The sequence below is a fragment of the Cucurbita pepo genome, chromosome 14, assembly GCF_057944985.1.
Source record: "Cucurbita pepo subsp. pepo isolate OVF chromosome 14, ASM5794498v1, whole genome shotgun sequence".
NCBI lineage: Eukaryota > Viridiplantae > Streptophyta > Magnoliopsida > Cucurbitales > Cucurbitaceae > Cucurbita > Cucurbita pepo.
The window spans coordinates 4,357,390-4,573,459 of NC_141811.1; the positions used below are offsets into that span (position 1 = coordinate 4,357,390).

General features: G+C 36.8%; 34 protein-coding genes, 4 long non-coding RNA genes and 2 pseudogenes across 63 annotated transcripts; 20 read left to right on the forward strand and 20 right to left on the reverse strand.

The window, feature by feature from the left end:
* Positions 1 to 1,005: 1,005 nt before the first annotated feature.
* LOC111810928 (uncharacterized) lies at positions 1,006 to 6,348 on the forward strand. The gene is made up of 10 exons (XM_023697777.2): positions 1,006 to 1,220; positions 1,314 to 1,418; positions 2,085 to 2,146; positions 2,262 to 2,345; positions 2,458 to 2,489; positions 2,630 to 2,711; positions 3,824 to 4,052; positions 4,481 to 4,708; positions 4,836 to 5,128; positions 5,598 to 6,348. The coding sequence occupies exons 1-10, from the start codon at positions 1,197 to 1,199 to the stop codon at positions 5,917 to 5,919; spliced, it is 1,461 nt and encodes a 486-aa protein (XP_023553545.2). The 5' UTR covers positions 1,006 to 1,196; the 3' UTR covers positions 5,920 to 6,348.
* A 402-nt stretch (positions 6,349 to 6,750) lies between these two features.
* Positions 6,751 to 10,509, reverse strand: LOC111810934 (protein JASON). Of its 2 annotated transcripts, XM_023697787.2 has the most exons (8): positions 10,142 to 10,505; positions 9,809 to 9,857; positions 9,643 to 9,722; positions 8,618 to 8,847; positions 8,381 to 8,523; positions 7,896 to 8,257; positions 7,744 to 7,823; positions 6,751 to 7,166 (listed from the first exon to the last, which is right to left on the reverse strand). In XM_023697787.2, exons 1-8 carry the CDS (start codon positions 10,313 to 10,315, stop codon positions 7,064 to 7,066), a joined length of 1,221 nt encoding a protein of 406 aa, XP_023553555.2. In that variant the 5' UTR covers positions 10,316 to 10,505; the 3' UTR covers positions 6,751 to 7,063. The 2 variants fall into 2 exon arrangements, with proteins under 2 accessions (XP_023553555.2, XP_023553554.2); XM_023697786.2 differs by having other exon boundaries at positions 7,896 to 8,523; positions 10,142 to 10,509.
* A 2,180-nt stretch (positions 10,510 to 12,689) lies between these two features.
* Positions 12,690 to 16,399, forward strand: LOC111810935 (phytoene synthase 2, chloroplastic). 2 transcript variants are annotated; one of them, XM_023697788.2, is made up of 5 exons: positions 12,694 to 13,324; positions 14,570 to 14,620; positions 15,004 to 15,176; positions 15,600 to 15,835; positions 16,016 to 16,399. In XM_023697788.2, exons 1-5 carry the CDS (start codon positions 12,982 to 12,984, stop codon positions 16,374 to 16,376), a joined length of 1,164 nt encoding a protein of 387 aa, XP_023553556.2. In that variant the 5' UTR covers positions 12,694 to 12,981; the 3' UTR covers positions 16,377 to 16,399. The 2 variants fall into 2 exon arrangements, with proteins under 2 accessions (XP_086973733.1, XP_023553556.2); XM_087117607.1 differs by lacking the exon at positions 14,570 to 14,620 and having other exon boundaries at positions 12,690 to 13,324.
* Positions 16,400 to 16,577: 178 nt separating this feature from the next.
* Positions 16,578 to 21,783, reverse strand: LOC111810931 (BTB/POZ domain and ankyrin repeat-containing protein NPR1). Its single transcript, XM_023697783.2, has 4 exons — positions 20,610 to 21,783; positions 18,748 to 19,507; positions 17,747 to 17,944; positions 16,578 to 17,042 (listed from the first exon to the last, which is right to left on the reverse strand). The coding sequence occupies exons 1-4, from the start codon at positions 21,156 to 21,158 to the stop codon at positions 16,780 to 16,782; spliced, it is 1,770 nt and encodes a 589-aa protein (XP_023553551.2). The 5' UTR covers positions 21,159 to 21,783; the 3' UTR covers positions 16,578 to 16,779.
* Positions 21,784 to 22,888: 1,105 nt separating this feature from the next.
* LOC111810932 (putative fucosyltransferase 8) lies at positions 22,889 to 24,776 on the reverse strand. Of its 2 annotated transcripts, none has more exons than XM_087117345.1 (2): positions 24,531 to 24,776; positions 22,889 to 24,435 (listed from the first exon to the last, which is right to left on the reverse strand). In XM_087117345.1, exons 1-2 carry the CDS (start codon positions 24,685 to 24,687, stop codon positions 22,937 to 22,939), a joined length of 1,656 nt encoding a protein of 551 aa, XP_086973471.1. In that variant the 5' UTR covers positions 24,688 to 24,776; the 3' UTR covers positions 22,889 to 22,936. The 2 variants fall into 2 exon arrangements, with proteins under 2 accessions (XP_086973471.1, XP_023553552.2); XM_023697784.2 differs by having other exon boundaries at positions 22,889 to 24,438.
* Positions 24,777 to 25,171: 395 nt separating this feature from the next.
* LOC111810930 (DExH-box ATP-dependent RNA helicase DExH6) lies at positions 25,172 to 35,197 on the reverse strand. 4 transcript variants are annotated; one of them, XM_087117344.1, is made up of 17 exons: positions 33,829 to 35,197; positions 33,449 to 33,539; positions 32,983 to 33,268; positions 32,738 to 32,812; positions 32,506 to 32,550; positions 31,860 to 31,950; positions 31,680 to 31,738; positions 31,160 to 31,306; positions 30,550 to 30,602; positions 28,932 to 28,965; positions 28,663 to 28,752; positions 27,611 to 28,585; positions 26,399 to 27,481; positions 26,211 to 26,301; positions 26,116 to 26,180; positions 25,584 to 25,917; positions 25,172 to 25,483 (listed from the first exon to the last, which is right to left on the reverse strand). In XM_087117344.1, the coding sequence occupies exons 1-16, from the start codon at positions 33,941 to 33,943 to the stop codon at positions 25,678 to 25,680; spliced, it is 3,540 nt and encodes a 1,179-aa protein (XP_086973470.1). In that variant the 5' UTR covers positions 33,944 to 35,197; the 3' UTR covers positions 25,172 to 25,483; positions 25,584 to 25,677. The 4 variants fall into 4 exon arrangements, with proteins under 4 accessions (XP_086973470.1, XP_023553546.2, XP_086973469.1 ...); XM_023697778.2 differs by having other exon boundaries at positions 26,116 to 26,301; XM_087117343.1 differs by having other exon boundaries at positions 25,584 to 26,301.
* Positions 35,198 to 35,347: 150 nt separating this feature from the next.
* Positions 35,348 to 38,160, reverse strand: LOC111785627 (oxygen-evolving enhancer protein 2, chloroplastic). The gene is made up of 4 exons (XM_087117346.1): positions 37,783 to 38,160; positions 36,706 to 36,938; positions 35,960 to 36,010; positions 35,348 to 35,743 (listed from the first exon to the last, which is right to left on the reverse strand). The coding sequence occupies exons 1-4, from the start codon at positions 38,030 to 38,032 to the stop codon at positions 35,483 to 35,485; spliced, it is 795 nt and encodes a 264-aa protein (XP_086973472.1). The 5' UTR covers positions 38,033 to 38,160; the 3' UTR covers positions 35,348 to 35,482.
* Positions 38,161 to 39,192: 1,032 nt separating this feature from the next.
* Positions 39,193 to 44,816, forward strand: LOC111785628 (reticulon-like protein B8). 3 transcript variants are annotated; one of them, XM_087117746.1, is made up of 8 exons: positions 39,205 to 39,302; positions 39,372 to 39,484; positions 39,573 to 39,657; positions 40,613 to 40,791; positions 40,901 to 41,081; positions 41,187 to 41,328; positions 42,963 to 43,032; positions 44,445 to 44,816. In XM_087117746.1, exons 1-8 carry the CDS (start codon positions 39,220 to 39,222, stop codon positions 44,615 to 44,617), a joined length of 1,026 nt encoding a protein of 341 aa, XP_086973872.1. In that variant the 5' UTR covers positions 39,205 to 39,219; the 3' UTR covers positions 44,618 to 44,816. The 3 variants fall into 3 exon arrangements, with proteins under 3 accessions (XP_086973870.1, XP_086973871.1, XP_086973872.1); XM_087117744.1 differs by having other exon boundaries at positions 39,193 to 39,484; XM_087117745.1 differs by lacking the exon at positions 42,963 to 43,032 and having other exon boundaries at positions 39,193 to 39,484.
* Positions 44,817 to 50,169: 5,353 nt separating this feature from the next.
* On the forward strand, positions 50,170 to 54,552 carry LOC111810933 (polyamine oxidase 2). Its single transcript, XM_087117688.1, has 10 exons — positions 50,170 to 50,646; positions 50,771 to 50,889; positions 51,036 to 51,124; positions 51,219 to 51,332; positions 52,065 to 52,152; positions 52,334 to 52,419; positions 52,607 to 52,713; positions 53,299 to 53,392; positions 53,471 to 53,900; positions 53,986 to 54,552. The coding sequence occupies exons 1-10, from the start codon at positions 50,607 to 50,609 to the stop codon at positions 54,292 to 54,294; spliced, it is 1,476 nt and encodes a 491-aa protein (XP_086973814.1). The 5' UTR covers positions 50,170 to 50,606; the 3' UTR covers positions 54,295 to 54,552.
* Positions 54,553 to 55,646: 1,094 nt separating this feature from the next.
* LOC111810936 (uncharacterized) lies at positions 55,647 to 60,308 on the reverse strand. Its single transcript, XM_087117208.1, has 7 exons — positions 59,864 to 60,308; positions 59,003 to 59,150; positions 58,451 to 58,642; positions 57,905 to 58,033; positions 57,543 to 57,712; positions 56,314 to 56,444; positions 55,647 to 56,037 (listed from the first exon to the last, which is right to left on the reverse strand). The coding sequence occupies exons 1-7, from the start codon at positions 60,105 to 60,107 to the stop codon at positions 55,972 to 55,974; spliced, it is 1,080 nt and encodes a 359-aa protein (XP_086973334.1). The 5' UTR covers positions 60,108 to 60,308; the 3' UTR covers positions 55,647 to 55,971.
* Positions 60,309 to 61,185: 877 nt separating this feature from the next.
* Positions 61,186 to 64,518, reverse strand: LOC111810284 (uncharacterized). Its single transcript, XM_023696969.2, has 3 exons — positions 63,909 to 64,518; positions 63,260 to 63,460; positions 61,186 to 61,648 (listed from the first exon to the last, which is right to left on the reverse strand). The coding sequence occupies exons 1-3, from the start codon at positions 64,437 to 64,439 to the stop codon at positions 61,346 to 61,348; spliced, it is 1,035 nt and encodes a 344-aa protein (XP_023552737.2). The 5' UTR covers positions 64,440 to 64,518; the 3' UTR covers positions 61,186 to 61,345.
* Positions 64,519 to 68,452: 3,934 nt separating this feature from the next.
* On the forward strand, positions 68,453 to 69,498 carry LOC111810700 (protein TIFY 5A). Its single transcript, XM_023697456.2, has 3 exons — positions 68,453 to 68,628; positions 68,730 to 68,820; positions 69,115 to 69,498. Exons 1-3 carry the CDS (start codon positions 68,540 to 68,542, stop codon positions 69,322 to 69,324), a joined length of 390 nt encoding a protein of 129 aa, XP_023553224.1. The 5' UTR covers positions 68,453 to 68,539; the 3' UTR covers positions 69,325 to 69,498.
* A 396-nt stretch (positions 69,499 to 69,894) lies between these two features.
* Positions 69,895 to 79,199, reverse strand: LOC111810394 (protein PAT1 homolog 2). Of its 2 annotated transcripts, XM_087117394.1 has the most exons (6): positions 78,769 to 79,199; positions 78,610 to 78,734; positions 77,463 to 77,608; positions 74,836 to 74,892; positions 73,432 to 73,507; positions 69,895 to 72,441 (listed from the first exon to the last, which is right to left on the reverse strand). In XM_087117394.1, exons 2-6 carry the CDS (start codon positions 78,677 to 78,679, stop codon positions 70,364 to 70,366), a joined length of 2,427 nt encoding a protein of 808 aa, XP_086973520.1. In that variant the 5' UTR covers positions 78,680 to 78,734; positions 78,769 to 79,199; the 3' UTR covers positions 69,895 to 70,363. The 2 variants fall into 2 exon arrangements, with proteins under 2 accessions (XP_086973520.1, XP_086973519.1); XM_087117393.1 differs by having other exon boundaries at positions 78,610 to 79,198.
* Positions 79,200 to 80,431: 1,232 nt separating this feature from the next.
* On the reverse strand, positions 80,432 to 84,052 carry LOC111785356 (serine hydroxymethyltransferase 3, chloroplastic). The gene is made up of 12 exons (XM_023665769.2): positions 83,909 to 84,052; positions 83,326 to 83,570; positions 82,959 to 83,151; positions 82,663 to 82,837; positions 82,459 to 82,576; positions 82,265 to 82,377; positions 82,046 to 82,168; positions 81,585 to 81,689; positions 81,392 to 81,478; positions 81,207 to 81,314; positions 81,049 to 81,121; positions 80,432 to 80,972 (listed from the first exon to the last, which is right to left on the reverse strand). Exons 2-12 carry the CDS (start codon positions 83,540 to 83,542, stop codon positions 80,698 to 80,700), a joined length of 1,587 nt encoding a protein of 528 aa, XP_023521537.2. The 5' UTR covers positions 83,543 to 83,570; positions 83,909 to 84,052; the 3' UTR covers positions 80,432 to 80,697.
* Positions 84,053 to 84,898: 846 nt separating this feature from the next.
* On the forward strand, positions 84,899 to 85,582 carry LOC111810698 (large ribosomal subunit protein eL27y). The gene has a single exon (XM_023697455.2). The coding sequence runs from the start codon at positions 84,971 to 84,973 to the stop codon at positions 85,376 to 85,378; it is 408 nt and encodes a 135-aa protein (XP_023553223.1). The 5' UTR covers positions 84,899 to 84,970; the 3' UTR covers positions 85,379 to 85,582.
* Positions 85,583 to 87,240: 1,658 nt separating this feature from the next.
* On the forward strand, positions 87,241 to 87,952 carry LOC111785357 (large ribosomal subunit protein eL27y). The gene has a single exon (XM_023665770.2). The coding sequence runs from the start codon at positions 87,329 to 87,331 to the stop codon at positions 87,734 to 87,736; it is 408 nt and encodes a 135-aa protein (XP_023521538.1). The 5' UTR covers positions 87,241 to 87,328; the 3' UTR covers positions 87,737 to 87,952.
* A 2,556-nt stretch (positions 87,953 to 90,508) lies between these two features.
* On the reverse strand, positions 90,509 to 98,584 carry LOC111810395 (early endosome antigen). The gene is made up of 7 exons (XM_087117464.1): positions 98,435 to 98,584; positions 96,035 to 96,136; positions 91,894 to 95,145; positions 91,596 to 91,805; positions 91,380 to 91,517; positions 91,137 to 91,295; positions 90,509 to 91,052 (listed from the first exon to the last, which is right to left on the reverse strand). Exons 2-7 carry the CDS (start codon positions 96,113 to 96,115, stop codon positions 90,792 to 90,794), a joined length of 4,101 nt encoding a protein of 1,366 aa, XP_086973590.1. The 5' UTR covers positions 96,116 to 96,136; positions 98,435 to 98,584; the 3' UTR covers positions 90,509 to 90,791.
* A 5,479-nt stretch (positions 98,585 to 104,063) lies between these two features.
* On the forward strand, positions 104,064 to 104,632 carry LOC147789385 (uncharacterized; annotated as a pseudogene).
* LOC111809772 (gamma aminobutyrate transaminase 1, mitochondrial) lies at positions 104,575 to 109,789 on the reverse strand. Of its 2 annotated transcripts, XM_023696197.2 has the most exons (19): positions 109,629 to 109,789; positions 109,051 to 109,172; positions 108,827 to 108,911; positions 108,659 to 108,731; positions 108,468 to 108,565; positions 108,281 to 108,373; positions 108,017 to 108,090; positions 107,882 to 107,920; positions 107,717 to 107,805; positions 107,557 to 107,633; positions 107,398 to 107,472; positions 106,406 to 106,453; positions 106,227 to 106,310; positions 106,044 to 106,131; positions 105,872 to 105,950; positions 105,477 to 105,567; positions 105,319 to 105,397; positions 104,997 to 105,112; positions 104,575 to 104,912 (listed from the first exon to the last, which is right to left on the reverse strand). In XM_023696197.2, exons 1-19 carry the CDS (start codon positions 109,668 to 109,670, stop codon positions 104,841 to 104,843), a joined length of 1,524 nt encoding a protein of 507 aa, XP_023551965.1. In that variant the 5' UTR covers positions 109,671 to 109,789; the 3' UTR covers positions 104,575 to 104,840. The 2 variants fall into 2 exon arrangements, with proteins under 2 accessions (XP_023551965.1, XP_023551964.1); XM_023696196.2 differs by having other exon boundaries at positions 108,468 to 108,731.
* An 853-nt stretch (positions 109,790 to 110,642) lies between these two features.
* On the reverse strand, positions 110,643 to 114,853 carry LOC111809776 (gamma aminobutyrate transaminase 1, mitochondrial). The gene is made up of 19 exons (XM_023696201.2): positions 114,713 to 114,853; positions 114,543 to 114,628; positions 114,372 to 114,456; positions 114,208 to 114,280; positions 114,018 to 114,115; positions 113,835 to 113,927; positions 113,569 to 113,642; positions 113,436 to 113,474; positions 113,271 to 113,359; positions 113,110 to 113,186; positions 112,955 to 113,029; positions 112,577 to 112,624; positions 112,382 to 112,465; positions 112,199 to 112,286; positions 112,025 to 112,103; positions 111,637 to 111,727; positions 111,477 to 111,555; positions 111,086 to 111,201; positions 110,643 to 111,001 (listed from the first exon to the last, which is right to left on the reverse strand). Exons 1-19 carry the CDS (start codon positions 114,755 to 114,757, stop codon positions 110,930 to 110,932), a joined length of 1,491 nt encoding a protein of 496 aa, XP_023551969.1. The 5' UTR covers positions 114,758 to 114,853; the 3' UTR covers positions 110,643 to 110,929.
* A 1,606-nt stretch (positions 114,854 to 116,459) lies between these two features.
* LOC111809773 (vanillin aminotransferase) lies at positions 116,460 to 120,687 on the reverse strand. Its single transcript, XM_023696198.2, has 19 exons — positions 120,536 to 120,687; positions 120,359 to 120,435; positions 120,164 to 120,248; positions 120,000 to 120,072; positions 119,313 to 119,410; positions 119,150 to 119,242; positions 118,944 to 119,017; positions 118,825 to 118,863; positions 118,661 to 118,749; positions 118,497 to 118,573; positions 118,337 to 118,411; positions 118,130 to 118,177; positions 117,947 to 118,030; positions 117,764 to 117,851; positions 117,590 to 117,668; positions 117,293 to 117,383; positions 117,133 to 117,211; positions 116,822 to 116,937; positions 116,460 to 116,723 (listed from the first exon to the last, which is right to left on the reverse strand). The coding sequence occupies exons 1-19, from the start codon at positions 120,614 to 120,616 to the stop codon at positions 116,652 to 116,654; spliced, it is 1,518 nt and encodes a 505-aa protein (XP_023551966.2). The 5' UTR covers positions 120,617 to 120,687; the 3' UTR covers positions 116,460 to 116,651.
* LOC111809780 (uncharacterized) lies at positions 119,898 to 120,782 on the forward strand. The gene is made up of 2 exons (XR_002817306.2): positions 119,898 to 120,036; positions 120,380 to 120,782. It is a non-coding gene; the product is annotated as an uncharacterized LOC111809780 (long non-coding RNA).
* A 1,214-nt stretch (positions 120,783 to 121,996) lies between these two features.
* LOC111809778 (uncharacterized) lies at positions 121,997 to 126,439 on the forward strand. The gene is made up of 3 exons (XR_002817301.2): positions 121,997 to 122,177; positions 125,982 to 126,051; positions 126,300 to 126,439. It is a non-coding gene; the product is annotated as an uncharacterized LOC111809778 (long non-coding RNA).
* On the reverse strand, positions 122,449 to 126,827 carry LOC111809774 (gamma aminobutyrate transaminase 1, mitochondrial). Of its 3 annotated transcripts, none has more exons than XM_023696199.2 (19): positions 126,528 to 126,826; positions 126,346 to 126,437; positions 126,179 to 126,263; positions 126,015 to 126,087; positions 125,831 to 125,928; positions 125,656 to 125,748; positions 125,390 to 125,463; positions 125,258 to 125,296; positions 125,095 to 125,183; positions 124,931 to 125,007; positions 124,763 to 124,837; positions 124,220 to 124,267; positions 124,034 to 124,117; positions 123,851 to 123,938; positions 123,677 to 123,755; positions 123,284 to 123,374; positions 123,123 to 123,201; positions 122,870 to 122,985; positions 122,449 to 122,783 (listed from the first exon to the last, which is right to left on the reverse strand). In XM_023696199.2, exons 1-19 carry the CDS (start codon positions 126,570 to 126,572, stop codon positions 122,712 to 122,714), a joined length of 1,497 nt encoding a protein of 498 aa, XP_023551967.1. In that variant the 5' UTR covers positions 126,573 to 126,826; the 3' UTR covers positions 122,449 to 122,711. The 3 variants fall into 3 exon arrangements, 2 of the variants coding, with proteins under 2 accessions (XP_023551967.1, XP_086973350.1); XM_087117224.1 differs by having other exon boundaries at positions 126,535 to 126,577; XR_015411635.1 differs by lacking the exon at positions 123,123 to 123,201 and having other exon boundaries at positions 126,528 to 126,827.
* A 1,545-nt stretch (positions 126,828 to 128,372) lies between these two features.
* Positions 128,373 to 132,985, forward strand: LOC111809779 (uncharacterized). Its single transcript, XR_002817302.2, has 3 exons — positions 128,373 to 128,531; positions 132,147 to 132,216; positions 132,465 to 132,985. It is a non-coding gene; the product is annotated as an uncharacterized LOC111809779 (long non-coding RNA).
* On the reverse strand, positions 128,722 to 132,834 carry LOC111809775 (gamma aminobutyrate transaminase 1, mitochondrial). Of its 2 annotated transcripts, none has more exons than XM_023696200.2 (19): positions 132,694 to 132,834; positions 132,512 to 132,603; positions 132,344 to 132,428; positions 132,180 to 132,252; positions 131,996 to 132,093; positions 131,801 to 131,893; positions 131,544 to 131,617; positions 131,409 to 131,447; positions 131,244 to 131,332; positions 131,073 to 131,149; positions 130,923 to 130,997; positions 130,420 to 130,467; positions 130,238 to 130,321; positions 130,055 to 130,142; positions 129,906 to 129,984; positions 129,528 to 129,618; positions 129,368 to 129,446; positions 129,014 to 129,129; positions 128,722 to 128,939 (listed from the first exon to the last, which is right to left on the reverse strand). In XM_023696200.2, exons 1-19 carry the CDS (start codon positions 132,736 to 132,738, stop codon positions 128,868 to 128,870), a joined length of 1,497 nt encoding a protein of 498 aa, XP_023551968.2. In that variant the 5' UTR covers positions 132,739 to 132,834; the 3' UTR covers positions 128,722 to 128,867. The 2 variants fall into 2 exon arrangements, with proteins under 2 accessions (XP_023551968.2, XP_086973351.1); XM_087117225.1 differs by having other exon boundaries at positions 132,701 to 132,743.
* Positions 132,986 to 135,671: 2,686 nt separating the features above from the next.
* LOC111810687 (putative protein S-acyltransferase 19) lies at positions 135,672 to 141,720 on the reverse strand. The gene is made up of 9 exons (XM_023697434.2): positions 141,422 to 141,720; positions 140,422 to 140,535; positions 139,505 to 139,912; positions 139,160 to 139,228; positions 138,981 to 139,052; positions 138,767 to 138,895; positions 138,566 to 138,646; positions 138,137 to 138,337; positions 135,672 to 137,171 (listed from the first exon to the last, which is right to left on the reverse strand). Exons 1-9 carry the CDS (start codon positions 141,464 to 141,466, stop codon positions 136,077 to 136,079), a joined length of 2,214 nt encoding a protein of 737 aa, XP_023553202.1. The 5' UTR covers positions 141,467 to 141,720; the 3' UTR covers positions 135,672 to 136,076.
* A 3,348-nt stretch (positions 141,721 to 145,068) lies between these two features.
* On the reverse strand, positions 145,069 to 147,330 carry LOC147789386 (uncharacterized). The gene has a single exon (XM_087117572.1). The coding sequence runs from the start codon at positions 147,328 to 147,330 to the stop codon at positions 145,069 to 145,071; it is 2,262 nt and encodes a 753-aa protein (XP_086973698.1).
* A 1,165-nt stretch (positions 147,331 to 148,495) lies between these two features.
* LOC111786290 (protein FAR-RED ELONGATED HYPOCOTYL 3) lies at positions 148,496 to 154,086 on the forward strand. 5 transcript variants are annotated; one of them, XM_087117247.1, is made up of 9 exons: positions 148,496 to 148,664; positions 149,136 to 150,236; positions 150,400 to 152,609; positions 152,683 to 152,739; positions 153,117 to 153,185; positions 153,269 to 153,337; positions 153,461 to 153,529; positions 153,617 to 153,667; positions 153,753 to 154,086. In XM_087117247.1, the coding sequence occupies exons 3-9, from the start codon at positions 150,438 to 150,440 to the stop codon at positions 153,807 to 153,809; spliced, it is 2,544 nt and encodes an 847-aa protein (XP_086973373.1). In that variant the 5' UTR covers positions 148,496 to 148,664; positions 149,136 to 150,236; positions 150,400 to 150,437; the 3' UTR covers positions 153,810 to 154,086. The 5 variants fall into 5 exon arrangements, with proteins under 5 accessions (XP_086973373.1, XP_086973374.1, XP_086973375.1 ...); XM_087117248.1 differs by having other exon boundaries at positions 150,182 to 150,236; XM_087117250.1 differs by lacking the exon at positions 148,496 to 148,664 and having other exon boundaries at positions 148,671 to 150,236; positions 153,753 to 153,831; positions 153,927 to 154,086.
* A 1,506-nt stretch (positions 154,087 to 155,592) lies between these two features.
* LOC111810094 (protein FAR-RED IMPAIRED RESPONSE 1) lies at positions 155,593 to 160,567 on the forward strand. Of its 3 annotated transcripts, none has more exons than XM_087117251.1 (7): positions 155,593 to 155,863; positions 157,390 to 159,494; positions 159,565 to 159,621; positions 159,711 to 159,851; positions 159,919 to 159,990; positions 160,088 to 160,129; positions 160,210 to 160,567. In XM_087117251.1, exons 2-7 carry the CDS (start codon positions 157,434 to 157,436, stop codon positions 160,264 to 160,266), a joined length of 2,430 nt encoding a protein of 809 aa, XP_086973377.1. In that variant the 5' UTR covers positions 155,593 to 155,863; positions 157,390 to 157,433; the 3' UTR covers positions 160,267 to 160,567. The 3 variants fall into 3 exon arrangements, with proteins under 3 accessions (XP_086973377.1, XP_086973378.1, XP_086973379.1); XM_087117252.1 differs by having other exon boundaries at positions 157,397 to 159,494; XM_087117253.1 differs by lacking the exon at positions 155,593 to 155,863 and adding an exon at positions 155,871 to 157,300.
* Positions 160,568 to 162,275: 1,708 nt separating this feature from the next.
* LOC111810471 (VQ motif-containing protein 22-like) lies at positions 162,276 to 163,204 on the forward strand. The gene has a single exon (XM_023697178.2). It carries the CDS (start codon positions 162,379 to 162,381, stop codon positions 162,988 to 162,990), a length of 612 nt encoding a protein of 203 aa, XP_023552946.1. The 5' UTR covers positions 162,276 to 162,378; the 3' UTR covers positions 162,991 to 163,204.
* Positions 163,205 to 166,517: 3,313 nt separating this feature from the next.
* LOC111810058 (putative pectinesterase 8) lies at positions 166,518 to 168,661 on the forward strand. The gene is made up of 5 exons (XM_023696600.2): positions 166,518 to 166,911; positions 167,055 to 167,226; positions 167,697 to 167,903; positions 167,992 to 168,251; positions 168,352 to 168,661. Exons 1-5 carry the CDS (start codon positions 166,556 to 166,558, stop codon positions 168,500 to 168,502), a joined length of 1,146 nt encoding a protein of 381 aa, XP_023552368.2. The 5' UTR covers positions 166,518 to 166,555; the 3' UTR covers positions 168,503 to 168,661.
* A 187-nt stretch (positions 168,662 to 168,848) lies between these two features.
* LOC111810060 (uncharacterized) lies at positions 168,849 to 171,412 on the forward strand. The gene is made up of 2 exons (XM_087117574.1): positions 168,849 to 168,873; positions 170,376 to 171,412. The coding sequence occupies exons 1-2, from the start codon at positions 168,849 to 168,851 to the stop codon at positions 171,083 to 171,085; spliced, it is 735 nt and encodes a 244-aa protein (XP_086973700.1). The 3' UTR covers positions 171,086 to 171,412.
* A 105-nt stretch (positions 171,413 to 171,517) lies between these two features.
* LIN2 (Coproporphyrinogen III oxidase) lies at positions 171,518 to 174,570 on the reverse strand. The gene is made up of 8 exons (XM_023696598.2): positions 173,849 to 174,570; positions 173,648 to 173,723; positions 172,798 to 172,892; positions 172,517 to 172,600; positions 172,275 to 172,362; positions 172,056 to 172,180; positions 171,868 to 171,966; positions 171,518 to 171,793 (listed from the first exon to the last, which is right to left on the reverse strand). The coding sequence occupies exons 1-8, from the start codon at positions 174,434 to 174,436 to the stop codon at positions 171,725 to 171,727; spliced, it is 1,224 nt and encodes a 407-aa protein (XP_023552366.2). The 5' UTR covers positions 174,437 to 174,570; the 3' UTR covers positions 171,518 to 171,724.
* A 975-nt stretch (positions 174,571 to 175,545) lies between these two features.
* LOC111810059 (2-oxoglutarate (2OG) and Fe(II)-dependent oxygenase superfamily protein) lies at positions 175,546 to 180,821 on the forward strand. Of its 3 annotated transcripts, none has more exons than XM_087117701.1 (3): positions 175,546 to 176,522; positions 179,658 to 179,920; positions 180,410 to 180,821. In XM_087117701.1, the coding sequence occupies exons 1-2, from the start codon at positions 175,656 to 175,658 to the stop codon at positions 179,904 to 179,906; spliced, it is 1,116 nt and encodes a 371-aa protein (XP_086973827.1). In that variant the 5' UTR covers positions 175,546 to 175,655; the 3' UTR covers positions 179,907 to 179,920; positions 180,410 to 180,821. The 3 variants fall into 3 exon arrangements, with proteins under 3 accessions (XP_086973827.1, XP_086973826.1, XP_086973828.1); XM_087117700.1 differs by having other exon boundaries at positions 180,479 to 180,821; XM_087117702.1 differs by lacking the exon at positions 180,410 to 180,821 and having other exon boundaries at positions 179,621 to 179,801.
* Positions 180,822 to 184,252: 3,431 nt separating this feature from the next.
* On the forward strand, positions 184,253 to 186,427 carry LOC111810736 (putative carotenoid cleavage dioxygenase 4, chloroplastic pseudogene; annotated as a pseudogene).
* Positions 186,428 to 186,809: 382 nt separating this feature from the next.
* On the reverse strand, positions 186,810 to 190,869 carry LOC111810198 (putative apyrase 7). The gene is made up of 3 exons (XM_087117512.1): positions 190,645 to 190,869; positions 188,365 to 190,345; positions 186,810 to 187,478 (listed from the first exon to the last, which is right to left on the reverse strand). Exons 2-3 carry the CDS (start codon positions 190,337 to 190,339, stop codon positions 187,168 to 187,170), a joined length of 2,286 nt encoding a protein of 761 aa, XP_086973638.1. The 5' UTR covers positions 190,340 to 190,345; positions 190,645 to 190,869; the 3' UTR covers positions 186,810 to 187,167.
* An 885-nt stretch (positions 190,870 to 191,754) lies between these two features.
* Positions 191,755 to 194,848, reverse strand: LOC111809645 (ABC transporter G family member 14). The gene is made up of 5 exons (XM_087117188.1): positions 194,695 to 194,848; positions 193,755 to 194,571; positions 193,222 to 193,398; positions 192,647 to 192,837; positions 191,755 to 192,556 (listed from the first exon to the last, which is right to left on the reverse strand). The coding sequence occupies exons 1-5, from the start codon at positions 194,800 to 194,802 to the stop codon at positions 191,906 to 191,908; spliced, it is 1,944 nt and encodes a 647-aa protein (XP_086973314.1). The 5' UTR covers positions 194,803 to 194,848; the 3' UTR covers positions 191,755 to 191,905.
* Positions 194,849 to 203,968: 9,120 nt separating this feature from the next.
* Positions 203,969 to 206,827, forward strand: LOC111810136 (uncharacterized). 3 transcript variants are annotated; one of them, XR_002817370.2, is made up of 4 exons: positions 203,969 to 204,298; positions 205,066 to 206,178; positions 206,344 to 206,389; positions 206,480 to 206,827. It is a non-coding gene; the product is annotated as an uncharacterized LOC111810136 (long non-coding RNA). The 3 variants fall into 3 exon arrangements; XR_002817369.2 differs by having other exon boundaries at positions 203,976 to 204,298; positions 206,018 to 206,178; XR_015411768.1 differs by lacking the exon at positions 203,969 to 204,298 and adding an exon at positions 204,311 to 204,986.
* A 4,218-nt stretch (positions 206,828 to 211,045) lies between these two features.
* On the forward strand, positions 211,046 to 213,324 carry LOC111810895 (glycine-rich protein A3). 3 transcript variants are annotated; one of them, XM_023697726.2, is made up of 3 exons: positions 211,046 to 211,190; positions 212,071 to 212,359; positions 212,859 to 213,324. In XM_023697726.2, exons 2-3 carry the CDS (start codon positions 212,095 to 212,097, stop codon positions 213,092 to 213,094), a joined length of 501 nt encoding a protein of 166 aa, XP_023553494.2. In that variant the 5' UTR covers positions 211,046 to 211,190; positions 212,071 to 212,094; the 3' UTR covers positions 213,095 to 213,324. The 3 variants fall into 3 exon arrangements, with proteins under 3 accessions (XP_023553494.2, XP_086973332.1, XP_086973331.1); XM_087117206.1 differs by lacking the exon at positions 211,046 to 211,190 and adding an exon at positions 211,324 to 211,344; XM_087117205.1 differs by lacking the exon at positions 211,046 to 211,190 and adding an exon at positions 211,916 to 211,940.
* The last annotated feature ends 2,746 nt before the right edge of the window (positions 213,325 to 216,070 follow it).

Sequence of the window (216,070 nt, forward strand, 5' to 3'; positions counted from 1 at the left end):
CCGTTTTTGAATCATTAATCTTTAATAGGAGCACATATTAGTGATTTATGCTAGAGGAGTTTTGAAATAAAATCAATAGGGAAAATTAGCTAAAAAACAACTTTAATCTCTATATTAAAAAAGTCATCTTCATATATCAGACGCTCGCTAATTAGTGCATCTTAAGAATTGTAACCTTTCCATAGCATATAAACTATTAATACGTTTTTTCCCAACGCAAGTTCGCCATTAACTATAGCAGCACCGTCCGCTAAAATTTGCCCTCAACACTCCTTCCCCATATGGAGTTTGGAACCCAAAGGCAATCGTTGAGTGAACTCTATCTTCTTTGTGTTAGTTGACCTAAGCCGCACCATTACTGCTGGGGTGCGGCTCGACCTCCGAACCGTACGTGAGACGAGTTTCTGCCTCATACAGCTCGGGCCGCAGACTGGGGGAAGTTTAGGAGAGATGGGTTATTATTCATAAACTTTGTATTTTGCCCGAATTATTCACCTAAACGTTTCAATAATATTTTTAAATTAAAAAAAAATCTAAAAAAATACCCTACAACTCTTAATAGTATTTCAAAATTACCTTTCCTTTCGTTAATATTGGTACATTTTAAAGTTTTTTTTAAGATAAAAAATGTCTGTTCCATAATTACTTTGTTTAAAAAATTCCTATAAAATTTTAAAAATAGTATTAACACCCTCTACTTTTATTAAAAGAAAAATTCCCGTTAATATATGAACAAAAAATGCCTCATGATTAAATATAGTTCAAAGGTGTCAATGATATTTTTTGAAATTTTTAATGAGTTTAAGGATATTAATAAAAATTTTAAATTTTTTTAAATATTATTGAAAATTTGAAGATATTTTTTAATATTTTTTCCTATATATATATATTTTAGATTTTTGTGTTTAAATCTATGAGTATTATAAAAAATTTTATCCTAATATTTTTTCTAGAAAGTATAAATTTTAATGAAAATTTTATTAATTTAACAAATTTCTAAAATAACTTTCATTCTAAGGGATGAACAGTCCCAACCGACTGAAGGAGCAAGAAGCAAACCTAAGAAGAAACGTTTGGGGGAAAATCTCGATCGAAGAGTTGAGAAAATCGCAGGTTGAATCCAACAAATAAGCAAATTCCCTCCATTAGTCTAATGATAGTTGTTTGATAGCTCGGACGCCTACTTTTGATCGAAAATGGCATCTAATGGTGCAATTCCGGTCGGTATCTTTTCGTTTTTTCGGTGTATGATTTGCCGGTGTGGATGTTTGTAGGTTCAACATGTTTCTAATTTATGATTCGTGTTGGTGCAGAGAGCGGAAGATGCTGGGAACAGTTTGGAGAAGATCAAGCGGCAGCTGGCCTCTGGTTCTGGTCGGAATTTGTTGCAGGGTCCCCTTCTCAAGCGATCTGAAACAGTACGATCGTTAATTCAAGCATTGCAGCTCTTTATTTCTATTCTTTTGTCTTGAATTGATGTTCACTACTGAATTTCGCTGGCTTAGGCGCTTCCATTTGAATCTTTATCGTCGAATTTTAGATGACTAAATTGGGGGGGGGTGGGGGGTGGGGGAAGAATTGCTCGTGGGCTTCGTCTGGCGAAGTAGGATAGTTTTGGGTTTTCTGTTGATTTGGGAGAAATTTTCTTTCTCTCTTTTCTTGTCTTCTCCCTTCCCTCATTTTCTGACCTGGGCAATAGCTGCATTTCGCTTGAGATTGATTTTCAAATTTTGCCATGAAGCACGTTTTTAAGTAGGAAATTAGACTGTGTTTTGTGATGTTCGTGGACTTGATTAAATCACACTAAAGTTCATGTAACTCATTAAGATTATAGGATGTCAGTCTTTGTGATTTCTGGGACGAGAAATTTGAGAAACGCCCATGATCATGCTTCAGCTTTCTGCAAATTTGTGATTATGAATATGTCGTTGACACGATAATATTCTCAGACTGTTTTATGGTGGGCAAATGCAGAATTGTGGTTACGTTTATAGATCAATCTTCTCTTTTCTGCATCGTTTTATTCTTAGATTGCATTATGATGGCCATGATCCATCTGATATTCTCTATTCCAATTTTTGCAGTTGAGGAAATGGAATGAGCGATGGGTTATTTTGGATCCAACATCAGGGAAAATGGAATACAAGTAACCATACTTCCAACATCTAGACATTTTTTTTTCTTCTGCTAGGTTCACTGTACTATATGACATTGGAAATAGCTCATATTTTTTCCCCTTCCTTTTGCAACTTCTGCTATAGAATTAGGAGAAATGAGGCAACTATCAAAGGAACTATGATATTTGATGCGAATAGCAATATTACTGTTTCTCCCGTGAATTTTCAGTAAGTTTGATTCTTAAAGCTTATTTATAATTTTCTCCGAGTCTTTCTTGACCCATTATGGCTTTGATATTTACTAATTTGTATTTTCTCTTCAATTTTTCTTTTGTTCTAGTGGGCTACCAAGGTACGATGGTTGCTGTATCTGTATCCTCGTTATTTTCCTACTTTATTTCGTATCAATTTGAGAAAAATATTTACCTTGAATGTTATGCTTGACAATTCGAACAAAAATGTTTCATCTGAACTGATTTACCATGCTGTAAACGTCTTAACTATACCGTCAGATATTGGCACGCCCCAGAAACAGGATTACTTCCTCTGTGCAGAGACTCCTGGTGCAGCTAGAGCTTGGGTGTCTACTTTGCAGTAAGTCATTCAAACATGCCTCATATCAGTGATATTGTTTGTGCAACATCCTTATGAACTCACATAAGGCACAGTTATTTCCATACCTTTTCATAACCAGTAATATCCTATCTGTTTGTTTGTACATAAAATGACAGTTTCTGAACCTTCATTGGAGTATATGCTCTGAGATTTTATCGATAAAAAAAATTGCAGAACAAGAGGATAATTTGTACATTTATATGGTTGCAATCTTGAATTTCGTAAAAATCAATTTTCTTTTCTAAATTAAAATAATTTTCTTTTCATAAGCTATCTGTTATCCTTGACGAGCTTTAATAGCATTCCTCGAAAGAACTTTAGGCTTTGGGCAATTTTCTGAATAATAGCTCTTGAACAGTCTTCTTTCAGTTTTTATGAGAATACCATTTCAACTTGAAGACTTCTTTGATAGGAATGATAAGATAGAGTTATGAATATGATTAGGGTATTAGAGGTATATTGATAATTAGTTAGGGAAGTTTGTGAGAAAGGATGAAGATAGGCAATTGTTTAATGGCTTTAGGCTTGAGTGACATGTCAAGAGAGGGGAGGTTCGAAGTACCAAGAATACTTGGGTGCTATAATGTAATTCTGTTAACAGGACATAATAGAATTTTTGGAGAGGTGGAGAGATCAAATGAAGGAGGTCTAGGAGGAGGAGGAGGAGGAAGAGGAGGGGGGGCAAGGTTTAATGTCTCCTTGTGGGTGTTGCTCTTTTGTAACTATGATTTTTGGTTTGATTTTGTTGGATTGGAGACCTTTTTTGTACTTAGTTTTGGGGCTCCCATTTTCTCTTTTGTTTTTTTGTGGATTGTTTTTGCTCTTGTATTTCGTTCACTTTTCTTGTTAAAATCTTGGTTTCTTGTATAAAAAAATTGTGATTTTGTTATCTTTTACATCTCATTATATTTGGTTTCTATCATTTTCTTAACCTTGATTGATGACACCTCAGGGTGGGCTTGTTTTCTACGACATATAACAATTCACCTGATTTAAAGAAACAAATTCATAATTTTCCTCTATTTTCCTTTGATGCATAGTAGGCTGATACAATATGTCTTAATATTATTGTGTTGACATTCTCCAACCAGTGCAACCCAGTTGGTCCTTAAGGCACATAAAGAGGCTGTAAATTCCTTGAGCGGCAATGGCTCTGCAAAATTAGGAACAGTGGCCACAGTAGTTGCTGCTGCCAATTCAGCTGCACAGGAAAGTTCTAAAGAAATTGAAAGAGCAATGCAGATTTCTTTAAGAAATACTCTGGGAATTATCGCAAATAAGACAACTGATGTTCCAATGGATGATCTAGCGATTATGAAGGTAAAACATCTGTATATTTGAAACTCATGCCTAATATTTTCTTCCATCCCGAGCCACTTCTGCACGTTTGTTTAGCACAGGTGTGGAAGGGTTCATTTGTTCTAAAAGTATTTGCTTTCTTATTCCATCTTATGTGCAAATTAGAAACACGAAAAGTTGGAGTATGATTGATGCATTATGCTCTTCTGACACGATGGCTTAAGATTCTTTGTAGTATGGGAGTGTTTTCATGTCCAGAATAAAAACTGTAGGCCTTGAACATTTGCACCCTTATTTTGGATCATGTTGTTTATGCAAGACTTCTACTACTTGTATGAGGCTGGATTTGCTTGAGACGTGAAGAACTATGGATGTAGTATGCTGTAGGTCCTTTTGGTATTTCATTCAGTTGTATATGGTTCTAAGTGTTTGTTTCTATGTTTATCCAGGAGACGATACGAGTCAAGGATGAGGAACTACATAATTTGGCTCGTGATCTTCGTGCACGTGATTCAACAATAAATGATATAGCTGAAAAGTTATCTGAGACAGCTGAAGCTGCTGAGGCTGCTGCTTCTGCAGCCCATATGATGGATAAACAAAGGAAAATCGTTTGTGCAGAAATTGAACGTATAAAAGAAAATTCTGAGAAGCAACTGGATGCATCCATGTTGAAGGTATTTGCTTCCTTATTATGCAACACTTAATTAGAACTCATGAAAGGACCTGTGCCTATCTGTTGTTATGGCTTCTTTGATACATGTTCTATGTGGTTATGTTTCTGATTTTCACATCCACTTCCAGCTCAAAGAGTATGAAGCAAAATTAGTTGATATGAGTAGAGAAAGAGATCAATTGATAAAACAAAGGGATGCTGCTAATCAGGAAGCACATATGTGGCGATCTGAGCTTGCAAAAGCTAGAGAGCAAGCTGTGATTCTAGAAGGCGCTATTGTGCGAGCGGAGGAAAAAGTCAGGGTTACAGAGGCAGATGCTGAAGCAAGAACAAAGGAGGCTAAGCAGAAAGAGTTAGCTGCTTTGCAGGAGAAGCAGGAGCTTATGGCATATATAAATAGGTTACAAGCACAAATTCAGAGGTTTATCATCTTTTCCCCTTACTTTCCTACTTGGATGCAGCTGTTCTTATCCCTCTCCATAACTGTTTTTGACTGATTAAGTGGCACGTCTTGCTATTTTGATATCTCTGAAAGCAACAGCATCCTCTTTCACGGGAGCTGTTGTTCAACACTATTTTTGCTTTTGTGTTAAAAAATCATAGCCATATCTTAAAACTATATAAAACACTGTTTTTCAAAACGTTTTTTTTTTTAAAATTCGGCTGACATTTCAGTAGTGTAGCAGACCACCCTACATATATTTTGTTAAAATAAAACTATAAATGGAGCTTTATTATCTCTTAATTCCACATAGATCAATATTGTATCTTAAATTTCATTGTTGAAAATATATCATCTCAAGGTTTCATTAGCTTTATTTGAAAGGATCCGTGTGATGTGACATTTTGTGGCTAGTAAACTTCAATGTGCTACTTTTTCTGCTTTGCAGACAACATATACAAGTTTTTGAGGAGAAGGAATCTTGCACAGGTAGTGATAGTTCCCTGCTAACGAAGCACGTTGACTCGTCAGACGATAATGTGGATAAAGCATGCTTGAGTGACTCTAGAGCAACACCGGTCTCTGGTGAGGTCAACCTACGATCAATTGGAGATGCGGAATGGAGTGATATTCAGACAACAGAAGCAAGAATCGCAGACGTTAGAGAAATTGCTGCAGAAACCGAAGGTAGCAGTTTAGATATTACTGTTGTTAGCCAACCAGTCAGCAGCCATCATGAACAAGATGTGTGCTCTTCCAATCAGCCGTAAATTTATCATCATACAGAACAAAAATGCAGGTCAGATAAGCATACAGTACACAGCACCTAGCACCTAGAGTTAAGAAAAATGCGAACTTTGCTTTTGCATTCTTTTCTGTGAGAGTAATATTGAAATATTTGGCGGACTGATCTGATGCTGGTGATGTGTGGTGTACATTTCTTGACGTTAGATGCTTAAGTTCTAGCAGAATGTGTTTGTCGTGTGAGCCAATTAGTCGATGACTTTACTTTTGTGTCGAGAGAGGTCGGAGATGTAAATCCAGAGAACAAAAACCATTGTTGATGAGTGTTTTTTCTATTGATAGTCAGCTTCGTTCCTGCCCTGTTGTATTTTACTCACTAGGGTGGCGTCTGAACATTCTACAAAAGCAATGTTGGTTAATTCAAAATATTGTCTGCTTTGACTCGTTCGGTATCACCGTCAGCCTCACATTTTAAAACACGTCTGTTATTAGGAAGAGGTTTTCACACCTTTATAAACAATGTTTCGTTCTCCTCTCTAACTGATGTGACATTTCACAATTCACCCCCTTGGGGTCCAGCGTCTACGCTGGCACATGGCACACCATCCGATCTTTGGCTCTAATACCATTTGTAACTGTTGATATTGTTTATTTTGACTTGTTACATGTCATCGTCAACCTCACAGTTTTAAAACAGGTTTGCTACGAAAAGGTTTTCACACCCTTTAAGGAATGCTTCATTCTCTTCTTCAACCGATGTGAGATCTCACACGGAAGCTTTTGCCTCAAGTTCTTACATGCTTGAGTGGAAATATTTTGGTAACATATTCATTTTTTTCTGTAACATTTCCAATTAGTTTATAACCAAACCACGCAATACCTTATCAAATGTGGTTTACAAGCACAAACCCGTAAACAGGTTGCAGAGGCCGCATAACGCAAGTATTCTTTACAGCTGCTGTAAATCAGCACCACAAAAAAAAGGTAACAAACACTGTGGAACATTCAGCCACTTGTTCCATTGCGTTGTAGAAAAAACTCAACTGAGCTGTGATATGAGATATGATAGAGCTTTCAAAATATGCATTACAGAACATTCACTTATGGCAGATTGAAGGTACCATTCAACTGGGTTGGTTCACACCGTCGCAACAGAATGTACTAGTTTTATCAGTATGATACCACTGAACTGGGTTGGATTGCAGGTTGAACCCTCGAAACTGCTGTATCATCTTCCTCATCAAAAGCTACTAGCTTTCCTTGGAAATTCTTCCTGCATAAGATAGGGGAATGTGAGATCCACGTCAGTTGGGGGAGAACGAAACATTCTTTATAATGGTGTAGAAACCTTTCCCTATTAGACGTGTTTTAAGAATCCTGAGGGGAAGCCAGAAAGGGAAAGCTCAAAGAGAACAATATCTGCTAAACAGTGGGCTTGTGCTATTACAAATGGTATCAGAGCCAGACACCGGGCAATATGCCAACGAGAAGGTTGAACCATGAAAGGGAGTGGACACGAGACGTGTGCCAGCAAGGACGTTGGACCGCGGGGGGGGGGGGGATTGGAGGGTCCCACATCGATTGAAGAAGGGAACGAGTGTCAGAGAGGACGCTGGGTCCTGAAGGGGGGTGGATTATGAGATCCCACATCGATTGAGGAGGAGAATGAAACATTATTAAGGGTGTGTAAACCTCTCCCTAGTAGACATGTTTTAAAAACCTTGAGAGGAAGCCCAAAAAGAACACTATCTATAAGCGATGGGTTTGGGTTGTTACAAGGTCCAAATAGGTCCAAGTGTTAGACTATTTTAGAAAAAGGCATGGAAGACAGCAAGACAGAGTAGGCATACCTTGTAACTATGCTTTCTTCTGATAGTGCCTTCTCTAGCCTCTCCTCAAATGGCGTCGCATGCCAACTTACTTTCTGATCCTGCAACCAGGACACCAATCTGTAACAGACCATCCAAGTTCATACAAAAAGGAAAATCCCACATAAAATTACCTCCTTGTACTTATTGGTTGAATTTGGGATTCCATTCCCGTCCCATTCCTTGGGTGAGATTTGAACAGGTTCATCCTCGCTCCAGTGAGCAGCAACCATCCCTATAATTGGCCTGTCCCATGCACTCCTTCCAACACGAATCGGCCTATGTGCACCTCCAAATTTCAGACCATCATCATCATGAGTAGCTACTGGTTTCAACCAAGCAGACAAGCTTGCTTCCACCACCAACTCCTTCTCACGAGTATTAGCTCTGACAGTCCTTTCTGGTATAGGTGTCATCATTTCAAGCTCTTGAACAGACTCTTTCACTTCTCTTGAAAGTCCTTCCAGATTAGATTCACTCTCAACTGGGTTCATACCTGAATAAACATACTGAGACCTGATTCTTGCTGTTCCATGATCCAAGTTTGCAGGAAAAACAGTTCCAGGTGTTTGAATTTTATCAGATAGCTGTCGTGGGGTTGGATTAGGTGATGACTTACCTGATGAATCAAGTTCTTCTCTTCCGCTTTCAGATGAACTTCGGCTGGGAGATCGGTTTACTTTATTCTGACATGTTGTCATCACATGATCAGGACTATTAAGAGCAGAGACTCTTTGAGTATTCTGTTCACTGGTAGTACAACTGCAGTATCAACAAGCTCCATAACAGTTATAAGATGACAATGCTAAGGAATTTGAATGTTCAAGTATAGGGTGTTTCACATATATACTACAACCTGCTAGGTGTACGTTCAGCAGAACCTGGCTCACTTCTTCCCTCTTCCAAATGTTTGGCAGGTGTGCGGGGAGGATCCGGAGGTGTTTCAAGGGATGCATTTGGAAGTGATGGGTACTTAGGAGGCTCCAAATCTCTGTCATCATGAGGAGAACCCAAGAGCTTTCTTGATGCTTTCCGGATTTCAGCTGGGGTCTCCACTATAGTCCCACACGCCTTAAGAAATTTGGCCTGCAAATTTATGCCCATGTCAACAGATTAATGTTTAAGTGTAGTAAAGATGTCCTAGTTAGAGACAAGATTAAGGCCTGAGAGGAATAAAAAAAACGGTAACGGCCCAAGCCCACTGCCGGCAAATATTGTCCTCTTTGAGCTTTACCAGCGCTTTCCCTTGAGGGGAGGTTTCTACACGCTCATAAAAAATGTTTCATTTTCCTCTCTAACCGATGTGGGATCTCACAATCCACTCCCTTTCGAGGTCCAGTGTGGACACTGACACTTGTTCCCTTCTCCAATCGATATGAGACCCCTCAATCCACCCCCTTCGAGTCCCAACGTCCTTGCTAACACACCGCCTCGTGTCCACCCCCCTTCGGAGCTCGGCCTCCTCGCTAGCACATCGCCCGGTGTCTAGCTCTGATGTCATTTGTAACGGCCCAAGCCCACTGCTAGTAAATATTGTCATCTTTGGGCTTTCTCTCAAAATTTTTAAAACGTGTCTACTAGGGAGAGGTTTCCAACCCTTGTAAAGAATGTTTCGTACTACTCCCCTTGGGATCTCACAAGAACCGTCTCAGCATTTACAAAGAAAAGGAAGTAGAACTAAGGAATCTTCGACAGACTAGAGCTTTGAAACATTATGTTCCATTGCAACTTGAACACAGAGAAGCTCATTCTAGCTCATGCCTTTCATTTCCCTAACTAATTCTAATCCAACCATCAAACTGAAATCATGAACATACCAGCAATCATAAAAACCAGCACACACTATACTTGGAGCTGAACACTATTGGGAAGGTTACATACCTCATCCTTCAACTCCTTGGTGTACCGTGGAGACCCAAAAGACTTGGAACCTGAATCATTCCTCGGGAAATCTTCATTTTCTTTAACAAAACAAAAAAACACAAAAGTAAGTAAGAATCTGCAGATTCAAATGCAAGTAACAAGCATGGAGGAGTCGAACATCTACCTTCAGACAGGAAAAGAGATGATAACTTATTTCGAGCAACCACAGGTGCCTGAAGCATGAAATAGAAAGCGAAGTAAAAAACTGGCAAACTCCAATCAAAGCCAAATCAGCTACCTAATTCAGGCAATCCAGCTGAGCTAAACTACACAAGTCGCAAGAACAGCAGCAGAATGAAAGAGGACGACACCCATGATACAAAAAACAGGACAGATTCTTCCCAAGAAACAGGGGAACAAATTTCCCATTAGATTTCACTTCCCTAATTTACTCTTGAGCAAAACGGAAGAATTACGGAACATAAAAAATAAGGTAAAACGAGGATCGAAAACGTACCCTGTACTTCGAACAAGAAGGATCGGAAACAAGGTGCGCTCTAGGTCGATGGCGATCGTCTCTGACTTTGAAGCAATCGAAGAAGCAGCCCATTGCTCTTGAAACCGATCGATCAAGAAACCCCACCAAAGACCTGCAAAGAAACCCCAATTTACACCTCAACTGCGCGCACATATCATCGGTGCTCGCCGCTGACCCCAAAACGCCCAAGGCCCCAAACAAAAATGGGTTCTCCCCTTTTGGGTATTACTTTTCTTTCAAATTTTATTGTGGGGTTACAATAATTTTCATTTTCTTCGAGTTGGGATTTATGCAATCAGTGTAGAGGAGAGAGTTGTTGGGTCGTTTTTTGAAATTTGAATTCATAGAACGAGGGAAAGGTATTGGCGTCATTTCCCTTTCCTGCTGTTTTGCTTCGCTAATTGATTGCTACTCGCTTCTATATGGTGACACGTGGAGATAAATAGCTTAATTTGGTAATGAAGTAAATTATATTACTTGATTTAGTCAATGTATTATTTTCATACTATCCATTACTTTGTACCCAAAAAAAAAAAAAAAAAAAAACCATTTTTTTTGAAAATTTGAAGTGCCTTTGTAACGCCGAGTTGTAAATAGTCGAGCCTAACGGAGCCACTTCACGTTTATTTATCCTTGGGTCAAGTCGTTGCCCACTCGCCATTGGGCCACACGACACGACCCCTCGCTCTTTCTTATTAGTTTAATGCCTAGTTTTTAGACCTAGATTTGGAATCTAGATTTGACACTAGAGAAGTAAAGCATTCTCGAGCGATATGACCACGTTACCTACTTGACATGAACTATATTTTGAATGTGAAATTCCCAAAGACCCACTATGTTCTTTTAATGTGTTTTGTCATGTTACGACTTAGATCCACCGCTAGCAAATATTGTCCTCTTTGGGATTTAGCAAATATTGTCCTCTTTGGGATTTCCCTCCAAGCTTGCGTCAGCTAGGGGAAGGTTTTCACACAAATGGTGGTGTGGGACATCACAATTCACCCTCCTTCGGGGCCCAGCGTCCTCGCTGACACTCTTTCTTTCCTCCGTGTCTACCCCCCTTCGAGGAACAGCGAGAAGGCTAACACATCGTTCGGTGTCTAGCTCTGATACCATTTATAACGACCCAGATCCACCGCTAGCAGATATTGTCTTCTTTGGGCTTGCCCTCAAGGCTTTAAAACGCGTCTACTAGGGGAAGGTTTCCACACCATTATAAATGGTGGTTTGTTCTCCTCCCCAACCAATGTGGGACATCACATGTCCTCACTCACATGTTTATTAGAAAATAGTCTACGAGTGCACTCAACATTGATTGCTCCAAGTCAAGCATACTCAGTGTCACAGTCCACAATACTTTGAAGTTTTTATGACTGAACCATCGAAAAGAAAAGTACACCTTGTTAGTATAGACAGTAACTAAATTACATTTTAAATGTGATCTTAATTCATTTACGTACCATTCATTATTGGGTGTCACACTATCTCGTATATCATAAAGTTTTTTTTTATTAAATTTAACATTTTTTAAACTATATTCTTAATATTTTCTCTTACATATTAGATGTGGGCAATTAATGCAACAGAACATAGGTCTAAATATATATATATATCTTTATGGTCTAACTAATTTGTTGGTTTGTTGAATTTAATATTTACAAAAAGACAAGTGGTTGATATTGTCAAAAGATTTTTATCATTAAAAAAATAATAATAAGCCTACCTTACTTGGTAAATAACTATTTTTATAATCATACCTATTTATCAATTTTTTTAATTAAAAAATTATATATATATATATATATATATATATATATATATATATATATATATATATATATATATTAAAGTTGGAAAAGATAAAATAAATAACACACTTATTTATTTATTTTTATTTTGTTTTAATTTTTATTATCTTAAATTAAGAATAAAATCGTTATCAAATATAACTTCAAATAAATAAATAACGAAAATAATAAAAGTGAGTGTGGGTCCCACATTATATCAGCCATGTGACTCTCACATGCATGAAGTTTTTGTTTTTGGTTTTTTAATAAATGAAAATATTATTTATTAAAATTTCATTAAATATTTAATGTTGTCTATAATTAGTTTCCCTAGCATTCTATTAATAATCAATAAACCATTTTAATAAATAAAAAAAATTAATAAAAAACATGAAATTAAAAAGGAAAAAAAAAAATACATAAATCAATATAAATTATTATATTAATGCCATGATTTTTATAAAAAAATAAAATTTTCAATTAAAAAGAAATTGTAACGACCCAAAATCAACAGGTGATATTGTCTTCTTTAGTCTTTCTCTTTCGAGTTTCACTCGAGGCTTTAAAACGTGTCACTAATGAAAGGTTTTCCACTCTTATACCGAAAATATACCGAAAATAAAAGGAGATATGATGTTAATGTGTGTTAAACTTCCGTTTTAGATTCATCCTCACAAAAGAGGCCACACTGAGCGCATTATTAGGACCACAATCTTGGCGCCCAAGTAAAAGCTCTAGTTGTAGGACAAGGAAGATGAAATGGGGTCTTAACTCTGTCCACCAATCCTCCCATGTGTGATCTTTAAGGATGAGAGAGAGGGCATATTCCCTCCCACACTCTGGCTTTCAAGGGGAGTGAGTGCTTTTTGAACCCCCAATTGAGAAGTTTTTGATTCCTTGTTCTTCCTTCAATCCAAAATGGCCAAGAAATTGATAGTCACCCATTTACTCTCCTCTTTCTCTCGCTGAATCCACCAAATAAGGGTGCGGGGAGGGGAGAAGAAGCAGGGCCGAGGGGGGTTTGTGAAGAAGATGTCTGGTGTCAATGTCAATGCTCTGCTCAGCCCCAAGCCGAGAATCAGAATCGGGTGCAGGCCAATTGGGTGTAAGAGATTGAGTCGTTTTTGTGGTGGAGTTTGGGGTTCCTCTGCTGTGGTAGCGAACCCTTCAAGATCGGCTGAAGAAAGGGTGTATGAAGTGGTGTTGAAGCAAGCGGCTCTTGTGAGGGAACCCAGAAAGGATCGAGAGAGAGGTTTGGATTGGGAGAAAACCATAGAAAATGAAGGCAGTATCAGTGATGATGGGAATCTCTTGAATGAGGCTTATGCTCGCTGTGGTGAGGTCTGTGCTGAATATGCCAAAACGTTTTACTTGGGTAAACTTTCCCCCTCTATGCTACTGTTTCATTTCTGGGTTGAATGATCTTGTTTTTGTCATCCTGTTGGTCTTCTTTGAGATTTAGGTAGAAAATGGAACTGATAATGACAGTCTTGGAATGTTTTGTACTAGAATATGAGATCCACATTGGGGAATGAAGCATTCCTTCGTAAGAGTGTAGAGTGGAATGAAGCATCTCTTTGTAATAGATGTGTTTTAAAACCATGAAAAGCAGACAATATCTGCTGGTGGTGGACTTGGACGGTTATAAATAGTATTAGAGTCAGACACTGAGCGGTGTGCCATCGAGGACGCTGGGTCCTAAGGGGGTGGATTGTGAGTTCCCACATTGGTTAGAGAGGAGAACGAAGCATTCTTTTATAAGGGTGTGGAAACCTCTCACTGATAGATGCGTTTTAAAACCATGAGGCTGACGGCGATATGGGCCAAAACGGACAATATCTGCTAGCGGTGGGTTTGGACTATTACAAATGGTATCAGAGGCAGACACTGGGCGGTGTGCCAACGAGGACGCTGGGCCCTAAGGGGGTGGATTGTGAGATCCCACATTGATTAGAGAGGGGAACGAAGCATCCATTTATAAGAGTGTGGAAACCTCTCACTGATAAATGCGTTTTAAAACCATGAAGTTGATAGCGATACGGGCCAAAGCGGACAATATCCGCTAGCGGTGGGTTTCGACTGTTACAAAGAGTATCAAAGCCAGACACCGGACGGTGTGCAAACGAGAACGTTGGGCCTCAAGGGGGTGGATTTGTGAGATCCCACATTGGTTAGAGATGGGAACGAAGCATCCCGGGTGTGGAAACCTCTCCCTAGTAAATGTGTTTTAAAACTGTGAGGCTGATGGCAATACGAGCCAAAACAGACAATATTTGCTAGCGGTGGGCTTGTGCTTGGGCTGTTACAAATGGTATCAGAGCCAAACACTGTGTGGTGTGCCAGCGAGGACGCTGGACCCGAATGAGGGTGGATCATGAGATCCTACATTGTTTGGAGAGGGGAACGAAGCATCCTTTTATAAGTGCGTGAAATTTTTTCCCTGACAGACACATTTTAAAACCGTGAATCTGACGGCAATACAGGCTAAAGCGGATAATATCTACTAGCGGTGAGCTTGGACTGTTACATGATACATTTCCGAGTTCGGTTCAAACCATTTGGGCTTTTCTCTTTTTCCCCTTGGTCGTTCATGATTGAGTCACTTTCTTGCTATTCTCAGGGACACAGCTTATGACACCAGAGAGAAGAAGAGCTGTGTGGGCGATTTACGGTATCAGTCATTCTCTTCCTCCACCTTATTATCTTGTTGTCTACTGCAATTTTTGTTCACTTCTGTAGACCAAGTTGCTTGTAGGACATGGCTGTGGACAGCCAAAGTATTGCTCCAAGTTCTAGCCATGTTCTCCTAGTAGTTTCTATTGATGACGCTCACAACGTGAACGTTTATGGACCTGTTACAAATTTTTTAAAGTTCAAGAACCGAATAGACACAAGTTAAAAGTTTCGAAACTTATAAGACAACCTTTTCAAATAGAGGGTCTTAGGAGACACGATCCCAAAAGGGGAAAATCATTATCGAACGGGACCTAAGTTCTCGATATGAAAATTTGAACCCGAGTTTGAAGGGTATCTAAAAACATCCTTGTAATGCAGTGTGGTGCAGAAGGACCGACGAGCTTGTAGATGGACCTAATGCTTCACACATCACCCCTAAGGCTCTTGCTCGATGGGAAACACGACTAACTGATCTGTTTGAGGGTCGACCGTATGATATGTATGATGCTGCTCTTTCCGATACAGTCTCAAAATACTTTGTCGACATTCAGGTAAACTTGATTTAGAGCCTGTTTGAAATGACTTTCTAAATGCTTAAGAATTTGTTGTTTGCGCTTAAAATACTTAGCGATTCGTTGGTCTGTGATATGAGAAGTTTAGGCTGCCATGACAAAGGTCTTGGGAAACTTATGAAGAAATGAATGTTTTTGTCAGTACAAGAACAACAGAGCTTTTATCATTAAAATTTGATCATCCTAGTTAAATGAGACTTAGCTCTTCATTGCTCTAATCTGAATTGGCAGTGCATGAGTTTGTTTAATGTAATCAAAAGCGTACGATTTAAAACGAGCGACAATGATTTAACTACTCTCGTGTTCGAGTAAAGAAGGTCTGGATCCTTTTGTCATTTCTAGTTCCATTTGTGTATTTCTTGAATCACTTGGCTTGAAATTATGCACGTTATGTTTCGACAGCCCTTCAAGGACATGATCGAAGGAATGAGGGTGGACTTGCGAAAATCACGATACGAAAACTTCGACGAGCTTTACCTTTATTGCTATTATGTAGCTGGGACTGTGGGGCTCATGAGTGTTCCTGTCATGGGATTGGCACCCGAGTCGAAAGCTTCAGTAGAGAGCGTCTACAATGCAGCATTCGCTCTCGGACTCGCCAATCAACTCACAAACATTCTTAGAGACGTTGGAGAAGAGTAAGCTTTCTTCCACCACCTTCTCACAATAGCTAAAGTGTAACGACCCAAGCCCACTGTTAGCAGATATTGTCCTCTCTAGGCTGTCCTTTTTGTCAACTAGGGAGAAGTTTTCACACCCTTATAAAGAATGCTTCGTTTCCCTCTCCAACCCAACTCCGTCACTTACTTTTTCGACAGTGCTAGGAGGGGAAGAGTGTATCTCCCACAAGACGAGTTGGCACAAGCAGGGCTATGCGACGAAGATGTCTTCGAAGGGAAAGTGACAGAGAAGTGGCGGAGTTTCATGAAAGGGCAGATAAAAAGAGCAAGAAGGTTCTTTGATGAGGCTGAGAAGGGCATTGCAGAGCTGAGTGCAGCCAGTAGATGGCCAGTATGGGCATCCCTAATGCTTTACAAGCAAATATTAGATTCCATTGAAGCAAATGACTATGACAACTTCACCAAAAGGGCATATGTAAGCAAACCAAAGAAATTGCTATCACTTCCCATAGCCTTTGGAAGAGCTATGATGAGCCCTTCAAACTCAAAGATTTGGTAACAAAATAGATTTTTTTTTTTTTTTTTTTTTTTTCCATTATGTACGTACGTATGTATATAGGCAGGGTGAGGGACGGGGAATATAATTTCCGTCTCCAGCCCGGTTTAGCTACGGAAAAATCTCTCCTTACTCCCTCTCCCATTCCCGATTTAAGTGGAGACTCTTCACCTGGTTCGAGATTAACATTCTTTGTGTAGCATATTCCCAAAAATAGAAAATTCGATTGGATCCACTAGAAAAGTGCCCAATTTCTTTTTCCTAGAAACTAATAAGTTAGAATTATTTTACAGGCCAAGAACAGCATACAGAGAAGACATTCCTATAATATAAATATTCTTCCACAGAAAATTCTATGCAACGTTCAACTGTATGTTACCTACAAAAATATAGCACAACTCTCACTTTATTTTCTCCTACCTTTCTGATTTACTCCCACTTTTGGAGGGGAACAAGATGAGGAAGATGAAAAACCTGATCGGTTATTCTCTGCTAAGTCCTTGCAGAATGCCTTCTGTACATCATCTTTAAGTTCCATGAAACGAGTCTTCTTCTTCTTCTGCTCTTCTGGAGTTCCCTTTTCGAGGAAGAGAAGATCGGGCATGTCGTCTGCTAAGAAGTTGTCGAGAACATCCGAGCAATGAGGGAAAAAGCGTCGACCTGTCTCCACTGCGTTCAAGATTTGATGAGTTTATCATCATATACTCAATTTGATCAACGACTCTTTATTTCTTTTATAACAAACCGAGTCTATAACAGCCCAAACCCACCGCTAGCGGAAATTGTCCTCTTTGGATTTTCCCATTTAGGCTTCCCCTTAAGGTTTTTTAAAATGTGTCTACAGGACGTTCCCCTCTCCAACTAATGTGCTAACAGTGAGCTTGGGCTATTACAAATGGTATTAGAGTCAGACAACGCCCAGACATCGAACGATTTGTCAACGAGGAGGCTGAGCCTCGAAGGGGGTGGACACGAGACGGTATGCCAGCAAGAACGCTGGCCTTGAAGGGGGGTGGATTGGGGTGCCCCACATCGATTGGAGAAGGGAACGAGTGTCAACGGGGACGCTAGGTCCCAAAGGGGGGTGAATTGTGAGATCCCACATTGGTTGGGGAGGAGAATGAAACATTGTTTATAAGGGTATGGAAACGTCTCCCCTAGCAGACACGTTTTAAAAGCCTTGAGCGAAAACAAAAAAGGAAAAGCACAAAGAGGATAATATTTGCTAGCGGTGAGCTTAGGCCGTTACATAGCCAAGGACAAGCCCAGCTCATATCTAGATTCAGAAAATACTATCAGCCAGACCAGAATCAAACATGTTTCATTTTACCTCTCTAGCAAAGATGATTAAGACAGTGTTCTAAAAGTAGTACCTGTTTTCATTAGAGCTTGCATTCTGGATTGGAGTCTTTTGGTTCCAACAGATGGTGTTTCATTCAAGTCAACCTTAAGCAAGTTGCCAGATGATCCCTTGGATGATACAAGGCCAGTATATGCTATTGTTGAATCTGCATCCGCAATCTCCATTGCGACCTTTGCCTCGGCAGGGAAAAAAAGACGAGCAAAGGCCACTGAAACAAAGGATACAATGTTTGAAACATCTTTACACGAGTCAACTAAACATACCACAATCAATCCTAATAACTCAATATTTTGTTCCTCTCTCCAACCGATACGTGGGATCTCACAATCCACCCCTTAGGGGCCAGCGTCCTCGCTAGCACATCGTCTGGTGTCTGAATCTGATACCATTTGTAATAGCCCAAGCTCACCGCTAGCAGATATTGTCCTCTTTGGGCTTTCCTTCAAGGTTTTAAAACGCGTCTACGAGGGAATAGAGAGGTTTCCACACCCTTGCAAGGAATGCTTCGTTCCCCTCTCCAATTGATGTGGGATCTCACAATCCACCCCCCTTGAGGGCCCTGCGTCTTCGCTGGCACACCGCTCGGTGTCTGAATCTGATACCATTTGTAACAGCCCAATCCCACCGCTAGCATATATTGTCCTCTTTGGGCTTTCCCTCAAGGTTTTAAAACACATCTACTAGGGAGTAGAGAGGTTTCCACACCCTTACAAGGAATGCTTCGTTCCCCTCTCCAACCGATGTGAGATCTCACAATCCACCCCCCTTGAGGGCCCTTCGTCCTCGCTGGCACATCGCTCGGTGTCTGGATCTGATACCATTTGTAACAGCCCAAGCCCACCGCTAGCAGATATTGTTCTCTTTGAGCTTTCCCTTCTAGGCTTCCCCTCAAGGTTTCAAAACGAGTTTACTAGGGAGAGGTTTCCACCCTTTTTAAGGAATGCTTCGTTCTCCTCTCCCGTGTGATCTCACAAAAAATATATATGTAAATATACAGAGAGAGCATATCACCTCGATTTTCTAGATAGTCTAGCATCACGTGCATGTCAGCAGCGGAAATCTGAGTTGTCATTTCCATTCTACCAGAGATAGAACTCCTACACATCTCTCTCTCCAACACATCAATACATAACCGATCTTTGTTAGATTCCTGACACTTGTGAGTCGTCTCATTATAATCCTTAGGTCTAGTCAGCCTTCGACATATGGTAACAGCAGTTTGTCCATCAGCTGTAGGTTCTAATGCAGAGGTTCCCTTGTCCAGAAGGGCCACAATGATTTTAGGATCCTTACGCCTTGCCGCAACATGAAGAATTGTATGTCCTCTAGGGTTCTTAAGATTGAGATCTGCCAAGCCTAGATTAAGAACCTCCTTAATGACCTTAGGATCACAATAGGCAGTGGCATAGTGAACGGCATAAGCATCATTCAAGGTAATGTCAGAAGATTCACTCAAAAGAAGTTTCAGTAGTTCAACATCATCAGAATCCAATGCTTTGTGGAGCCTCCTGATTTTCTTCTCACGGTTCAGGTCCACTTCTTCCACCATATTTGGTTCAGTCTCTTGCTGAGATTTCATACGCAATGCTTTAATCTCACTTGCAACTTCACTAGGAAGCTCTCTCTCTAAAGATACAGCATCGAGGTCCGACCTTGCCACTCTTTGAATGCAGGGGATGTGCAGCTGGTCCAGTTGACAATGGAATGCAGCAATCAGTATAGTTATAACATCTTCCACAGAAGCTTTCTCAACAAAATTCAAGAGTCGACGCTGCACAAGTTGGTGGATATTGAGTTAGATTATAAAATAAATCACACAAGACAAGGAAATTTTGTTGAGAAACTTGTTAGGATCGCACAACAACGCACATACTCAATCTAGATGAACACAAAGAAAAGGGGAAAGAAAATGCCAGGAGAATATTGGATGGAGAGAGAAAATGCAATATTGGTTAAAGGTTTATATTGATGACTTCATGTGAGATCCCACGTCGGTTGGGGAGGAGAACAAAACACCCTAGCAGACGCATTTTAAAAACCTTGAGGGGGAAGCTTGAAAGGGAAAACCCAAAGAGGACAATATCTGCTAATGGTGAGCTTGGACCATTACAAATGGTATCAGAGCTAGACACCAGGCGATGTGCCAACGAGGAGGCGGTTCCCTGAAGGGGGTAGACAGGCGGTGTGCCAGTAAAGAGCTGGGCCTGAAGGGGGTGGATTTGGTGGGGTCCTACATCATCGATTGGAGAAAGGAACGAGTGCCAGTGAGGACGCTGTCGGTTGGAAGGAGAACAACCCTTTATAAGGGTGTGGAAACCTCTCCATAAGAGAGTATATATACGGTTTCAGTTTATAGATCTGAATTTAAGCAGCCATACCGTCTAGATTCGCTCACGACCGAAAGGAGGAGGAAGAACATAAGCTAAATGAAGCACCCAATGAACTGATTTTGTTGGGCTAGAACAGTTTAGGCAGTTGACTTGGGGAACTTATCTTTTGCAAAGAGAGTATATTAAGCAGATTAAGCTATCCATTAAACCACCAAACCATTCAACCTATCACGAATCCTTACGCACCCAATGCATACATAGTAGCCATTGGCTACACAGCTGAATTCATGATCTCGTTCTTAAAATCAGCAATGAAAATGCTACCATTTTCTAACTCTATACTACATTCCACATTCTCTTTAGCCATTGTGTTGAGGATGGTTGAGAGGGAGTCCCACGTTGGCTAATTTAGGGAATGATTATAAGTTTATATGTAAGAAATACATTGTGAAGAGTCGTGATTCCTAACACTTTCTACTAAAGAGACCGACATACAAAGTCATATGAGTAAGAAATATACCGAGTCTAAGAATGTCCTCATACCTGTACAAGCAAAACCAACTCTTTCATCTTGAAAGTGGCAGAAGCATACATCAATTCCACTGCATAATTGATAGCAGGGCCACATGCATCATGAGCACAGGCCTCATCCACACACGTTGACACTTCTGGTGGTGATGGCTTCAGCTTTCCCGTGTACAAGTAATTCAAGATAACTTTAAAAGCTTCAATTCCAACCTTGCTGAAAGGTACCAACTGAGACATACAATATTTTGGCTTGTCATCTTTGGTGGAGCTATCCATTTCCTGCTTAAAAAGCTCATGGAAAAACTGACTCCGAGCCGCCAATATACATCGATGAACACCCACATCAATGCCCTCAACAACAATCACAGCATCAGTATAGTCATAGTCAGAATCAACCACAAGCTTCTCAAGGTTTGCACTTAGCTTGCTAAGACACATATGATCAGAATTTGCAGAAGGGTCATGGCTGAATACTGCAGGAACGTTGTTATAACTAGACCCATTTGACACATAAGACGATGAGGCGAAACTTGGGGACGAGGAAGGATCATTGGCACTGTCCATGACTTACAAGATGCGTTTCCACTAAGAAAGGAGCTCAAAAGTAACACAGATTCAGCAAAATTTCAAACGCTCAGATACCCAAATCAAGACAAAGAATCTACAAACCCCAAAACACGGATTTGGAACAAAATACAAATAGGGAAAATTATTACTGAAAAAGCTCCTTTCAGCAGTTCATCAATAGAACAACAAAAAGAACTTCAAACGCAAAACATAATCGAACAAAACCCATCATAAAAGCAAAACAAGTTCTAATCGAAGGGGGGTTGAGGGTCAGGATTGCTTGCGAAGACACCCTTTAACCAAAGTCAATCACTAACACAAATGGACCAGATGCTAGAGATCATGATCTGAGGATTGAAGACAAAGAGAAAGCAGAGGACGAACAGAGTTGACCCAGCAAAAATTCAGAGAAATAATTGGAAGAACAAGGGAGAAATCACAGAAATCGTACATAATTGCAAAAGAAAAACGACTAATCTACAGAAAATTCACGAATCAGCATATCTAGGCAAAAGGGTTTGAAGAACCGGGGGAGATTCGTATTGGCACAGATTGCACAGAGATACAGAGATAAATGGGAGGAAGAAGAAGAAGAAGAAGAAGAAGAAGAAGAAGAAGAAGAAGAAGGAAAAGTATGCACCGTTGACCCAATAAAAGAAGCGAAGACCCGACCCACTAACTGTAATTACACTATGTGTTCATCAATTACTTCATAATCCCATAATTAAGTTTTAAGTATTTTTCATTGACGAATAATTAATTATTGTGTTTTTTAATTACAAAGTTTATAATTATTTTTTTTATAATTAATTAATTAATATTGTAATATATTTTTGTATTATTGAAATGTGATTGGTGAATGCGTATTATTGATTCTTCAATCTCAACTTGACTGATGTTGATGTCAAAATGACAATATTGTCCCTATATCTATTTTCCTTTTTCTTTTAACTTTTTATTTTTTCTCTCTCTCTCTTACATCTTCGTATTTATTATTTAAATGAAAATAAAAAATAAATCGAATATTAAAATTTAAGTTGTTCTAGTGACGTGTTTATATATATATATATATATTAATTCGATTATTTTATTCAACTTTATTCAATTTTTTATAAACTATTAATAAGAAAATTAAAATTTTAATTCTAATTTCATATCTAAGATTTATGAAATTTTATTTATTAAAGTGACTCGAGATAAGTATAAATTTTTAAAATAATTAAAAAAATAAGCAACTCAAAATTTGTATCTTTTGTACTTTCACTTTTGGTTTTACCTCAAAGTTTTTAAAATGCGTATATTAGGGGGAGATTCCTACACAACATTATAAATAATGTTTCGTTCTCCTCTCTAACTGACTTTACCTTTTGGTTTTCTCCCAATGTTTTTAAAACGCGTATGCTAGGGAGAGATTCCTACACCATTATAAACAATGTTTCGTTCTCCTCTCCAACTGATGTAGGATCTCACAATCCACCCCTTACGAGATCCAGCATCCTCATTGGCACTCGTTCCCTACTCCAATCCATGTGGGATCCCCAATTCACCTTCATTCAGGGTCTAACGTCCTTGTTAACACACCGCCTCGTGTCTACCCTCTTCGATTGATCTTGACTTGGGTCTCATTCAAGCTCAACTTCGTCATGTACTTTCCGAGAAAAATTTCCTAATTTAGCAAAAGATATTATAATATAATATTTGTGAAATAAAGTGGAAAGATCATATATATATATATCCTAATTTAGGAGACAAACGATATGCCGTAATTTTGAAAATCAGTTGAATTCATTAACTAACTTAAGGCCCCAACTCGCATCTTCACAATGCGTCACAAACGGCAATTCATTCCCTCCATCTCTTCTCTTCATCTCATCGCAATCGCACACCGGCGGCACGTGCAGGCACGGCTCCATCGACACCGCCCGCCGGCATGGCCAGTCGCCTGTCTCATTCCTCGTTCTGTACTTCAGCCATTCATTCAACGGCGGAAACACCTTATCCTCTGCCTTGTAAAGCATCCATGGCTTCACTCCGGCAAGTCCCTGCGCTACATACCCAAACGTCGACCAATCGCTCGTCACCAACACGTCGCTCAAGCTCAGAAGGTACATCTCTGCCAGTGCCTTCCGGTTGTGCATTTTTTTGTTAGAGCTTTGAATCCCCTCGTGGCTCGGTTGGTACACCGCCACCACCTCGCCGTCGATGCCCCCATGCTCCCAGTACATTTCCTTTAGGGTTTCTGAGTATTCAGAGCTCAGAGACGTCACCAGCACAACTTTCACTGTCTGAGACGCTGTGGAATTCGACTTCTCCGGCGACGATTGCTCGACATCCGGCAGTAATTTCTTCTTCTGTGTGCAAGCTAGAAGTTGATTCATCTGGTCCTGAAACGAACCGGATTCCGACCCGAAATTCCGGATCTGAATCCCTAACATTTCTTTCGCTCTGGCGAGATACGGCTTGTAAGATCTCGAAATCAGCCCCCAGACGCCGTTCGTCGGGTGGAAGAGGTACCGGCCGAGATGGTGGAAAACAGTGTCCTTCGCCGGAAAGAGTTTATTGAGCTCTTCTCTGAAAAACGAACCAAGAAAAATTCCGGGAACCAGGTAGTTGTTCGTCTCCATAATCAGCCATGGGACCTTCTTCAGAAGATTCTGCTGCCGGTCGCAGTAAAACAGTTTGTCGTAATCGCTGGCGTCGTGAGATAGATGGAGATACAAATAACTCGCAGGCGAATCTTCGATTGTTTTCTTCAACATTCCATTTCTCAAAATGTTGCCAAAAGACCCTGGGAAGGATTGGCGGAACGCCCCAAATTCCCGGCGGAGAGGGAAATCCGACGGCAGAATCCACGAGGATCCAAGAAAGGGCTCACAGAAGAGATCATCCAGAGCGTTGCCGCGGTCGATTAGAAAGACGCGATCGGACATTAGAGCGTAGAAGAAGGCGGAGATAATAGCGAGGATACGGTTGCCTAGGCCATCGCGGGTTAAAACCACAGCGTACTTGCAGTCTTCCGGCAGGGATGTGGAGTTTGTGGGTGAAGTTAGACCGGCAAGAGCTCGGCGGAAGGATGGCGAATTGGGGCCGCAGCGGCGGTGGAGGGCTTCATAGCGGCGGAGCTTAGAGAGGAGAGGGGAAGAGGGTATGTAGGGAGAAGGTTTTCTGTAGAGATTCAGTTGGTATCGGCTTAAACAGGATTTTTGGTCGAAGCCTGGAGGAAGAAGGCCATTGATGAATTCATCGTCGTTTCTGTGTGAATCATTTGTGGAGCCTACTGAAAGAAACAAATGAACAGAAATTTTCTCAGGAAACAAACAGAAATTTTCTCAGGAAACAAACAGAGAGAAAGAAAGCAATGGAGAATACCATGTTGAGAAACAGTTCTCCAGAGCCGATTGAAGTTCAAAGATGGCAACCAAAATTGCTGCAATATCACGACCACCATGACTGGAACTGCAATCAACAAAACCAACTTTGTCTTCTTCGTCGTCGTCTTCATCATCTTCGTCATCGCTACCTCCATGGCTCTGCAGAATCCTCAACCAGAACCAATTCCTTCACAAGAACTTCAAAACTACCACTCAAAACCAGAAACTCAGTCAAATTTAAAGCAATTTGTCAAGAACCCATGTGAATGGAACCTTGAGTGTTGTAGCCTTCGTGCTTCCCAACAGGTTTTGTAGATTTATTCGTCGTAGTCGTCGTCTTCTCCATGAATGCCGACTGGGTTTTTTTAATCAACCATACATGGGATCATGACGTTTGAGTAAGTTCCAATCAAATTCTTGTTTTTTTTCTTTGTTTGACCTTTCTTGGGATTGATTATCCACTTGAAACTATCATGAATGCATCTTGGTTGAAACTTTAGCATTGATTAATTTATTTGACTAAGTGTAAAGTCAGCTTAAATTTTTAAGTTCGATTTTGATTCTAATAAATTCCATTCATCAAAATATTAATCATAAACTAATTGGACTGATGAATGATGATTTAACACGACATAGCAATAAGAGAAAGAAGTCTCGATATCGTTTTCTAACGTAAAATTTCATATTACATATCAAAATTGGAGCTCAATTGTAACTTGAAGCAAGCATATCCTCTCATTGATAATGATATCATACTCTAATGAGCTGAAACCGAGAACGATATTCCTGAAAGAACCTGATTGTATCGAGTACTCGGGCAGGCGAGAATCGAGCCTGGTGTATTATACTTACATCTGTAGCTGAAAGCAAACTATAATGGATGGATTTGGAAGATGCTTGTTTCATCTCCAGAAGCAGCTGAGTTCCATTCTCTGAACCGTGTCTAGACATCTGTTTGAAGGGTAAAAGGCAAAGATTACTAACAGATGATTAACAACTAGATGCATACTAATACTAGCAATTAGAGTAATTTTTGGCTTAATGGCTATACCTCGAGTAATAACCGAGCGTCAAAGTTTCGACTATCATTGGACGTTAGACTGCAGAGAAGCGACATCTACTGAGCTCATTCACCTGATGATTACCTAGTTACCACGTGGTCGCTTTAGAGAGGTACCCCGCGTGCCATATGGTCCATACACACTTGATCCATACCCATTTAAACTGAGGCCTCCTGATGGAGGGTTCTGCTGTTTAGCTGCCTTTTGCTCCTTGGGGGACTTGCTTTGTTTATGTGTATTGCACTCTGGAGCGCGCTGCTGCCGGGTTGCATCTTGGTTTTGAGGGCGTTTGCGTCGCTTGAATCGCTTCGGCTCTCTACGTGACTGCAGAGTTGAGCATGCATAGACTGAATTAGATGAAGCCTTAACTTGAGGGCTTGATGGGTCACTTGGTTTTGCTGTTCTAAGATCAGGCAGTGGTAAAAGATTCCAACTTACCAGATCGTTCAAAATAGATTTTCGATTCGCTTCATTAACAGTAAAATTCTTATAATTTGAAAGCGGTCTACGAAACGAACTTACCATCTTATGTGTTCCTATAGATCTCCCAGGTAAAAAATGGCTGATATCAGTCGGATTTAGCATCGACGTCGACGTTGCTGCAGATTCTAATGAAATGCCAGATAAGCCATCATAGGATAGAATGGAAGCTAAGGCCTGCATAGAGGCACCAAGAACAGGAGGAAGAGCTTCATTTGGATGCTTTACCTGAGACACAATAAAAGGTCTGTCATTACAATCATGCAGAACACGAGTAAAATGAAGCAACTCCTGAAGCCAAGAACACGAGCCTATAACCACTTACTTTGAATAAGATTGCTGAAGATAATCGATCTCTCAAGCAGTATAACTGGGCAATATCAAGCGCCTTCGACAAAAAATGCAGCCAACCGTCGACAACCACAGTTACCGAGTTATCAGGGGAGGACATAACCATCTCTTCTGGTTGTTGATTTGATTTATTTTCGACGTCCACGCCAATTTCGTCGTTGCCATCATGGTCATTTTCAATACCACCTTTACCATTATCTTTCTCCTTAGCAGGGCCAACAGCAATCTCCTTAGCAACAATTAATAATGGGACAGGCCCAACAACAGTACATTTTCTTATGTCTGTACCAAGATCCCCACAGGTTATCTTGTCAAAAACAATAAGAGGGTGCCGATCGGTTAGCTTAAGTGACGGTTCAAAGTTGAGGGACTGTCGATGCAAAAGAACTTTGCCCCTCGAACGAGTTACTACAACAGCCCGTCTTCCCATCATAAGGGGTGGACGTAATCTTCCCACCATTGGATATAAACCAGCCACAAGGATGGCGTGGAGTACGCCAGGGTCACGAGCATTTAAGCTACAAGTTGAACTATCCTTAGGCATAAAACCATTCTGAACTAGTTCCATTTTGAGTTGCTTCCGCATGCAAGATAGCTTCGACATAGTGCTCCGAGAAATGTAGTATTTAGAACAGAAGAGGGACTCTTGACCCCTTTCTTCTGCATTTTTCCAGCATTCAAATGCAGCTACAATAGCTAGTTGATCACTATGGCCACCATACAAAGAAGCAAGCTCTGCTTTAGCAGCATCAGCTTTCCTTCTAGCGCTTGGTAACATCGGATGAGTGAAAGGGTCCTTGCAGTCCGAAACACAAGCCAGAGTTAAAGCAGGATCGAGGCAGTTCATCAATATGGCGAAGATAAGCATCTTGCTCGTTACTGGATGAACAGGTAATGAACCTAGTTTCTCCCCAAGCTCAGTCAGTCTCTCATCTTGTGACAAAGCCCCAATATCCTGAAGGACCAAGATTGCATTACCGATAGTATCTAAAACTGGAGGGTCCAAAGTCTTCCGCAAAAATCTCTCTATCCCACGATTGGGAGCAAGCAATTTCGCCTGCGAAATAAATCGACTATTAAAACAATTAAACAAGGAAATCCAACAGTTAGGAATACCTTTTCAATACTAAATGCATCAGAATAACACACCAATAAATAGTTCAACATACATAAGTTAAAATGGCACCTGAAAACAGAGTTCCTCTAATGGCATTCTCTTGATTTCAGGAACTTGAAAATCTGGAAGAGACGACGCACGGGACTTTGAATAAAGGTGATAGCATATCCCAGGCTGACAGCGACCAGCACGACCCTCACGCTGCTTGGCACAAGCCTTTGATATCAAAGATAATTGAAAAGTAGAAACATTATTGTAAGGGTCATAACTTTTTTCTTCATTCCATCCACTGTCTATAACATAAACTACATCATCAATGGTAATGGCCGTTTCTGCAATATTACTAGACAGAATAATTTTGCGGCAACCAGGAGGAGGTTGGCTGAAAACCTTCTTTTGCATTTTATAAGGAAGCGTTGAATGAAGAGGTATTATCAAAAATTTTGATGCATCTTTGAAAAGAGGATTGTCTGATAATCTATCTAGAGTTTTGCAGATTTCATTCCACCCAGGAAGACAAACAAGAATAGCTCCTTCTTTCGAATCACGGCATATTTTTTCTAACAGCTGCTCTAAAAGAGTAATATCAACAGATTTAGAATTTTTCTCGAGATATGTATCAATCAACCGTTGTTCTTCCTCGGAGTTGGATATGGAACTTTCCAAATGTTCTCTGATTGCTTTAGCAGTTTCTTTCTGATCTCCTTGTTCAGCCAATTCCAACGCCGTTGTGCCATCCTTGGCACGTAATTCACATATGGCCCCAAAAGATAGCAGCATGCAAACATCAGAAACTCTACCTTTTCCAGCAAGAACCATTAAAGGTGTTAGTCCAGTCACAGAATGCTGATAATTGAAAATTTGAGAGGATCCAGGTTTAGCAACCAATTCTAGAAGGGGATCAAATTCGTCATTCAACCAAGCCGTGTGAATTGCTTCGTCCAAAGCAAGCTTGTCTTCTTCAGTTAGCTCACGTCCATCAAGGTGGTTCTCTTTCTGAGATTTTACAATAGAAAGTACATCCTCCAGATAGAAATTTTTTACCTGAATATTTAAGAGTTAAAATATGGCCCTAAGATACATACCAATTCAAAACTACAAGATTAAAGTGGAAGGTTTACAGGAAAGGTGATTCCAGGAACATCGATGATTGGACAGACACCAAAGTATCTTGAAAACCGTTTAGCACTGATTGTAGCGCTCATTAGTATCTGTCAAGATATAAAACAAAAGCATGCATCTCAGTCACAATCAAATGACGAGACAACATAAATCTTCAATTGTCTTGTTTTCTACAATTACAATAAAGTATGAATAATTTGAATAGCAGTGTAAACAGTTGAAGAACACAAAAATATCTCACGTAAAAGCCAAAAAGAAAAGAACTAACCAGCCGTAAGTGAGGATATGATGGAAGCAAGCTTCTGCAAACAAGTAACAAAAGTGAAGAAAAAGACCCAGAATTTATATTAAATAAGGAAGCTCAAAATCGAGTATGAAGGTGAAAGAAACATGAACTTTGAAATGATATGGTTGTACCATAACGATCAAACTATAAGGCTTGATCAGTGGGGTCCCCCAGGGAAGTACCCAATTTTAGTTTCTAAACATAAAACGAGCAACGTTTACAAATGGAACCCACGCATTTTCTCGATCCTATTTACTATAGTAATAATAAAAAGCTTCCTTTCACCAATTCCCATATCTAATTAGTAGAGATCGAGATGGGTTCCATCCTCCAAGATGGCGGTATGTGCAAGGTGCCCCATGTTGCTGCATTCTGTTAGGCTAGGAACCATTGGAACAAATGTAGTTGAAAGAGACAATATACAACTAACATGTCCTATTGTGATAAGATGTGAGGTGCAGGTGGTGGTGATGACCTAGAGTATGCGTGGGAGCTCTTAAAAAGCACTTCAGGACCCGCACTTCATCTAACTACAGGTGTGGATAATGAGGCCACCTACACAACCTTCTTTTTTGTCCAGTTGTTGTGGTAAGATAGCACAGCTACTAAATCTAAAGAAATACTAAATCTCAATGGAGATCATCCCAGTCTTGAGATACATAAGACTCCTAGGAGCAAATTTAGCTAAGCTTGCTCAAGAAAGATCACACACATCTCTTCGAATGGTTATTTGTACAGGGTCTTTGTTACAATTGGTATCGTACATGGTTGAAGCTTTTAACCAACCCCGGTCTTCAATTTTTTATATTGGTGGAATTCCACCTTTCAACAACCCTCAACAAATAAGTTGGTCTTCCTTGAAGCCCTGCCCACGCTTCTCGAATTTGAGATATCCCTCATATTTCGGGTTCTTGATTTCCTAGACCCGTAATAGAAGGCTAGGAATAAGAAGAGAGTTAGTAGTCTTTGTTGGTGCAGGTCCTTCTCCATTGACGGAGATGACTTTTTTTGTTACTGTGGTACGAATCAAGCTCCAACCTTGAAAAGATAGCCTGAGGATCGACCTTGCTACAACCAAGTTCACTGCTGCCAAGCAAGGGATGGCAATAACTAAAACCTCATGTTGTGGTGTTTAATGTAGTGGAAACAAACAAGATCCCCCTTTTTTACTTGTTGCCAAAGATGAACTCATAGTGATACCCACACTGGCTTGCCATTTGTCTCAACCAAGGCTAAAAGAAATGTCTGTACTTCCTAGCTAATTATAGAAGTAGCAAATTTTGTGGATGACAGACCAATATTACTTATCCGATAGTATGGATAATTTGGTAGGAGAAAAATAAAACAAAATACCATCCAAATATTGAAAATATTATTCACTTTTATTCAATTCCTCTTGGCTTCATTTTGTTTTTTTTTTTTGGTTATCTCCTTTGGTAAGGATGAGAGCGGGAATTGTTTGACAATATTTCTCATCTTCTTTCCATTCCTTACGGAAAAAAATTTTAATTCAGAATAACTGACCAGTTTTAGTTTCTATGTGGAAACAGAGATAAGTAATAAATAAGTCATGCATATGAGAGACTCAACGCAAGTATACCTCAAAATTGTTAAAATGAAGTCAGTGCAGCAGTCCCTTTCATGAACTTCATCCTACAAACGTAGAAATAAGATTAATATAAGGCCATAAAGACATGTATTCACAATGCAAAGATGGAGAAACGTGTAATATTGCAACATTAACTAATATAGAGACAATACTTTAGTTGATTTTTATTTATTTTTATTTTTTTGCAACGCTGAGGAATAAAAGAGTCTCTTTAGGATAGAAAATCGAAACATGTTGAAAAGAGGCATGGAGAATAGTTAGATCTAATGTCTCCCTTTTAAGCTTTTACTACTGAACTTTTTAGAGTGTATTTTGTTCTATTTGTAACCAAAAATTGGGCCACGTTCATGTGATTTTTTAGCACTTTCGTGTAAATTGTTGTATATATCTTTTGATGGCCCCTTGAAATGGACTGGGTCTGTTCTCAAATGGCTTAGGAATCTCAGGAAAAAAAAAAAAAAGTTTGTAAGGAAAGTTTTCAAGGTTGATTTCGTTAGGGAAAAAAAAAACAAACCAAAGTTTTCAAGACAGCTGAAACAAAGAAGGTTTTTTTTTTTGGCAACTTTCTAAAGCGTACGAAAGCGAGAAATAGAATATATACCACAATAATATGAGTTAAGTTAGATAGAACTTTTTTCCTCCTCTTTTCTGAAGCTTCCAACCCTTCTGGAATCAGCACCCTTAAAAGACTACGTGTTGTGCAGAGTATGACTGACGAGTGCCTGCCACCATGACTATCCAGCCATGTCTTCCATTACAAAAGAAGGGGGGAAAACATCAGCTAATATAATGTTTATGAAAGCAAAATTAACTAGAGGTTATATACATCTCCATAAGAAATAATTTCCATTGTACAGATTCTCGAAATAAGCTATAAAATAAGAAACTTTCACAATTCCAATCCAGCTGAACTCCAAACGACAGGTACATACACGCATGCAGATCATACAAGCACCAAGAACAAAGTGATTAAATTGATAAAGTCCAATTCTATTTTCATCATAAACATCAGCTACTTCAAGATAATGACCAAAACAGATCCCCACTCCAAAGGATAATAAAGATCTATACAAGAAAGATAGTTAGATATCATTTAGCATAAACTACCGGCAGAAGAATACCTTATATCCAATATCACTTCCAACATTTTCTCCTCTTTCATAGGAGATTCGCTCAGCAACTAAAACAAGGCAACAAATTCAAAGAAAATGGAAGTAAAATGACTAATAATAGTAAACTAAGTAAACATCATAATCTTAAAAAGAAAAGGATAGGCCGGAAAGGTAATAAATAGAACAAACCTGACATAGTGGATATTTGTCGAGGATGGGTACAGACTATCTTACATGCTTCTCCCTTACCCCACATATAATCCAAAAGAAACTGAGGGACCTATAACATATTTTACCAAAATAATTATATAGAATGCAACGATTTTTTTAAATTTATTTAACTTTCATATATATATGTAAGTACATGTAAAGAAAATTAAAGGTAAAAAAAAAAAAAAAAAAAGATCTCTTAAGGAAGTAGTGTAAATCAGAACATGAAAAATCATCAAGCTGGTGGTCATTCCATGAAAGAAAAACGACCTTGTGATGATTGTCATAATTTTCCTCTCACTATCCACATTCAAAATGCAAAGCAAAATCAGCAGGGTATATATGTGCCAGCTGCTAATTTGTGGAGGACCAAGTAATACTATAGAACACATGGATACCCAGTTATGGTAACCCTAGCCAGTTGAATCTAAGAACCTTCATAAACGATTTGGATATGCAAACCCCTAGTTCGCAAATGCTAAAACCCCAAATCAAGTTGTGAATATTCTTATTCGAACAAATTCATTGCATCCAAAACAAAGCATTAGGCAAGCAAGAAATGATGAATTCAGAGGGGAAATAAATAAGTAGAAAAATTAGGAATCATTAAAGAGAGAAGAATAACCTGTGTTGTCTTTCCACACCCAGTCTCACCAGTTATGATAACGACCTGCTTAAAGCCAATGATTAAACAGCTATTGGGATAGAAATTGATGCATCAATTAAGACGAGGGAGTCAGAGACATCAACACTAGCTCTGAAAAACTATGTAAAACGTGCATAAAAATATTAGGTCTTTTAGGTGGTCGAAAGATGGTATGTAAATTTGAATACCAGGCAGAAGAAACGTAAGCAACCTGGTGAGATTTAACTTTTGAAGTAATGACATCTTGAAAGGATGCAATTGGAAGCTTAGATCTCTCTTCTGAGATCTACAAAACAAAATATACCAATAGTTCACTTTCAGTTACTTTGGTGATAAGATGATAAGCTTATAAACTTCAGGCGTATTTCCTATTCGATACAAACTAAGAGAAAGAGATATGAAGGTACAGCATAAAACCAGAAACTTCATCGCTTTTGTTCATGTACTCAAAGAAACCTTTTTCAGATTAGCGACACTCTTCACTCTATTAGTATACGATTCCCATTTCTTCATTATCTCTTCCTTGCTCATAGACGGCCTAAACAAAATGTCATCTTTCTTTCGCCTTTGTTTATCCGCCTTTTTTTTGTGTTCCCCAGTCGTTGCCTCGCCCGATTCTCCATCAACAGGAGGATACGTACTAAATAAATCGTCGAAAACATTTTTGGACTTTTCAGAAAATTTCATGGTGTCCATTTGCGGTTTGGATTTATATACAGAAACACGTAGTTGGTCTCCATGCCTACAAAAAGTGTTGAGCAAATGAGAAACTGAAAGCAAAACATTCCAGGGGCCAAATAAATGACTAGATGCCCCTCAAACATGGGAAAATTTTCCTTTCAAAAACATGAAGGTACCTATATGGCTATATATGACTAGATGCCTTCTTAACTCAGGGGAGACATTGCTAATTGAAACTTACCCAGAACTCTTTGATATCAAATGCATTTCCTGGCAGATTCGATGAACAAGAGAATATCCACGCTTCAAATCCTCAGCGTTGAAAGTGAAAACTGCATGAAACATCCAAATACTTGCTAATTAAACAACAGGTAATGACAGACTCATTGAACAACTTTTTTTATTTTCACTGTGATTTCAGTAGAAGGGTTTGAGAGCATTTTGGTAGTTTGTTTAATTTGAGTTGGTGCAGACAAAGCCAGTGTACATTAATATGTCGAAGAAGCAATCACCGGGCAGCCAAATTTCACAAAACCCATTAAAACCCAGAAAGTATTTCTCAATTTCATTGGAATGTGACAGAAAAACAACTGAAATAATCCATTTTCTTTTCCAATTTACCTTCGTCGTTCGACGATGAAAACCGTCGGAGTGCCTTTCTAATTGCACTGCCGACATTTTCAACTGCCGTGAACTTCGGCTTTTGTCCTCCATTCTTTGGCTTCTTCTTCACCATTACTTCTCAACCTGTAGCTTCAGTAGCTTTTTTCCTTCAAGAAAACTAAAAAAGAAGAAGAGACGGCAGTGCTCTAAAGCCCTAACGTATTTGGCGCCAGCTTTTGCTTCGGCTGTCATCAATGCACAACTTCTTTCCTCTTGATCTCTCTGCATCTGAAATGGGCCATTGCTGAACTGATGCGCCGTACCGGGCTGCAGGCCCAAACGTTTCGGGACTCCTCACATCTCGGAAGTGAACAATAAAATGGTGTAAATGTTCATTTTCGTCTTTAAATCTTTTTAAATTTTAATGGGTTGAAATTTTCTTAATTAAATTTTTGTTTCATTGGTATATTTAATTCTTTTAATACGTCACCTAAAATATCGAATGGTCGACTTTAAGTGAAAATATTGGTGTCTCGACCACTGTTTCTCGGTCTTCTCTCATTCAAATGTGGCGTCAATTCATTCACGTACTCTTCTACTTGTGTGAGATTCGTATTGGTTTGAGAGGGGAACGAAGCGTTTCTTACAAGGGAATGGAAACTTTTCTCTAGTATGCATTTTCTTTGAGAGGAAGCCCACGAGGAAAAATCTAAAGAGGACAATATTTGCTATCGGTGGACTTGGGCTTGGGCTGTTATAATGGTATAGAGATAGACATCAGCCGGTGTGCCAGCGAGAACACTGAGTCCCAAAAGAGGGTGGATTGTGAGATCTCACATCGATTGGAGAGGAGAATAGACGGTAGATGCTAAGCTCCGAAGGGAGAAGAATTGTGAGATCCCATATTGATTAAAGAGAGGAACAAGTGTCAGTAAAGACCTGGGCTTCGAAGGAGGGAGAATTGTGAGATCATCGATTAGAGAGGGGAACGAGTAATATCGAGGACGTTGGGGCTCGAAGGAGGTAGATTGTGAGGTCTCACATCGGTTGGAGAGGGGAATAACGTTTCTTATAATGGTGTGGAAACCTCTTCCTGGAAGAATTGTGAGATCCCACATCGATTGGAGAGGGGAACGAGTGATATCGAGGACGTTGGGGCTCGAAGGAGGTGGATTGTGAGGGCCCACATCGGTTGGAGAGGGAAATGACATTTCTTATAATGGTGTGGAAACCTCTTCCTAATGCGGGGAAGGTCATAAGGGTCGAGGACGTTGGGGCTCGAAGGAGGTGGATTGTGAGGTCCCACATCGGTTGGAGAGGGAAATGACATTTCTTATAATGGTGTGGAAACCTCTTCCTAATGCGGGGAAGGCCATAAGGGTCGAGGACGTTGGGGCTCGAAGGAGGTGGATTGTGAGGTCCCACATCGGTTGGAGAGGGAAATGACATTTCTTATAATGGTGTGGAAACCTCTTCCTTACGCGGGGAAGGCCATAAGGGTCGAGGACGTTGGAGCTCGAAGGAGGGGGATTGTGAGTGTGGAAACCTCTTCCTAACGCGGGGAAGTCCATAAGGGAAAGTTCAAAGAGGACAATACCGCTAAGGTAGTGTTCTCCAAAATATACAACAAACGCCTCTCTCTCGCTCGTACACACATTACTAAACAACATTCTTAAGCAACACTGAAAGAACTAGTTGCACCTTCCACAAACTTCCTTGCTCCTTTAAACCACCTCTTGTCTCCCGCTTGTGCCTTGCAGATGTAAAGCTTTCCATCCTTCACAGTTGCTGTGATCAGCTGGTGCTTCCCACCCTCATCTCCATCCGCAGTTCTTGTCAACACAGACAAGTAGTAGTATGGTTGTCCTCCAACTTCCGACACCGAGCTCTCCAATACGTTCGCTGTTGCCACTGCGTCCGGGTCGAACCCACCCTAATCAATATCAAGATTTTAATGAGTTCGGGTCGTTTCGGTCCAGAATAATCACAATGAAACATGTAAAGATAGTTTCGTTTTTAGTTTTCACGGGACAGAACAGAAGGGGTTGAGGATTGTGTCGGAAAAACAGAACAGAACATGTTCCTGTTTATGTTTGTATTGGTTGTAATGTGAATGCATCATTTTTCAACTCTATAATGGGAAAATTACCTCAGAAGCAGTCTTTCCAAAGTAGGCTTGTTTTCCCAGCAAATAGTCAACCTGCAAAGCCCAAATTGAAGCATGTGAATTGACTCTTCTGTTCTAGTTTCAACCAAATCTGACATGAATAACATTAACATATTTCAACAGCCAACAACGTTTTCAAACGCAAAATTGATTATGAAATATTAAAATGATGTCTTCAAGTGATTTCCAAAGTAACAAACAGATTTCAACCATTTCGAGAGTGACATCGTTAGTAGATATTGTCCGCTTTGGCCTGTTACGTATCGCCGTCCGCCTCACGATTTTAAAATGGGGGAGAGGTTTCCACACCCTTATAAGAAATGTTTTGTCCCCTTCTCCAACCGAGGTGAGATCTCGCAATCTACTCTCCTAGGGCCCAGAGTCATCGCTGGCACACCACCCGATGTTTAGCTTTGATGCCATTGGTAATAGTCCAAGCCCACCGCTAGCAGGTATTGTCCACTTTGGCCCGTAGACGTGCTTTCAAATCGCGATGTTGTCAAATAAGACAATATCTGCTAGCGATGGGTTTAGGCGGTTACAAATGGTATCAGAGCCAATTATAGGATGGTACGAGGCACTAGTCGGAGTAGGGCTAGACCCTCTCTATAGCAGATGCGTTTTAAAACTGTGAAGTTGCAGTGATATGTAATGGCCTAAAACAAACAATACCTACTAGCGATAGACTTAAAAAAGAAGTCGATAGATAAGGGGACGGAGATTGTTACCTGCGCAAGGAATTCTTCTGGGGAGCCATAGTCTTTGATGGATTTCTTGTCGGTTGGGTTGATAATTACACTAAGATTGCTGTTGGCATCAAAGTTGTCTTCGTATCTAAGAACTTGGCCTGGGAATTCCCTTTCTTTGCTTGGATTCCACTTGGAAGGTATTGAAAGCTTGAATCCATCTCCATTGTATGGCAAGTAGTCTGTGTTGCTCTTTGGCTTTCCAAACACATTCGCTGCAATTTTAATATCAATCAAATATCATTCCAATCATCATACAAACCAAAAGAAATCAAGAACACGCTTAGAAAATGATCATCAGTTTATAAGTAAGGAATATTTCTATTGGTACGAGGCCTTTTGGGAAGCTTATGCTCAAAGTGGACAATATCATACAATTGTAGAGAGTCATGATTCCTAACATGGTTGGTATAAGAGCCATGCATTTAACTTAACCATGTCAATAGAATTCTCAAATGTTGAACAAAGAAGTTGTGAGTCTCGAAGGTGTAGTCAAAAGTGACTCACGTGTCAAACAAATTGTGTACTTTATTCGAGGGTTTTAGAGAAAGGAGTCGAGTCTTGATTAAGGGGAGACTGTTTAAGGGCTCCATAGGCCTCAGAAAAGGCTTTATGATGTACTTTGTTCGAGGGGAGGATTGAGTTTCGAATTTATAGTCAAAAGTGACTCACGTGTCGAACAGATGGTGTACTTTGTTCGAGGGCTCCAGAGAAAAGAGTCGAGTCTCGATTAAGGGGAGGCTGTTTGAGGGCTCCATAGGAGGCTCTATGTGTTTGTTACGAGGGGAGGATTGTTGAGGATTATTGAGAGGGAGTCCTACGTCGACTAATTTAAGAAATGATCATGGCTTCTATTGGTATGGAGCCTTTCGAGAGAGTTTAGGCTCACAGTGGACAATAGTGGACAATATCATACTATTGTAAGACAAGATTTAGCACTAAAATTCCAAAACCATCCATCAAAATTCAGCTAAAACAGAGCAAACAAAACTGACAAATTACTGAAATGAATTACAGAAGATGTTTATTCAAATTCCCTAAGTGGGTGAATCCAATTACCAGCTTCTCCATAAGCAGCATCAGCCGGAGAAACCTTGGAGCCAAGAGCAGCGGCGCCAATGAGGACAGTGAGAGCCAATCGGCGAGAGACAACACCGCCGTCCTCCTCCAGAACGGGCTGCTGCTTCTGGGCACGGCAGACAAGCAGCTGCGCAGGCTTGAGCGGAGCCACCTGGCGTGGGGAGGACGACGATCTTGCGGAGGCGGCGGTGAGGGCGTGGTGGTGGAGGAAACAGGAGGTGGAAGCCATTGTTGGAGGCTGTAAGTGAATGAGAAGGAGGATTTGGAAGTGGGTATAGAATAATGTGTGGAGTTCGTGAGATTTTTGTTGCTGTTTATGTGAGTTTTGGGTTTGTGTGGAGGAAAATGGTCGGCGATTGGATTGCGGGGAAGAAGAAGAACAAGAGGAAGGGATGAGATTATTGATTTTTGGATAAGGTTTTAGAGGTTATGATTGGTGCCAGCTGTACATTTCTGCTGCACAGTCAGCAATTTTTGGAAGATCTTTGTACACATGTCATGCTCTTATTGGTGGATCTTTTTTATTTGATATTTTAACCATTTCCCGTTAATTTATTATTGATTTTTTATATATAAATATATAGACATTCTATTTAAAATATCTTAAATGTATTGGTTGCATAAAAATTATTATTATTTGACTAATCTCGTTACAAAATTAACGATTTTTTTAGGTTCGAGCATGAACTTGGACCTCGTCTTAACGAAAGTAATCATGAGGATTGACGTTTTTTTTTTTTTTTTTTTTTTGTGCGGTTAAATTACAGTAACACTGAGTTTGTGATTTGAACAATTTTATATTGGGTGTCTGTGTCACACGGGCATATACAGGCACACATGTGTCGAATTCAGACTTGAATCCTAATACAACTCAGTTGGGGGAGTACTAGATTGTGCACAGAGGAAGGAACATAAGGTGGTCTAGCGTGTTGACCCGTTAGCTAAAAGAAACTCTCCAATAAGTTGCATGACTTATGTTTGTGCATATTTATTGACCGTGATATCATCAACGGGACAAGGTATTCTGTAAATTTCATTGTTGACCATAAACGAGAGATGAACTTGATAGTAAAAGGAGGGTAGTGTTCTCCAGTGGCACAACAACAAAAGCACGGTGTTCTACACGGGTGGCAAAAGAAACGAAGGGAGAGAGAGAGAGAGAGCATTATTAAGTGGCGGGTGTCGGGTCGGGGGAGGAAGGGGACGAAAAAGTCAACAGGATTTTTGTAGGGACCATGAACTTTTGTACGTGGCACATGGTTTACTTTAAATCGCAACCATATGACATATTTCATCAAGTCACACGTCAATATGAGGTCCAATTTTAACATAAACTCGAACAATTATATGAAATTTTAATTGTTTTAACTTTATTTTCTTTGAATTGTACCTAAACTTGTACAACAATTTGATCGTATGAACGCGCCATTGAGTCTAGATCATGTGGAACAGAACAAGCAATCATCCGATTGTCCAAAGGGGGAAATTCAAGAAATTAGGTATTCTTCTAGATCCTCTCTCCGTTTCGTTCGTAGTCAGCTGATGATCTTGTTTCTTTCCGATAAAAGAATCACAGCTGACCCAAAGGCATTCGCGATTGGCGTCCGTCAACATGCAAAATTCAATGCGACCCACTCGGAATTTTCGTACCTGGGTCGGTGGTGGCCCGCTAATAATTTCAGTAAGTCATTTCCCGTTGATGTTCTTGGAATCCCGTAATTTTTTACTTCTCTCATCGTCTACTGTTTTTATCACTCGTTTTTGTGTAGTGCTTAACGGAGTTTTTTCAGAACCCACTTTCATCTATCTGTTCTTCAGTTTCTTCCTTGAAGACCCATTAATTTCCTGCTCTTGGTTTGTGTTCTTGAGTTCCATTTTAGATTTTGGTGATTTTCTGCTTGTTTTGCTTCTTTTTCAGGATGATTCCATCTTTTAATTTGTTTGTTTGATGCTTAAATGGGGTTAAATGCTGCTAGCTTGTTTTACTTCATAGTTGTTGTAGATTTGATCTTTCTCTTTTTGTTTACTTCTGCTGTAATCTTGGTAGCATCCTGTTAATCTCTTACATATTGTTTCATCCTCCTCTGGCTCTTGAAGATTCTATTTCGTTTTATCTTGCATTACCACGCTGAATATTTGGATGAATCTGAAGATTTTGATGCTTGAATGAGATTTGGATTGCTTTTGATCTTGACTTGGTATCCTCCTCCTGGGTGGATTAAAATGTTGGATGGTATGGCTAGTAGATATTGTCATGTTTAGGCTTTCACTTCCGGAGTTCTCCTTAAGGTTTTTAGAATGCGTTTGATAGGGAGAGGTTTCCACACCCTTATAAAAAATGTTTCATTCTCCTCTCCAACCGATGTGGGATCTTACAATCTACCCTTTCGGGGGCCAGCGTTCTCACTGACACTCATTCCCTTCTCCAATCGACGTGGGACTCCTCGATCCACCTCTCTTCTAGGCCCCTTGTCCTTGCTGGCACGCTGGCACACTGCCTCTTGTCCACTCCCCTTCAGGGCTCAGCCTCCTCACTAACACATCGCCCAGTGCTAGCTCCATTATCATTTATAATAGCTCAAGCCCACCGCTAGCCGATATGACTGTTATGCATTTTTGAGTGGAAAGTTTTGGCAAGGAGCTTGGACCTTGATTTGCTCCTTTACTCATATGATTAATCTCATGCATCCTATTGACTATTATTGTTCTTATTTTGTGCTTGTTTATATTTTTATCAATCTGCCTTCTTGTTGAATAACAGCTCAGTCCTTAACTTTGGCTCCTTTTTCTTGTTATTTCTTCTCTGAAGCACAAGAACGATGTCTGAGAATGTAACTGCTAAGGATCTTCCTCAGAATTTTTCTGAAGCTCCTGCTGAACGTGGTCATAAGGTAGAATCAGTATCGTCATCAAGTTCAGTGCCTGGTCGGGACAAGCGGATATTTGGACGAAAAAAGTCCGTTCACCATCTTCTCGGGGGCGGAAAATGTATATCCTTATTTATATGTTCTTAGTTTTTTTTCATCTTCTATAATCTTTTTCATGTCATGAATCATATTACTTCATTTTGATTTCTCTGCTGATCAAATATTTGTAGCTGCTGATGTGCTGCTATGGAAGAACAAGAAAATCTCAGCTAGTGTTTTGACTAGTGCAACTATTATTTGGATACTGTTTGAATGGCTTAGTTACCACTTCTTGACTATTGTTTGCTTTGCTCTGGTTCTTGGTATGTTGTTTCAGTTTATATGGACAAATACCTCAGGATTTCTGGACAGGTGATTGGAAAATAGACGTTTATGCCATTGTTTCCCATTGACTTCAATGCATTTTCTGGTTTTACAAATGCTGATGCATTCTGTAACATGTTTCGTGCACTGCAGAACATCGTCTAATGTTCCTCACCTCGATCTTCCTGAGGAACTATTTGTCGAAATTGCTGTCTCATTTGGTGCCGAGGCTAACCGAGCTCTTCATTTTCTCCAAGATATTGCTTGTAATGGAGATTTGAAACAATTCCTTGGGGTATGCTATCATATTTTATGTACTACTTTTGCAATTTTGTGCATTTCTAAAGGTCATTAGTTGTAATAGCCCAAGTTCACCGCTAACGGATATTGTTCTCTTTGAGCTTTTTTCCCTTTCGGGTTTCCCTTCAAGGTTTTAAAACGCATCTGTTAGGGAGAGGTTTCCACAGCCTTGTAAAGAATGTTTTGTTCCCCTCTCCAACCAATGTGGGATCTCACAATCCACCCCCCTTCGGGGCCTAGTGTCCTCGTTGGCACTCGTTCTCCTCTCCAATCGATGTGGGATCTCACAATCCACCTCTCCCTTCAGGGCCCAACATCCTCGCTGGAACACCGCTTGGTGTCCACCCCCCTTCGGGGCTCAACCTCTGTAACGACCCAGATCCACTGCTGGCAGATATTGTCCTCTTTGGGCTTTCCCTTTTGGGCTTCCCCTCGAGGCTTTAAAACGCGTCTGCTAGGGGAAGGTTTCCACACCCTTATAAATGGTGGTTTGTTCTCCTCCCCAACCAATGTGGGACATCACAACCTCCTTGTTGACACACCCCCCGGTGTCTAGCTTTGATACCATTTGTAACTGTCCAAGCTCATCACTAGCAAATATTGTCCTCTTTAAGTTTTTTCTTCCGAGCTTACCCTCAAGATTTTAAAACTCGCCTGTTAGGGATAAGTTTTCACGCCCTTATAAAGAATGGTTTGTTCCCCTCTCCAACCGACGTGGGATCTCAAATTAGTATTCTCTGCACTAGACATTCATATATGAGTATTTCTCTGCACTAGACATTCATATATGAGTATTTCAGTTCAAGACCTTGATTTTGAATAAATACGAGCATCAACTTTCTGTTATTGATCTTAAACTCATAGCTCCCCTCACCTCTCACCTTAGGTGCATGCCTGAGGTTGCCTTGGAAACACTGATGGTAGCATTCTAAAGGGGATCAGCTTAAAACCATGAACTATCTGTATCAATGAATGCCATTACTCAACAATAGACATGAGTGGTAAAAGAAAAGAAGACGTGCACCCACCGCTAGCAGATATTGTCCACTTTAGTTCGTTATGTATCACTGTCAGTCTCACGATTTTAAAACGCATCTATTAGGGAGATGTTTCCATACCCTTATAAAGAATGTTTCGTTCCACTCTCCAACCAATGTGGGACCTCACAATCCCCCCTTTTGGGGTCCAGCGTCCTCGCTGGCACATCGCTCGATGCTTGGCTCTAATACCATTTGTAACAGCCCAAGCCCACCGCTAATAGATATTTTCCGCTTTAGCCCGTTACGTATCACCGTCAGCCTCATGATTTTAAAACGCGTCTACAAAGGAGAGGTTTCCACACTCTTATAAGAAATGATTCGTTCCCCTCTCCAACCAATGTGGAATCTCACTCACATTTGAAAAAGCCTCTCTATCTTTCCTGAACTTGCTGCTGATTCAGGAAGCGATATATGCAACTAATATGTTAGTTGAAAATATGAACACCAAACACATTGGACATATAAGTATGGTGGCTTAGTTTTGCAAGAATCTGCTATAATTGGATGGAGTTTCTTTGATTATAACTCTCTAGGAACTTGCTGTTTTGATTTTCTTGTAGATGCTTCTTTAATGTGAATATGTTTTCAGGCTGTAGTAAGCTTGTGGGCTGGTGCTGTGATTAGTAGCTGGTCCAATTTCATTACTGTCTTGTATGTTGGTAAGTGGCTTCAGATTCAGCATCTCAAAACATTTACATCTTTAATTTCTTTGATCATATTATTTACTTACAACCAGTAGGATTCATTCTGGGTTGTCCAAATATTAATCTACAGTCCTAGAGGGGATGACCTGCAGATATCTGTTTCAAACTATGATGGCTGCTTACTTACCAAATGTTGTAGGATTATATGGTCGTGTGAAACTAGTTGAGATGAGTGTAACCTGACCCAGATTGTAACGGCCCAAGCCTATCGTTAGTAGATATTGTATTCTTTAGGGTTTTCTTTTTAGGCTTCCCTTCAAGCTTTTTAAACTGCGTTTGCTAGAGAGAGGTTTCCACACCCTTATAAAGGATGTTTCGTTCTTCTCCCCAACTGATGTGGGATCTCACAATCCACCCCTCTTTTGGGGCCTAGCGTCTTTGCTAGCACTCGTTCCCTTCTCCAATCAATGTGGGACCCCCCATCCATCCCCCCTTTAGAGCCTAGCGTCCTTGTTGGCACACCGCATTGTGTCCACCCCCCTTGGAGCTCAGCTTCCTTACTGGCACATCGCCTGATATGTATCTCTAATACCATTTGTAACGGCCCAAGCCCACCGCTAGCAGATATTGGCCTCTTTGAGCTTTCCTTTTCGGGCTTCCCCTCAAGGTTTTTAAAACGCGTCTGCTAGATAGAGGTTTTCACACCCTTATAAAAAACTTTCGTTCTCCTCCCAACCGATGTGGGATCTCACACATACACTTTAGTTATTTCATTTCGTCAAGTAAAATATAGGATAGTAACCTGACCTAGACTGTAATGGTTCAAGTCTACCGCTACCAGATATTGTCCTCTTTAGCCTTTTCTTTCGAGCTTCCCCTCAAAGTTTTTAAAACGTGTCTGCTAGAGAGAAGTTTCCTTTTGGGGCCTAGCGTCCTCGTTCCCTTCTCCAATCAATGTGGGACCCCCAATCCACCCCCCTTCAGGGCCCAACGTCCTACTGGCACACCGCCTTGTGTCCACCCCCCTTTGGGGCTCAGCTTCCTTGCTGGCACATCGCCCGATATGTAGCTCTGATGTCATTTGTAACGGCCCAAGCCCACCGCTAACAGATATTGGCCTCTTTGGGCTTTCCTTTTCGGGCTTCCCCTCAAGGTTTTTAAAACGCGTCTGCTAGAGAGAGGTTTCCACACCCTTATAAAGAACATTTCGTTCTCCTCCCCAACCGATGTGGGATCTCACATATACACTTTAGTTATTTCATTCGTCAAGTAAAATATAGGATAGCTACATCATACATCCCATGGAAAGTCGGATATACCTTATGCCTAATTGTTTTCAAACACGAAATGTTGTAGGTCGAGACGATCATCCTATCCTATGAAACCACCAATCTTCACAACTACTAACACATTTCAAATACATCCAGGTTTCGTTGCAGCCCATACGCTTCCAATTCTGTACGAGAAATACGAAGATGAAGTCGACACCTTCGCATTCATCATCTTTGACCAGCTTTGTGGTCACTTCCAGAAGTTGGATTCCAATGTCCTTAGCAAGATCCCCAGAGGAGGACCATTACCGGAAAAGAAGCATGAATAGATCATTTTCAACTCAGTAATGCCTAAACCATCTCTAGTTTTTGCAAGTATTTGGCTGTGTATGATAGAAACGAACCTTTTAAGTTTATGTTTGCCTGTCTGCTGCTGAACTAGGAACCATCGTTGACTGATCTTTGCAGCCATTGGCTTCATTATTATAAGTGCTTGACTCAAGCATATGGACTGTTTTTTGAATTAAAGCCTTGACCCAAGCAATCGTGTTTGGATCGGGGACTGAATCATTTACCTCTCAAACAGTAATTGATACCTTATCCACTAAACTATAGCAGAACGGTTTTCTTTCTATTTTCTTGCCAAACGTACAACCTACAAAAATCCATTTTCTTGTTCATGAGGTTTCCGTTCAAGGGCTTCAACCAACATTTCGCCACATGCATTGTGAATGAGATCAAAATCCCGAGAGATTTTATTGTTTTAAAAATATATATTTATAAATTAAAATTTAATTTTTGAAATTCTTTTTAAATGTTGCCATTATAAACGATAAAAATAGATGCAATCTCAATTATTATTCATTCATTAAAAAAATTTACTAAACACAAAATTTAAAATTTAATTCATTAAAATAAAAATTTTAAAATTATAATCTAATGTTTTAATTACTATGATGTTGATGTAACAATATCTAATTTTAAATAATTTTCAAATAGTTCCCAAATCACATAAAAAAACCATCACATGGAGCCTAATTTATTACACTAATTTTGATTTTTTTTAATCCAACCACTTTATCTATAAATATTTATAAAATGACTTAATAATATTTTTTTTATAAAGACCATAAAATAAATAAATTCAAATTTGCATTTACGCCCCTACAAATTGTTATTTACAATATTAAAGTACATGAATATTAAATATATGTCCCTCATTCTTGAAGCACCACATGTAAATAATAGTAAAAATATTAATTAAAAAAAACCCTTGAAAAAATATAATAGAGTCAGCATAAGCTCTCATGGTTTTGGTTTGGGCTTCCCCAAAAGACCTCGTAATTGAAATAGTATTCCTTGATTATAAACTCATGATCATTCCCTAACTTAGCCAATGTGGGACTTTCATTCAATATCTCCCCTCGAACAAAATACGTCTCCTCTTAATCGAGACTCGACTTCTTTTTCTTTTGAAGTCTTAGTCGTTTTTTACTATACCTTCGAGAAGCCTCAACTCCTTTTTCTTTTAAAGTCCTTTGTTTGACATCTGAGGATTCTATTGACATGACTAAGCTTAGGGCATGACTCTGATACCATGTTAGACAAACACGACTCTCCACAATGATATGATATTGTTCACTTTGAGCATAAGCTTTCATGTCTTTGCTTTGGGCTTTGTGAAGCCTTTTGGGAAAGCCCAAAGGAAAGCCACGAGAGCTTATGCTCAAAGTGGACAATATCATACCATTGTAGAGAGCCGTGTTCGTCTAACATATATTTTTATTAATTTAGTCTAATTATATCCCTTAAAAAATTTAGTCAAATGGTGAGAAATATGTGCCCTTTTACTTACAAATATGTTAACTTAGCACGTGACTCTGTCCTCCCCTGAAAAGAGAGGGCTTTATTGGACGGTGCGTATATGCCAAACAAGTCCTTTCCAAGCTAATATTAAATTATAATCTTTCGAAATTCGGGTTACGATCTCGACATTAATTTTAAAAACTTTTATTTTCGTCTTTGAACTTCGGAGTTCATTTCAAAAATATACCATTCAGAACTGAAATATTCGTTTTTGTTAAAATTAATTATGAAATTTGACGTGTTAGTTTATGTGTAAAATTTTGAAAGCGTGCGTGATGCTGTTTACATTTGTATAGAAAGTTAAAAGGTCATTGTTACCATTTATTTCATTTTGAAAAATATATCGATAAAATAATTTATAATTTAAGAAAATCTAAAAATACAGACAGTTTCAATAATAAACTTCAACTTTTTAAGAAAAATTAAAAAAATATATCATTATCGTATTTAAAAAATAAATTATTAACAATTTCAATACAAAAATAAATGAAAAGAATATTTTTGAATATTTTTTAAATTTTACGAGTATTTAAAAAAAAATTATTATCAAAATTTTTAAAAATTTGAAAAAATTTAAAATTCAATAATATTTTTATTAATTTAGGTGAAAAAACAAATATGGAATCATATTATTTTGAAATAAAAATATAATTTGATAACTTTATAAATTAATTGACAATAAGAAAATAAATGAAAGGTCCTTCCACTGACACCCAATTGATTACTTGTCAATATCAACTTTTATTATATGTTTGTTCTGATTTTCAAATTTTATCATATGATAATTTCCTAATATTTTTAAAAAGTAATAATATCTACTTAAATTTAAAGGTCCCTATGTGACACCCCACTTATAAATGCCATTACTTTACCTTATCTTAAAAAAAAATATTCCAATAATGTTAAGCTAATTTGTATATTATTTTTTTTTTAAAAAGGGCTAAACTTTATAATTAATTACATATTCAAATATTCTTTAAAAAAGGTTAAATTATATAATTAATTACATATTCAAATATTCTTAAAAAAAGGTTAAACTTTATAATTATTTACATATTCTTTTAACCGATAAATCAATAAGAAATAACGTAAACGAACTATATAATAAAAGTCGACATTTTTTTACTTTAAGGACAAAAAAAATTAAAAATTAAAAATTATAATAACTAATAAAGAAAGGTTGATTTAAAACAAAGAAAATGTTAATATAATTTTAAAGTGTTTTAAATTAATAATTAAATAATGTACTCCACACCTGATTATTTTAGTATATGACGCGTCTTCGTTAACACTCTATTCTTCCTTCAATTGACGTGGGACCGCCCCCAAATCCACCCCTTTTGGGCCCAGCGTACTTATTGACACACTGTCTCATGTTTACCCCATTCGGGGCCCAGCGTCTTTATTGGCACACCGCCTCGTGTCTACCCCATTCGGGAATTGATGTGGGACCGCCCCCAAATCCACCCCCCATTTGGGGCCTAGCGTCATTACTGGCACACCGCCCCATGTCTACCCCCCTTCGGGGAACAGCGAGAAAGCTGGTATATCGTCTGGTGTCTGGCTCTGATACCATTTGTAACGGCTCAGATCCACCGCTAGCAGATATTGTCTCTTTGGACTTCCCCTCAAGACTTTAAAATGCATTAAGGGAAGGTTTCCACACCCTTATAAAGATGGTTTGTTCTCCTCCCCCAACCAATATGGACATCACACATTACGCGTGCACGAGTAATTTGATGGTAAAAAAGAGAATTAGATCTGTGGATTTTTTAAAAATATAAATATTAACTGTGATATGATAAACTTTCACATATATATATATATATATATAATAATGATATTGCGAGACATTTTTCAAACTGGATAATAATTAAAAATGAAACTTGTAACACGTGGCGAAGTTTTTTTTGATGGACATAGACATGTGAGCGTGCGTACAAACCAGTATTTTTTTTAAATAAATATTTATAAAATAAAAGCGGTTGAATAAATCGTAAAAAAAATAAACACAATTTTAAAATTTTAAAATTATAATTAAGTTAAATATTTTTAATTTTTTAAAAGTAGAGTAATCTGATAATTCAATTTTGAAACTAAATTTTAAATTATTTAAAAATTAAACCCAATCCTAATAATAATAATTTTTTAAAACTTAATCTAACATTTATAATTTAAACTCTCAAATTTTAAAATTAGATGAAAATAAAAATATTAATAAAAAAATACATAAATAAATAAATAGATCGTGGCCCACTGCACCGACCCAACGAGAAAATCAACGTAGAAAATTACCAATTTCTAACAACCCAAAATAGTGTTTTTTAAAAAGCTGACGTCACTATTTCCACGTGGCAACTTCAAGCCCTCCAATCCTGTACCTAACTTATGTAACTCTCTCTCTTGTCAGCCAATCCCAAAACGGTGGTCCCCACTTCCGAAAAAGTCTCATTCTACCAACCCAAGTCCAACAAAATTATTTCCACTAGTACCCCTGGCCCCCACCCCCTATTATTTTATTTTATTTTATTTAAATATTTGCCACGTTTATTAGTTAATTATATGATCTTTTTAATCATTAAGAACCTGAAAAGCCGGGTTTATTTACCTTGAATAGCAATAATAATGAAATAATTAGGAAACATAATTTAATCCAAAATTAGAAAAATATAATAAATAATAAAATAATTCTATCGCCTTCTTTTTATTTTATTTCCACATTTTTCTTTTTGAATTTTCAGTCATAAGTTCACATTTTCTTAGACAGACAACTTAAGAAGAGAACACTTATCAAATAAAAAACGTATTCGAATCAGATTAACCTCTCATAATGGCTTGAAAAAAACGTTTTATTCTTAAATTTTTATTCTCGATGAAAACAAACAATGTTAACATTTTTTATATTTTATATTCTGATTCCAAACAACTACAGTAAACAACATCGAAGAAAGATTGATTTTCATTTTGATTCCAACTCATTTGTAAACGGAATTTTAATGAATAAAAGTCTTAAAAATTATTCACTTATTATCACTTCTCTAATAAAAATGGAATATTTTGAATAAAGATAAATTTATCTTTAATATATATTTAAATAATTTAATCTCGAAGCTTTAATGATTGGAAATTGAACAATTAAAATAAAATACTTTTAAAATTTAAATATTAAGATTGGCTAGTTAGGAAAGACCGATTAAATCGTTTTAAATACAATATTTATCATTCAAAAGTACGTAACCACTAGCAAAACCTTTAAATAAATTAATTAAAAATATTTGATTTTTAAAAGAAAGTGCCAATTTTTTAAACTAAAATTCTTCAATTAATTGAGTTAACAAAATTTTAAAATTAATTAAAATAATAAAATTATTATAAATATGGAGGGTGAAATTTAACACGTCAATTTTATTAATCTTCAATAATAATACGCGTAATTAAAGTGAAAATAGCTTAAATGACATAGAGTTTGAAATTTAAATCCAATAATACACTTAAAAAATGATAATAAACGTGATTAATTTAATTAACTTATGCTATCTAATTCTAACCTAACAAAAACAATAATAAAAAAGATAATTACATAATGAATTTATTTTATTTTTATTTAATTGCAAATAAGACTAATCCTCCACTAAAAATATGGTAATTTATGGTAAAATGTAAATAAATTTATAATTAAATATTTTATAAAAGAAAAAAAAAAGAAAAAACCATATTATGCTGGAGATTTATTTTTATTTTAGTTAAGTTTTTTTAAAAAATAAATATATTTTTTTTTATGAAAAATATATATTGTTATTTAATAAATTTAGATAGAAATTAATTTTTAAAATTTAAATCGGAGGTTAACCTACCGAACTTTTAAATATTTGAAACAGATAAAAAAAATTAAATAAATCAAAATTCAAATATTTTAAAAAAGTTTCTAATTTAATTCTTAAAAATAATATTTAAGAAAGAAAAATGGTAACGATAAAATCACCTCTCCAAATACTATATATAAGGGTGGAAGTCGGATGACAGAAAACCAAAACGATCTGAACATTTCAGTAATTTCTATTTTCTCTCTCTAGAATTTTCCATCGCTAAGAACAGTTTGATTTTTGTGGAATTCCGAAAATCTTCCGTCTCTGAGCAAAAATCGTCTCCGATACACTGAAACTGCTGTTGATCTTCGGAATTCCGGCCGATCCGACGGGAAAACTGAACTCAGTGTGGCTTCAGGAGTCTGGAAATTGAAGCGCATGAGCTGGTTGGGAAAGCTGGGTCTGAACGTGAATACGAATTGCAATCACTTCCTTACTCGTTTGTTGATCTTCATCCTCCATTATTCCCCTCAATCGTTTCCTCCTTCGCTTGAATTTTATAAGCGATCGCTTGTTCATCATCTTAGTCTGTGTACTTGCTTACTCGCTTTCGTCGCTAATTCGAGTTTAATTTCGGATAATCGTAATGGAATCAGGAGCCAAGAGTAATTCCGAACTGCGTGGAGGTTTGTTTCTCTTCTCTTCTCTTTTCTTCTCTGTTCCTCACGCACACGAAGGTACAGAGTAAGAGAATCGTTTTAGACTGTAGTAGTGAATGTTAGATCTTAATGGAGTTCTTTTCCGTGGCAGAAATTTGCTATCCCAACCCGCAGTCGCATCAGATGAGATCGCCACCGTCTGTCATAGTGATCGGCGGTGGTATGGCTGGAGTTGCGGCTGCTCGTGCTCTCCACGACGCCTCTTTTCAGGTAAGACTGAAGAATGTATTAGGAAATTGCTACTATCGACGTGATCGTATCACTGGAAACAGGGATCGGAATTATTTTATGGAATGTATTTATTTTTTTTCTTTATATGTTTTCGATTTGTTCTTAATCTTGTTCGTTTTGATCAGGTAACCCTTTTGGAGTCACGAGACAGACTTGGTGGTCGTATTCACACTGATTATACCTTTGGGTTTCCTGTTGATCTTGGAGCATCATGGTTAGCTCTTAGTTTCGTTTCAATTTCGAAGACCTTGTATCGTTATTGTTGTGTATGTTTAGATTTAGAGTTACATCTTACTTCTGATCTGCAGGTTGCACGGGGTGTGTGAGGAAAATCCGTTGGCCCCTTTGATTGGCAGGTTGGGATTACCCTTATACCGAACTAGTGAGGATAATTCTGTGTTATATGACCATGATTTGGAAAGGTATCGAGTCAATTCTTTTGGTGTGTTTATTTTTCTTTATATATTTTATTTCTTTTTTTCATAAATCTTACCATGAAAACTGTATTATCCTGATGTCGAGCAAAGGCCATTTCGGTTATTTTGGAGTCCCATACTTTGATTTCCTCTGTGAACAATGAATTGATTTGTTCAGGAAGAAAAGGAATCCATCCTATATATGAGTTGGATCCTTTTTAAAGCTGATGCAAATGAAAGCAAGTCCTGCAGGTGGATACTAATCTCATGGGTAGTCTCTTAATATTTGTTTACATCTGCTATTAATATACGAATTGTGGTAGGGAGTGGTTTTAAAGCAATCCAGGTTGGAAAAATGATAGATATCCTGCCATTTGTTTTGGTTCAGTTAGTTAGTGTTTCCATTTTTCTTTTCAAAGGAAGATTGAAAGTGCTTGTTTGTTCATCTTTAAAATTCGATTTTCAGGACTTGGTTTTGATATATTGATTTAGTCAAATAACTTGGTTTGTAGAAATCCTCTTCTTACCTTTATTAGTTTTAAGTGAACAGCAGTTTCTTGTAAGATTTCAACTTAATTTGGTCTTTGAAGTTTTATTCATCTTGCTGAAGAGAGAATGCAGTAGTTTTTTTTTAATTCAAGTTTTATTGTGTACATCTGTTTCTTCAGAGCTTCATTTTATCATTTCTTTGAACAAAGTTCTTTTTTGGTTTATTACTAACGTTAAAGTTCATATCAGTTATGCACTGTTTGATATGGATGGGAGTCAAGTTCCTCCAGAGGTAGTAACAAAAGTTGGCAAAACCTTTGAAACGATCTTGAAAGAGGTAAGTTAATGCCCTTCCTTTCTCCAGTCTAATTCTCTTCTCGCTTGATCTAATAATAGAATGTACTAATACATAATTCATGTTTCCTAATTTATAAAGTAAACAACTTTGTTTTTCTGCTTCTTGGGTTTTAAAACCATATTATTGATGCCCTTTGATCTTGCTTTCTTGCTTTATACAGACAGAAACTGTAAGAGAGGAACAAAGTGATGACATATCCATACTCCGTGCAATCTCCATTGTCTTCGAAAGGAGACCAGAATTAAGGTTTGTTGTCTGCATGGAAGATAATGTGTATAAGTAGATTGACAGTACTATAAAACGTTCAAGTTATTTTCCCCCAAGAAAAACTAACCACTACCATTGCCATTTATGACTTACACTATCAATTAAGTGACACATAGTTTCACTTTTTACTTGTAGACATATACTTATATGATTTCTCTGGATGCAGGCTGGAAGGGCTTGCTCATAAGGTTCTTCAATGGTATTTATGCAGGATGGAAGGATGGTTTTCTGCAGATGCCAATACTATCTCACTTAAAGGCTGGGATCAGGCAAGTTCCTTTTCTTATTCACTATTGACTTCCTACGGTGATCATCCTTTTTCTAATCAAGCTGTGAAAGCCGGGTCATTATTTACTTGTGGAAGACAAGAGGGTGGAACATTTTTTTCTCTCAATTAGTGTTTTTTTTCTTTGTTTTTGAAAACTTACTTTTCTATTCCTATTTCTAACTTATGGTCTTGGGAATCTGTTCATGTTTTTACAATTGGGTATGCTCTCATGTAGCTTAACCCAATTGATTTGTACTTCATCATTTCTCTGCCCTTCTGATGATATGCACACATTTAAGATGGAAGAAAAGAACCACATATATGTAAATTTAACTTGATGAAGTGACAAAATGTGTCGCATGTTACTTATTACACATGGCCGTGTTTATATTATCATGATGCCGACCTACCAGTCCCGTTGAATTCAAGTATGTATGAACAATATATAACATGCACACACAGGAGAAATGAGCGATTAAATTCTTTTCCTCTTTCTTATCTTTGTAGCAGTTTCTTATTTATAATTTTTTGGATTTGATAGTCTGTAAAGTCCATCCTTGTAAAGTTTCTTGTTTTATATGTTCAGGAAGAACTGCTCCCTGGTGGGCATGGACTTATGGTCAGGGGCTACCTACCTGTTATTCACACTCTAGCCAAGGGTATTGACATCCGCCTCAGTCATAGGTAATTCAGTTGCCCTTCCTCTTCATCATCCTCTGTTTCTTGACGTATCGACCGATCCTGAATTCTGTCGGCTTTCAGGGTTACAAAAATATCGAGACAATATACTGGAGTGAAGATAACAGTGGAAAACGGAAAAACATTCGAAGCTGATGCTGCTGTTGTTGCTGTTCCTCTTGGGGTGCTTAAAGCAAACGTCATCAAGTTTGAGCCCAAGCTTCCAGACTGGAAGGAGGCAGCCATTGCTGACATTGGAGTTGGTCTTGAAAACAAAATAATCTTGCACTTCGAAACTGCCTTTTGGCCAAATGTGGAGTTTTTAGGAGTTGTTGCTGATTCATCACAGAATTGCAGCTACTTCCTCAATCTTCACAAGGCCACTAGCCATCCTGTTCTTGTTTACATGCCTTCTGGGAAACTTGCTAGAGACATCGAGAAGATGTCGGACCAAGAAGCTGCTAACTTTGCTTTCATGCAACTCAAGAAGGTCGTCCCTAATGCGCCCACCCCGGTAAGTCCTAGTCTTAATCGTTATGTCGAATGCTAACACGATTGCAATATGAACTCAATGTTGAATATATCTCCACATCTTGTAGATTCAGCATCTAGTTTCCAGATGGGGATCAGATATCAACTCACTTGGATCATACAGTTACGACATGGTAGGCAAACCCCATCATCTGTTTGAATGGCTGAGGATCCCTGTCGACAACCTCTTCTTCGCCGGGGAGGCTATGAGTATCAATTATCCAGGATCCGTGCACGGCGCATACTCAACCGGTCTGATGGCGGCTGAGGACTGCAGGGTGCGTTTTCTAGAGCGTTATGGGGATCTGGATTTGTTGCAGGCGATCATGGTTGATGAAGCTCCGTTATCAGTTCCATTGTTAATTTCCCGAATGTAATACTCTTGGTGTTGGGCTGTGAATTCATCAGATCATGTCCAGAAGCAGCAAAGAAAATCCTGATGTCTGGGGGATTAAATGCCATTAATTTGGCGCTGGAACATGATGATTGTACTCTGCTTATTAGTTTTATGAAACATAAATGGATTGTACTTAAAGTTCCCAAGTCTTGATTTATGAGACAGTGTGTGTGGTTATGGACTTAGCTAAGCTTGCTATAAACTGACGATAATAATGAATAAAGCTCTAATTACATAATGGGAGTTCTTCCACTCGGGGGGTTTTCTTCACTAAAATTTGTTAGTTCATTATCTTGTTCGAGATCAAATTTTACGGGTCCTTCAATATTTAAAAGTTTTTTTTTTTATCGGCAATAGAACGTTAAGAGAATTTATTGAAATTTATGATTTTAACCGACTTAAATACACGACTACTACTAGTTAAAATATATATTTTAACCAATATGTTAAAAGTTTGAATTTCCGTTCCCACATTATTTTTTTTATGATAAAAATATTTTAACCAATATGTTAAAAGTTTGATTTTCGGTTCCCACATTATTTTTTTTATGATAAAAATCGATGGACATGGAAATATTGGAAAATATCTCCAAGAACGTAAAAAACTAAGCACATGTTTTAAGTGTCGCTATCATGCTTTTAATGGATTTAATGCACATACTACAATGGTCCTAATAAGACATGATGGCGATATGGTGAAGGTTATTATTGATGACATTGACTTTGGTTATCAAATTAAACTACATGAAAGGTATATACTACCATACAGACTAGAGATTTTTCGTTTGAATAGATGTCATTATCAATTTCAAAATTATTTTAATAAACGCAATATTAAATATTGAAAAATGACATCCAATCTTATGTTATCAACTTTATTAAATTAAGATCTACACTTTAACAACAATACTAATTTTTAAACAAATCACGACCGACACAAAACAAGTAAACTTGAATGAAAAATTTACCGTTAGTGTCATTTTTCTTTAAAATCGTATCAACTTCGAACCCCACATATATATTATAATTCACTAAAATAAATAAACGGTTCACTCCAATTCTTCATTTTCAAGCATTTATAGTAGAAAACATAATTTAACAACAATTCAGTATTCTTATACACAATGATTTAAAAAGACGAAGGAAGCTTGATACTTCAACTATTTGGGATATTTATTCCCCGATCCTGCATCTAGATCAAGAGAAAAAATGAAGACTTATGCATAGTTTAACTAATTAAGAGACGAAAAGGTGAAAAGTTCAAATCTCATTCCGATATTCTATTGAACTCAAAAATGAAAGAAAAAAAAAAGATCCAAATTGACAGATCAATGGAACAAAGAACCAAAATAAAGAGCTCAAGTACTCGAGAAGAATTGCTTTCAAGTTGATAGTAACGCAGACATTGCAGCAAATGCACTAAGATCATGCATTGATGTTTTAACATCACTTTGAACACATCCTCTGTCAAGTGGCAGATACAGCATTTATTTCTTCAATCACCCAATGATTATTAAATAAAATGACGCAATATACGTTAGTAAATTGCCTATATTAATACCGAGAACTTAAATAGCTCATTGCCCCCTTCAGAATTTTTGCTTCTGTACAAATCATGACAACTTACGAATATTTGTCAGTCACTTTTTTAAAAGCCTTATTCTTGATGGGAATCTTTCAAGAAATTCCAGGCTAACAATGCAGCCCCAATTGCAGGCTCCACCTGGTTTTAGTTCAAGAAAATGTATGGATGATTATTGCAAGGCCTCATATGCATATAAATGAAAGCATGGGAACAAAGAACAGACACGTGCAGGGCTATTTTGCACATCTGGAATCACTGTTTATATACTTGTGATTTGAAGAAAGAACAATATTTTATTGTTCTAAGAATCAAGTCTGTCCATGGAAAGATTTAAGAACAATAACTGAACATGTTTTCATTGAATATTTGTAAAAACACATGCAGAGAAGAGAGGGTAATAAACAATATGATTACCTTAGGCCAAATGGGAACTACCCCAGGGTAGTCCTTGGAAATGCAGTTTATAACTTCTTGCGCTATACCCCATCCCTTATTTCCTTCAATAACTCCACCAACCATGACAAGGGGGAAAGAGCCCTTTCCATCTGCGATGTTAATGCTAACAATGAGAGTTGCGGTAAAGCTTTGGTTAAAAAATTCAAAAAGGAAAGTATTATCCTGTTATTGAACCCTCATTTGCCTGCATGGTTCCCTTAATTATTTTCTTAAATGAATCTACAAGAAGTTTCTAGGAATCCTAATTCCAAAGAATATCCACGATCATTAGCATTTTACACAAACCCACAAATAAAAAATAGACAGAGAACATCTCCAAAGCTTTTAAAGGCACATAGACTGAGATTATTCACTATCAATTTTGTTGCACATTTAAGTACATATCCAAAGAGAAATAAGTTGAGACGAATTTTAAAGAGAAATAAGTTGAGACGAATTTTATCGCAAAGAATATGAGATCTCACATCGATTGGAGAGAGAAACGAGTGCCAGTAAGGATGTTGGACGCTGAAGGGAGGTGGATTGTGAGATCTCACGTTGATTGGAGAGAGGAACGAGTGCCAGCAAGGACGCTGGACCCCGAAGGAAGGTGGATTGGAGAGGCGAACGAAACATTCTTTATAAGAGTGTGGAAACCTCTCCTAAGTAGACGCATTTTAAAAACCTTGAGGGGAAGCTCAAAGAGGACAATATCTGCTAGTGGTGGGTTTGGGCTGTTACAAATGGTATCAAAGCCAGACATTGGGCAGTGTGCTAGCGAGGACGCTAGACCCTGATGGGGGTGAATTGTGAGATCCCACATCGATTGAAGAGAGGAAACGAGGGCCAACAAGGACGCTGGGCCCCATGGGGGGTAGACTGTGAGATCCATATCTGTTGGAGAGGGGAACGAAGTATTGTTTATAAGGGTGACAGTGGGCCCCGAAGAGAGGTGGCTTGTAAGATCCCACATTGGTTGGAGAGGTGAACAATGCATTTTTTACAAGGGTGTGGAAACCTCTCCTAGAAAATGTGTTCTTTATAATGGTGTGTAAACCTCTCCCAGAGGAAGTCCGAAAGGGAAGCCCAAAAGAAGACAATATCTACTAGTGGTGAGAGGAAGCCGTTAGCAAAAAGGCACTTCCAGCTTTGGGGACAGGAGAATCAAGTTCATTAACTACGACCAAAGATTTCCACTATTGCAGTACCTGAACCAGACAATCCGAGTCTTTGAACAACGGCATTCACGCTTAAAGCCAATTCCTTAACTGCATCTTGCAAGATGTTGTTTGCAACTTCATCCCCTGCTTCTGCACATGACACAACAGCAGGAACAAGGGCAGCAATTCGAGCCCAAGATGAATCTGCGTAGGTCCACCTAATTTTCAATGATAACCAAAAATATATGTGATCCATTCCTAATCAATCGTGCACGATACAGTACTTTTCATACCATATTTTATTCCTTCTACTGTGTTTAATTTACATTGTCCGAAAATAGCACCAAAGAATATAAAAGAGGAGACAGTGAAGTTTGTGATAGGTAATGCCAATTGACAAGTGTACATACCCAATGAGTTCATCGGCAGAAGAAAGACCAAGAGTCTGAAGAATGCTATTTGTGAGCTTTGTTTGAGGACCACGACCATCATGCGCTCTTATAATTGCAGTTAAAGCCTGCGCTGATATGCCATACCCACTGAAATTACAAAAAGTATCACCTTCAATGAAAAGTGGCAAAAGAAAATAAAAATGTGCACGTAATGCACAACACTCTCAGAGATGTATCAATATAGATCAGCATGGAGTGCAGAAACATAGTTTTAAAACACAAACATAATTGAAACAGACAAACAAACATGAAACAAAATTATCTTAACAACTCCAATGAGTTATAGTATTTCATATAGTTACTTTACTCTAAAACCTCGACTGATTATGAACACACGTGCTCCATATTGAGAGCAATACTATGGGAGTAAAAATTAAAATTCACCACACGATCAACAAGGAATAATGAGACAAGTATTAGGAAACAAATAAGATGATACCCATGCGATCAATCATAGCCCAATTTAAAAATGTGCGTCCATGTGAGGGAGTGAGAGAAAGAGACCTTCCCCAGTCGCCTAAGATTGGTCCTGCACCAGCTGCTCGAGCTTCTCTTCCATCATCAGTAAATCCAAAAGCAATACTACCAGTGCCGGCAATTAGAACACAACCACTAAGCCTTCCCATGGTACCACTTGCAAGAGCAGCCGCAGCATCATTTCGAACATAGAGTTTGACATGGCTAGGAAACATATCTCTGCACATAATCAGAAGCGTATAAAAACATACTTGATCCCTAAACATGAGATTCAGATATCATATGAAATAGAACAAAAAAGCTTGTGAACGGAATAGCAGCTTGGATCCTGGGAATTGATTTGAGACCTAACTCAGATCGTTAATGAATATCCGGGTATAAGTACACCACTAAGGGATATGTATAGTATAAACAGCTAAAATTAGTCCGCAACACTACATGAACTAAGTAGAAAGAACAACGGTCATCCTAAGATTTTAGATTAAAAAATGAGTATATAACATGCCCATCACCATAAATCCAATGACAGAAGGAACATAGTATCATCGAAACATCTAAGAATCTTTCCATGGCCCATACCTGAGCCAATTCAAAATCCTTTGCTGGTCCGTTGGATGGTTTACACCAGAAACAGATAAACAAATAGCTTGAACTGCAGACCGATCTGAACCTGATTTTGAAAGAGCCTCAGCCATAACTTGCTCCAACGTTTCCCTTGCAGCAGTTTCTGAAAGGGAGAAGCAAATTTACTCCAAGGACCTACAATACTAAAATCTCATATAAAATACTTAGAAACCAACCAGCCATTTTTTTCCTAACTAATTCAAACTAAGAGTTTACTGTCTTAACTCTCAGCATCTTAGTTTTTGAAAACATATCAAATGGCACAACATAAAACCAGTAAAGCCAGTAAAAAAAAAGAACTCATAGGTTGCCTTTGATCGACACAAAGATGACTAGGTTTTAAATTATGCATTGCAACTTTGAATTTTCATTGGTCTTTTTTGGTTAAATTATGCATTTCATCGTTATGTTTGTAATTGTGTTAGTATGGTCTCCATACTTTTATGAGTTTCATCTCCACCCTTCGGCTAATTCCTACCAATAGTCTCATTAACTTCATAAAGCCATGCTACTTGAAATTATTTAGTTCCTTCAAACTTAAAGTTCGTTCATGAAAACTAAATAAATTCACAGATGATAGCCATGGTACATGTACTTTTGTTCTACCAAACGAAAAATCAGATAAAATTGAGGCTACTCGCATTTCTGTAGAATAAATGAAACCAGAAGGTTGTACCTATCCCTACAACTTCCCATTCAATAATCTAGCAAAATACAGCCACCAATCCAGGAAGAATAGTGAGAAACATGTGCAGAAGAACATGAAAGACCAGTCAAAATTGAAGAAAAGTATAGGCACAAAGGGAGAGAAAGTACCGCCAACGCTGTTATGGTTGGAGCAGCCGGCTTCGACTCGGGCGAGAAGAGGAAGAGGATCAGGAAGATGAAGAGACTGCTGAAGTGGTAAAAGGGGAACACAAACGCAGATGGTGGAGGTTGTTCCTCCATCAATTCCAAGAATCACTCCTCCAACTCCTCCACCTCCTCCTCCTCCGCCTGTTCTGCCGGACATTTCTCGCTCGAATTCCCAGATTTCCCCATTCCGATATTTCTTCGTCATCTGGAAACTCAGGAATCAGAATCCGGTACAAGAACGCTGATTCTTACGCCTTACTTTCTACTCTCAATTACAGTCAATCCGCTACAAAAACCACAGCACTACTCTCCTCCGTTCTGCAGAAAAGTTGGGGAATTTAGAGCGAGAGAGAGCGAAGAAGAAGAAGAAGAAGAAGAAGAAGAAGAAGAAGAAGAAAATTTATAGTAAACGACAGGAAAGACGAGGCTAATTATTTTGCTGTTAATTCTCCACTGGATAATCAAACAATTCAACGATTCTCATTATTAAATTCTGATTTTTTAATACAAAACAATATTATGATAATTATTTTTAAAAAATACGTATTTTCTTTCAAAAATTACATTATTACCCTCCATTTTATAAACTTTCTTTCAAAAATTACATTATTACCCTCCATTTTATAAACGTTTAAGAACTACCCTCTCGAACTAAAATTTGAACACCCATATCCCATCTCGGTACAAGTCATCGTCATATTCTAACATTTGTCTAAAATTATAAATAATTTATATTCTAATAATAATTTTAAGACGTCTAAAGTTTAAGAATAATGATATTTAAAATAAATTATAAAATTTATGATTAACAGTATGGAAGTAAAGTAAAACCTACTTATTTTTTAAAAAAACTATGTTTTTACAAAATATATAATTAAAAATTTAAAATTTTATTAAACATACAAATCAATTTTACTAAAACTTTTAATTTTGTGTCTAAACAAAATTGTGATATTTTAAAATTTAATAAATATTTAGATATTTGAATTTTATATTTAACCATACCCTACATAAAGTTTTTAAATCTTTTTATAAAATAATATACTATTTTGATGATATAAAAAATAAGAGCTAACATTAAGCATAGTCTATGGTCAATGTCTTCATGCAAGTATTGAATTCCTTTGAACTCATCTCCAATTCCATTAAATTTAGGAACTAAGCAAAATAAAGTTCGAGCTAAGTTCGAGTCCAATCCCTTGTTGTCATAGATCGAAGGAATGCCCTTCTTTCCTTTAGTTTGAGTTGCCCTTCGAGTCCGAAACCAAATTCTAAGTAACCCATATCAAAATCATCCACTCAAGAGGAGTAAATGTGAAATTCATAATAGGAGAGTGTGTACCAAATAAGCAAAAATGTCAGGTGAGTTGTGAATTTACAAGCTTAAACAACTGCTAAAAAGACCTTGAAACGAAGCAGCCAGAGGGTCGGTAATACCTGTTATTAACAATTAGAACAGTCCCTCGCCCAATGGCCAGGCTTCCCACATTTGAAACAGCTTCCAGCTGAAGAAGATTGGTTTCTGCCAAACTCTGCTGGAGGAGGATTTGATGGTGCCAGTGATTGCGAGCAATCTCTAGCCCAATGCCCTTCGCCCCCACATTTATAACAGGAAGAACCCGCCCTTGCAGTCGCAGGCATGCCTTTGCTTGTGTCGGTTGTGTTGCCGTAGACCTTAGAGCCACTCGCTTGATTCTTGGCTGCCATGGATGGCTCCTTGCACCATTGGAAAAACCCGCAAGTTGCCTGCAAAACAGATTTGATTTCCGCTCATGAGGAATTACAACAGGAAGATCAATTCATATATATGTACTGTACAACTTGGGCAATTTGCAAGCATTGAAACATTTCCATAGAACTATGTTAAGATGATGTTGGTGCTGGCAATTACCCTTACCACATAACTAGAAAATTTAAAGAGATACACAGGTGTTGTAACGGAAGCGGAAGCGAGATCGATCGCAGTCACACATCCACAAAATAGAAATTAAAGACACAAAGATTTATGTGGTTTGGAGAGAAGAAATTCCTCTACATCCACGGGCAGCAACCAATCTCAATAATCAAAGTGTATGCAGAGTGTATATCTCACACTTTTACATGTAGTATCTCTCAATAAAGTTCCTCCTAAAATGACACTCAAACTCAATCGAGCTCAATGTCTCTCAACCATCTTAGACAACCCTTTATTAGTGTCATACATGAATCAAGATGATTCATATATCAAAATTTGGAGATGAATCAAATGAATGGGAGATGAGCCAAATAAATTCCAATACATAGGAGAGGGGAATGTAGCACAATTGTTCATGATTCTAAAAGATTCATGAACCTATTCTTCATGACAAGTTACAATAACAGGAACTGTGGACAAAGTAAGTAAAGAAGGACAAACCTTGGGTGGATGTCATCACTAAGTGATATACAGATGAAACAACCCCACCATCTAAAAGGCAGGGAGACCACTAAAAACGGCAATCCACTTATTCTCCATAAGGGTATTCCCTCACTATTTGATTGAATTTAAGTTGAGAACACGATAACACCGTTGAGAAACAAGAAGAACATAAACCAAACAATTCAATAGGGTAGAAAACTCTTCAAAACCTTAGAAGACTGCTCTATTACAAAAGATTCCATACCCCTGCCTAAAACACAACCTGACCCTTAAAGGCCTAGCTCAATCTCATGCCCAACAACCGTACATAACCTACCACTAACTAACCTTACCCATCCTGGAGTAGGCATTCACGATTGGGGGCCTCATATTCTCTTGATTGTGCTTAAATTGGTATATATGAACCTGACATGAAGGTATAATGAGGCCAAATATTTTTGGATTAATCATATTCTAATTACATGCTGTCCGTGCCAGCATTGGTTCGTTTCCCTTAAGGTTGCTTTCTTTCCTTAGTTCATTATAATGTAACTATAACATCCGTCTTTATACACTTCAGTCGTTTAAGCCAACTAGACATATGCAGAGTAATTGGCGACTACTCAATTGCTTGCAACAATCTAGGCCACCTTCAAGACCATAATTTTCAACTCCCAGCAAATTCAATTGATCGAAAGATGAAAAGTCATAAAATTGGGACCATAAAGTAAATTTGAAAAAATGAGACAAATGTAGGAAAAGCATTAAACTTAGCCAAGGTATTAGAGCAAATTTTACTTTCTTCCAATCAGTCTGAATGAAGCATCAAAATGCGTATACATTTCAAGATTTGCCACAGTTCAGTCAGATAATTGGATAGTTCATGACATTCTTCTTAATATGAAAATGAAAATTCAGCAACCCGAAATCTAAACAAGACAATAAAAACTGCTGCACAAACATTTCTGCTATAAAATTACCTGGTATGAAGGGCAACGATAGAATTGCTGCCCCACATTGTCCCCTGTTTTGGCTGTTAGCGTTATGCAAGAACCAGCACCACAGGGGCACTTAAGGTCTGAAAATGAAGAACTTGATGCACGATTTTGGCTTCCATAAGTCATTATATTAGTTGAAGAGGCATTGTCACACCACTCAAAGAATCCGCAGCCACCATTTTCCTGAGAGCAATTAAATGTATATCAAAAGATAGTAGGAGCATGATATATAACGATGTGATGATAAAAAGTTATTGCGTCAAGAAAAAGTATCTAAGGAGCTTTGAACTCACAATGGTATAGCAAAATTTAAGTTTAGTAACACTGTTTTAGTCAAGAAAAATTATATGAATCAGTGGCAATATTACATTACGCATTACTAATTTAATTTCTACATGAATGCTACATAGGTTTAAGCAACACCGATATCTTCCTCAAGGTTCTTAATAGCTGCTTATATATTTTTGACAAAACCCAGCATCAATCCGATGAATAAGGACATGAATTCATCAGAACTCAAGATCGATGTTCCAATTCTCAAGTTTGCGCGGCATCATTACATGACTTCAACAATGGCGACCATTGGGGAAGAGGAAGAAAGGATACTAAAAAAAGAACGCAGCCTCCTCACCTGTCGAACGGGACATTTGTAAAATTTTCGACCTCGATTCCTCTCCGTATTCGCAGTTAGTACTACACAAACTCCCATTCCGCAGGGGCATGATTTCTCGGCAACAGACGTATCATTTCCTGAAGCGCTGAAAGACCCTCCACTTCCCGGAGCATCGCAGTCTCTAGCCCAATGCCCTAATTTCCCGCATTTAAAACACGAGCCACCACCCTCCGATTGAGCATGAGCAGTAGTATTCGCAGAGATGAACCCTTTATTTCCAGAATTGGCTATCCGACCAGAAAGTTGAGAGAGGATAATAGGATCTCCTTTCAAAGCGGCGATGTAGATCCCTTCCGCATCTGCATTAGGGGAAACTTTGCTCGTAACCTCCGCGATCGCTCTTTTGGGCGGATCGATGGTATGATTGGGGATTTTTCTACGTTTACTAGCTAGGGCACGAGCTTCCGCCGCGGCCACCTCCGAAAGAAAATCCTCGTCGTCGTCATCTCCGAGATCGAAATCAAAATTCCTCTTAGCTTCGAACTTCATCTCTCTCCCTCCGCGATCGAACTCGGTTTTGAAATTTGCCTCTTTTTCTTCTTTAGTTTTGCTTCCCGCCTTGGGTATAATCTCGTTTAGGTTACAATTATCAAAATAAATAAATAAATAATACTTCTAAATTCAACTAATATGAGATTTCACAATCCTCTAGGGAGACTAACATCCTCGCTAACTCACTGATGTCTAACTCTAATACCATTTATAACAATCTAAGCCCATCACCAGTAGATGAAATCCACTTCTTTAGAGTCTAACGTCCACGTCCTTGTTGACGCACTATCCGATGTTTGACTCTAATACCATTTGTAACAATCTAAGCTCATCGTGAGTAGATGAAATCCACCCCCTTAGAGACTAGCGTCCTCACTAATGCACTGTCCGATATCTGACTCTAATACCATTTATAATAGTCCAAGTCCATCGCGAGTAGATGAAATCCACCCACTTAGAGACTAACGTCCTCGCTGATGCACTGTTCGATGTCCGACTCTAATATCATTTGTAATAGTCCAAGCCCATCGCGAGTAGATGAAATCCACCCCCTTAGAGAGTAACGTCCTCGCTGACGCACTGTCTGATGTCTGACTCTAATATCATTTGTAACAGTCAAAATCCATCGCGAGTAGATGAAATCCACCTCCTTAGAGACTAACGTCCTCACTGTATGACTCTAATACCATTTGTAACAGTCCAAGCCCATCGCAAGTAGATGAAATTCACCCCCTTAGAGACTAACGTCCTTGCTAACGCACGGTCTGACTCTAATACCATTTGTAACAGTCCAAGCCCATCACGAATAGATGAAATCCACCTCCTTAGAGACGAACGTTCTCACTGTATGACTCTAATACCATTTGTAACAGTCCAAGCCCATCGCAAGTAGATGAAATTCACCCCCTTAGAGACTAACGTCCTTGCTAACGCACGGTCTAACTCTAATACCATTTGTAACAGTTAAAGCCCATCACAAATAGATTAAATCCACCCCCTTAGAGACTAACGTCCTCGCTAACGCACTGTATGACTCTAATACCATTTGCAACAGTCCAAGCCCATAGCGAGTAGATGAAATCCACTCCCTTAGAGACTAACGTCCTCGCTAACACACTGTCCGATGTCTAACTCTAATACCATTTGTAACAGTCCAAGCCCATCACGAGTAGATATTGTTCACTTCAACATGTTACATGTCACCAGCAACCTCACAATTTTGAACCATGTCTATTAGTTCATCTAAGTAGACACCATTTTTATTCATTTTATAAATTTAATCACAAAAATTTTAATGAGTATTTTTTATATATATAATTTAATTTTTTTATTTATGACCTAAAAATTTATATTTATTTGGACCTTTAAATTTTTTAATTATATATTTAATTAATAAATTTAAATATTTTTTAAAATTCATAAATTTACTCAATAAAAAAAATCTTAAACACACCGATCAAGTACTAAAATTAATCACTCACGTGTTCAATATTTTTATGGGTATTTTATTCACGTCTTCACTTAAAAATGCAACCTCTTATCTCATCTGGTACGAGTAAATTTTAATTTTTTTTTTTTCTTAAAAGTACATTTGACTCTTTAATAATATTTTTTTTCGAAATTAAAATTCGAAACATATAAAAAAAAATAGACGTAAAAATCAATTAAAAAATTAGGAATAAGGCTTTAATTCCAATCCAAAGCTTTTTCCAAAAATAGAAATTCCACATTTTTGTTGCAAAAAATATTATACAAATTTATAATAAAGTTGGATCCATCAATTCCTTAACCACTTAGCAACCATCAATTAATTAAAATCTATTTGTCTACTTTTCTTTGGGGAAGTCTTTTTCTTCCCAAATTGACCTTTTATTTTTATTTTTAATTTCTTTCATCTCATTTATTCGTCACAATATTTTATTTTATTTTATTTTAACTAGTAGATATTGTACTCTTTGTGTTTTCCTGAGCTTACCCTTAAGTTTTTAAAACGCGTCTACTAAAGATAGGTTTTCACACCTTGGTAATGTTTTGTTCTCCTCTCCAACCGCCCGGTATCTGGCTCTTATACCATTTATAATAGCTCAAGTTCACGGCGAGTAGATATTGTACTCCTTGTGTTTTCCTGGGCGTACCCTTAAGTTTTTAAAATGCGTATAATAAGGAGAGGTTTTCACACCCTGTTAATATAGGATCTCACAATCCACCTCCTTTAGGAGCCAGTGTCCTCGCTAGCACACTACCTGGTGTCTGGCTCTGATATCATTTATAACAAGCCAAACTCATTGCTAACTGTTCTAGTAGCATATCTCGAATTACGAAAACTACACTTCTTCAACCTTACTCGATCCCCATCCGCAAAAATGTGCATTTATTTTCTTTTCTTTTTTTTTTTTTCATCTGAAAAGTGAAAAATAATCTAAGTATCGACTTTTGATATGAACTTATTTGATTAAGTTTGGCGGCCGGAAATCAATCAAACAAACATCAAGCAATGTAGTAGAGAGATGTTTTTAAGATTGTGAAATCCACGTGGTGGCACATGAGTGGCTCGAAACAGTGTTTTTCCAATATAAGAACAACTCGCACGTGCCATGTGAGAGACCTACAGCGCACTTCACATGATCTAATCAATGCACACACATTGTTCTTAGCTCCACAAACCTAACCTTAATTATTATTATTATTATTATTATTTGTTATTTTTAATTTTTTTCTGAACCCCTTTAAAAATAAATAAAAATAAATAATTATTTTTACAAATTTTACAATTTTCCAACAATTTTGTGCCACTTGGAAGGAAAAAAATAATCTCATTAGTTCTTTTTTTAATCAAAATCATAATTAATATGTAAATTAATTATGATTTTATGATTTTTGTTGATTTACTTAATTAAATAGCCTCGTGTCTACACAAACTAGCATTTAAAATAATCATAATTAATAATATATGAGTAAAGGTTTTTGTTGAATGGTTAAAGAAGAAATTAAGACAATAATTACGATAGTATTTTAGGTAAAACTTGCAAGACAACCCAAAATACCTAAACTCGAATTGTTTAGAGCCTAAAATGAAATAAAAATTTTAAAAATCATTAGAAAAATACAATTTAAATAAGAAAAAGTATTGATGTATTTATAAAGATTTTATCGTATTTTTTCAAAAATAATATTAAGTTTCTCGTTGAACTTTACCCCTTTCTTTAATTTAATCATGGGTGTCAAATTTGATAGTTTTGTTCAATATTTGTTTAGATTAGATTTGGACATTTTTGGTGTGAAAGTTTGGAAATCGTTCATTTGCAAGTGTTCGATTGTATTTTTTTTATTTTTTTATTTTTTTTTTCTATCCATCTCCTATTCTTTCAGAATTAAGTGTTTTTTAACGAGCACGGATATTGCGTGTTTTCAAAGTACGTATATAGATTAGATTAAAAAGTGAAAATTATGAAACAAACAAGAACATTAAGATGAAATAGATGGTCGAGTTCTTGATTTTTCATCTGGTTTGTTCGACCTACAAATCAATTTTCGATTCAAATCGATTTAGAGGTAGAAAACGAGAGATATTTGGAAAGAAAACGAGGATATATTAGTAAAAGGAAAGGAAAGGAAAGAAGGCGATTTTGGGTGGAAAATGGAGAGAAAGATAGAACAAAGTGGGGAACTTTGTATGTCTTTCAATTCATCACATGTGACCAATCTCCACAAACGCCTTCAAAACCTCTAATCAAACCTAATGCCTTTACCCATTGCCATCGCCATTTTTGGCAAAAAGAGCTGCAATTTGTGCAAATGATACCCTTTGTTTTTGCCTATTAATTTCTCTGTTTGGTTTGCATGTTTCTCCAAATTCTCGTTTTGCACATGCCCATTTGCTTAGCCCTTCTTAAACGTGTAGATATTATTTTATAACTCTCTTATTCTCTCTTCCTTGTTATTATTCCCTTGTGATTTATGCATTACCCCCAAATTAGGCACCTTCTCTTCTTCTTGCCTAAATAAGCATCTTCCTCTGTCTCTCCCCCTCTCTCTTATATATAAAAGGTCTCATTGGAGTTCTAGAGCTAAAGGGATTGTGTATTGGAGATTGGGAAATGGGAAGGGAGTTCAGTTTGGAGCTTGGGCTGTGGCCATCTTCTTCTGTTTCAGAGCCAAACTTCCAATTCTCTGCAATTCCCTCCATGTGAGAGAGAACTACTTGTTCTTGTTCTTGTTCTTCATTTTCTTGTTTGTTTAAAACTTACATGGAAATTGGAATTTGGGTTTGTGTTTTTATGGATGTAGGATGGCTATGCCATTTACTTTGAACCAACAGCAGCAGATCATGGTGTTCTATAATGGAACACTTTCCCTTTGTGACTTTACTGAGCTCCAGGTAATTGCTCACTCCCCATCTCCTTTCTTTTCATTCTAAAACTCATATGCTTACTTACCCTAACTCTTAGTGAAAAGGGTTTAGAAACTCTAAAAGGGATTCGAAGGCTTTTTCTAAAAGATGCCATTAAAAAAAAAAAGTCATACCGAACTCACTTTAGAATCCGAGCATCTGTTAGTAATAGTTCAATGGTCGAAGTCCACTTCGTGGCATGCCTACATTCAAGAGATAGTGATCAGTGAAGATAATAGAGAGTTAATGAATAATCTTTATTTTGGGTACACAACATTGTAGGCAAGGGCCATACTATGGGTAGCAAGCCGAGAGAGGAGTAGCAACAACTCGAGATGGACCGACCGAGAATCGTTGAGTCTGCTGCAAATGCCAAAGAGTGGGAATGGGAATGGGAATGCAAGTTTCCCCATTAAGAAATCTCTGCAGAGATTCCTACAAAGGAGAAAAGCAAGAAGAATTCGATCAATGTCTCCATATCACAAATTGTAATAACCAAACCGCTTACCTGATTCAAGCAAAGTTCGAGCCTCCCAACATCATCAAACAATCGATCGATCGATCAATCAATCGAAAACTCTTCATCTGTACTCTTATTCTACTTACATTCTTGTATTGTTGAATGGAAATAAGCAAAAAAAAGTACTACAAGAAAGTAATTCGTTTCGAACGTGTAAACAAAAACACAATAACCCCGAGTTACAGTGCAACAGAAACATCTATCAGGACACGACCTGATCGAAACTAATCTCTGGAATGAGAATCTGCATCTTTTGTTCTGAAGCATTTGACAGCAAGAAAATAAAGCATCCTAAAAGAATCAAACACATTTGGGGGGGAGGGGGTAGAAGTTGGGCCAAATGGTGCCTCTACATTTAAATTGAGAGTAAAACCCACAGCCCAACAACCCAACAGCCCAACTATCAGCCCACTAAGAAATGAATCGTATCCTAAAGCCCAGCCCATTTAGGTAAAGACAGGGAGAGCTGGAATTTTACCAGAAGACATCATATACTTGTAATCCAGCTGTGGGAGATCACGGAGAGAATGGCCTGGAGAAACTTTGAACAAACATACATCTTCCAAATAAAAGAAAAAAATCAGTCTGGAAAGAGAAGACTCCTGAAAGTTTCAGAATGACTGCTGCTCTCTACAACACCTACTTTCTGGACTTTTCAGCCTCAAGTTAAAGACAGAGCACCAAAATAAAGCTCCCGTCACAACCCCATTAAGAATTTTGATAATACACATTTATGCATGACTATTATTAAACAGAATAAGCATTTTTCGATGAACTTTTTTTTTTTTTTTTTTCCTTAAGAAATGTTAAAAGAAAACGCTGAAATGGATAGATAAAGTAGAAGCCCCTCAAGCTGACTCCTGTGATATGGCCAGCCACTTACCGGTCATCGCCTCCTGCCTCATCGAACACCGAGAACGTTTACACTTCCTGAAGGAGGTGAGGCGATGCAGAAAATCACCATCTTGCTGGTAACATCATTTACCTGGTACTTCATCATGATTTCCATTCCTAACCCCTAACTGATTCTGAATTCATTTGCCCACTGCTTCCACCATGGGCGCTGAATCCTGCAACTGGCATGGAACGCTGGGCAAAATCCATTAAAAGCTTCCTTTGGGGCTCATTGGTGTGAGGAAGACTAGCACGAAGAAGCTCCACAGGCATTTCGCGGCTGACGGCTCTGGATGCCTCTGACCCTATAACGTCGGTGCTTGATGGTGTCTGTGAAAATAATGACTGCACTATAGTCTCATATTTACTCACACAGTACTTGGTAAGGAGACTGAAGAATTCATCAAAGGATGCCTGCCAGAGAGCACGATTAGGCATGCTACAGTTACTAACAGCATGAGGATCGGTTAACAGTTCAGTAGCCCTTTCAAGAATGGACTTCAGAACAATAGAGGCTCCATCTCCAGCAGAACTTCCAAGGGGGCGTAGTGGTGGCTGCTCTGAGGAACAGACAACTGCAACGAGACAAGCACTTAGTGCACGAAGGTCCATACCATTAACACAGGCAGAAACAGTCTTCGCAAGATTAGATGTTGTCTCAGCTGCTCCAGGATCAGATGGAAGTCCACCAAACAAGAACCTTAAGTGACGAAAAATGGCCATACAGACGATTCGTGCTAGCTCGCTACCAGGGAAGAGCAGCTTGAGAAATTTAGAAAGAAGCTTTCGACCTTTGGGAAGAGAGGCCAAACGCAAGAACACGATGTCCTCTTTTGGAGATGGGCCAACACCATGGCTACTTTTTCCAAGTGGGTCAACAAGCTGAAGTGATGCTGCCAAACCTTCCAGCAGCATCTGCCGCCTTCGTCTAAGCTGGACACCTCCATCTTGCAGTTTATTGTGTTGTAAAAGCCGATCAATATCATCTATATCAAGGAGAAGACAGAGACCATCTTCAATGGTGATTCTAGCAGCAAGCATCGGTTCCTGCTCCAGAGGCCTCTCAGGTATTGTCTGTTCAGTGCTACCATCACAAGAACCTGAGGATGGAAGATCAACTTCAAGGAGGGGGCGAGGTCTCCGAATAGAAGTGAGGGGTATTTTTCCCAATGAATCAGCTGTGGATTGAGAATGCTGATCTGAACCACTACGAGATCGGGATGGAAGCTCTCTTATTCGAGATGGACAAAATGCATTTTTCGATCTTGAACCAGCAGCTTTTTTGGCAACACGAGCCTGGTGATAGTAGTCATCTATGTAAGGATCATTGCTGTGGGTGGCAGCATGCTGCATCTTCAGAATACTCTCAATCTCATCAGCTGTCATATGCTTAGATCTAAACTGGATGGATCCACTATCACTCTTTTGACTACCGGTTTCAGAACCTTGCTGAGAAGAGCGCATGTTATGTTTCCCTCTCTGCGACTTAGGTTTCTGATCTCTCACATCAGTCAATCCAAGCATTGCTCTATGTGAGGATGGTGAATGGGCATTATACAGCTGAGACTGAAGAGCTGCAAAATGCGCCAAAGATGGTTGAACTGGATGATGTAGCCTGTGCTGTTGCAGCTGTTGATGAGCTGACAATAACTGAGGGGAAAGAAGGCTATTTTGATGAGATAGTTGCTGTTGCATCATACTATTAAACAGATGTGAATGATCTCCATGTAATAGACCAGCGTTGTTAATCCACTGATTTTGTGGCCTGCTACTAAAAGAAAGGCCGGGAGTGGTGAACTGGTGCATGTTGCCTCCATAATGCAAGCCATGATGCATACCAGCTAACTGCAGATTAGACTTGGATAAAGAAGTGATGTTTGGTGCAGATAAGGGTAACTGACTACCATCCGCAAGGGATGAAATATGTAGGTGACGAGGTGAACCATGTTGAGACCTACTTCCTGGAGGAGGGAAGGATGTGAAAGAAGATTTCGGTACTAGAATTGGTTCACTAGAATAGTGCTGTAGTGTAGGTTGTTGCTGAGGGTAAGAGGATGTTCTATACAAAGGTTTCGGATCTGGTTGAGGCTGGGATGACCATCTCTTCTCCTCCTGAGCACATTCTGAATCAAATACATGCTGCTCTAACCAATTACAAAAGTCTCCATCTTGTGCCCAATCAGTTGCAGATGAACCTAAAGAAGATAATACAATCATAAGCACAAAGAGAGATAAATTACTGTTAGAACATTAGAACTAATAATGAAACTATAACTTTAAGGACGAGGCAACAAATCAACTGAAGAAAAAATATCATAAGCACGATGCTGGTCTGCTGGAACTGGGTATGGGGCTTAATTTTAGAAGAACCCTTTTAGATCAAGAGATTGTGGATTGGGAAAAGCCTTCTCATGAGTTTTATTCCTAGTAATAGGAAAGATAAAAAGAAGTGGTCACTCAAGCGAGATGGCGCATACTCAGTGAAATCTTTTGTAAATAAGATGGTGACAAGGCTGATGTTAATCAATCCCTTTATCGGTACCATCTGGAAAGCTAAGGTGTCAAGGAGGTGTGAGAGTTTGCTAGGCATTTTGGCCTACTTAATACCGGCAACAGATTGCAAAAGAATGTTTTTGGCATCGTTGTCCCCCTAACAGGAACGTAATGTGCAGGAAAAATCCGGAAGATGACCTATATCTTGTTTTCCTTTGTCCATTTGTAGCCTATTGTAGGTTTGAGCATTTCAGTATTTTTAAGTTAAGCTAGGCCTTCCCCAAAAGTCAAACTAAACCTATTTAAGGGCAAGGCCAAGATCAAGATCTTTTGATTTAATGCACTGGTGGCCCTCCTTCGGAGACTTTTGTTTGAAACTTTAAAGGGATAGGAATACTTGTCCAGGGACATAAGCACAGCTCGAGCTTACAAGGTTCTTGGGGATCTAACTAAGATATAATCTTCTATTTTGGTGCTCTCTCTCCACAGCAACTTTTATAGTATTATTTTGTTGCAAATTTATGCCAATTGGGAGTCCCCTCTGGCAGTTCGGGGTAGCCATCTCCTTCTTTTGTACTTCCTCCCTTTTTCTATGAATACACAAATTTATCTTTCTTATCCAAATAAACAAATAAATATGTAAACGCAGTTATGTGTGTATATAGAAATTCCACTGAGAATAAAAAACTCACTTTCCCGAGAAAAAGAACCAGATCCTCGATCGCCAATGACTCCTGGATGTCTTGGTCCAGTAACAACTTTGTTCAACTGTACAAAAGAAACAAAAGGAAAAAAATGAGTGACACAACAATGAAAATATTATTTCCATGCACAAGAAGAGAAAAAGAAAGAAAGAACAATGACTGGTGGAACGGAAAAATTGATGGGTGTAGAATATTGTAAATTCATATTAATAGACAGTAAACTATTATTTTATTTATTATTATTTTCTTTCTTTCTTTCTTCTTCTTCTTTCTTTCTTTTTTTTTTTTTTTTTTTTTTTTTTTTTTTTTTTTTTTTTTTTTTGGTAAGAAACCTAGCTTTTATTGAGGGAAATAAAATAGGATACAAGAAAATCCAAAAAAAAAAAAAAAACAAGCCTGCAAAACAGCTCTCAACAACCTATAAGAATGGACTCCAATCCAAAAGAATAGCTAAGTTTGTAATTTTAAAAAAAAAAAAAAAATCCGAAAAGGGGATGCACCCACAGAGGCTTTAAACCTCACCCCTTCTCAAACTTCTTCTAAAGACCTCACCACTCTCTGAGAAATCTATTGTTCTTAAATCCACATTTCCCACACGATAGCAAACCAACAAGCTAGCCACGAAACATTCCCCTTATCAGGGAAGGGTAAATTCATCACAATCTCCTCAATCAGAGACCAACAGTCCTATTACGCACCACAGCAATCCCAAACAACCTATAACACCAACTCCAAAATATAACATAAACTCAGGTAGAATGCAGAGGGGCCAACACATTAGATTCTAATAAAAAAACAAGAGCAATGAAAGTGCATCACTATGAGTGAGTTTTTTTTTTTTTTCCAATAAGAAACTAAAAACATTTTTTTTTTCCAAGGGAGAATCAAAACTAAAGAAATATTCAGATCAAGACTGCCGTTGCTATAAACCAGTACATAAACAAGAAACACTTTTTAAAAAAAGTTAGTTTCTTCTATAAAGCAAGTTAGTTTATTGTCTGTAATGCATGAGCTTCAGATGTGCGTTCATTACTATTATCTTCTTGATAAATTTTAATTGATGTATGCGTAGGCTCGTATAGTATTCTATGGGTTAATATATTTTCTGTTAGTAGAGTAGTTGTAACTATCCTGTAACCAAAGCAACTGCTATCATGATGGTAGGTAGTTGGTATAAATCTTTTAGCAAAGTAATAAACAAAATTGAAATCACGTCTGTTGCATCATTATTTTGGGAAAAGAGAACTGTTGCATATCATCTGGACTTTTTTCTCAATTAAAAGCAATTGGATATTTAGTAAAACCAAAAAAACGTATCAATAGATCACACCAACAAAAAATTTCAAGAGATTAATTTCACATTTATACGAATAATTGACAATGGAGGCATACCTTCGCAAAAGTACTTGTCAAATCATCCATTTCCGATAAAGATCCCAACCCTGCACTCTGAAAAGGAAAAAATAAAAAATAAAATTAATTCTGATACCCATATCTTCCACATGCATTTTTAAATATATATGTATTTTACTTTGCATATTCAAAACCTAAAAAGTAAAAAGAACAAGAAAAACAAAAACAGGAATAATAAACGTTAGAAATGGTCGACATCTAACGTTCGACATTCAATAGTGGTACTTAGATATGTAATCAGCATAAAGCATAAAGCCTGTTCCAAAAAGTGTTCACAAGGAACCAAATATAGTATTTAGTCGATGAATTTCAAAATATAAACTTTAACCATGTCATCATATCAGGCACAGGCACAGTTGAGAGAAGAAGATGAAAGAAAATAATAGTTATCCCAGTCGCATGGAAAGTAACATCACACATGATACCCGTTTAAAATCCTAAAAAAAGTATTATCCGTGCACAAAGGTAAGAACATTGATACATAAAGGTAAGAGGAGGTTTATGCTTGTGATGAAGAACAAGTAGTCCAACTAAAGAAGAGAAACTGCATGGTAAAACGTCTGCCATAGATTTTGAATCACTAATTATCAGGATAATAAAAAACCTGCATGACAGGTCCAAATAGAAGCCCAAAATCTTTTTGTGTTAAATTTGCATATGCGCATTTAACCACAAGAACTATTTTAAATCCAAGGAAAGCATGAAAAAGAAAATTCACTAGATTCGGCTGGATAAACAGGCTATGACATATTGCCCGAGCCTACAAGAACCCCAAACCTTCCAAATCTTCATTCATAAGCAGTAAAACGAAATTAAAGAAACAAATAAGAAACAAACTTTCATCGACAAAAATGAAAGAAAGATAAGGAAGACAAAAAATATATATTAAACTAATAAAATAAAATAATCAAAAGGGAACCCAAGGACTAACCACGGAAAGGGACCCAATCCCAAAATCAAACCAATATCACAATTACGAAAAAGTTGCCTGTGAGGAGGTATTAAACCTAGCCCCCTCCAAGACCTCCTCACACAATCGCTCCATCTATCTATCCTATTATTTCTCTCAATCCAAATACCCCAAGAAAGTATATATAACTTTTAGTATTAAGACAGATGTGTCCAAATTTTGTACTTTTGGCACCAATGAGTCGGAAAAAGTTGTTCGTCAATAAAAGAGAACTATAAATATTTAAAGACTGCTTGCCTATCAACAATAATTTTTTTAAATTCTTTTAGCACCTCAAATTAGAAAAACGTTCTTCCAGTTGTTCCTAGCCAAAAACTATTTAAATCTTCACTCACAAGCACTCAGAGAAAAGGCCATGCTGTATATACGTGTAAATATGTCGGGCATTGAAGGTATCAATGTGTATAAAAGAAAGCAAAATTAAAACAGAAAACTTTGGGTGTAGTAGAGGACTGGCTCTTGAATACCACGCCTTGGAGAATTCTAAGCAGTACTAGATACTAAAATTCTGGGGTTGAAGAGGACGATTAGTAATCTGAAGAAAATGGGAATTTCACCTTGTCTGTGGGGAACAGGTTCAACATGGCTCAATCAACTCTAGCTAGCATCAAAACATTTTTTTTTATTATTTTTTTAGAAACTCACAACCTTTTTTTAGAAACTGCAGGGACATCAAGTTTCTTTCGGGGGTGGGAAACAAGAGAGGCTGGAATGGTTTGGTGTCAAATCCAAATATGATTTCCTTGTGATCCTGCATCAAAAAGGTTTCTGGACAGTACCCTTCTTATTATCTTAACAGATTATAAAGCTTCTTTGAGGTCAGTTTCCACCTGCAACTAGTACCTCTTTCACCAGGTCCAAAGCCATCCTTCATGAAATTTGATGAGAGACGTTGAAGGGTATTTTGTGTAATAATAGGAAGTACTTAGTGTATTGGGGATATAGCCAGATATTTGGCATCTGACGTATATTCTTCATAATCAATACCCAACTTTACCAGGATAATGATAGCTATATTTTAAAAACCATCCATTTCTCCCAACCGAAATTCCCTATACAATACACATGCTTTTTTCATTAAGAAACCGAGCCTTCATTGAGAAAAATGAAAGAATGTACAAGGACATACAAAATGATGGACATAATTTCAACTAGCCATAAGGTCCTTCATTAGACCTAGAACAATTGGGACAGCTAAAATCTCCTTCAACGTTGCACCAGAAGTAAGATTAGGGGTAGGGCTTACCCTAAAAGTATCGACTTTCCACCACAGCCCAAACAAGATTTCAAAATGCAAACAATTGAAATCAATAGAAAGTAGCTGCTAAGCAAAAACTCACGGGCAAAGCAACACAAGGAGTTAGTTGTTATGATTAACTGATAATTTCTTAGAGACCACTGGCTCATTGACACCTTTTATACGTTAGTTACTGCGAACTGAGGACCCTATTCAATAAATCAAAAGCCTTAATTAGTGTAGAGATGAGAATCTACCCAAGAAATAAGTTAACTATTATAACTCCCACTCTGCAATAACATGCGATCTTAAAACTCAATTCCCAGATGACAAAAATGAAAACCTGACCTCAGGCAAAAAAATAGAATTCAAGAAACATAACAGTGAAATGAAACCTACCTCTTCCCGAACAAATAGACGATACTCTTCATCTGTAGATCCAAATAAAGGAACGTCTTCATCTTCTTCTAAACCTCCCAGCTCCACTTCTCCCACGACATTTTGACCAAAAAACTCATATCGTGAAGCATCAAAGAGTGTATTAGCTGCATAGATAAAACTAAGATTATCAATCAATCGTTTACAAAATAAGGTAGGGGGGAAAAAAGCCAAAAACTGAGGGCCATTAAATTTATTCCAATTGAAAAATTCCACCTCCCTACATATGTCTCAAAACAACCCAGTAGATAGTTCAGTTTTATAGCAGACAGAGACCCTTAACGAGAATAAGAAAATACAAACTGAGGGAACTAAGACCCAGCAGCTGAGTAACAAGATTTAATAACAGTGAAACTAAAAACCAGAGTAAAGAAAAAAAAAGCTATGGGAATTAAAGGCTAGGGCATACCATTTAAAAGATATTAATAGCTAACAACAATAATCCCATCCCCAAAAGTTTCAAGTCACTTTCAGCCAAAACGTCCTATAACATGGAAGAAACCCAGTCGAACTAGCAATTCACAAATTACAAATAAAGAATAAAACAGGAATGCAAAACTTTACTACAAAAATTGGACAACAAATCATCAAACAATGAAGGTCTCTGGTAGCCTTCTGTCATTGTGAGATTTAACCTCCCCTTGGCCACAAGTCAGATTTAACGAATCATACCGCCACAAAAACGACCGATTTGAAGGCAACAATACATAACAATCGATGCCATTAAACATTCAAATGAAAGCATACTTGCAGAAAAGTTACAAGAACAGCTTCAGCACAAAGAAAAACTTCAACACAAGCAGATGGAAATGAAAGCAAAACATAATTAAACTACAAGTAATCAACCACAAAAGGTAACCAAGAATAATTAAAAAAAAAAAAAAAAACTAAAAAAACCATCCAACCCAAGGTCCCAAACTACCTACACAACGTTACAGCCCTCTATATCACACCAAAAACAAAATCCTTCACCCACCGACTAGTCAGCACATCCAAACAAACTCCAGAAGAACTCGATCGCAAAAGTGACAAAACAATTCCATATATCCACGAACAAAAAAACAACAACAAACCGAAACAAATCTCGAAGCAGAAACAATGAGCTCACCAGAGGAATTCTCCGCAGAGTCCCTCAAATCCTTGGCATCAGGTTGTTCCATGGCATAAGAAAGAATCATACAGCCTCAAAGAAACACAGAGATGGACAAACCATACAAACCAAAATGGAAAACTCACTCGCACGCACACACACACACACACACACACACACACACACACACACACAAACAAGCAGCAGAAGAGCAGAAGCTAGACGAAGAAGCCGAGAAACTACAACCAAACAACAAAAAACAACGCTGTAGTCGTAATCCTCCACCTCCACCTCCTCCTCCAGAAACAAAACAATTCACAAACACGGTAGCTTCTATTCTAGGGTTATCTCAAACTGAAACCCAAGATTCAGTAGAAGAAAAAACAACAGCATTACAGGAATCAAACAGCGTTACAAATTCCGGCCATAAGTGAAGACCAGAAGAAGAAGAAGAAGAAGAAGAAGAAGAAGAAGAAGAAGAAGAAGAAGACCTATCTCTCTCGAAGAGAGAGAGAGAGAGAATACAATAGGAACATTTTGGAGGTTGGGCTTTAGGTAATTTACAGGGATGAAAGGTCGGGAAAGAGAGAGAGAAGACGAAGACTTTTCTTTTCTTTTTTTATTTAATTAATTAATTATTTATTTATTTATTTATTTATTTATTTATCTATTTATTTATTTCGCTCGCGGAAGGCACGTGCTTAGTGAGACAAATCCGGAGGAAACGATGAGAGAGAAACAGTGGAACACGTGGCAGTTCATGAATGGTTTGATATTATGTGTTTGAGTGAGCGCTACGCTACCGAGGATATTCTTTTGGATTAGGATTTAGGAGCGATCCATTTCTTACTTAAAATAAATCAATAAATAAATAAATAAATAATATAAATAAATAATAATAATAATTAGGGAAAAATAAAAAGCATATGATGTAGATGGGTGGGGGCGAGGCTTGTGATGTCTTTTTCCTTCTTTTATTATTCTATCCAATATTTTACTCTCTTCCTCTACTTTATTTATAAATTAGGTTAATTTTATGTTTAATAATTTTTTAAATTTTAATGGGCCGACCCATATTAAAATAACGCTCATCTCGAACAAAACAAGCGTAATCAGCTGTCCTTGAAAGCTCTTGGTGCTGCGACTATCACCTATAAGTTGCTCGAGTCAACCGACCAACTATAAAATAAGATTTACAACTCAACCCGACCTACTGTACTATTAAGATTATTGTGAATATTATCACATTATTATAAAATTTTAAACATAGTTTAAGTATGAAAATATTGTTTTTTTTTTTCTTCTTATTTTGGTTGTTTTAATAAATGCATGATGATTACTATATTAAAAATTCTTTAAAGACATTTTTAAAAATTTAAATCACTGATTTTGTAGATTTAATGGTTTTATGGATAATTGTGGATAGTTTTGAAATAATGGATTATTCCTAATTTTGATTATAAGAAATATATTTTTAAAAAGTAATCATTTGTCTTGTTTTAGAAATAAATAAATTATTGATATTTTGTCATTATTTATGATGAAACAGACAATTCTCCATTTTTTCTTCATTTTGCCATATATTGGAAAAACCTTATATTTATTAACATTTTCCATATTTATTTTATATTTATGAATAAATAAAAGAATTGGCCAACATCAGCATACATCAATTTGTCATAATTTTTAATTTTTTTTCCTTTTTTGCAAAGTCTAAAATTTAATAAAAACACATTATAATTTTAAAGCTTGTCCTATATTAAATTTTTAATTCACAAAAATTAAAGAAGTTTTTAAAATTTACACATAATAGAGAAAAATTTTAAAATTTTTCAATAGATCATTATAAAAATTGACCTTAAATTTGTATTCAAAGCATTCGTATGAACTAATATGATTGAACGTGTTAGCAAATATTAATATCTGCCAACATGAACGTAGCTAACCAATGCCTCGTACATATCTGCAACGACTTATATAATGTTCCAAACTATCTAGTTTTTATTAGTACAACTAACAAAAACACGATACGACACAACACGACATGTCCCCCCTCCCCTCCTGTTTATTGTAAATGTATACCCGTTTCCTTCTGTGAAGTGATACTTACAGGCCAGGTATTGGGAATTGAGTCGTAAGAGCTTCAACCCTCGAGCGAAGATCAGAAACTCGGTCGATCAAAGGGAAATCAGAGGTTGTCACGAACTTGAGGAACTCTTGGAGCTTTGATCCTGGGGCCAGTGGTTTGGCATCAAGAGTTATCTTAACACCCTCATGGATAAAGTCTGCAACTGCTATGAACTCTTTCTCGGTGAATCCTCGGGTGGTCATGGCAGGCGACCCGATTCGAATGCCTCCTGGAACTAAAGCACTCTTGTCACCTGTGTATAAAACAGCCAACAGTCAGTTCAAGAAAACAGGATATGACGAACAGCCTTTGAAAACACGCGTCGTTACCAGGAACAGAGTTCTTGTTGAGAGTGATCGAGGCCATGTCGAGAATTTTCTCCACTCGTGCCCCATCGATACCCTGTTGTTAGAATTTACTTGTAGATTAACATATGCTTTATTACAATTGTTAGTTAAACGCACAATTATGAGAAACAATGATTTACCAATGGCCTGAGATCGACAAGAACGAGGTGATTGTCACTTCCGCCAGAGACTAGCTTATAACCTAACTCAATAAGTCGACTTGCAAGAGCTCTACAATTGGAGATGACCTAAAATATGAACTGTGTTAGAAAAATAAGAAAACAGTGTCTTACACCGTGTTTAGCTCATGGAGCAATTGAAGTACCCTGTTCTGATAGACCTTGAACTCTGGAGATTGTGCATGCTTCAAGCAGACAGCAAGTCCCCCAATTGTATGATTATGAGGACCACCCTGCATGACATCCATAAAATCAACAATACTTAGGATCCGAAGGCGAAGTATCGAGCAAAACAAACAACTCTTCCTTATGTGCTACCACAAGACTAGTTGGACCAACCTGTAATCCTGGGAACACAGCATTATTAATAGCAGATTCTAAGTCAACTCCGAGAACGGGATCCTTCCTGAAGAAGATCATGCCACCTCTTGGACCTCTCAGAGACTGCAGACAATTTGATATCTCTTTCAGGCTAAGAAAGTAGTTTCTTTAATGCGAAGAACAATCATCATCATACCAGATTATATACGAAGCTAATGTGTTCTAAGATAAGGCAAAATGATATGAAGAATGACAAAAAATTTCAATACAAGTAAATGAGTAAGAAATGAATTTAATATCTCTATTTTTTGGTATTAGCGTTCTCCCAGGGGACCGTCTCTACCTTGGCCGATAGGTTGTTCGTTCCTCTTTTATTTTCGATTCTTGAATGTACACGTTTCTTATTTCAAAAGATAAAATGAATTAAGAGGAAAACCAAGTTAAAGAGGAAGCACCCATTAGCAAAATTTATCTTTTACCTTGTGTGTTGTTGTGGTCACGATATCACAGTATTCAAAAGGATCGGCGACCACAGAAGCAGCAACAAGCCCACTTATGTGAGCCATATCCATCATGAGAAAAGCACCAACAGAATCAGCAATCTACCAGAACAAATCAAGTAAGTTATTCACTAATGCAACAGAATCAGCCACTCAATGGAAAATGATGAACGACGTTGAATTTAGATAAATCCTCACTTTTCTCATGCGAGGATAGTCAAAATCTCGTGGATAAGCACTTGCACCAGCGATAATCAGCTTTGGCCGAAACAAGTTAGCAGTTTTTTCGAGCATGTCATAATCTACGATACCTGCATGAGTTTGCTATTTAATTAGAATGCATAAACTATGAAAGAGACCGTAAAAAACAGTAGATCCCACGTGGGAGGTACCTGTAGTCTCATCAAGACGATAAGGCATAGATTCAAAATAAATTGATGTGCCTGATACCCTCCTTTTTGGTGTCATAAACCCATGAGACAAATGTCCCCCATGAGGCAAGTCTAAACCCTAAAGCCATTTAACATGAATCAGTAGCATCAGCAATCATCTAAATTAACACGGTTATTAAAAAAGCTAATCAAGAGACTACTCACCATGATCCGATCATGTGGCTTAAGAATTGCAGTATAAACCTCAAAGTTAGCAGGTGAACCAGATAATGGTTGAACATTTACACCCCACTTGTTATTGTCCAAACGAAATGCTGCTAGAGCCCTTTGTTGACAGAGTGTTTCAAGCTCGTCGATATGTTCATTGCCACCGTAGTATCTAAGATGCATAATAAAACTCATAATTTGCATAATCCTCTTAACAACAACAAAAAATCTCAAGACATCCCAAAAAGAAAATTGGAATCACGTCCATAGTACATCAAATAAAGAAATTTCACCTTTTTCCAGGTAATCCTTCGGAATATTTGTTTGTGAGACAGGACCCTACTGCCTCCATAACTGCCCGAGACGTAAAATTCTCTGAGGCAATAAGTTCGAGGCTTTTAAACTGTCGCTCCTTTTCTTTTTTGATAATGCTTTGAACTTCGGGATCCATTTCATTCAAACCATGGTCTACAAAGTCACTTACGCCTGCATTCAAGCAATGAAGTCAACCTAAGCTAATTTCTCCCACTCAATCAAACTCAAATTCGTTTGTGATTAAGAAACAAAGGAAATCTAGCACAGTTTTACATAGATCAAACAGATATGCCATTCTTTTCAAACAATCATAAAACTGGTGAATGGCAATAGATAAGATTTCACCTTCAATGTCTGGAACGGTGACAGATAAGGAAGATGATTGCTTCCCCGCAACCATGCTTGCTTCAACATTAGAGGATTTACGGAGTTTCAAGATGTTCATTCTCCTGTTTTGCGGAAACACACGGATGCCATAACCTTTTGAAGGAAAACACGATCCCTTCGCACAAACAACAACTTGCAAAGAGCCCATCATTGCAGCACCACTCGCAGCCTGCATTCTGTCCACTTAAATCTTCACAAAATTCCTACAAATTTCATATAACAAAACGAACTTCAGTATCCAGCCAAACGCCATTACAGAACGACAATAACTTCAGTGAAACATCAAAAACTTCAAAAAAACAGCACGCAGCATAGTCTAGAATCGTATTTCAATAACTTTCCATGACTCACAGAACATTTCGAGACACGCTCTGAAATTCTTCTACGGTGAATACAAAAACTATCAATAGTTTATAGACAACATACCAGAACATCGACGGAAAAAATAAAAAAGAACCGAAGTCGGAAAACACGAGAAATGGACGGAAAATGATCAAAGAAGGTAAGATGCTGATTGAGAAATAGTAGAACGGGAACTGACCGGCGACGACGATGGATCAGAACGACGGCGGAGGAGACGGTGGAAGCGTAGGGTTCCGAACAATTTAAAAATAATCGAATTATTTTGTAATTTGCTTGGCTCCAAGGACTAGCTAGTAATTATCTAACCGCAATAGCACGTGTCTTTTCCATGTCCGCGGTTATTAAACCATAAAAGTTTATATTTAATTATTGAAATTACAAATTTAGCCCCCACCTTACCTTACCTTCCCATACTTATAATACTATTTTAACTAAATTAATGTATATTAAGTAATTATGACTTCTAAACCATGATGGAGTAAGAGAATCAAGGATTCACACTTTCTTCGTTCTATATGTGCTAGCTCGGGGAGTGGACGGCAAGTTGGAGGACACTACAGAACCACGTGATTGATCCATGTCATTCCCTAATTAAAGCAAGTTGCAAAAGGCCTCATCTCTATTAGCCCGGTTCGCGAGGCGTCTCTCCCGCTGCTATACTTGAACAACCAAAAAGCTCTGCGTCGAACTTCAGCCTCTGAGAGTTGGCCACGAGGCAACATCCTCTGATGCACTACACCATTGTGGCGGGAGGGGTCTTGCCAAATCTAAAAAGAAACACGAACCTCATAATACTCTAACTCGAACATTAGAGACAACCGAAATATTCTGGTCGAGTCAGATGGATGGAAAAATTACAAAAAAAAATTGAATATTTATACCATGGGAATTAATTAATTTTAATTTATATTAGGGTAGACACGAACTTTAAAAAAATATAAAATAAATTATCATTTTTAATTAATTGTATTCTACCAAAAAAAATATATATATATAGTTATCCTAGAAATTATTTTAAAGAAATTGCATAAAAATTAAAATAAAATAAAATAAACTCCTACGATACTCGGCCCAGTTCAGTATATAAGCCCATTTAAACTGGGCCCAATTCTACAGAAGAAGCCCAATTTCACCAGAAAACCCTAAAAATCCTATTGTAAGGGAAACCTAAAACCACTCTTCATCTTGTTGGAGCCGACGAGAAGGGGAAGGAAAACACAGAGAGGAGAAGAAATCGACAATGGTGAAGTTCCTCAAGCAGAACAAAGCCGTGATCATCCTTCAAGGCCGTTATGCCGGCCGGAAGGCGGTCATTATTCGTGCGTTCGATGACGGAACGCGTGATAGGGCTTATGGCCACTGCTTGGTTGCCGGGATAAAAAAGTATCCGGCGAAAGTCATCCGAAAGGACTCCTCCAAGAAGACTGCTAAGAAATCCCGTGTCAAGGCCTTTATCAAGCTCGTCAATTACAGGCACCTGATGCCTACCAGGTATACTCTCGATGTCGATCTTAAAGACGTTGTCACTATCGATTCATTGCAATCCAAGGACAAGAAGGTCACTGCTGCTAAGGAGACCAAGAAGAGGTTTGAGGAAAGGTTCAAAACCGGGAAGAACAGGTGGTTTTTCACCAAACTCAGGTTCTGAAGAGATTTATCTGGTTTGTTATGTTGTGGATTTATTCTGGATTCTCAAGTATTCGTACTTCGTTTTGTTTTTATAAACAGAGTAGTTTATTTGGACCTACCTTTTTCAATGAACGTACTCTAATCGTTTGGATGAGAAATTTTCAGCGTTTGTAAAGCTACTGATAAATCAGTTATTCTTATATGTCAAATTAATTTAGTTCAAGTGTCTAGCTTCTTTGGTAATTCTGCTGTCTCTCTTAATCTCGAGTTTCAATTCCATTTCGTTCAGTTTGTCTGCATTGTCATGATTTTCAGTTCTTGGTTTTCTGTATTTTGTTCGTTATTGCCATGGATTTCTACTTAAGTTGATACTAGGATCTGTAACTAGTAGGAAATAAGCCATGCACGATTGTGCAATGAATTACTTGAAAGGTTCCTCTCAATGATCTGTCCGATAATAGATCTATAACAATGTAGACGAGCTGATAGCAACAATGCAATGATCTTATTCTTTTTGTTGAGATGCTTGCTGAATTCCCACTTTTTTGTTCATGGAATTATCCTATGGGACTGTTCTGAAATTTCAATTACATGTTTTCTTGGCCGTTTTGGGGGTTGTTTTAGAAGCCATTTTCTTTGATTTTCACGAAGAACTTCAATATAAATTTGGTTTTATAAACTATGTTCTATATACGTACTTTACCTACGTTTTGGGCTTTGGGTTGTGAGGGTATCGATATCATAAACTTGTATGGGGTGTTGTGTTCGGAGACCCCGGAATTAGAAATATGTCTATGGGGTGCATTGTTTCTTACACATGGAAAAGTGCAAACGTTCCTTATGGTAGGTTCTTATGAATGACAAATAAATTGTTTTGGATTGATGAGCACCATTATGAAAAATCATGAACCTACCACTTGAAACTAGGATCCACATAAAAAAGTGGATTCTTGTGCTAAGTACGAAAAGTGGGAGGAGGATCGAGGTGGTTGGTGGTGATCAACCATGACAGTTTCGCCAATGTCGATCGTGAGAAGTTTGAGCTTGACTACAATACGATCTATAATAATAAAAAGAACGATGTGATGGACAGGGTAGTGCACTTGAACACAATGAACTAGTTGTAACCTTCATTGTCAATCTCGTCAACCGTCTTACGAAAAATGAAGTCTTACGAAAAATGAAGACGACATCAATGCTAGAAGGGAAGAGGACAAAGATTAGAAGTAACAATGGACCAACAACACACAACCCATTCGATAACAGTACTCTTTCGAGGAAAACTACTGCAAAACCTCAAAATAGTAGATCGAGTAGAATCTTGCTCTAAACTTATAATCATAGAAGATAATAGCTCTACAATTTTCTTTAAAAAATAACAAATAAGTACATATCATATACTAACACGAGTCTCTAAGTAAGTGTGGAGACTTTATCAATAGGGACTGAAATGGAAACTTAACGGAACATCTAAACTAAGATGAATTGAAAGTTTACATTTAAGATATCAACGTTTTTAAGATTTAAGAAATGGAATGTTTTGAATGTTTTGAGTTAAATTTGACAGTAGGCCAATTTAGGATAAAAAGTGAAATATTTCCGATTAAAATAAAAAAAAAAATATTTATGTATTAATTAATGTACATGATTAAAAAAAATAAATAAATAAAGATTTAGTACAAAAGCCCATTTCAGAAGGGCCCAGTTCAGTACAAAAGCCCATTTCAGAAGGGCCCAATTAGACACAAAGAGACCAATGTCACTAGAAAAACCCCCATTTCACAGGACCCAGTTCAGTATAAAAGCCCATTTCAGAAGGGCCCAATTAGACACAAGGAGCCCAATGTCACTAGAAAACCCTAAAAACTATATTTTGGGGAAACATAAATCCACTCTTCGTCAGTTGGAGCCGACGAGAAGGGAGTAAGGAGAAGGGGAAGCAAAACACAGAGAGGAGGAGAAATCGACAATGGTGAAGTTCCTCAAGCAGAACAAAGCTGTGATCGTCCTTCAAGGTCGTTACGCCGGCCGGAAAGCGGTCATCATTCGCGCGTTCGACGATGGAACGCGGGATCGGGCTTATGGCCACTGCTTGGTTGCCGGAATAAAAAAGTATCCTGCCAAGGTCATCCGCAAGGACTCCTCCAAGAAGACCGCTAAGAAATCCCGAGTCAAGGCCTTCATCAAGCTCGTCAATTACAGGCACCTGATGCCCACCAGGTACACTCTTGATGTCGATCTTAAAGACGTCGTCACTATCGATTCATTGCAATCCAAGGACAAGAAGGTCACCGCCGCTAAGGAGACCAAGAAGAGGTTCGAGGAGAGGTTTAAGACCGGAAAGAACAGGTGGTTTTTCACCAAGCTCAGGTTCTGAAGCCTGTTCAGTTATGTGTTTGTTCTGGATAATTCTCGTATTAGGTTATTGAGCAGCTTTACTATTGTTTTTTCCCTTCTGTTTTCGAATCATCTTACGTTCTACATTGCATTGTTAGCTTGTTTTAGTGTCTACTTTTTCTGTCGATGTACTCTGATCGCTTCGACGACAAATTTTCTTGGTTATAATGCTACATTTTAGACTTGCACCTGCTTATCTGCTTATCTGAGTATATTTTTTCCATTCTAAGCTTTTAATCTTCTTTAGAAGTAGATATTGATATTCATTTTTGTAACCAATATATAAGTCTAACATAAATCATCTGGAGATAAACCGTAGAACTTCCGTGTAAACAATCAGTGTTCTTAGTTAGATTGAGAAGATCTAGAAATTACATTTCCATCTGTTGAACTTATAATTAATGGCTGAAGCCCTTGCATAGCTGCGCATATTCGTATGGCTATTGTAGGATGTTTGATGATGGTAACATTTACGCATAAGTCCTTCAATGAACATTGTATTGTATTTCAAGAACATTTTTAGGGGTATATTAGGTTGTTTCTGAGATTATTGATTTAAGCATAACCAAAAACCAATGCTCAAGGATGTACCTCTTTGTTAATCTTCCTGATCCCTTGGATAAAACTACTTTAACAGCCGATGATTATTGGTCAAACTGGTTGTATCAACTTGTTTTGATTGCTTTTCTATGTATATGATTTCGGTGGTCACTCTTTTTGTGATGAGATAGGCTGTTTCGTGATGCTCACTTGCTGGCCTATCTGTTTAATTATAGTTGAGCTTTGTTTCGTGATATGCTTACTTGCTGGCCTATCTGTTTAATTATAGTGAGCTTCGTTTCGTGATGCTTATTTGCTGGCCTATCTGTTTAAATATAGTTGAGCTTCGTCTCGTGGTGCTTACTTGCTGGCCTATCTGTTTGAATATAGTTGAGCTTCATTTCGTGGTGCTTACTTGCTGGCCTATCTGTTTGAATATAGTTGAGCTTCATTTCGTGGTGCTTACTTGCTGGCATATCTGTTTAATTATAGTTGAGCTTCGTTTCGTGATGCTTACTTGCTGGCCTATCTGTTTAATTCGAGTTGAGCTTTGTTTCGTGATGCCTAATTGCTGGCATATCTGTTTAATTATAGTTGAGCTTCGTTTCGTGATGCTTGTATCTGCTCTTCTTTGCTTGATGGAACTTGGAAATTATACTTTTAATATTGTTTTGTTGAAGCAACTTTGGATTGTTGGGAACTTGGAAGTTGAATTCTAAGTCTATCTCATTTGATATGAATGAATCATGAATTGTTGAAAAGTGATCTCGGTTCCGAGTGGTGAAAACTAAACCGTCTTTCCTTCCTTTGTATTCTTGACTATCAATTGAAAGTATGGTATAGCTTATTACTTTTGATCTTGAACATGTTAGATGTACAGATATTGGTTGTGTTGTTATTAGATGAATCCCACCTATATTTCCTTGAGCACTTGTTCATATTCAATGCTCATTGTTAAGATTTATTAGCACCTTGAGATGGGCAACATAGATGGCCTTTTGATCTTCCCTTCATATCATTGAATATCTAATTGGTTGCCCCTCCCCCTTATATAGTTCACTAGCAAATTGGGTTATAATTTGATTGCAACCATGTATATGATGATTTCAACTTATGTATTAGGATATATTTGATGTGCATTTTGCTCTTTCCACTCCAAATGGTTGTCTGCTCTCATCTTCTGGTTAATTTTCTGTTTGTCCATTACGGATTGGTTGCTAATGTTCCTTTGCTATTTTGGTTGTGTATCATTTGCCTTGGCTTGCAATCATTGATGCTATATTTTTTAAACTGAATATAACCAGTGATGCAATTTAGTCGAGTTGATTAGGTGGTTAGTCTCATTATTTGGGTTGTTTTTAGGATATTTTTTAAACCAAAATTAACTGTATGTAACTTTTTAAGAGGAACTACAAAGTTTAGAAATATTTTTATTGAATTATCCTTATATTTACTTGGCTAAAGATAAGTAAAGAATTATTGTTTTATTTGTTAAAAAATTGTGCAATATTATAGCGATGGGAAACAAGTTCCACGTTTACAAGATAATACCCAAAAGAAAATATATATATATATATATATATTATTATTATTATTATTTATTATTATTTCATAAAGGATGTCATATAATTCATGAGGAAAGGTGGGGAGAGGAGTGGGGAAGCCCAAAGCAAAGCCCCGAGAGCTTATGCTTATAGTGGACAATACAATATCATATAATTGTAGAGAGTCGGTCTAATATGGTATCAAAGTTATCCCCTAAACTTAGTTGTGTAAACAATACAATATCATACAATTGAAGAGAGTCGGTCTAATATGGTATCAAAGTTATCCCTAAACTTAGTCGTGTAAATCCTCAAATATTGTCGAACGAAGGATTCCAATCGAGCCTCCTCAAGGCATAGTAAAAAAGCATAGTAAAAAAATGACAGACTCTAAAAGAAAAAGAAGTCGAGCCTCGAGACTGGCAAAAAAAAAATATATGAATTTTTTTTTTTTCTTTTGACTTTTTTAAAGTTATCAAATCATTAACACAACTTTGAATAGAGTTAAACTTACAATTTATCAAGCTTTTATAAAACACTTTTTCGTTAAAAAAAATTAAACCTCCTTAACATTCATGAAGAGTTTGACGCCTCATGATTAAGAAGCCTAGTTGAGTTGCTTAAACTCAAACTTGATTAAATATGGGTTATATCTAAAAGAGAGAGCATAAAAACCAAGCGGTTCCACTAACAATGACTTGTGAAATACGCGCATTACAAAGAAAATACATACATCTCCAACTTTTGACCGATACAACTTAAATACACATCCAAAACTAAAGGTATTTGCTTTCACATGCTGGCTGGGGATGGAAAATAAAATCGAATTCCCAAACCGACTATAAAACCCTTAAATCTCAAAAGAAATTTGAAGAAAAAAAATAATAAAAAACCAACTTTAAAGGCTTCAAAGAAAAAGATTGGAAAAGAAAAATCGAAAACCACGAATATTTAATACCTTTTCCCCAGATATATACCAACTACAACAGAGATCAGAGCTACCGCCAAAACCAACTTCAAGGAAGAGATTGGAGAAACCTCAGCATTTTGGGTTTGTGTTTCGGCAGAAGATGAAGATGGTGTAGATGGCGATGATGCCTCTTTGTTCTTCTTGTGCTTCCTTTTTGTTGGAGTTGAAAAGGTTAATCCAATGTCTCGGGATTTGATTTCTACTCCCTCCTTCGGCTCCGCCATGCTGCTGCCTCCATCAGCCTGCAAGATGAGATAGTTCAACTAATAAGCATGAATGGCTGCATTCTTTATGTCGAGACCCATAATTCATTGGTTCACACAAACCTTCTCTACGGGCTTAGCTTCAGCCAGGAGCAATTTCTGCTGGAGGTCCTTGATTTGTGTTTCTAGAGCAGTAATTTCTTTGCCCTTCGCTTCCAAATCTTCAAGAGACTGCTTAACCGAACCCTCTCGTTCGATCTCTTTTTGAGAATCTTTCTCTTTCTGTTGATGACAACACTTGATTGTAACACCATGATTTTATAGACTTCCATTTTCAGAGTAAAAAGAGATGGCATGGTGACTAACCTGTTCAGCGATCTCCGCCTTTAGTTGTAGAACTTGTTCATTTAGTTGATCTCTATCTTGGATTTTTAGTCTATAATCTTCCAATTTGGAAATCAATTCTGTCTCTTTTCCTGCAGCGGTTGATCGGACACTTTGAACCTAATAAACAATCATTAAAGTTTCAGAACAAAATCTTTATCAAATGGGAAAATTGATGGAATCTTCACTTTGATGTACCTCATCTTCAAGCTCCTTTTGGCGTATTTTTAAACCATTATTCTCTGCGATCTCTGCCTTGAGATTTTCAATTTCAGATCTTAATGATTCTTCTACTTTGCTCTGTTCTTTCAATTTTCCTTCCAGCTTTAATATCTCTGACTGAAATTCGTTTTTGGTCTTCTGGTATGTTTCATTGAGGACGTCGTTGTCTTCCATAATTGAAGCGATCTATGAACATGAAAAAGAATTCATTAAACTGTCGGATAATAGCATTTCAATCGTACCAATTAGTTGAAAGGTGGAGTTTTTTGCAAACCTGAGACTGTAGCCTCTGTTCTTCAGAAGAGAGCTGTGATTTCAACTCATTTACAGTCTTCTCTGCAGCCTGGAGTCGTTCAGTAGTTTCATGCCTTTCAGCATTTGCGGCAGATAACTTGTTTTGGAGATCACTCAAATTCGATTCGATTAAGGCCAGTTCTTGAGTAAGCTTCAATTTAGCCTCATTTAGCCCTGCACTCTCCTGTTCAGCATTAACTTTCTTGGTTTGCAGCTCTTCTACCATGCTTTCTAGTTGTTTTACTTTCAAAAGACTCTCTTCTAGCTGAATCTTGTGAGCTTCAGCTTCTGCAGAAGCTTCCAAAGCCTTGGATTCAAACAATTTTATCTCGTTCTCTGCTATTTTTAGTTTCCCACTCAATTCCTCAGCCTCCAAATTTCTCTGATCGAACTTTTGAATGGCTTCCTGCAATTTCTGATCTGTCTCGACTTGACGAGCTTCGGTTACAGACTGGAACTCGATGGCTCTCGAGTGCTTTTCGGTTAATTCAGCAATAGAGCTCTTATGAGAAGCGAGCTGTTGATAAGAAGTTTCCTTTTCAGAAAGTGCAGAGCTCAATAACTCCTGAAGTTCATTAAGCTTTGTTTTGAGTTGAATGTTTGTATCGACTAAGAGTTCGTTCTCGGACGAAATCTGAGAAACTTTATTTTCAACTTCCAAACTATACTTTTTGAGTTCACCATTTGTACTCTCCAAAGAACTCAATTTCGTCAAAGTCTGTTCCAATCCTTCTTTTAAAGCTGCAGATCTTTCATTGGTTTCAGATATCTGATCCTCATAAGCTTTTATTTGTTCTTCAAGAACATTAATTTTCTCCACTAGAGAGCTAGCCTCAGATTCTTTGTTGGTGAACTTTGCTACTGCTTCCAGCATTTTAGTTTCTGAATCCTTGGCTAATGAGTCATGTAACGACTGAAGTTCCGTGTTTCTTGCAGTAGTTTCCTCTATTGATCGTAATTGGTGTTCGAGTTTCTCCTCCGCAGATTTCAGCTTTTCCAGCACCTCAGTCTCTCTGAATCCAGTAGCCTGGAGATCGTTCTCTATACTTCCGAGTCTCTTTTGGGTATCGTTCAGATCGTTCCTTAGAACTTCGACCAAACTTTCTGATTCAGCTAGCCTACTGCTAGATAAGTTCAGTGCATCTTCCAATTTTTTCTTCTCTTCTGTCGCTATATCCAGAGATTCATTTAATTCCTTTTCCTTTACGTTGGCAACATGCAATTTAGTCTCAAGGCTTGCTACTTTTTCTTCATAGGACTTCATTTCAGAAGCCAAGACAGATGCCTGGTCAAAGTTCTTCTTGGTTTCTGCTTCAGCTTCCCCACATTTCTTTTCTAAAGTATTTATTTGTTCTTCAAGCTCCTGAATTCTGTACTTTTCTGTTTCAAGCAACAACTCCAACTCACTTGCCCTTTTATCTGCAACTTCAATTTTGTTATGAGATGTCAGGATCAGTTCTTCAAGTTCAATGCTACGGTGGTGATTCATGTTAGCTCGTTCCTCGTATTCAGAACATTTCCCAATTGTGGTTTTCAGCTCCTTCTCCAATTCCTCGTGCTGCAACGTCGACTGCTGTATTGCAGATTCCAGTTGCAGTACCTTATCCTGGTATTCCTGCTTTTGTTCATTCAGTTGCTGCTTTTCCTGCTCAATCTCGATCAACTTTGTACTAAGTTCTTTTATTTTCTCAGATAATTCAGTCGCTTCCCTCTCGACGTCATCGTTTTTCAATTGTAACAAATTTAGCTGTTGTTCAAGCTCCACATTCTTTTGTTCGGCTGCTATAAATCGAGTCTCGAGTTCTCTTAATTGCGATTTTGCATCTTCCGATGAGGCAGTTGAAGATCGGACAATTTCCTCAAGTTCACGATTCTTCTGAGTGGCAGATTGAGCGACAATTCCAGTTTCATTATGGAGATCCTCTAAACTTTTCAACTTCTGTTCCAGCTCCTTATTGTTGGACAGAGCTTGAGATAAAAGAGAATCAGCTTTTCCAAAATTCTCATCAGAAAGCTTCAGTTTTTCCTCTAGACTGTTGCATAAATCTTTCATTTGTTTGGCATTGCTAGAGAGATCTGCTACAGTCACTTCAAGCTCTTCTTTATCTTTGATAGCTGCTGAAAGTTCCTTTCGGGTATCAGAGATTTGTGCTTCCAGAATTCTTAGAGCAGATTCAGCAGATTCTTTTTGGTTACTTTCTTCCTGAAGCTTCAATCTTATTTCTTCCAGTTCAGAAACCTTTACACGAAGATCCTCTTTAGCTGAAGCAAACTGGCTTTCAACGGCTGAGATATCTTCCTTGATCTTAGATTCGGAAGCCCTTCGTGCGTCCAGTTCTTGAGTTAGTTCTTCAACCAAACCTTCCTTCGTAGAAAGTTTCTTCTCCAAGTCTAGCACTTGAGATTTTGAAAGCTCTAGATCTCCCTGGACAGCAAAAAGCTCAGTTGCTGTAGTTCTAAGTTCTTCTTTTAGCTTTTGGCTTTCAGCAATCTCGTCATTTAAGTCCTTGATTTTTTCTTGCAGGGAAGAGATTTGATCTTCTCTTTCTTTTGCACTCAGTCTTTCTGATTCAAGAAGCCTCTCAAATTCTAATGCTTTTTTAGCCTCAGATTCAGCATTCGAGCCACTTTGTTTGTGAAGCTCCTCAAATTTCAAAGTTTCATCTCCAGAGATCTTCAGTTTTTGTTCCAACTCTTGAATCTGCTTGCGGGAATTCTCAAAATCATTTGTCAAACTATCAAATGCTTCTTTCACCGCTATCAACTCCTTGTTCTTCGCTTCTTGAACTTGCAGTGCCTCTTGCAAACTGTTGAGCTGCGAACTATATTTATCTTCAGATTCAACAATCTGCTCTTTCGATTTCTTGTGATCGAGTTCAAGCACTTCAAACTTCTTTTCACCTGCCTCAAGCTTCTCCTTCGTGAGTGATACCTCATCCTGTAGCCTTGAATTCTCTGACTCTAAATGCTTCAAACTTCCAGCTAATCTCTCAATTTCAAGCTCAAGATCTCTTGATTTCTCTTGGGCCTCCAATAATTCTCTGCTTGAATTGCTTGAACTTCTTTCAACAATGGTTGGTTTATCCTCCTCTGCGGATACTGTTTTGGCTGGATGAGTATCCTTCGCCTCCAGAGGCTCCTTTTCTACTTTTATGAACTCACCGCCCAGAGCATTGTCCTCCTCTTCGCTCTTAATATCTTTTCCTACTTGAGTTACATCCCCATTCGTGACCTGTCATAAGATTTGAGAAACCATGTATTTTTTAAATCAAGAACTTCTAAGTTTTGATAATTGTAATTTTTGTACGACATTTGTAGACCTACTTAATTGTTTGCATTATATCAAGTTCAGATATGTACTCATCCAAGCTCATGATGCCACAACAATAAAAGGTTTGCTTTTGATAGAAAAGAAAGACAAAATCAAAGAAATTTGTACACATAACATGCCAGAATTAGGCAATATTTTCAACCATGCCAGAATTACGAGAGACGGTAAAGAAAAACTATTTCAACATAACATACACTTTGTCAACTGATTCATCACAATAGAAACCAATAAAGATTGCATGCACGACCTTAGCAAATGCCCGAAATTGCAATTCTATTCCAAATACGTTTATATCCACATGCATGTGCTTGTGTTTGATTAGTTTGGGAAAACTGCAACATAATGCTGCAGATCAGCAGATATGAGACACGAATTACAATAAATGCCAATTTTCTTTATTTCTTTTAATAGTTGGAAAGTTTTATGCTAGCAAACGTATCTGAAAAGTGAAAACTTATCGACAAAATAATAATAATAATAATAATCTATCCAAAAGCAAAGAGATTCTTCAAGTGTCGGTGATTGATTCCAGATAGCCATCACAAAGGCATGAAAAACATGAATTATCACAAAGGCATGAAAAACATGAATTATATGGCGCTATGGATATCAAGAGGTGGAAATTCCAATCTCTAGCTTTTTTTCAATAAAATATGAAAGTGAACATGTTATGTAAATGCCTACACACACAGATAACCATTGTTGCTAAATTCTTTATCCTGCTTCAGTCATCAAGCTCAAACCACACTGAAAGCTATTGGAATAACTCAAGAGAACTGGCATGCCTTACCTTATCACCAATGGCATCATTTCCAGAATCGTCAACCACCTTTGTAATTGGGACTTCCGAACTCTGAGGTGCGACTTCCATAGATGTACTATGCAACTTTATCTATAATATCAATTTTGACAGGAAAAAGGGAATGTCAATTTTAGTTCACACATAAAGTTTTGTTTTCTTTAAGCTTAGTATATTAATAAAACTTTTGAGATTTCAAAAGTATTTTTTGAACAAAACACTAATGGTTTTCGTTTCAAAAAAATGGTAAGAGTATTCTTTTTAATCTTTTCTGAAAGTTTAAAAGATTAATAAGACTTTTGAAATTTTAACATATTTTTTTAAACAAAATACAAAGTTGAAAAATATTTTCTATAATTTAGACTATAATTTTACAGAGGAATAAAAATGATAAAACTTTTAATGTGTGTGTATGTATATATATAGATAGCCTATTATTTTATCATGCCATTTCATAAAAAAAATTGTAAGAATTTATTCTTTCACTTCAAAGGAAAGAAACAAGACATGCTAGAAACAAACATGAGAGTAGAAAAAAAAATGTTTAAATGCTAATAAATGCAAAGAAACAAAGTAGGGGTCATATTTTCTTTTCGTAAAGATATTTTTTAGAAATAATTTTCTCAAAAGATTCAAAACCATTCAACAGCTAAGAAAGAACTATAAATTAAATTTGCCTAAAAAACAAACCTATCAGCTAACAGTTGTATGATTTATTTATTTCTCTGGAGCAGTATAAATTATAAACCAAAACAATTTCCAACCAAACTGGTGGGCCCCAGGAGAATTATTTTTTGTGTTAAACAAGCTTTCAATTAAAGTAGAAGCCAGGACCGTTGGTTGCGAATGGGACCCATTGGATTTACCACTTGCCATCAAATCAAACGAAGGAACGTTGTCCTCAGAATCACAGAAACCGGAATCAGCCTAAATATGGAGCAGATGAGATCAGACGGTGGGAAATGAACATTTGTTTTATAGAAGATAGCCGATTGCTGGTTTCCGATAGGCAACAGCAACACCACTATCAGCAAACGCGTTAGTCTCTCCTCTCCCTCTGTTGGGACAGCTCAATCAAAGCCGTCCAAATCACTCACCTTTTTCTTCTATTTTTTTCCATTTTCTATTTATAGTTCTCTCGCCAAATTACGACTTGGTCCTTCTCTCCTTTTTGAAATTACATGACATTTCAAACTTCGAGACCAGAAAAAGGCAAGGGTTTCGTCAAATGATATCATAACGGCATCTTATTTATTTACGGAGTCCACTACTTTATTTACCGACTGTAAAACATATTTAACTTCTTCCCAGTCCTTTAATTTAGTTAATTTACATTTTTTTTTTGGAAGAATTTAATTAATTAATTAATTAACCATTTCGATAGAAAATTAATGAATACTGGGGGGACTGAAATTGACATTTATCTGACAAGGTAATCCACGTCATCATGTTGAGGTTTTAAACCCATGCCAGGTGTCTATGTGTCAGATATTTAATTTACATTATTCTTATGTATTAGCTCCTACCTAAAATTTTATGTGGTAAATCACACAGTGAAAAGCAGCGAAACAGAAGCTGGAGGGAGGAAATTGGGCAAATAAACTCAATTTTCTGGATTTTTATTCTTGTAGAGATCTAAAAATGGAGGTGGAATTCTATTTAGATGGAAATTGAAAGATCAATTCAACTGTTTAGGAGGAATGATTCTCTTGATGTCACTGAATTCTTCCATACCGATGAATCAGAGAAAAAATCCCAATCCTTAGGTCAAAGGTATCGAATCGATTATTTGGTGAAGAGTAAAGGCAAAAAGGAAATCTCAAATGATCAGAAATTCCACCTTGATACTTGAGAAATCGATGAATTAATCTGATGCAGAATTCATCCTAAAGTTGACTTAACAGTCACTAAACACACCGATAATACCAAATTCTAAATTCAGAAAAGCCGAATCCAAAGAGAAATGAAGCAGGAACACAGAATGATCAGAAGAAACCACGAGTCTCAGTATTGAAAACGAGATTGAATCAGATCAAATCGCAGTAAAAATCAGAAAACAAGCAGAGAAATAAAGAGAATCTGAAGAACATCGACAGGACGCCCTTTCTACATCTACAAATCGATTCACCACTACACAACAAGGAGATCGATGCACAGAATATAACAGAATAAACTCAAATCAAACACAACTTCACCGATCATCAAATGAAAAAAAAAAAAACAGAAGTAAAAAAAGAGAAGCGAGCGGAGGAGATTGAAGCAGATGCAGAAACTAACAGTGTAGCAAAGCCAGCAGAGAAGTCAAGCAAGACGAAACGCGTAAACAAGAAAGCAAGATGATAAAAAGAGGGAGAGAGAGAGAGAGAGAAGGAGAGAAGGAAGTCCAGTTACCTGAAATCTTGGTCGGATGTTGCGTTTTCGATACGATTCACCGTGAAAAATGGGGGGACGGCGGAGGAGATGCTGATAAAGGAGGATAGTCAGAGAGAGAGAGAGAGAGAGAGAGAGAGAGAGAGAGAGAGAGAGAGAGAGAGTCTTTTTGTGAATGAGTTTTAGAATGGACTTGAAATTATTAATAATATGTTTAATATAAATATTAATAATAAGTTTTAAATTAACGATGTGGGACCCAGGAGGTGGGGTCCGTAACAGCAAAGAGAAAGGATTAGAGCAGCCGCGTTGGATGTTTCATCCTTTAACCCCTAAATTCGAGTTATATTACAACCGTACCACAGCCACCCTCTCTAATTTTGTATTTTATTTTAAATTACCTTTTTTAGCCCTCACTTTATTTACTTTCGTCTATGCTTTTTATTTAAAAAATAAATAAAATAAAAAATTGGTTGTTTTTTTGGACTCCCTCCTTACTATATAAAATTTTGTAATTTTTCAATTAATGAATATTAAAATTTGCTAAATTAATTTTATAAATTTAGAGAATTAATTAATTTCATTTAAAAACTTTTTTTTTTTTTTTTTTTGTCAACCATTCAATGTGATATCACGTAAAACAATTAAATTAATTTTTTAAAAATAATATGAATTTAATTTTAAAAAAAAAAACATATCCTATTTTTCATATTTTTATTCGGCCTGATATTTTTATTAAATAAGGTGGATTCCTTTCTATAAACATTTATTTTTAACATTAGAATCTTGTATTTAAAAAAAAAAAAAAAGTTTGGTTACATTTTACTTTTACAAATATGAATCGGACATAAAAAAAAATTGAAATCTTATTTGATTAATAACTTTAAAGTTTTTAAAGTTTTTATTTCAAGTACTTTAATTTGTGCAACAATAAAAGTCAGTGACCATCAACAACAGACGATCGTGGTGATTATAAGCAAAGTTGAATGTTTAAGATAACAGTTAATAGTAATCATTGATATATGTTGATAGTAGTGAAAACCGTCTTAATATAGTAAAGATAGTGTGGAAATATTTTAATTGTATGCTTATATCGTGAAACATTAAATTAAATATTTTCACTCATAATAACTTATATTTAAAATTAAATTTTTAACAAGTAATCACACGCATTTCATTTTTTAAATAATTTTTCATATATTAAAAATCACATTTTACCTATCTAACAATCATTTTAAACTGACATATTCAAATGCACCTGATAAATATAAATAAACAAATATTGTGAATCATAGGTTAAAATTCTGTCAAATTTTGAAAACTTTTGAATCTAATAATTAAAAATTGTCAGATAAATTTTTAATTTTTAATTTATTGTCTATTAAATCAATCACATATTCAGTGGTTAAATAGATTAAAGCATTTTAAAAAAAATCAAATAAATTAAAAAAATGATTTTAAGTATTAAATAAACAAATCATCCATTTATTAGATACAAAACAACAAATTTATAGAATTATTACCCAAAAAAAATCAACACTTAAAATCTATTAAACAATTAAATAAATAAATAAATAAATATATATATATATATATATATATATATATATATATATTAAACGCAAAATAAATAAATAAAAATTAGAGATCCTTTGTTGTAACATCCTCAAAGGTCTTTATTGTCTTGGTTTGGTTTGTAAGCATTTGTCGGACGATGAAAACTTCCAAAGATGTCACGTGGAGTATTGATTTTTTTTTTTTTTTTTTGTGAATTATTTTATTTAAATTTAAGTTTTTAATTATTAGTTATCAAGAATGACAAAATCACCCCTATGCCCAACCTTCCATAATAACTCCTACAACACGACTATATTACCTATTTGACTGAACTAGTTACAACCCTAAAAACTAAGCTTCTATGATTGAATTACCGAAAATAAATCTGTAATTAAGCATTTTATAACCATAATTTCATATTCTCTTAATCACCCTCGTTATAAACGTAACTTTTATTTACTCTAGCATCACAATTTCTTTCTACGTTTTTATATACTTTAATTTTTTTTATTTTTTTTATATTTTCCTTTTTTTAAAAGGAAAAAATAAAGGGATAGGCTTTTTGGTCACAAAGTGGCGGTCAGAAGCGTAGGCAAATTGGACCGACCAAACCGCCCATTCTATGCGTGCTAACATGACGCCACGGTCCTTTCTTTCCCCCCCGATATCGACCTCTGCAATTTCTTCTCGCTATTCACATTCCCACCCCTCTACTTTATTTATATTACATTTCTTCCCCCCACTACAAATTTTTTTAACCCCTGTTCTTTTCTAAATTGCTTTCACAACCCCATCAATTCATCCAAATTTCGAATTTTAACCTCAATTTTTTAACAATTTTTAATTTATACCCTTAACTCGGGTTACTCTAAATTCTAATAGAATGTGTAAATTTAAATTTTAAATTTTTATAAATAACTAGAAAATAAAAAAAAAAGAGCGAATAAAACTTAAATATAATAATACTCGTTACTATTTATTCGATTATTGGACTTCTCGTTGGTTTACTTTAATCTTTATATGTAGATTTTAGCCGGTTTTAAACAAAATTTAAATTAATTTATTTAATATTAGTTTGAAATTTTAATCGATACAGTTCGAGCGTAGTATTTCTTAGTTTAGCTTCATTTTGTGTCTCTTAGCTATTCGAGATTCAAACTTGTTAATTTAATTTAAATAGGTTAACATAACGAAAAAATTACCATTTAAATAGATAACAAGGAGTTTAAATAGATAACAAGGAGTGAACGGAAAAAGATTTCTCCATGTTAGCTGAACAAGCTAGTGATGTTTGTCTTTGTTTAATTTTTCGTGTAAAAAATGAAAAAAAAAATTAATAAAAATGGATTGAAACGGATAACCTAGTTAAGAAAAGCGTTCGTGCACGCATATACATATATATATATATTTACTTATATGAATTAGGCATTTTTATAATTAATTAGTGGATATCCAATTAAGTAAATCAAGGGTCATTATCCAAACTTTTATAACGTAACGTTTTCTCACACCCAAACATCTCTTTCAACAATTAACAACTTTATTTTTCCTTAAAAAATTATATACAAAAAATAAGAATAAAATAATAAAAATAATAATAAATAGAAGGAAAATGGTGGGACTTGGTCACTTAAATAAAATTTATTTTTCTTAGCTGTATGAATAAAACCATTAACATGATAAGAAAATTAAATACAATTTAAAAAAACAATGCCTTTGTTGATTTCATGATTTATACCTAATTAATTTATTGATTTATCTATAAAAATTTTATTTAATTTTAAAAATATGTTACTATTAAATCGTTATAGATTTTAAAAAACATAGATTAAATTATTATATACTAAAGTTTACCAGACAAATATAATTTTAATTAGTTAAAAAGAATAACAGTGAGCTTAATATATTTATAAATATTTTTATTTTAAAGGAAAAATAACATAAAAAGAAAAGAAAAAAGAAATTCAATTTTCAAGGAATTTGATTAAAGAATGTCTTGGGAAGTTTGACTTTAAATTGGGCATAATTAGCAATTACAAAGATTGGGAGGGGTATTTATGGAAAATTAGGTCAAATTAATACGCTAATTTTTCAATTTCTTTTATACAATCTTGGCGTCTTTGAAAATTATTTTACGTAAAAAGGGCTTAAGAGTCGGTTTTCACCAAAGTAAAAATAAAAAATAAAAAATCTGTAATATTCTTTTACTATTACAATTCTACCCTCCAAAGAGTTTTAACTCGTTGACCGAGTCAACTTTAATAATTTTTATTTTTAACTTCATTAAAAAGATTATTTTGAGTTTTTTTTTAATATAATTTTGTTATGATCAAATTAAACTTAAATTTAGCCCACTAAATAAAATTAATTTTATTATTTGTATATTTAATTAAATTATAGAATCATGGCATATAAATATAACTTTAGTTAATACGAGACAAAAATATATGTCGCTATCATATAGTTATATGTCTCAAATCTTAATCCAAATAATTCTTATAAGATTTTTGTGAATAAAAGTTTATTTTTGGATACTTTGTACTATAAATCATCAATTATTAATCAGATTAATACGTGTGAGACGTGCATGCCAAATTCTACAATTCAATATAAAAAACAAAATAATTATTATTATATTTTGAGCCATATATTTTATTTCGACTCCTAAATTTTTTAAAATAAATAGATTTATTATTGTACATTGTGTTAGCTCTTTTAATTTTTCTAATATTTATTTGTAACGGTAACAAAGCTTAAAAAATAAAATTACTAAAATGTAGTGGGTCAGTGCTGAATAATAATAATGTATTTAAAAGAGGGGGAAAAGTCAGCCTTTGACAGTTGACTGCCAGTGTGTACAAATGGGTATCCACGTCGGCAAATTGGTCCAATAGGTTAGGCGGCATGCGGTGGACGTGGTCAAGTGGAGGTTGACACGTGGAAATTCTCTAGATGCCAAGTGGACGGAAGAGTCAACTTCGTATGAATACTTCAAGCAAGTTGTTTGAACTTTATTGAAATTTTCATTAATTTCTAGAATTAATCGTAACATTATGATATTAATTTAAAAGAAATTAAAAATGGTTTAAAAAAAAAAATTGAATTTAAATATAAACATGAAAAAAAAACCAAACTAAAATATTTAAATTAAATTTAAATTAAATTAAAATTAAATTAAAATTAAATTATAACAAATTTCCTTCTAGTGAAGGAGTGGGCCATGGAGGAATGCAAAAGCTTGGGGAAGGCATAATTATTAAATATTTTTAAATTTGTTGGCAAATATTTTATTTATTTATTTATTTATTTTGGATGTTCATCATATTACCAAAACTTTTAATAGGCACAAAAACAAACAAAATGTTTTGGTGTCTCTCTTCCCTTTTTGGTTTTGTTCTCTTTTCAATCATGGTTGTCAATAAATTTTTATTTTATTTTATTTATTTATTTTAGATAAAATAAAATATTATTGGTTTGATATTTATCATGTCATGTTTATGTAATAAAGGACTCATGATATTTGTGATTTAATTTGGATTGTAATTTAGAATCGTTGTAATCCATTAATGTATTTTAACATTTTTTATTTACTTTAAAGTTATATTTACACGGTGATTCATTATAGTGAGTCATAAAATATTGCTGATTAAGATCATAGTGACTAATTATAGTTGTAAATTATGGGCTAATTAATGTCATAACATATACAAGTTGGAATGTTAAGAGTCTTATTTTGAAGCGGTATAAACATGAAGAATTTTATGTAGTTTGTATGTTATAGTTTGTATGTTAAGAATCATTGTAAATTATGGGCTAATTAATCGTATATCGTTTAGATTGTATGTTAAGAATCATTGAGGTTAGACATGAAGAATCTTGCTCGTGGAGCAATTCGAATATTGAAAAGTGTTATTGCTTGAGATATTTGATAAAGTTTTTTTTTTACAATTTTATGTAGTTTAGATTGCATGTTTAGAATCATTTAAGTTATATGATCGATTTTGCTTGTAGAGTGATTCAAATCTGAAAGGTTCGAGATAGTTTGAGTGGTGCTTTCCTGAATATAATTAAAAATTAATTTGAAAGAATTTAGAGACGTAATAGGGTGAAAGTAAAAGAAAAAATGTGAATTTAATAAACATCTTCATCACTTCTCGAAGAAACTTCGCCTGAAATCAAGCATCGAATCTCCAATAACAGATTTCTTGAGGAAGAAAAGGGATAGATTGCAGCAATGGCGGATTCAGTGCTGGGAATTGTTGCAGCTGCAGCCATCACCTTCTACGCCGCAAGCTTATCAGAGCATCGAGAGGTACCATTCTTTCTTCTTTGTTTTCCTGTCATCTCAAGCCCTAGCTTTCGTCTTGCAGTCATATACAGGCTGCTAATGCTTTCTATGCTTTTACTTTAAGTGTCTGATTTCAATCTCTATTTGTTTTGGCATATGTTTGGTACTTTTTAGACCTATAATTATTGAACCAATTAATGGCTTTTAAATTGGGGGAATGTGAAGAAATCATTCAGAGATTTGGATGAACAGAGGATGAGAAAGGAGGGTTTAAGATGACTTCAAGATCACGAGAGAGTCGAGCAAGAAGGAAGGCTAAGAACTTAAAAGAACTTTTTATTCAACATTACCTTAAGAATCTAGCTGTTGAGTGACATTTCTCACAGCATCCAAGGCTTTTCTACATACTTTGGGGGGGTATCTAGTGTTAAGATTGCAGACATATTACTCATGTCTTATACGCAAGCTGATCAACTTTTCGCCACCAATCAAGCATTTGGTGATCATGGAGAAGGATTTCTTTGTTCCATGAAAGTAGTCAGGATCTGGTACCTTCAGGCTGTTCGTTGTAACTATTTGGAGCTACTTTTGAGCCTTCAATTCCTTCACTCTCTCTTCAGTAGCCTTCAGTGCCTCCCCATAAATGCTGATTAACTGGAAACAAAAACAGTGGATCAAATTCCAGCAGAAGATGTGTTTAAATTGAACCATAGTCTTATTGTTAGCTTTTAGGGATACCTCATCTACTTCTCGAGGGGAGATGATAAATGGTGGAGACATCATTATAGTATCCCCTGCAACACGTACTAGCATACCATTTTCCTGACATTCGGTTCCAAAATATGCACCAACTCCTGTTTATATCAGGCAGATAACAAGCTGTAAGCATAAGTATGACCCTGCCAGATTAAGATGAAGATCGACCTAGTTCATGGGGTTGTGATTTTAGGATTAAGTTGATAAAAAATTATCGAAGATTTAGGCTACTGTGCCTTGATTTAATTTGATCAAAATTCCCATTTAGAGGCATCGCTATCAATGGGAATTACATAAAACATACCCCATTCAGGAGGGAACGGATCATTTGGTGATTTATTGTCTGCAAACTCTGTGCTTAAGATCAAGCCAGTCCCCCGTATCTGCAAAATAATAGTGCTGAAGAACTGAAGATGCCCCAGATTCGCAAGCCAAACTTAATTACGTGAGCAACCCTCTTACCTCTCCAACGATAGGGCTATCAGAGTAAGCTCTTAGGCCATCTTGAAATCTTGAGGAGATGCTATTTACTTGCTCCACTATATTCCTTTCCCTAGAACAAAAGAAAATGAACTTACCAATAAGTTGGTAATTTTTCATATATGCATTGCATCCTATATGTGAGTTTGTATCATAAAAATGTGCATTTATTCTCTTTTACTTAGAACCACTATTTCATCCTCGAACAAGGACACCAATTGAATCAAATAGAAAGGAGGTCCATCTTGATGAACTTCCAGTTTTCTTGTATAAGAAAATTATAGATCTTTGAAACGTTTGTCCACTTTTAAGGTTTCTTTGTCATTCTCAATAAAAAAGAAATAGAACTCAGAAAGCACAGGAGTAGGGGAACATACTTGTATATTTTGAGTGTTTCAATTGCGACAGCACACGAGACTGGGTGTCCAGAATAAGTAAATCCATGAGCAAAGGAACCTGGAAGTATTATTATTGAACAAAACTTATTGGTAAGCTGCACTGAAGATTATTAACAGTGATTAACTAGGTAAGCTAGGTACAATAATATACCAAGCTTGTTGCTTTGAGAGTGAATCACATCAGAGATTTCAGGGCTCACGAGAACAGCTCCAATAGCCATGTATCCCGAGGAAAGTGCCTACAGAATCCAGTCCACTATCAGGCTCAATAAAAACAATGAAAAGCCAAGACTAAACAAGATATCTACTAAAGTTGAATCTGTTCAAACTTCACCTTTGCAAGAGATACAAGGTCCGGTTTAATATTGTATTTATCGCATCCAAACATTGTCCCTAGTCTTCCAAAGGCACAGATTACCTATAAAAAATGTTGAAGACAGTTCCTGGTTTACATTGCAATTATTATTGTAAAAATGCAAAATGGTGAAGAAAAAAATTGCAATTAGCAAGTACCTCGTCGGCAATGAAAAGTATATCATACTTCTTGAGCACAGGTTGGATCTGCAACATAAATAAGACATACTTCATTCTTCCCTTCATGTTCTCCTTATTTTTGTTATTAGAAAGTATTTGCATCAATAATTAGAACATTAATAACAAAGGCAAGAAATTGAATCATGATTCATATGTAGACTGTTAGTTCATATGTTGGTCCGTCTCTAGTGCTAGACTTTGATGACTTTTAAATATTTAGATGCCTTTTACTTTTCCTTGCAGGTATTATAGAAATTGACTTGTACTGCGGATGTGAAGGCTTAGCATCGAAGGAGAGAACAGATGGGATATCTGTGACAAACAGTAAATAGTTGGATCTGTTTCACCATTTCAAGTTGTACCCTAAAGACGAGTCTGTTCTGGAAACAACAAAGAAACCTGGTGCGTAACCATTTTTTTGCTCCAAAGCTTTTGGATAATTCACCTAATCTCGTCAACAAGATCATGACATAATATTGAAGGAGAAAACAACCATGATGGACCAACAACCTAAATTTTCAAAAACCAGCCGTTGGCTTAGCATTCACGATTAGATAGTAAGGTTGGAGTTTATTCATGTAATTGCGTCAGTAAGCCAATCCTCATAGTTTAGGTTAATTTAAGAAATAATAATTAGACTTCTCCCTAAATATCTTTGCAGTTGAAGTTTTTCTTTCTTCGTTCTTTTTTGTATTTTATTTCTTTATTATTATTAATCAAAGTACTAGTTTATACAATCCTAATTTTGCTATCTGTAATTTTACTATCTCATCTATGCTCCTTCAATATTATGTAATCATCTTATCTAGAAGGAAAGTTAAAGCAAACAACTAGCCAACTGAATATAAAAAGCATAAAAAAGAAAAACGAAACACGAGAGCATAATTAGAAAAAGAAATAAAGAATAGGAAGCTAAACAAGGAAAGTCTTACTGTTGCATACTTCAAAATTTCATGATACAAACAACTTACCTTTTCAAAATAAGTAGCTGGTGGAGGAATCACACCACCAGCACCCATGACAGGTTCGGCGATGAACGCAGCAATCTGAAGTGGAAAACCGGACACGGGAAAAGGGTCAATTATAGTTTCATGCCATATTCTAATTCAAAGTAGAGTATTCAAGTTTACTGTCTCTGGTCCCTCCTTGAGTATAAGGTCTTCCAAGTTTTTGGCTAATCTGGTTGAGAACTCTTCCTCTGTCTCACCTGACACAAGGATGTTTTCAAGTTAATGGCTGAAAAAAAATCAAAGAAATTGAACTACTGTATATTGAAGCATAGATCAGAACCTGGAAGATGGTAACGCCAGTAATGTGGACAATCAGTGTGCAGAACGAATGGAGCAGGAATGTCAAACTTCTGGTGCATTGCTGGAAGGCTGTGAAAAAATATATTCGAGTAACTATTTCTTTTAACAAGAGACATGAGGTATATTTTCTTTTCATTTAACTTACCCAGTAAGACTGGCTGATATTAATGTTGAACCATGATATCTGTTGGATAGAAGGGTGCCATGAAAAGAAAATTACTTGAACAGAACAGCAAAGGAAATTATACGAATGAACATTAGCCAAGTGATTTGAGCTTACGCCTTTGAGCGAGCTATGAACTTCTTCTTATCTGGTCTTCCAAGTGCATTGTTATAGTACCATACCAGTTTGACCTATTACATGTAATTAAGCACATTAAATGGTGCTCAAAATGAATTAATTGGTTGCCTTTGCTGCAAAGATTTTGTAATTTGAGCCCCCCTCAATATATTACTCTGTTTTCGAAGTTATATATATGAAGAAATTCTCATATCGATATTGTATCAGCCATAATATAAAGTTCTTGTCTGGAGTAGAAAGAACCTGAGTATCATTAGCTTCTGAACCACTGTTTGTAAAAAAGACTTTCCCCATTTTTCTAGCTGTGAACATTTCAAGCAGTTCCTTTGCCAGCTCCTATCATACATGAGCAACAAGAGAGTGAAAGTAATGAAAAGTGAGTTCTTTTTATCTAGAAGAGAGCAAAAGAAGTAAAGGTTACATAACGCACCAAAGAAGGCCTCGTAGTACGATTCCAAAAGGAGTGGTAAAATGGCAAGACATTTAGTTGTTTTGTTGCAGCTTCCACAAGTCGTGGTTCATTTCCCCCTACAAATTCCAGCATTGCCTTTACCAACTTACTGAAACTAAACTTTTCAATATATGCAGAACAAGAGTTCGTGTTAGTGCAGATTGTGATACCCAAGGATGTGCACCATAGACCGGCAAGAGAATCAAGGTACTTCCTTCCATTAATGTCATATACATATGAACCCTATATCACCATGGAATTCAAATTCAAATTAGAGTGAACCAAAGAGAGAATGAACATATCTTCTCGTTCATGCTTATAACACACATGACAGATACCTCAGATCTTTCTATAATCAGTGGACTAACATCGGTGGTCTGCCATCCTGCAGTAAAAGGTGCAAGCATATCATGCCCCTTGAACCTGTAATTAAACCATGTTTGTGATCCATGAGAAACTCAATTGACTTTTAGTTCTGTTGTAGACGAAAGTGCAATCATTGTTATCACAAATCATGCTTGAATGATGGAAGGCATAAATAGTTAAAGTTTAACCCTTGTACCTCGAATCCTCTTTTTGTGCAGATGCCTCTGTACCATGTAAGCGGGACAGGAAAGGAGCGAGGACGACACGTTCCCGTGATACTTTTCTAAAAGAAGTGAATGCTTTTGTTAAGGTACCAAACTGCAAAGAGGGGGAAAAAAAAAGTTGTATGTTTTATAATCATACTCGCCTAATAAGCCACAAAGGAAGAGAGAAGCATCATAATCGGACAGGAAATACTACCAATAAGCAGATTCTTAATTGGCATGGCTTAAACAAGGAGAAAAAACAAATTATAAAGTTCATAGAATTTATGTCTGCCAACAGTTCATACAGTATCAATTCCTAGAATCTGGGAGCTGACAAGGATTCATAATCAACAAAATAATTATATTGGTTTCCAAAAGTATTGTTCTAACAGGCATTTGATCTTGATTTCTGATAGGAGCTCGGTAATCTGAAACAATGGAAGAAGATCTTCTAATTATCAGAGATGGAAAAGTCAAGCGGCTCCATGAAAAATCAAGGAAACAAAATGGGTGGTTGAGATTTCCACATAGTTTGGATCGAGCAAGAATTGGGCGTTTGATTTGTTACCTGAGGCCTGAGAGTGCAACGAAGGAGGTGGTTGACGGCCATTGTTAGAGGGCCTCCGGAAGAATGCGAGCGAGGAATGGAGCTCAAATGGCCGCAGAGAAAGAGATGAGAAGGACGAGGGAGGAGGGGGGGCTGCCTCGTCTCATATAATACGAGTGAATTTAACGACAAAGTTGGAAGAATCGAGCTTTCCCTTCAACCGTATCCTTAACTGATTTATGTGTTCGAATTTATTTATTTATTTATTATTATTTTTTTAACGGTTTGATCTTCCAAATTTGATTATATTCTTAATTTAGATTTTATAGTCAAAATCGTGTTTTATAATTTGATACATTTCTATGGTGGAGAATATTTATGAGAATTTTATCAATTTATTTTTAAAAATTATAGGGATAAATTTGTAATTTAATCTAAAGATAAAAACTTTAATAATTATAGTATTTCATAGAGATAAAGTTTTTTTTTTTTAGGGTGGTTTGTGCAGTTTAACATGGACGGGACGAGATAGGATAGGGTGGAAATAAAATATTATTGATTAAAAGAACAAAAGAAGATGTTAGTTATTTAGTGAAGATCTTAACCCATTTCAGAAGGGGAAATCCGCAGAAACCTGGTCTGAAAACACTGAAGCATCGATTTCTTGAGAAGGGAGCAAGGAAGGAAGGGGTAAAGGGATGGATTGCAGCAAATGGGGGTTTCAGTGTTGGGCGATGTTGCAGCCGCCGCCATCACCGGGCTTCGAGAGGTACCTTTCTTTCTTCCTTCCTTCATTCTTTTCCTGTCATCTCAAACCCTAGCTTTCGTCTTACACCCATACAGATTGCTAATGCTTTCAATCTATATTTGTTTTGGTATATGATTGATTCTTTTTAGACCTAGAACTATAAATCCAATTCATGCTTTTAAATCGGGGGAATGTGAAGAAATCATTTAGAGATTTGGATGGATCAGAGGATGAGAAAGGAGGGTTTAAGATGACTTCAAGTTCTCGAGGAAGGCGAGAGCACAAAGGAAAGCTAAAAACTGAAACAACTTTTATTGCAAGAAATGAGCAATTTTACTTTGAAATCCATATCAAGCTGATGTTATTCAACATCCAAGGCTTTTTATAACTTAAAAGTTCAGAAACAGCTTGATATCTTAGACGAGATTTCAGGCATATCACTCATATCTTAGACAAAAGCTGAGTAACTATTCATCACCATCAAGCATTTGGCCACCACGGAGAAGGATTTATTTGTTCCTTTAGAGTAGACAGGATCCGGTTCCTTCAGGCCGTTTGTTGTAACCATATGCAGCTACTTCTGAGCCTTCAATTTCTTCACTCTCTCTTCGGTAGCCTTCAGTGCCTTCCCATAAATGCTGATTAACTGGAAACAAAAACAGTGGATTAAATTTCAGCAAAAGATGTAAAATTGAAATTCAATCGTAATCTTATTAGCTTTTAGGGATACCTCATCAACTTCTTGAGGGGAGATGATAAATGGTGGAGCCATCGTTATAGTATCCCCTCCAGGACGTACTATCAAACCATTTTTCCGACATTCAGCTACAAAATATGCACCAACTCCTGTTTATATCAGGCACATAACAAGCGGGTAAGTAAAAGCATGACCCTGGCAGATCATGATCTACCTCATTACTGGATTTGTGATTTTTGGGTTAAGATGATGTAAAATTATCAAGATTTATAGGCTACTACTGTTCATTCCTTTTTTCAGACTAGGATTATTTGATCCAAATTAACAGATGCTTTTTGTTTTCAAGACATTCAAAGCCAAGATGTTTTCAAGATATAAGCCATTAAGATGCTATCACTAACTATGGTAATTACATAAAACATACCCCATTCAGGAGGGAATGGATCATTTGGTGATTTATTGTCTACAAAATCTGTTCCTGACACCAAGCCAGTCCCCCTTATCTGCAAAACCATAGTTGCTGAAGAACTGATTATGCCTCAGATTCACAAGTTAAACTTAATTACTTGAGCAACTCTCTTTACCTCTCCAACGATAGGGCTATCAGAGAAAGCTTTTATGCCAACTTGAAACCTTGGGGAGATGCGTTTTACTTGCTCCACAATATTCCTTTCCCTACATGAAATGAAATGAACTTACCAATATTGTGGTAAGTAAACATATGTATTGCATTCTACATCCTCAAACAAGGATACTGATTGAGTTTCTATGTTCTCTTTATACTTCAAATCATCCTCAAACAAGGACACTGATTGAATCAAATGAAAGTATGCCATCCACTTTGACAAACTTGCAGTTTTCTTGTACCAAAAAATGATGGATGTTTGAAGTGTTTGTCCATTTTAAGGTTTTTTTTTTGTCATTCTGAATGGCTAAGAGTAGAAATCCAAAAGCACAGGTGTAGGAACGTACTTGTAGATCTTGAGAGTTTCAAGTGCAACAGCACATGCTGTGGGGTGTCCAGAATAAGTAAATCCATGAGAAAAGGAACCTAGAAGCAATATTATTGAACAAAAAGAATAGGTAAGGTACTGTACTTGAAGATTATTAACAGTGATTAACTAGATTATTGTATAAGTAATATACCTAGCTTGTCACTTTGAGAGTGAATGACATCAGAGATTTCAGGGCTCACGAGAACAGCTCCTATGGGAATGTACGCCGAGGAAAGTGCCTACAGAGTGCAGTACACTAACAGGCTCAATTAAAACAATGGAAAGCCTAAACTAAGCAAGATATTTGTTAATGTTGAATCTGTTTGAACTTCACCTTTGCAAGAGATACAAGGTCTGGTTTAATATTGTATTTATCGCATCCAAACATTGCCCCTAGTCTTCCAAAGGCACACATTACCTGTAGGAAAAAAAAAAAAAAAAGAATTGAACACAACTCCTGATTTATATTAAAATCATTCTTGTAAGCAAGGCCAAATGGTGAAGACATAAATTGCAATTAGCAAAGTACCTCATCAGCAATAAAAAGTATATCATACTTCTTGAGTACAGCTTGGATCTGCAACATAAATGAGAAATAATCATAGCGCCATCAATAGGAAAATCTAAGGCCTTGAACATTAGCCAATATTGGAGGAGTTGGGGACAAATCAAAGATGGAATGTCCGTGACAAACAGTTGGATTAGTTTGTTCCAAAAACAACAAAGAAACCTAAGATCTACGGTGAAACTGGGTTCCTTGATTTATCTGTATTCATTTTTCAATCATTTATTCCTCACACCCAGGAGCATCCAAAAATATTGTAGTCTTATATGATATCAGCCAAACAAGGAAAGGCCTACTGCCCCATACTTTTACTTTAAGCATTTCATGATTCAAAGAACTTACCCTCTCAAAATAAGTTGTAGGTGGAAGAATAGCACCACCAGCGCCCATGACAGGTTCAGCGATGAACGCAGCAATCTGAAGTGGAAAACCAGACGGGAGAAGGGTCAATTATGGTATCATGGCATTATCTAAATCAAAAGAGTATTCAAGTTTACCGTCTCTGGTCCCTCCTTGAGTATAAGATCCTCTAAGTTTTTGGCTAATCTGGTTGAGAACTCTTCCTCTGTTTCACCTGAGATATGGATGTTCTTAAATTAATGGCTGGAAAAGAATCAAATAAATTGAACAACCTGTATACCCAAGCATAAATAAGAACCTGGAAGATGGTAACGCCAGAAATGTGGACAATCAGTGTGCAGAACAGATGGAGCTGGAATGTCAAACTTATGATGCAAATCTGTAAGACTGTGGAAAAATATATTCGAGTAACTATTTCTTTTAACATGAGACATGAGGTATATTTTTATTTCATTTAACTTACCCAGTAAGACTGGCTGCTATTAATGTTGAACCATGGAAGCTGTTGGATAGAAGGGTGTAAGGAAAATAAAATTAATTGGACAGAACAAAGGAAATGATACCAATCAAATATTAGTAAAGCGATTTGAGCTTACGCCTTTGAGCAAGCAATGAACTTTTTCTTTTTTGGTCTTCCAAGTGCATTGTTATAGTACCATACCAGCTTGACCTATTACATGTTTTTAAGCACAAAATGAATTAATTGGTTGTATTTGTTGCAGAGCTTATAAAGGAATGCTTTCACAGCTAATAAATCTTGATGTTTTAGTCACGGTAGTTTAATGGTTTTCTCTTTGTTTATTTGCTATATTTATTCCCTTGGGAATCGAAATTGGATGCTTGAGTTTAGAATAGAAAGAACCTGAGTGTCATTGGCTTCTGAACCACTGTTCGTGAAAAAGACTTTTCCCATTTTTCTAGCTGTAAACATTTCAAGTAGTTCCTTTGCCAGATCCTGCCATTTATGAACAAGAAGAGGGTGTAAGTAAAAAAAAGTGCTTTCTTTTTATCTAAAAGAAAGCAAAGTATTGGTTAAGTAGCATACCAATGAAGGCTTGGTAGTATGATTCCAATAGGAGTGGTAAAACGGCAAGGTATTTAGTTGTTTTGTTGCAGCTGCCACAAGTCGTGGTTCATTTCCCCCTACAAATTCCAACATTGTCTTTACTAACCTACTGAAACTAAACTTATAATATATACAGAACAAGAGTTCGTGTTCATGCAGATTCTGGTACCTAAGGATGTGCACCATAGACCAGCAAGAGAATCAAGGTACTTCCTTCCATTAGTGTCATATACATATGAACCCTGTATCACCATGGAATCCAAATTCAAAGTAGAATGAAAAAACAATATCTTCTGTCTTATTATCCATTCGTTTAACACACACGAACATTACCTCTGATCTTTCTATTACTAGTGGATTTTCATTTGTGCACTGCCATCCTGTAGTGAAAGGTGCAAGCATATCATGCCCCTTAAACCTGTGATGAAACCATATTTATGCTTAAACCATGTAGAAGAGTGCAGAGAAGGAATACATAATTAGTTTAAGTTTAACCCAATGTACCCTGAATCCTCTCTTTGTGGTGAAGCCTGTGTACTTTGTAAACGGGACAGGAAGGGAGCTAGGATGACATATTCATGTGCGACAGACTATATAACCAAGAAGTAGGATCATATCAAATGATAAACGATACGTAATATGAAGATGATGAATTAGGCATTTGATTTTGTTACCTGAGACCTGAGAGTGGAACGAAGAAGGTGATTGATGATGGCCATTATGGAATGGTCTCCTCAAGAATGTGTTCTCAGACTTCAAATGGTTACACACACCCTCTCCTTTCTCCAAGTCTTTATAATATTTGGAGCTACTGAGATAGAGACTAGTTTTTAAGGATAACAACTCCAACCCTTAGTCCACGTTTTTTTAAATTCACCACTACACTTACCCCACTTACCTTTATTAATTACTTAATACAGATTTATATTTATTATTTATTGTTGCATTAATGCATAATTATTCGTTAATGAATACTTAAGTATAAATTAGTTTGCACTCACATGTGTAGTCTTTAAGAGTTATGGCTAACAATATAGTATATATATATATATATATATATATATATATATATATATATATATATATATATATATATATATATATATATATATATATATATGTTTCAATTTTATTACGTTAGGAAATAAAACGTTTTTAAGAAAAAATTATAATTACCCTTTTATTTTAAAGAAACGATTTAAAAAAAAAAAAAATCATTTTTGGTTGATTTATTCCTAATAATAATAAAAAAAGAATGGAAGAAAAATCTTCTAAAAATGTTTATTAAAATCTAAGGAACTAATTTTTATTTGGGTTTATTAATTTTAAAACAAGTGTAAAAGGAACAATTAAAAAAGAAAAAACTCTTTAATATATATTTTTTCTAAGAAATCAATTTTTTTTTATTTTTCTAAAAAAGGGAAATGGAGTAATTTTTATTAAATGCAAGGTTTCATTATATGGAACAATTTGTATTTTATTGTTTTTTTATTTAAAGAAATGTATCAAAATGAAATCTGGCATCCCAAGATTTTGACTTTTCAGGCATCTCTAAAATTTTGACTTTTTTAAGCCGTTGAAAAGTTTGTTTATGGCACATTAAATTTTTTTAGTCAATGTCATTGTTTATTACAAGCTGATATTCAGTATCACTACATTACTAAATTCCCACTATACTTTTTTAAGACATACATGCATTTCTCGGCAACTCATGCACATCATTGCCTCGACTGCTTCTATGTAAGCGTCATTTGAAAAGAATTAAAGTAGTATAAATGAATATAAAAATACTTAGTAATTAGCTTACTTGTAGTTCTCAATTCCATCTTAAGTTATGTGTCATTGGTTCGTTCGTTCTTTCTGTGTCTTATTCATATTAGGAGTTAGTTCCTAAGATCTTCTTAGGTTATTCGGTAGGTCTACTTAACTCATCTAAATTCAACTTAGGGTCATGACGCGGTAACCATAAGTTCTCTTTCTTTATCTCTAATTGGGTTGTCGGTTCTCGTGATTCGTCTCTAGGGATCTAAAAGTTCTTGCTTAGGTGTTCTACTAGTCCCTTTCACCACCATCATCATCAAAGACATCATTGTTATTATTATCATAGATATCATTGTACTTACCATCTTAGGTATCATTGTTATTATTATCGTAGACATCTCGACTTATCAAACCCTAGTCTCCAAATTATGGAGATTGAGTTCCTTCTGCCACGACCCCTTCTTCCTTAATCAACCTCCGAACACCTCTTAAACTCATCCGTCCTCACTCGAGCCACAAACTGTTGCTATGTTATGTGGGCAACGAAAATGGTACGTTAATGCTTTCAATCTCTATTAGTTTTGGTATATGTTTGATTCTTTTAGACCTAGAATTATAAATCCAATTCATGGCTTTTAAATTGGGGGAATGTGAAGTGAATGGATCAAAATATCAGGCTGCTTTTATTCAACATCCAAGGCTTTTTTATATCTCACAAACATACCCTTTTAATTAGACAAAAGCTTATTAAGGAAGCATTTGGCCATCACGGGGAAGGATTTATTTGTTCCTTTATAGTAGATAGGAGACAGGATCCGGTTCCTTCAGGCCGTTTCTTGTTACCATTTGCAGCTACCTCTGAGCCTTCAATTCCTTCACTCTCTCTTCAGTAGCCTTCAGTGCCTTTCCATAAATGCTGATTATCTGAAAAAGAAAAAAAAAAAAAACCCCCCATTGGATCAAATTCGATCAAAGATGTAGAATTGGAACTCAATCAAAATCTTAGTAGCTTTCAGGGATACCTCATCAACTTCTTGAGGAGAGATGATAAATGGTGGAGCCATTGTTATATTATTCCCTGCAGGACGTACTATCAAACCATTTTTCCGACATTCAGATCCAAAATATGCACCAACTCCTGTTTATATCAGGCACATAACAAGCTGTAAGCATAAGCATGTCCCTGGCAGATCAAGATCTACCTTATTACTGGATTTGTGATTTTGGGGTTAGGTTGATATAGAATAAGATATTCAAACTTGGCTCTGAGACCCTTTTCAAGATATAAGCCATTAAGATGCATCACTAACAATGGTAATTACATAAATCATACCCCATTCTGGAGGGAATGGATCATTTGGTGATTTATTGTCTACAAAATCTGTGCCTGACACCAAGCCAGTCCCCCTTATCTGCAAAATCATAGTTGCTGAAGAACTGAAGATGCCTTAGATTCACAAGTCAAACTTAATTACTTGAGCAACTCTCTTTACCTCTCCAATGATAGGGCTATCAGAGAAAGCTTTTATGCCATCTTGAAACCTCGGGGAGATGTGATTTACTTGCTCCACAATATTCCTTTCCCTGCAATGAAATGAAATGAACTCACCAATAATATGGTAAGTAAACATATGTATTGCATTCTCTATGACAATTAGACCTTGACAAAGTTACAGTTTTCTTGTACTGAAAAATGATGGATATTTCAAATGTTTGTCCACTTATGAGGTTTCTTTGTCATACTGAATGACAAAAAGTAGTGATCCATAAGCACAGGTGTAGGAACGTACTTGTAGATCTTGAGTGTTTCAAGTGCAACAGCACATGCGGTTGGGTGTCCGGAATAAGTAAATCCATGAGAAAAGGAACCTGTAGGCAATATTATTTAACAAAAAGAATAGGTAAGGTACTGGACTTGAAGATTATAAACAGTCATGAACTAGTTTACTGTATAAGCCTTATACCTAGCTTGTCGCTTTGAGATTGAATGACATCAGAGATTTCAGGGCTCACAAGAACAGCTCCAATAGGCATATATGCCGAGGAAAGTGCCTACGGAGTGCAGTACACTAACAAGCTCAATTAAAACAATGAAAAGCCTAAACTAAGCAAGATATTTATTAAATTTGAATGTGTTCGAACTTCACCTTTGCAAGAGATACAAGGTCTGGTTTAATATTGTACTTATCGCATCCAAACATTGCCCCTAGTCTTCCAAAGGCACAGATTACCTATAGAAATTAAAATTGAAGACAACTCCTGATTATATTAAAATCATTCTTGTAAGTAAGGCGAAATAATGAAGATAGAAATTGCAATTAGCAAAGTACCTCATCTGCAATAAAAAGTATATCATACTTCTTGAGCACAGCTTGGATCTGCAACATAAAGCAAAAAAAAGATCATGGTGGCATCAAAAATATTGTTGTCCTCCAAGCTTTTGGTTTTAGTTCCCTTAATCCCTTCAGCACATTGAAGACATGGAATGCAAAATTAAAATAGACTAAATATAAAAGGAGAAAAATGGAAGAGCTTACCTTCTCAAAATAAGTTGTAGGTGGAAGGATCGCACCACCAGCCCCCATGACAGGTTCAGCGATGAATGCAGCAATCTGAAGTGGGAAATTAGACAAGGGAGAAAGGGTCAATTACGGGGTATCATGTCATATTCTAATTCAAAGGAGTATTCAAGTTTACCGTCTCTGGCCCCTCCTTAAGTATAAGGTCCTCCAAGTTTTTGGCTAATCTGGTTGAGAACTCTTCCTCCGTTTCACCTGACACAAGAATGTTCTTAAGTTAATGGCTGGAAAAAAAGAATCAAAGAAATTGAACCAACTGTATATGGAAGCATAGATCAGAACCTGGAAGATGGTAACGCCAGTAATGTGGACAATCAGTGTGCAGGGCGAATGGAGCTGGAATGTCAAACTGCTGGTGCATACCTGGTAGGCTGTGGAAAAATATATATTCGAGTAACGATTTCTTTTAACAGGAGACCCGTGGTATATTTTTATTTCATACTTACCCAGTAAGACTGGCTGCTATTAATGTTGAACCATGGTAGCTGTTGGATAGAAGAGTGTAAGGAAAAGAAAATTAATAGAACAGAACAACAAAGGAAATGATATAGATATTTGAACTTACGCCAGTGAGCGAGCAATGAACTTTTTCTTTTTTGGTCTTCCAAGTGCATTGTTATAGTACCATACCAGCTTGACCTATTACATGTTTTTAAGCACAAAATGAATTTATTGGTTGCATTTGTTATAAACCTTGATGTTTTAGTCACTTTAGTTTGTCAGTTTTTTCTCTTTATTTCCTCTGCTTATTCTCTTGGGAGTAGAAAAAACCTGAGTATCATTGGCTTCTGAACCGCTGTTTGTATAAAAGACTTTCCCCATTTTTCTAGCTGTGAACATTTCAAGCAGTTCCTTTGCCAGCTCCTGCCATGTATGAAAAGTGAGTTCTTTTATCTAAAAGAAACCAAAATAAGTTTAAGGTTGAATAGCATACCAATGAAGGCATGTTAGTATGATTCCAAAAGGAGTGGTAAAACGGTAAGGTATTTAGTTGTTTTGTTGCAGCTGCTACAAGTCGTGGTTCATTTCCCCCTACAAATTCCAACATTGTATTTTACTAATGTAACGACCCAGATCCACCGCTAGCAGATATTGTCCTCTTTGGGCTTTCCCTTTCGGGCTTCCCTTTAAGGCTTTAAAATGCGTCTGCTAGGTGAAGGTTTCCACACCCTTGTAAATGGTGGTTTGTTCTCCTCCCCAACCAATGTGGACATCATAATCCACCCCCTTCAGGGCCCAGCGTCCTCGTTGGCACTCTTTCCTTCCTCCAATCGATGTGGGCCGCCCCCAAATCCACTCCCCTTTGGGGCTCAGCGTCCTTACTAGCACACCGCCTCGTGTCTACCCCCCTTCGGGGAGCAGCGAGAGGCTGTCACATCGTCCGATGTCTGGCTCTGATACCATTTGTAACGACCCAGATCCACCGCTAGCAGATATTGTCCTCTTGGGCTTTCCCTTTCGGCCTTCCCCTCAAGGCTTTAAAACGCTCTAGGGGAAGGTTTCCACACCCTTATAAATAGTGGTTTGTTCTCCTCCCCAACTAATGTGGGACATCACAACCAACTTAACTACACTTTAATATATGCAGAACAAAAGTTCGTGTTGATGCAGATTGTGGTACCTAAGGATGTGCACCATAGGCCAGCCAGAGAATCAAGGTACTTCCTTCCATTAGTGTCATACACATATGAACCCTGTATCACCATGGAATCCAAATTCAAAGTAGAATGAAAAAACAATATCTTCTGTCTTATTATCCATTTGTTTAGCACACATGAAGGTTACCTCTGATCTTTCTATAACTAGTGGATTTTCATTTGTGCACTGCCATCTTGTAGTAAAAGGTGTAATTATATCATGCCCCTTAAACCTGTAATTGAAACATGTTTATGCTCAAACCATATAGAAGAGTGAGTGTAGAGAAGGAATAAACAGTTGAAGTTTAATCCAATGTATTCTGAATCCTCTGTTTGCACTGACGCCTGTGTTCCATATAAGCAGGACAGGAAGCGAGTCGGGACGACATATTCCGAAGCTCGTCTTGAAGATGCAACCGACTATAACCAAGAAACAGATTCATATCAAATGATAAGAACAAGGGACAATAAGAACATGAAGAAGAAGACGATGAATCGGGCGTTTGTTTGATTTTGTTACCCGAGACCGTAGAGCGGAACGAAGAAGGTGATTGATGATAGCCATTGTAGGATGTGTTCTCAAAGCTTCAAATGGCTGCATACACACACTCAGAACATAAGAGCTGTGATATTTAACCACAAATTTGGAACTGAATTAGCTTGCTGTTCATCCTTCCTTTTTCTCCAATTCTTTATAATATCTTGAACTCATTAAAAATGTTTGTATTTATTATTTATTGTTGCATTAATAAATTAATTGGCACTCACATGACTGACACAATATAAGATTTTTAATATTTAATTTTTAAATCTTTTAAATTTAAATAATTTGTTTAAATTTAATTTGACATCTTAAAATAAATTTATCCAATTCCAACGTTTTGTATTTTTTATTATATATTATATATTATTTAAATAAACTTATTTCCCAATTCCAAGATTGATCTTTGAACGTGATGGATCTCAAAATATCGGCATCTCTTTTCTCCACCGTCCGATGTTGTTCCTTTTGGCGCATTAAAAAACAAATTTAATTAATATATATTTTTAGTCACATAGAAAGCTTAGCCTAATAATATATAATTTCCATTTAAGACACGTGTCCAATAAAGCTGTCACGTGATGTATTATTGTCGTGCTAATTAATTAATTAATTATGATAGTAATTATTAGTTAATTAAAAATTAATTATTAGTAATTGATTGGGATTACTCGTTTATCGTTATCCAAAGTCATTTACTTAGAGATGTTGTTAAAGAAAACCCTTCTCATTATGTTTTTGCAACTCCTACAATTAATTAAGTTTAACTATGTTAGTTAAGGAGGACAATATTGGTATTATGGTAAAAAGTAAAGGGCAATATGGGTAGGTAAAGATTTTTTTCTTTTTAACTACTTTTGATACTCTTAACGAATATGTGCCACGTGTCACGTACTCTTCGATTGTCATGCTATCTATGGACTACATAAGATCACGAGCTTCACGACCTTAGGAGGCAAAGTTCTTTCATCATTAAACCAGTGTTTACTTTTCTTCATTTGTGACTCTAGTTGGCTTAGACCCTTATTCGAAAGACTCGGGCTCGAAGTAAAAAATGACATAAAGGATATTGAAGACACAATTTACAATGACGACTAACTGATGATGAAGTAAAAATACATGACTGAGTTTATAAAAAAGACATGAAATTTGAGAAATTAGAGTCTGATATGGAGACCCTATGTTCTTTTTCTTTAGCCTTAATTGGATTCTTCCGTTCTCGCGGTTTGTCCTTAGGATTCTAAGGGTTTTTATTTAGGTGTTTTACTAGTCTGTTTTATCATCATTGTTGTTTGATCTCATGTCGGTTGGGGAGTTACACGAAACACCATCTGTAAGAGTGTGGAAACCTCCCCAGCTCGAAAGGGAAATCCCAAAAAAGACAATATCAGCCGGCAGTGGGCTTGGGTCGTTACAAATGTCATTATCATCATTAGCCTATGACTAGTAGGCTCTCGATGGGCTCTCACGCATCCAACCAATAGTTCTCATAGTTCTGATCGTATTGTCTATATAGACAGTGATTCTCACATTCTCTAAGGAGAAAATGGATGGATTGTCGCAAATGGGGGTTTCAGTGTTGGGCGATGTTGCAGCCGCAACCATCACCGGGCTTCGAGAGGTACGTTTCTTTCTTTCTTCCTTCCTTCCTTCTTTTTCGGTCATCTCAAACCCTAGCTTTCGTCTTACACCCATACAGACTGCTAATGCTTTCAATCTCTATTGGTTTTGGTATATGTTTGATTCTTTTTAGACTTAGAATTATTAAACCAATTAATGGCTTTTAAATCGGGGGAATGTGAAGAAATCATTCTGAGATTTGGATGGATCAGAGGATGGGAAAGGAGGGTTTAAGATGACTTCAATTTCTCTAGGAAGGCGAGAGCATGAAGGAAAGCTAAAAACTCAAACAACTTTTATTGCAAGAAATATTTCCGAAAATGAGCAATTTTACTTTGAAATCCATATCAAGCTGATGTTCAGAAACAGCTTGATATCTTGGACACGATTTCAGGCATAACACTCATATCTTAGACAAAAGCTGATTAACTATTCATCACCATCAAGCATTTGGCCACCACGGAGAAGGATTTATTGTTACCTAAGAGTAGACAGGATCCGGTTCCTTCAGGCCGTTTGTTGTAACCATATGCAGCTACCTCTGAGCCTTCAATTCCTTCACTCTCTCTTCTGTAGCCTTTAGTGCCTTTCCGTAAATACTGATTAACTGGAAACAAAAAAACATTGGATCAAAGTCCAGCAAAAGATGTGGAATGGAAATTCAATCGTTATCTTATTAGCTTTCAGGGATACCTCATCAACTTCTTGAGGAGTGATGATAAGTGGCGGAGCCATCGTTATAGTATCCCCTCCAGGACGTACTACCAAACCATTTTTCCGACATTCAGCCACAAAATATGAACCAACTCCTGTTTATATCAGACACATAACAAGCTGTAAGCATAAGCATGACCCTGACAGTTCAAGATCTACCCCATTCCTGGATATGTGATTCTGGGGTTAAGATAAGATGCACGACTAAGAATGGTAATGACATAAAACATACCCCATTCAGGAGGGAATGGATCATTTGGTGATTTATTGTCTACAAAATCTATGCCTGATATCAAGCCAGTCCCCCTTATCTGCAGAATCACAGTTGCTAAAGGACTGAACGTGCCTCAGATTCACAAGTTAAAACTTAATTACTTGAGTAACTCTCTTTACCTCTCCAATGATAGGGCTATCAGAGAAAGCTTTTATGCCATCTTGAAACCTCTGGGAGATGCGATTTACTTGCTCCACAATATTCCTTTCCCTGCAAAGGGATGAAATGAACTTACCAATAATGTGGTAAGTACACATATGTATTGCATTCTATACATGTGTTTCGATCATAACAATTACATATATTCTATTTATAGTTCAAATCGTGATTGCATCCCCAAACAAGGACACCGTTTGAATCTAATAGAAAGTGGGTAATCCACCTTGACAAACCTGTAGATTTCTTGTTCCGAAAAATGATGGATTTTTGAAATGTTTGTCCACTTTTAAGGCTTCTTTGTTATTCTGAATGATAAAAAGTAGAATTCCAAAAGCACAGGTGTAGGAACGTACTTGTAAATCTTGAGTGTTTCAAGTGCAACAGCACATGCAGTTGGGTGTCCAGAATAAGTAAATCCATGAGAAAAGGAACCTATAAACAGGATTATTGAACACAAAGAATAGGTAAGTTTCTGGACTTGAAGATTACGGACAGTGATTAACTAGTTTATTGTATAAGCAATATACCAAGCTTGTTGCTTTGAGAGTGAATGACATCAGAGATTTCAGGGCTCAGGAGAACAGCTCCAATAGGCATATATGCCGAGGAAAGTGCCTAAAGAGTGCAGTACACTAACAGGCTCAATTAAAACAATGAAAAGCCTAAACTAAGCAAGATATTTGTTAAATTTGAATATGTTTGAACTTCACCTTTGCAAGAGATACAAGGTCTGGTTTAATATTGTATTTATCGCATCCAAACATTGCCCCTACTCTTCCAAAGGCACAGATTACCTATAGAAATAAAAATTGAAGACATCTCCTGATATAAACATTAAAATCATTCTTGTAAACAAGGCGAAATGATGAAGACAGGAATTTCAATTAGCAAAGTACCTCATCAGCAACAAAAAGTATATCATACTTCTTGAGCACAGCTTGGATCTGCAAGGTAAATAAAATTGGTCATAGTGGCATCAATGGGAGAAATCTAAGGCCTTGAACAGTAGCCAAGATTGGAGAAGTTGGGGGCAAGACGTGTGAGAGTAAAGATGGACTGTCTGTGACAAACAGTTGGATGAGTTTGTTCCAGAAGCAACAAAGAAACCTGTTATTGAGTTCTACCATAGGTTCCATGATCCATCTGTATTATATTTTTCTCATTTTTTGTTCATACTCGAGCATCCAAAAATATTGTTGTCCTCCAAGCTGTTGGTTTTAATCCCCTTAATCTCTTCAGCACACTCATCATGGAAAATGTAAATTATGTAATCCTCTTATAGAACGAAAAATTAAAGCAAACTAAATATGAAAGGAGGAAAATAAAACAGAAATAAGAGAACATAATTGGAAAAAGAAATAAAGAATAGACAACAAAACAAGGAAAGTCTTACTGTTGCCTACGCTTACTTTAAGCATTTCATGGTACAAACAGCTTACCTTCTCAAAATAAGTTGTAGGTGGGAGAATCACACCACCAGCCCCCATGACAGGTTCAGCGATGAACGCAGCAATCTGAAGTGGAAAATTAGACAAAATTAGACAAGGGAGAAAGATTCAATTATGGTATCATGTTATAGTCTAATTCGAAGGAGTATTCATGTTTACCGTCTCTGGCCCCTCCTTAAGTATAAGGTCCTCCAACCTTTTCGCTAATCTTGTTGAGAACTCTTCCTCTGTTTCACCTGACATAAGGATGCTCTTAAGTTAATGGCTGGAAAAAAAAGATCAAAGAATTTGAACCAACTGTATATGATAGCATAGATCAGAACCTGGAAGATGGTAACGCCAGTAATGTGGACAATCAGTGTGCAGAACAAAGGGAGCTGGAATGTCAAACCCTTGGTGCCCACCTGTGATACTGGAAAAATATATTCGACTACTTATTTCTTTTAACAAGAGGCATGAGGTATATTTTCTTTTCATTTAACTTACCCAGTAAGACTTGATGCTATTAATGTTGTACCATGAAAGCTGTTGGATAGAAGGGTGTTAGGAAAAGAAAATTAATTGAACAGAACAAAGGAAATGATGCAAATTAACATTAGCCAAGCGATTTGCGCTTACGCCTTTGACCGAGCTATGAACTTTTTCTTTTTTGGTCTTCCAAGTGCATTGTTATAGTACCATACCAGCTTGACCTATTACATGTTTTTTAGCACAAAATGAATTAGTTGGTTGCATTTGTTGCATTGCTATAAAAGGAAGGCTTTCACAGCTAATAAACCTTGATGTTTTAGTCACATTAGTTTAATAGTTTTTTCTTTCTTTATTTTCCCTGTTTACTCCTTTGGGAATCAGAATTAGATGCTTGAGTTTGGAGTGGAAAGAACCTGACTATCATTAGCTTCTGAACCACTGTTTGTAAAAAAGACTTTCCCCATTTTTCTAGCGGTAAACATTTCAAGCAGTTCCTTTGCCAAATCCTGCCATATATGAACAAGAAGAGAGTGAAAGCAATGAAAAGTGAGTTCTTTTTATCTAAAAGAAAGCAAAAGAAGTTTATACCAACGCAGGCCTAGTAGTACGATTCCAATAGGAGTGATAAAATGGCAAGGTATTTAGTTGTTTTACTGCAGCTGCCACAAGTCGTGGTTCATTTCCCCCTACAAATTCCAACATTGCCTTTACTAACTTAACTACACTTTAATATATGCAGAACAAAAGTTCGTGTTCATGCAGATTGTGGTACCTAAGGATGTGCACCATAGACCAGCAAGAGAATCAAGGTACTTCCTTCCATTAGTGTCATATACGTATGAACCCTGTGTCACCATGGAATCCAAATACAAAGTAGAATGAAAAAACAATATCTTCTGTTTTATTATCCATTCGTTTAACACACATGAAGGTTACCTCTGATTTTTCTATAACTAGTGGATTTTCATTTGTGCACTGCCATCCTGTAGTGAAAGGTGCAAGCATATCATGCCCCTTAAACCTGTAATTACACCTTGTTTATGCTCAAACCATGCAGAAGAGTGCAAAGAAGGAACAAATAGTTAAAGTTTAATCCAATGTACCCTGGATCCTCTGTTTGTGCTGAAGCCTGTGTACTGTATAAGCTGGACATGATGATATGTTCATGTGAAGCTCTTCTAGAAGCAGCAAAGGACTATTACCAAGAAGCATAGGACAAATAATACGTAAGGAGCAGTAAGAAAATTAAGAAGAAAAGGATGAATTGAGCGTTTAATTTTGATACCTGAGACCTGAGAGTGGAACGAAGAAGGTGACTGACAATGAACATTGTGGGATGAACTCCCTCAAGATTGTGTTCTTAGAGCTTCAAATAGATGCACACACATAGGACTAGAGAGTTGAAATTTAACCACAAATTTGTATTCGAATCAATATGCTGTTCATCCCTCGCCTTTCTCCAATTCTTTATTATATTTTTGGAGCGACTAAAATAGAGATGAGTTCTTAACGATAGTAACTCATACTTATTAAGGTATATGCTTCACTTTTTTTTTTAGACTAATCCATGGATTTATTCTTTATTGTTGTATTAATTCTTAAATATTCATTAATTATACTTTAATATAAAATGTTTCAATTTAAAAACGTAAGAAAATAAAACTTTTTAAGAAAAATTCGTTGGTACTTTTTATTTTGAAGGTACAAACTTTTTTATGACGTCACTTATGGTTGACTTTTTTAATTAAAAGAAAAACTTTTATCAAATCAATTTCTTTTATGTGGTTTGTTATTTATTATTTTTTTTTTAAAATGAGAATGGAATAATTTTTATTAAAGGTAAGGTTTCATTATATAGAAAGAATTTGTATTAAAATAATTTGTACTTCGTTATTATAACTATATTTAAAGAGACGAGTTAAAACCAAATCTCGTATTCGATTCTCAAAATAAAGCTTCTTTTTTGTGCTTTAAAAAAAATTATCCACTTGGGAAAGCTTATCCTAAAAATTTAATTCCTTTTATAGAAAATGTGCTAAATAAAGTAGGTGTGTACATCCAACTCGAACTATAAGGGTTGGATTAACTTTTCGGATTGGTTTGTGTTCATTTTTCTGAACCCAAACTAACTCGATTCGATTTCGGGTTCATGGGGCAAAACCCTCAGGTTGACCCGAGCCAAATTAAAATATATAAAATATACTTAGAAATTTATATTAATTATGAGTTTGCCAAAGTGGTACTTTAGGTAAAAAGTTATGGGTAGGTAGAGATTCTTTCTTTTAACTACTTTACGACTATGTGTTACTTATCACGCCAGTTTTAATAATAACTCACGTCCCTCTGTACCTTAGACGAAGTTTTTTCATCCTTAACCAAGCTTCACTTCACGTTCAATGCAACTTTATTTAGTAATACACGCTGCTAGTATGTTCATTTTCTTTCATTTACGACTCTAGTTAACTTGCCTTTGTTAAGCAAGTACTGAGGTTCATCCTTGTTTTTACTATAGGCCAAGGTTCTTCAAACTCAACGACGCATCTCATTTCATCATCTTGATTCTATATGACACAACCCACATACTTGTACAACACTTCGATTCGTGCACCTTAGCTTCACAACCATCATCCACTCTTATTCGTGTGTTACATGATGCACTATCCTCATCGATCCGCATCATGATACTTCTCTCTCTCTCACTCTCTCGATCCTTAACATGGTTCGACAAGTGTCACATGTCTTCACTACTGTGAGATCCCACATTAGTTGGGGAGGAGAACGAAACACCCTTTCTAAAGTCCCGAGCAAACGCGTTTTAAGAATTATTCTTTTTTTTATTATTATTATTATAATTCTAATATTGTAAATAAATATCACCAGACGTATATCCAAAATAAATAATAAAAAAATAAGTATTTTCAGCCCCAAAATCATACTTTTACTAATTTATTTAAAAATAAATAAATATATGCCCTTAGACGGAGATTTTATTTTATTATATTTTTCCCTTTAATTTATTAAAAGTGAATTTTTTATTTTCCTTTACTTTATCAAACGTGATAAGGACGGATAACTTCTTATTATCTTTATTATTATTATTATTATTATTTCGTTAATTATTAAAAAAAAAAAAAAAAAAAAAACCGTACGGATTTGAACCAAAACTAAACTATTTGAATCGAAATTGAGAAGTGTTGAAGGAAGGAAGGGGAGAAGGGATGGATTGCAGGAAATGGGGGTTTGAGTGTTGGGCGATGTTGCAGCGGCCGCCATCGCCGGGCTTCGAGAGGTACCTTTCTTTCTTCCTCTTTTCCTGTCATCTCGGAACCTAGATTTCGTCTTATAGCCATACAGACTACTAATGCTTTCAATCTCTATTTGTTTTGGTGTATGTTTGATTCTTGTTAGACCTAGAATTATAAATCCGATTTATGGCTTTTGAATTGGGGGAATGTGAAGAAATCATTCTGAGATTTGAATGGATCAAAATATCAAGCTGCTTTTATTCAACATCCATGGCTTTTTATAGCTCACAAACATACCCTTTTTATTTAGACAAAAGTTGATTAACGAAGCATTTGGCCATCATGTAGTAGATAGGAGACAGGATCCGGTTCCTTCAGGTCTACCTCTGAGACTTCAATTCCTTCACTCTCTCTTCTGTAGCCTTTAGTGCCTTTCCATAAATGCTGATTATCTGGAAACAAAAAACGTTGGATCAAAGATATAGAATTGGAACCCAATCGAAAGCTTATTTGCTTTGAGGGATACCTCATCAACTTCTTGAGGAGAGATGATAAAAGGTGGAGCCATCGTTATAGTATTCTCTCCAGCACGTAATATCAAACCATTTTTCCGACATTCAGCTCCAAAATATGCACCAACTCCTGTTTATATCAGGCACATAACAAGCTGTAAGCATAAGCATGACCCTGGCAGATCAAGATCTACCTCATTACTGGATTTGTGATTTTGGGGTTAGGTTGATCCAAAATTATCAGATTTACAAACTACGAAGGTACTTTTTGTTTTCAAGAAATTCAAACTTGTTTCTGAGGCCAAGCTGTTTTCAAGAAATAAGCCATTAAGATGCATCATTAACAATGGTAATTACATAAAACATACCCCATTCTGGAGGGAACGGATCATTTGGTGATTTATTGTCTACAAAATCTGTGCCTGACACCAAGCCAGTCCCTCTTATCTGCAAAATCATAGTTGCTGAAGAACTGAAGATGCCTCAGATTCATAAGTAAATCTTAATTACTTGAGCAACTCTCTTTACCTCTCCAATGATAGGGCTATTTGCGAAAGCTTTTATGCCATCTTGAAACCTCGGGGAGATGCGATTTACTTGCTCCACAATATTCCTTTCCCTACAAAGGAATGAAATGAACTTACCAATAATGTGGTAAGTACACATATGTATTGCATTCTCTATGACAATTACGAGTATTCTCTTTATACTTCAAACCTTGATTGCATCCCCAAACAAGGACACTGATTGAATCAAATCGAAAGTAGGTCATCCACCTTGACAAAGTTGCAGTTTTCTTGTACCGAAAAATGATGGATATTTGAAATGTTTGTCCACTTATAAGGTTTCTTTTTCATCCTAAATGTCAAAAAGTAGTAATCGACAAGCATAGGTATAGGAACGTACTTGTAGATCTTAAGTGTTTCAAGTGCAACAGCACATGCGGTTGGGTGTCCGGAATAAGTAAATCCATGAGAAAAGGAACCTGGAGGCAATATTATTGGACTTGAAGATTATAAACAGTCATGAACTAGTTTACTGTATAAGCATTATACCTAGCTTGTCGCTTTGAGAGTGAATGACATCAGAGATTTCAGGGCTCACAAGAACAGCTCCAATAGGCATATATGCCGAGGAAAGCGCCTAAAGAGTGCAGTACACTAACAAGCTCAATTAAAACAATGAAAAGCCTAAACTAAGCAAGATATTTATTAAATTTGAATGTGTTCGAACTTCACCTTTGCAAGAGATACAAGGTCTGGTTTAATATTGTATTTATCGCATCCAAACATTGCCCCTAGTCTTCCAAAGGCACAGATTACCTATAGAAATAAAATTGAAGACAACTCCTGATTATATTAAAATCATTCTTGTAAGTAAGGCGAAATGATGAAGATAGAAATTGCAGTTAGCAAAGTACCTCATCTGCAATAAAAAGTATATCATACTTCTTGAGCACAGCTTGGATCTGCGACATAAATAAAAAATGATCATAGTGGCACCAATGGGAGAATCTAAGGCCTTGAGCAGCAGCCAACATTGTGGGAGCTGGGGGCAAGATGCGAGAGATCACAAATGGAATGTCTGTGACAAACAGTTGGATGAGTTTGTTCCAGAAACAACAAAGAAACCTGTTATTGAGTTCTACAATGAAATTGGGTTCCGTGATGTATCTGTATATTCTTTTTAAAATCATTTTTTGCTCATAGTCATGAACATCCAAAAATATTGTTGTCCTCCAAGCTTTTGGTTTTAATTTCCTTAATCTCTTCAGCATGCAGAGGACCGAAGATGTAAATTATGTAATTGTCTTAGAAAAAGAAATAAAGGATAAAAGGAGAAATAAAGGATAATCTGCCAAACAAGGAAAGTCTTACTGCTGTATACTCTCCCGGTAATCATTTCATGATACAAAGAACTTACCTTCTCAAAATAAGTTGTAGGTGGAAGAATCGCACCACCAGCCCCCATGACAGGTTCAGCGATGAACGCTGCAATCTGAAGTGGAAAATTAGACAAGGGTCAATTATGGTATCATGTCATATTCTAATTCAAAGGTGTATTCAAGTTTACCGTCTCTGGCCCCTCCTTAAGTATAAGTTCCTCCAAGTTTTTGGCTAATCTGGTTGAGAACTCTTCCTCTGTTTCACCTGACATAAGGATGTTCTTAAGTTAAACTAACGGCATATGAAAGCATAGATCAATGAAATTAAACTAACTGCATATGGAAGCATAGATCAAAACCTGGAAAATGGTAACGCCAGTAGTGTGGACAATCAGTGTGCAGGACGAATGGAGCTGGAATGTCAAACTTCTGGTGCAGATCTGTTAGGCTGTGGAAAAATATATTCGAGTAACTATTTCTTTTAACAGGAGACACGAGGTATATTTTTATTTCATTTAACTTACCCAGTAAGACTGGCTGCTACTAATGTTGAACCATGGTAACTGTTGGATAGAAGGGTGTAAGGAAAAAAAAGTTAATTGAACAGAACAACAAAGGATATGATACAGATTGACAGTTGCCAAGCGATTTGAACTTACGCATGTGAGCGAGCAATGAACTTTTTCTTTTTTGGTCTTCCAAGTGCATTGTTATAATACCAAACCAGCTTGACCTATTACATGTTTTTTAGCACAAAATGATTAATTGGTTGCATTTGTTGCCGAGCTTAAAGGCTTTCACATCTAATTAACCTTGATGTTTTAGTCACTTTAGTTTATCAGTTTTTTCTCTTTATTTCCTCTGCTTATTCCATTGGGAATCAAAATTAGATGCTTCAGTTTGGAGTAGAAAAAACCTGAGTATCATTGGCTTCTGAACCACTGTTCGTAAAAAAGACTTTCCCCATTTTTCTAGCTGTGAACATTTCAAGCAGTTCCTTTGCCAGATCCTGCCATATATGAACCGCAAGAGAGTAAAAGTAATGAAAAGTGAATTTTTATTTTATATATATATATAAGAAAGCAAAAGAAGTTTAGGTTAAATAACATACCAATGCAGGCTTGGTAGTACGATTCCAATAGGAGTGGTAAAATGGCAAGGTATTTAGTTGTTTTGTTGCAGCTGCCACAAGTCGTGGTTCATTTCCCCCTACAAATTCCAACATTGCCTTTACTAACTTAACTACACTTTAATATATGCAGAACAAAAGTTCGTGTTCATGCAGATTGTGGTACCTAAGGATGTGCACCATAGACCAGCAAGAGAATCAAGGTACTTCCTTCCATTAGTGTCATATACGTATGAACCCTGTGTCACCATGGAATCCAAATACAAAGTAGAATGAAAAAACAATATCTTCTGTTTTATTATCCATTCGTTTAACACACATGAAGGTTACCTCTGATTTTTCTATAACTAGTGGATTTTCATTTGTGCACTGCCATCCTGTAGTGAAAGGTGCAAGCATATCATGCCCCTTAAACCTGTAATTACACCTTGTTTATGCTCAAACCATGCAGAAGAGTGCAAAGAAGGAACAAATAGTTAAAAGTTTAACCCAATGTACCCTGGATCCTCTATTTGTGCTGAAGCCTGTGTACTGTATAAGCTGAACATGATGATATGTTCTTGTGAAGCTCTTCTAGAAGCAGCAAAGGACTATTACCAAGAAGCATAGGACAAATAATACGTAAGGGGCAGTAAGAAAATTAAGAAGAAAATGATGAATTGGGCGTTTGATTTTGATACCTGAGACCTGAGAGTGGAACGAAGAAGGTGATTGACAATGAACATTGTGGGATGAACTCCCTCAAGAATGTGTTCTTAGAGCTTCAAATGGATATGCACACACGTAGGACTAGAGAGTTGAAATTTAACCACAAATTTGCAACCGAATCAATATGCTGTTCATCCCTCACCTTTCTCCAATTCTTTATTATATTTGGAGCGACTAAAATAGAGACGAGTTCTTAACGATAGTAACTCCAATTTATTAATGATGGTACTTTTTAATGAAATCACTCATGGATGACTTTTTTAATTATTATTTTGTTTGTCATTTTTTTTTAAAAATGGGAAAGGAATCATTTTTATTAAATGTAAGGTTTCTTTATAAAAAAAAGAATTTGTATTAAAAACCATTTGTATTTTATTATTATTATTATATTTAAAGAAACATGTCAAATCAAATATTAAATTAAAGTTAAATTTTATTATTAAAACATTAAAAGTTTATCCATTAATATATTAAAATCTAATTTGGTTTTAAGTTCCAATGTGTACATTTAATTTCTTAAATTTTGTAAATATATGTTTCTTTGTTGCATTATTATTATTCCTCAGCAATAATTGATTGTGCTATCGTGAGAATGGAGGTTTAAGCCTTTATATCCGTACTAAATATAATTAAATAACTCAATATTTCATTAAATTAATAAATTGTAAAATTAATATTTCTAAACATTTACTAATTAAAAAGGCAAAGACATTTAAGATTCCTGTGGGAATTTTAATTGAAACACTTTAGAAATATAAAAATTAATAAATAAATTTAAAATTATTCTAATAACAGATCTAATCTAAAAGTAATTCTATAAGTAATAAGTATTTTTATTAAAATATTATTTTGATATCTATACTTTGTTTAATTTTACTCTCAATATTTTCAATAAATTTAATTCATTCCATCAAAGTTAAATTTTATTGAAATTAGTTGACAGTAATAATAAATTTCATGCAAAATAGTGAAAATTCTAATATATAATAATAAGTTTTTTAAAAAATCAACAATAAATTCTTTTTTCGACAATTCATCTCTCGAAAAAAAAATAATAATTACTTTTATTAACTATTGGAATATCAATTATGATCATCTAAATTCACTCAATAAGCTATATTAAATAATTTAAAATCTTATCTAGAAAGACACTTGAAATTATTAACCTTTTGAAAGGTGTTTATATAAAAATCAATTTAATTTAAAGTTTAGCACTAAAAACAAAAGCAACAGTAAATTGTAAATTTCAAAGAAGAATATGAATAAAGTAACTTTTGGATGACACTTTACCCTCCTAAAGACATGGACAGTTCTTGTGGGACACCCAAGTTTTGGACCATGTGGTCTCCTCCCATGTTCCAACACTAACTCAATGTCTGTATTCTTAATGGGAAATTAGTGTTAGACGAACACGACTCTCCACAATGGTATGATATTGTCCACTTTGAGCATAAGCTCTCATGGCTTTGCTTTGGGTTTCCCCAAAAAGCCTCATACCAATGGAGTTAGTATTCCTCACTTATAAACCCATGATCATTCCCTAAATTAGTCGATGTGGGACTTCCATCATCCAACACCTCCCCTCGAACAAAGTGCGCCTCCCCTTAATCGAGGCTCGACTCCTTTGGAGTCTTAGTCATTTTTTACTGCCTTCGAGGAGGGGCTTGGCTCCTTTTCTTTAGGAGTTCTTTGTTCGATATTTGAGGATTTGAGGATTTATCAATCTATTGGCACGACTAAGTTTAGGGCATGACTCTGATACCATGTTAGACGAACACGACTCTCCACAATGGTATGATATTGTCCACTTTGAGCATAAGCTCTCATGGCTTTGCTTTGGGTTTCCCCAAAAGGCCTCATACCAATGGAGTTAGTATTCCTCACTTATAAACCCATGATCATTCCCTAAATTAGTCGATGTGGGACTTCCATCATCCAACAATTAGTACACATTGGATAATATCTGTCTCATTCTACGATTATCATTTATTAAAAAGAAAAGTAAAAAGACGAAGATAGAAATAAAGATAACTTACCTTGTGACTTAATTCAAGGAGATATGGAGATTTGAACCTACATTAGAAGAAGAACATGATAATTACCGTTGAACTATACTCACTTTGTGTAAAGGCTCAAGCCCACCGCTGCATATTGTCCTTTTTGAAGTTTCCTTTTCTAGCTTTCCCTCAAGATTTTTAAAATGCGTAGTGAAAGGTTTCCACACCCTTATAAAGGGTGTTTTGTTCTCCTCCCCAACCAATGTGGGATATCACAATCCACCCCCTTTCAGGGTCCAGCGTCCTCGCTGGCACTCGTTCATTTCTCCAATCGATGTGGGACCACCACCAAATCCACCCCTTTCAGGGTCTGACACACCGCCTCATGTCTACTTCCTTTGGGGAACAGTCTCCTCGCTGGCACATTGCCCAGTGGCTGGCTCTGATACCATTTGTAACAGCTCAAGTGCCAGTCTACTGCTACCAGATATTGTCCTCTCTAGGCTTTTCCTTTTTGGCTTTCAAAGTTTTTAAAACGTATCTACTAAGGAAAGGTTTCCACACACTTATAAATAGTGTTTTGTTCTCCTCTCCAACCAATGTGGGATATCACACTTTGACAATTCCTATCAACCATCTTTCAACTCCGCCGTTCCTAATAAATGAGCACGCCAAGTTAGGAATGAGCATGAGGGCAATATTTGTAAATGATTTGAACCTTTTTGTACAAAGGCCTACTATGTGCTTCCGTTTTCAAAAGCTTTTACAATTTTAAAAAACCTCTACACATATATGAAAAGAATACAACTATCTTACCAAAAATCCTCAGCTCCTTCCAGAATTCATCGACTGAAACTCTTGCTAGACTTGATTTTGGCCACATAGCCTGTAAGATTGAGGAGAAAAAAGTGCTTCCAGAAGGAAGATTATCAGTATTTTAATCCAGGGCGAGAGACTGGAAAATGATGGTGTCAATTAATGATTAGAAAAAAAAATACCGGGGAAGTGAACTGGATAATAATTCCATGGATTGCCTCAGTGAAGTTCAGAGGCTAAGAATTAAAAACTAGGAATATCCTTTTGGCTACAATTTTGAGATGGAGAAAAGGAGCGATTCCCACCTCAATTACAGATTACACCTAAATCCGTGTTAATCAAAATGCATTCTTGAGGAAACTGCCTCACATGTACCGACCAATTGAGTTTGCAAACAATGTCAGGTTGCAAGATTTCGGAGCCAAGAATTGATTCCGTCCTTTTGGCTTCTTTTTCCAACTTGCTGATGGGAGAATGTTTTCTAATTACACCTCCTTTCAGGCAGCCAAATCATATGCTTCAGGATTGACCAACCAAACTACCTACCTTAAACGAGAACCGGATGGTCGGCTTTGCTCATAACCACCAGGGACAAAAACAGGGAGTTGGTTTGAAGCCGAGTCCCTTTTGAATCTGGACTCGCGGGATAGAGTCATCGTCATTCTGTCTTGGCTCTCTCTCGAAGTCGAGACCCTTTCGTTTCTCAGACTATCTCGAGAAGAGATGTTCAGTAGAGGACCACCGAAGAAAATGGAATCTCCTGTGTACATTAACTTCTCTGCTTGCTGCAATGGAGCTTTTGTGTTGGAAGATGATGTAGGTTGCAATGGATTAACTGGCTTTCTAGTGTTGTTGCTTGTTTCGCCATTTAAATTTGGCACACCTATCTGCACAGACGATCTGAGAGGACGGGTTTCTGAAGCTGATACAGGAACTGAGACATACCTCCCAGCTTCTTGGTCCCAGACAACAGATGTCTTTCTGACATCTCTGAGAAGAGATGTAGGGGCTGAAAGCAATAATGGATCAGTAGTGTTTCCCCTCTGAGCGACCTTATCGTCAAACCCAGAAGTATGAGATCTTGGGTCAGTGACAACAGGGTAGGATGGCTTGGAAGAATATGGACGTTCAGGAAATAGGCTGGGAATTGATGAAGCAGCACTAAAACGACCCAGACCCAGACCATTACCATGTGGGAGAGGACTGAGGGTGACTGTTTCATGCACATGGCTTGGACTACTGAAGCTACTCATGCTCTGTGTTCCAGTTTCATAATCATCCTGACTAGCTTGACTCGGAGCCAAGGAATTTCTTATGGGAGAGAGCTTAAGATCATTTTTAATCTCTTTGTTTGCACCAGTGTCAGTGCTCACACTACTTCTAACACTTAGGTTTCCGCTGGAGCTCAATTCCGTATCTGGGAAACGGCGGTTATCAAGAGGCCTCAGAACAGATGATGATGCTCTAGCTTTGGCAGCTGCCTTCATGGCCTCATTAGAATCCAGTTTTGCAAGTTTCCAAGCACTAAGACGAACGGCTCTTTTGGGTGCTTTTGGCCCTCTTTCTGAAGCTCCTGCTGCATCTGGGTCAACAGTAGATGGGACCATTCCTGGCTCCAAGTGAGGCACCACTTCATCCTAATGCGTTTAAGTGGGATTAGTTAGTAGTAAGAAACTGCTGTTTTATGATAATAAGAAGCTTGTGAATTGGATAACGCATGCAAAATTTCTCCACACAAAAGATAACAGAAACAAATTAAAACTTATCAGCACAACATAAATAATGAAAGAGCTTGAACTAAAATTTGTTGGAGTTCAAGACCCAAATAGACAAAGTTGGTTCTTTTCCAATTTAAGATAATTTAAAAAAAAAAATAATAATAAAATAAAAGCTATTTGGAGGGTAGATAAATGATTTCTATTCATACACTGAGGGTAAAAACAATTTATACCTTTTTCTAAAAGTTCAAAAAGTATTGATACTCCTTTCCGAAGTTCATACATATCTTTGAAACGTGGTACTGATGGTTCTGTCCATCTGCTACCAGTAAGGATATTTTCCAACTTTAAAAAATGTTTAAGGGTATTTTTCAAGTTTTATAAAAAATAAAAAGAATGTTAATAAAATTTCGAAAGTTCATAGGTATTTTTGAAACAAAATACTAACGGTTTCCATCCAAAACTAACAAGATAATTTTTGAAACTTCCAGGAATATTATTGGAACTTTTAAAAGTTGAGAAGTATTTTTGGGACAAAATACAAAGTTTGGGGTATTTTTTTTATTAGTTTAACCAAATATTTATTCTTCTATTTTTTTTCAATTTAAAACCTCTTTGCATTAAATTACATTTACTAATTCATTATGCTTTAATTTACCAAAGTGAAGCTTCAATTTCTCCCCTTTTGAATCTTGACATAATCAAACAGGAAGAAATGAAAATGACTATCAACCTATGACTGGCTTGAGAAATAAATAAATGGGATTATCGGCTATCAAGCTACATGCAGAAAATATTTACCCAACAGAGAAAATGAAAACAATCACCCAAAAAGTGTGGAGGAGAAAGGTAGGTTCTCTTACTAAAGATTAAAAAGTCAATACCTGATAATCAACAAAAACTCTTGGAGGCGTACACCATGCCCCCTTGTATTGTAAACCAAGAGAACTTCCACCACTCAAACCAGTGGTAGCAGATCCCGATGGAGAGTACATAATGTTTGGCAATTCCTCGTCAACAGAAGCTCCAACAGGGGCCTCACTTGTAGCCCTCATCGCTATGACATATTCATAGGTTGTAATACCCTATTTCAATACGTGTAGTAAAACAACTGATGAGAAGATCCGCGCACCAAGCAAACCGTCTAATCATGATCCATTAGTTTTCCAAATTGATCTTAGATATAGATATATTATTCTGATTTTAAATGTAGCACTATTTATTGACTATTACCCCATACCACAGTATTTCCCCAAGATCAAGCAACAGAGATCATGGAGAATGAAAAATCTATTTAAGTTCTCATCACTGACCTTTTTAATTAATATCATGTGGAAAAAGAAAAGTTCGCCCAAAGGGATACAGGCCAGCATGGAAACTGCAGTACATATCGCCTGGATAAAACCAAATTCAGACTAGCAATTAGCACCTGACTTGATTTTTTTGATAGTCATAAGTAAAGCTATAAAATATGTGTTTTTGTTACAAGACATAATTACTTAATTTGTCCCTACCACAACTGTCGCAAACGGGGCACGAGAAAAGCCATTTCCAAGTCGATCGATAATTTCAGTTTCCATGCCTCTTTTATTAACAAAGCAACGCACTAAAACTGCAATACCAATTCCAGCTTCAACAACGAGCTGAACCACAAAGGTAACAGTAATTAGCAGCAAAAAAGAGAGTATACTATGGTTTCAAAGAATAGTATCCACTTTTAGTACTTACCCAAACAAGACTTACTGCCATAAGAGAGATAAATGTGATATAGTTTTTCTGCCCCACACAGTTATTGAGCCACTGCAACCACATTGAAAATAGAGGGCAATCTCCAAGTAAAAACCTTAACAAAATGAAAATGAAAAACAAACTAAATGATTTTTTTTTTTAAAAAAAGAAAGATATACCCGGCAATGGTGATCAAAACCATCAACACATTTATCACAACTTCTACAATGTTTGCTGAACTTCCGCACCTGCAACATTCGTACGTTGTAAATCAAAATAAAGTTTTGTTATCATGGATACATGCGGCCCATTATAAACGGAGTTGCAGGATTATCTTCTAAAAATAAGATGGACAACATTCAAAACCTTGACAACGTTGCATGATTATATAAAACTGATACTAGATGCATGCAGACAAAGTACGAGTAATGCAAAATATTAACATTTATTGTTCTAACGGACTATGATACTGTACATATTTAATTTTTACTTGGGAACTATAATAGAGCATCCAAACCAAATACCTCAGCATTGCACAATGTGCAAAATAAAGCATCCTCGGCAGCACTTTGAGGGTCTGCCCCTCCATCCCTTTTTCGACAATCTTCATGTACAAATAATGCGCAACAAATTAGTCCAATTTTATCAGCACTGCGGACTGTTGGTTGTTCCACTGGTTTGTCTTCTCTGCCAACTTCTCCTACTGAACCTTTCCTACTCGTATTAGCTCCTGATATGGAACTTCTGGAAGGTGATGATGCAGACGAATGTCTGCCATTGACAATTTCATCTAAATTTTGTGGTAGACCCTTCAGTGATAACCCTTGATTATTGTTGGGGTTTGTTACCCGATTATCAAATTTAGACATAATACCAGGGTCAGCTGGATTAATTGCAGTGCATCTCACATAAAGAGTGAATACAAGGAGAGCCTGCAATGCCATGAAAAGATTGAAATAATGAAAGAAAGTAGGCTTCCAACCATTTAAATGGAACACAAAATGCTCTAATGACAGTATGGTTTGGTACATTCTACATGTTACAAGTACAAGCACGGTCAATCTAAAGGAGGATCTGGTTTACAGGGATCACTCACCCACTCAATATTCCAAATCCACGACCATCCAAAAACTGATAGTTTTTGTATTTATAATAAGAGACAAAATATGTTTGTATTATCACAAAACTGATAGTTAATGCAATAAATTTTCTTATCCAAGCATTAGTGAGTGCTATAAGTTAACAGTTCTTGGAGGAAAACACCATAGAAAATGCTGAAATGCACAGAAATTGAGCTAGGAAGAAAACTCAAATAGATCAAACTTTCAGGATCTACAAGCTGGAAAATTATTATCCATGAATCAACACCTCGTAGTGACAGCATTAAGCGCATGCTTGATAATTGAGGTGGTCGGAGAAGAGAGTAAATAATATTGCATACCACTGGTGAATAAACGCCAACCAATATGTACTCCCAGACATGGCCACCGAGGAAGGGAGCAAAGAAAGCATAAAATGCCACAACCAGTAAACAAAACACTGTGATTGCAACGACCTACATTTTAAGCAAAAAAATATTAGAAAGAAACTCAAGGCAGGCATAATACTACTGAGAACAGATTGTTTGTGACAATAACTTGATAATAGGTAAGAACAAAACAAAACAAAAATAAGAAAGACTTCAAGATTCTGAACAACATTCCTAGCCTCAGCTGTACAAACCAGTGACACAAGTACTGGAACGCATTTCAACACTTGAAATTGTGCTCCACATAATATAAAACTGAATGCTGAAGTTCAAAAATCAGACTCCCACTATGCCTAGGTTGAGAATAGGAATAACAAGCTACCAAAAAAACCCCTCATCCCTCCCGCAAGCTCCATCCATGTGACCAAGCCCAGCGAAAACCAATCATTCCCCAACTTTGAGATTTACCTAAGAAAACTTGCCATTAAGTATCAATGCCCCATTCCTTAGCCAATTCTCCAAGGGGAAAAAAACGGGAGAAAAAATAGATCACGGACGAAAATCCCATCGAGATATCACAAGCTGCAGAATCACGCAGAACTCGAGAAATGAACTCTTTTAGACTTAATAATCTTGAAAGCTACAGTATTATTGCAACATTTCCTCTCGCTTCTCTCTGTAGCCTATCAGAACAAAATCCAATCTATATACTCGACGAGACACAGAATGAAAAAAAATAAAAATAAATAAAAATCCACATCGTCATTCGGAAGACTGAGAGTAAAGCTGCAGACAATTTCCAACGAACAAACGCCATAAGAGAATCAAATTTCAAACAAACAAACCACCACAACTCAGCCATTTCCCGAGAGAGAGAGAGATCACACATTGGCAAAACAAAACCCTAAGACTATGAAAGCAAGAACCCACAGCAAAAAAGAAACAAACCACAAACAATCGCAAGGAAGAGTACCTGAAAAGTATGAGCAGGCAGTTGCCATCCATGTTTCCTCACCATAACTCCACAATCGAAACGCCACTCACTGCCTAAGTAAGAACAAACCCACTCTCACACTCCCGTCGACCGGCCGGCGAGCAGAAGAGAGAGAAACCGGAATCAATAGAGAGGGAGAGAAAGAGAGAAAGTAGTCTCTGTAGCAGCTGAAAGCGATTCCTGGAAAGCGAGGATCAAAGCGGAAGCGGCGAAGTAGTGAAAAGGAACGGCAGATGGGAGAGAAGGGCGCCAAGGTGAGCGTTGACAATGAATCTCAGGAATAGGAGTGCAACACTTAATAATTAATCTCAATTTATTATTTATTTTTTAAATAATAATAATAAAACCGTTATTTTATTTTGATTAAAATTACCGTTGGATTTTAAATTTGGTAATTAATTTAAGGTGGAATTAAATATATTGAATTTACTAAATACATAATTTTAAATTTTAAATTTATCAATAATCTATTAAACTTAGCTTAAAATCTATTTTTCTACAAATTTATAAATAAATAAATACTTAAAAATTTAAATTTAATATCGTTGAGAGGATTAGGTAAGAAGATGTGATGATACTTTTGGTGGGAAAGAAGGTATTATTTAATGTTTGCTGTTGTGTGGGTCCCACCTATACAATCTCACTCCACACGGTGGTCCCGGGTGACACAATCGCACTTTCGAAGGCAGCGGACTAGCGATTGTGCGGCACTCACTTTCCAGCGACAAGTGAGTTAAGCCAATTTGTTCTTGCGTCGCCTACGGCCAAGCGACGTACGGTCGAGCCTCTAGCCTCGGTTTTAAAAGAAGGTTTTAGAAAACGAGGAGAGAGAGATTTTGGAAAGAGAGATTTTTAGAAAGAGACGTTATATAAGCAAGCAAGAGAAAGATAACAACGGCTTAGCATATATAACCTTGGGTAGGGAGAAGTTGACGACTAGTCATATCCCCCTATAGTACATTCTGGGCCATTTTAGTTCTGGCAGGCCTAGACATGATTTTCTTGAGGTGTCATACGCTCTAGAATTACAAAGGGAAAAACACTAGAATGAAAAGACATGACAAGGGTTTGGCTTGTCATGGGCATGCGGCCATGGGCAACAAGCCCTGGACAGGCATGACCGTGACATCCTCCCCCACCTAATTGGTTGACGTCCCTGTCAACCGACTACTTTCATACCTTGCGATGTGGGTGGTGGCGGAGTTCAGATCTTCGGCGCGTTCCCAGCTTGTTTCCTCTGTAGGGAGATTCTTCCATTTGACAAGGAATTCACGAATCGTCCGTACAGGTCTTCCTATCTTCCTAACCCTGTCGGCTAGGATCTCTTCCACTTCCTTTGTTTCTTTTTGTTTCAGATCGATGTTCGGTCTTGTGGTTGCATTTCGATGATCGTCGTCTGGATCAGGGTGATAGGGCTTCAAGTTGCTCACATGAATGACGGGGTGGATTTTCATCCATGCGGGTAGTGCAACTCGGTAGGAGGTAGCCCCAATCTTTTTAAGGACTTCAACCGGGCCTTCGTATTTACGAACTAGTCTCTGGTCCTTTCGGCTACGAAATCTGATCTGTTCTGGTCTCAGCTTGATAAGGACTTGATCTCCTGCATGGAAATGAAGGGGGCGACGCTTCTTGTCCGCCCATTTCTTCATATGCTTGGAAGCCTTCTCTAAATATGCCCGGGCTATATCTGTCGTCTGCTTCCATTCTCTTGTAAAGTTGTGAGCTTGAGGGTTTTTTCCTGCATAAGGATGATCAATAATGTGGGGTAAGGCCGGTTGTCGTCCACTTACAATTTCGAAGGGACTCTTCCCTGTAGACGAGCTTGTTTGACAATTGAAGCAGAATTGGGCGACATCTAACAATTGTATCCAGTTCTTTTGGCGAGCGTCGACGAAGTGACGTAAGTATTCTTCGAGCAAGCAGTTGAACCGTTCTGTCTGTCCATCGGTTTGAGGGTGATAACTCGAGGAGATGTTTAAGGTTGTTCCCAAGAAAGCGAATAACTCAGTCCAGAATGTCCCAATGAATCTGCCATCCCTATCACTGATGATGCTCGACGGAATGCCCCGTAACTTTACAACGTGTTTGAAAAACAGTTGGGCTATGAGTTCTGCTGAGCATAATTTGGGAGTGGGGATGAACGTCGCATATTTTGAGAACCGGTCCACAATAACCAAGATGGCGTCATATTCCCCGACTTTTGGGAGGTGTGTTATGAAGTCCAGAGATACACTTTCCCAGGGTCTTGTTGGTACAGGTAGAGGTTCCAAGAGTCCAGAGACTTTGGCTTTGTCGACCTTATCCTGTTGGCAGATGAGGCACGTCTTGGTGTATTGCATGATGTCGTCTCGCATGTTTGGCCAGAAGTACCCCTTCTTTATTAGGGCGTATGTTCTTTGCCACCCCGGGTGTCCGGCCCATAAGGTATCATGACATTCCTGAATGAGCTTCTTCCTTAGTTCCCCCGTTCTTGGGACGTACAATCTGTTTCCTTTGGTTATCAGGAGGTCCCCCTCAACCCAAAACTGCCGTGTCTTTCCAGCCTTAGCTAGTTCGACAACAGCTTTGGCCGATGGGTCTTTGTGTAAATGTTCCTTGATGATGTCGCGCCTCGATCCATCGATCTTACTTGAATGAATATGGGCTAACATGCACAGGGCCGCATGTTCGCCCTTCCGACTCAGCGCGTCGGCTGCTTGATTACTCTTCCCCGCTTTGTGTTCGAACTTGAAGTCGAATTCAGCCAACGACTCCTGCCACCGGGCTTGTTTTGCTGTTAATTTTGGTTGATCAAAGAAGTGGCAAGTGGCGCTGTTATCCGTCTTCACCACGAACTGCGATCCTAAGAGATACTGTCTCCAGACTCGAAGGCAATGGACTACAGCCAGCATTTCTTTCTCGGAGACAGTGTATCTTCGTTCGGCATCGTTGAGCTTTCGACTTTCGTAAGCGATGGGGTGGCCTTCTTGAATAAGGACCCCACCGAGAGCAAAGTCGGAAGCATCGGTTTCTACTTCAAATGGCTTTGTGACGTCAACCAACCCGAGGACAGGACCCCTCGTCATGGTTGTTTTCAGATTTTCAAAGGCCATTTGACAATCATTCGACCACGACCAAGGGTGGTCTTTCTTCAACAGCTCTGTCAATGGGGCGGCTCGTCGTGAAAACCCTTCGACGAACCGCCTATAGTAGTTGGCTAGTCCTAAGAAGGACCTCAACTCAGATACGGAAGTAGGAACCTTCCATTCTTGGATAGCTTTTATCTTGTCGCTATCCATACTGATTTGTCCACATCTGACGACATGTCCAAGGAAGTTGATGCATGTTTGTGCGAATGCACATTTCTCCTTCTTCACATACAGCTGGTTCTGCCGGAGCTTGTCAAACACTAACTTCAAGTGCACTTTGTGTTCCTCGAGGGTTGTGCTGTAAACAACAATGTCGTCGAGGTATACTATGACGAACTGATCCAGGTATTCGTAGAAAACCTGGTTCATCAACGTGCAGAACGTAGCTGGGGCGTTTGTCAAGCCAAAGGGCATTACTAGGAATTCGAAGGCCCCATATCTTGTTACGCACGTCGTCTTGGGTTCGTCCCCTTCGGCAATACGTACTTGATAATATCCTTATCGTAAGTCCAACGTCGTGAAGTACTTGGCCCCGTGAAGTTGGTCGAACAAGTCGGATATTATCGGCAGAGGATATTTGTTGCGTACTATCACCTTGTTTAAGGCTCTATAGTCTATGCACAGACGCAACGTCCCATCCTTCTTCTTCTGGAGTAGTACGGGGGCTCCATAAGGGGCCTTTGCCGGGCGAATGAATCCCGCCTTCAGCAACTCGTCTAGTTGTTTCCTCAATTCGGCTAGCTCGGGCGGAGCCATCCGGTATGCGTTCTTCGCTGGCGGCTTAACCCCGGGGAGGAGTTCGATTTCGTGGTCAATGCCTCGACGAGGTGGTAGTGTTTGTGGTAGACTCTCTAGCATGATGTCGATATAGCTGTCTAGTACTTCCTTGATTTCCTCTGGGACAGTCTCTTCGGTGGTTGCCTCTTCTATCAGTGGTATGGCCATGAATGTAGGTTCCTCTCGTGCGAGTCCCCTTTTTAGCTGCATGGCCGAGATCATTCGAAGATTACCTGGTTGCTTGATGCTTGCAGGTATTACTGTGGGGTTACGGTCGGTGATCACCAAGCATTTTGCCAATGGCATTGGGATGACCTTGTGTTCTAGGAGGAACTCCATCCCAAGTACCACGTCGAAGTCGTCCATGCGAACCACGACAAGGTCTAGTTCTCCAGTCCAATCCCCTATTTTGAAGGGGACTCCTTTGGAAACTCCCACAATAGGCAAGGCCTCGGAGTTGACAACTTTCATTTTCCCCGGGTCCTTTCCTATGGTGAGTCCCAATCTTCTGGCTTCTTGATCAGCAATGAAGTTGTGGGTTGCTCCAGAGTCTATCAAAGTGTTCTTGCTCAGTCGAGAGTTTATTGTGGCATCTACAAACATGAGCCCTTTCTCTATTATCTCCCTCGGTTCGACTTTCCGTTGGAGGGCTGACAAGAATTTGAGTGCGCCCATTCGGGGGTTGTCGTGATCTTCCTTCTTGTCTAGCAAAGTCTCGACCCTTGCTTCATTGCTCTCTTGAATGGACACTTGGAGTGCAGTGAGAGAGGCCCGATGAGGACAGTAGGATACCTTGTGGGGCCCTTTGCACAGTATGCATTGCAAAGACGTCGTCAGGTGGTTCTTTTGGTGGTAAGGCCCTCGAGATGTCCCCGCTTGATTGTTCTGAGGAGGTCTATCCGTCCATCCATTCGATCGGTTGGGGCTTCCATTTCGATGGCCTGGTGGTCTGTATGGTTTGCCCCCGTTGTTTGGGGCTGGTGTCGCTCTTCTTTGGGATCCTGCTTCGTTCCCACAGTCCACGAGTCTCTCGGCGCAGGCCATTGCGGTAGCTAGGGTTTGGACCCTATTCTCATGTATCTTTGTTTTGGCCCACGGCTGTAGGCCATTTATAAAGAAGAACACCTTGTCCTTCTCTGCTGTGCCCCTGATATCCAGCATCAGGGTTGAGAACTGTCTGACGTAGTCCCGTATGTTTCCAGTGTGTTTCAGGGCTACTATTTTCTCCATTGCTATGTGTCCCGCATTTTCGGGGAGGAATTGTTCCCTCAATTCTCTCTTGAGATCCTCCCATGAGTCGATGGTGCACAATCCATCCTCGATGTCTTGCACCTTTGTACGCCACCACAGTTTGGCGTCATCTACGAGATACATCGCGGCTACAGTCACCTTCTTGTCGTCGGTACAAGCCGTTGTGGCTTTGAAGTACTGTTCGACGTCAAAGATGAAGTTCTCCAACTCTTTGGCGTCCCGATTCCCTTTGAAGGCTCTAGGGTCTGGGAACCTTAGTTTGTTGGATCCTGCATTAGTTTGTCCAGCCGTGACACCTTCCACGGCTTTCATGGTAACTTCAATTCGAGTGCTCATGGCGGCCATCCTTTCTTGGAGGTCGTCGACTGTTGTTCTGAATTCATCAGCCAATCCATTGAACAAACTCATCATTGTGTTTTGTAGTACGTCGAACTCTTCGCCACGTCCCTCTTTGTGTGCGACAGAGCTATCCGGACTATCAGACGGTTTTGGGCTGCTCGTAGGAGCAACTCTTTCTTCGAGCGAGGTCACTCGAAACAACAGTTCTGCGATTGGCAACCCATCCAGGCGGTTGCCCATTGCGTCGACTTGGACGACTTTCTCACTCAGTTCGGTCACCCGCGTTTCCAGGAAACGGAGGGTGTCAGGGACTTCTTTGAGGAACAGCATTTCCTCCTCTATTAGCGTAAGCCGGTCGGCTTGTGCTTTGGGTGTCGACTTTGTCGTCGACATGATCTCAGTCTGTATGACGTTACGGAGCTAACAAAGCTCTGATACCACTTGACACAATCGCACTTTCGAAGGCAGCGGACTAGCGATTGTGCGGCACTCACTTTCCAGCGACAAGTGAGTTAAGCCAATTTGTTCTTGCGTCGCCTACGGCCAAGCGACGTACGGTCGAGCCTCTAGCCTCGGTTTTAAAAGAAGGTTTTAGAAAACGAGGAGAGAGAGATTTTGGAAAGAGAGATTTTTAGAAAGAGACGTTATATAAGCAAGCAAGAGAAAGATAACAACGGCTTAGCATATATAACCTTGGGTAGGGAGAAGTTGACGACTAGTCATATCCCCCTATAGTACATTCTGGGCCATTTTAGTTCTGGCAGGCCTAGACATGATTTTCTTGAGGTGTCATACGCTCTAGAATTACAAAGGGAAAAACACTAGAATGAAAAGACATGACAAGGGTTTGGCTTGTCATGGGCATGCGGCCATGGGCAACAAGCCCTGGACAGGCATGACCGTGACACCGGGCACACTAGCTCTATGTGGGATCTCACAATCCACCTGTTTGGGACCCAACAAACTGGCACGCATGAAGATGTCTAATTCTAATACCATTTGTAAGCTGATATATAGATTTTAAGTACTTACAGGTCATATTGTAGTGAATAATTGTGTCGACCCGACACATTTGAGTAAAAACAAAAACACGAAGATCCCAAAGACACGACACGTCGAGCTGAAAGTTAACTTTCCACTCTTTTGATTCATCGAGCTCCAAACCAATGCGAGGCAGGACAATAACAATTCGATTTCTTGATTTAATTAAATAGATATAAAAATTAAAATTAAGTTTTAATAGAAAATTTTAAGTATTTTAAAATTAAATTTGATGTTTATGAAATTAAATTGAGTGACATCTACAAAATTTATAATTAATTAAAATTAAAATGAATTAATTAAATTTGTTGTTGAATTTCGGGGGCAGTTGAGGAAATTGCCCTGGGCCGTTTCTGCACGCGCCGTAAGCGTGGGCCGCCGTTATGAGTCCGAAAATAAAATGCCGGGAAAATAAAAAATAAATCGAAAATAGCGAAGGCGCGAAAGGGTAAAATGGTCCGAAAAAAGAATTGAAAGCGAGTGAGAGAAAAGCGAGTGACGAATTATCCATTGTCAAGAAATAAAAACAAACATCCCCTTCTCCCAGCGGCGAGTGGTTTACAAACCCTAATTTCCCAAATTTTCTCAACTCTTTGCCCCACTCGCGGCGGCAACCCCCACTCGCTCGCCTGTCTCAGCTTCTTCACTCCCTCCCCTTCAGATTCTCTATATGCCCTGCACTTCAGGTCCAATTTCTTCTTTATTTTTTTCTCTCTTTTTCCCTCTTCAAACCCCATTACGAACTGTTTCCTTTGATGTTCTCTTTCAATCTTTCCGTTTTTTTTCTTCTTTTGTTGTCGCTGTGATTTGCTTGAGATTTTGCCCATGTTGAATGTTCTTGGGTTTCGTGTATTATTCTTGCGTTTCTATGCGGTGGGATTGTTGTTTGTAACAATGATGTTGTTTGTTTCTCGAGAAAGTGCCGGAAAATGGAGGTGGGTGTTTTTTTGTTTGGAAGTAGGAAAATTATGAAATTAAAGGGTCGTCGACGATGGGAAGGTTTATGAAATGAATTTAAAGTTCTGTGGATTGGGGTGTGTTGTATTTTGTCGATGCTGTGGGAATTTTTAGCTGCTGGATGGAAGTGTATGTGTATCCAACTTGCCGGTTTCTTGACAATTCAAGTTCTGCTTCCTGTCTTATTGATCAATCTCCAGTGGCGAACTTCATAAGAGTGATGGACTTCAACATCCAGAGGAATGCTGCGAAATTATCGTGGCGTTGGAATTAATTCGAGGGTAAACTATATTGGTGTAGTGCCGGTGTCACCATGAATGATCCTTCTACTTTCTAATTCAATGGTTTAAGATGCCCAAAATTATACCCAGTTTGATTGTTTCATTAGTATACATGTAACTTATATTTGGCCACTTTTGATGTGTAAATCTTCAAGCTACGTGCCAGCCCAAAGCTCAGCTCAATGACAATTTCTTTTAGTTTTTGTCTTACAGCTGGGGGGTATTACGACAGGTTTGCCAAGTGTTCCGGCATGAATGAACCGGTGATGCCATTTAAGTGTCTAGTATGATGTGAAGTTGAAAATTGAATTACTTTAGGATTGTGTCGTTTTCATTGTTCAGCAGAATACTCAAGTGGAATGCTTTTGGTGACAGGGGAAGATTCAATGGATCTTGGTCCTTATGATATCACTTGATCTAACATATAGTAGAAATTGGATGAAGTTTTGGAGATTTAATTGACGTATAGAAGATTTGCTTCGTTGTGTTTAATAGTGAGCTTGTTTTTTTATTTGTTTGTTTGTTTTACTTCATCGTTTTGTTGCAGGGAGGAGACCAGTAACTATCTTTCCTATAATATTGGGTATACGATTAAGCGTGTATATAGATTTTTCTCTTTTCATTGCTATCTTTGCAAATTGCCAATTCTTTTGATTTCGTTTTCAATTATTATTTTATAAATCTACCATTGTGAGGAGAATAAAACTTCATGTGACGTTCCATGCAGTGTCATTGGAAGATTTATGTTGCATTTCTTATCGAGTTTCAATGCGTAGATTGGAAATAACATCTTTCTGCAGGTCTTTTTGGTTCACCGTGAAAGTTTAAAATCTCGATGACAGAAAGTTCAAAATATCGTTGTTGAGATAAAATATGAGAATTGAAAATCATTGTTATTGTCTCGAGATATTAAATTAGTTCCTGTACTAGCAAACAGCCTTTGATTTTGAGAATTGATGTTGTAGAGTTGATATGCGAGCAAGCAACAATAGCCTGCTTCATTGGTTATGGGCATAGTAGGTATAGACCCTGTAACTAAAAGGCAATGATTTTTTTTTTTTTTTTTTTTTTTTTTTTTTTTTTTTTTTTTTTTCTTTTCAGTTTAGATAACCCTGTTTATGTATATGCAATTCAAATTAAAATTCTAGTCTCTAAGATGTTCACTATTTCATGTCCATTTCAGGTATCTCCAAAGTTCATTAGCCATAGGCTCATTTCGCGATGGATATAGATCTTAGGTTACCTTCTGGTGAGCATGACAAAGATGAAGAACCGAATGGAATTAATAATATGTTGGATGTGGAAGAAAAACTTCATAATGGAGTTATTGAGAGTGGAAATAATATGGTTGATGCTACAGATGGGATGCACGTTGAAGATGGTGGAGATTTAAATTCCCCCATGTTAGACATGGTAATGTTTAAAGAGGACACGAATCTGGAACCACTTCCTGGCATGGAATTTGAATCACACAGTGAAGCATATTCCTTCTATCAGGAATATGCTCGTTCTATGGGATTCAACACAGCAATACAAAATAGCCGCCGTTCAAAGACATCAAGGGAATTTATTGATGCAAAATTTGCATGTTCTCGTTATGGCATGAAGAGAGAGTATGATAAGTCCTTCAATCGTCCACGTGTAAGGCAAACTAAGCAAGAAAGTGAAAATTCAACTGGTCGAAGAGCATGCGCAAAGACAGACTGCAAAGCTAGCATGCACGTAAAGAGGAGGGCGGATGGTAAATGGGTTATACATAGTTTTGTTAAGGAGCATAACCATGAGCTTTTACCTGCTCAAGCTGTCAGTGAACAAACAAGAAAGATGTATGCTGCAATGGCTAGGCAATTTGCTGAATACAAAAATGTTGTAGGACTCAAGAATGACTCGAAGAATCCATTTGACAAAGTTCGCAATTTTGCTTTCGATGCTGGAGATGCAAGGATTTTACTCGACTTTCTTACTCAGATGCAGAATTTGAACTCTAACTTCTTTTATGCTGTCGATATTGGAGAAGACCACCGACTAAGGAATTTATTTTGGATTGATGCAAAAAGTAGGCATGACTATATTTATTTTAATGATGTAGTTTCTCTTGATACTACCTACATCAGAAATAAATATAAGTTGCCCCTTGCTTTCTTTGTTGGGGTGAATCAACATTATCAATTTATGTTGCTTGGATGTGCTTTGCTATCAGATGAAAGTCCAACAACATATGCTTGGCTATTGCACGTGTGGTTGAAAGCAATCGGTGGACAGGCTCCAAAAGTTATTATCACTGACCATGATAAGGTACTGAAATCAGTCATTCAAGAGGTGCTTCCAAATGTGTATCATCACTTCACTTTGTGGCACATATTAGCGAAAATTTCTGAAAACCTTGGTAATGTAATTAAACGGCATGAAAATTTTATGGCGAAATTTGAAAAATGCATCTATAGATCATGGACAACTGAAGAGTTTGAGAAAAGGTGGTGGAAACTGGTTGATAGATTTGAACTCAGAGAAGATGAATTGGTTCAGTCCTTATGTGAAGATCAAAGACAATGGGCACCAACATATATGAAAGATGTCTTTTTGGCTGGAATGTCCGTGGCACAGCGATCCGAAAGTGTAAACTCCTTCCTTGACAAGTATTTGCACAAGAAGACCACTGTGCAAGAGTTTGTGAAACAGTATGAATCAATTTTACAGGATAGGTATGAAGAGGAAGCAAAAGCTGATTCTGATACATGGAACAAACAACCCACTTTAAGATCTCCTTCACCGTTTGAGAAGAGTATTTCGGGACTGTACACACATGCGGTATTTAAAAAATTTCAAGTCGAGGTCTTAGGTGCTGTTGCTTGCTTTCCTAGGAAAGAAAAGGAAGATGAGAAAAGCATTACATATCATGTTCAAGATTTTGAAAAGAATCTAGTCTTCATTGTTGTATGGAATGGATTGAAGTCGGAAGTTTCTTGTCTGTGCCGGTTGTATGAATATAAAGGTTACCTTTGTAGACACGCTATGGTTGTTCTTCAAAAGTGTGAACTTTCTACTATTCCAACTCAATATATTTTAAAGCGGTGGACAAGAGATGCTAAGAGCAGACATTTATTGGGAGAAGAACCTGAGCTAGTACAGTCTCGGGTGCAACGGTACAATGATCTATGCCAGCGAGCATTGAGATTGATTGAAGAGGGATCTTTGTCCCAAGAGAGTTACAGTGTTGCAGCACATGCACTTGATGAAACTCTTGGAAATTGTATTGGTGTCAATAATTCTAATAGAACCTTTTTAGAAGCCGGTCCATCCGCAGCTCATAGTCTACTCTGCATCGAAGAAGATAGTCAAATTAGAAACATAGGCAAGACAAACAAGAAAAAGAATCCAACTAAGAAAAGGAAGGTTAGTTGTTCGCGGTACGGTTGTTTATGTTTGAAGTGTATTACGTGTTGAAAATGACACTTTCGAATTGCAGGTGAATTCTGAACCTGATATCATGACTGTTGGAGCACATGATAACTTGCAGCACATGGTTTGTCTATCAATCTATCTCTATCGTTACTACAATTATATGAACTCGTGTTGAATCCCAAAATAAATGACAATTTTGTTCGTCTCCAAACGGTTTTTTGAGCCAATCCAAATCAACCATAAAAGTAGATTTAATCTTGTATCGTTTTTTAGAAAATTCTTTCTGAACTCCAAATTCCAGCAATCTTTCAGGGTTATTTTTTTTGGTTCTTAGTCTCTGGTTTGGAACTTTTTCGATGTTCAAATTCATCTTTGGAAATAAAAAGGAGTTGGGGCATTATAATTGATTAAATGTCTTTTGAAAAATTGCTCTACTTAAAGGTAAGCTACAAACCATTGTCAATATATCGATGATTCTTTCCCGTCTCTCTTTCTCAGGACAAATTAAGCTCAAGAGCTGTAACCCTTGATGGCTATTTTGGCGCACAGCCAAGCGTGCAAGGAATGGTATGATGTTATCGAGTCTCTCTTTCGTACCTTGATTAGTGAACTTGCAAAGTTTTCAGTTCCATGCCCTCTTATCTTCTCAGGTACAACTGAATTTAATGGCACCGACCCGTGATAATTACTATGGAAATCAACAGGCCATCCAGGGGCTGGTAAGCTTTATGGTTACACAAAAAAGTATACGTCGATTCGAACTTAGTATAAAATACATGAACTCTTTATCCATTTCTTATCCGTCCGCAATTATTAGTTATTTTGTGTTCTTTTTTTTATAGGGGCAATTAAACTCCATAGCACCTAGCCATGATGGTTATTACCCAGCTCAACCGAGCATTCATGGACTGGTATGTCACATTTTGAGACTGTGTTATTCAGCCCAGCCTATTTCTATTCTAGTCACCACATTTTACAAAAGCGGTTTGTTCCTGCAGGGACAAATGGATTTCTTCCGAGCACCAGCTGGTTTCGCCTATGGCATTCGGGTTAGTTTACTGAACACAATCGATATCTTCCACTGCATTATGCAATTTATATGTCATCCAAATTCAATAAGTTTCCTCGTGGCAGGACGATCCCAATGTACGAACAACTCAATTGCATGATGATGCATCAAGACATGCATGATTAATCCCTGATCTTAGTGAAGGTGCTTCACGAGTTGAAATAAATGTATCTATTTGTATTTAGCCATAAAAAGAAACTTTGCACATGGAGAGTCAGTTTTGAACCATCATTTTGCAGGTGCAGGAAACAACTCATTCTTCTAGTCTGTAAAAATAGAATGTATCTTTCCAAGTTAGTGGCTGGAGATATACTGAATGATGGTCCTCAAGTGATTGTATCATAAAAAAGTATGCTGTATCTCATCATTGTCATTTATCTTACATGGTTCTTCTTGAAAGATGATAACGTAATACCGATTCAGCCTAGAGTGATTTGTTAAGTTCTTGTTTAAGTTGTAACTAGTCGGTACGTAGAGCTCGAATCACTGGTTTCTGGTTCGGTCGTTTCAGGTCCAAGAAGCCAAAGGCTTTATGGAAATGGTTGCTATAGCATACTGATGTAGTGTTTTTTTTCAGGGAGAAATAGGAAGTGGGAGGAAATTTGGGCGCTGTCTTTAAGTTTTTTGTTGTCAACTTGGAGCATTGTTTGAGTTTTGTTCTGTTCTTCCCTGTATTTTTCTTATGAGGAATGTAATTTTCGTTTCTTATTAGGAAAAAGAACGATTTTGTTTAACAGGATATGCATTTTCTCCTACGCGGTCGGGTTCGAGTGACATCGTTTGTCCTTACGGAGCTGAATCCGTCTTGAAACTGAGTTTTTGTGTGGTAAGTCAAGCCATCATTTGTCCTTATGGAGCTGAATCCGACTTGAAACTGAGTTTTTGCGTGGTAAGTCAAGCCATCGTTTGTCCTTATGGGTTCGAGTGGCATCATTTGTACTTACGGAGCTGAATCCGACTTGAAACTGAGTTTTTGCGTGGTAAGTCAAGCCATCGTTGTCCTTATGGGTTCGAGTGACATCGTTTGTTCTTCAAATATTTGTTTTGTTTCGATCATTATAAACATTTTTGTTCATTTTGACAGGAAAAATGAAAGAGCCTTATCCAGGAAATGTAGTTGCACAAGGGAGCAGATTAGGTTCGTTGCTTGTATAGAGTTCTTGTTCGAATTTAACTCAAATCTGGGTCTCAAAAATTAATTTTGTACACTTATGTGTGTTTGAAAAGTTGCATTTAAAATTTTAACCTCTTAACGTTAAAAATATTTTGAAAACAAAAATCCCGACCTTTCGATGAAAATGTGGCGTTGTCACAAATCATAAAAGATTAAAGAGTCGAATAACTTCATTTTTGGTCAAGATAATATATCGTTCATCCTTTAAGATCAAAAATTTTTGGAGGAAACAAATTTTTAGGAGCCCCGATCTCATGATCAAATACTAGAAATTAGGATTAATAACGAAACCGATGATGATCAAGCCAATGACTATGATCACTCGGAAAAAAACATTTCTTATTTCATTATAAGTCAATCATTTTTTCCATCCTTATAGGTTCTGGGAACTCGAGACTCCAACAATTTTTCTCACAAACATGTTCTCTCACAAATGTGTCAATTTTTTCTACGACTCTTGTTATATCAATGAGACATTTTTAAAGTCAAATAAAATTTTGGACACAAAATTCATGGATAATATGGTCTTCTAAAGACTAAAATTCAATTTTTTTTTTGATGTGGGACTTAATTTTTAAAAAAATTAAAAATAAAATTTAAAAATAAAAAATTTTAAAAAAATTAAATAAATATAAATATAAAATAATTAAATTTGTGATATAATGATTTTGATACACGCGTGTGCGCGTGTGGCTTTAAGGGGGAAAACCCACCAAAAATGGGATTTTGAGCTAAACAAGCTATTCTTGTTTTCTTCTTGGCGCTGGTGAAGAGAGCTCTGAATTTGGCGCCGACAGAGCGTGGCAACAATACCAAGAAAAGAAGCGAGTGAAAATTGAAATTGGAATCCAAATTGACCCAATTCTCTCAATCTCTCCCCCACAGTTTTCGATCGGCGAGTGAGCTTCAAACCCTAATCTCCCAATCGAAGAACCCCCTTCCCCCACTCGCGCAATTCCTTCACTCGCTGCTTGTGGGTGTGCGGGGGCCTTCCTTCTTCAGGTCTCTCTCTTTCTCTCAACTTGCTCTTTGTCTTTGTCTTCACTGCTGGGTTTCTGTGTCACTTTTCTGCGATCTTCATGGTGCTTTCTCTTGGGATTTTCCATTTTTTATGCCTGTTTGTTGCCTGATGAAATGTCGATGGAGAATTGTTTCTATATGTGTAGTTTACTTGATGGGATTTGAGAAATGTGCCATTCTACTGTTGCTTCTTCTCCCTCTCCCCCTGATATTAGCTAATTTGAGATGGGTTTTGTTTGTATGTTTGGTTTCTCTATCAATGTTGGGAGATTGTGTCGTTATAGTACTCTTGACTTCTCGAATTGGGATTCTGTCGATAATCACTTCTTGAGTTTTGTCTCTTAGTCACTAACACAGGAGATGGATTTTAACCAATCCAGTCTTTTACTAAGATTTTGAATAGCTGTCTCGAAATCAAGTTGATTATATTTTTCCGTGCGGGTTGGAACTTACCCAACAAGAAATTTCACTACCTTAGATGAATAAGACGACCTTTTCATTTTTTTTCATATTGAATATTGAAAAGTAATAAGGATTAGAGGGTGTTAAGCTTTTTACCATCTTGGTGTCGAGCTACTTTTTCGTAGGCTGGGGCCCGCTATGCCAAAAGCGAGAGAAACTCCATCCCTCTCTTTCTTTTTTTCACCCCCTGGGAGGGATATGGGGACGTAAAAAAGGGATCCTATCATCTTGTTATCCACAGCTTTTATTAACAGACGTTATGTAGATTATGTGCATTTGATGTAGCAGTATATTGTTAAAAGGTTTGATGTCTCGTATTTGTTTGTAGAATTACTGAAAAAGTTCCCATCACGTTTGTTTACGGGGTTAGCTGTTTTTGAAGTCTTCAATCATGTGAATGTTGGCATTTAATTACTGTTCATGATTTTCAAAATGCAAGCTATAAAACATTGATGGGTAATCTTCATTGCCAAGTGTAAAATCTCACATCGGTTGGGGAGGAGAACGAAACACCCTTTATAAGGGGATGGAAACCTCTTCCTAGCAGACGCGTTTTAAAAACCTCGAGGGTAAGCCCGAAAGGGAAAGCCCAAAGAGGACAATATCTGCTAACGGTGGGTTTGAGTTGTTACACATGATATCAGAGCTAGACACCAGGCGATGTGCCAGCGAGGAGGCTATTCCCCGAAGGGGGTAGACACGAGGCAGTATGCTAGTAAGGACGCTGGGCCCCGAAGGGGGGTGGATTGTAAGATCCCACATCGGTTGGGGAGGAGAACGAAACACCCTTTATAAGGGTGTGGAAACCTCTCCCTACCAGGCGCGTTTTAAAAACCTTGAGCGTAAGCCCAAAAAGGATAGTATCTGCTAGCGGTGGGCCTAGGCCGTTACACCAAGTGAGGAATATAAATTAAATCCCGTTGAATAATGGATTTGAAAGTTCATGGAGTATGCCAGGTGATCTCTCTATCATTTCACAGGGAATTTCAGTCAAAACAATAGACTGTAAATTTTGCTATGCTGAAAAGTTATGAACTGTGTGGCAGCATTTAGGTGAAATGTGAAGACTCTACTTCTTATTGCTGAACAAATGGTTGATGTTGTGGATGAAATGCATGATAGAGATGGTGGAATTATTAGTATACCAAAGAAGGACACCCTTTTTGAAGAGGATATAGATTTTGAGCCGCACAATGGCATTGAATTTGAGTCCCATGAAGCTGCATACACATTTTATCAAGAATATGCCAAATCAATGGGATTCACCACATCGATTAAGAATAGTCGACGTTCAAAGAAATCAAAGGAGTTCATCGATGCAAAATTTGCGTGTTCAAGATATGGAGTTACTCCTGAATCCGAGAGTGGAAATAGTCGAAGGCCCAGCGTGAAGAAGACCGACTGTAAAGCCAGCATGCATGTGAAGAGAAGGCCAGATGGAAGATGGATTATTCACGAGTTCATAAAAGATCATAATCACGAGCTTTTACCTGCTCTTGCGTATCATTTTCGTATCCATAGGAATGTAAAGCTGGCAGAGAAGAATAACATCGACATATTGCATGCTGTTAGTGAAAGAACACGGAGGATGTATGTCGAGATGTCGAAAAAATGTGGCGGGCATAGAAATTTCAGTTTTCCCCAGATTAACACGAGTTATCAGTTTGACAAAGGCCGGTATTTAGCTCTTGATGAGGGGGATGCCCAAATATTGCTCGAATACTTCAAACGTATCCAAAAGGAGAATCCTGACTTTTTCTATGCTATAGACTTAAATGAAGAGCAGCGTCTGAGAAACTTGTTTTGGGTCGATGCCAAAAGTAGAAGCGATTATGTTAGTTTCACTGATGTCGTTTCATTCGATATCTCATACATTAAGACCAATGATAAGCTTCCGTTTGCCCCGTTCATTGGGGCGAACCATCATGCGCAGTCAATGATACTTGGTTGTGCACTGGCTGCAGATTGGACTAAGCCAACATTTACCTGGTTGTTGAAGACATGGCTTAGAGCAATGGGTGGGAAAGCTCCCAAAGTTATTATATCAGATCAAGACAAGGCCTTGAAGTTAGCCATTGAAGAAGTCTTCCCAAATACCCGCCATTGCTTTGCGCTTTGGCATATATTGGAAAAGATTCCCGAAACTCTTGCTCACGTCATCAAACGAAACGAAAACTTCTTGGCAAAGTTTAATAAGTGCATTTTCAAGTCGTGGTCAGACGAGCAGTTCGATATGCGATGGTGGAAGATGGTTACTAGATTTGAACTTCAAGACGATGAATGGATTCAATCATTGTATGACGATCGTAAAAAATGGGTACCGACTTATATGGAGGATATCTTCTTGGCTGGAATGTCAACTGCCCAACGTTCCGATAGTATGAATGCTTTCTTTGACAAATACATTCACAAGAAAATCACTCTGAAAGAGTTCTTGAAACAATACGGTATCATTCTGCAAAATCGGTACGAAGAGGAAGCAATAGCGGATTTCGATACATTGCATAAACAGCCCGCCTTAAAATCTCCTTCTCCCTGGGAGAAACAAATGTCTACAATTTACACACACACAATATTTAAGAAGTTCCAAGTTGAAGTTCTCGGGGTAGTTGGCTGTCGTATGAGAAAAGAAATCGACGATGGGGCGATTACTACATTCAGAGTTCAGGACTGTGAGAAAGATGAGCATTTTCTAGTAAGGTGGCATAAATTGAACTCTGAAGTTTCTTGTTTTTGCCGTTTGTTTGAATATAAAGGTTTTCTTTGTCGACACGCATTGATCGTGTTACAAATGCTCGATTTTCGGAGTATTCCGCCTCAATATATTTTAAAGAGGTGGACAAAAGATGCTAAGAGTAGGCAGTCAATTGCTGAAGGAACAGAATTCAGACAGAACAGAGCACAACGTTACAACGATTTATGTAAAAAGGCAATCGAATTGAGCGAAGAAGGATCACATTCCGAGGAGTGTTATAATATAGCGGTTCGTACATTGGTCGAAGCTCTAAAGAACTGTGTTAATATTAACAACTCGAAAAGTGCTCCAGCTGAATCTAGCGTTCACGCCCATGGTCTACGTGAGGAGGACGAGAATCAGGGAAGTATAACTGCTAAAACAAATAAGAAGAAGAGTGTAAACAGAAAACGAAAGGTTCGTCACGTTTTTTATTCGTCAAAGCTTTCTGAAGAAACGTTTTTTATTCAAGAATCCCTTTTCTCAGGTACAATCCGAAGCAGCTATGATACTCGTCGAACCACAGGACAACTTGCAGCAAATGGTCGAATCTCCCTACTACGTACTTCGTTAGCAATGCACATTTACCACATAGTTAAGGATTTCATTTTCATTCGGACTTTCGACTTGCAGGATAGTTTAACCTCGGATAGCATGACCCTGAGCGGATATTACGGAACCCAACAGAACGTTCAAGGATTGGTACAGCTGAACTTGATGGAGCCTCCCCATGACGCATCGTACTACGTCGATCAACAAAGCATTCAAGGGCTGGTTAGTCTTGCTATGGTTGTTGTTGCATATTCAATGATCATTCAAATTCAATATATTCGTTTTACAGGGACAGTTAAACACAATTGCAGCCAATCATGATGGGTACTTTGGGGCGCAGCATAGTAGCATTCATGCACTGGTATTAGCCATTTTCCAATGAATATGCTTGAGGGAACGTTTTCTCCAGCCAATATCTGAAAGTTTTTCATTTTTGTTTTGGTTTTGTTTACGTACAGGTGGATTATCGACCGGCTACGAGTTATAACTATAGCTTACAGGTTTATATAACTCGGTATCGTATTTGAGAACCATCTTTCTGGTTTCATTTAATAAAACTGTGCTGCCAAAATAATTGCAGGACGAGCAACATTTGAGATCTGCACAGCTTCATGGCAGTAGTTCTAGACATACTTAATGAAGAAACAGATACAAAAAGTATATACAGGATGCACGCCCAGACCCCGGAGTTCTTAGTGCCACCGTGCCACCGTGCCCGAGCTTCTTTACTTTTTTTTCGATCGGAAGGAGGAGAGGGAAACAATTTGGGCTGTGAAGTTGTAGCAGAAGTCAGTGATTTTGTTTTGAAAGAACCTGCTGTGTTTGGAAGGCTGAGTTCTTCCTTCCTGTATGATATTGAGAATCTGGGAATGCTCTCTAACTATGTTTTTGGAAGGCTGAGTTCCTTCCTGTAAATTCAATTTCTCTCTTCCTACTCACAGGATTAATTTGTTCGATGCTTGCTACGAGCGGGTCAACCCAATATCGAGAGACTCAGCCACATCTCTCGAGTCGAACTCAATCGTTGGCAGGTATTGTTTGGTCTAGTGTCGGGATTTCTCTTTTCTTCTTGCTTATCACCTACTTTTTTAGTGTAGTTTTTAGTAGTTATCGTAAGGAGTAGGAACATGACAAACCATTAGAATCAATTCTCACAAGAAGTAGCATATTCATCGTCGTTAAAATATCCCCACAAGGGGACGGAAAAAGTAAAGAAGCTCGGGCACGGGTCCATGTCATGTATTGCATAGCATGTAGCAAAACTCGTTTTGAAAGCCCGGGCTTAATTTTAATTTAATTCTCAAGGTGGGTTTTATTCGATTAAATTATGATTAATAATCTAAATCAATTATTATTGTTTAAACATATCTAGAAAAGATGTCTCAACATCAGTAATTTTCTAATGGTTACAACAACAACAACAACAAAAAAAAAAAAAAAAAAAAAAAAAAAAAAAAAAAAAAAGTGAAATGATAATTAAAATAAGTGATCAAATTAGTACTTATTATATATATATATATATGAATACCTTGGCGTATAAGCAAGGCAAAATTGTGGATGTTAAAAGTATAAAGAAATTGAAAGAAAAAAGAAACTATAATATATAATTCCTTATGTAGAAGTTATCATTTTGTTTTGTGAAATTATGGTCTTCTTTAGGGTATGAAATTATACCACTTTTTTTAAATTTAGCTCATATACACTATCGAGAGCCTTTGCTAGTTGAATTCCGTCTAGTAGATCCTAATGAAAGATCTAGTGGCATGATTAACGTCGATGTACGTAAGTTGCGTCCCCATCACAATCTCGAATGAAACTATCCATGAAATTGTGTCTCGTGTGACTTCGGCCGGGTTCTTCTATCAATCTCCTGCTCCTTGCTTCACTCCTTGTTCTGTAAACCGGTCGCTGTAGATCGTTGTTATTGGGTTATCAGGTTTCGATATGGGTGAGCTTGAATGACATCTCTACTGGATTATTCTTTACAAGTTGTGGAAACACGAGTAGGGTTCTCTAAGAGCTATATATGAGTTTTATATATTTATTTTATTCTCCGTTTTCATAAATTTTGAGTATACTCATTAATACTAGACTTGAATAAATTACCTAAAATATGTTACTATGAGATCTCACATCGATAGGAGAGATAAACATGTGCTATTGATTGGAGAAGGGAACGATTGGCAGCGAGGACGTCAGGTCCCGTACGAGAGTGGATTGTGAGATCCTACATCGATTGGAGAGGAGAACGGAACATTCTTTATAAGGGTGTGGAAACATCTCCGTAGCGAATGGAGAAAGCTCGAAAAAGCCTAAATAGGTAGCAAATGGAGAAAGCTCGAAAAAGCCTAAATAGGACAATATCTACTAGCACTAGCAGGGAGCTTAAGAACAAATTCAGAAGTCCGATAACTAATATCTTATCCACTGCCAGATTCATATATGTAGTAAAACGATACTGGTTGGACACAATCATGTAAAAAAATCAAAATAAAAAGCAAAAAGATGAAAGGGTATGATCGAAAAGAATCCCTAAAGTGAGGCAAAAGGCAGCTACCACCACCATTGATGTGTGTTCTTGAAGTTGGAGATTATGATTTGATGGGGTTTGTAATGAATGGCGATGTTTTCATGTGTTTCCAAGAAAATCATGTAACTCAATTGCCTTACCCTACTCCTCCTTCATAACCCAAACAACAAACAAGAACAGAGCACAGATCAATTACCCAATTTTCTAATTGTTTAAACCATGTCCGGCCCTGGCGATTGGCTTCAATTTTACCATCAAAATCTTCCAACCACGGCGGCGCCACCGCCTTCCGATCAATCCACCTCCGAGATGATCTTCGTCGATCGAGTTTCCGACGCCATCGCCTCCGCAAACACCGGCGCTTCCACTGGCTTGAATCCGGAACGTCGTGTAGCAAAGCCGGTTCGCCGCCGGTCCAGGACGTCTCGGCGGACTCCGACGACCTTGCTCAATACAGACACAACTAATTTCAGAGCGATGGTTCAACAATTCACCGGCGGTCCAACTCCGCCTTTCGCCTCATCGATTTCCCCCAATTTTTCGTTAGGGTTCGGCGCGATTCCTCAATCGAATTCCGGCATGATTTCTCCGCCGTCTGGTTATCCACTGCAGTTTTACCATCACAACCCCCAACCGTTCGTGATTCCAGCATCCGCACACGGCGGCGAATTTCTTCAGAGGCTATCCGCCGCGAAGCCAGGAAATGGCGGAGTCGCCGCAGACGGATTTCTGATGGAAAGTGCAGTTTCTTCTCAAATTCCTCCCACCGGAGCTACGGCAGATTCCTCCAACAAAAGCAACGGCGGAAGTGGCGGCGGCTTTCTGTTCTGACGACGGGGAAAGAATTCCAGCGCCGGCGCCGATGATGGACCTGTGTAATTTTTAGCTATATAGAAATTTTCAGGGCACTCATTGGCAACGACAAGGTGAAGTGAAGAAGAAGAAGACCTTTTATTTTTGTTTTTTCTTTTTTATATATATATTTTTAATTTTCCTTAGGATTTTATTATAATTTTATTGCTAGAAGAAATAGGGTTTTGGCTTTTGTGTTTGAATATTCTTCGTTTGTTTATGTTTCTTTTACGAAAAAAAAAAAAGAATATACAAAATATATTGTTGTATAAATTATGAATAATTTATTTGAGAATTATTTTGATATATTTATACAAAATTTTAGAAAAATAACGAATAAATCTAATAAATTCTCGAAAGATTCTTCAAATAAATTGATTCTCTTCGTGTTTGTATCAATTTTTTCACATTTATTTTATCATAATATTTAAATGTTTGAATATTTCATTAAATTAGCTATATATATATATATATATAAATTTTGCATAAATATCTTCTTTTTTTTTTTGTCATTATTGTTAAATTAAAAAAATATATATTTTAATCTATTGTAAATAAATAACTCGAGAATATATTAAAATAAAGTGTAACAAATAACTTTAGCAATTTAAACATTACATTTTAAAATTAATTTAAGAGTAAAAAATTAACATTTTTAAATTAGGGATCAAATGAAAATAAATGTAAGATGATCGAATGTTATAGCGAGGACACTAGACCATAAACTATTTATAAGGATGTAGAAAATTATTCGTACCAGACACGAAATCTTAAAAAAAAATTCAAATAAAATAATATTTGCTAATAATTTTATTTAGGATAATATTTTAAAATTTGGGATCAAATAAAAAATAAGGACTAAAATGGTTTTTTGTAATATGAATAAAATTATTTAAAATACTGCACACGTGGAATTTAAGAACCATGGAATAATTTACCCAATAAAATACGAAATGATTTTCCATTGTCACGCGCACCAACAATGTTGTAAGATACATTATTGGTGGAGCCAAATTGTAAATACTAATAATAATAAATAAATAAATAACTATTTATTTTAAACTTTAGGTTAAATTATGAAATAGCTTTTGAATAAGTTTTAATTACATCACTTGCATTTTAATATTTAAAATTCAAAATCCTTCCAAAAATAAATTTGGAGTTTATTAAAATGATATAGAAATATATATATATATATATATATATATATATATATATATATATATATATATATATATATATATATAATAATGAAAAGGAAGATCACGAGTAATATTAGTAGCTAAGAGACACTATCTTTGTTGATACAAGAGACATTTTAGGAAAACTTAAAATAAAGTCATGAAAGTTCATGCTCAACGTGGAGGCTTAATGATGTACTTTGTTCGAGAGCTCTAAAGAATGAACCTTTAAAGAAGGTATATAACTTGTTTTTGACGAGAACCATCGGTACTTCATTTCAAAATGACCCTTAAATTCACATTGATTTATTGGTTGTTGCCGGTTAAGAAGGTTCCTCAAGATTGAAGACGACATTTCTCAACCGTTTTTTATATTTGGTGATTATCATTCGAGTTCTAAATCGGTACAAATATTTGAATTTTGGGAATATGGTCGAGGGCAAAGTAGTATTTTTATTATTATCATTTTTTTTTTCCTTGAAAAAAATGAAATTATGAAATGGGGTGGAAAATGGGGAAGCTCATGCACCACTCATTACACGTCACAAACTACGGTCCCACTAAACCCATCCAAAAGGGGTCCTTTGGAACAAAGTCAAATCCCAAACACTAATACCCATTGATTGAAATCCCATAATTTTGATCTTTTTTTTTTCTTTTCAAGAACTTGTCAACTCACCATTTTCATTAGGTCAACCACTTAGATCTTCGTTCATACTTAGTTGGTACGAAAATTTTCATTTGGTAAGTCACTTAAATACAAAGTTGTATAACCGACATTTCTAATTGGGTACGGGAAGCAAGTCTTGAATCTTCAATATTCATAAATTTGTTTATTTGGATTTTATCTTACCGTACATTCGATGCTAGCTTCTTTTTAAAAAAATAATGATGATTCGTAGCGGGTTTTAAATCAAGTAAAACTTTCACTTTATAGAAGGAAATCATCATAAGCTATCTAACGTATATGATGTACGAACATGCAAATATTTGAAGCTTTTAGCTTTTTAGGAGGAAAATGAACTCACTATTTGATTGGTTTCATATCTATGAAAGAGTAAGCGAGATGCTGTAAACGACACATAACGGACCAAAGAGAACAATATCTACTAGCGGTGGACTTCGACTGTTACAAATAGTAACAAATTAGAGTGCTCAAAGCAAGCCTACGCTCTGTATACATTAGCATGGGATAACACCATAGGATTTCGATCCTATTCTGTTGGCCTTCGGGATCAAAGTAATGATTAACAGGGACAGTCGGGGGGGAGGAGATGGCGATGCCCGAGCATCAAGCCTATAGACCCAAGCAACCAAATCACCACTCATGCACCATACACTAAAACAAGCTTAGACGACCCCAATCGGGCAGTTAAATTCTGTCCAAAGCTAAATATGGGCGAGAGACCGATAGCAAACAAGTACCGCGAGGAAAATATGAAAAGAACTTTGAAAAGAGAGTCAAATACAAATAGTACTTGAAATTGTCGGGAGGGAAGCGGATGGGGGCCAGCGATGTGCCCCAGTTGGATCTGAAAAGGTGATAAGCCAATCCGTCAGCAACACACCAAATAAATGAATTATTTTATTTAATGTGCTTATTTATATTTTTTAATATTCAATTTTAACATTTTCAACAATAATTTTATTATAAATTATGTAAAAAAGAAAAAAGAAAAAATATATATTAATTTTGAATTATTTAAAAAGTGTAATATTTATTTATTAATTTAAATAAATTATTTAAAAGTATTTATCCGCATCCATATTTTATCAATATTACCATCGTTTTAATAAAATATGAAGCAAGATTAAATGTGTATTTTTCCTTATATTATTTATATTTTAGTATAGCATTTGTTGACCCTCTTCAAATGGGCTTAAATTCAAGGCCCAAAATTGGGCCCAAGTATCCATAGGCAGCCTTGCTTGTTTTTTTTTTTTTTTTTGTTTTTTTTTTTAATTTTATTTTATTGTCGTGTTAACAATAAATAAAATAGTTTTTAAAAAATTATACGTTAAAAAAAATTAAATTTTAAAGTTTATGGAAAAAACCCATAAAAAAATATTTTAAAATTTTAGAGCGAAAAAGACATAAATTTATAATTTAATTTAATTTTTATAAATAATAAAGTTAAATAGAAAGAGAGAGATTGGTGGGGAAGTAATAAGGTCCAGTTAGACAGGGTGAATTGTAAGACATGACATCTAAACCCTTTGACTTGAAGTGCATCCTATTTGCCCAATTTCTACTCATATAATTTATTTATTTTTTTTTTTTTATACAATCTTTTTCTTTTCTTCCCTATTTTATACCCTAATTTTTCATTCTTCTCCTTGTATTCCTATCTCCATATACTACCATGACTCATAATAACCTCCTCGTTAACATTGCCCTCTCGTCTCTCGTTCCTCTTTTTCTCGCTTTGCTCCTCGTCGTCATTCCTACCCCTCCTTTCCTCACTGTCCCCGACGATTCCCTCAGCTGCCACCACCACCACCGTAAACCCTCGGCTGATGAAGAAGACCGAGCGAGTATTGGTTCCATTTGTGACACCTTCCCGATTGCCCTTCTCCCACCAGAAAATGCCAACACTTCTGTCTTATGCGTTGACCAAAATGGATGCTGCAACTTCACTACTGTACAGGCAGCTGTCGATGCTGTGTTGAATATGAGCTCCAAACGAAGCTTAATATGGATCAACACTGGAATCTACTTGTAAACTCTTTATATAAATAACACCTGTTGTAAATTACAAAAATACCCTTTGACTTTGTTTTTGTTTTATAACTACCCTTATTTATAGATGATAAGACGAGATTGACCTACATGGAACGTGATGTTTTGTTGTTTTTTTTTAGTGAGAAGGTGATGGTTCCGAGATTGAAACCGAACGTGACATTTCAAGGACAAGGCTACACAACCACGGCTATTGTTTGGAACGACACTGCCAATTCTTCGCATGGCACATTTTACAGCGGCTCCGTCCAAGTCTTCTCTTCCAATTTTATTGCCAAGAACATAAGCTTCATGGTAATTTCTAATTAATTATAAATTATAACTTTTTTTAATCTTAGATTATAAACTCATGATCATCTTCTAAATTAGCTGAGGTGGGACTTTTATCATCCAACCCCTCCCCTTAAACAAAGTATGTCTCCCCTTAGTCGAGGCTGGGCTCCTTTGAAGTCTTAGTTATTTTTTACTGCCTTTGAGTAGGCTTGACTCCTTTTCTTTTGGAGCCATTTGTTCGATATTTGAGAATTTACCAATCTATTGGCACGAGTAAGTATAGAGCTTGACTCTAATACTATGTCAGACCAAGATAACTCTCATGTCTTTGCTTTGAGCTTCCTAAAACAATGGGCATTGGATTTTCATCCTCCAATGTGTATTAAATTAACCAATAAATTTTAAATCTAAAAAAGAAATTCCCAAACCCATAGAAAGCAAAATAAATACTCCCCGCGAAATTATAAGTAAACATTTTGGTGCCTTGGCAGAATGTGGCGCCAATTCCAGGGCCGGGCGTCATCGGAGCACAGGCGGTGGCGATTCGGATCGGCGGAGACCAGGCGGCGTTTTGGAACTGCGGATTCTTTGGCGCTCAAGACACTCTCCACGATGACCGCGGCCGCCATTACTTCAAGGATTGCTACATCCAAGGCTCCATCGATTTCATCTTCGGAAACGGAAGATCCTACTACGAGGTAAAAATCGGAGCCCTAGTTTTTTCGCCGATTTCGATTTGACGATAAATTTCTGAATCGCGATTATGAAAACCTTGCCGCATTGTAGAGTTGCCAGATGATTTCGATGGCGAATCCAGTTCCGCAAGGATCAAAGTTCGTGAACGGAGCCGTGACGGCGCACGGCAGAGCCTCCGCAGACGAGAACTCTGGATTTGCTTTTGTTAATTGTAGCATCGGTGGAACCGGCCGAGTGTGGCTCGGTCGCGCGTGGCGGCCGTTCTCTCGCGTCGTCTTTGCTAACACCGTCATGACGGATATTATTGCGTCGGAGGGATGGAATGACTTTAATGACCCCGCAAGGGACCAGTACGTTTTCTTTTTTCTAATTACGAAATTATCCACTAAATTTAAAACCATAATTATTATTTAAGGAATTTTGATAATGGAAAAAAATTGAAATTTGCAGGACGATCTTCTATGGGGAGTACAACTGCAGTGGAGCAGGAGCCAACATGAGCGCAAGGGCTCCCTATGTTCAGAGGCTCAATGATACTCAAGCTTCCCCTTTCCTCAACCTCTCCTTCATTGATGCTGACCAATGGCTTCAACCCTATTAGTTCTCTCCTTTTCTTTCATACATTCTCATTATTTTTTATTTATTAATAATAATCATTAATTATATTATAAATATATTACCCCATTAATCTTCTTTTGATTATATTATAATTTTAAATTTGTAAAATTATTGCCGTCCGTAATGTAAATGATAATGGACGCACACATCAATTATCATCTATGTTAGATGAACACGACTCTCCATAATGGTATGAGGCCATCAATATCATACCAATAGAGAGAGTATTCTTTGATTATAAACTCATGATCATTCCCTAAATTAGCAGATATGAGACTTTCATCATCCACATCCGTATTCTTTGATTATAAACCCATAAATTAGGCAATATGGGACTTTTATCATCCAACACAGGTATTCTTTGATTATGACTTTTATCATCCAACACAGGTATTCTTTGATTATGACTTTTATCATCCAACACAGGTATTCTTTGATTATAAACCCATGATTGATCATTCCCTAAATTAGCTGACGTGGGACTTTCATCATCCAATACCTCCCCTCGAACAAAGTACGAGACATGGCTCTACTTTCATCATCCAACATGGGTATTCTTTGATTTTCTTTGATTATAAACCCATGATCATTCTCTAAACTAGCCGATGTGGGACTTTCATCATCCAACACCTCCCCTTGAACAAAGTACGAGACATGGCTCTACTTTCATCATCCAACATGGGTATTCTTTGATTTTCTTTGATTATAAACCCATGATCATTCCCTAAACTAGTCGATGTGGGATTTTCATCATCCAACACCTCCCCTTAAACAAAGTACGAGACATGACTCTGATAACATGTTAGAAGAACACGACTCTCCAATATTGTCCAATTTGAATATAAGCTCTCATAGATTTGCTTTGTGCTTCTAAGAGACCTCATACTAATAGAGAGTTTGTTTTATTACAAAGACATGACCATTCCTTAAATTAGCCAATGTGGGACTTTCATCATCCAACAAGGACTTTCATCATCCAACAATCTCGACGGTTAATGGTTTGCTTAATAAGGTTCTTCGAGATTGAAAATTTAATATTAAATTAAATATTTTTATTTTTAAATATAAAACATTAACGAAAAAGAAAAAAAAAGCAAAATATATAGATCAAATTAGTAATTTCAATAATATTCGATTTTAGACTTTAATTTATTTTATTTTATAAAAAGAAAAAAGAGAGAAAAAAATTGCGAGGTTTAATTACTTCTCCTTTTCCACAAGGCACAAGGCACAAGGCAATAGATAACTCGCTCGAAATGTAGCGCCAAAATCGTCTCCCGAGCAGGTATGAAGCTCTCTGAATCTTCTCCATTGTCTTCCCCTTTTGTTACTTAATCTTGATTCATCTTCCTCCAGTTATCTACTCGTATTCTTCGATTAGGATTTGGATTTAAGCGTTCATCGATTTTTGAGTTATTGTTTTATTCTTTCGTTATTGTTCGTCGCTTTTTTTCGATCTCTCAATCGAAATATCTTTCCGTGAATGTTGCATTGTTTTCATTGTTTGATTTTGTGGAACTGTGGAGCTTGCCACTTACTTCTAATGGTTTTATGTAGTGATCGCTTTTTGGTTCTGAACTTCGAGTTCCTTCTGAGATGATCAAGTTTTTTTTTTTTAAATTTTATTATACTGTTCATGTACTATTAGTTATATTAATTGAAACAGATGATGAGAAGTTATTTGATCATTTGTTGGTTCTCTGCTTTTAGTTGCATGTTGTTTTCCTTGCCTGTTCGTGGCTTAGAGGCGAAGCATTGTTCTGGATATTAGGTGTTTGATGCCTGATTTTAACTTAGAAAAGTAGTAGCTTAAGTGACGTTTACATTTTTTTTTTCCTCTGGTTTTTGTGTTGGAGATTTAGGAAAAAGATCGGCTCAAGCGAAACCAGCTGTGTCTACAATGAAAACTAACAGACCCCTAATTGCAGCTGAGCCAGCTATGAATTTGGGAGATGTTTGTGACGAAATTTGCAGTTTAATCAGGGAAGGGCTTAGGGTAGTTGCTGCTAGACAGACTAATGAAGAACATAATAGCAAGTTCAATCAGTTTTTTGTCTGTCAACCTCCTTGGTTTGGAGAGGATACCGACCCCTTAGTTGCTAAACGCTGGGTTTTGGGGTTAGAGAACATCTTTGATTGCATAGGCTGTTCAGACGAGCAAAACGTTTCCTTTGCTTGTTTAAGACTGAAAGATTCAGCACTTTCTTGGTGGATAGTGTCAAAAAGATACTTGAATGCTGATGGGGCTGCAGTGACATGGGAGAAGTTTAAGGACTTATTCTATAAGAGATATTTCCCTAGTTGGTTGAAGCATGAGAAGCATCGTGAACTCTGGAAGTTGGGACAAGGAAACAGAACCGTGATTGAGTATGATGAAGAATTCATTACCTTGTCTTCTCTTGTTTCTGAACTAAATCCAGACGATTCTTTGGAAGCTAGGCTGTTCTATGAAGGCTTAAGGCCAGATATTAGTCGACAACTTTGCTTCACGGATAACGTGTCGTACTCCGATCTTAGAAACTCGGCGTTACTGGTGGAACAGTGCCTTAACCGTAAAGATGTTTGAAGTAGAAAGAAAAGGGTAGCAGCAAACCAGATGGGAGGTTTCATTTATGGATCATCCTCACCTTTCAATGCCTGCTTATGAATAGTTATAGTTCTCTTAAAGTTTCATAGTTTAGGAAGTTTATAATGGTAATGCTTTGTTCTTCCTCCCAAAAACAGAATTCCACTCTCCCTCTCTGGTTTAGGCTTTTGGCAATGGTAGTCCTTATACTTCTGTTGCTTTTGTTAGGTGGAGTTCATTGGCTTAATGTGTCTCTACAGCTACTTTATGTTCTTTGTTCCATTTCCTCACACTAATGTGTCCATTGGTAGTTTGTTCTTTGTTTCATTTCATTTCAATATAGTTTCAATATAGTTATTAAGACAACATATCAGCATCCTGTTCGAACGTGCTTAGCACTCGATCCAAAGCCAATCGCAGTCTACCGAGCCATGAACAAGCTAATTTATTCCGAACACAAGAACAAGCTAATCTGGAAATGTTACATTTCAATCAAAAGGAACACAAGAATACACAACCAAAACGAGGGAAGGGAGGGAGTGACTGAGCAAAGAAGCCGCGGATTAGGTCCTCTTCCTCTTCAAGAATATCATATTGCTCATCTGAACCTACATATTTAGAACTTACCTAAAGCAAATATTAGATCCATTCTTTGGGGTTGATGCATGCATCCAGTAATTTCCATTCTTCACTTCCCTCTTCTGGTTTCTGCATATCCAAACAACCAAATTTAGAACACAGTTTTTTCCTCAAGTAATTCATGTCATCCAAGAAGATCTTACATGGTCATATTCCCATCTAGCTGTTAGAGGAAGAGAAACTAAAATACTTTCAATCCGACCTCCTGTTTTCAGTCCAAATGTAGTACCTCGATCGTAAACCTGCCGTTCGAGAAAACAATTTTTAAACTTGGCAGGCAAAATTTAAGTTATAACATGTTCTTCCAACACTTCATTGCCAGAATGCATACCAAGTTGAATTCGACATAGCGGCCCCTGCGCAGTTGTTGCCATGCTTTGTTCTGTTCAGTAAATGGGGTATCCTTTCTTCTCTCTATGATGGGTATGTAGGCAGAAACCACAGAATTGGCACACTCTGTAATACAGGCAGCAACAGAATTGCATATATTATCACAGACGTCAAGTGGGAAAAGAGGATCAATTCATTTCACATTTTGAAGTGTAATTACCGGTGGCAAATGATAGAAGCATCTCCTGATCGTAGTCATTTAGATCATCAAAAAATATTCCTCCAAGTCCTCGTCTTTCGCCTCGGTGCTGCAATAAAATTATAACTTCAAATCGTTTGATGTTTTGGTTTCTTAAACGAACATCAATCCCATAACTATAGATAGAATGTCCTGGTTTCTTAAAAGGAGTTGCATCGTTCGCTATAGTAAACATGAACAAAAGTACAAGAATGATGAAATACCTTGATGTAGAAGTAGTCATCACACCATTTTTTAAATCGAGGATAGAAGGATGGATCAAATTTGTCACAAGCAGTTTTTTGTACCTAAATAAGCAGCAGTTGTGGCAAGGATGAACAAATAAGATTTAACAAATAATGAAAATACTCGAAATAAAGTCGACGTGGATGAACACAAATGTCTGTAAGACTATCGAATACCGACATTCGTAAGGATGATTATGATGCACAACTACATAAGAGACATCTCTTAACACTTGAAGGATGAAAGAGAAGTTATTTACCGAATGAAAATGCTTGACATCTTCCTCAAAGATGTAAGAAGGAGTTAAATCAGTCCCACCACCAAACCACCATTGCCTTGGTGCACCAGGAACATCTGCAGATCATGAAAATGAAGAATATATGAAAAGTTGCACCCTTTCTCATTGTGAATCGTTCAGGACGTTTAACACAAATTAGTGCCAATATGGAGGAACACCATGGAGGATAAAAATTGAATGTTACTACTACCGCTAGCGGATATTGTTCGCTTTGGCCTGTTACCTATTGCCGTCAGCCTCACGATTTTAAAACACGTATACTAGGGAGAGGTTTCACACCCTTATAAGAAATGTTTCGTTCCTCTCTTCAACCGATGTCGGACCTCACAATCCACCCCCTTAGGGCCACCGTTTTTGTTGGCACATTGCCCAGTGTCTGGCTCTAATACCATTTGTAACAACCTAAGCCCACCGCTAGCACATATTGTCCGCTTTGGCCCGTTACGTATCCCATATGCCTTACGGTTTTAAAACGCGTCTACTGAGGAGAGGTTTCCACACCCTTATAAGGAATGTTTCGTTCCCCCCCCAACCAACGTTGGATCTCACATAGAACCTAATAGAACATGACATCTTATGACCCACTGTCAATCTCTCTTACCCAAAGAGAAAAGGCCTATTTTTCATATCAACTTCAAGCTTGATCGATGAGATAAAGTAGAACGAGACTCTCAAGCTGGTGGCAAATAACTAATGGAGGATCTACCACACTCTGATACTTAAGCTTCATCTAATTCTCCACACTCTTGACAATACAAAAGTAAGAATGCTTGCCTAAGTGAAAATAACGTATGGAAAGATATATCTGTACCTTTAGGAGCATCAGTCTCGAAATATCTGTAGTTGAAATGCAAAGTTGGTGCAAATGGGTTCTTAGGATGTAAAACCTGCAACATTTTACGCCTTGCTTAAGCAACAATGGTAACAGAACGCAGGGCTTTGAATTGCAACGAAAGCAGATCAATAAATGGAAAGCAAAAGAAACAAAAGAAGAAGAGAAGAAATTACGAACTGAGCTAATGCCAGCGGCAAAGAAAGGAATAGGCCCAGGCTTGTGATCCCCAGCAGCAGCTTTGGCAGCTCTGTAAGCATCAGGAGGCATAACTCCATACACAACCGAGACATTAACGCCAGCCTTCTCCCACACAGCACCATCCTGAAGAACCCTACTGATACCGCCGCCACCACCAGGTCTAGACCAAACATCCTCCTTAAACTTCCCCCCACCATCCGCTTCCTCAATAGCCTTGCAAACACTATCCTGAGCATCCCTAATCATCTTCTCGAAACGAGCCCTAATCGACGAGGAGCCGGAAGAGATGCCTCCCGTGGCCTCATCGTATTCCGTAAGGAACGTATCGGGACGGACGGCGATGGGGGTTTCCTTCTCGATTGAAACAGCCATGGTGAAATTCTTCCTGGAGAACAGAGATTTCTTCTTCAAATTAGCGAAATGGAAACCAAATGGCTTGCGCGTAGTAACAGCTAAAAACGCCTTGGAAGAAGAAGAAGAAGAAGAAGAAGAAGAAGGTGAAAAGGCGAAGGGAGTAAAAGGGGCGGAGGATGAACAGGAAGGAGAGAAAATGGCGGTGGACGGCATAGCTTTAAGGATTGAAGAGAAGGATGAAGAATTGAAGATCTATATAGAGGGAAGAACAAAGGAAAACGAAGAAGAAGAAGAAGAAGAAGAAGGAAGAATTGCAGTGAAGGAGGATAAGGAACCCCACCAACGAAGATTTCCTTCTCCATCGCCTAATCGTTTACCGTTTTTTTTTTTTTTTTTTTTTTTTTCTAATTTTACTGAAATTAATAATTATATTTTATTTTTATATAAAAAAAAAAACATTTTATTTGTCTTTTTAATTTTTTTTTTTTGGATAATTAATATAATTTATTCAGAAACCTGATTTCGCCCAATGTTGTAAACTAAGCATAAACATCCAATTTGGCTAATAAAATTAAATTTATTTAATACGTAATGAGGTGGGTGGCCGGAAAGTGGACCCAGTCAGACGGTCAAAACTAACGGACGTTATGGTGCGTTGACGCGACGGTAATCCACGCGCGCTCGCCCACGGTAAATCGTCCCTTGTATTTTAACAACTTCCGTCAGAAACAGTGAACCGGACGAGGTTTATGCAATAAACCGGTGGAAATTAAAGAAAGTAAGAGTTGGGGAATTTAATAATTATTTAATTTTGTGTTTAGTCCATTTTGTTAAATTTTTTATTTTTTTTTTGTCGGTGTCTTCTATTTTAATTATCATATTTAACCCTTTTTTTTTTTAGGCTCGGGAATCGAAGCTAGTCCTGAGCCTAAGCCTCGTCGGGCTTCAGGCTTGGTCCGAAGCTAGGCAGGATCGGGAACCCAGACCCAACATCCGACCCACGGCCCAACATCAATGCGCGCGTCTAGTATTCGGCCCACAGTCCTTGGACCCCGCCCATTCCTTCAGTGCCAGCCCATGCTAGCAGTCACGACCCAGCCCAGTCGCCCCATGACCCGACCCTGCGCCGCCATCTTTGTGTACGGCTCGCCGTCGACTCGGCTAGCTCGACTTGCTTCCTTGTAATGGAAGAACAGAGATATGAATTTTTTATATTTTAATTAATTAATAATAAAACCTTAATTAGTCCATATATATAAAAAAAAAAGTTTTAAAATAAAAAATCTATTATTATCATATATATATATATAAATAGTTTATTCTTCATCCATTCAGAGAATAGATAATTACAGAATTTAGATCAGGAAAAAACCCTTGATCTATGTATTATATGAATCATCAACCTCCGATTTCCAGCTGAAATTCATCGACCATGGCGCTACATTCATCCGAAAGCCTCGCCGGCGGAGAATCAGTAATCAGAGTTCAAAACTTAGTCGAAGCACAGCCGTCTCAGGTCCCGCCCCAATACATCCAGCCGCCGCATCACCGTCCTTCCGCCACTAGCACTTCCACCGACCTCAGAATTCCGGTGATCGACCTTTTCGGATTCGATTCGGACCACAGAGACGCTGTTCGAGCCGCTGTTGGGCGAGCATCCAGCGAATGGGGAGCTTTTCATGTCATCAACCATGGAATTCCTTCATCATTGTTGAGCCAGATGAGGACTGCGGCTCTCTCTTTCTTTAGAGACTGTCCCGTCTCTGATAAGCTCGCATACGCTTGCGATCCTAAATCCTTTGCTTCCGAGGGTTATGGCACACAAATGCTCGTCGATAAAGAAGTCGACTCGCAGGCTTCGGCGCTTGACTGGAGAGATTATTTCGATCACCATACGCTGCCGCTTTCACGCCGCAATCTTTCTAATTGGCCTCACTTTCCTTCCGGTTACAGGGAGCTTATGGCTCAGTACAGTGATTGTATGAAATTGCTTGCTCAGCGGCTCCTAGCCGTTATCTCTGAAAGTATTGGGCTGCCTTCGTCGTGGATGGAGGACGCCATCACTGGGATGGGTGGGGAAGAAAATTTTTATCAGAATATTACTGTCAGTTATTACCCTCCATGTCCTCAGCCTGGCTTGACGCTTGGTCTGCAAACCCATTCCGACATTGGCGCCATCACTCTACTAATACAAGATGATGTTGAGGGCCTTCAGGTTCTCAGCGGGCAAGGAGATTGGGTCACTGTTCAGCCTCTGTCTCCTGATGCCATTGTCGTCATTTTGGCCGACCAAACTGAGGTTAGATTATGCCTCCGTTTCTATTTTGTCCTATCTTTGATGAACCAGCATTTGCAAAATCCATCATCTGCTTTGATGTTACTCGTTCCTCTGAATTATCCATGCCCGGTGAATGGCAATTAGCAGGCAAGCTTATGTTCTGTTTCCTTTAGTCCAGCTACTGAATTATAACGAAGTAAGAGACTAAATAAGTATGGAGGAGGAGGAGGAGCTATATGGAAATTATCTAAGTGAGTATTGGGGAATGGATATAGAATTTCAAGTAGTTTTTCTTTCTAAATTGTTTTAGAATCAAAATAACTGTGGGAATCATCATGACATCTCCACCCTTTCAAGGAAATAGTAGAATGAGAACGATTCAGGACCAATGAATTTACTTGGGTGCCGATCAGTTCTTTAATGAAAAATATGGTATTGGCCACAGAGACAATGGTCTAGGTTCATGTATTTTTGTGAATTGAATTGGGTTCTTGCCCTTCAATACTGCTGCTCTCTTTACCCGAGCTAATTATCTTCAGTCTACTGATTGTTTATCTGCAAGTTAGTAGAACATCATCCTCAGAACTCAAGAAATCCTTTGACTCTTGAGTTTTACTTTTAGCTTCCCTTGGAATGGTCAAAATTCACGTGTTATATAGACTTTATGTTTTACTACAGCGGCTTCTATATGATGTCAACTCCAGAGGCGAAGGCTTATGAATCTCGTACTTTTTGGAAGGAATGTGAATCTCATATTAATTCATTAATTATTATTATTCAACTACACTATTTATACTTCTTTATGCAAAGGTAATGATCTAATATGGGAGGACTCTTGGAGGACGGGACAGATACTTGTCCTTATTTAGTCAGTTTGTCAGATTACAGGGTTATAAATAGAGAGGAACTTGGACATATGAGGAGGCTAATGTTTGGACAGAATATTCGATAGAAAAGGCTTGGTTGAAAAGTTATCTATCACTTTACTAAATCTGCTACTAATTTTCTGCTTGATAAATTGGGCTCCTATACCAACAATTTCAAACTTCAAGCTTCGGAACAAGATCGAAGTTTGAGGGGCCATAATAGACCATCCATACATGAGGAAGAAGAATAGCTTATAGCTCTACACAAGATGATGGTGGGGTAATTGTCTAATAAACTCTGTGCACTTGAGTCTACGGCGGAGGACAGTTCAGTAATTAGGTGTAGGATTTTCTTTTTTGTTTTAAATTCTATTTTTTCTCATCACACCCAAGCACTGCAATTTTATTAAGTGAAGAGAAGGAGGTGGGGGAGTTTGCAGAATTTTGGAACTATTCTGCTTGGGGAAAACTTGAGTGTCCCAAATTCTCTAAGGAGTTAGTTAATTTCCTAGAGGTTGTAATCTGATCCTAGCATGTTAGAAGTCATGAGGTACTAATTCTCTTTTCTGATATCATCTTCCTGTATTTGAGTACTCATTAAGCGGACGTGAATATGGTGCTGATTTCTCAGGAGCCCATGTTTGGTTTTATGGATGAGAAGCCTTACACATCTTGGCAGTGCTTTTCCTCACCATATCTGAAGTAGAGTGAATCTCCCCGGTGATATTGGCCACAGTAGGATACTAAGGATGTATCCTTTGCCGCTGCTACTTCTAGGTTTAAACCCTTTTGGCTTGGTGATGCCTTTGACTGGAAGAAGAGGTTGGTTGGGACTCTCTTCTGGCAGGAAGATCCATGCTCCTTACAAGATTGATGCTTGATCAGAGTACTTATGGTCATGGGTGGGGTAGATTGGAGAGCAGCTGCATAAGATATTTGGTATTGCTTGGTTAGTGGCCCTTTAATCTTATCACAGGGTCCTTATAGTTCTCTTCATTGACTTCCACTAATGATGCGTCTTTCTCTATAGTGTGAAAATTGTGCATTGTACTATCTGATCATCTTGCACATAATTAATTCGAAATGTGTGATCCATCATCTCCCGTGAACTGGATTATTTGTCTGCTCATGAAGAATGTGTGGGTTGATGTGGTGGGTAGTACACGGTTCTTATTTAGATTCCAAGTGAGAACGTGAATAGGAAACCCACTTGCTTGCATGTCTTGTGAGATTAGTGTTTATGTTTTTGGCTTCTATCTGTTGCTACTGGCTGAGAATATGCAATGGGGTTGCACACCCTCACTTGATTAAGGATTTGGCATGTACCAATTTTTTGCTGTAATGGCTTGGGAATTAAATATCATTGTGGGTAGCTGTCGTTTTGGGGCTAGAGTGCTTCCACTAGGTTTAATGAGGATTTGTCTTCAATGGAGCCATTGTTTGTTAAGAATTAGGCCAGTGGGGAACATCCTGTTCCAATTTCAGCTAAGCATTTTGATGTGTAGCATGACTGTTGCATATCTCAAGATGGAGCAAGACAACCAAGTTGCTGGCCTCGATTATCAATTTACTTTGTCATTGATGAACGGTCTACAGTGAGACTATCCTGTATTACCAAAATTACGACCTGTAAAAGTTTCCTCTGTATGAGTTTCAGCTGGGAGTCTAGTGGAACTTGAACAACCCAACCGATAACATAGAAGTTTCCTCAATCTCTCCAGATGTCCGCTCTGAGCTTTCCTGATTTATATGTTTCCCTGCATCGGTTTTTGAGGTTGTGTACATATGATGAAGGATTAAGGACCCGACACCAATTTGAGACTTAGAATCCTACTTTTTGTCTGTTCTTAACATATCTAAAGTTGAGCGCCTGCCTTTTGTTTGTTTGTCATGAAGGAAGTTGGTACCCACCTCAATTAGTCATCAATCCATGTTGAAACTTGCTTATGACAGTTTTTCCTGTCTACTCTATAGTTGGCCTAGATGCTCTTAAATCTCCCATGCTCCCAGCCTCATAATTAAAGTAGAACTTTGTCAAGAAAGGCATTGCTTGCAAACATTTGTATGGCTTGATATGATCATACAGGCATGTCTATAACTTCTATCTATCAACACCAGCATTTTGTTTTGATTACAGTCACTAATGTGTTTGACATTTTTGCTTCACTGATAATGTGTCTGGCCACCCTGTTTATGTGTGAGGAGTTTCTCTTTTCTTCTATAACTTATTCAATATTTGGTTCTATTATCAAGATAATTAGGAACTTCAATAGCATACGATTGCATGCAGATTTTAACTAATGGAAAGTGCAAGAGTGCGGAGCATAGAGTGACTACAAACTCTAGCAGGGCAAGACTCTCGATCTCTGCTTTTCATGATCCACCGAAGTCAGTAAAAATATCTCCGGCTGCAGAGCTTGTCAGTGAGTCTTCCCCCCTTAGATACCGCGAAGTTATTTTTGGAGATTATACATCATCATGGTACTCAAACGGCCCTCAAGGAAGAAGAAATCTGGATGCAATCAAGCTTCATAACTAAAGCTTTACAACTAGGTATTGTGATTCCTGTCCTCTTGTTGTTTCCTTTCCTGATGGTTTCACTTTTCTTCTGCTTGATTTCTGTTCTCTTTATTGTGCATTGAAAAAAACTCAGCATCTTTATGAATCAAACTTGAACAATCTGTCTAAGATTCTAATGGGAGTTAGGGAGCGAGATACTTAACGTCTCTACTAGTCTGTTTGAAATGAATTTCTAAGTGCTTAACGTCTCTACTAGTCTGTATAAAGTGTTCTTACGTATTTTTAGAGTTTGGAAAGTCATTCCAAATAAACCCTACATCATGTTATCGTCACTTGGCTCCTGTCCTTTCTTTGTGGAAGGGAAGAGGAGCGAGAAAGAGATCGAAGTTTTTGAAATTCTTTCGTGACTGTTGACATAACATATTAAAAAGACTTGTTGCCTGTCTATGAAAGACATTCTGACTCAGTTTTAATCAATTTGGGTGCATGTAGCTTGATTTGTGTAGCTTCATATGTTAGCAGGGAATCACATGCCTCATAGAAGTGCAAGATCATCCTCCCTTATTGAAAAGTCAAGTTTTTTCTTTGCAGCTTCTTCAAGTTCTCCTAAACAAGGTTTGAATTGAAGATCAGTTGACAAGGGAGAGAAGAATAAGATTCTTTGCATCTTCCTCAACTCAAGATTCTTACCAATCCATATCCATATGGTACAATCTCAAATCAAATGAAACATTGATTACATATGAACTTGTTCGATATCGATGGTTGCGTGTAGAAGAATGGTTCTCAACTACTCGAAAAAGAATGATACATTTCATTTGAATTCTTGAAAGGTCTGGACTTTGAAGACTCTAGATCAACTTCATCACCACAGTAGACGGATTACGAAACACATTTCAGTTATATTTTGAAAATGACATGTCATTTTGATTTCTATGCTTTCGATAATCGATAATATTCTATTTTAGTCCTTCTATTTTCCATGAATCTGAAGAAAAAAAAAAGTCTTCACTTTTCATAAGGTTTTTATGTTACTGATTCCTCTAGAAATTTGATAAATAAATCCCGAGGAATCGGGAAGTTATTATTATCAATATGAAAATTAACTTTAATTGGGAAATTTCAAAGCATAAAAAATAAAAAGAAGAAAAGGCAAGGTGGGGGAATTTTTTAAAAAATTAAAAAAATACATAATTTGTACAGATTTCTAGATTATATAATATTGTATGATTTGTGTTTGAACTGTGAAGATATTTCCTCCACATTAAAGCATTTTTAAATGACTGAAAAATAAATAAATAAACCTTTGTCCTTATTTATTTAATTTTAGGAGCATAATATTATCCCCTTGCCCATGATGTGACTGTTTGAATCTAATCTTTATCTCTTATCTGCCACCAATTTAATTGACAACAACTACTTAATATCCTTACTAAAAATAAAAAATACATAAATAAATAATATCCTCTCATCTTCTATTCCATTATTAAAAAAAAAAAAAAAAAAAAAAAAAAAAAAAAAAAAAAAAAAAAAAAAAAAATGTCAATATTAATATAATTATTTTAAATTTATAGACACCCCATAAATATTTTACAAATTTATTTTATTGTGATAAATTATATATCACACGTTGCTACCACTAAGCGTCTGAGCTCACTCCATTACCAGCGTTAACGATCAGTCATATTGCTTTACATTATAAAAAAAAAAAAAATCTCTTTATCCACATAAACCTTAAGTTGTTTGAATTTCACGAATATGATTATGTGTGTTGCACGTTCATCAATCTATCAATTATTGATATTGTGGTTTCAAAACTAGTGGAACATTCTATTACGTAATATCAACTTAAGACAAACTTCCTTCAATTTGGCTGAATAAAGATCAAAACATGCTATCATTGTCAAAAGATGCTTCTTTCTCAATCCCGGTTCAATTCAAATAGCTAAGGATTCATATCAAGATTTGAAATTTAGATTCGACATTCGATAACTCTGATATTTCTCTGCATCTCCTACAACATGATCACGGGACAATCAAATGGTGAATTCATATTCCAAATCCTTATTCTAATTATGGGCACAAGTCATTACATTATACAAATAGTTAGTTGAATATTATTGCTTTATAAGAGTGTGGATCAAATCCGTTTAGTTGAGTTATACTCACTGTTCAAGTAACGTTTAAAATTATATAAAAAATTATGTCGAACTAATATTTTATTTTATTTTATTTTATTTTATATGGTCCATAAAAATAAAAGGTGAATTAATAATATCGATATTAATATATTATATTTTATGTGGCTTTTAACTCTTTTTTTTTTTTAAGGTGAGATATTATTGTTTTCGGTCAATTTCATCGTGCAATAAATGAAAAAATGTCGGTAGCCAAAGGCCGACAAACAGTGGGCCCATTAAGGGTTTTTGTGGATCGCCATTTCACACCCGGCCCCACTTCTCAAAATGTTCGTTTTTTTATTTTTTTTTATTTATTTTTTTGGGAAAAGGAATTTTCAAAATATCCTATAATTTTCTTTTTGTTCATTTTGGAGAAATAATATCTTATACTATTTGTATCCCGCCGAATTTGAACCGTTGATCTTTAGAAACTGATACATTGACGGCTCGGATTACATAATTTATTAATTAAAAAAATTAATTTTTTTTTTGCGTCAAAATCAAATTTATTTTTTCTAATTTAATAAAATACTCATAAATTTTGTATTTTATTTAAAAAAAAATATCCATAAACGGTCAAAAGTTTGAATAATACTCTGACTTTCAAATAAAAATCTAAAAAATATGGTTAGTTTTGGATGAAAATAATTAGCACATAATTTCACCAAATAAATGAATAACAAAGAAAATGAAAAATAAAAAATAAAAAATTGTGAGTAATAATGTTTTTATTTACTAATAAAAACAGTTGCAGTTGTCCCCATAATTTCCCATATATATTCACAATCATATATTTATAGCACTCTCCATTTTTTTTTATTACCGTGAATTTGGATATTAAAATTACTTAAAATAGGAATTATTGTTTTCTTTTCTTCATCAAATTTTAAATAATAAATTTATTTTTATTACTTAAAGTAATAATAATAATAAAACTTGAATAATTTATTAAGAAGAATAAGGTTAAGAGTTTTACTTATATTGTATATTATTTTTTTATTATTATAATATTAATAATTAACCATTAGATGTATTAAATATATATTAAAGATAGTCTTTAATTTTAATTAATTGAGAATGCGTGCATCTCTCAACCCATTCATTGATTTTTTTTTGGATATTTCTTTACACGTGTGAACCATTTATAAATTTTATGTATTTTATTAATGAATGTGTTTAGGGTTTAAATTCGATAAATATAAACCTCTAATTTTATAATTTTATATTTAATAGGTGATTGAATACAAAAATATGTAATATTTAATAGATTTTTGTTTTAAAATGTTTAAAAGTATTTAATTTAATATATAAAATTAAAATTTATGCCTAACAAAATTCTAAACTTTTAATCCTATTTTTTTAATTTAAAGACTAAACATTAAAATTGAAAATTTTAAACTACATTTTTTTTAAAATGTTAGCATGTAATTAAAATTATTATTTTTAGAAACGATATAAGACAATGGCTAATGGGTTTGCCTTCTTTCTCGGGTTAATGTTTGGTTTGAATTGGGTATGAATATTAAATATCTAATATTTAAAGGTTGATAGAGTATGATTTTGTTTTTGAATTTTAAATAATCAAAATAAAAATAAAAATAGAAAAAGTGTTAAAAATCTGAGTTTTTTATTTTTTATTTATTTATTTTTTTAATCTCAAATTTTATTCGATTTGATGAGAGTAGATATTAAATATTTAAGAGCTCAAATGACTAAAATACTATATATATATCTGCATTACAATTAATATTTAAAAATGAAGCATTAAATTTATTATAAACTTTCATGAATTTTTTATTTTTTAAGTACTTAAATTAAATATAAACGATTAAAATAATAATTTTTTTTTTTATATAAAGTATTTAAGATAATATAAAATATTAATATAAATGTATAGGTTAAAATTTATGAAATCTAAATAATTTATTGACAATAATAAGTAATTATTTAGAATTAATTTTATCACTGTTCATATTTCACGTGCAAAAAATGCACCTACAGGATCGTATTTAAAAATCCATGTTGAATTTAGCTTTTAATTTTGTGCACGAATTAAAAAAGTTTTAGAAACAAATTTAAAAAAGTTGAAAAAAATAGTGAAATTAAATTTATAATTTAAGAATTAAAAAAAAAAAAAAACATTAAAAAGTTCAAACCGTTTTATAATTTTAAAGAAAAAAGAAAAAAACCAAAAAGAAAATTTAGTTCCTATTTTACCCTCCGGTCACCTTTCAATCATCTTCTGGGACCATCCTTTATTAAGGCGTCTGACAAAGTAGCATCTTCTTCAGGTACACCATCTTCACTCCTTTCCGAATCATTGTTCCCAACAATGGACGCCATTTCTTCCCCTTTCCTCTCCGGCGGAAACCTCCTCCTCTCTCCGCCGATCTCCAAGTCCAGGACCGCCGTTTCGACCGCCATATGCTCTGTACTCGCCGAAGAAACCCCAAGAACCGTTAAAAAACCCGCCTCCCGACCCGATGCTGATTTTCCATCGCCGTCTTTGTCCCAGCGAGCTACTCCCCCTCCGGCGGTGGCGAAGGGCTCTTCCACCAGACGTGTCGAGCCATCTGTACCGGCGAGCATCTTCAATGCCTTTGATGACTTGATCAACAACTTCATAAACCCGCCGGCGAATCCGTCGACGGATCCACGATACGTCCTTGCTGACAACTTTGCTCCTGTCGACGAGCTTCCACCGACGGAGTGTGATGTCATTCAAGGTTCGTTGCCTTCATCTCTCAATGGTGCGTATATTCGTAACGGCCCGAACCCTCAATACCTTCCCCGTGGGCCCTACCACTTGTTCGACGGCGATGGTATGCTTCACTCTCTTCGAATCTCCAACGGCCGTGCCGTTCTGTGCAGCCGTTATGTGAAAACGTACAAGTACACTTTGGAGCGTGACGCTGGACATCCTGTTATCCCCAATGTATTCTCCGGCTTCAATGGCCTCATCGCCTCTGCCGCACGCGGCGCCGTTACCGCCGGTCGGGTGTTTACCGGCCAATTTAATCCGGCAAACGGGATTGGTCTTGCAAACACTAGTTTGGCTTTCTTCGGTGATCGTCTTTACGCCCTAGGTGAGTCCGATTTACCGTATCCAATTCGATTGACTCCAAACGGCGACATTGAAACTCTCGGCCGCCATGATTTTGACGGAAAGCTTTCCATGAGTATGACTGCTCATCCAAAAATCGATTACGATACGGGTGAGGCATTTGCGTTTCGGTATGGTCCTCTGCCTCCGTTCTTAACCTTCTTTCGATTCGACAAGAACGGAGCCAAACAGCCGGATGTGCCGATATTTTCGATGAATCGACCTTCGTTCCTGCACGATTTTGCAATTACTAAAAAGTACGCTGTATTTACAGAGATTCAGATCGGATTTAACCCTATGCAAATGATAGTAGAAGGACGCTCTCCAGTTGGAGCAGATCCTTCAAAAATTTCAAGAATAGGACTAATTCCACGATACGCTAACGACGAATCGAAGATGAAGTGGTTTGATGTACCTGGAGTTAACCTGGTTCACGCCATTAACGCTTGGGATGAAGATGACGCTGTGATTCTGGTGGCGCCGAACGTTCTTTCCGTCGAACACACGATGGAGAGGATGGATCTGGTTCACGCCTTGGTGGAGAAAATCAGAATCGACCTAAAAACAGGGATAATAACGCGGCGGCCATTGTCGACCAGAAACCTAGACTTCGGAGTGATAAATCCGCTATACGTCGGGAAGAAGAATAGGTTCGTTTACGCCGGCGTTGGAGATCCGATGCCGAAGATTTCGGGAGTTGTGAAGCTCGACGTGTCTCAGGAAGAACGCCGAGACTGTATCGTCGCGACTAGGCTTTTCGGACCTAATTGCTACGGCGGAGAGCCGTTTTTCGTGCCGAGGGAAAGGGAAAATTCCGACGAAACGGCGGCGGAGGAGGACGACGGATATGTCGTCTCGTACGTCCACAATGAAAACTCGGGCGACTCAAGGTTCGTAGTCATGGACGCAAAGTCCCCGGAACTCGAGATTATCGCCACCGTGAAGCTGCCGCGGCGTGTCCCTTACGGCTTTCACGGCTTGTTTGTGAAAGAAAGTGACCTCTCTAAGCTATAAAACGGAAGGTATCTAATTAGATAAACACACGAAATTTTAGGCCGAACCGGACTTTCGAACCAGACCGCTCGAGCCGGTTCTCCCTTGTTTTATACATATAAAAAAATAGAAAAAAAAGGGTATTAATAAATCATATGCTCGACCCATGTAGATTTTATGTATATATATTTTTAGACTAAGTTCCAAGAAAAATAATATATAATGTATACACACATTATAATATAACATAGTTATATTTAAATATTTTACTAAAATCATAAAATCATTAATGATATGTTGGTGACATAATTAAGGAGGGAGGGAGGGAGAGACGTGACCAATCCTTGCCCCACCTCAACTTTTATATATATATATAAATATATCCCGAGGAAAAATGTCCACCCATAACCCAACAGATGAAATACATTACATAGTCTATTTTAGGGATAGTGATTTTGGCACTAGACATTCTAAAAAGGGTATTATCAGGTCGGGTAAATTCAATAATAGAAGTCTATTGACATTCGAGCCTTCCTTCTCCTTTCATAGTCCACCCGAAAAAGAATTTAGTATTTTTTGGCGGTGAATATCTGAATAGCACTCACAAATAAGGAACCATTCAAGAATCCTTTCCAATGTGCAGGGATAAAAAAGAGAGGGCCAATATATGCATATATCTACTTCTCGTGTAAAATTGAACCCTTTCAGATACACAAAGAATACCTAAATTGAATTCATGAACGAACTCTACGCAACCTTCCATATATTTTCTATTCAAGAGTCAGAAACTAATTGGGGGAGGGGGCAAATTAGTCAACCTACCAAAATTTCTGAAGTCTGCTAGATCTTCTAAACCTTCACCATGTGTGTGTTTCATCAGCCAACGAGGAAGAAAGGTCCTCTTGAGATTGCCATTTGCTTGATCTTCTAAACCTTCAACATGCTGTGTGTTTCATCAAGTCTTCTTGATGCTGCCATCTTCTACAGTTTGAGGTCTGCTTCTTCTAAACCTTCCCCGTGTGTGTTTCAGCCAACGTCGAAGAGAGATCCTCTCGAGATTGTGATCGTCTACTTTGAAGGCGCATTTGACTCCGGTGTGGGGTCCAGAAGGAACCGACGCTGTTGTTGTCAAACTGCATTTGGCCAAGGCTATTTGAAGAGTAACTATGCGAAACCCCACTACTTGTTGATCGGTGCAACGACGACTCCATAAGTTGAATGCCACTGCTGCTGCCAAAGCCATGTCCTAAGCCAAAGGGTCTTTCTTCAGAACCTTTAGCTGTTGGGCTTAGTGGCATCTTGACTCTGCCATCACCTGTTGCACCATGGTTCACATTGCATTCATAGTTCATACCAGAAAAAAGGCTATAAAGAAGCCATCTAACAGAAAAGGCAACCATGATAACAAGACTAAAAGTGACATGGTATCATTAAAGAGGGCCAGCAAATGTGCATCTTCTACTTTTTGACCAAAAGTCACATTTCAAAATGAAGCAGACAGTGCATTCAAAAGGGCAAAGCCCCATAAAAATGTAGATAATGAAACGGCCCAAGTCCACTGCTAGCAAATATTGTCCTCTTTGGACTTTCCCTTTCGGGCTTCCCCTCAAAGTTTTTAAAATATGTCTGCTAGGAAGAGGTTTCCACACCCTTATAAAGGGTGTTTCGTTCTTCTCTCCAACCAATGTGGGATCTCACAATCCACCCCCTTGGGGCCCAGCGTCCTCTCTGGGTGAGATCCCACATCAGATGGGAAGGAAAACGAAACGCCCTTTATAAAGGTGTGGAAACCTCTTCCTAGCAAACGCATTTTAAAAACCTCTTGGGGGGAAGCCTGAAAGGGAAAACCTAAAGACAATATCTGCTAGCGGTGGGCTTAGGCCGTTACAAATAATATATGTTAATCCAAAGAAAACTTTACCATTTAGGAACGCAAAGTGCTAACAGAAAATCACAATCACGTTAACAAAGCATAAGTAGCCTATTGATCTCATAACATAGAACTGTCACCATATGCATTCATACCAAAAATATAGTAAACTTCCACATCCCATATGATCAAAGATTGACTTAACACATTCACGTTGCGCATGCGACTAGGATATCTCATGACAGAGAAGCTCAACAAGAAGATTAATAAATGTAAATATCAGCAGTCTGTTGCAATGAGAGAACACGAGATATTACGTGTAGAAACTTACCAGCATTCATTGGACTCCACCGCTGTAACCGAAAAGGAGAAGGAATGTTTAAAACAGACGTGGTGGAGACAGCATTATGCCTGAAAATTGGGAGGTATGGCCTGCGGAAAAATCTAGGTATTGCACTTCCTACACAGGATAATGCAAGCAGGAAAAACAATGATGTGAACACAACGACTATAAGAACTAGAGGATCTATCTTCAGTTTAAAAATTTCATAACCACGGAGCTCTAGCCTGGTTGTTGTAATTGTAAATGCCTTCCCAGCCTCCAGCAGCGAGACCCCAAGTGTCCAAGTCGTACTCCCAGAACCGATAACAATTTGTTTATCGGTAATATGCAACCCTTCTCTAAGGAGTGAGACTATGTACGGCGCTCTAAAGCAGTATTGCTCAATAAAGGGCTGTGGAGCAACACTAGCCAGAGCAACTTCCCAAGGTTTCTCACAAAATTTGTGACCCCTTTCTAATACATCATCAAGTGTAACCTCTGAAGTCAGATTGAAAAATCGAAATACCACAAAGAAACCGGAAATGGCATAAAAATTTCCATATGGGGAAGGGTAGTCATTAGTTATAGCACAAGGTTGCACATCACAATCAACTCCAGCACTTGTATTTGACCACTCGGACAAATTCACAGCAACTTTAGCAAGTGCAGAACATTCTTCCCAATTCGGTGCACCGATCAGTCTTAGAGAAATCCCAGAATTTCCTTCTCTGCCCAATAATTTTCCACACTGGTTACAGGTATACTGCTCGTTGTACCCGGAATGCAGGCAAGGGTGGTTAAGTTTAAATTTTCCATTAGACAAGTCCAGTTTCTCGCGTTCTTCGATCCTTCTTAGTAGGTGGACGACAGATTTCCCAAATGCATCATTTAAACCATAGCCAGTAAGAGAATAGGCATTAAGATGATAATCCACATTTCCAATTTTAATGTTCAAACTAGACTCGTTTTGCTCCTTGCTTTCAAAAGTAACTTGCAAAGAAGAACCACCCAAGTCGAGTGCCCCGTACGTTGGTTCCCTTGGTGTAGCCCCCAACACTTGTTTCTGATAGTTAAGGGCTATCCAGCCATAGTAAGCCTCTTCTGTACCTGAAATGGTTTTAACCCACTCTCTCTGGCAAAGAAAACGCGAACTCTTTAATATAGACCAGGCATTGTCCAGAAGCCATTTCGAATCTGCCGGGGGTAGTCTTCGAACTCCAGCAGTCGCATAAAGGAAAAGAGAGGTGCTTTCATGGGCACGCTTCGGTATCTGCTTCTCAGCCCACTGAAGCAGAGGTTTAATAGCTTTCCTCAAACCCGTTACATTACGAACCAACTTATCAAGACCAGGTTCTGTTTCCATTCGATCATAAGCTCGTCCGCTCTGAGACTTCAATTTCATCTTTTGTCCTGTATATGATCTAATGGCAATGGGAAGCGCTCCATTTTTCTTATAATTAACACTTGCTTGATATACATAAGCTCGAGTGCCAGTACTTCCAGAGTCGAGCACCACATAGTATCTAGGCGTTCCTTGAGACCAATATGAATAAATATACATAGAAACCGTATAGATTAGAACAAAAAAGAGCAATAGACACAGAAAAAGAACAATTGTCCGAACCCACTTCTTGCTCAACCACCAGAAGAAGCCTCCAGGCAATGTCTTCTCTTTTGAGAAACTAGAGGCGGCATTCTCTCGTTGGAGTGATCTATAATCAGGAGCAGCATTCTCAAGTCCATGATTACCCTCTTCGAGATCAAGTCGACGGTAAGTAGAGAGATCCTGGAGCGACGATGAAAGCCTTAGATTGTTCTTAAGCGCAGGACTAGCAAATCCGGCAAGAATAGGAGAAGAAGAAGCGATCAAGGGAGGCGAAGATCCAGGCGACGAAGACGACTTATACGCATCTGCAGAAGACGGACGACCCGACAAACGAGTGGTTGCAGACGAGATGATATCCCTAAATCTCCCAAACACCATTTTTCTCTGATTCAACACAAGACTTCAAAAATTCCTCAGACGCTCACCAAAATCCATCATCATAACAACTGAATTTCGTAATTCTAGATCACAGTGATCCCCAAACTCGCGATTTCTCCCAAAACCACAGTAGAGAGAGAGAGCGAGAATGAGAGAATGAGGGATTTTCAAATTGAAGTCCGTTTGCAGATTGACAAGAGGGATGGATTAAGAAATAAATGATCGGAAAGAAGAGCAATGGACAATATCAATGGCGGCATGAGAATTCAATGGTGAAATACGATAAAATTAGGATTAAGACTGACCTGAAAGAGGCGATTAGCAATAAAATTACATAAGAAATTGAGAAATCAGAGTTTCTCCTTCCTCTTCGCCGCTTTCTGGTCTCAATCGCATCAGATGATCCGATTCAGATCCAACTTCACCGACAAGCTACTCCTCTAGCAAGTCCAACCGAACCAAAGCCCTCTTCCCTTTTCTCTCTTAGAAAAATTCAATTTTTTCCTCTTAAAACTCTTTCCGTACCAATTTTTATTCTCGATGAAACTAAAATTCAATATATATTATATACGTAATTTATATGAATTTATTATTTTAAATTAGAATTTTAAATCTCTCTAGGATTAATTATTTAAATTCCTTTGGAATAAAAAATATTCATTTTTTTTTTATTGAGTTCAAATAATATACACAAAACTAAAAAAAGAAAAATCATATATGTGAATTAATGGTAGTAATTGTAATAATTGTCATGGCATTTTAGTCTTTTCACATTAGGTTTGAGCCTGATGCAATTTGTTTTGGGTTGCCACGTTTGCTATTATTTGGGCCACTTTGCAACCTTAGTCAGTAGCCCATATTTTTAGTTCCACATTTCATTTTAGGCTAAATTACAAGAGTGTCTATAGCAACTTACTTTAAAATGGGTTTTTAAGGATAGTAACGACTGATGTGGGTATGTCAATGTTGTGCCCCGACCTACGTGTTGGAGGTTGAATTATACCGTTGCTATATGGTACGGTTTCCATAAATGACATTGGCACATGAAGGTCAATGCCTCAATAGATCCCAGATGGATAGATGTTCAAGATGTCTCAACCAGATGAGCGACACGTGGACCTATTCTCGATGGTATCACTAAGTGAGTTAGGCCAATGACACCCCAAGGCTTGGAATGGCGTCAAGACATATGGGTCATTTTGATTGGAAACCAAGATGACAAGATGAGATGCAACGTTGTATTAAGAGAACCTTAGCTCCGAGTAGAGGCAAGATCGAGCTGGATGACTTAGCCTAGTGTAGAGGCAAGTCTGTTGTGTTGCAAACAATTAAACATGCACGTGCAGGCGGCTTGTGTGGTCGAACATATATATAGTTTTGATCAAATTAGCTATACTCGAGTTGATAGTCTCGGGTGGATCGAAGAAGATGAAAACTCTTCCAACTTTGCCCTTATTGGCTACCAATGATGATACAAGAGAGTCATAGAGAGAGAAAGAGAAACCAAGAACAAATTACAAAACATACAAAGCCATACCCCAAAGAACAAAAACTCTCTTTAATTCTTCATCTCAATCTCACCCTATGAAGAGCCAAGAAAGCAACCAGCCGATACCCAACCAGCATGAGCGCCATAATACAAACATCAACCCAAAGCCGGTCCAACCCGACCGACTTAACCGCCGGAAAATCCGCCACCCGACAAAACTCCCCTTTCCCACACTCATAAACGTCGTCGTTTTTGTACTGCACACCCAACAGAAGCTTGTAGCAATAGAAGCTATAGCTGAGATACTTAAGCCACACAATGAACGGAGGAATTTGTTGAATGTAGTAGCCGCCAGCGATGAGGAAGACGAGCGTCGTGACGGAGGCGAGCGTCGTGGCTTGCTTGACATCCATGAGAATGGCACCGAATGCCAAGCCGAGGCTCTGCGAGACGAGGACGCTATAGAGGACGATGAGGAGGGAGAGGAGGAAGGTGGGAGGGTGAGGGTTGAGGCCACCCATGAAGTAGATTATGAAAACGAAGGCGGTTGGGAGAGCGAGTTCTAAAGGAAGGTCACCGATGGTTCGTGCGAGGAAGTAGGAGGAGAGACGGTACATGCCGGAGGATCGCTCTTTGATTAGCATGGTGCGTTCTTGTGGGAAGGTGAATACGGCGTTGTAGAGCGGGTAGAAGCCCCAAAAGACGGAGAAGAAGAACAACAACGCTATCTGAAACATCAAACATAGAACATCAGACATTCTTGTCTTGTCTTGTGGACATCTCTAAGAAAAAATAAGGAAAAAGAAAGAGATTCTTACACGATCTTCGATGTGGGATGTCGGAGTGTGCCACCATAGGAGTCCACCAAGAATGGCTACACTTATGACTTGAAAGATCCTTAGCTTGTTGAAGGCGTCATACCTTCTCTCCTTTAGCCCTCTTTGCAATAGCACTCTGAATTGATACCACCAGCTCGTGCACCACTCTTCTCTTGATCTCCTCTCTCTCTCTACACCCACATTATGATCATCATCATCATTGGAATCTTATTCCCTCAAATCATTTTCCTTTAAAAAAAAAAAAAAAAAAAAAAAACGTTTTTTTTCGTGGGTGTATCAAATTCATTATCCTACGATCTGTTCTAATATAAAAGATGAAATCTTTTTCGTTCTATCAATTTTTAGAGTCTGTTTGAAATGACTTTTTCAAATTTGAGATATCACGTCAGTTGGAGAAAGAAACGAAACATTCCTCATTAAAGATGTGGAAACCTCTTTCTACTAGACAGTGGGCTTGGACCGTTACACAAGTACTTAAAATACGGGTTTTGAAAACCAAGCAAGAAAGCTTAAATGATTGGTAAAAGGGTGATTGAGAAAGAGAGTGAGCTTACTTGAGGCATCTTTTGCATAGTTGGTGAAGTTATTAGCATCCAAACTACAAAGCTCATCCTTCAATGTGGAGGAAATGTTCTTATCATAAGCTGAAATTAGGGCTTCTTTCACACCTTTTTGTTCTTGTTCCATGTTCTCTCCTCCGTCGTTTGCATATTTCGAATCAGGACCGATTCCTGTTATTAACCATTCAGTAGATAAAACATCAACTACCATTTTAAAGATTAAAATTTGATTTCTGGGTTGAACCCGAAAAATAATAATAATAATAACAACATGGGCTGATTTAAAAAATGAGGGGAAAAAAAGTTTAAAGCATCAAAATGTGTAGTAGTAGGCCAAGTGATTATAAATGGTCTACACATGATTCAATATTTTAAAGGGAAAAAAAAGGACAAAGAAATTCATGTTTTTTTTTTTTTTTTTTTTTTTTTTTTTTTTATAACCCAACTTTTTGTTTTTTTTTGTTTTTTTTTTTTTCCTTTATGAGAAAAATACCCAAATTAAGGGAAAAAAATTTAAATTTAAATACCATTTGCAAGATCGAGAAGGAGATCAGCTGGATTGATGGTAATGGAGGTAGAGAATCCAATGGAGGAGAAATAATCCATGGCGGTTGAAGCTGCGCCGTAATAAATTGGGCTGCCTTCCGACAGCAAAACAACCTTATCAAACATGTGGTAAAGGCGGCTGGACGGCTGATGAATTGTCGTGACAACTGTCCGACCGCCGGCGGCGAGGCGTTTAACGGTGGTGATGATTCTCATGGCGGTTGTGGAGTCTAAACCGGAGGTGGGTTCGTCGAGCAAAAGCAAGCTAGGGTTAATCAGCATCTCTTGACCGATACTGACTCTTTTTTTCTCTCCGCCGGAGATTCCCCGGAAAAGTGGGCCGCCGATCATGCTGTTGCGGCAGCGAGTGAGACCCAACTCGGAGATGACTCGTTCAACGGCTTGGGCTTTTTCGTCGGCAGTAAGGGAGGAGGGAAGGCGGAGGAGGGCGGTGAAGAGAAGGGTTTCGGCGACGGTTAAATGAGGGTATAAAACGTCATCTTGGGCGACGAAGCCGGTCCGGCGCTTGGTAGCGCCGGAAAATGGGTGTCCATTGTAAGTGATTTTGCCGGAGAGTTTGCCGGAGAGACGGCCGCCAAGTGCTGTCAAAAGGGTGGTTTTTCCGCTGCCGGAAGGGCCAAGCATGGCGAGTATTTCGCCGGGGAAAACAACTCCACTTATTCCGTTTAGAATGGTTTTTTCTCTAGTGCCGCCCCATGAACCGCCGCCGCCGCAGCAGCCGCCGCCTCCGCCGCCGCCTTTCCCTTCTAATTTCACTTTGTAAACAACTTCTTCAAACTGTAAAAATCCAAATTTCCCAAATGGGTTCTCTTATAAATCAAAAAAACAATAAATTGAACAAAAAAAATGCAAAATTTGAAGAGAGAGAGAGAGAAAGAGAGGAGAGAGAAAGAAAGGGACCTTGAGAGTAACAGTGAGGAGGGGAAGCTGGTGGAGATTATTATTATTATTGAGGTTATTGTGAGGGTAGGCAAGAACGGCGTCGTTCTGAGGGTCAGCCATATCCATGAGAGAGAAAGAACAAAAGAGTTAATATGGCTGAAGAAAGTGGGAGAGATGAAGGAAATATATAGGGAGGGAAAGAGAGAGAAGTGAGCTTTCTTTTCTTTCTCTCTCCTCCTCATGGGATTCCACCATCTTTGCTTTCCCTTTTCTTTTCTCTTAGTTTATTCTCACACTTCTTTCTTCGCCATTCTTTATATTACCTAGTTAGTGCCGAGACATTTGATCATCCCGACATTCTTTTACATCCCCTGTTCGTCGCTTTCACGTCACAGTCTTGCTTGAAAATCGTTTTAGAGACAAGGTTAGTATCAAAGATACCCAATAAGAAAGTACGGAAGTGACGAACAGGAGATGAAGAAGTTTGTCATGGGGTAGCTCGGAGAGTTTCTAGGGTTATTGGTGTTGAATTTGGATTCTGAATCCTAATCCAAATCGTGGGTAGACGTTTGATCATCCCGACATTCTTTTACATCCCCTGTTCGTCGCTTTCATACACAGCCTTGTTAGAAAATCGTTTTAGAGACAAGGTTAGTATCAAAGATACCCAGTAAGAAAGTACAGAAGTGATGAGCAAGAGGATGAAGAAGTCAGTCATGGGGTAGTTCGAAGAATTTCTAGGGTTATTGGTGCTGAATTCATATTCTAAATCCTGATACAAATCGTGGGTATGAGACGTTATACTTAACCCTTCCCAATGAGATGGAGAATTCATAACCCTAGTTTGGCCCTGATTCTTTTTGAATCGAGGCTCACCTTCGTAGGATCATAACCCTTTGTCCCGACCATCATAGTACGTGCTCCTGTCGATGTATATTTGTCGGGTTGTCCATTGCATTGTTTGGTGTAACTGATTGTTCCTTACCTCGGGACTAAACTGGTTATTGGGCAGTCAAAATTATAACAAGGGTACTAGAAATTTGTCGATATGTCGATATAGCTATCGATAACACATCAAATGATTGAAAATAATCGATATGTCTTGATATATTTTATAAACAAATAAAAAAAAAAGGAAAAAAAAAAAAGAGAGAGATTTAATGATTACCACACTCATGAAGGAAAAGGGATTTGAATTATGATACACTTTGGATATTGGAAAGGAGAAAGAGAGAGAGGAGAAAAAGGATTCAACTTGATAAATCATAATCATCATTCATTTTGCCTTCCATTCATCTTATTTTATATTCATTAATGTCATCATTTTTTTCAATAAAGTTCATTATTTTTCATTTGTTGGACTAAAGTTTAATGGGTTATCTTATTTTATGAATATCATATCATTTTCTTATGCTAAAAGGTTTATAAAATGTTATGAATTAAACTAAGATAATCAAAACTATATATTATGTGTTTCATCGGTTCATAATTGAAAAGGGTTTCGCTCTGATACTATTTGTAACGTCCTAAGCATTATAAATACCCACTCAATGTCATTTGATTATGATCATAAATGTGAGACCTCACATGGGTTTGAGAGGATAACGAAACATTCTTTATAAGGGTGTGAAAACCTTTTTAAGACTCGATCTATTATGATCATAAAGGAGGACGTTGAGCTTCGAAGAGGGGTGGACACCGAGCAATGTGTCAGCGAGGACACTGGGTTTTCGAACGGAGGTGGATTGTGAGATCTCACATTGATTGAAAAGGGGAATGAGTGCTAGTGAGGACACTCGATCCCAAAGGGGTGGATTGGAGAGAGAAACAAAACATTCTTTATAAGGGTGTGGAAACATCATGAATTGTGAAATCCCATATCGGTTGGAGAGAGGAACGAAACATTCTTTATAAGGGTATGGAAGCATCTCCTTAGTAAACCTAATCATGTAATGGGGAGTAGAGTCTTCTAGACGAATCGTCATAGAAGCTATAATAATTCTTTTTCATACTTTTAATGTCACGTTAAAAGATCGTTGAATGGAACTGTAAAGAATTTCAATCACTCGTGTTTAACAATGGAAGATCTTTTAGAAGAAATATATTCAATATTTAGCTCGGAAATGATAAGACACACTATGGTATAGGGGTTTTTATTTTTAAGGAAAAAAAAAAAAAAAACTCAAATAGAAGCTATTCAAATTTGCACCATTGGTTTGAATTTAGTAAAGACAGCTATAACTTTAAAAAAAAAAAAAAAAACAAACAAAAAAACATGACACAGATTCCGACACAAAAATAGAAGAATTTGTATTTATAAAAATAAATAAATAAAAAAATAAAAGAGAAAAACAATACAAAGAGGGGGCCTCTTGGGCGGTTGTCATGGCTTTACTTTTTCTTCCACAAAAAGCCTTATTTTAGGGATTTTTTTATTATTTTTATTTATTTATTATTTATTTTAGAGTGAAAACTTAAATTTAATGTTCTTTTTTTGTCGTGTTTTCTTTCAAAAAAAAAATAAAAATTAATTTAATTTTTATTATTAATCAATTACCTTTAAAAAAAAATTATGTCACAACAAGATATTACAGTCGAGTCGAGAGTTATACAAGTAATTATCTTCATTAATACGAGATTTTTCGAGTAGTTCCAAAAGCAAAGCCATGAAATTTTATACCCAAAATAAACCGTGTCAAACCATTGTATCTGTCAGACACATATTATCAAGAAATTAGTGTTTGATGTGCTATAAATCCACACAAGGGGAAATGGCTATGAAAAGCATGTCCTATCTAATCCATAGACAAACAAAGCTCAACACTGTTGATAGAGATAATAATTCTAAGACAAATAATGGGTCTATCCTTTGAACGCAAAGATTTCCTTTTTTTTCTTCAAATTTAGAGAGAAACACGAACGGAGAATGGCAATCTTTTTCGATAACATCTTTTCTATCTTTTCGATATTCGTAAAGATTTCCCTCCTCCCAAATAAAGGGAAGAGAGATAAACTGGGTTTTATAGAAGTAAGGTCGTGACTAACTCCTAATTATAATCAGAAGTTGATTTCTAAAATATATTCAACGTTGCTAATCTATGGGTCGAACTGGTCTTTTCGTTGATCGTTATATTGATATTGATGGAGATGGATCCATTTTTATTTTTAGGCTAAATTGTCTGTTTTTAAAATTTTCAATAATATCTTTAAATTTTTAAAAATTTATAAGTATTTTTTGAAAAAAATTATTAATTTAATTTAATTTATAAGGTATTAGTAAATATTTGAAAGTTAAAAAGATATTTTTTTAATAAAGTAATAAATATTTTTATACCGAAGTATTTTTTTTAATTTTTTAATTTTTTTAAATTAAAAGATAAATATTTTTAAGACAAAAATGTAAAATTTATAGATATTTTTCGTGGATAGTTAACCTTTTTTATGGACCTAACTAATTTGCAATAAATAAATAAAACAAACAAATATAATATTACTTAATTATCCTTTATTTCAATTATTAATTTTACCGAGAAAATCTTCATTTAAACATAGATTTTTCACGTTTCTAATATAAACAAAATAGTTAACGTAAAATTATTTAATTGTCGATATATAAAACATATAAAACTTGAAATGTAAATAATAATAAAAACATGTATTAAAAAATAGGGTTAACGAGGTGGATGGGGAACACCTCGAGAACACCTCGGGAGAGTAGCCTTAGAAATTTACTCGTCTCCTTAAATTCGAAAGTTCAAATCCTCATACTCCGTCGTATTTCTTACACTAAAAAAAAAAAAATCAGTTTATCCGAACCATACAACATGGTTCTAAAAAAACGACAACCCTAAGAGAGAGAATATTTTCCATTCAACTAGGGCAATCTCCTTGCATGAAAAGCAAATCAAATGGGGGTTGTAAACTTTTGAAAGAGCATATGTTAAAGACACTCTAAAGGCAGGTTAGATATTAGTAGGACATATGTTCGGAAGACTTTCGAGAAGTTTCAACCAAACGATCGTCAAACATAGAAGCCCACATGCATTGCTCGCACGTGTCTAATTCTTGTTTACGAATCAAATGAAATCAAATTCTTTTATATATAATATACCCATCTACGAATTAGGGTTAGCTTATGTCACCTTTATAAGGGGCTATCTTTATATCTTAAAAGAACAAGTTTGAAAGCAACAAAATGTGGATTGGTGCATGGAACCAGAAGATCAAAGGTTGGTGTGCTAGTTTGGCCACAAAGAGAGAGGAACTTTGCGAGATTCTACATTGGTTGGACAGGATTACTGAAACATTTCTTATAAGAGTGAAAACTTCTTCCTAACAGAAGCATTTTAAAATCGTGAGGCTGATAACTATACGTAACGGACCAAAGCGAACAATATCTGTAAGCATTATTTTATGATTCATCTGATCTTATTCATTTCTACGTTGATTTACTATAAAAGTGTATGTCAATAATTTTTTCTTTGACAAACGATTGTTTTTACCTTTAGATTTGGTCTCATGATAATTATACGATAGAAATAGAAATAGTGTTTTTGAGACTTATCATAATTATACGATAAGAAATAGCGTTTTAAGTAACGAGAACATAATTTTCCAATTTTTTTTATAGGTATTCATATGACCTAAAAATCAAAACCCGCTCAAATTATTCAACCCAAATCTTAAAAATTGGTCGGTTAATGAGTTGAAATTTTTCTGGTCGAATCAACCTGATAAACCCAAAAATAGGGTTACAACCCAATCCAACCCTACCTTATCCTACCTTTAAGATTAAGAATATTTGACGTATGTAACTGATGTTGGTGATACGTGGTTGACTTGTAAATGTTTGATATTAAACTTTATGAGATTTTAGTTATTAACGTAACACGTCCAGTAGATAACTATGATTTTTTAAAATAATTAAAAAAAACACCCTTCCAACCCAACCCGACCCACCTTAAAATTAAAGAGTTAAGTTTAGTTGGGAACTCTACTCGAGTTACTCAGTTTACAAACCCAATCAGCCAGAAATTTCAGATGTGTTTGAAAAATTTATCTATTCCAACCACTAACCGACCCGAAAAAAAAAAAACGAAAAGAAATTCTTTTATTCCCTTCCAAATAGCTACACATGCTTTAAACTACTGTAATGTTCAACATTCATATCCCTCAATTATTCCAAATATGACTATTTCCCCTCCATTTTATGGTTATTATACTCTTAATATTCTCTCCCCTTAATTACAAAATTAAAAATTAAAAATTAAAATAAAAAATAAATCTGATTCTGATTTTTGTCTATAAATATAATAATGAATATTGCTTCCCTTTTTGCAGTGGATGAAAGGGCAAAATGGGGTCACAATAATAAAATTATTATTTTTAATTAAAATTAAAATTTTAATTTATTTAAAATTTTAAAAAAAAGTTAATTATTATATTGAATTGACTTTTCTATTAGCTATGCAACTTGCAAATATTTTAAATTCCACACTTTTTCCCTATTTTCCTCTTAAGCTATCTATATATTCTCTTTTTCAAACTTAGTGACCCAAACAAATTCTAATTATATTTTTTAATTTAAAAAAATAAAATTCCTTTCTTTTAGCGTATATAAAATATACCTGATATTGTTTAATAGAAATTGTCGGTGATGTTCGGTATATTTGAATAAACAAGTTGGTCATCATATCACCAAATTTTACTTCTATTTATATCGCTAGAATATAATTTATTTTTTGTCTCCTAATTTAAAATATATTCTTTACGATAAAAATTTAGCGTAATTAGACATAATTCAGTCTAAAATAAAATAAAAAGTAAAATAAAAGAAAAAAAAGAGAATAATATATTTGTGGGAACAAAATCAGAAATTGGTGGGGACCAAACAGAGGAATTGTGAGCCGTACGATCTCATTTCATTTCATGCTAATATAATATATATATATGTATATTATATTAATTAATTAATTAATAATTTATTTATTATAAAGTGTCGTGGGCCAAGCCCACAGTACTATTTATATCATGCGCATATCTTTATCTAAATCTAACACAATAAGAATATCTGTGTTTTTATTTTTATTTTAATATTTGGATTTTTTTTTTTTTTCTTTTCTTTTCCAATCCGACGGTCACAATCATTTCTAAGTGGTGGGGAGGGTGAGATCGTCTTTTTGTAGTAATTGCGCTTTGTCGTTTAGTCAGTTCGAGAGTTGAGTTAGGATTTCGACACGTGTCATGCACTGGAAGGGTGGATTTGGTATTTCATCATTGTTTTGCCACGATACGGATGCAGCCATTTTCTCAGTACTCCCAATGGCCCAATCATTTGGTGGTGGGCCAGGTCCAATTGGGCCCTACCCACTAATTATAATAATAATATATAATATTTATAATTATAAATATTGAAGATAATGATGGAATTCCCTCTCATTAAGGACTTTGTTATTTGTGGTCTCAAATCTCCTTGAGAGCTTTCCGTATCTAATCATTTTTTTTAAAGCTTAACAACCTTAATTGACTCGTTGACCCCTCCATCCAATCATATTTTAAATAAAAAATAATCAAATTTTTATTTTTTTTTTTTAATTTTTATGTAGGAATAAAATGTTTACTAATAAAAAATAATGGACGAAATAAGAAAAAAAAGAAGTAATAATGGATAAAAAGAAAAATATAAATCAGTCGTTTTATTCGATCTGCATTCAACTATGAAAACAATTCATCCGTCATTTTCGTGATGGGTCTCACAATTAGGAAGCGAAAAACAAAGTAAACAGAGAAGATATATTTTTTTTCAACATATCTGTATCTATTGACGATCTTTTTTGCTAAAATTTGTATGGAGTTACATCATATATATATATATATATATATATTTTTTTTTTTTTTTTTTTTTTGTGAAGTGGAGGACCACTCAAAACTTTGATGGAGATCTTTTGCATCTCATTTTATTTACATTATCTTCAACTATGTCATATTTTACTTTTTCTGATAAATAAAATTAATATATAATTTTGTATTTATAGGAGTATTTTAAAAATAATCAAGTTGTAAAGGAGTTTTAGGATAATGGAGAGATGACGATATAAGATAAGGGAATTTATTCAAAGTCAGATGTTTATATATTTGATTGTAATCGTGTATATTAAAAGAATTTATAAGTATATCATGAAAGATGATAACCGGTATAAAACTTTTTTTTTTTTTAATGTATTCTTAAAAAATTAATTATAAAAAAAAAATAAAGGAACATACCTACCTAGAAAATCTTAAATTGAGGAAAGCATTTTATTTTTTTATTTTATCTACCTTTTAATTATTCGAGTATTTAGTTTTATCGAATGTATTTATTGTATAAAATTAAAAGCTACCTTAATTTGTGTTCGTTAATTTTGTTAATTTTGTCATTTTATTGATTCTTCAACCTAAAATTAAATTACTGAAGTTGTGAAGAAAACAAAAGTGGAACGTATGCTGGTAAAAGTAAAAAGTAAAAAGATATATAAGGTAAAAAGTATAGATTAATATGGTTTTGGGAAGAAATGGGGAATTAGGGAATAATAAAGGTGACATATTTTACGTGAAAAAAAGAAAAAAAAGAAAAGAGAGATGGGAAATGGTGGCATAGGCACCAAGCCATGTCTAGCAATAGAGAGAGAAGGAGTGGAATGACAAGTAAGCATATATATATATATATATATTTTATTTAATTTCATAATTATTTTTTATTATTTATTCTCTGACCATTTTCAAAAATAATTTTTAACTATTTGTAAACTGAATATTAATAAATAAATAGAACTAATTATTTATTTAAAAAATAATAATAATAAATGATCGGATCAACTCCAACTAACCCAATTCAAAAAATTTACAAGTCAATTAGATTGAATTAATTGTTTTTATTTTTCAACCAGATTATAATTGTTTTTTTCATCTCTACTACTAGGGTTAACCTTTAAAACAATACCTATTCCGACAAATTTGACTCATTTATTTTTTCTTTTGAATGGACAAACAACGTGATTTTAATGGGTTGTTTGGTGGGTTTCGTCTTTTTTTTTTTTTTAATATCAACGTATATTAATTATTTAAATATTTATTTGGTCGGGGTATGTGAGATTGGTAAGATTTTTTATCGGAGCATAAAATACTACTTTTGATATTATACAAATCATGAAATTATTTAATTTCTGAAGATAGACACTAATATGTCTTGGGAGCGGAGAAGAGCACAATTGATTCCATATCGAACAAATTGGATTTGATCAAACACAAAAATGTAACACGAGCTGACTATGACTAAGTAGACCATGCATTCAAATGGTTCGTTTGTTCGTGTCGCCAACATGTACATTACGTTATGATTCAATTATATATATATATATATAATTCATACAAAATACTCTACTTTTTCACTATTTTTTAAACTAATTCAAAATTTTTAATTATTATTATTAGGTGTCGATTTGTCTCTCATGTTGATATTGAACTTATGGAGCATAAGAATGTCGATGAAAATACAATTTTTAATTTATTAATGAATGGGCAAATTACGGATTTGTCCCTATAATATTTTATAAGAGAACTTAGGCATTGTTTCCAATTATTGCAAGTGGTATGAAAAGGAATAATTGATAATTGAAAAAAAAAAGTATATCTAAGTTTCTATGAATATAAATAATAATAATTATTATATTTAGCTTAAAAAGCACGGCTACAGCACATAATCATTCTCACGTAAGCATGAGATTCTATACCGACATGTCGTTTGACTTGGCCTTCTCTTGGGCTCTCAACATTTTTTCCAAACGACAATGCGGTAATCATATGCTCTCAATTTCATTTTCCTTACAATTGTATTTTTCTTTTTAACTTGATTTTGATTTTGATTTTAATTTATTTATTTTTTAAAATAAATTTCTTATCCCTCAGTAAAGCTCGAATTAAAAATGATACTAAATCTATATTTTTATTAATAATATTTAAAATTTTTAATTTACACCAATTTCAAGATTTAATTTGAAAGAAATTTCAATTATTAAATTGAGTTTAAATGTAATTTTCAAATATATAATTCTTATTTTTTAAATATAAGAAATAAAATAATTATTAAATAAGATTAGTTTTTTTTTTTTTTCAATTTTGGAAATTTAATTTGGATTAGACATAAATTAAATGAATTTGTCAAATAAATAAATAAATAAAATGAATAACTCTAGATTTGGTTTTATTTATTTATTTTTAATTTATAGCTAAAACTCAAAATAAAATAAGATTTTAACCAAAGGTTAACTCCAAAACCAGGCCCATTAACCAACTGGTTAAAGTGGGGAATTGCAGAGGAAGCCATGGCAGCCACCGCCGGCGGAAATGAGAAATGTTTAACAAGAAGCTTGAGATTCAAAGGTCCGATCACGATCAAAGCTGGTGACTGGCAAAAAAATCTCGAAAATCCATGGCTCCTGCCAAGATTAGTGTCGGTGCTCGTCTTCTAAGCGAAAAAATACAATTGAAACCTCAACTCTGCAAGTTCCTCGGGATACCTCTCGTTGCTCCTCGCGGCGATATTCCGATCTTGATTACTAAATTTCTCAAGTTCTATCAACCTCAGGTCTCTCTCTCCATCTCTCATGATTTTGCAGAATTTTTAAGCTACGAATGATGAGATTTTTTTATTTTTTATTTTTTTTTACGCCTGGCCTATTTCAGGGAAACGACTTTCATTTCTTCAAGTTTTTGAAATTAGGTTTTAATGTAATGATATTCCGATGAAGAAAATCTAATATATTGAATGTATTTGGTTCGATTTTTGAGTTTATAGTGCTACTTTCTACCTTCTGCTTCCCGTTCTTTATGATCGGACTCCTTTTCTTTTACTTTCCAGTTTGTACTGATGTATAAGTATCACTGCTGTTATTGCTTGTGTTCATCTTGTCCTTCATTCTGTAGTCTGTTCTCTTGACGTTAATACATCACTTTGATCAGTTGTATTGTACGTCTGTTTTCTTAGCAAACACATCTTTCGGTTGCAATTGTCTTGTCTACTGCTGACTTTTAGCTATTGCCATTATGTAAATCCTTATTCACATGTTAATTGTCTTATCAGATTAGTTAAATCAAAATTCTTTGATAATAAAGGATCGGTTTGCTTTATTCCTGTTCCCACTACCTTAGTATTGGTATCATATTGCTTTAAGATGCGACAATGAGGAGATTTACTTTTCTAAGGAAATTCATATATCTCCATCTTAGTGAATGAGGATTTAGTGGAGAGGGGACAAGTTGGCTGAGAATGATTGGTTAGATAATATTCCAATTTTAATGTTGAACTATGTTTTGGGACAATTTTTAGCCTTTAAGAATAATGGTTTGTGGCAGATGGTTGTTGTATTTCAGAAAGGAAAGGGAGAATGTGATTGCCGTGCAGAAATTCACAAACGCCTGTTGGAGAAAAGGGAAGCCTGGAATTGGAGAGAAGTAAAAGAGATTCATTAACTTAGTGGTTAGCTTGTTTGAGCAGATGACCTTCTGTGTATTTTGATTACTGAAAGATAACGAAAGTATTATAACAGGTGGATATACTATGTTGAGAATTTCAGTTGACAGTTCCTTTAGGAAGAGAGTGGGAGGTAGATAGAAGAAGAGAGAACCTTAGTTATATTCAAACTTGAAGACCCTAAATATCTCGAACTGGGCGGAAGCAAATCCGACAATCAGACAAATGTTGCTGTGAACTATTGGCAAACTCTAGGAACCACGGATACAACATGACATTGACACGACAAGGGCACGTTTATTAAAATATACATTTTAAAAATTATATATCATTTTTGTATTAGAAGGAAATTCGAAGGCAATGAGTTTATATATCTAAATGCTTAAAAATTAGTTTGATTTATTTTACTTTTAAGTGTTTGATGCATGTTTAACAAATATTGGATCTACTTTGACTTTGTATGACTAGTGTCTACCACATCTATTGCACTAACAAGTGTTTGGTACGTGTCTAACAAGTGTTGCAGTGTCAAGTGTCCGACACATGTCAGACATGGATATGCTAGCCATACTAAAGTGTTCGTGCTTCTTAGGGCATACTCCTCAAATACTGAAATTATTACTCATTATTCCCTTTAGTTTTTGCGCAAAGAGTTTTAGATTTCATCCTGAAAATAGGATTATCTTGATTGAACTTCTATTCTTGATCAACTTTGTTTAGCCTCACATTTATTTTAGATTTGTTATGTTCACTAAAAGGTAGAAATATTTGCTTGCTCGTGTATTTCTTTTTGGGATAGAATAGTAGATCTGTTGAGAGTTCTTTGGTATGCAGAGCCCTGGGATTGGAAAGGACCGGATCTGGGAGGAAAACTTAAAAGCCATATTACACGGTAAAGACAGAGTTGGGATGGCAGAGGTTAACATAATTCTCTCTCCCCAATTCAATGATCCAAGTCTAAGAAATATGGAAATGGAACGTCAAAAAGATATCAGGTCATCAGGGATTTACATTGTTTTTTCTTCATCTTTTTTTGTTAAAACCACAGTGAAATCATTGCTCTTTTTCTTTCCTAAACTATGGCTTGTTCAGGTAGTAACATGCTAAACTTTGTCCTGTATTTACATCATTTTCTTTTTTTTCTTTTCCCTACATGTTAGGCATGACAGCAGACGAGGGCAAAGTGGATAGGCTCTGGCCATTTTGGTAACATCTTTTTACTCTTCCATTCCTCTTCAAAAACCTCGTGCTTTTCATATCTTGATCTTGCATTTGTCTGTTCAATATTACTGTCAGTGCTGCAGAAGTGTACTTTTTGAGTTGATGAATGGAGCTCGAAGATGCTCAGTGGTTTTGTTGGATTCAAACTTGCAGCCTTTCCGGTGAGCCCCATTTAACAAATTCATCTATGAAAGACTGATTTAACAAAGTGTCTTTCTGATACTTCCATGTTTTGCTTTTCGTTCTTCTTGACATCTTTATTTCAAGTGCGTTAGTAGGTTGTTCTGACCTGAAAATTAAGCATACTTTGCTGAATCTGGAAGAATAGATCATCTGCCCTTTACTTTATAGCATCTGCTGATCTGACCTGAAATTTATAGCCTTGAGTGCATAATCTATCTGGATTCTCTCTGGTTTCTTGTAGGCCATCTACTTATTTTTCTTTTTAATTGGACAATCCAGGTTGATATTTAATGCATCTTTTTAAAAATAAAAAAATAAAAAGAAGTGAAAAGAAGCACCCATTAAGACTTGGTGGTCTAAATTTAACCCTAGATACTGCAGCAGAGAATCGATACCCCATGTTTCATTATGTTGCTATGGTCCCACTGTTCTATGCCCTCTACTTTTAGGTTGTCTTTTTTTTTTTTTTTTCCCTCTTGGCAATGTTTGGCTTAGGATTTTAACAAGTCTTGTGTTAAAAAATGTAGATTATGTGTTTGGGTTGTATAAAGGAATAGGTTATAGTAACTTGGATTTGTGTAACGTGTTTGGTTCATGTTTCTAATTTGGAAAGAGTTTTGAGGGGCTTCTTGGTTGGAAACCAGCCGGTAGAGTCTACCACTTGCGATGTACAAGTGGCTCGTCTCTTGTGACAATTTAGATGGGAACTCTTAAAATCTGCGTCTTCTTGGTTTGGGAATCACTTTGAATAAGGCGAAAACTGCTCTAAACTGTCTTCATAGTCTTAGACATCAACAACCAAGAAGTTGAACATCAGTCTGTCAGCTTGAGCTACAAAGTGAAAAAACTACCTTTTAATTATTTAAACTTCCCTTTAGGAGGAAATTTTCGATCATTTGCTTTATAGGAATTGCAACAAATGAAGATGTGAGATCCCACGTCGGTTGGGAGGAGAACGAAACATTCTTTATAAGGGCATGAAAATCTCTCCCTAGCAGATGCGTTTTAAAAGCCTTGAGGGAAAGCCTAAAGATGACAATATCTGCTAGCGGTGGGATAGGACAATATCTGCTAGCGGTGGGATTGGACCGTTACAGAAGAACTCCAATTCTTTGTTCTTTCCTGTCTAAGGAGATTGTTGTCTTCCTTTTCGTGGAATATACCTATTTGTGTCTTACTAACAGAAAAAGGAAAAAAAAAAAAAAAAAAACTGTAGAGGTTAGTTGATATAAAAGATGAATTTATAAGCTTGAAGTTATATTGTGGGATGAACAAACTTATATCATAGGATAAGCCAACTTACATATCAAATTAAGTTATGAACAACTTCTTAACCTAAAGTTGAAAAGTCCTTAAATTTGTGGGCCCACCAACGCATCCCCTGGCCCTTAGAGTAGGTTTGTAGATTAGAAGTTTCTCACGAGTGTAATGCATAGGCATTTTTCAGTTCAAATGAATATGTTGGTCATCTTTTCTTAAGAAAGGATGGTTATCTTATTATTTATATTAATTGTTTCTATTCTGCATTGTTCATCAATTTTTACTTTTGGCATTCAGTTTAATTACTTTTGTAAGCACTTGAATGTCATTCGGGTTCTCATCAACTATTGGTTGATTGGAGCATGGACATCAATTGGTAGGTCCATGGGTGTAAAATCTGTTCGATTCCACCTAACCTTTCTAATCAGATGAGTTGGAAATGTCTTGAGGCATTCAAGAACCTTTCTTTATGTCACTCCTTGTTTTAGGCGCTTTAGTTTGACCACTCGAACTGGACCCAAACCCCTTTTGTTGCAATCATTCCTCCAAAGTAGAGCGTCAGTCTTGAGTTTCCATGAATTCCTCCAAAGTTTTTGAAATTGCACCTCCATGGAGGCTAAAGACCTCCTGAGCGGATTACCACTATATGTGTGCATTGTTCTGCAACATGAACGATGCACACAACACCTTCTGGTCGTTAGGCGAAAGATTGTCCCTATTAACGATAGCCACCATTTTGCCACTATCGGGTCCTTAGAGGCCCCGGTTAAAGACACGGGGATCATATCTCCTAAAATCTTGCAAGTATCTCGCCTCTCCATCACCATTGATTTGTTGGCCACCTTCCACATCGGAGTGGTTGTTGCTTGGTCTGGTCCAACTGGAGGTGCCACTCGGAGTGGTCCCGCAGGAGGTGGCGCCGTTGGGGCCTATCCGACTCACTAATTCCTCACGAGTCGGACTCGTTCTACCTCCTTTGGGAAAAATTTGTCCTTTCACCCTTGTAGCACGCTCCAAACTCTCCTCAGTAGAACTAGGGATGGGAGCCTTAGGTACTAGCCTAATGCCGAACACTCAACTCTCTAGTGTTCATTTTATATGTGCGACAGCATGCTCATGCTAACTATAGACATGATTCATCAAAGTTGACTAATTGACCAGAGGCTTGGCCAAATGTCTTCAGAACCCGTTTGATCATCTAGTAGTTCTCTTCATTGGCTTGACCGAAAACTAAGTTGTCATGTGTAAAAAAGACGTGAAAATAGAATGGAAACAACGATTAATTCGAAAACTTGAGAAGTTTGAGGCTCACTTCTCTTTATATACAAATGTTGGTAAGACCCTCCATACAGGTTAAGCACAGAGGTAAGGAGACAATGGGTCTCCCCGTCTTTTGTTACCATTGATTTGTTCGAAGAAGTCACCGATTTAATACATATCACAACTAAGTCGGAATTCTATTCCAATCTATCATAATCCTTACTCATATCCAGCTTCATAGCAATCACCCCATCCTGTTTTGATCGATTGTTATCGAACGTTTGTATATATATTCAAACTCAATAATACAACATTTCTTAAATCGAACAATTTTCAACCTTTCGATATAGAATAATATAATGCTTTCCTCCTTTCGATCCTAATACTAAGAAAATATAAAATTACTTTTGGCTCCATGGGTACGAACGCGGTCAACCCTAAATGAGAGGGATCTCTCAATGATATTTAACTAAATGAGAGGGATCTCTCAATGATATTTAACTTATAACTTAGCTTGTAGTTGCAGCGAATATAATGTCATTCTTCCATGGCGGCATCTCTTGGGATATTTAATTTTTATGTTCTCTTTTCTTTTTCTTTTTGAAAATTCTATGGCTTCATGGTGATATTTGGTCAGATTCTCGATGGCCTTTTCAAGTTGATTCCATCCAATGGAGTGGTGGATTTTTCTTCATTATTTGAAAATAAATTTGTTCTAGTAATTTACTTTTTCCTTTTCTTTATTTCCTTAATTTTCCGATCTACTTAGGCCTCTAAAACTTCTTGAATTCCCACTTCACTTTAAACGGTTATCTAATTTGTCAGGTATACTACGAAGAATGGCATGGATTCCGGTAAGTTTCATTCATTATATGAAGTACGACGTTGGCCTTTCACCCCTAGCCACAAGTCATCCATTTCCCACCGAAAATCAGGTATGGTTGTGCGGGAGCATAAACCTAAAAGAATTGAAGAAGACCATTCGGGAACAAGAAAATGATCGATTATATATAGTTGAAATAGGTTAAATTACAAGTTTAGTCTTTAAATTTTGAGATTTAGGTTTATGAAAAATTCAATAATAATAATAATAATAATAATAGGTCTATTAAATATAAATTTGAATTTTATGTAATGGAATTCTTAAAGTTTTAATTATCGGGTGAATTTTAAAATATGAAAAGTTCAAGGACTAGTTTGTAATTTTGATAGTTTAGAAACAAAATAAATAAATCTCAAAATTCGGGTATTAAGCTTTTAATCTAATATTAAAATGTTCCAAAAAGACAACCGAGTTCTATTTTTGTTTGTTTGTTTGAGTTTTGTTTGTTTGTTTGAGTTGAAATATCAAAATTATAACAAAATCTAAGGGTGTTGAATATCTTGTCTATGGGGTATAAATGATGTCGGAGAAAATTTGCACCAAACCTAGTACTAAACACGGGTATCACAAGTATTCATCTACTCCTACCCCAAATTCCTTGCACCAAACAACCCCCCTCGGAAATGAAATAGTCAGATGGATCGGTCTTGTCTTAGGTATTAAGAAATTCATGTCTTTTTTTTAGTCGATAATTTAAATCTTCGCCTTCATATTTTTAATTCTAAAAAAGTCTGTTATATATATATATATATATATTAATTTGTTTAAGTTAAATTAAATATAAAAAAATTAATACAATACTTTTAAAACTTGGACCAGGTAAATTTTAAGGGATTATAATATAAAAAATTAATAATATTTTTGGTCATGATTTAAATTAATCCATTAGATATTTGAATTATAAAAACCAAATATCTTGGAAGGAGAAAGCTATGTGGATTGGACGAATATATGGGCGCCACGTGTCGCAAGGAACGCTAGTTGAATATTCGAACGCGTCCAGACCGCGTAGAGTTTTATTTTTATTACATTCGCGCGAGAAAAGGAACAATTAAAAATTAGAAAATCAAAATAAAATATATATTTTAATCGCTTCCCCTTCCTCTCTCTCTCTCTCTATATATATAGCCAATTCTTCAAGAATTCAAATCTCCTCCTCTCTCTCTCACCATCAGAAGAACCAAATAATCCATTTGATCGGTAAATCCTCTCTCTCTTTCACTCGCTTTCGCTTACGAGTTTTCTTTGCTTAGAAGTTTGTTTGATCCGTGTATTCTCAATATGTATCGGTAGCAGATGCTTGCTTTGCTTTTTAATTCCTTATTTGTTGCGGATCTGGAATTTGTGATTATAGGTGAATCTTTTGATTGAAATAAGCTGTAATGGATTTTTAATGAAGAAATTCATTTGTAATTAGTGTTATGAATTGAATTTTGTTGTCCTATCCTTGGAAACTCCATCTGGAGCGGTGATGTTTGGATTGGAAGTCTGAATGTTGATATTAAATGCGTTTGTCTTTATTTTGGAATATTTGTTTAGGTTAGACAGCGAATTTACAATTGGCGATTTTTTTCTTGTTCTCGATCTGTGATCCGTTGCGAATGCGTTTGAGTCTTGGTCTCTTGTGAAGAATTGTTGTATCATGCTCTGTCTTCATCGCTCTTACGGAAAGCTGGATGCTATATTTGTTTAGAAGGCGGTAGATTAGGTAGGATGCAGAAAGGAAAGGAGGGGGAAAGTTCATCTTAGATTAAAAAATTGAATGATTTAATTAAGATGTTAAGATTTTCTCTAATTTGTCCTATTTAATTTTCATATTAAAAGGTTAGAATGCAAGATTTTGCCTTACGTTTTTTCTTTTTTTTTTTTTTGCTCTGCTTGGGAAAGATTGTCGCTATATACTAGTTCTGCAAGGACGTGATCTTAGTATTTACTACGGGGCTTAGAACTGTATGGTTTGTTACTAGAGAAGTTGCATTGATTCGAATATTCAATTTTTTTTTCCCATTTCTATTTGATATTAGATTTCTTCATATCCGTAACAAGTTATGATAAATATGACTGTTTGTCGATTTCACAGTTGTAATTATAAAGCTGATAAGCCATGGGGGGTGGAAAAGATAAACATGACGAATCTGACAAAGGTTTATTCTCGCATCTGGCTCATGGTGTTGCTCATGGAGGTGGATATCCTCATCCTGGAGGATATCCCCCACCCGGAGGTTATCCTCCCCCTGGAGGTTATCCTCCATCTCATGGCTATCCACCCCAAGGATATCCCCCAGGACATGGCTACCCCCCGGCTGGCTATCCTCCGGGTGCTTATCCTCCTGGTGCATATCCTGGACCCTCTGCTCCACACCATTCAGGTATTAATCCAATTTACATACATCAGTAGGAAGAGTTATTAGATCATTAGTTTAGTCGAGTTGTTATTTAGTTAATTTCTTCTATTAATTTGTCAATTAGTCTGCAGGGATTAATAGTAATTTCAATTATTTTGTTAAGGCTATCTACATCCACTTTTAGATTGTAATAGAAGGATTTTTAAACGTTTCGTTATGGAAATTGTTATGCTTTCTCTCCATTGAGATTTGATTTGTGTTCATGGGATCGATTTTCCCCCCACTATGGCTTTTAATACAATCTAACGAAGCCCACTGCGTCATCATGTATCAGAATTGTTTTGAAGCATTCGGGTGTAACTAGCTAAAAATTTTAAGTGAAATTGTTATATTCCGAATTACAATCACCCAATTGAAACAAAAACTCTTTCAAGTAAATCTACCCAGGAAGATTGGGGATCCCGGTTACTGTTTGATAGCAGATTTTTATAAAGGTGCTGATTCCAAGTATTCTTAAATTCAGGGCACGGTGTAGCAGGAATGCTCGCTGGTGGTGCTGCCGCTGCAGCAGCTGCATACGGAGCTCATCATGTCGCCCATGGTGCTGGTCACTACCCCCACGGCGTTGCTCATTATGGTCATCATGGTGGAAAATTCAAGCACGGCAAGCACGGCAAGTTCAAGCATGGGAAGTTCGGGAAGCACAAACATGGGAAGCACGGCATGTTTGGTGGTGGCAAATTCAAGAAGTGGAAGTGATTTTTCTGCCATCCCTTTTCACCGAGCCTTCTTCTTCAGTCGCTTTCAAGAACGGCCTCGGTATAGAGTTTGGGGTATCATCTTCTTCTCTAATCTCTATAATGTCTTAAAACAATGAATTATTACCGTATTTACTCTTATTATCTTAACTACTGTTTGTGGCTTCTGTACTCTTCCTGCTTGTTGCTAGACATCAATAATCTGGATCTTTCCAGTTTCCAGTTTCTACTTTCCACCTTAGTTTACTTTTATTGTAAATCCTTTTGTGCCGGATCTCCGAATCATAGAGGGGGTCTTCCCATTAGTCAGGGATATACTTGCTTGGTATCCAGATCTCCGAATTATAGAGGGGTCTTCCCATTAGTCAGGGATATACTTGCTTGGTATCCAGATCTCCGAATTATAGAGGGGTCTTCCCATTAGTCAGGGATATACTTGCTTGGTATCCGGATTCATCGGGGAGGAATTTTGTCGACCCTAATTTAAAAGGGTAGTCCAATTACTCTGCTTCAGATGGGATAAGCATTTATTATTTGATTAAAAGGAAACTCTTAAATTCTAAATTCTACTATTAAAATTTCTATTTTGGGCCCAAATCTAAACAAGGAGTGTTGGGCCGCTGGTCTGTTCGTGGAAGACTTGCATTGGGCCTATTTGGCTGACGGGGGATTCTTAAATGTTTAATTTTAATCTAACTTTAAAAAATATTACTCATTTACTAAATGCACTATAATATTATATAATATTTCTATTCGGTCTTTAAATTTAAAAAAAAAAATAGCATTTTATCATTAATTTTGAGTTTAATTTTTATTTTATCTATGTAATCATTGTTCACTTTTAGTCGTTAGTATTAACTTTTACGACACTTAAAACAATTATGATGTGAACTTTTTAAATTAATTTCAATAATCATCTAAAATTTAAGTATAACTAACTTATGTTTTAGAAAATTAATTAATAATAAATTATCATTAAAGGCTAAAAGTGAAGCTTATTAACTCAACTTTAAAGTGAAACATTTTAAAAGTAGAACCAAATGGAAACTTAACTCGAGACTCAAAAGAGTATTTGTAAACTTTTGGTGCTAATAGAAATTAAATTCCGAACTCTAGTAAAAATATATATTTTGAAACTTAAAACCTAATAGAACATATACTCAAAACTCAGAATTAATATAATATATATATATATATATATATATATATATATATATATATATATAACCGGATTAAGTTGATTGGATGTTGAATTTTTCCATCCTAAAAGAAACATCTAATGTTTTCAAACACATGTTTAAAAAATAATAAATACATTTATATTCAAATAATAAATTAAGGCCGTGTAATTAAATCATATATAGCTTGCAAGTTAATGGGTTGAATTTTATTTTCTTTAATTTTATATTTATTAAACTTTGACAAAGTTTTTGCCAAAGAAAAGAGAGAAAAAAAAAAGTCAAATGATTATCTAGACAAAATTTCACATTACAATATCAAATTTTAAAACTAAGTCAACTATAATTTTAAAATTTTCAATCAATTTCACAACAAAATATAAAAAATAAACCTCGTTTTTAAAGCTCTAGTATTATTTTATATTTTTTTTTTAAGAAAAATCTCATTTTAGGATCATAATCTATATTAATTTTAACTTTTAAAATACTTTTTAATTTGTGATTAAAAAATTTTGAGATAGAAAAATTATAAGGTTATGCAAGAACAATAAATTCAAAAATATCAAATTTTATGTAAATTATATTTATTAAGTTCCTAAATTATAAAATTTTATGTATAGAATTAAAAATAAAATTTCTCATTTTTCAAAATTTAGGTGAAAATTCAATTAATCAAGTTGAATTATACTTAAATTAGCCACTAAAATTATACATGTAACACAAATTTGTATAGTTTATAATAAATAAATATTCTACGTTAAAATATAATCAACATGAAAATTATTTTATTATTTAATCAATTTTAATAATAATAAAAAAGCGGTTTAAGTTTAGGTTTAACTTTGAATGACTGAATATAAACTAACTCCGTCATTGTCTTCTTCCTTTTCCTCTTTTACGGGTAGTTGCAAATCTATAAATCTCATAAGCATGCCTCAACAAAAGGTTGGTGCTCGTCAATGGCTCTCGTGCATATCTCGAGGTGATCATTAGACAATTTAAAGTACAAAAATTAAAATAGATTGAAATTCAAAACACGTGAACGAACACAAGCTTTCCTTCTTATGCTTCATCTTATTTTTTCTTAGATCAACATTATGTCGGGATATAGATTAGACTTTCTAACCTCTTAGTCGAACGTTCACGACTTAACCAAATAAACATAACCCTAGTTTGCATAAGCCTAACCCTTAAACTAATTCTTGGGTTTATAAAAGTCAACTATATAGTTTTTTTTTTTTTTTTTTTTTAATGCAATAATTTCAAAATGACTAGGACATGTAGTACTTCACCCGATCCAAAACTTTAGTACATTAATTTTTATTTTTTATTTTTTATTTTTTATTTTTTATTTTTATATAATACAAAACAACCTCTTTTCTAAGCTTTTAATTGGCTAATATAAATACAATTTATTCACAAGCAAACACCTTGGGAAATTCAACAAATATTTTAATTAATTAATTAATTATAAATTTGGCCATCTTTGGATTGCTTATTGTCAAAGTTGACTTCTTCACTCACTTAATATGTTTTATAAATTAATAAAATTGGATATTTTTTGAATTTGTATTAAATTATATTAAATCATTACACATGCATAATCCCATAAATTATATTATTAATAATTTTTTTTTTTTAGATTTTGATTCAAACTTAATTATACAACCAAACGTGTTATGGGTCGATGAACTTTCGTAATTAATTAGTTTAAAATTAATAAAGACGTAAAACTTATCTATGGTAGATTTTAATAAATATGTTTCGTTCATCAGCTCACACGTGTATTTTTTTTCTCT

What these genes read in the sequence shown, in the direction of transcription:
- LOC111810928 (XM_023697777.2), top strand. Translation starts at nt 1,197, where the DNA reads ATGGCATCTAATGGTGCAATTCCG. An exon ending in GTTTCTCCCGTGAATTTTCA is followed by an intron (nt 2,346 to 2,457) that starts GTAAGTTTGATT and finishes CTTTTGTTCTAG; the next exon opens with TGGGCTACCAAGGTACGATG. An exon ending in GTACGATGGTTGCTGTATCT is followed by an intron (nt 2,490 to 2,629) that starts GTATCCTCGTTA and finishes CTATACCGTCAG; the next exon opens with ATATTGGCACGCCCCAGAAA.
- LOC111810934 (XM_023697786.2), bottom strand. Translation starts at nt 10,315, where the DNA reads ATGTGCGCGCAGTTGAGGTGTAAATTGGGGTTTCTTTGCAGGTCTTTG. An exon ending in ATCTCTTTTCCTGTCTGAAG is followed by an intron (nt 9,723 to 9,808) that starts GTAGATGTTCGA and finishes GTTTTGTTAAAG; the next exon opens with AAAATGAAGATTTCCCGAGG. An exon ending in GAAGAAAGCATAGTTACAAG is followed by an intron (nt 7,167 to 7,743) that starts GTATGCCTACTC and finishes TATCTTATGCAG; the next exon opens with GAAGAATTTCCAAGGAAAGC.
- LOC111810935 (XM_023697788.2), top strand. Translation starts at nt 12,982, where the DNA reads ATGTCTGGTGTCAATGTCAATGCTCTGCTCAGCCCCAAGCCGAGAATC. An exon ending in TGCCAAAACGTTTTACTTGG is followed by an intron (nt 13,325 to 14,569) that starts GTAAACTTTCCC and finishes TGCTATTCTCAG; the next exon opens with GGACACAGCTTATGACACCA. An exon ending in CTTAGAGACGTTGGAGAAGA is followed by an intron (nt 15,836 to 16,015) that starts GTAAGCTTTCTT and finishes CTTTTTCGACAG; the next exon opens with TGCTAGGAGGGGAAGAGTGT.
- LOC111810931 (XM_023697783.2), bottom strand. Translation starts at nt 21,158, where the DNA reads ATGGACAGTGCCAATGATCCTTCCTCGTCCCCAAGTTTCGCCTCATCG. An exon ending in AGTTGGTTTTGCTTGTACAG is followed by an intron (nt 19,508 to 20,609) that starts GTATGAGGACAT and finishes CAACTTGTGCAG; the next exon opens with CGTCGACTCTTGAATTTTGT. An exon ending in GCAAGCTCTAATGAAAACAG is followed by an intron (nt 17,043 to 17,746) that starts GTACTACTTTTA and finishes TCTTGAACGCAG; the next exon opens with TGGAGACAGGTCGACGCTTT.
- LOC111810932 (XM_023697784.2), bottom strand. Translation starts at nt 24,687, where the DNA reads ATGGAGGTAGCGATGACGAAGATGATGAAGACGACGACGAAGAAGACA. An exon ending in GAGAACTGTTTCTCAACATG is followed by an intron (nt 24,439 to 24,530) that starts GTATTCTCCATT and finishes TGTTTCTTTCAG; the next exon opens with TAGGCTCCACAAATGATTCA.
- LOC111810930 (XM_087117343.1), bottom strand. Translation starts at nt 33,943, where the DNA reads ATGGTGAAGAAGAAGCCAAAGAATGGAGGACAAAAGCCGAAGTTCACG. An exon ending in GTGTCGCTAATCTGAAAAAG is followed by an intron (nt 32,813 to 32,982) that starts GTTTCTTTGAGT and finishes TTTGTTTTGTAG; the next exon opens with ATCTCAGAAGAGAGATCTAA. An exon ending in CATATCCTCACTTACGGCTG is followed by an intron (nt 28,753 to 28,931) that starts GTTAGTTCTTTT and finishes ATATCTTGACAG; the next exon opens with ATACTAATGAGCGCTACAAT.
- LOC111785627 (XM_087117346.1), bottom strand. Translation starts at nt 38,032, where the DNA reads ATGGCTTCCACCTCCTGTTTCCTCCACCACCACGCCCTCACCGCCGCC. An exon ending in TGCTGCTTATGGAGAAGCTG is followed by an intron (nt 36,939 to 37,782) that starts GTAATTGGATTC and finishes TTAAAATTGCAG; the next exon opens with CGAATGTGTTTGGAAAGCCA. An exon ending in TTGGAAAGACTGCTTCTGAG is followed by an intron (nt 35,744 to 35,959) that starts GTAATTTTCCCA and finishes GATATTGATTAG; the next exon opens with GGTGGGTTCGACCCGGACGC.
- LOC111785628 (XM_087117744.1), top strand. Translation starts at nt 39,220, where the DNA reads ATGAACGCGCCATTGAGTCTAGATCATGTGGAACAGAACAAGCAATCA. An exon ending in ACCTCAGGATTTCTGGACAG is followed by an intron (nt 41,082 to 41,186) that starts GTGATTGGAAAA and finishes CGTGCACTGCAG; the next exon opens with AACATCGTCTAATGTTCCTC. An exon ending in CATTACTGTCTTGTATGTTG is followed by an intron (nt 43,033 to 44,444) that starts GTAAGTGGCTTC and finishes AAATACATCCAG; the next exon opens with GTTTCGTTGCAGCCCATACG.
- LOC111810933 (XM_087117688.1), top strand. Translation starts at nt 50,607, where the DNA reads ATGGAATCAGGAGCCAAGAGTAATTCCGAACTGCGTGGAG. An exon ending in TATGACCATGATTTGGAAAG is followed by an intron (nt 51,333 to 52,064) that starts GTATCGAGTCAA and finishes AGTTCATATCAG; the next exon opens with TTATGCACTGTTTGATATGG. An exon ending in GAAAGGAGACCAGAATTAAG is followed by an intron (nt 52,420 to 52,606) that starts GTTTGTTGTCTG and finishes CTCTGGATGCAG; the next exon opens with GCTGGAAGGGCTTGCTCATA.
- LOC111810936 (XM_087117208.1), bottom strand. Translation starts at nt 60,107, where the DNA reads ATGACGAAGAAATATCGGAATGGGGAAATCTGGGAATTCGAGCGAGAA. An exon ending in ACTCGGATTGTCTGGTTCAG is followed by an intron (nt 56,445 to 57,542) that starts GTACTGCAATAG and finishes TTAACATCGCAG; the next exon opens with ATGGAAAGGGCTCTTTCCCC. An exon ending in TAGTTCCCATTTGGCCTAAG is followed by an intron (nt 56,038 to 56,313) that starts GTAATCATATTG and finishes AACTAAAACCAG; the next exon opens with GTGGAGCCTGCAATTGGGGC.
- LOC111810284 (XM_023696969.2), bottom strand. Translation starts at nt 64,439, where the DNA reads ATGAAGTTCGAAGCTAAGAGGAATTTTGATTTCGATCTCGGAGATGAC. An exon ending in ACAAATGTCCCGTTCGACAG is followed by an intron (nt 63,461 to 63,908) that starts GTGAGGAGGCTG and finishes AATTGCTCTCAG; the next exon opens with GAAAATGGTGGCTGCGGATT. An exon ending in ATCGTTGCCCTTCATACCAG is followed by an intron (nt 61,649 to 63,259) that starts GTAATTTTATAG and finishes TCTGTTTTGCAG; the next exon opens with GCAACTTGCGGGTTTTTCCA.
- LOC111810700 (XM_023697456.2), top strand. Translation starts at nt 68,540, where the DNA reads ATGGGAAGGGAGTTCAGTTTGGAGCTTGGGCTGTGGCCATCTTCTTCT. An exon ending in TTCTCTGCAATTCCCTCCAT is followed by an intron (nt 68,629 to 68,729) that starts GTGAGAGAGAAC and finishes TTATGGATGTAG; the next exon opens with GATGGCTATGCCATTTACTT. An exon ending in GTGACTTTACTGAGCTCCAG is followed by an intron (nt 68,821 to 69,114) that starts GTAATTGCTCAC and finishes ACAACATTGTAG; the next exon opens with GCAAGGGCCATACTATGGGT.
- LOC111810394 (XM_087117394.1), bottom strand. Translation starts at nt 78,679, where the DNA reads ATGATTCTTTCTTATGCCATGGAACAACCTGATGCCAAGGATTTGAGG. An exon ending in CTCTGCGGAGAATTCCTCTG is followed by an intron (nt 77,609 to 78,609) that starts GTGAGCTCATTG and finishes TTATCTATGCAG; the next exon opens with CTAATACACTCTTTGATGCT. An exon ending in TGACAAGTACTTTTGCGAAG is followed by an intron (nt 73,508 to 74,835) that starts GTATGCCTCCAT and finishes TCTTTTGTACAG; the next exon opens with TTGAACAAAGTTGTTACTGG.
- LOC111785356 (XM_023665769.2), bottom strand. Translation starts at nt 83,542, where the DNA reads ATGCAGGCTGCGAGTGGTGCTGCAATGATGGGCTCTTTGCAAGTTGTT. An exon ending in AGCCACATGATCGGATCATG is followed by an intron (nt 82,577 to 82,662) that starts GTGAGTAGTCTC and finishes AAATGGCTTTAG; the next exon opens with GGTTTAGACTTGCCTCATGG. An exon ending in CTGTGTTCCCAGGATTACAG is followed by an intron (nt 81,479 to 81,584) that starts GTTGGTCCAACT and finishes GATGTCATGCAG; the next exon opens with GGTGGTCCTCATAATCATAC.
- LOC111810698 (XM_023697455.2), top strand. Translation starts at nt 84,971, where the DNA reads ATGGTGAAGTTCCTCAAGCAGAACAAAGCCGTGATCATCCTTCAAGGC.
- LOC111785357 (XM_023665770.2), top strand. Translation starts at nt 87,329, where the DNA reads ATGGTGAAGTTCCTCAAGCAGAACAAAGCTGTGATCGTCCTTCAAGGT.
- LOC111810395 (XM_087117464.1), bottom strand. Translation starts at nt 96,115, where the DNA reads ATGGAAGTCGCACCTCAGAGTTCGGAAGTCCCAATTACAAAGGTGGTT. An exon ending in ATGATGCCATTGGTGATAAG is followed by an intron (nt 95,146 to 96,034) that starts GTAAGGCATGCC and finishes ATCTTATGACAG; the next exon opens with GTCACGAATGGGGATGTAAC. An exon ending in AACAGAGGCTACAGTCTCAG is followed by an intron (nt 91,806 to 91,893) that starts GTTTGCAAAAAA and finishes TCATGTTCATAG; the next exon opens with ATCGCTTCAATTATGGAAGA.
- LOC111809772 (XM_023696196.2), bottom strand. Translation starts at nt 109,670, where the DNA reads ATGGCCGTCAACCACCTCCTTCGTTGCACTCTCAGGCCTCAG. An exon ending in ACCTTGTATCTCTTGCAAAG is followed by an intron (nt 106,132 to 106,226) that starts GTGAAGTTTGAA and finishes TGGATTCTGTAG; the next exon opens with GCACTTTCCTCGGGATACAT. An exon ending in TCCGTTCCCTCCTGAATGGG is followed by an intron (nt 105,113 to 105,318) that starts GTATGTTTTATG and finishes TGATATAAACAG; the next exon opens with GAGTTGGTGCATATTTTGGA.
- LOC111809776 (XM_023696201.2), bottom strand. Translation starts at nt 114,757, where the DNA reads ATGGCCATCATCAATCACCTTCTTCGTTCCACTCTCAGGTCTCAG. An exon ending in TAGTAATAGAAAGATCAGAG is followed by an intron (nt 114,281 to 114,371) that starts GTAATGTTCGTG and finishes ATGGTGATACAG; the next exon opens with GGTTCATATGTATATGACAC. An exon ending in CTGGCGTTACCATCTTCCAG is followed by an intron (nt 113,187 to 113,270) that starts GTTCTTATTTAT and finishes TCCATATCTCAG; the next exon opens with GTGAAACAGAGGAAGAGTTC.
- LOC111809773 (XM_023696198.2), bottom strand. Translation starts at nt 120,616, where the DNA reads ATGCAGCCATTTGAAGCTTTGAGAACACATCCTACAATGGCTATCATC. An exon ending in ATAGCAGCCAGTCTTACTGG is followed by an intron (nt 118,750 to 118,824) that starts GTAAGTATGAAA and finishes ATTTTTCCACAG; the next exon opens with CCTACCAGGTATGCACCAGC. An exon ending in ATCTCAAAGCGACAAGCTAG is followed by an intron (nt 117,669 to 117,763) that starts GTATAAGGCTTA and finishes TATTGCCTACAG; the next exon opens with GTTCCTTTTCTCATGGATTT.
- LOC111809774 (XM_023696199.2), bottom strand. Translation starts at nt 126,572, where the DNA reads ATGTTCATTGTCAGTCACCTTCTTCGTTCCACTCTCAGGTCTCAG. An exon ending in GTACTACTAGGCCTGCGTTG is followed by an intron (nt 125,749 to 125,830) that starts GTATAAACTTCT and finishes CATATATGGCAG; the next exon opens with GATTTGGCAAAGGAACTGCT. An exon ending in ACCTTGTATCTCTTGCAAAG is followed by an intron (nt 123,939 to 124,033) that starts GTGAAGTTCAAA and finishes TGCACTCTTTAG; the next exon opens with GCACTTTCCTCGGCATATAT.
- LOC111809775 (XM_023696200.2), bottom strand. Translation starts at nt 132,738, where the DNA reads ATGTTCATTGTCAATCACCTTCTTCGTTCCACTCTCAGGTCTCAG. An exon ending in CTGGCGTTACCATTTTCCAG is followed by an intron (nt 131,150 to 131,243) that starts GTTTTGATCTAT and finishes TCCTTATGTCAG; the next exon opens with GTGAAACAGAGGAAGAGTTC. An exon ending in TCCGTTCCCTCCAGAATGGG is followed by an intron (nt 129,130 to 129,367) that starts GTATGTTTTATG and finishes TGATATAAACAG; the next exon opens with GAGTTGGTGCATATTTTGGA.
- LOC111810687 (XM_023697434.2), bottom strand. Translation starts at nt 141,466, where the DNA reads ATGGTGAGGAAACATGGATGGCAACTGCCTGCTCATACTTTTCAG. An exon ending in TGGCAGTAAGTCTTGTTTGG is followed by an intron (nt 138,896 to 138,980) that starts GTAAGTACTAAA and finishes TTTGTGGTTCAG; the next exon opens with CTCGTTGTTGAAGCTGGAAT. An exon ending in CCCCGTTTGCGACAGTTGTG is followed by an intron (nt 138,647 to 138,766) that starts GTAGGGACAAAT and finishes GGTTTTATCCAG; the next exon opens with GCGATATGTACTGCAGTTTC.
- LOC147789386 (XM_087117572.1), bottom strand. Translation starts at nt 147,330, where the DNA reads ATGTCGACGACAAAGTCGACACCCAAAGCACAAGCCGACCGGCTTACG.
- LOC111786290 (XM_087117247.1), top strand. Translation starts at nt 150,438, where the DNA reads ATGGATATAGATCTTAGGTTACCTTCTGGTGAGCATGACAAAGATGAA. An exon ending in ATCCAACTAAGAAAAGGAAG is followed by an intron (nt 152,610 to 152,682) that starts GTTAGTTGTTCG and finishes TTCGAATTGCAG; the next exon opens with GTGAATTCTGAACCTGATAT. An exon ending in AACCGAGCATTCATGGACTG is followed by an intron (nt 153,530 to 153,616) that starts GTATGTCACATT and finishes TTGTTCCTGCAG; the next exon opens with GGACAAATGGATTTCTTCCG.
- LOC111810094 (XM_087117251.1), top strand. Translation starts at nt 157,434, where the DNA reads ATGGTTGATGTTGTGGATGAAATGCATGATAGAGATGGTGGAATTATT. An exon ending in AACAAAGCATTCAAGGGCTG is followed by an intron (nt 159,852 to 159,918) that starts GTTAGTCTTGCT and finishes TTCGTTTTACAG; the next exon opens with GGACAGTTAAACACAATTGC. An exon ending in GTTATAACTATAGCTTACAG is followed by an intron (nt 160,130 to 160,209) that starts GTTTATATAACT and finishes AAATAATTGCAG; the next exon opens with GACGAGCAACATTTGAGATC.
- LOC111810471 (XM_023697178.2), top strand. Translation starts at nt 162,379, where the DNA reads ATGTCCGGCCCTGGCGATTGGCTTCAATTTTACCATCAAAATCTTCCA.
- LOC111810058 (XM_023696600.2), top strand. Translation starts at nt 166,556, where the DNA reads ATGACTCATAATAACCTCCTCGTTAACATTGCCCTCTCGTCTCTCGTT. An exon ending in ACGGAAGATCCTACTACGAG is followed by an intron (nt 167,904 to 167,991) that starts GTAAAAATCGGA and finishes GCCGCATTGTAG; the next exon opens with AGTTGCCAGATGATTTCGAT. An exon ending in AATGACCCCGCAAGGGACCA is followed by an intron (nt 168,252 to 168,351) that starts GTACGTTTTCTT and finishes TGAAATTTGCAG; the next exon opens with GACGATCTTCTATGGGGAGT.
- LOC111810060 (XM_087117574.1), top strand. Translation starts at nt 168,849, where the DNA reads ATGGGACTTTTATCATCCAACACAG. An exon ending in ACTTTTATCATCCAACACAG is followed by an intron (nt 168,874 to 170,375) that starts GTATTCTTTGAT and finishes TTTGTGTTGGAG; the next exon opens with ATTTAGGAAAAAGATCGGCT.
- LIN2 (XM_023696598.2), bottom strand. Translation starts at nt 174,436, where the DNA reads ATGCCGTCCACCGCCATTTTCTCTCCTTCCTGTTCATCCTCCGCCCCT. An exon ending in GCTTCTATCATTTGCCACCG is followed by an intron (nt 172,181 to 172,274) that starts GTAATTACACTT and finishes CCTGTATTACAG; the next exon opens with AGTGTGCCAATTCTGTGGTT. An exon ending in GCTATGTCGAATTCAACTTG is followed by an intron (nt 171,967 to 172,055) that starts GTATGCATTCTG and finishes CTCGAACGGCAG; the next exon opens with GTTTACGATCGAGGTACTAC.
- LOC111810059 (XM_087117701.1), top strand. Translation starts at nt 175,656, where the DNA reads ATGGCGCTACATTCATCCGAAAGCCTCGCCGGCGGAGAATCAGTAATC. An exon ending in TTTTGGCCGACCAAACTGAG is followed by an intron (nt 176,523 to 179,657) that starts GTTAGATTATGC and finishes GATTGCATGCAG; the next exon opens with ATTTTAACTAATGGAAAGTG.
- LOC111810198 (XM_087117512.1), bottom strand. Translation starts at nt 190,339, where the DNA reads ATGGTGTTTGGGAGATTTAGGGATATCATCTCGTCTGCAACCACTCGT. An exon ending in GTGGAGTCCAATGAATGCTG is followed by an intron (nt 187,479 to 188,364) that starts GTAAGTTTCTAC and finishes ATGGTGCAACAG; the next exon opens with GTGATGGCAGAGTCAAGATG.
- LOC111809645 (XM_087117188.1), bottom strand. Translation starts at nt 194,802, where the DNA reads ATGGATATGGCTGACCCTCAGAACGACGCCGTTCTTGCCTACCCTCAC. An exon ending in TCCTCACTGTTACTCTCAAG is followed by an intron (nt 194,572 to 194,694) that starts GTCCCTTTCTTT and finishes GGATTTTTACAG; the next exon opens with TTTGAAGAAGTTGTTTACAA. An exon ending in CATCCCACATCGAAGATCGT is followed by an intron (nt 192,557 to 192,646) that starts GTAAGAATCTCT and finishes TTGATGTTTCAG; the next exon opens with ATAGCGTTGTTGTTCTTCTT.
- LOC111810895 (XM_023697726.2), top strand. Translation starts at nt 212,095, where the DNA reads ATGGGGGGTGGAAAAGATAAACATGACGAATCTGACAAAGGTTTATTC. An exon ending in CTCTGCTCCACACCATTCAG is followed by an intron (nt 212,360 to 212,858) that starts GTATTAATCCAA and finishes TCTTAAATTCAG; the next exon opens with GGCACGGTGTAGCAGGAATG.